General features: G+C 42.6%; 1 protein-coding gene across 2 annotated transcripts; it reads left to right on the top strand.

Annotated features, from left to right (window-relative positions):
* Positions 1–39,295: 39,295 nt before the first annotated feature.
* snx25 (sorting nexin 25) lies at positions 39,296–258,350 on the top strand. 2 transcript variants are annotated; one of them, XM_078215054.1, is made up of 20 exons: positions 39,296–39,758; positions 39,870–40,258; positions 74,976–75,060; positions 136,435–136,651; positions 153,979–154,154; positions 159,285–159,471; positions 178,698–178,768; positions 211,842–212,032; positions 221,547–221,678; positions 227,252–227,527; positions 230,148–230,312; positions 232,995–233,126; positions 237,622–237,759; positions 239,260–239,373; positions 242,033–242,197; positions 243,055–243,172; positions 246,860–246,926; positions 250,444–250,625; positions 253,194–253,294; positions 257,722–258,350. In XM_078215054.1, the coding sequence occupies exons 2-20, from the start codon at positions 39,980–39,982 to the stop codon at positions 257,815–257,817; spliced, it is 2,892 nt and encodes a 963-aa protein (XP_078071180.1). In that variant the 5' UTR covers positions 39,296–39,758; positions 39,870–39,979; the 3' UTR covers positions 257,818–258,350. The 2 variants fall into 2 exon arrangements, with proteins under 2 accessions (XP_078071180.1, XP_078071181.1); XM_078215055.1 differs by having other exon boundaries at positions 39,363–39,638.
* The last annotated feature ends 2,662 nt before the right edge of the window (positions 258,351–261,012 follow it).

Below are 261,012 nucleotides of genomic sequence, written 5' to 3'. Positions count from 1 at the left end.
TTTGAAGATGTGTTTCACGGCCTGATGAAAGTGTGCAAATATCCCTGGTCAATGCCATTGGAGATTATAATTGTGTCTTAATATGGTAGTAATGAAATGGGAATGTCAAGGATGCCCATGTTTATTTTGTTATATTGGTGACCTGAGACTTGGCACAGTGGTCGGCACTGCTGCCTCACAGCGCAAGGGACCTGGGTTCAATTTCCAGCTTGGGTCACTGTCTGTGCGGAGTCTGCATGTTCTCCCTGTGTCTGTGTGGGTTTCCTCCGGGTTCTCCGGTTTTATCCCACAGTCTGAAAGGCATGTTGCTTAGCTGGATTAGCCATGCTAAATTCTCCCTCAGTGTGTCCGAACAGGCGCCGGAGTGTGGCGACTAGTGGATTTTCACAGTAACTTCATTGCAATGTTAATGTAAGTCTACTTGTGACACTAATAATGAAGGAACTTCATCATTGCTGGTCTCATCTTCAGAGCTGACGACCAATTCCTCTGACAAAGAGTCATCTTGACTTGATCTGTTGGCTTGCCACAGATGCTGTCAGACCTGCTGAGTATCTCCAGCATTTTCTGTTTTCATTTCTTCCTCGTCACTTGGCTCTTTGGCCAGGAGGTGGTAGTCACGCACCTCCTAGTTAATGGCAACAGTTAGGGCAAGTTGTTGCATGCACAGAGAGCCTCTTGTGGCTTGCTTCACTGCCAGAACTTCATAGAAAATGTGGCAAAGCCACATTGCAACTTTATGGGTCCTGGGGTGAGCCAACCTGGGGAAAGTCCACTGATGAATCGCGCAGTGTGAGGACAGACGGTGCCTATTTGCAGCTGCAATGAGGCAGATAAAAACATAGTAAAAGCAGGAGAGCCTGCTCCACTATTCAGTACGATCTGCCTCAACTCCATCCTTCCAGCCCACTCCCCGTTTTCCTTGATTGCTTGAGAGATCAAACATCTATTCCTGCCTTGAATATATTCAAAGATGGAGTGTCCACAATCCTCTGGGGTAGAGAATTTCAACAATCCATGAAGAAGACATTTCTCCTCATCTGAATCATATATATTTGACCCCCTTATCCTGAGGCCAAAACATCTAATTTCAAGAAGAAATTAGATATAGCTCTAGGGGCAAAAGGGATCAAGGGCTATGGAAGCAAGGGGTGCCGTGGTTCCCCGTGGACGGCAAGAAGAGTTCGTCAATCAGAATAGAGAGTCTCTGAGTCTTGATCTTCCAGGCAGCAAGGCTTTATTTTCTAATACGAGTCAACAAAGCTGGGATTTCCGGATGAATCCAAAGAACCAGCGCGCTTACAGTCATTTTTATACACATTTTAGCTTCATACCTCATCATTCTTATCTTACAGTCAAGGCTATTTTTGCAGACCCCAAGGCCACTTTTCGTTAGCCACCATGATTTACTAGACCTACGTTATCTGCCTTCTTTCTGATTGGTCACTAATGAATGTGCTATGATATCATTGTGGTTACATCTTGCCTTCTTATCTGAAGTTTATTATCTAATCAGCCAAGGTTGTTGTTTGTTCAACCATTGTGGGGCATCCTGCTATGCCAAGTCTTTTTTAAAGATGTGTGTTTGTCTGACTTTCTTAGGTTTTAGGAAATTACTTTCAGCTGTGTGTTTGCTTGACTTCTTTTAGCCTTCATGTTCATTCATGTGAGTATCCATGTGTACTGGCCTGGTAAGGTATTGTGCACTTAAAAGGATACAAGTGTATGCTTAATAAGATATGTGATGATATATGAGAGCTTCTTGGGTAGTGATTATCTCTTCTATGTTAATTATTATCTCCTACTTGTCCTAATAATTATTCCTTCCAATATATGTTGTCTTAATGATTATTCCTTACAGGGGGCGATCAGGATATTGAATTCGATGATCAGCCATGATTAAAATGAATGGTGGAGCAGGCTCGAAGGGCTGAATGGCCCACTCCTGCTTCTAGTTTCTATGTTTCTATGAAGTTCTACCCCCCCTGCTCTAGATTTCCAGCCATGGAAAACAACCTCTGTGTCCACCCTGTCAAGTCCTTTCAGAATCTTGTATGTTTCCATGCAATTACTTCTCATTTTTCTAAACTCCAGAGAGTATAGGCCAAATTTACTCAGCCTCTCATCATAGGAAAACCCTCTTTCTTATTCCAGGAACCAATTCTAGTGAGACTTTGCTGTACTGCCTCCAAGGCAAATATAGGGATACTACACTTTTCAGTATTGGGGAGATTTTAGTGGTTACATTTAAAATTGATATGAAAGTTAAAGTATGGCACATTATAATTGTTTTATCAATTGATAGAATATTTATGAAAGGTACAATAGAGCTAATATTGCATATACTGAAGCATAGAGTATTAGAGATACACAGCACTGAAAAAGGTCCTCTGGCCTATCGCATCTGAGCCAGTCAAAGACAACACACCTGACTATTCCAATCCCATTTTCCAGCACTTGGCCCATAGTCTTGTATGCCTTGGTATCACAAGTGCATATCTAAATACTTCTTGAATGTTATGAGGTCTCCACCATACTTTCAAGTTGTGAGTTCCAGACTCCCACACCCTTTGGGTGAAAAATATATTCCTCACATCCCCTCTAAACCTCCTGCCTTAAATCTATGCCCCCTCGTCATTGATCCCTCCACCAAGGGGAAAGGTTTCTTCCTATCTATGCCCCTCATAATTTTATACATCTCAATGTATAAAGTGAGACATAGATAGGATGCAAAGCTGGGCTGAAAAATGGCAAATGGAGTTTAACCCTGAGAAATGTGAGGTGATTCATTTTGGTAGGACTAATTTAAATGTGGATTACAGGGTCAAAGGTAGGGTTCTGAAGACTGTGGAGGAACAGAGAGATCTTGGGGTCCATATCCACAGATCTCTAAAGGTTGCCACTCAAGTGGATAGAGCTGTGAAGAAGGCCTATAGTGTGTTAGCTTTTATTAACAGGGGGTTGGAGTTTAAGAGCCGTGGGGTTATGCTGCAACTGTACAGGACCTTGGTGAGACCGCATTTGGAATATTGTGTGCAGTTCTGGTCACCTCACTATAAGAAGGATGTGGAAGCGCTGGAAAGAGTGCAGAGGAGATTTACCAGGATGCTGCCTGGTTTGGAGGGTAGGTCTTACGAGGAAAGGTTGAGGGAGCTAGGGCTGTTCTCTCTGGAGCGGAGGAGGCTGAGGGGAGACTTATTAGAGGTTTATAAAATGATGAAGGGGATAGATAGAGTGAACATTCAGAGACTATTTCCTCGGGTGGATGGAGCTATTACAAGGGGACATAACTATAGGGTTCATGGTGGGAGATATAGGAAGGATATCAGAGGTAGGTTCTTTACGCAGAGAGTGGTTGGGGTGTGGAATGGACTGCCTGCAGTGATAGTGGAGTCAGACACTTTAGGAACATTTAAGCGGTTATTGGATAGGCACATGGAGCACACCAGGATGATAGGGAGTGGGATAGCTTGATCTTGGTTTCAGATAAAGCTCGGCACAACATCGTGGGCCGAAGGGCCTGTTCTGTGCTGTACTGTTCTATGTTCTATGTTCAATCGTGTCTCCCCTCAGTCTCTGTTCCAAGGAAAATAACCCCAGTCTATGTCATCTCTCTTCATAACTAAAACTCTCCAGCCCAGGCAATGTCCTGGTAAATCGTCTCTGCAGCCTTTCCAGTGCTTTAACACCTCCTCTATAATGTGGATTCCAGAACTGTGCACAATGCTCTAGCTGTCGCCTAACCAACGTTTTATATACTTCCAGCTAAACCTCCTTGCTCTTAAACTTTATGCCTCGGCTAATAATGGCAAGTATACCATATGCCTTCTTAACCACTTTATCCACCTGTCCTGCTACCTCAAGAGACCAATGCATACCAAGGTCCCTCTGATTCTTGATGCATCCCAGGGTCCTGGCAGATCCAATGGGATGAAGCAGCAATATAATATGAAGGGTACCATTCTTAGCAGTGTAGAGGATCAGAAGGACCTTGGGGTCCGGGTCCATAGGACTCTTAAATCGGCCTCGCAGGTGGAGGATGCGGTCAAGAAGGCGTACGGCGTACTGGCCTTCATTAATCGAGGGATTGAGTTTAGGAGTCGGGAGATAATGCTGCAGCTTTATAGGACCCTGGTTAGACCCCACTTGGAGTACTGCGCGCAGTTCTGGTCACCTCATTACAGGAAAGATGTTGAAGCCATTGAAAGGGTGCAGAGGAGATTTACAAGGATGTTGCCTGGATTGGGGGGCATGCCTTATGAGGATAGGTTGAGGGAGCTTGGTCTCTTCTCCCTGGAGAGACGAAGGATGAGAGGTGACCTGATAGAGGTTTACAAGATGTTGAGAGGTCTGGATAGGGTAGACTCTCAGAGGCTATTTCCAAGGGCTGAAATGGTTGCTACGAGAGGACACAGGTTTAAGGTGCTGGGGGGTAGGTACAGAGGAGATGTCAGGGGTAAGTTTTTCACTCAGAGGGTGGTGGGTGAGTGGAATCGGCTGACGTCGGTGGTGGTGGAGGCAAACTCGTTGGGGTCTTTTAAGAGACTTCTGGATGAGTACATGGGATTTAATGGGATTGAGGGCTATAGATAGGCCTAGAGGTGGGGATGTGATCGGCGCAACCTGTGGGCCGAAGGGCCTGTTTGTGCTGTGGCTTTCTATGTTCTATGTTCATCCCTTGCCCTGTTTGTTCTGCCCAAGTGCATTACCTCACACTTATCCAGATCAAATTCCATTTGTCACTGATCAGCCCATCTGATCAGGCCATTTATATTCTCTTGTAATCTAATGCTATCCTCCTCATTATTTACCAGCCCACCAATTTTCATATTATCTGCAAACTTACTGATCAACCCTCTACATTCAAATCTAAATAATTTATATAAACTGCAAACAGCAAGGGCCCCAACACTGATACCTGCAGGACCCCATTCTTGCAGTCACAAAAACACCACTCGACCACCACCCGCTGCTTCCTGCCACTCAGCCAATTCAGGATCCAATTTACCAAATGCCTTGGATCCCACAGGTTCTTACCTTCACTATCAGTCTCCAATGTGGGACCTTGTCAAAAACTTCGCTGAAGTCCAAGTAGACTACGTTAAATGCATTACTCTCATTTACACACCTGGTCACCTGTTTGAAAAATTCAATCAAGTTGGTCAGATATCACCCATTCCTTAACATAACCATGCTGACTGACCTTGATTAATCCCTGCCTCTCCAAATGCACATTTAGTTCTGTTTTTCAGAATTGCTTCCAATAGTTTCCTCACCATTGAGGCTAAACTGTAGTTCCCTGGTTTATCCCTTCCTCCCTTCTTGAATAATGGTGCATTTGGCTGTCCTCCAGTCCTCCAGAACCTCTCCTGTGGCCAGAGAGGAAGTTAAAATTATTGTCAGCATGCCTGATGTGTCCTTCCGTGCCTCACTGAACAGCCTGGGATACATTTCACCTGGCCCTGGAGACTTATCTACTTTTAAGTCTGCCAAACCACTCAGAACCTCCTCTCTTTCCTTGTTAATTTCTTCAATTGTATCACAGCTATATTTACTTTGTGATAATTCAATTACACTCTAGTTTCATCAAAGATGGACAGCTATATGTGACATTTAATAATGAACTTTATTGCCATTAAGATATCAGAAGGCAGTTGCAGCAAACAATCTGATAGGATGTGATTAGACTGTAGTCAATAGCTCTGAAAAAAGCTATGTATGCATCACAAAGGGCTGGCAAGATAAAAGATGAGTAAAATCATGGTAGCAGTTCTTGTGGCTGGTGTTATGACCGTTATCAGGCAGCTAGAAATGAAAATGAATTACAGCTGTTCCTATTTATTTCCCTTTTGAAGTAGAGTGTCTGAACATCCTTTTTGTTGGCATTTCTATTCAGATAGTTATAATGTGAATCACAATTAAAATTCAGCTTATTTCATATTCTTTGCATGGTTTAGAACCATAGAACCATAGAAAATGGTGCTGAGAAACAGGCCTTTTGGCCCTTCTTGTCTGTGCCGAACCATTTTATGCCTAGTCCCACTGACCTGCACTTGGACCATATCCCTCCACACCCCTCTCATCCATGAACCCGTCCAAGTTTTTCTTAAATGTTAAAAGTGACCCCGCATTTACCACTTTATCCGGCAGTTCATTCCACACTCCCACCACTCTCTGCGTGAAGAAGCCCCCCCTAATATTCCCTTTAAACTTTTCCCCTTTCACCCTTAACCCATGCCCTCTGTTTTTTTTCTCCCCTAGCCTCAGCGGAAAAAGCCTGCTTGCATTCACTCTATCTATACCCATCAAAATCTTATACACCTCTATCAAATCTCCCCTCAATCTTCTACGCTCCAGGGAATAAAGTCCCAACCGATTCAATCTCTCTCTGTAACTCAGCTTCTCAAGTCCCGGCAACATCCTTGTGAACCTTCTCTGCACTCTTTCAATCTTATTTACATCCTTCCTGTAACTAGGTGACCAAAACTGTACACAATACTCCAAATTCGGCCTCACCAATGCTTTATATAACCTTACCATAACACTCCAACTTTTATACTCGATACTCCGATTTATAAAGGCCAATGTACCAAAGGCACTCTTTACGACCCTATCCACCTGTGACGTTACTTTTAGGGAATTCTGTACCTGTATTCCCAGATCCCTCTGTTCAACTGCATTCTTCAGAGTCCTACCATTTACCCTGTACGTTCTTCTTTGGTTTGTCCCTCCAAAATGCAATATCTCACACTTGTCCGCGTTAAATTCCATTTGCCATTTTTCAGCCCATTTTTCTAGTTGGTCCAAATCCCTCTGCAAGCTTTGAAAACCTTCCTCACTGTCCACTACACCTCCAATCTTTGTTTCTTAAGGTCACAAACATTTCTGTTGCATAATTTAACATTTTCATCGCAAATGTTGTGCTCAATTTAAGGAATAAGTTGTTAAACTGGCCACACGCTGTTTTCTGGGAAAGTTAGCGCATACAGCATATCTACAATAAGGTATGGTGTCCATTATTTTACCCATCATGATGAATGTTACATACCAATCTGCTCTGTGCTTAAATTGTCAAATGATTAGAAAACATAGAAAATAGGAGCAGAAGTGGGCCATTCGGCCCTTTGAGCCAGCTCCGCCATTCATTATGATCATGGCTGATCGTCAAATTTAATACTCTGATTCCCCCCCTCCCCCATATCCCTTGATCTCTTTAGCCCCAAGAGCTATATCTAATTTCTTCTTAAAATCACACATTCTGGCCTCAACTACTTTCTGTAATGGCGAATTCTACAGATTCACCACTCTCTGGGTGAAGAAATGTTTCCTCACCTCAGTTCTAAAAGGTTTACTCCTTATCCTCAAATTATTACCCCTTATCCTCAAACTATGAGTCCTGGACTCCCCCACCATCAGGAATATTCTGAATCTACCCTGCCTAAACCTGTCAGAATTTTATAAGTCTATGAGATCCCCTCTCAATCTTCTGAATTCCAATGAATATAATCCTAACTGACTTAGTCTCTCCTCATATGACAGTCCTGCCATCCCAGGAATCAGCTGGGTAAACCTTTGCTGCACTCTCTATAGCAAGAACATCCTTCCTCAGATATGGACAACAAAACTGCACTTCTGCGACTGGATCCTAGACTTCCTAACCCACAAAATGCAATCAGTAAGGGTAGGCACCTACTTCATGATTATCCTCAACACTGAGATCAAGGGATATGGGGGAGGGGGGGAATCAGAGTATTAAATTTGACGATCAGCCATGATCATAATGAATGGCGGAGCTGGCTCAAAGGGCCGAATGGCCCACAAGGCTGTATCCTCTGCTCCTTACTATATTCGTTTTACACCTTTGACTGTGTGGCCAAATTCCCCTCCAACTCGATTTACAAGTTTGCTGATGACATCACCATAGTGGGTTGGATCTCAACAATGATGAGACAATGTACAGGACTGAGATAGAGAATCTGGTGAATTGGTGTGATGACAATAATCTCTCCCTCAATGTCAATAAAACGAAGTAGATAGTCATCGACTTCAGGAAGCGTAGTGCAGGACATGCCCCTGTCTACACCGTAAGAGTTTTAACAACACCAGGTTAAAGTCCAACAGGTTTATTTGGTATTTGCTACCAAATAAACCTGTTGGACTTTAACCTGGTGTTGTTAAAACTCTTACTGTGTTCACCCCAGTCCAACGCCGGCATCTCCACATCCTGGCTACATCAACAGGGATGAAGTGGAAATGGTCGAGAGCCTCAAGTTTTTAGGTGTCCAGGTCATCAACAATCTGTCCTGGTCCCTCCACGCCATCGCTATAGTTAAGAAAGCACACCAACATCTCATGACAGAAAGAAAAGAGACAGAACACTCAACCTAAGAGCAGCCAGGGCCAGGAAAGCGAAGCATTGTCCTATGGAGATTGAATCAATCATTGTCTCCTTCACTTTGGAAGCAAAAACAAGAAGGCAGATTACTATCTGGATGTAAATTGGGAGAGGGGAGTGTGCAGCGGGACCTGCGTGTCCTTGTGCACCAGTCGCTGAAGGCAAGCATGTTGGTGCAGCAGGCAGTAAAGAAGGCAAATGGTATGTTGGCCTTCATTGCAAGAGGTTTTGAGTACAGGAGCAGGGATGTGTTGTTGCAATTATACAGGGCCTTGGTGAGGCCACACCTATAATATTGTGTGCAGTTTTGATCTCCTTTTCTGAGGAAGGATGTTCTTGCTCTCGAGGGAGTGCAGCGAAGGTTTACCAGGCTGATTCTGGGGATGTCGGGACTGATGTATGAGGAGAAATTGACTAGGTTAGGATTGTTTTCGCTGGAGATCAGATGAATGAGGGGGGGTGCTCATACAGACTTATAAAATTCTAACAGGGTTAGACAGGGTAGATGCAGGAAGGATGTTCCCAATGGTGGGGGTGTCCAGAACCAGGGGTCACAGTCTGGGGATAAAGGGTAGACCATTTAGGACAGAGATGAGGAGACATTTCTTCACTCAAAGAGTGGTGATTCTGTGGAATTCATTACCACAGGAAGTAGTTGGTGCCAAAACATTGAATGTATTCAAGAGGCAGCTGGATATAGCACTTGGGGGCGAATGGGATTAAAGGTTATGGGGAGAAAGCAGGATTAGGCTATTGAGTTGGATGATCAGCCATGATCGTAATGAATGGTGGAGCAAGCCCTCCGAGCCTTCTCCACCATTCATCACGATCATGGCTGATCATCCAACTCAATAGCCTAATCCTGCTTTCTGCCCATAACCTTAGATCCCATTCGCCCCAAGTGCTATATCTTGCTGCCTCTTGAATACATTCAATGTTTTGGCATCAACTACTTCCTGTGGTAATGAATTCCACAGGCTCACCACTCCTTGGGTAAAGAAATGTCTCCTCATCTCCGTCCTAAATGGTCTATCCTTTATCCGCTTCCTGCTCCCATCTTCTATGTTTCTAAGAGAGTGATGTTGCTTCTGCATATCATTTCCTCTGCATCAGAGGAACAAGAGGCATGTACCAACCAGAACTTCACTGGCAGTTGGGAGAAGTCTCTTCAATCTTCACAGTCCGGTGACAGGAATGTGAGGTAGGGACTATCTCAGTAAAGGTACTGCCGTTTTTCCTTCAAAACTTGAATGATAATTTTGATCAAAAAATATTGTTATTTTTGTTACTGTCTTCTGAACAGTGAGCTGACACAAAATAGATTCATTATGATGGATGTCCATATCAAAAAAAGAAATGGAATATACATTTCTTAATTTTCCATGTGAGTTTAAAGTTGGCAAATGTGGACCAAGGTCTGTATCTGAGAGAAATGAAAATAAAAACAAATAAAGATTTTAATTGCAGAGAAAATGATGACTCACACTTCTTTATTTCAGTAAGAATGCGTAATCCTAATTATATTTCATGTTTGTTAACTTTTCATCTCTGCCAACGGAATCTCCAAAACCTACAGATGACTTTATGCAGTTAAACGTGGTATCAGTTGACTACAACCTGACCACACCACTTGAGGTTGATTCCAATCTGTCACCACAGGAACCAGCTGATGAAGACATTGATATCTCGCCTGTGGACAGACTGGCAGATAACAAAGCCAGCATCTCATCTGGAAGTGCTATCCCTGACAGGTTGGCCAGGGTCTCTGTTACTGAAGTTGTAGTCATGATGTGGAGATGCTGGCGTTGGACTGGGGTAAACACAGTAAGAAATTTAACAACACCAGGTTAAAGTCCAACAGGTTTATTTGGTAGCTTGTGGCTTTTGCTACCAAATAAACCTGTTGGACTTTAACGATGTTGTTAAACTTCTTACTGAAGTTGTAACGAGAAGAGTAGCTGCACCATGTATGAGAAGGCCTTGTGTGGTATTTTTCCCTCATAAAGGTCTGAAATATTTCTTTTAAAAATGCAAATAATTAAGTTGCATTAAAGTGGAAAATAACAGAATAAAGTATTATGATTAGCTGCAATTTTAAAACATTATTTGAATGTTTGATAATGGATCGTACATGTTTTTTTTTGTCAACTAATGTTTGCATAGTGAAGTGGAGTAACTGATAATATCTCCTGGTGTGCAGAAATGCTCTGAAGATAATCATTTCCACCAAGCGTGTTTGGGCTTCCTTTTTTGACTTTCAGCACAGGTCATATAGGAAGGAGACTGAAGCTCAAGTGCAAGCAATCGTATAGCATATTCATGGCAAAGTTAAGCAATATTTTTTAGCGGTATAACTGTTAATTCATTTGTAAAGACTGAAGTAAGCTAATGAAGCACTTTTGGCCCAAATACTAAGACTGAAGCAGGCAAGCGTTCTTAGCCTGAACAAAAATGTTAATTGCGACATGTCTTTTGTTCTTTGTGAATTAACTGAATTCATCAAATTATCTGTGCTACTACTGATGTGATGAAGATAAAAGCAACAAAAAGGTCCTGTCAATAATGCTGTTCAATTTTTTTCTTCTCCAATTGCAGATCCTTGAAGTCTTGTGACAGGAAATGCATTTGAAGGACAGGAAAAAGTGTGGTGGTGACTTTCACATCTGACCATCTTTGGAAGATTCGTTCTGGGAAGCCTGAGTAGTATTGTATGCACAGTGAAATACCCAAAACTTCGAAAACATTAGAACAGTTTCACCCCCCTGCAATGAACATGCAAAATGGCAAGTAGTGCCTTCCAGCCTCCAAATCTCTCTAGTTTTTCTAAAGCTGGGAAAGCACTTGAACATATTCATGCCTGAATTTCCTCCCATTTTATCGGCGCTTGGGACCAGCTAGCCTTCATTAATGGAGCAGTCCTGGTACTGTAGTTACTTTGGATTTTTTTCTCTAAATTCATTATACATGACACATGTTACATTTACGCAAAATGTGAATTTTGTGTTTGAGGTATCTTGAAAGGCCTCACAGTGCCAGGGATTTGGGTTCAATTCCGGCCTTGGATGACTGTGTGGAGTTTGCATGTTCTCCCCGTGTCTGTGTGGGTTTCCTCTGTGATGCACCATCAATCGAGCAAAGACTAGTTTGTATGCAAGAACAAATAGGCTTTTATTAGCAAAAGACTTGGAGCACACCCATGCCGATGAACTGGTCCAGACTGAGGCAGGGGGGTGGGGAGCAGTCGCCTTTATACCTGGACCGGGATGGGGGGAGGAGTCTCAGGTAGGGCCGGCAGGGATGTGTCCAGGCATGTCACATATACAGGTAATAAGCTAACAGTGGTTTACATGAACTCTGGGTCCTCCCACAGTCCAAATATGTGCAGGTGAGATGGATTATCCATGGTAAGAGGCGGGGGTGGGGGGGGGGTGGTTAGACCAAGGTAAGATGCTCTTTCAGAGAGTCAGTGCAGACTCAATGTGCTGAAAGGCCTCCTTTTGAGCTGAAGGGATTCTATGATTGTATGAAATCAGAGGCTTTTATTCACATATATGAGTTAACAAATGTTTGCATGTATTGTGCACAAAAAGAATAGCTGTGTACTTTTTCCAAGAATTGCACATATCCAAACGTCCATGTAATGAATGTTACATTTGAATTTGGGGGTATTTTAAAAGATGATGATGTGGATCTTTATAAAATCTTAGACATGGAAAGCTGTTTGAAAAGTGAAGGGTATTGATTCCTAACTACTGACCACAAAATAGGTAGACCCTCAATGGCTCCATCTATGAGAACTGGAATCCATTATTAAAAAGGAGATAGCAGGGCATCTGGATAGAAATGGTTCGATCAATCAGGCGCAGCATGGATTCATGGGGGGAAAGTCGTGCTTGACGAACATGTTGGATTTTTATGAAGATGTGACTAGGGCGGTTGATGGAGGAGAACCGGTGGATGCGGTGTTTTTGGATTTCCAAAAGGCGTTTGATAAGGTGCCCCATAAAAGGCTGCTGAAGAAGATTAGGGCACACGGAGTTGGGGGTAGTGTGTTAAAGTGGATTGGGGACTGGCTATCCGACAGGAAGCAAAGAGTTGGAATAAATGGGTGTTTTTCCGGTTGGAGGAAGGTAACTAGTGGCGTGCCGCAGGGATCGGTACTCGGGCCGCAACTGTTTACCATTTATATAGATGATCTGGAGGAGGGGACGGAGTGTAGGGTAACGAAGTTTGCAGACGACACAAAGATAAGTGGAAAAGTGAATCGTGTGGAGGACGGAGAAGATCTGCAGAGAGATTTGGACAGGCTGAGTGAGTGGGCGAGGATATGGCAAATGGAGTATAACGTTGAGAAATGCGAGGTTATACACTTTGGAGGAAATAATAACAAATGGGATTACTATCTCAATGGAAACAAATTAAAACATGCTACCGTGCAAAGGGACCTGGGGGTCCTTGTGCATGAGACGCAAAAGCCCAGTCTGCAGGTACAACAGGTGATCAAGAAGGCAAATGGGATGTTGGCCTATATTGCGAAGGGGATAGAATATAAAAGCAGGGATGTCTTGATGCACCTGTACAGGGCATTGGTGAGGCCGCAGCTGGAATACTGTGTGCAGTATTGGTCCCCTTATATGAGGAAGGATATATTGGCATTGGAGGGAGTGCAGAGAAGGTTCACCAGGTTGATTCCGGAGATGAGGGGTTTGGATTATGAGGAGAGGCTGAGGAGATTGGGTTTGTACTCGTTGGAGTTTAGAAGGATGAGGGGGGATCTTATGGAGACTTATAAGATAATGCGGGGGCTGGATAGGGTGGAGGCGGAGAGATTCTTTCCACTTAGTAAGGAAGTTAAAACTAGAGGACACAGCCTCAAAATAAAGGGGGGTCGGTTTAAGACAGAGTTGAGGAGGAACTTCTTCTCCCAGAGGGTGGTGAATCTCTGGAATTCTCTGCCCACTGAGGTGGTGGAGGCTACCTCACTGAATATGTTTAAAGCGTGGATGGATGGATTCCTGATCGGTAAGGGAATTAAGGGTTATGGGGATCAGGCGGGTAAGTGGTACTGATCCACGTCAGATCAGCCATGATCTTATTGAATGGCGGGGCAGGCTCAAGGGGCTAGATGGCCTACTCCTGCTCCTATTTCTTATGTTCTTATGTTCTTATGTGTCACAGTAAGCTTTTTTGATGTTCAGTTAACATGACAGGATTATATCAAGGAAAGTTTGATTATACAAACTTTTTCCACGCTTTCTGTTTTTATTCCAGATTTCTAGCATTTGCAGTTTTTGCTTTTTATTAAATAAAGCTCTTGCATGCTTGTATTAATTAATTGGAATTTTGACAGTTTTGTCACATTGCTGTACGCCAGTGTTGTGAAAGTGCTTCTTCCCTAGATATGGAGGACCAAATTCCACACAGTTCTGCAGGTGTGGTCTCAACAAAGAGACCACAATTGGGGTGGCACAGTGGTTAGAACTGCTGCCTCACAGTGCCAGGGACCCAGGTTCGATTCCTGGTTTCGGTCACTGTGCAGAGTCTCCCTGTATCTGCATGGGTTTTCTCCAGTTGCTCCGGTTTCCCCCTACGGCCCTAAAGACATGCTGGTTAGGTGCATTGGCCATGCTAAATTCTCCCTCAGTGTACCCGAACAGGCGCCAGAGTATGGCGACTGGGGAATTTGCACAGTAACTTCATTGCAGTGTTAATGTAAGCCTACTTGTGACACTAATAAATAAACTTTAAACTTATTGTATTGAGATTTTGTTTTTCTTGTATTCCAGTCCCTTTGCGATAAGAACCAACATGCCTTTTGCCTTCTTATTTGTTTGGCCTATGCTTACTTGGTGCACACTTACTTTTTGCATTCTTTGTATATCCAAGTGTCCCTGAACATCAATGTTAAATAGTTTTGGGCCTTTCAAAAATGTTCCGCTTTTCTATTCTTACCACAGATCGAATGACCTCACATGATGTAAGATCTGTTTGCAATGGTTTGTGATGAGAATGGACTGAGTGAGGCAGGGATTGATCGAGCAGGTTGTTGGGGGAAGCTGGAATGAAGTGGAATGCAGAGAGAGGCCATCTAGCCTAGTGGCTGTCTGAGCTACATAGTTTGTCTGCCCGGTTCTAATTTTGTTTTTTCTCTTTCGAATATTTATATTTACCCTACAGCCTGCTTCAAGGTTGAATCTGTGACTTAACAATGAAGGACTATTTTGTGGAATAAGTTCATTAAGAGTCACAAATCAAAGTATTAGCATGAAGAAAGTAGTCTAACAGACTGCCCTAGAAAATAAATCTTTTGTGTCTTCAATATTTTTATTGGCTTGCTAGCTTTGTACTTGTGCCATCTGGTTCCCTAATGTCCTTTAGGGAAGGAAATCTGCTGTCCTTACCTGGTCTAGTCTACATGTGACTCCAGAGTCACAGCAATCTAGTTGACTTTCAACTGTCTTCTGAACAAGGGCAACTAAAAATGGGCAATAAATACTGTGATGTGGAGATGCCAGCGTTGGACTGGGGTGAACACAGTAAGAAGTCTCACAACACCAGGTTAAAGTCCAACAGGTTTATTTGGTAACAAATACCATAAGCTTTTGGAGCGCTGCTCCTTCGTCAGATGGAGTGGAAATGTGCTCTCAAACAGTGCACAGAGACACAGAAATCAAGTTACAGAATACTATTATATATATAAGTATGATAGCATTCTGTAATTTGATTTCTGTGTCTCTGTGCACTGTTTGAGAACACATTTCCACTCCATCTGACGAAGGAGCAGTGCTCCAAAAGCTTATGGTATTTGCTACCAAATAAACCTGTTGGACTTTAACCTGGTGTTGTGAGACTTCTTACAATAAATGCTGGCCAGCCAATGACGCCCATGTCCCATTAATGAATTTTTTTAAAATCCCAATGCGCTGCTTCAATTTTGACTTCCTGTCCATCCTTAATTTCTTTCTTCCCACCATTGGTGTCATGCCCTCAGATGCCTGGGCCCTAAGTATTGGCATTCTCTCCCCATACTTCTCCCTCTCTCTCATTCTCCAAGTAACTCCTTAAAGTCTACTTCTTTGATCAGGTTTTTGGTCACCGAAATGTCTCCTTTTGTAACTCTGTGCCAAATGTTGTTTGATATGTTGTTGTGAAGCATCTTGGGACATTTAATCATGTTCAAGGAGCTATAATACACACAAGATGTTCTTGTATGACCATAAACAATGAACTTTCTGCTCTTTACCTAGTTCTGAGTCAATTTTACAATTCACTTAAAGCAAGATGTTGTCTGGAAATTAGACACTTTGACCAGTTTGCACAAAATCTCATTTACCCAGGTGCTCTTACTCGTGAGCCAAACAAAGGACAAGAGTCGACTCACAATTATACTTAAAATAAACTTTGGTCTTTATTTTAATACTCGGGGTACCAAATTTCTTACGTCACTCTTTTAACTCAAATAAACCAATCTATCTTAATTTATCTGAGATCTAGACACTATTCATGAGATTGAACTGGCCAGGCTCGCTCCACCAGGTACAAATCTTGGTCTTGGGTCTTCACTGAGTTCTAAACTCAGGGTCTTCCATGTGGCTAATGATCTTGAGTCTTTTATGCTTTCTTGCTGGATCCTTGCTGCATCTCTGCTGCTGCATCTTTGCTGGGATGGTCTCCAGGTGTCTTGTCTTATCCTCCTCTTCGCATCCTTCTAGAAGGTTCTCTGGCTTCCAGCCAATAAGGTTGCCAGGCAGTGGTTGCAGCACCCAATGGGATTGCTGATTCCATATATGGAAGACGCCAGGGTCTCCTAGGTGTCCATCCTCAGGTGCCTGGGATGCACATAGTCTTTTTCCATAGAAGGTGACGGCGGGAATTCAAGGTGCCAAAGAGTCTAGCCAAAACTGGGGAATACACCAATACTGTCCTTGGTCAGGGTTGAGCATCTTGGCTTCCAGCCTCCCGGGCAAGTCCAGACTTTCCCTTAGTTGCCTTTGACCTGTGTTTGTATTTTAAATTGGCCAGTCCGAATTCCCATCAGGTCTGACTGCAGTTTAATTTAGATTGTCGAATTCTGTGATCCACGGCCTTGCTGCTCAGGCCGTGGACCACTTGGCTTCAGAGAGGTGAAGTATCCCTTCTCATCACTCATCCAAATGATCTCACTTATGAAAATTCAACGTTCTTTCAGTACTCCACAGAAACACACAAACTACATTGTGAGTTCAACAAAAAGAGAAAATGCTGGAAAATCTCAGCAGGTCTGGCAGCATCTGTAAGGCGAGAAAAGAGCTGATGTTTCGAGTCCAGATGACTCTTTGTCAAAGGTGAGTTCAAACCCTGATGCTGAACTTTAACCTACAGTTGGCTGAGGCAGGAGCAAGATTTCTGTCAATTGAGACAAGCTGCTGCTAGAATTTATTTTTCTAACTTCGTCCCAGGTATTACTGGTCAGGTTGCATATGTTGGCTAACCCCAGTTGCCCTATGAAGTTGATGATGCACAAACTTCTGAACCTCTGCTCCAGTCCAGTCGTCTTTGTAATTGTTTTGATAAAGGCCATAGGCTTGCTTGGCTAGTTCAGAGGGGCAGACAAAAGTCAACTGGAGTCATGAGTAGACCGAACAAAGTAAGGGTGGTGGACCTTCTTCTCGTAAGACTATTAATGAAACAATTGCTTTGCTAAAGAGTTCAACAGCTTCATGGATAAATGCAAATTACTGCAGATGCTGGAATCTGAAACAGAAAATGTTGGAAAAGCTCAGCAGGTCTGACAGCATCTGTGGAGAGAGAATTGAGCCAATGTTTTGAGTCAGGATGACAGCTCTGATGAAGGATCATCCAGACTCGAAACGTTGGCTCTATTCTCTCTCCACAGATGCTGTCAGACTCTCTGAGTTTTTCCAGCATTTTCTGTTTTTGCTGTCAACGTCGCTTTCACCAAAAATAAAGCTTTCATTTTATTTGCAGATCTTATATTAGACTGAATTTGAATTCTCCACCTGTCGTGGTGGATATCTGGACACACCCACACTCTGGATTATCAGTTCAGCGGCATAAGGACTGAATTCCCACAACCGTATTTTTCTCCAACCTTTCTCCAGTTCCCTCATAATCAGAAAATGCTGGAAATACTCAGCAGATAAGCCATAATCTGTGGAGAGAGAAACAAAAAATTAACATTTAAGTTTCTGACCTTTCATGAGAGCTGCAAAATGTGACAGGCCTTAAGTAATTACAGAGGCAGGGATGGAACAAGCGGGAAAGTCTGTGATACGGTGGAAGGCAGGAGTGATTAAATGAGCATAGAATTATTACCGACAGTTACTGTAGATGAAAATGGAGGCAGAAGTTACGCTCTAAAAGCGTTGAACTCAGTGCTTGGTCCAGAAATCTGTAAAATTTCTTAATGAAATATGAGTCGCTGTTCCTTGAGCTCCCATTGGGTTTCACTGCAGTAGGGCAAGGACAGAACGGTCAGAGTGAGAATGGGCTGAAGAATTGAAATGGCAAGTGACTGTCTACCCAGGGTTATGCTTGCAGACTGAATGGAGGTATTAAGCAAAGCAGTCACCCAATCTGTGTGTGGTCTCCTCCGTGTAGCGGAGACTGCTTTGTGAGCTGTTAAAATAGGCGTACAAGCATGGTGCTGAGCTGTAGTGGGGGAGGTGAGAGGAGGTTGCATCTTCTGCACTTATAGGGGAAGGTGCTTTACATTCAAGTTAAGAAGTGAGTGTAAGGGTGGATCAGGGTGTTGCAGTGGGGATGGTCCCTTCGGAATGCTGGAAGGGGAGTTGCAGATGTTTGGTGTTGGAGTTACAGGTGGCAGAGATAGCTGAGGGTGATCCAATGACAGTGCACACTTGCTGGGTAAAAGATGAGGACAAGGGTGATATGGATAGATAACCCTAAAATCGGTTCTGGAGAAGGGTGAGAGTAGAAGTCTCTCTCTTCTTAGGTAGGTTTTCTTGCCCATGTTTGATCTGATGACCTTCACCAAGAGCAGCCTGGGAAAACCACCATTGCCCCTGAGTTGGCTGAGTACTGGAGGAAATATCTGTCAGACTGGCCTCTGACAGGTGGTGGGAGAACCAATAAGAGGGAGAACCTAACTGACTTTGTCCTCACCAATCTATCTGTCACAGCTGCATCTATCCATCACAGTATTGATAGGAGTCCTTGTGAAGATGAAATTCTGTCTTCACACTGAGAATACCCTCCATCTTGTGTGGCACTACCACCATGCCAAATGGGATAGATTCAGAAACAGATCCAGCAACTCAAAACTAGTCATTCATGAAGCACTGTGGGCCATCAAAAGGAGCAGAATTTGTATTCAACCACAGTCTGTAATGTCATGGCCTGTATGCCACGCACTGTACCAATGCCCTCTATGAGGGATCGACTCTGGCTCAATGAAGAGTGCAGGAGATCACGTCAGGAGCAGCATCAGGCATACCTAGAAATGGATAAAAGCAAATTACTGTGGATGCTGGAGTCTGAAACCAAAAGAGAAAATGCTGGAAAATCTCAGCAGGTCTGGCAGCATCTGTAAGGAGAGAAAAGAGCTGACGTTTCGAGTCCAGATGACCCTTTGATGTTACCCTGGTGAAATTACAAAACAGGACTGCTTGCATGCCAAACAGCTGAAGCAGTGTGCAGTAGACAAAGACCCCACAACCAATGAATATGGTCAGAATTCTGCAATTCCACATCCAATTGTGATTTGAGGGGATCATTAAATAATTAACCGGATGAAGAGGCTCAATACATATCCCCATTCTCAATGATGGGGGAGCTCAGCATGTCAGTGAGACGAGCAAGGCTGAAACATTTTCAACTATCTCCAGCCAGAAGTACCAGGTGGATGATTCATCTCAACCTCCTCTGAAGATCCCCAGTGGGGATCCCCAGCATCACAGATGTCAATTTTCAGCCAATTTGATTCACTCCACATGATATCAAGAAATGACTGAAGGCACAGGATTCTTTAAAGGATATGGGCCTGACAACATCCTGGCAGTAGAACTAAAGACTTGTGCTGCAGAACGAGGCAAAACTCCCTAGCCAAGCTGTTCCTGTACAGCTACAACACTGACACCCAGCAACAATGTAGAAATTGCCCAGGTAGTTCCTGTCCACAGATAGCAGGAACTGAACTGGACCAGCACTCTAAATACTGTGGTGACACAGGCAGATCACAGTCTGGGGATTCAGTGGCAGCAACACGTCTCCTGAGTTCCCAAAGCCAGTCTACCATTTACAAGGCAAAAGTCTGGAGTGCGATGGAATAATTTCTGCTTGCCAGGTTGGATGACTGCAGCTTGAACAATACTCAAAAAGCTCAGCACAATCCAGGATAAAGCAACCAGTTGGATTGGCACCTCATCAAAGATTCACTCCCTCCACCACTGATGCACCGTGGCAGCAAGTGTGCAAAATAAAAGATGCATGGCAGCAACATGCCAAGCTTCTTTTGACAGCACCTTCCAAACCCGTGACCTCACCACCTCGAAGGACAAGGGCAGCAGGTGCATGGGGACATCACCACCACCTGAAAGTTCTCCTCCAAGTCTGCACCATCCTGACTTGAAACTATATCGCCGTTCCTTCACTGTCACTCCTGTTTCTGTTCCAGCTGAGTCTGCATTAAAGACTGATATCCGTATTCCGTCAACATTTATATGCACAGCATGAGCTAAACTTTTGTGTGGATGGCTACCTTGTACTTTGCTATTTCTAGAGGGCACCAGGTAGTTGTTTCTGACAGTTCCCACTGGGTCAAAAAAAATCCTAGAACTCTCTCCCTGATATCATTATGGACATACCTGCACCAGATGGACTAGAGGTTCAAGGTCATTCACCAACACCTTCTCAAGGACAAGCAGAGATGGACAATAAATGCTAGTAATGTTCACATCCCAGAAAATAATTTCTAAAAACTAAATTATTACAGTGTTTGAGATATTTTGGGACTGCACGGTGGCACAGTGGTTGGCACTGATGCCTCATAGCGCCAGGGACCCAGGTTCGATTCCCGGCTTGGGTCACCGTCTGTGAGGAGTCTGCACATTCTCTCTGTGTCTGTATGGATTTCCTCCAGGTGCTCCGGTTTCCTCCCACAGTCCGCAAAACGTGCTGGTTAGGTACATCGGCCATGCTAAATTCTCCTTCAGTGTACCTGCACAGGCGCCGGAGTGTGGCGACTAGGGGATTTTCACAGTAACTTCATTGCAGTGTTAATGTAAGCCTACTTGTGACACGAATAAATAAAATATTTTTGAAGACTAAGTTTGATGTATGGGCTACAAAATCGATTCTGCAAATGAGTTGATATTAAATAACGAAAGTTGTATCGATATGCTATACAGCAGGAGTGTAAGTAATGCACACTGTTTAGAGGGGAGATTAGTAAATCTTTCACAGGAGTAGACATGGGTACCCCATTGCTTAATGTTTTATTTGCACTGCAGAATCAATCAAAATGTTTCAGATTTACAATGTGAACTGTGGTTTGGATGTTGCATTTCTTTCGAGATTGTGGTTCAAACTTGACTTCATAAAAATTTTGAACCACCCTGCAATCTGGGCTGGGTCAAATGCACCAAAATATTCCACATAATTCAACACGGCCTAACAAACATCTCTCCCAACCAAGGAATCTATAACCACTTGGGAATGTCACGTTGATATAACAAGGAAGCTTGTTCTGAGAACAATTTTTGGCATGAACTGCGTGAACTTCTTGCGATGGCCCCGAATTCTATCCCTGCTTCTGCTTTAGTCATGTCAGCATCACAGAATAATATCCATTTGGTGGCACAGTGGTTAGCACTGCTGTCTCACTGCGCCAGGGACCCAGGTTCGATTCCCGGCTTTGGCCACTGTCTGTGTGGAGTTTGCATGTTCTCCCTGTGTCTGCGTGAGTTTCCTCCGGGTGCTCCGGTTTCCTCTCACAGTCCAAAGACGTGCTGGTTAGGTGCATTGGCCATGCTAAATTGCCCCTTAGTGTCAGGGGGACTAGCTAGGATAAATGCATGGGGTTATGGGGTGGGATTGTGGTCGGTGCGGACTAGTCAATCAATACCTACCACCTGTTACCCCATTTGAATGAGGTACATGTGGCGATCTGTGGAACAATATTCCACTAAGAAGTCAATGGCCGCCTACTCACCTGAAAGATGTTAATGAGGTCATTTTGGGGAACCCACCAACCAGCCCTGCTGTTTTGAGATTGGGGTGCCCTTTTTAAAACTTAATAAAGCATCTGGAATTAAAAATCTAATGATGACCATGAAACCATTGTCGGTTGTCATAAAAACCCAACTGGTTCACTAATGTCCTTTAGGGAAGGAAATCTGCCACCCTTGCCTGGTCTGGGTTACATGTGACCCACAGCAATGTGGTTGATTCTTAAATGTCCCCTGAAATGGCCTAGCTAGCCACTCTGTTGTATTCAACTGCTATAAAAAAACAAAAAGAAACGAAACTGGATGGACCATCCGGCATTGACCTAGACACTGGCACTGGGAACGAGAACAACCCTTGACACCAGTACTTCCTCGACCGACTATACAGCCAGGGTGACTGTGGCAACTTCTCCCAGAATGCTCCTCAGTGAAGTCTCTCTGCTGGATGTTCTTCTCCTGTTTGTCTCTGGAGGGGTTCTGCCTCTACCTACTATGCAGTCAGGCTGATTTCTCCCAGAATGCTCCTCGGTGAAGTCTCTCTGCTGCCTCTGCCGGTCGACAATTAAGCAACTCACTGGAGGAGGAGGCTCCACAAATATCCTCATTCTCAATGATGGAGGAGCCCAGCACATCAATGCAAAAGAAAGCTGAACAATCTTGAGCCAGAAGTGCTCAGTGGAAGATCCTCTCAGCCTCCTCCAATGGTCCCCAGCATCACAGATGTCAGTTTTCAGCCAATTCAATTAACTCCACGTGACAGCAGCAAACGGCTGGAGGCACTCGATACTGCAAAGGCAATGGGCCCCGACAATATTCCGGCAAATATATTGAAGACTTGTGTTCCAGAACTTGCCAAGCGCCTGAGCCAAGCTGTTCCAGGGGAAAGGCGGCAGGACAAAGGGAAAGTTGATAGGAGAAGGGGAAAGGCAGTGGGAGAAAGGGAAAAGCTGTGGGTGCTGGAAAAAGGTGGCAGGGGAAGGGGAGAGGTGGCTGGAGAAGGGGAGAGGTGGCATGGGAACGGAAAAGGGAGTGAAAACTGGAGTAGGCGGTGGGAACTGGGGGTGGGTAAGCATGGGGAACGGAGGCCCTGCATGGCCTAGTGTCTCTCTCTCTCTCTCTCTCTTTCTCTCTCTCTCCATCTCCACAAACACACAGCTGCCAGTGTTCACTGCTCTTCTATTCACAGCCTGTTTCTCCCCCATGTGAGACTCTCAACAGCAAATGTGTGAGGGGAACAGTTTGTGACTGGAGGAGCAGCCCCTTGCAGAATCCTTTAACCTTCATATGCCGTCTTAATGGCATTTTGAACAATGGCACTGGGGGCCAAATAGAGGGGATTCGCTGGCTACATGCTGCCCATGCTGAGGATTGGACAAGCCTCATCTAAAACCTGCTTTGACTTCTTGTGCAGTTTTAAATGTTAGTTGTATTTTAATTATGTTTAATTGAATTATATTGTTGGCATTTACTTGAACCTCCTATAAATAGGCACACTAAAATTTTAGTTGTTGTGATTAGGAGATAGATGCATGATTATTGCTGAAAAAACATTTTTTTGAAGTCTTCCATCTTGCACTCGTCTGGAGAATTACAAGAATACCAATGTCAGGGGAAACAACAATGTTATGCTGTATGAGAAGAAGATGCTGATTGGTTAGTAAGTGGCCTCTGATTGGTAGAGGTGTTACCATCGAGAATGCACCAGTTGATGGTTACTGATAGTTAACTGCCAAGCAATCACAATCAACTCGTGCATTCTCCATGGCAATGTTTTAGATTGTATAGCCATTAGTTTAACAGAGAACAGGTTCGGTGGGGAATGTGGAGCTCAATGCAAACAGATCAACCATCATATTATTGAATGGCAGAGCAGGCTCAAGGCACCAAATGGCATACCTCTGCTCCTATTTCGTACGTTTGTATGTGCATGTGCTCATATGAAAGACTGTAGTTGTATGATCTGAAATATTTCACTGGGCTTTTTGCAAAAGTATGAACAGTCCAAGTACTAGTGTAACCAAGAAAAATGACAATAATCAGCCAGGTTAGAATAGTAGAGTGTGGAGGATGAATAGGTATTCTAGAACTTTGTTTTTGGGCTCAAGGCAATGGGTTATGTTGAGTGTTTATTTAGATGTCAGTTCTGACTCAGTGGTGGTACTCTCACCTTTGAGTCTGAAGGTTGTCGATTCATGCTTCTCTCCTTGAGTGCAAAATCCAGGTTGACATCCCAATGCAGTACTGAGGGAGTGTGACACTGTTACAGGCTGTCTTTCAGATGAAACCTAAAACTGGGGCCCTGGCTGTCCATTCAGGTAGATTGATAAGAACCATGGCAAAATTTGAACAAATGCATGGGACTTCCCCCTGCTGTCCCGGCCAATATTTTTCAAATGGCCTCCTTCTGCACTGTAACAATTCTATGGTTCTGTGAATCGATGTGACAAAAATAGATTATTACACTGCCGTTTATCAGACCTTGTAGTGTACAAATTGGCTGCTATGTTTCCTACATTACAATCACTACGTTTGAAAAGTACTTCATTAGTTGTTAAGCACTTTGTGATATCCTGAGGCCTTGAAAGATGCTATATAAATACAAGTCTTTCTTTCTGGCATGTTATAGTTCCCATGCTTGTTTTTCACTTTTGTATCACTGTATGTAGTAGTCCTTTTTGCTTTTAATTGAACTTTTGTAAGTTGGCAGTCGGTAAGGGAAGCACTTGGAAAGTAATCTTTTACTGTTTGCAGTATTTCAGCAAGAGAGGCCTTTAACTCCAGAAAAACCCAGACAATTGCTACAGAAACCAGAAGTCCAAAGATATGCGGGTTAGGTTGATTGGCCATGCTAAATTGTCCATTAGTGTCAGGGGGACTAGCAGGGTAAATATGTGGGGTTACGGGAATAGGGCCTGGGTGGGATTGTGGTTGGTACAGACTCGATGGACCGAATGGCCTCCTTCTGCACTGCACGGATTCTATGATTCTAAACATTTCATTTTTGTAAGTAATTAATTGGTTTATAATGACAGTTTAGTATTTTCTTTTTAAGAAAACAACCATACAACATCAGAAAGTGTATGCACTCTTCATCATTTAAAAAGAAAAAGCTTTTCAAACAAAGCCACCAGATGGGGCTCTTTGCAACAAGAATCTCTGTTCAAAAGGGGTTGAAGCTGAGTGATTTTGATTTACTGCAGGTTAATCTCCTCATGGCCAGTCACTACGTTGTATAAACATTGAACAAATAACATTTTAAAAATACCGCACAACTTGAAGATATGCGTATCCTTTAGCACCTCTTAACTGAATGACATTTGTAGTGGCTATCAGCAGATGGTTCGATTTGTAGAATTAAGTTGGATGTCTTCGTTAAAGAATTTTTATGTAGTCATGTCTGCTGTTTCTCACTTTGGTTTTGTTGTTTGCCATGTCGCCAGATTTTAGTTTGTCTGCAAGTGCAGAGGAAATCCCTGCACTCACTTTTTTTTCTTAAACAGGCAATTTTCCTTCTGTTGAATTATGCTTAGTTCCTTTTTGAGGTGATTTTAATGCATTAAAGAACAAACAAAGAACAAAGAATAATACAGCACAGGAACAGGCCCTTCGGCCCTCCAAGCCCGTGCCACTTCCTGGTCCAAACTAGACCATTCTTTTGTATCCCTCCATTCCCACTCCGTTCATATGGCTATCTAGATAAGTCTTAAACATTCCCAGTGTGTCCGCCTCCACCACCTTGCCTGGCAGCGCATTCCAGGCCCCCACCACCCTCTGTGTAAAATATGTCCTTCTGATATCTGTGTTAAACTTCCCCCCCTTCACCTTGAACCTATGACCCCTCGTGAACATCACCACCGACCTGGGGAAAAGCTTCCCACCGTTCACCCTATCTATGCCTTTCATAATTTTATACACCTCTATTAAGTCTCCCCTCATCCTCCGTCTTTCCAGGGAGAACAACCCCAGTTTACCCAATCTCTCCTCATAACTAAGCCCCTCCATACCAGGCAACATCCTGGTAAACCTCCTCTGTACTCTCTCCAAAGCCTCCACGTCCTTCGGGTAGTGTGGCGACCAGAACTGGACGCAGTATTCCAAATGCGGCCGAACCAAAGTTCTATACATCTGCAACATCAGACCCCAACTTTTATATTCTATGCTCCGTCCTATAAAGGCAAGCATGCCATATGCCTTCTTCACCACCTTCTCCACCTGTGACGTCACCTTCAAGGATCTGTGGACTTGCACACCCAGGTCCCTCTGCGTATCTACACCTTTTATGGTTCTGCCATTTATCGTATAGCTCCTCCCTACATTATTTCTACCAAAATGCATCACTTCGCATTTATCAGGATTGAACTCCATCTGCCATTTCTTTGCCCAAATTTCCAGCCTATCTATATCCTTCTGTAGCTTCTGACAATGCTCCTCACTATCTGCAAGTCCTGCCAATTTTGTGTCATCCGCAAACTTACTGATCACTCCAGTTACACCTTCTTCCAGATCGTTTATATAAATCACAAACAGCAGAGGTCCCAATACAGAGCCCTGCGGAACACCACTAGTCACAGGCCTCCAGCCGGAAAAAGACCCTTCCACTACCACCCTCTGTCTTCTGTGACCAAGCCAGTTCTCCACCCATCTAGCCACCTCCCCCTTTATCCCATGAGATCCAACCTTTTTCACCAGCCTACCATGAGGGACTTTGTCAAACGCTTTACTAAAGTCCATATAGACGACATCCACGGCCCTTCCCTCATCAACCATTCTGGTCACTTCTTCAAGAAACTCCACCAGGTTAGTGAGGCATGATCTCCCTCTCACAAAACCATGCTGACTATTGTTAATGAGTTTATTCCTTTCTAAATGCGCATACATCCTATCTCTAAGAATCTTCTCCAACAACTTCCCCACCACGGACGTCAAGCTCACCGGCCTATAATTACCCGGGTTATCCTTCCTACCCTTCTTAAATAACGGGACCACATTAGCTATCCTCCAATCCTCTGGGACCTCACCTGCGTCCAGTGACGAGACAAAGATTTGCGTCAGAGGCCCAGCGATTTCATCTCTCGTCTCCCTGAACAGCCTTGGATAGATTCCATCAGGCCCTGGGGATTTGTCAGTCTTGATATTCTCTAACAAACCTAACACTTCCTCCCTTGTAATGGAGATTTTCTCCAACGGTTCAACACTCCCCTCCGAGACACTCCCAGTCAACACATCCCTCTCCTTTGTGAATACCGACACAAAGTATTCATTTAGGATCTCCCCTACTTCTTTGGGCTCCAAGCATAATTCCCCACTTTTGTCCCTGAGAAGTCCGATTTTTTCCCTGACAACCCTTTTGTTCCTAACGTACGAATAAAATGCGTTGGGATTCTCCTTAATCCTGTCTGCCAAGGACATTTCGTGACCCCTTTTTGCCCTTCTAATTCCCCGTTTGAGTTCTTTCCTACTTTCTTTGTACTCCTCCAGAGCTCCTTCCGTTTTTAGCTGCCTGGGCCTAACATACGCCTCTCTTTTCTTTTTGACCAGTCCCTCAATTTCCCTGGTTATCCACGGTTCTCGAATCCTACCCTTCCTATGCTTCTTTTTCACAGGCACATGCCTGTCCTGTAGCCCTAACAACTGTTCCTTAAAAGACTCCCACATGCCAGATGTGGATTTACCCTCAAACAGCCTCTCCCAATCAAGAGCTGCCACTTTCTGCCTAATCCCACTAAAGTTAGCCTTCCCCCAATCCAACACCTTACCCTTGGGACACCACTCATCCTTTTCCATCACTATCCTAAAGCAACAGAATTGTAGTCACTATTTGCCACATGTTCCCCTGCCGAAACTTTGAAGACCTGACCGGGCTCATTCCCCAGTACTAGGTCCAGTATAGCCCCCTCTCTAGTCGGGCTATCTATATATTGTTCCAAAGAACCCTCCTGTACGCATTTTACAAATTCCTCCCCATTCAGAGTCCCAGCTCTCAGCGATTTCCAGTCTATACCAGGGAAATTGAAGTCTCCCACTGCAACAACCCTATTTTTCCTGCACCTATCCAGTATCTCCTGACATATCCGTTCTTTCACTTCCCTTGGGCTGTTGGGGGGCCTGTAGTACACCCCCAACATAGTGACTGCGCCCTTCCTGTTTCGAAGCTCCACCCAGAGTGACTCGTTACACGACCCCTCTGAATTGTCCTCCCTCTGCACCGCTGTAATATGCTCTCCAACTAATACTGCTACTCCCCCACCTCTTTTGGCCCCTCCTCTGTCTCGCCTAAAACACTTGTACCCCGGAATTTTCAGTTGCCAGTCCTGTCCCTCTTTCAACCAAGTCTCTGTCACTGCAACCACATCCAAATTCCTCGTGAGCATTAAGGCCCTAAGTTCGTCTGTCTAACCTGCTACGCTCCTTGCATTGAAGTATAAGCACTCCAGACCTCCAGGCCCAGTGAGGTCATCCTCCCCCAGAGTGCTCTTCTTCTTTGCCAGCCTTGTCCCAGCCCCAAGCTCGTCCCCAGCCTCTACACTTGTAGACCTAATATTTTGATCCCCACCCCCCTGCCATACTAGTTTAAACCCCCCTGAACTGCACTAGCAAAACTCCCAGTCAGGATATTCGTGCCCTTCCAACTTAGTTGTGACCCGTCCTTCTTGTACAGGTGTCATCCTCTCCTGAAAACTTCCCATTGATCTAGGAAAATGAAGGCCTCCCTCCTGGACCAGTCCTTTAGCCAAGCATTCAATTGTACTAACTTCCCATTCTTAGCCTCACTGGCATCTGTGACATCTGTAAAATCTGTGACATGTGAACGTTTTTGGGATGCCTTGGCCAATCTCAGTGTCACCAGCTGATGTGGTCATATATGTGAGAAACATCCATATGGGCAGACCGGTGGCGCGGTGGTTACTACTGCTGCCTCACAGCGCCCGAGTTCAATTCTGGCCTTGGGTGACTGTCTGTGTGCAGTTTTGCACGTTTTCCCTGTGTCTGCGTGGGTTTCCTCTGGGTATTCCAGCACTCTTTCCGGGAGTTGGTGCAGACTCGATGGCTAAATGGCCTCCTTCTGCACAGTGGGGATTCTATGGTTCTATGGTAACTCTGGCTTCTTCCTCCAGTATCACCCCCCCCCCGCCCCAGAACCCCCACCGTCCCCCTAGCCACCATCACCATGTTGTGGGAGAGTTTGGTGGTGTAGTGGTAATGTCACTGGACTAGTAATCCAGAGGCCCAGGCTAATGCTCTGGGGACACGGGTTCAAATGCAGAATTTAAATTCAATGAATATATCTGGAATGTGAAGCTAATGTCAGTAATGGTGCCCATGAAACCATTATTGATTGTTGTAAAAAGCCATCTGAATCACAAATGTTTTTTTCGGTAAGGGAATCTGCCATCCTTACCACATGGTCAGGCTTACATGTGACTCCAGATCTAAAACAATGCGCTATACATTTAAGATATACAACTAGGTGGGATTGTGAGTTGTGAGGAGGATGCAAAGAGGCTTTGGACAGGCTGAATGAATGGGCAAGAACATGGCAGATGCAATATAATGTGACAAAATGTTAAGTTATCTACTTAAGGAATTCATTTACTCACCAGAAGCTTGTGTGCTTTGTGAATTTAACCCTGTGAGAGTGAACTTAATCGCAACATCTTAATATAATTAATTTGAAATCCCTCTGACAAAATAGTCAAAAAATCTCAACATGACAATCTATGAAACCAAGAAGTAAATTAATTATCAAGTGCTGCTGCTCTAGTTCAAATGTGGAGATGCCGGCGTTGGACTGGGGTGAACACAGTAAGAAGTCTCACAACACCAGGTTAAAGTCCAACAGGTTTATTTGGTAGCAAATACCATAAGCTTTCGGAGCACTGCAACCCCCACAGCTTGCCTCCTGGGCTTGCAGAATCTCACTAGCTGTTCTGACTGGAGACAATACACATCTCTTTAACCTGTGTTTAATGTTCCCTCCACCCACATTGTCTGTACCTTTAAGACCTGGCTGGCTGTAGGATTCGCGTTCTAATCAGTATTCTGCAACTTGATTTTGTGTCTGTTTGCACTGTTTGAGAGCACATTTCCACTCCATCTGACGAAGGATCAGCGCTCCGAAAGCTTATGGTATTTGCTACCAAATAAACCTGTTGGACTTTAACCTGGTGTTGTGAGACTTCTTACTGTGCTCTAGTTCAAGCCAGCATTTTGAACCATTTAATTGATGAAAACATTATTAAAAATCTTACATTGTACTGGTCGAAGGCACCTTTGGAACATCAAAGCAGAAACACTCGATGCTGGTGGAAGACATCCTTTGTCTCCTGGATTAGTACCTCTCCAGAGTGGCAATAGAATGGACACCACCTGGGGGAAGAAGAAGACACAGCTGGCCAAAGAAGGCCTGGTAAAATACATTTAAGAAGGACCTCCAAGAGCACAAATCCACCCAGACAGGAGCAAGATGTGATGGATTGGGACTGGCAGATCTTGCTGCCATTGTCCTGCATGGGACAAGAGGAACCATGGGTGGAATTTTACAGCCCTTCCCGCTGGTGGGATTTTCCGGTCCTGCCAAAGTCAATGGAGTTTTGAATGGCTTGCAGAATTTTGCGGGCCTATCCCTCCGGGATGAGGCCGCAAAATTCCGTCCCATGTCTAACTAAGTAAGTGTTGGTGTAGGAGTAGCAAAAACTTTTAAGTTAACATTCATACTTTAGCTTCATGTATATTGTTCTTGAATATTTTCTCCTAGTGGTGTTCATAGTGAATTGGATGAAATCATTCTATAGAGTGGCACATTAAACATTATGTGGAGATGCCGGCGTTGGACTGGGGTAAACACAGTAAGAAGTTTAACAACACCAGGTTAAAGTCCAACAGGTTTATTTGGTAGCAAAAGCCACACAAGCTTTCGGAGCTCCAAGCCCCTTCTTCAGGTGAGTGGGAATTCTGTTCACAAACAGAGCATATAAAGACACAAACTCAATTTACATGAATAATGGTTGGAATGCGAATACTTATTTGTAAGTATTCGCATTCCAACCATTATTCATGTAAATTGAGTTTGTGTCTTTATATGCTCTGTTTGTGAACAGAATTCCCACTCACCTGAAGAAGGGGCTTGGAGCTCCGAAAGCTTGTGTGGCTTTTGCTACCAAATAAACCTGTTGGACTTTAACCTGGTGTTGTTAAACTTCTTACTACATTAAACATTGACAGGACTCAACCTTGCCACTTCCAGTAGAGCCTTCACCTGCTCCATGTAGTTAGCTCTCCCTTTCTGTCCTCACCTCAATGTTCTTCCCCCACCTCCCAACCATTCCTTCAGCTCAGTGTATTCCATAAACCGGATTTCTCTTCCTGCCTGCCACTTGAGGGTGTCTCTATTCATGTTCCTTTTCCCAAAAAGGTTTATTTCCCTCTCTCTTCCCATCTATTCAAAGAGGATAAGACTATCAGTGCATATTGCTATGTCCTCCAATGCGTTCTAATAAGATTGCTCTGGTGTGTGATTTACAAGGAGAACTTGCATTGGTGGTGCTCCCCAGTTGTGCCTACTGCCTTTGTTTTCCTGGGTGTTAAAGGTTGCTGATTTGTAAGGAGCCTTGATGAATATTGATGCAGCATATTGTGTAGATGGTATACACTGCAGCTTTAAGGATGAGTCCACCTGTGAGAGAACTTTTTTAAAATATACATTCATTTTGGGATGTATGTTTTGCTGGCAAAGGTGATGGTGGACTGGGGGTTGGGGTGAGGTGGGGTGGGGGGGTGGCACTGCTTTGAGCAGCTTGCAGCAATTTGGTGGAAATTTAATGATTTGTTCAGCCATTTTTCAGAGGACAATCAACTGTGACAGTGTGGGATCTGGAAACAAAAACCAGATAAGGACAAAGAGCCATAGAATCCTGGCAGTGCAGAGAAAGCCATCCGGCCCATCGACTCTGCACTGACTCTCTGAAAGAGCATCCCACCTAGGCTCTCACCTCCACCCCATCCCCGCAACACCCCCGTATTTACCATGGCTAATCCACCTAACCTACACAGCTTTGGACTGCGGGAGGAAACCAAAGCACTCAGAAGAAACACATGCAGGGGAGAATGTGCAAACTCCACACAATCAGTCACCCAAGGTCAGAATTGAACCTGGGTCCCTGGCACGGTGAGGCAGCAGTGTTAACCACTCTGCCACCATGCTGCTGCCCCATTTGGATTTTTACAACAAACCTACAGCTTCATGGTCAATTTTATTGAGAACAATTTTGCATTTTAAAGAAAAATCCGAATTCAAGTTCTCAAACAGACACAATGGGATTTGGACTGCCAAATCTAGGACTTTGGTCTAGTCCAGTAACATAAACTGTAAAATGCCATAAGAAATTGTGTCAGCCTGCTTTGCATGTGCATGATGATGTCATTGTACCCAAATATTTAGAAAGAGTGGAAGATCGCGTGATTAGTGCAAAAGTGCACACTTCTAAAACACTCTGATTGGCCAAGAACTGAGTTCAAACATCAGCTGGTGCACACCTACAGTCCAGAAGGTCAATTCCCACTGTGTGCTGATGAGTTACTACAATTAGCATTGGTGCTGTGCAGCAGCTGAAATGCTTAAAATAGTCTTAGTGCCTCAGGCTAGGGAGTGGAAAAATCAGGCAAGGTTCCTGTTCCTGATTGCTATGTGACAGTTCCTGCTGAGAGTCAGCACATATACATACCTGTTAGGTGAGACCAGAAACTTAATTGGACCATCCATACAAATACTGTGGCTACAGCAGCAGTTCAAATGCTGGGAATTCCGCAGTGAATAACTCACCTCGAGACTTGAAAGCCTGAAGTCAGAAATGCGTTGGAATACTCTCCACTTGCCCGGATGAGCGCAGCTCCAACAACAGAATCACAGAACTGTTATGGTACAGAAGGAGGCCATTTGGCCCTTCTTGTCTGCACAGGCTCTCCGATTGAGTAACTCACTGAAGAACAATAACAACACAGAAGCTCAAACCCATTCAGCACAAAGCGACCTGCCTGATTGGCATCCCATCCCACCTTAAACATTCAGTCTCTCCACCACCAGAGCTCACCAGCAGCAGTGTGTCTACAAGATGCATTGCAGCAAACTGCCAAGACTCCTTCAATAATGTCTTCCAAACTCACAGGCCGGAATTGTATTGCCTCACCTGTCCCAGAATCGGGGCAGGCAAGGCTCACAGAATGGCATTCTCCATTGGCCTCGGGCGGGATCTGACGAGCCTTGGGCGGGCGAGGCGGTAAAATTCCGGTTACAACCTCAAATATCTGGAGGGCAGGTTAGAAGTCACATGGAAATAGCACCACTTGCAAGTTATGTTCCAAATTACACAATATACTGACTGGCAGATTGTTTGTTCACTAAAGCTGTCGTGATCACATGATTTCACTCTTTCATGAGATGTGAGCATGGCTGACACGGCCAGCATTTGTGGCCCAACTCTAATTGCCCTTGAGAAGGTTCTGCCTTCTTGAACAGCTGCTTTACATGTTGCGTAGATTAGGGAAGGAATTCCAGGATTTTGACCGAGTGACAGTGAAGGAATAACAATATTGTTTCAAGTCTTGGGTGGTCATGTTTTCAGCTGCCAAGGCCCTAAGCTCAAGAATTTGTTCCCTAAACCTCTCCATCTCTCTTACCTCCATTAAGGAAATCCTTAAAACCTACCTCTTTGACCAGGTTATGAGCCCTTCTATCCTAACATCTCCTGCTTTCTCAGTGTCAATACTTTCTTTATAATGCTCCTGTGAAGTGCCTTAGGACATTTTATTCTGTTAAAAGATCAATATAACTGCAAGTTGTTGTTGAGAATTCTCACACAACAGAAGTGGGCGCTATGGTAACAGAGGGCGGTTGTTGTCTTGGAAACATACCCAGGCAGCATGAATACAGGAAAGGGGGGGGAGCAGGGTGGGTGTTTGGTGGGAGGTGCAATGGTGAAACATTTAATTGAATATTATAAAATTGCATATTTCGTGAACGGAATTGTTTGAGTTACTTGTGCTGCCATGGGTTTTTGTTTTAACAGCCCTAAATTAAACACATTGGCCGGAACTTCCCCATAGACTTATTTTTTCCATACTGTTAATAGCATCTTAAAGACCACTATATGTATTTGTAAATAAAACTTGCATTTTTATAGCATTTTTCATGACTATTGGATGTCTCAGAGCACTTTGGAAACATAGAAAATAGAAGCAGGAGTTGTTATACCAATAAAGTACTTTTGAAGTCAAGTTACCGTTGAAGTATAGGAAACCCAGCAACCAATTTGTGCGCAGCAAGCTCCCACAAACTGCAATATGATAATGACCAGGCAATCTGTTTTTGCAATATCGAATGAGAGAGAAATATTGACCAGGACACTGGGGATAACCCCCCTATTCTTTGAGGCAGTGCCATAGGATAAGACAGAATGGGCGCTGGTTTAATATCTCATCTAAAAGACAGTACCTTCAACAGTGTAGCATTCCTAGTGCATTGGAGTGTCAGATGTGATTCTTGTGCTAAGGCCTTGGAGTGGGACTTTGATTCACAAGGTTCCGAGTTTGAGGCAAGAATGCCTCAAGAATGCTACCAAGTGAGCTACAGCTGACACTCAAACAATGAGTACATTTTTATATATTTCTTCATGTGTTAATATTTTGATCATACAATTTAAAATTCAAAAATATGTACAATATCCATATACATTTGTCCAATGAACCATAATAACTTTAAGAAAGAACTACCCACTTGGTTCAATTTTGCTGCTCTTCCTCCATCCCTATTTACATACCTGTCCACTTGTTAATTGCTTGATTGTTTAGGATTTGCAAGCTGTGATCGACTACTTCAATAAAAGTTTATTTAAAAACAGTCAACAATAATATTTCTGTCACTTAATATTTCTGAGCACTGTAGGCCTTTTGAAAGTGTCCAGAAAAGATGAAATGGCAGCTTAACAGAACCATGCTGTTAAATTCAAATCACAATGTAAATAGGGTGTTGATGCAATATAACATCTTTAACTAAACATTGTTTATAGATATTTCATTTAAGCAGCTTTCCAACTGCTGAGATATTTAATGTTAAAGGAAATGTATTTGTTTTTTCTCTTGGAATTTTCCAGGTTAACCTTCTGTTTAATAATGAAACATAACAAAAGCTGAAATGTTTGAATTTGTTTGACAAATCTTCAAAGAATTAAATAAATTTGTGATTCTGCACATTTTTCTAGCTTGACTTACATAAATATTTTCATTTGAAATTTGGATATTTTGCGATATCATCTATGTTTTCAAAGTTCTCGGGGAATTTCGGACGTCAGAACTCGTCATTAAAAACTTTGAATACAATATTTCCATTCCAGCTTTCAAAATGCATTCTTGCGCTCCCTCTTTCATACATCACTTCTCAATAAAAAGACTCACAATTATCTAGCACCTTCCATGACTTCTGGGTGTCCCAAAGCACTTCACACCTACTGAAGTACTTTTGAAGTGTAGTTAGGGTGGCACGGTGGCACAGTGGTTAGCACTGCTGCCTCACAGCGCCAGGGACCTGGGTTTGATTCCCGGCTTGGGTCACTGTTTGTGTGGAGTTTGCACGTTCTCCCTGTGTTTGCATGGGTTTCCCCTGGGTGCTCTGGTTTCCTCCCACAGTCCGAAAGATGTGCCGGTTAGGTGAATTGGCCATGCTAAATTCTCCCTCAGTGTACCTGAACAGATGCTGGAGTGTAGCGACTAGGGGATTTTCACAGTAACTTCATTGCAGTGTGAATGTAAGCCTACTTGTGATTAATAAATAAACTTTACTTCACTGTTATGTAGCAAATTTAGTAGTGAATTTGTGCACACCCAGCTCTCGCAAAAAGCAATGTAATAATGACAAGTTAGGTTTTTTGTGATATTCATTGACAGATAATTATTGCCCAGAACACAAGTGATAACTCCCCTAAACTTCTTTAAAATAGTTTTTTTTATATTCAATTGTAGGACATGGGTGTCACTGGCTGGCCAGCATTTATTTCCCATTCCTAGTTGCCCTTAAGAAGATGGTGGTGAGCTGCCTTCTGGAAATGCTGCAGTCCATGTGCTGTGGGTTGACCCACAATACCATTAGGCAGGGAATTCCAAGATTTTGACTCAGCGACTGCGAAGGAATGGCGATATATTTCTAAGTCAGGTTAGTGAGTGGCTTGGAGGGGAACTTGCAGGTGGTGGTGTTCCCATAAATCTGTTGCCCTTGTCCTTCTAGATGGAAGTGGTCATAAGTTTGGAAGCTGCTGTCTAAGGATCTTTGGTGAGTTGCTATAGTGCATCTTGTAGATAGTACACACTGCTGCGACTGAGTGTTGGTGGTGGAGGGAATGGATGTTTGTAGATGTGGTGCCCATCAAGCGGGCTGCTTTGCCCTGGATGGTGGCAAGCTTCTTGAGTGTTGTTGGAGCTGCACCCACCCAGGCAAGTGGGGAGTATTCCATCGCACTCCTGACATGTGCCTTGTAGATGGTGGACAGGCTTTGGGGAGTCAGGAGATGGGTTACTCACTGCAGGATTTCTAGCTTCTAATGTGCCCTGTAGCCAGCACAGTGTTTGGACCTGCTGCCTCACAGTGCTGGAAACGCGGGTTCAATTCCCGGCTTGTGTCACCGTCTGTGTGGAGTCTGCACATTCTCCTTGTGCCTGCATGGGTTTCCTCTGGGTGCTCCAGTTTCCTCCCACAGTCCAAAAGACGTGCTGGTTTGGGGCATTGGCCGTGCTAAATTCTCCCTCAGTGTATCTGAACAGGCACTGGAGTGTGGCGACTAGGGGATTTTCACAGTAACTTCATTGCAGTGTTAATGTAAGCCTACTTGTGACACTAAGAAATAAACTTAGCCACTGTGCTTATGTGGTGAGTCCAGTTGGGTGTCAAGGAATCTTTTACATCAACCTTAAGTGAGCAATCGGGAACTCTATTTAACGTTCCATTTGAAAGAGGCCATCTCCAATAACACAGTACACTCTCAGTATTGCACTGGAGTGTCAGCCTATGGTTTTGCATTCAGGCCTCTGGAGTGGGTTCCAAGCCGACAATCTTTAGATTCAGAAGCAAGAGAGTTATCAACCGAGCCATGGCTGACACATGAGGAAAGATGGGGCGCCTAAAGCTAGAGTTCCTGCATAATAAAGGAACCCTTCTTGTGGAGGCAAAGACGTATTGAATGTACGCTTTACATCTGTCTTCACTTCTTGAAAGGATTGGAATCAGATCGAAGAGGAATTTTCGAAGGGAATTGAAAATGTATTTGAAGAGGACTAATTTTCAGGGTTATGTGGGAAAAGCTGATGTGTGGGATTAAACTGGACAGTTGCTTCAAATAGTTAGCACAGACAAGACTGGCTGAATGGTCGCATTCTGTGTTGCAAGATTGGATGACTTCACAGTCATTTGCAAAATAAAATTTTCTGTTGCACAATTTTGTAAATGAACAAAGTTTGGTGAAATTCATTTACGCATTCATGGACTTTCCATAATAAATGAAGGGTGGAATTTTCCAGTCCAGCTTGCTGTGGGACTATAAATTCCCACTGAAGTTAATGGACTTTTGGCCTGTCCGTCAAATTTTCCATCCCACCCGTAATGATTTCCACCATGGGCAGGACTGGAATTTCTGGGCCAAAGTTTCAGCAGCTCAAACCCCAATGAGCTTATTGAGTAAAACTTCCCTCTCACAAGGTTCCTCTCCAAGCCACTCACCATCCTGACTTGGAAATATATTGCTGTTCTTTCACTGTCACTGGGTCAAAATCCTGGAACCCTCCCTACTGACAGCATTGTGGGTGTACCTACATCACATGGACTGCAACAGTTTGTAAAGGCAGCTCACTCATCACCAACTTCTCGAGGGCAATTAGGGATGCCCAGCAAAAAATGGCCTTGCTAGCAACACCCACATCTTGTGAAAGAATAAATCAAAATTCAATTGATCCACTCCGCTCTTAGTAAGCTTTGAACCATCTGAGTTACAATTTGTTCCTAGAAATATATTTTGAATGCTGGACTGAACATTACATTATGCTGAATTAAATTGTTAATGCAACCATGACATTGCTTTAATGCAATATATTTATGGACCTCAGCCAGGGCTTTTAAGTGTGTTCTCAATCTCATAGATCTTGTCAGCATTTAGTTGCATATTCCTGCAGTAAATCCTGAAGTAGCTTTCTGGTACACGAGGAAATTAAAGGGCACACCATTTTTTTAAAAAATCAGCTGGGGAGGGGCCATGAAAATTAATGACACCCTTCCACCCAATACATTTCCACTCACTGTGGGTACCACAAGACATTGCTTGCCTTATCATTCACTATTTAGGCACATATTTCCAGCTTGACTGGACAGCCTATTTTTGTGCTGTAAATTATGCTTCCCTCAGATGGACGGCTTGTAATTGCATTTGTTCTGCTAGTAATTGACTCGCGCGAGCCAAAACAAAATAAAGCCTATGAATTTATAATCTCAGTCCAACATTTGGAAAAAAACCCAGTAAGGCTTGGGAAATGATAGGGACTGGCCCAAGCTGGTCTTGTATACCTTAAATGGAACTCCAGTTTGGACCAAGGTTACTGGGTTTTTTCCAAATGTTTGGTGCAAACTTGTAGTATACAAGACCAGCTTGGACTAGTTCCAATCATTTCCCAAGTCTTACTGAGTTTTTTCCTTCTGGATTATGCTTTGCCCTGACTGCGGCGTACTGCCCCAAATACAGCCTCAACCGTTGCCTGGGAGTTGTGGATTCACCTCAGACTCCTCTTTGATTTGATTTCCAACTTGTGGGACCCACAACCCTCACCCTTTTCTCCACCCCCATACAGAGGGTATATTGGAGAGTATATGTGGGTGTCTGGTTTAGGTCCACAGATGTGCGGGTTAGGTTGAGTGGCCATGCTTAAAATTGCCCCTTAGTGTCCTGAGATGTGTAGGTTAGAGGGATTAGTGGGTAAAATATGTAGGGATATGGGGGTAGGGCCTGGGTGGGATTGTGGTCGGTGCAGACTCGATGGGCTGAATGGCCTCTTTCTGTACTGTAGGGTTTCTTCTAGGTCGCCCCATCATGGTGAATCTAGAACAAACCTACACAGTCATCACTTACAGTAAAATATGTGGGGTTCAATTCAAAGCACAAATATAATCAATTCTCCCCCTCTGTCAGGTTAATTCTGGAGGAAATTTGGTCTTGGTGCATTCTTACATACACCTAATTCAACATTTGAATCCAATTGTTGTTGTTGTAAGACCTTAAGACATAGGAGCAGAATTAGGCCACTCGGCCTTTCGAGTCTGCTTTGCCATTCAATCACAGCTGATATTTTTCTCATCCCCATTCTCCTGCCTTTTCCCCTTATTAATCAAGAACCTATCTATCTCTGTCTTAAAGGCACTCAATGACCTGGCCTCTCCACAGCCTTCTGCGGCAAAGACTTCCACAGATTCACCACTCTCTGGTTGTGGTTTGAACAAATTTATTTCTTGCAAGGCTGCCAGGGGAGGCTGGGATCTGAAAGCTGTGAGGGAGAGGGGTGTGAGGGAGAGGGGTGGGAGGGAGGGCTTGGGTCGAGACTGGTGGGGCCCAGTGAAGTTGTGTGTGTGGGGAGCATGCCCCTTTTAAGAGGTGGCTGCTCTCCTTTCCGGATTGAGCTGGGAGGTTGGGGCAGGAAACAGGCAGGACTGAAAGTGACGGGCACATCATCATCAGCACTGGGGCTGCTGTGAGGGAGACACAGACAGACAGACACTGCCTGCGAGCTGGATGGATGCAGAGAGAGGAGAGGGGAAAGAGAAGAAACAAGATCCTCAGACTTTCTCTCTCTTAGGCTCACAGATATTTTGAAGGAGATTTTTTTTCCATTTACATTAATCAAGGAGCAGCCCTGGAGGTTTTGAAGAGAATAACAAGAAAAATTACAAGAAAAAAAAATCCCCTCAGGATCGATTTGACAAGCTGAGGCGACAGGGGAGGTTTTCGTTGACTGGAGACGTCCACCTAAAAAAAAATGTACTTATAGAGAGAGAAATTATGATAAATCTGTGAATTTAGCCTCAGAACAGTAACCCCCCCTCAATGTGAACAACACTCAAGAAAATGTAGGAGCTGCAACAGCAAATAAGAGAGAGGGTTGGCCCGTCTTTCTGATTTTATCCTCCTGTTTATGTCTGTTTGTTTGTGGGTTGTCAGTTGTGATTTAAATTTTTCTTCTCTCTCCCCCCTTTCCCCTCCCCCACACAGGTGTCGCGGATCCGATTCCCGGGTCTCTCAGAAAGTGCCTTCTACATGTTTGCAAGTGTTATGGACGTGAGTGTGTTTGAAAGGAGGAGAGGGTCGAGCTGGGAGATGCGATGGTCACTATGTGTCCTGATGGCAGCCGCGGTTACTACTTGCTCCTGGCCGGACTCTGCCTCTTCGCCGCCTCCTCCTGCTTCCAGTCCGAGGGCGAGCCCCCCTCCCTCCTGGCCTGGCTCTTCTGCAGGCTCCTCTTCTACTCGGCCCTGTGCCTGAGCAGCCTGCTGCTGGGCAGCCTCCTGGTGCTGGCCAAGCAGAGCCGCCTCAAGCCCCTCCGCTTCCCCAGGGAGAGGGACAGGTCGCCCGGCGCTCCCCAGCTACTCCGCCAGCTCACGGTAAGATGTGCAACTGACCCCCCCCCCCCCTCCCTCCGCGAAGATTACAGCCCCACACGTACAAATACAGTTAGATTTGTTTTGAGGGGGAAAAAATGCACATTTACATTTATATAGCACCTTTTAACACCCTAAGGAGCATTATCAAAACACACTATGACATCCAGCCACTTGAGGAGATATTAAGTCAGATGACTCAAAGGTGAAAAAGTAAGGGTGTAAAGGTATAGAATAGCTAGATAGAATCATAGAATCCCTACGGTGCAGAAGGAGGCCGTTTGCCCCATTGAGCCTGCAGCGACAACAATCCCACCCAGGCCCTAATCCCCCTGACACAAAGAGGCAATTTAGCATGGTCAATCAACCTAACCTGCACATCTATCAGATTGTGGGAGGAAACCGGAGGAAACTCACACAGGCATGGGGCGAACGTGCAAACTTTACACACCCAATGCCAGAATTGAACCTAGATCCCAGGCACTGTGAGGCAGTGCTGTACCATCCAAACCTTAAAGGAGGAAAATGGGATTAGAATATAGTTGTTTGATGGTCGGCACAGACACGATGGGCTGAAAGGTCTCTTTTTGTGCTATAAAACACTCTGACCCTATGAGAGCCAGGCAGAAAAGTGTAGGGAGGGGGAATTCCAGAACTTGGGACTTGGGCAACTGAAGGCATGGCCGCCAGTAGTGGAGTGATTGAAATTGTGGGTACACGAGATGCTTGAATTAGAGGACTTGGATATCTCAGAGGAGTTGGAGAGATTGCAGAGGTGGGACGGGTGAGGTCTTGGAGGGCTTTGTAAACAACGATGAGAATTTTAAAGTCAGGACATTGCTTGACCAGAAGTCAGTGTGGATCAGTCAGCATGAGGTGATGGGGGAGTGGGACTTGCTGCGAGTTAAGACATGTGCAGCGGAGTTTTGGATTAGTTCATGTTTACAGATGGTAGACTATACGAGACCGTCAGGTGTGTGTTGGCACAGATGAGACTCTTGGTAAAAAGGCCTGAATGAAGGTTTCTGCAGGAGATGTGCTGAGACAAGGGTGAAGTCTGGCAGTGTTACAAAGGTAGAAATAGGCAGTTAAATGTGACATCAGCACATACACTTAAGTAGATAGTGATTACTATGGTTGAAACTACGTCCCAACCCCCAACAAAATAATTGGCAAAAAAAAGGGTAAGTTTTTTTTTTCACACGAGTTATAATCTGGAATCCATTCCCTGAAATGTAGCCGATTCAATTGTAATTTTCAAAAGGGAATATTTTTGAAGGGGAAAATCTTTATAGGGCTATGGGGTAAAGGGCACAAGGTCTGGGATTAATTTAGTAACTCTGTCAAGAGTTAGCACAGGATTATGGACAGAATGGGCTCCTTCAGGTTGGAATGTGGAGTTCAAGTTACAATCAGATCAGCCATGATCTTATTGAATGGCAGGACGGGCCTGAGGAGGCCGAGTGGCCTACTCCTCTTAATTTGTATATTTGAATGCTGCAACGCTGCATGATTCTATGAACCTTGCATAATATTTGATAATACAGTTGGAAACCTACTCTAACACCAAAGCAAAATACAGAGAACGCATGAAATCTGAGATGAAACCAAAAAATACTGGAAATACTCGGCAAGCCAAGCAGCATCTGTGGAGAGAAAGAGTTAATGTTTCAGGCTAATAACCTCTTGTGAGAACAAAATCTACTGTGTTGATGATAGTCTCCTTTGGGATTGGTTGTGACTCATTCATTTCTGGTTGACGTTAATATGCTTAGGTACCTGTGGATAGGTTGGATAAGACTGGGTCCATGTACACCTACATCAATGTGGTATGTTATATACTGGCCTGTAAGGATCTCTATTGCTTCTGCTTTGGTATCAGGGTATGTCTTGTTCCAAAACTGATCAGGATATACATCTAGTACAAGTCTTTGTGTGCCTGTGTCTCTCCTCCTCTTCTCTTTCATTTCCCTTTTTTGGGTTCCAATTTGTTGTCTTCAGTGATTGCTCCTGGTCAGTAGTTTCTCAACCACTCTTCCCTGAATCTGTACCATGTTTAAAAACTACGCTTTATTTCTCTTTTGAGTTCTAATAGCTAAGGAACACGACGGTGGTGTTCTTTTATTTTTGTCCTGATTCTTGGAACTACTCTGCAGTGTAAGCAGCATTTCCACAACTGGGTGGCACCTCCTGAGCGGAGATGAAATGGAAAGGCTGGATGTGAGCTGTGTTAAATGGTTGTCCTGTGATAGAGCTAAGTAGTGTATTTGTGTTTTTCTTTGTGGTGTGAAAAGTTGGTAGAAAAATCAGTTCATTTTGGGAAGCAAAGTCATCAAATGGATGATAATGAAGAACATGGAATTTAAATAGGGGTTTTACATGAAGTGACGTGTTATCATTTACAATGCCAGATCGTATGAATACCCATGAGATCTTTGTTGCTATCTTTTTGTTAACAGCCAGCTTCTGAACTAGTGCTCAAAGCTCCCTGTTGGATTTGTTTGAGGCTATTGGTAACAGTCATGACTTTAGTGTTTAAATTGAGCCACAAAATTAACATAAGTAAACATTTTTTGTAAGTGAACAGATATGTGTTGTGCCTTTTAAAACTAATTACAACAGATATGCCAATTACCTCATTAGTTAATAGTTTAATACCAGAGATTTTGGTGTAGGCTGATGGAAAGAGGCATTTATGATTTCTCCTCTGTAGTATTTCAGGCAGGTGATTGTTGGCCTTTAGTTAACAGCTTTTAACTGAGACGTTTAACAAGGTGAAGAGTTATTGAAGGGGAGTTTCAGAGGGTGGGTCCAAGTATGGCTGAAAACTCTGTCACAAGTGAGAAATGGTGGGAAGAGAATGCACAGTGGCCATAAGTGAGGGGACTTTAGGTCATCTGAGGTTGGAGGAGTTGTGGAAGCAAGGTGGGGCGAAGCAGTGGCAGGATTTGTAGGTAAAGACAAAGAAGTTTTAATTTATTTTATTGGGAGATGGGAAATAAGTGAAGAAGCAGTGAGGACAGGGACAATGGTTGGCGGAATTTAGTGCAGGGCGTTATGTGGACAGAAGAGCTTTGGAAAATTTGAGCCCGTATCAGCAAGCACTTGACAGGATGCCAAGCAGGGCATTGGAGAATTCGAAACTGGAGGTGAAAGGATATATAATGCCTTCAGCAGAGGGAATAAGGAGACGGACAATTTTGCAAAGATTGAAGTATGTTGTTTTGGTGCTGGAGTTTCAAGATCAGCTCAGGGTGGGATGTCAATATTGAATATACTGTCTAGTTCAGCTTCACTCGGGGTAGATTAAAACCGAAGTAAGGGTCCGATGTTTCTTGTGGAAGGCAAATAAGATGGCTTTAGTTTTCCAGCTGTTCAGCTGAAGCCAATGTAATCTGAATTTTAATATTGTCAGCAGCCTGTGTAACCTATATCCATGTTTAATTCACTGAATATTGCTATTCTGTCACTCGGGAAGATGCCCTTACCAAGTGGCTGTCTTCAAATTTTACCATTAAGGTTGAAATTGTATGAAAAATGTAGTGAAGGAGTAATGCTTATTATCTAGGCAAAATGTTTACTATAGTGAAGGCTAATGTTTTAAAATTTAGGTATGTAAAGCTCCCTCTCCTCCCCTTTTACTCGCTGCGTATTGTGTTTTCTCTGGCCTTGAGAAAGGCCTTGAGAAAGGGAACAGAAGAATTAATAACTATTTCCCTCTACACATACCATTTGTGTATAAGCTCTTCTTTTTCTCACCAAGCTACTGGTTACTGGTTTTCATGTGCCCAGAACAGGCATCAGGAAGTTTCTGGTGAGGGTTATCATGGCCAGTTGTAGCCAGTTGCACCCAAATCTCTGGTAATAAACTATTAACTAATGAGGTGATTAGCTCTGTGTGGTTGATGTAACTAAAACATCATTTAGTTTTGATGTAAAATGTTCCCATTTCTCAGTGTTCCCCACCGCTGCCTCCCCCCAAATGAAATTTGGGGTGGTGTGTGGGGCGGTGGTGTAGTGGTATTGTCGCTAGACTACTAATCCAGAGATCAGGGTAATGCTCTGGGGACCCAGGTTCGAATCCCACTCTGGTAGATGGTAAAATTTGAATTCAATTTAAAAAAAAATCTGGAATTAAACCATTGTCAATTATTAAAAACCCATTTGGTTCATTAATGTCCTTTCGGAAATCTGTCATCCTTACCTGGTTTGGCCTAGATATGACTCCAGATCTACAGCAATGTCGTTCACTCTTAAATGCCCTCAGGAATTGGCAATAAATGCTGGCTCAGCCAGTGACACCCACATCCTGTGAATGAATTAAAAAAAGGTAAGATTTCTGTCTTTTGGCGAAGATCAAGCCCAAGATGGGGTTGCAATGCCTTATCTTGTCAGCTTGGTCTTGTTTGTCTCTCTTGTGGAGACCATGAATTGTATTTTGCTTTTGGAGCCAGCAAGGAGGTGGATTTGAGTTTGCTTGGTCCACTCTGAGCATTGGCTTAAGAATGGAGTAAAATCTTTTTAAAAAATGTGAGATTTGATCATTTGTGACAAATGGTTGGTGATTTTGTGCAATGAGCTCATGCCCACAAAAGAACAGTGAAAGACCATTTCAGATTTGTTTCCCTATGCTTGACTGTCAGCTGGGAGCAAAGACTTTCATACTATAAGTTTGGCCTAAATTCAAACTCTTAATCCAGGAGTGAAATGATATTGGGCCTTTCCATTCCAATTTATTTTATTTTTAAAAAGGACAGCTATAACCTTCCAAACTTGAGAGAGGATTCTGACTGCCAAACTTTAAGCTCTCTGAACCGGCTGATCCATCTCCGATGTACGGACGGGGAAGAATTTATAAAATGCGTACAGGAAGGTTCTTTGGAACAATATGTTGACAGTCCAACTAGAGAGGGGGCTATACTGGACCTAGTACTGGGGAATGAGCCCGGTCAGGTCATCAAAGTTTCAATAGGGGAACATGTGGCAAATAGTGACCACAATTCTGTAAACTTTAGGATAGTAATGGAAAAAGATGAATGTTGTCCTATGGGTAAGGTGCTGAATTGGGGGAAGGCTAACTACAGCCGGATTAGGCAGGATTTGGTGGCTGTTGATTGGGAGAGGCTGTTCGAGGGTAAATCCACATCTGGCATGTGGGAGTCTTTTAAGGAGCAGTTGATAGGACTGCAGAACAGGCATGTGCCTGTAAAGAGGAAGGATAGGAAAGGTAGGATTCGAGAGCTGTGGATAACCAGTGAAATTGTGGGTTTAATCAAAAAGAAGAAAGAGGCATACATGAGGTCCAGGCAGCTAAAAACAGATGGAGCACTGGAGGAATACAGAGAAAGTAGAAAAGAACTCAAACAGGGAGTTAGAAGGGCAAAAAGGGGTCACGAAATGTCCCTGGCAGGCCGGATTAAGGAGAATTCTAAGGCATTTTACACATACGTTAGGAACAAGAGGGTTGTTAGGGAAAGAATCTGACCTCTCAGCGGCAAAGGAGGCGAATTATGCTTAGAAGCAAAGGAAGTAGGAGAGATCCTAAACCAATACTTTGCATCAATATTCACAAAGGAGAGGGACATATTCACAGGTAGTGTCTCAGAGAGATGTGTTGACCCGTTAGAAAAAATCTCAATTACAAGGGAGGAAGTGTTAGGTTTTTTAGGAAACATTAAGACAGACAAATCCCCAGGGCCAGATGGCATCTATCCTGGACTCCTCAGGGAGGCAAGAGATGAAATTCCTGGGCCTCGAACAGAAATCTTTGTCTCTTCACTGGACGCAGGTGAGGTCCCAGAGGATTGGAGGATCGCAAATGTAGTCCCGTTATTTAAGAAGGGTAGCAAGGGTAACCCGAGTAATTATAGGCCGGTGAGCTTGACGTCCGTGGTAGGGAAATTGTTGGAGAAGATTCTTAGAGATAGGATATATGCACATTTAGAACTGAATAATCTCATTAGCGATAGACAGCATGGGTTTGTACGAGGGAGGTCATGCCTCACAAATTTGGTTGAGTTTTTTGAGGAGGTGACAAAAATGATTGACGAGGGAAGGGCTGTGGATGTCGTCTACGTGGATTTTAGTAAAGCGTTTGACAAGGTCCCTCATGGCAGGCTGGTGCAAAAGGTTAAATCTCACGGGATAAAAGGTGAGCTAGCTAGATGGGTGGAGAACTGGCTTAGCCATAGAAGACAGAGGGTAACAGTGGAGGAGTCGTTTTCCGGTTGGAGGTCTGTGACTAGTGGTGTTCCGCAGGGCTCTGTACTGGGACCTCTGCTGTTTGTGATATATATATACATGATTTGGAGGAAGATGTAGCTGGTGTGATCAGTAAGTTTGCGGATGACACAAAGATTGCTGGAGTTGCGGATAGTGATGAACATTGTCAGAGAATACAACAGGATATAGATAGGCTGGAACATTGGGCGGAGAAATGGCAGATGGAATTTAATTCAGATAAATGCGAAGTGATGCATTTTGGTAGATCTAATGTAAGGGGGAGCTATACAATAAATGGCAGAACCATCAGGAGTATGGACACACACAGGGACCTGGTTGTACAAGTCCACAGATCCTTAAAGGTGGCAGCACAGGTGGAGAGGGTGGTCAAGAAGGCATAAGGCATGCTTGCGCAACTTTATTGGACGGGGCATAGAATATAAAAGTTGGCATATGATGTTGCGGCTGTATAGAACGTTGGTTAGGCCCATTTGGAATACTGCGTCCAGTTCTGGTCTCTACACTACCAGAAGGACGTGGAGGCTTTGGAGAGAGTACAGAAAACGTTTACCAGGATGTTGCCTGGTATGGAGGGTCTTAGCTATGAGGAGAGATTGGGTAAACTGGGGTTGTTCTCCCTGGAAAGACGGAGGATGAGGGGCGACCTAATAGAGGTGTATAAAATTATGAAGGGCATAGATAGGGTGAACAGTGGGAAGCTTTTTCCTAGGTCGGAGGTGACGAACACAAGGAGTCACGGGTTCAAGGTGAGGGGGGCAAGGTTCAACACAGATGTCAGGGGGACGTATTTTACACAGGGTGGTGGGGGCCTGGAATGCACTGCCAAGCAATGTGATTGAGGCGGACACGCTGGGATCGTTTAAGACTTATCTAGATAGCCACATGAACAGACTGGGAATAGAGGGATACAAACGAATGGTCTAGTTGGGCACATGAGTGGCGCAGGCTTGGAGGGCCGAAGGGCCTGTTCCTGTGCTGTATTGTTCTTTGTTCTTTGTACCATAAAGGCTGGAATGAAACCTTGTGGCTGATTGTGGAAAGCTGAAACTTCCCACCTGAACGTCTAGTTTGCCATTCTCTTTGCAGACTTGGTCTGGAAGCCTGAAGGATTTAACAAAAAAAAATCCCAGCCAGTGAAGAGGCTCAGATGAGCCAGTCACAAGCAAGTTCAAAGCCTGATATAGTGGGGGTGTCACAAGGCACAGCTAGTTCCTTCAGGTCGAAAGGTCTGAGTTGAATCGCAACAAAATCAGCCATGATCTTATTGAATGACGGAGTGGGCTCAAAGCACAAAATGGCCTACCCCTGTTTCTAAGTCTGATGTTCCTAGTCTGTCCGGCCATCGGCCACCTATCTATTCTAATTACTTGGTCTGTAGCCTTGCATGCTGTGCTGTTTCACATGCTCATCTAAATGTTGTGAGGGTTCCTGCCTCTACCACCCTTTCAGGCAGTGAGTTCCAGATTCCCACCACACTCTGGGTAAAAAAAGTTTTTTCTCAAATCCCCTCTAAATATTCTGCCCCTTACCTTAAGTTTATGCCTCCTGGTTATCCACCCCTCTACTAAGGGGCAAGGTTTCTTCCATCTACCCTGTTTATGCCCCTCATAATTTTGTACACCTCAGTGAGATTCTCCTCCTCAGCCTTCTCTGCTGTTAAGGAAAACAACCCCAGCCTTGCCAGCCTCTGTTCATAGCGAAAACCCTCCAGCCCAGTCGACATCGTGGTGAATCCCCTCTGCACCTTTCGTAGTGCAATCACACCTTTCCTATAGTGTGATGACCAGAATTGCTCACAGTACTCCAGCTGTGGTCTAATGAGTGTTTTATGCAGCTCCATCCTAACCTACTTGTTCTTGTATTTTATGTCTTGACTAATAAAGGCAAGGATCCCATTTGCCTATTCAGCCACCTTATCTACCTCCTGCTGTCTCCAGGGATTTGTTTGTAAATGCTGTATCAAGAATATAAGTGACTGCCTTAAGTGTGGCAGAAAAGTGATTTTTTTTTTCTTTTGTGGGAGGAAAGTCGCGTTGTTTTTGTATCTTGACTGTTTCCTGTTCTAATTTGAAACTTGTTTATTGTAATGCTTAGCGTCTTGAAATGGCATCCTCTTGGCTTCCTTTGGAAATAACAAAAATTACAAATATCACTCCTATTACCGATTAATCTACTTTCTCCTGTAGAATATGCAGAAAAGACAGCTGAGTAGTTTGTAATCAAAACAGAAAATGCTGGAAATGCTTGGGTCAGACAGCATCTGTGGAGGGAGAAACAGTTGATGTTTCAGGTTGATGACCTTTCATCAGAACTGAGGAAATGGAGAAAGGATTTTGAGCAAGACAAGTTTTATTTCTGATTTATAGCATTTGCAGCATTTTGCTTCTGAGATTACCCTGTAACCTGGATCTTATGTCTGGTACGTTGGACATCCAATGTTGGAATTGCAGAGAGTGTGACTGATATGATGCAAAGCTTTCCATTTCTCTTTGACCTTGCTTTCCTTCCATTCTGACCTTGTGAGATCCTGGATTTTCATCGCTCCATCATTGGTGGCTCTGCCTTCAGCCACCTTGGTCCTAAATTCTGGTATTCCCAATTTAAATCTCTCCACCTTCTTTAAATGTCTTTAAAATCTACCTCTGACTAAAGTTGCTTGGTGTTAAATTTTTTTCGATCACACTCAAGTGTTTTGGGCAATATTACTCTGGTAAAGGTGTCACATAAATGCAATTGCTGTTTGTTGATAGATTGGATGTGGAGCAAGCAACCTGCTTTTCGGATGAGTTTTGGGAGAAAAATAACATGATATATTGAAAATAAGATCAGGGCCTTGAGCATGCTGTTTATAAAACCCCAAGGAGGTGTTTGACGTGTATAGGAGTGTAATCTAACACAGATGGAAATTATATTCTGTTGTGGCTCATGGGGATTTATTGAAGCAATAGCTATTATAAAGGACAGTTGTATGTTCACCCGAGATATCTAATGCTCTTTTTATTCACTGTTTGACTTTTCAATTTCCCTGGGGTTGATTTGATTTCGGCGTTTATAAAAGTAAATATGGAACTTGACATCTTCACGAAAGGTGGCATCTTGAGTGGTATAACTGGACACATTCTCTGCTCAAGGTTAACATGTTTGGGAAGGTAGTGAATATTCGGAAAGGAGGATGTAAGAAGTGCAAATATAATTATTACAACACCATGGTACACCCTTGCCACACATGATTAAGGTGTGGAATGTAATATTAACATAAAGCAGGACAGTAAAACAAGCAGAAAAAACTGGAAATACTCCGATCGTAAGATTTCAAGAAATCGCCAAGCGAGGCGGCGACTTGTGAGCTGTGCCCAGCATACCCTCTAATTCTACCTTTTACTCTCATTCTATGCTTCTAAAACTCTATTCTAACTCTTTTAAACTCTCTAACAATGCACTACACGCTAGTTATGACTGTAAAACTACATTCTGCACCCTCTCCTTTCCTTCTCTGTGTACAGTATGCTTTGTATAGCGTGCAAGAAACAATACTTTTCACTGTACACTAATACATGTGACAAATCAAATTAAGACCTGGCAGCATTTGTGGAGAGAAAAAAACAGTTAATGTTTCAGGTGTAGGGCTTCATCAGAAGTATCAGCAAAGGAAAAATATGAAGTAATTCAGGAGATTGGATTGGAGTGGATAGCTTTAGTTGAAGAGCTAGCAGAGATGTGACAGCAACATGGGTTTCTTCCGTACTGTAGATCCTATAATTCCACAGCATTACAGTGATCACTAAAGCATGCAATGCTGGCACTTCTCGAAGGATTGAAGAGGTGACAGAATTTCTTCTGCATGCCTTTTCACTAGTCAATGGGGGCAAATATCCATTCAAGAATGAAAATCGCATATCTTCTGACATAGTTTTTAAAGTATGGGCGTGTTTGGTCCAAGATGCAATGAGGGAAAAAAAAATCAACAGAATGTAACCCTGGTCCATTTACGCACAGTCCTTTGTTTTAGCAGAATCTACAAAGAGTCATACTGAAAACCAGGTGTGCTGTGGCACTGGAAATTATGAATTTGGAGCTAAATTATAAATACTAAAAGAAAATTGCCACTTGATGTTTGGGTAGTTGAAGAAAATAGGGCTATGCGGTGATCTCTTGCTATATTCCAGAGGGAAGATGGTTTGTCATTATAGATCCATGGAGGTGTTGTGTAGTGAGACATTTTTCAATAAAGAATTAGATCTGCTGTCCATCTGTCTTGCCACATCATCTTTGGTCATTTGTAGGAAAAATCTTTGAGGGTTTGTAAGTTGCAAAGAAATTTAAGACTAAATGATCCTTTTGAACGAAAGTAATTGCCTAATGAGACAAGAAGTCAATTAATATACATATTGGTTACAGTTGATGCTGTACTTGGTCAGAGTTTCCTATTATTTACTGTAGTACTCTTGCCCATGAGATTTGGCCTGATTTTACAATTGAGGATGACATCTATCTTTAGAACTCTGTATCTTGCAGTTTCCCATCCTGAGTTAGAAACTGTATGTAAGAGACTTCTCATGAAAGTATGTTAGTTGAGGGGAGCACATGCTCTCCAAAGAGACCTTAATGCTTTGGTGAGACTACGCCTGGAAGACTGTGCACTTTTAGTCTCCACATTTAAGGAAGGATATACTTACATTGGAGATGGAACAGCCAAAGTGCCCTAGATCTGTCTATGGGATGAGAGGGCTGTGCATTAATGAGAGGCTGAATAAATTGTGTTGTATTCTCAAGTTTAGAAGAATTGAGAAGTGATCTCATTGAAACACAAGATTATGGAAGGAATTGACGGGACACTCGGATGTTTCTGCTGGCAACTGAATTATAGAACAACTGTCAGAATTGGGCTAATCGTGTCGCACTGGCATGAGAAATTACTTCACTCAAAGAGTCGTGGATCTGAAATTCTCTACGCCACCAGAGGATTGTGGACGCTCCATTGTTGAATACATTTACGGCTGGGTAGACAGACTTTTGGTATCTTCGGGAATGGAGGGATATGGGGAGCATTGGGACCATGGTGTTGAAGCTAAGGATCAGCCATGATTAAATGGTGGAACAAGCCACGTGGTCTATTTCTCCTGTTTCTTACGTTCTTCACATTGCATGAATGTGGCGAGCATGACTTTGGGCGGGGACGGTGGGTGGGGCGGGGGGGGGTTAGACTTTACTCTGAGCAACTAATAGACAGAAGGAAACATTGGTTATTTTGCAAGACATTGTAAAACTTGCAGTTGCCCGTGGAATTTCCCTGGGGTCTTACACCGCAGATTGCTGTTGGGGAATCCAAATGACTTTGGGCCCACTCGAGGGTATCTGGGACACTGTGTGTCTCCTTAAGTGATCAGATTGAGGAGTCATTAATAAGTAGCATGTAGTATGAACCAGGAAGTGTAAGTTAGGATGTTTCATTCAATGTCAAATCAGGTACTGAAAAAAAAGTAAGAATTAAAAATTGGATTGCGAGGGATAAGAGGCAAAGTTTTAAAAAAAAAAATCCCCAACAATAATTGAAAGCTGAAGGTATGAGATTCCACAGTTATAATTAGGACTTGGCACGCTGCTAAAAGGATACTTAGCCTGGAATGGACAAGTCGTTACTCACTCTGGCGAGTTTAATCTGTAACTATGTCTGTTCATTAAATTTGAATCGGGAGCTAGATAGTGAGATGTGTTTTTTGTACAGCTTACTGAAGAGGAAATCTGTCTCCAAATCTTTGAGCCAATTGCCCATCTCCATTCACTAGAGGTTGCAGCTGCATTTCTACTTGTATAATAGTGACTGCCCTTAGCCTCTGATTTTTCACAGCAAGATCTGGCCCCATGTTAACTGATTAGGTTATCTGAGAAAAATAAATAACTTGCAAATCGAGGAATAAAATTTACAATTCCCAAATGCTGTCTGCTTTCAATTTTCTGAAATAAGTTTTTTTTGATGCTCCATATTTGCAAACATATTAGTTAAGTCGGTTCGCCGGAGTGAATGTTAATCCTTGCAAATGAACATGCAAACAAAGCGCAGGAGGAGGCCGTTCAGCAGCTCAAACATACTGCACTATTTAATAAGATTGCAGCTGATCTGACTAACCTCAAATGCATCCCGCCTACACCCGGTAACTGATCACCCCACCCTGCTTCCCAAGAATCTATCCATGTCTGCCTTAAAATATTCAAAGACTCTGCTTTCATCACATTTTCAGGAAGAAAGTTCCAAAGATTCTCAACCCTCTGAAAGAAAGAAAATCACCACATCTCTGTTTTAAATGGGTGACTCATTATTTTTTAAACAGTGACGCCTAGTTATAGGTTTACCCACAAGCCAAAACATCCTCTCCACATCCACCCTGTCAAGACCCCTCAGGATCTCATATGTTTTAATCACGTTATCTCTTACTCTTTTGAACTCCAGCTGATACAAGTCTAACCTGTCCAGTCTCTTCTGCACCCTTTCCAATGCATCAACATCCTTCCGGTAGTGTGGCGACCAGAATTGTTCACAATACTTCAAATACAGCCTAACCAAAGTCTTATACAGCTGCAACATGAATTTCCAATTCCTATACTCAACGCCCCGACCGATGAAGGCCAGCATGCCATACGCCTTCTTGACCCCCTGTCCATCTGAGCTGCCGCCTTCAGGGAACTGTGGATCTGCACGCCTAGATCCCTCTGTATGCTAATATTTCTAAGGGCTCTACCATTTACTATATAGGTTCGTTCTGCAGTAGACCTTCCAAATCACATTGCCTCACATTTGTCCAGGCTAAATTCCATCTGCCATCTTTCGGCCCAGATCTCCAGCCGATTTATATCCTGCTGTATCCTCTGACAGTTCTCCTCACTATCTGCTATTCCCCCAATTTTTGTATCATCTGCATATATATATATATATATTACAAACAACGGAGGCCCCAGCACTGATCCTTGTGGAACACTGCTTGTCACAGACCTCCAGTTAGAAAAGTACTCTTCCTCTGCTACTCTCTGCTTTCTGTGCCCAAGTCAGTTTTGTATCCATTTTACCAGCCCACTTTGGATCCCATATGACTTCACCTTCTGTGTCAGCCTGCCATGAGGAATCTTATCGAAGGTTAAAAGTCCATGTATGCAACATCCTCTGCCCTGCCCTGGTCAATTTTTCTTTTCACTTAAAGAATTCAATCAAGTTTGTGAGACATGACCTCCCCTTCACAGAACCATGCTGCCTATTCTCCTCCAGATGTGAGTACATCCTGTCCCTAAGAATCTTCTCCAATAATTTCCCCACCACTGATGTAAGGCTCACAGGTCTGTAATTTCCCGGATTATCTCTTCGAGTCATAGAGGTTTACAGCATGGAAACAGGCCCTTCGGCCCAACTTGTCCATGCTGCCCTTTTTTTAAAAAAAACCCATAGCTAATCCCAATTGCCCGCATTTGGCCCATATCCTTCTATACCCATCTTACCCATGTAACTATCTAAATGCTTTTTAAAAGACAAAATTGTACCCGCCTCTACTACTACCTCTGACAGCTTGTTCCAGATACTCACCACCCTTTGTGTGAAAAAATTGCCCCTCTGGACTCTTTTGTATCTCTCCCCTTTCACCTTAAACCTATGCCCTCGAGTTTTAGACTCCTCTACCTTTGGGAAAAGATATTGACGATCTAGCTGATCTGTGCCCCTCATTAAGGTCACCCCTCAGCCTCCTATGCTCCAGAGAAAAAAGTCCCAGTCTATTCAGCCTCTCCTTATAACTCAATCCGTCAAGTCCCGGTAGCATCCTAGTAAATCTTTTCTGCACTCTTTCTAGTTTAATAATATCCTTTCTATAATAGGGTGACCAGAATTGCACACAGTATTCCAAGTGTGGCCTTACCAATGTCTTGTACAACTTCTTACTGTGTTTACCCCAGTCCAACACCGGCATCTCCACATCTTGTACAACTTGAACAAGACGTCCCAACTCCTGTATTCAATGTTCTGACTGATGAAACCAAGCGTGCCGTATGCCTTCTTCACCACTCTGTCCACCTGTGACTCCACTTTCAAGGAGTTATGAACATGTACCCCTAGACCTCTTTGTTCTGTAACTCTCCCCAATGCCCTACCATTAACTGAGTAAGTCCTGCCCTGGTTCAATTACCAAAATGCATCACCTCGCATTTGTCTAAATTAAACTTCATCTGCCATTCGTCAGCCCACTGGACCAATTGATCAAGATCCTGTTGCAATTGGAGATAACTTTCTTCACTGTCCACTATGCCAGTCTTCTGCCCTTCTTAAGCAGAGGAACAATGTTAGCTATTCTCCAATCCTCTGGTACCTTGCCTGTGACTAAAGAGGATGCAAAGATTTTGGCCAAGGCCTCAGCAATTTTTTCCCTCGCCTCTCTCAGTATTCTGGTATAGACCCTATCTGGTTTTAGGGACTTGTCCACCTTAATGTTTTTCAATATCTCCTCTCTTTTTATGTCAACACCCTCCTTTCTACACTCGCCATCCACCACATCCTTCTCTTTTGTGATGCAAAGCACTCGTTACAGACCTCATCTGGCTCCACACACAAATTCCCTCCACTGTCTGAGTGGACCTACCCTTTCCTTAGCTACCCTCTTCCTCCTTCTATACGCATAAAAAGACTTGGGATTCTCTCTTAACCTGCCTGCCAAAAACATTTCATGGCCCCTTTTTGCCTTCCTAAGTCCCTGTTTAAGCTCTTTCCTGCTATATTTGTATTCCTCGAGTCTTATCCATGTTCAATTGCCTGAAATTTATGTATGCCGCCTCCTTTTTCACTAATTTCTTTTGACATAGAGTTTCTGACTCTTGCCATCTTTATCCTTCATTTTTAGGGGGACATACTTGTCCTGAACTGTTAACAGCTGACTTTTAAAAGACTTCCACATATCAGATGTGGATTTATCCTCAAACAGCTGCCCCCAATCTACATTCCCTAGCTCCTGCCTAATACAGTCATAGTTAGCCTTTCCCCAGCTTAGTACTTTCACTCAGGGACTACTTCTATCTTTTTCTACAAGTATCTTGAAGCTTATAGAATTATGATCACTGTTGCAAAAATGGTCCCCACTGAGATATCAATCACCTGTTCGGGCTCGTTTCCCAGAGCCAGGTCTAAGATAGCCTCTTCCCAATTTGGACTACCTACATATTGCCTCAAGAAGCACTCTTGGACACACTGAACAAATTCTGCCCTGTCCAAACCCCTGGCACTAAAGGAATCCCAGTCTATGTTGGGGAAGTTAAAATCTCCAATCACGACAACCCTATTGTTTTCACATCTTCCCATAATCTGCTGACATATTGGTTCTTTCACTTCATGCTGGCTTTTGGGAGGGCTGTAGTACAACCCCAACAGTGCAGCCTGTTGTACAACCCTTCCACTCTCTGGTTTATAGCTGCTTCTGGAATGTTACTTGTATCCTCCCTTGTGAAGACCGATACCTTTTAGTTCATCTGCCATCACCTTGTTTTCCATTATCAACTCTCCAGACTTACTTTCTGTAGGACCAAAGCTCACTCTTACTGTCTGGTTTTATATTTCTGGCTAGCTTTCTCTTGTACTTTATTTACCCTCTCCTTATTAATCTTTTAGTCATCCTTTGCTGTTTCTTATATTCTGTCCAATCTTCGGTCCTTCCACTCCAAGTTTGATTGATACAATCTTTAAACTTTCTTTTAACCATGGTTGGTGGGTCCATCCTTTGGACTTTTTTTTACTCATTGGAATGAATCTATTCTGTGTATTCAGAAATGTCCCCTTCAGTGACCACCACAGCATCTGTATTGACTTATCCCTGAATCTGATTTGCCAATTCACTTTAGCCAGCTCAGCTTTCATGCGCACATTTTTGATTTGATTTGACTTATCATTGTCACTTGTATTAGCATACAGTGCAAAGTATTGTTTCTTGCGCGCTATATAGACAAAGCATACCGTACATGGAGAAGGAAAGGAGAGAGTGCAGAATGTAGTGTACAATTATAGTTAGGGTGTAGAGAAAGATCAACTTAATGCAAGGTAGGTCCATTCAAAACTCTGATGGCAGCAGGAGGGAAGAAGCTGTTCTTGAGTCGGTTGGTACGTGACCTCAGACTTTCGTATCTTTTTCCTGATGGAAGAAGGTGGAAGTGAGAATGTCGTGGGTGTGTGGGGTCCTCAATTACGCTGGCTGCTTTACCGAGACAGCGGGAAGTGTAGACCGAGTCAATGGATGGGAGGCTGGTTTGCGTGATGGATTGGGCTATATTCACAACGTTTTGTAATTTCTTGTGGTCTTGGGCAGAGCAGGAGCCATACCAAGCTGTGATACAACCAAAAAGATCCAAGTTTAAAAGCCTAGTTTCAGACCCACTCCTCTCTCTCTGAAACTGAATGTAAAATTCAATCATATTATGAGATGAGATTAGAAATTACTCCCCTCTTGCACCGTACCAGGCCTTGTTTAGCTCACTCTCTGGCCAGCTGCAGAACATGCTGTTATAAGAAACAAGAGGTTGCACTGATATGACTTTTTTTGCTGCAGAATTGCAATGTATTTGGATGATATTTTATTACATGCCTATATCCATATATTACCCAATAGTGCCGTAGTTGCACATTATTTTCCTACATGGTATAATACCATCTGTTATTTTGCCCATTACTGATGGTATTTGCTTTGTCTTCACTTTTTCAAATCCATGCTTCATTGATTTCATGATGAAATTGTGAGATGGGTCCATTTAATTCCTGCTGGGTGGAATTGAAATCCTTCCTTATGTGTGGTGAAACCGTTGTTAGACTGAACTGCAAGCTTTTGGTTGTTTTAATGTCCTGTATTTTTGTGTGCAACATGCCAGCAGTGTCACCTATGTTTCTATGTCTCAAATGTGAGCACCTCTACTAAAAAGATAGGGAGGTGTTTGAGAAAAATTCAGTTGCATTGATTTGAGATGTACCTTGTTTGTTTTCTGTACAGACTTTAACAATTACATATCTCCTGAAAGATTTATATTGAAGATCAACCTCTCTTGACCTTGTTGTCTTGTAGATAGAGATTATTGTACAACAAACAGGTTAGGAGAAATGTATATCATCTACAATGAACTGTTCAAGGTAAAGTAGTGGAGCTGTCATTGCACATGAAAGATCTACATTGACCTTCAATCTTTGGAAAGCAAAACCTGCTGCTGTAGCCTTTGGATTTATCCATGAATTGTTGTTTAAGTTGGTACCAAATGCCATCTCATTGCTGCTGATTTGAAATGTTAAAATGTCCCAGAAGTGAAGATTTCTCACCTCTTGGCAAGACCTGGTCAGTTGAATGTGTTGAGTGAATGACAAAGAAAATTAGCTTTTGAAGTTTAAGTTGAAAGAATCACGGCACTCTGTTTTGGATGTAGAAGTAGCAGGCCCTATAAAAGAGATTGGAGTTTAGAACACAATGTCATTTAAATTATCATGTCTGTGTCGACTTTGGTTGCACGATCAAAACCACTCCTACATCACAGGGACTGCAGTGGTTCAAGAAGGCAGTTCGCCACCACCTTCTTGAGGGCTAAGTGCATTGACCTGAACAGGTGCCAGAGTGTGGCGACTAGGGGAATTTCACAGTAACTTAATTGCAGTGTTAATGTAAGCTTTACTTGTGACCCAAAAAATAAACTTGACTTTACTTTTAATTAGGGATTGGCAATAAATGTTGGCTCAGCCAGCGAGTCCACGTCTTGCAGATGAAAAAAAAGCACCTTTGGTTTGCTGCAAACAAATTTCCCTTAAAAGCTGCAGTGTTTCTGCCTCATACACTTTGTGGTCTAGCCGTATGTGTTTTGGAAACTACATAAAAATAGATTTCTCCCCACCCCTCTTCTCCCAACCTTAATGATTTTAAATTGATGTTTCCTTGTCATTTACTCTGCAATGAGAAGAAATATCCTGTTCACATTTACCAAACATTTTAATTACTGTGCAAAATTTTCATCTAAACCTTAAACTAAACTTCTTTGCACCAGTTGCAGTTGCTCATGGCTCTCTGAATGCTATAATTTTCCAACCTTGCCATCACCCTGGTGAATCTTTCAGTTCTGTATGGCTTGCGTCCTTTCTAAAACTGGGTTTCAAAACTGCATATAATAAACGTACTGTGACCCAGCTCTTGACTTATCTAAATTATTATTTTCTCTATTTGTCCTTGCCTATAACGCAAAATATTTTTGGCCTTCCTTCTTTTCTACTTACACTTGTGTGGAATTCTGTTAACCATAGAATTATAGAATCCCGACAGTGCAGAAGGAGGCCATTCGGCCCATCAAGCCTGTACTGATAGCAATCGTGCTTCTATCCCTGTAACCCCACATTATTTGCCCTGCGAATCCCCCTGACACTAAGGATCAATTTAGTATGTCCAATTAAACTAACCTGCGCATCTCTGGAGTGTGGGAGGAAACCCACACAGACACGGGGAGAACATACACACTCCGCACAGACAGGCTGGAATAGAACCCAGGTCCTTGGCGCTGAGAGGCAGCAGTGCTAACCACTGTGCCATCGCTGGTCAGTTCTAGTCAGGTCCCTAGGTTCATTCATTTTCTCATTCATTCCCTACAGTTTGCACCGTGTTCATTTACTACCATCAGTATCTTTTTAAAAATTCAATCATTCACAGGGTGTGGGCGTCGCTAATAATGTCAGCAGTTATTGCCCAGGCCTAATTTCCCTCGAAGGTGGGAATGAACTGCTGCAGTCAGTTGAATCAAAAACTCCCAAAACATATTAAGTTTGTCTTGAAGGCAAAAGCGAACTTAGCGCTGATCCCTGGGGTATAGTGTTTACAAGCCAGTACAGTTGTAAAGAATGTTTTTATTGGTGTTAGTTTGAACTAGTTGAGTTCCTTTTGATGCCAATACCATTGCTGTTGTGTTATATGAATTGGGCTCAAATTAGTGTGAGCGATTTTATAAAATAGATGTTCCTCAAGAATTAAAAAAAAGCTAGCCCTTAAACCAATCGTTCATTTACTTTTTTAGTGTGCTGATATATGACCCCATAAACTAAAAGAAGTGAAGCTTGGGACTATGAAGTATGTACTGTTAGGTCATCGTGACCCCAAGAATTTTATGTTAGTGCACTGGTGACACAGAGGATTAAAATTCTATATTGTAGTTTACAAAAAAACCTTATTAAATAAATGACAGTTGATATACTATTTATAGTTGGGGATTATATGTGGCAAAATAATCAAATATATTGCAAAAGGAGTTGATGACTTTTGACAATTCTGATAGAATCTTCACTTATGTAGGCAAATAACAGACAAATCCCCTATTTTTTAAATTCATTCATGGGATGTGGGCATCGCTGGTTGGGCCAAAATTTATTGCCCATCCCCGAGGGCAGTTAAGACTCAACCACATTGCTGTGGGTCTGGAGTTGAATGTAGGCCAGACCAGGTAAGATTTCCTTCCCTAAAGGACATTAGTGAACCAGATGGATTTTTATGACAATCAACAATGGTTTCGTGGTCATCAGTAGATTCTTAATCCCAGATTTTTTTTATTGAATTCAAATTCCACCATCTGCCATGGTGGGATTCGAACCCAGGACCCCAGAGCATTACTCTGGGTCCCTGGATTACTAGTCCAGCGACAATACCACTGCGCCACTGCCTCCCCTTTAATGTTACAAACATTAAATGTTCTATTGCAGTTAAAAGGGTATATTTTTAGTTGCAGCAAATTGTACGTTGTGTTGACTCTTATTGGACTTTGGGGGGGGGGAGGCGGGGGGGGGGCGGGCGGGCATGGCGTGGCCCACCACAATGCTGGTTCATTTCCTCTTTCTCCATCACATCCTGTCACCCATTCTACTACCTGCTGTGTTTTCATCTTTTGCCACTGCAGGATCTTTCTCCCCTTTTTCTGACAGCCCCATCATGGTCGTTCGCCTCACCACAACTTTCCACAGCAGACCATACCCTCTCGATCTCTCCTCACTATATTCAATGCTTCCACAATCTTCACTAACTGATGTACTGATTCCTGATCTTGTCCTCTCTTGACACTCCACACGTCCATTTCAGCATTCACATCTCATTTTGTGGTCGGAACTATATAAAGTTGTCATCTGAAAAATTCTAATGTAAACAGCAACAACTGGGTCAGGTTTTCTTGTCACTGAGAAAGTAACTGCTTTCACTACCATATAAGGAATTTTTTCAGCGCATTTTGAAATAGCAATTGACAAACGTTTTCTAAAAAAAAAACTTGCTGAGACATTTTCCCACAATTTTCTTTAAGGAATTTTGTTAATGTGACTTTTTTGTGCTGGTTCCAGGAACAAAGTGTGATGAGTCCAAAATGTGCCCTTTTATCCTTTGGCTGTTCCTTCAGTCATCCTAATTCATCTTAAATGATCCGTTCACGACAATTCAAAAGCATGGTGATGCAGTATCACTGTTATTGTTAATCTCTGTTCATTATAGCAAACAAAAGCATAATAATTAAAAAGTAAAGTTTATTTATAAGTCACAAATAAGGCTTACATTAACACTGCAATGAAGTTACTGTGAAGTTGCCCTAGTCACCACAGTCTGGCGTCTGTTTGGGTCAATGCACTTAGCCAGCACGAAAAACTAACTAGTAATATTGCAATTTGTACATACAGAAGGAAGCACTGGAACGCTGGGGAAACATGTAGGAAATGGCTAAAACAGCTGCAGGATGAGCATAGCGATATAGCACTGATTGATCTGAAATCCCATTTTATCGTTGCAACTGATCTGGAGGACTGCATTTGGAAATAATTTCTGCATTACTTTGAAAGAAAAAAATCTGATTATATAAAAGCTTTATTGAAAAACAATGGGGCTTGAAGACTGGAGTTTACTACCATCTTGACATGGTGCAAAAGTACCAGTACGATTTAGCAGTCAGTCGGTCTGGAATTGACTCCTTAACTGCTGAGAAACTTAATCCAAGAGGTTGTCTTGCTCTGCTTGCACTTGGCACTGTGTGGATTATAAAACCATCATACAATATTGTATTACTGCAAATGCTGGGAATACTCGGGTCAGGCAGTATCTGTGGAAGGAGAAGCAGAGTTCATGTCGACATTCTGTAAATATAACATTTCTTTAACCAAAATAACACGAATTGTGGAGCATGATGCCACCTGGAAACGCTTCTTCCCCTCACCAGTCCATCAGCATTCCGCGGGGACCACTCTCTGTGACGCTTTGGTCTGCTCCTCCATTGGTCCCAGCCTTTCATCCCCTTCTTGGCACCTTCCCATGCAATCACAGAAAGTGCAGCACCTGCCTCTTTACCTCCTTCCTTCTCATTGTCCAAGGCACCAGACGCTCCTTTCAGATGAAGCACCTGCTTCAATCACGGTAGCACAGTGGTTAGCACTGCTGCTTCACAGCTCCAGGGACCTGGGTTCGATTCCCGGCTTGGGTCACTGTCTGTGTGGAGTTTGCACATTCTCCTCGTGTCTGCGTGGGTTTCCTCTGGGTGCTCCGGTTTCCTCCCACAGTCCAAAGATGTGTGGGTTAGGTTGATTGGCCATGCTAAAATTTCCCCTTAGTGTCCCGAGATGCGTAGGTTAGAGGGATTAGTGGATAAAATATGTAGGGAAATGGGGGTAGGGCCTGGGTGGGATTGTGGTCGGTGCAGACTCGATGGGCCAAATGGCCTCTTTCTGTACTGTAGGGATTCTATGATTCTATATTGGGGGGATTAAATGCGGACTGGATGACCGTTTTGCGGATCACCTTCGCTCAATCTTCAAGCATGACCCCAACATTCCTGTCGCTTGCCATTTCAACTCTTCATCTTGCTCTCATGGCCACATACCTGTCCTTGACTTGCTGCAGTGCTCCAGTGACATCCAACACATACTGAAGGAACAACACTTCATCTTCCGATTAGGCATGTTAGAGCCTTCTGGACTCAACATTGAATTCAACAACTTTAGACTGTGAATTTTTTCTTCCATCTTGACCCTTTTTTGTCTTTTGTTCTTTGTTTTCTTTGTTTGCCCAAGTGCTGAATGAAGAAGTCATATGGACTTGAAATGTTAACCTTGTTTCTCTTTCTGCTAATGCTGCCAAACCTTCTGAGTTTATCCAACATTTTCTGTTTTTATTGAATTCCAGAATCTGCAGTGTTTTGCTTTAATTGACGTAAATTATACCTATGTTATAACGAAAGCTAGCAACACTAATTTCCACGTCAAATGACTGCCTTGTGTGGTTTATAGCAGAATTAAAATGTGTTGATGAAAGCTTGTTGTTATAAATACAAGGAGTTGACATTGTAAGCAATTCTACAGATTATTATTTGTCTGGAATTCGACCACCTTCAGGAAACGAACTGGGAAATGTGCAGTCCTTCTAAATCTTAAATTGCTTGGAAAGCATCGCTTTTGAGTTTTAACACTAAGATTAAGACTGTCTGAGCTTTCCCCATCTCTCCACTTTCCCATACCCAGAAGGTAAACCCTTCCCAAGGCCCTAGTTATTTTCTGTCGCTCATACATTTCAGACCCACCACCTACACCTGTTGACTCAATATATGCTAAAATGCTGTTCTCCTAACCACCTTTCCTTAGCTTCCATGCCAGCTGATGTGACAGATTTTCTCTGCCCAGATACTTTCCATCATTCCATTCATAACCATCACCATCTCCTTTCTTAGACAAATGATGCCCCCCTCCCCCACAATCCCATGCAAATGATTACACCTTCAAAGCCCTTGATTAGATCACCCAGATCAATGCTGATTTGCTTAAATCTTTCCTGTCAGCTTTCAACCTCAGCCACAGCACTGATGCAGGTTTAATCAGGGAATTTCTGAGCCATTTTCCCTCCTTGACATCTCTACATCCTTTGATATGGCTGACCACACCAGCCTCCAACATAATTTCTTCATTGTCCAGCTCAGTAGTTGCTCTTGTTTATATGATTCTATAATTCTATAGGAGTTTCTGTAATACCATTTTCTCCTCTTCTGTATGTTGCATTGCATCTGGCAGTCTTCTTAAGGGATCTTGCCTTGGCTCCCTTCTCTTCCTCATTTACATGTTGCATACGCAGTTGGCTTTCAAATGTACATTGACAACAACGTGCTGTACCTCTCCATCATGTTTTTATCTGCCCTCTGCTACTGTGTCTGTCCCAACATTCAGACTTGCATGAAGTGCAACTTTCTTCAAAAAATCAGAGAACTTTTACATTGCAGAAGGCAGCCATTCTGTCCATTTGAGTTTGCACTGGCTCTCTGAAAGAGCATTCTACCTTCTCTCACTCCCTGGCCTTATTCCTGTAACCTTGCACGTTCTTTCTTTTCGGAGAGCAATCCAACTCTCTCTTAAATACCTTAATCGAACCTGCTCCACCCTATCTGGGGAAGTTTGTTCTTGACTTCAACCACCCCCGAAGTGAAAATTTGTACATCAGTTCTGTACATCACTCATCGGGATCTCTTTATTTGTTCCTTAGTTAATACTGTAAGTAGTCTCTGAACACCAGGTTAAAGTCCAACAGGTTTATTTGGTAGCACGAGCATTCGGAGCACTGCCCCATCCTCTGGTATTGTGAGACTACTTACTGTGCCGACCCCAGTCCAACATATCTTAGTTAATACTGATAACAGCGAAGTCATTGACTTTAGGCCTGGTGGCAAACTCCACACCTTTGCCTCTGGTTATAATTCAAATATTACATCACTCTCCTGACTAACTTCCCATTCTTGCCTTCTGCTCATGCAAATTCCTACATGTCTCCTCTACTGGATCAAGTCCCACTTGCTCATCTGTCCTTTCTGATCAACTTTGCCTCTGGGCCTCCACTTTAAACAGCAATGCATCCCTTTGTTTAACTCGCTCCGCAGCCTTACTCCTCCCTATCTCTAAAACCAGCACTACAACCCAGTAGTGCCACTGCCCCCTTTCCCCCAGCCTTCCAATTAGACAAAAGGCAGTTGGACTAGATAAGCCAGGAAAGTATCTGGTTCTCCAGATATGGCTGTCCGTCAGCTAAGTGAGATGGGTGTAACACGCAAAGTGAGGGTAAATGTTGAACCACAAATTTATTTTTAATCCAAGTTTTTGTGTTAAAATGATGGCATTTGGCATGAAGTCAGGTTTTAGGCATTTAACAGGAAGATGGTTAAATATTTAATGTCATACAATCGTATAAATCTTAATACTTTCAGTTTAATGTAAGTCATGGAAGATTTAAGTTGCTCAAAAGGACAAAATTAAACACAATCCCTCACCAGCGAAAGCACCATCTAACTTTGGTAAAATTCTGAACATCTGAATTTTAAAAAATGATTTAGGGAGGGGTATAATATCTGAGCAGGCAGATTATACCAGAACTGCTTAGTTAGGCTGCATTTACAATACTGTGTACACTTCTGTCACATTGCAGGAATGAAAGGATTATACTAAAGAAGGAACAAAGGAGATTTGAAGATGTTGCCTGGACAATGAGGAAAAATTGGATAGGAAGGGATTGTGTTCTTTGGAACGGAGGTGGCTCGGGGGATATTTAATTGAGTGGATGGCAAGGACCTGTTCCATTAGCAGAGAGATAAATGACCAGGGGGTGTAGATTTAAAATAACTAGGAGAGGATTCAAGAGAAATAGAGCAACACTTTCACCCAGAGAGTAATGAAGGTCTGGAACTCACTGACTGAAAGAGTGGTGGAGGCCAAAGCCCTCATTAAATACAAAAAACTTGATCTACAGTTGAAGTGCCATAACCTACAAGGCCATGGACAAGAGCTGGAAGTGGGATTAGCTCTTTTTCTGCCAGCATTGACACGAATGGCTGAGTTAGTTCCTTTCAGTACCTTCCAGTCCTTTAATGAAAAAAACATATTAGATCTCTTCAAGGTGGCACTCAGTCTTGGCAGAAGCAGAATTATATGAACGGACAGTGTTGAAATATTTATGTTTTTGGCCCAAAGAATGTTTTACCATTTTGGTTACTGCGGAGAATTTGATCCAGATGTTCCAAATAATTGGGTCATATGGAGGATTTTAGGACCGGTGGCTGGCTCATCGTTGGCCAGCATTGTAGCTTCTTGTATGTACTATAACTGCCAAGTAGCTCATTCTAAATTCTGCTTCTTTGTGCCTATGTGTGGTCAAATCAACCACTATATTCAGCAGATAGTGTTATGATCTCCAAAGAGACTGATAACTTTTAAAGAGATTTGAGTTAAAAGCTGAAAGAATCACCCAACATGTTTTAAAACCTTTACTGTGAACAGTGACTAAAAAAAAATTAGGCAACTTGTATATCAAACTACAAGGAGGAACATTTTCCTTTTATATTTATCACCCAACGCACTCCACAGAATTCCAGTTCTTTTAGCAAACAGCCCATTGTTTCTCCATTGGGTTCCCCCATCTCTGTTTTACTGAGTAGTAATTTTGAGTGACCATCTCCAGGTACTTGCTGAGTTTTTTGAGTGTTTGTTTTAAATCTATCACCAGTGGTAAATCCTATTCTAATGACTCTTTCCTCTGGCTCTGCCAGGATCAATCTCCTGGAGTGCTTAGATGGTAATAGGCTGTGTCTCTTCGACCAGAGCCCATTTCCCTCCCCCATCTGGTTATGATAGCTTGCAAAGCCAAGCAGCCTCTTCTCTCTGACCACACAGAACTCTGCTACCTACCTCTGATATTCATTGATTTATAGGGAACCCTGGAACTTGATCTCAAAAAATGGTTTCCTCACCCATCCTCCCCATGGCAATGTGAAACGCACTAACCTCGTATCCAGGTAGAAATGCTAATTAGGCATTCTTGACCCCCCCCAACTCACTTTCATCTCAACAGTAAGAGGATGGTTTACAGCACAACTGTGGAGCCGGTATCTTCAACACCTTTCTGGGACTTTGGGAGCCCCAAATCTACTCATGATAAACTCTGAGACTGCTACCGTTGCATCCAAATGTAAATACTTCGCAGCAGCTTCTCAGTAAAATGATTTAACCCTTCCTTTGATCTCGAGCAATCAAACCTCCTGGGTTTACTGTTGGAGAGATTTCCCTTAATGGACATGACTCCCTTATTTTGAAGCTACAGCCTCAAAATATACTAATCTTACAAACCTTATAATTTTTACAAAAGACAAATATTTGTCTGTACACAGCATTGACTGCAGATAGTTGAAATGAACAGACTTCCTAATCTACATAAGCATGTGGTGTTATTTAGTTCTGGGCATTTCATCATTGTACAGCAACCATGTTATCCCTCTGCCTATTTTTTTCTGCAAATATTCCAAGTACTGTATGTGTGTGCACAATAGTGACATTTTAATTTCTCCTCGTTTGCTGAAACTGAATCAATACTGATGAACTGGAGACAATTTATTTGAATATTTTTCTTGGCTGGTTGGGAGCAGTGGTTAGGTCGGAAATTCACTGTGTTTTCATTTTCCCCTTGTGGTTGCCGAGGACGCAATTATCAGAAGTCTCTTCCAACATTCAGTGTATTTGATTAGCTGTTTCTTTCAACGCACAGGGCTGCATTCTTTGGATTGGAGATTTAGAATGTCATGATCAAGTTTGGATACTAGAACACCAAATTTCCATAGCTACAGTTTTTGTAAAATATAGGGTTTCATTGCGTTCCTTCTCTGCTGAAATCTTTGTCTTAAACTAAATATGCTTGAATTGATGGGCTGAATTTCTGACTCTGGCTTCTAGACATTTCAACCTACCAGGCCTGATAACAGCTGCCATGATTTGTGCTCTCACTGAGTACTAATTCTTGGCAACAACCCAGTTATTGTGTGTCTCCTGGTCTTTTTTTGGGTAGCCCATTTACAAAATAGTGATGCAGAAGCTTTCATTTGCAGGCACATCCAATCCCGGCAATGTTTATTCAGCAACTATAATCGTTGATAATTTGTGGTGACCCACTGGGTAGTTAGTTGTCACTGTTTAGAAGAATACAAATGAAGGAATTACTCATTGATGGCTGAGAAAAAAAACCTCTTTCAAAGCTGCATGCATATTCATTCTCCTAGGCTTGAGCAGTGTTGGAACACATGTTAACTTCATGTCTTTCAGATCATTTGCTTGCGTGTGAATTTTTAGCCGTGCTAATCAGTCGTCAATGTCCCTGGAGCTGATTTGTAGCACTGTGATGTGAGCAGATGGCAGGGGTGATGCAATCTGTGCTATCCTGAGGGAATGCTACACTGTTGGAGGCACCTGTCTTCCAGCAGTTTGAATGTCGTCTGAAGACACTGCGGCACCTTTAGAAGAAAGACAAATAGTTCTGTTCCTAGGAGGAGCATTCCTCCCCGGAGCAGTACCACCAAAACCAGATGAATTAGTGAATTGTCTCACTGCTGTTTCTGGGAATCTGTTGCTTTTAAAATGGCTGTCACGTTGGCCTACATAATAGAAATCACTTCAAAGTAGCTCATTAAATATAATGTGCTCTGAAACATTAAAGCTGCTATTTAAATCTAGCTCTTCATGGATAGGATCATAATAGGCACACAACTTCTGTGTCATAAATATAGTGCATAGAGGATGTCCAAGTCAGAGGTTACTTTTATAGTTCCTGCTGGAATGTGCCGGGTTCTGTGTGTGTGGTGGCTGCTGTACTGCATCGGCACAGTTACCTTTTTAAGAAACATCTGCAACAATCCAGGTGTGGTGGTGATGGTGATTATCGTTGCTGAGAAGTAGAGGGTGTGTCTGTATGTGAGATATTAGTTTTATACGATACAAAATAAATTGTGTCCATGTAGCTTGCCTTTTACCATTGCATTTAAGAAGACTTGATTTAGTATTATTTTCCCCCTCCCTGTGTCACAAACTGTTACCTGACAAAGTGTGGCGAATCAAGCTGCTTTCAAGCACTTGACTGCTGTGCCATAATTAGCTGGAGAGATGGCCTGAGTCGACTTGCTCAATTTATTTGATTATGTTGCCTTTTTCCCTCTGCTTTCCTTCAGTTGTTGGGCTGACTGAGGCTGAGAGCTCAGCATGAGAATCAAAAAAACACAAAGCTCTGTAATACCACCTACAACTGGGCCACAGTATTCAAAGGGAGAGCTTGTTTTGCAGCAAGTGCTGCCCAGAAGTGCTTTATATTAAGCTTTTGACAAGGTTACTAGTGTGGATGCTGAATATAAAACCATGGTAACAGTAGGGATCTGCAGTTTGAAGTTGGGAATCTTTTCGGCTCCTGTCTTTAACATTTAAATTATAATCGGAGGCATTTATTAAGGAGGCTGGTATATTAATTTGTGCTGAGTCAACCATGAATTTCGCTTGTATTGGTGGTCTTTCCAAACTGCAATTTCTCAGTGGCATGTTGCAGTATTAAAGTGTGGAGATCTATGAACAGTGTGAATCACTGAGTTATGGACTGAGGAACACTCTGCTCCTAGCCTTTTGGGAAACAAGCAGATGCCATTTGTAATGTTTGAGCAATGTTCTGCAGTTTTATTTTCATGATCGTCTCCCTGTGGTCATAAAGAAGCATCGACTTTCTATCAATTTTTATTTCTTAAGTTATCCCATATTGTGAATTGTCCCTATGTGATTCACCTCTTTCAGGTGGCAAAGGTAGTTGGAGCCCAAGCTAGTGCAGTTTTGTTCCATGCTTACACTCTTTATTTGTAGCGATTTGGTTTCAGTGCTATAAGCAAAATTCACTTCAATTTGCACATGCATGTTTCCACCACCCTCCTCCATCATTCTCTCTTCTTTCAATAAATAAGGATGGCTGTAACGGTGGTATTTCTATTTCCTGGTGAGGTTTTGATAATGGAAAAATAAAATATTTTGATTGGTGTTTTATCTTAGTTTTGGCAACCTTGTGACTGTTAGGTGCCTTGCTAGTCTGTCTCGTAAGTCAGAAAGATGCCATTGCAGGGGATTGGGACAAAATCCAGGCTGACAGTCTAGTGTTGTGTTGAGGGAATACTGCATTGTCAAAAGCACTGTCTTTCAGATCTTGAACCAAGGGCTCTGTCCTCACTCAGCTGGACATAAACATTTCCACAGCACTATTTTGAAGGAGAGCAGATGAATTCTCCTGAGGTCCCGGACAATATTTATTCATCAAATAACATCACTTAAAACAAATGATCTGGGGCTTTGGAACATTGAGCTTGTGAAAGATGTTGCACAAATACAAGTGGTTCTTTGTGTCAGTCATTCGTAGAAAAAGAAATCATAGAAACCCTACAGTGCAGAAGGAGGCCATTCGGCCCATCGAGTCTGCACCGACCACAATCCCACCCAGGCCCTACCCCCACATATTTTACCCGCTAATCCCTCTAACCTACGCATCCCAGGACACTAAGGGGCAATTTAACATGGCCAATCAACCTAACCTGCACATCTTTGGACTGTGGGAGGAAACCGGAGCACCCGGAGGAAACCCACGCAGACACGAGGAGAATGTGCAAACTCCACACAGACAGTGACCCGAGCTGGGAATCGAACCCGGGACCCTGGAGCTGTGAAGCAGCAGTGCTAACCACTGTGCTACCATGCCGCCCTTGGATAGTTGGACTAAGTCTAATTTTGTTTGATAGCAACATAAAAAAATTGGGCAGTTTAAATATAATTTAAACCACTATATCAAATTCAGTCCCCCTCATCTTTTGCCACTACTAGGCATGAATTCAGAAACATAAAAACATAGAAAATCGAAGCAGGAGTAGGCCATTTGGCTCTTCGAGCCTCTCCCACCATCCATTTTGATCATGGCTGATAATCAAAATCAATATCCTGATCTTGCCTTCACTCCATATCCCTTGATCCCTTTAGCTCCAAGAGCTATATCTAATTTCTTCCTGAAATCACACAATGTGGTGGAAACCTCTTAATAGAATGAACCTTCTTGCCAGATTGGTGTACTGAACTTGGGAGTTGTGGCCTTAATTTCGCAAATGATCAATCTCGGCTCTGACTGATGTGGAGATTCTACTTATTGTAGGTTAGACAAAGGAACAGAAAACTGGAGAAGAGCCATCCTCATGGATGTTACAATGTAATTGCAGCAAAACAAGGTGCTACTGATAGAACAAAGTCACTGATATCTCTCAATTTTATGAGAAACAATCTGTTCTAACAAAATAAAATCTCTAATTAACGGAAGTTTGGGAAGTGTTCTGGAATATGAGAGGTGATTTCACAAGTGTACACATTGAAGTAATAAGATAAATGAACTGAATGGCCTTGTTTGCTTTTGACTCCCAGGTCTTTTGTTTATTAGTAAAGTAATTTAATCTGTAATAACTTTCTGGTCCATATTAAATATGAAGGTTGGCGTATAATGTGTTGACCTTTTGATTCTACCAATTAGAAATCATAGAAATCATAGAAACCCTACAGTGCAGAAGGAGGCCATTCGGCCCATCGAGTCTGCACCGAATTCTTGAATCATTAAAACTCCAATTCTTGAATCATTAAGGATGGCAATAAATGCTGGCCTAGTCAGTGATGCCCACATTTCCCAAAATAATAAAGAAAATTAACTTTCAAATTTAAGAGGAAAAAGACTGATATTCTATATGTTTGTATAATAAAAAAAATTATTTCAGCAGCACACTGCTGAAACTGAGGATCTTATTTATTTAATAGTCACAAGTAAGGCTTACATTAACACTGCAGTGAAGTTACTGTGAAATTCCCCTATTCGCCACAGTCCGGCGCCTGTTCGTGTCAATGCACTAACCAGCACGTCATTCCGACTGTGGGAGGAAACCAGAGCACCCGGAGGAAACTCACGCAGACACGGGGAGAATGTGCAAACTCCACACAGACAGTGACCCAAGCCAGGAATCGAACCCGGGTCCCTGGCGCTGTGAGGCAGCAGTGCTAACCACTGTGCCACCATGCGTGGTTCTAGGCATGTTTTATAGAGCCCAAATTTACTGGGAAATTTAAAAATTTCAGACGTACCCATCAGCACATATTACAAATACTCTGTATTTCATGGGGTTTTTATTGATAAACACAATAATGGTTTATCTCACCTAATAGAAACGTGAACGTTATGCGAACTGTGAAGAAAAAGAAAGTAAGAAGTCTCAACACCAGGTTAAAGTCCAACAGGTTTATTTGGTAGCAAAAGCCACTAGCTTTCGGAGCGCTGCTCCTTCGTCAGGTGAGTGGGAGTTCTGTTCACAAACAGGGCATATAAAGACACAAACTCAATTTACAAAATAATTTGGTTGGAATGTGAGTTTTTACTAGTAATCAAGTCTCAAAGGTACAGACAATGTGAGTGGAGAGAGAGCGTTAAGCACAGGTTAAAGAGATGTGTATTGTCTCCAGACAGGACAGTTAGTGAGATTTTGCAAGCCCAGGCAAGTCGTGGGGGTTACAGATAGTGTGACATGAACCCAAGATCCTGGTTGAGGCCGTCCTCATGTGCGGAACTTGGCCATCAGTCTCTGCTCAGCGACTCTGCGCTGTCGTGTGTCGTGAAGGCCACCTTGGAGAATGCTTACCTGAAGATGAGAGGCTGAATGCCCGTGATCGCTGAAGTGTTCCCCAACAGGAAGAGAACACTCTTGCCTGGTGATTGTCGAACGGTGTTCATTCATTCTGTCGTAGCGTCTGCATGGTCTCCCCAATGTACCATGCCTTGGGACATCCTTTCCTGCAGCGTATCAGGTAGACAACGTTGGCCGAGTTGCAAGAGTATGTAGCGTGTACCTGGTGGATGGTGTTCCCATGTGAGATGATGGCATCCGTGTCGATGATCCGGCACGACTTGCAGAGGTTGCTGTGGCAGGGTTGTGTGGTGTTGTGGTCACTGTTCTCCTGAAGGCTGGGTTGTTTGCTACGGACAATAGTCTGTTTGAGGTTGTGCGGTTGTTTGAAGGCAAGAAGTGGGGGTGTGGGGATGGCCTTGGCGAGATGTTCGTCTTCATCAATGACATGTTGAAGGCTCCGGAGGAGATGTCGTAGCTTCTCCGCTCCGGGGAAGTACTGGACGACGAAGGGTACTCTGTCCACCGTGTCCCGTGTTTGTCTTCTAAGGAGGTCGGTGCGGTTTTTCACTGTGGCGCGTCGGAACTGTCGATCGATGAGTCGAGCGCCATATCCTGTTCTTAGGAGGGCATCTTTCAGTGTCTGGAGGTGTTTGTTGCGATCCCCCTCATCTGAGCAGATCCTGTGTATTCGGAGGGCTTGTCCATAGGGGATGGTTTCTTTAACGTGTTTAGGGTGGAAGCTGGAGAAGTGGAGCATCGCGAGGTTATCCGTGGGCTTGCGGTACAGTGAAGTACTGAGGTGACCGTCCTTAATGGAGATGCGTGTGTCCAAGAATGCAACCGATTCCGGAGAGTAGTCTATGGTGAGTCTGATGGTGGGATGGAACTTGTTGATGTCATCATATAGTTGTTTCAGTGATTGTTCACCATGAGTCCAAAGGAAGAAAATGTCATCGATGTATCTAGTGTATAGCATCGGTTGAAGGTCCTGTGCGGTGAAGAGGTCTTGTTCGAACCTGTGCATGAAGATGTTGGCATATTGAGGTGCAGATTTGGTCCCCAAATTTGCACTCATGGTGAACAATGATTGAAACAACTACGTGATGACATCAACATGTTCCATCCTACCATCAGACTCACCATGGACTACTCTCCGGAATCGGTTGCATTCTTGGACACGCGCATCTCCATCAAGGACGGTTACCTCAGCACTTCACTGTACCGCAAGCCCACGGATAACCTCAAGACGCTCTACTTTTCCAGCTTCCACCCTAAACACGTTAAAGAAGCCATCCCTTATGGACAAGCCCTCCGTATACACAGGATCTGCTCGGGTGAGGAGGATCGCAACAGACACCTCCAGACGCTGAAAGACGCCCTCATAAGAACAGGATATGGTGCTTGACTCATCGATCGACAGTTCCGACGCGCCACAGCGAAAAACCGCACTGACCACCTCAGAAGACAAACACGGGAGACGGCGGACAGAGTACCCTTCGTCGTCCAGGAGCGGAGAAGCTATGACATCTGCTCCGAAGCCTTCAACATGTCATTAATGAAGACGAACATCTCGCCAAGGCCATCCCCACACCCCCACTTCTTGCCTTCAAACAACCACGCAACCTCAAACAGACTATTGTCCGTAGCAAACTACCCAGCCTTCAGGAGAACAGTGACCACGACACCACACAACCCTGCCACAGCAACCTTTGCAAGACGTGCCGGATCATCGACACGGATGCCACCATCTCACGTGAGAACACCATCCACCAGGTACACGCTACATACTCTTGCAACTCGGCCAACGTTGTCTACCTGATACGCTGCAGGAAAGGATGTCCCAAGGCATGGTACATTGGGGAGACCATGCAGATGCTACGACAGAACGAATGAACACCGCTCAACAATCACCACGCAAGAGTGCTCTCTTCCTGTTGGGGAACGCTTCAGCGGTCACGGGCATTCGGCCTCTGATCTTCGCGTAAGCGTTCTCCAAGGTGGCCTTCACGACACAGGACAGCGCAGAGTCGCTGAGCAGAGACTGACAGCCAAGTTCCGCACGCATGAGGACGGCCTCAACTGGGATCTTGGGTTTATGTCACACTATCTGTAACCCCCACGACTTGCCTGGGCTTGCAAAATCTCACTGACTGTCCTGTCTGGAGACAATTCACATCTCTTTAACCTGTGCTTAACGCTCTCTCCACTCCCGTTGTCGGTACCTTTGAGACTTGATTACCTGTAAAGACTCGCATTCCAACCAAATTATTTTGTAAATTGAGTTTGTGTCTTTATATGCCCTGTTTGTGAACAGAACTCCCACTCACCTGACGAAGGAGCAGCCCTCCGAAAGCGAGTGGCTTTTGCTACCAAATAAACCTGTTGGACTTTAACCTGGTGTTGTGAGACTTCTTACTGTGTTTACCTCAGTCCAACGCCGACATCTCCATATCAAGAAAATGAAATCCAGGAGCCTTTGCCAGCGGATAAGAGTGGTTATAATATTCTTATCTAAGCTGTGTCAAACTGCTTGTTGGATATCATGATCATTGTGCTCGAGCTAGTGTTGCTAATCCTCCAGGACTTGAAGATTCATTTTCAGGAGGCAGCACGGGATAAAAAAAATGTCGGCGCATTAACAAAAAAAAATGTCAACTTGTTAATTAAAACAAAAGGAGATGGCGGTAGAAAGACTGTGTCTTGGATCATCCTATTGAGACTTTTGGTTTCCCAAATGTTGAGATTCGTGTGCCAAGAGGATGGATATGTTGGGAATAATGCTGGGAATGGATCAATAGGAAACAGATGTCAGATAATTAAGATTGCAGGTTTCAGCCAAAGTTGGCAACTCATGGTGAAAAAGTTTGTAGTGTTTTTTTTGTTCTAAAATAAAAACAGCAAAATTGATGGGTATTTATTCTCTGGACAAATATATTCATGACACTTAAATATTTAATTTCAGGGTCGTCTGTCAGGCAATTCGTCTGAATCTGTGCAAACACGAAGAGTGGTCCTTTCACACAACATGGATAAAGCTTTGAAAGAAGGTATGTTTATTTTTGATAGTTCGAGGATGGTTTTTCCAAGGAAAAGTGAACAGTCAATTGAATTGAGGTAACAATTACTTGGATTGGAGAATACTAACGTAAAACATGCACAAGATCTGGGCTTGCATTACCCAAATACTTTGTAAAATAATTGATACAGAAATAAATACCATTTGTGATGGCAAATGATGCAAACGAAATACCATCGTCGTCAATTGTCCCTCGATTCATGGATGATGTCTACTCGGGCGGGGGGTGGGGTTGTGAGTTTCTGCCATGGGGCAATTTAGCATGGCCAATTGACCTAACCTGTACATCTTTGGATTGTGGGAGGAAACCGGAGCACCTGAAGGAAACCCACACAGTCACAGGGAGAATGTGAAAATTCCACACACACACTCATCCAAGGGTTGGAATCGAACCTGTGTCCCTGGCGCTGTGCGACAGCAGTGTTAACCACTGTGCCAGCGTGATGTTGATGAAAATAACCCATTTATTCTTACTCTCTTTTCTGTATGATAATCTCTGGGACTTTATCAGACATCTTTCATAGGGCAATCAACAATGGTTTCATGGTCATCATTAGACTTTTTAATTTTTTCAAATTTCACCATCTGCTGTGATGGGGATTAGAACCTGGGTCCCCAAAGCATTATCTTTGGTCTCTGGATTACTACTCCAGTGAAAGTACCACTATGCCACTGTCTCCCCATAGCTACTACTTACTACTGATGTCAAGCTATTAGGATTATCATTCCCTATTTTCTCTCTCCTCCTTCCTTAAATAATGGGGTAACACTTGTTACCTTCCAATCTGCAGGGACCATTCCAAAATCTATAGAATTTTGGAAGATGATCACTGTCTCTACAACCACACCATTCAACACTTTGGGATGTAGGTCTTCACAGGATTTATCAACATACAGTCTCATTAATTTCTCCAGTACTATATTTTCACCAATACTTATATCTTTCAGTTCCTTGTTCTCTAGTACTAGTCCCTTAGTTCTCTAGCATTTCTAGGAGGTTTTTATGCATCTTCCTATGTAAAGACAGGCACAAAAGTGTTTGTTTAGTTTCTCTGCCATTTAATTATTATCCATTATAAATTTTCTTGACTCTGTCTGCAATGGGCCCACATTTGTCCTTTTTAATATTTCTCTTTTTTTACATACCTCTAGAAGCTTTTACAGTCCATTTCTATGTTTCCTGCTAGTGTAGCCTCCTGCTACTTTTCCCTTTTCAGTTTCTTGCTCCTCCCTTGATCTAATACAATCTTAATCTTCTCTTCTTAGCCACAGTTGGAACACGTTTCCTGTTGGGGTTTGATGTCTCAATGGAATGTATATTTGTTGTAAACCATGTGTTAATTCTTTAAATTCTAGCCATTGTTTGTCGACCAATCCACCACAGCCAACTTGCCCTTCGTATACTTGTCATTTCCTTGTTTAGATTAAATACACCCCTAGTTATGGATTGAACCACATTACTCTCAAATTTCATGAAAAAGTTTTTAATATCATGGTCATTCTTCACTAATGGCTTGCCCTTACACTGGTCGTGTTGTTCATGTATGTTTTGGGTGTAATTACAGTGAAACCCAATCTATTAAATTTCAGAAAACAGTTTAGTCAAGACCGACTCTCCGACAGAGTATCTTAACCAGGCCCACCCCCACCCCATTCCCTTAACTCCACGCATTTACCCCGCTAATTCCCCCTTACACATCTTGGGATATTAATGGGCAATTTAGCATGGCCAATCCACCTAACCTGCATATCTTCAGATTGTGGGAGGAAACCGGAGCACCCATAAGATACCCAAGCAGACACAGAGAACCATATAAACGCCACACAGACAAGGCAATCCAGATCTCTCACTGTGAGGCAGCAGCGCTAACCACTGTGCTGCCCATACAATAATGAAAAATATAAACTATACAGGCTGTGTTTAAATATGGATTGTAGTACTGGGCCATCCAAGCCAGGATGGTCCCACATTTGATACCACTTACATGCTATGAAGTTGGCCTTGGCTTGGGTGAAAGAGGAGCGACATGCACTACAGATTGCTACAACTGGCTAGAAAGATACAAATCCTGCTTGTTGAGTCTTTTAGCACAATATATGTGGACTGCCATTATTGAGCTAGCTTATTAACACTTCCCCAACAGAGAGGGCAGTATAACAAAATGCTCAGCTTTCACAAAATAGTACATTACTTCCCCATTTAAGAAAATCTTGTACATTGACATGTAAAATTGTACATGGACATAATTTCAGAGTACAATGTAACTAAACGGTTTTCTGAAATTTAATAGATTGGGTTGCACGTTTGTTTTCACTGTAATTACATCCAAAACATATAGGAACAACACAACTAGTGTAAGGGCAAATTAATAGTCATATTGTAAACAAGCCATTACTGAAGAATGACCATGATATTAAAACTTTTACCATGAAATTTGAGAGTAATGTAGTTCAATCCATAACTCGGGGTGTATTTAATCTAAACCAGGAAACTGCAAGTGTATGAGGTGCAAGTTGGCTGTGGTGGATTGGAAACAACATTAAAAAGTATGATCGACAAACAATGGCTAGAATTTAAAGAAATAATACATGGTTTACAACAAATACAATGAATGACCTCTTTCTGCACTGTAGGGTTTCTATGATTTGATGTGTAACAGTACAAAGCTGAACCGATCTTCTATCAATTTAGAAACCTCCTCAAAAGAAATCCACAATATACACGGAGCAAACGTTTAAAATCCGTGCTTATTACTGTAAAATCTATTTGCGTTGTTTCCATATATTTTAAATGAACAGAGTGCTTCCTGTAAAATCCCTTGAGGATTTGAACCTTCCTCTGTGATGTGACACTAGCTGATATGCAATTCTCAGAGGCATCCACCAATGCTTGGAAACAGAATTGGTGTCATCTGCTCCGAAAAACTGCAGCCAGGACCTAATTTAACTTGAATTGCAGGGTAAATGGCATCTAGTCAGCAAGCCGTATTTACTACGCATTTATTCCTCGATTTTCTTCTTCATTCCTTGCTTCTGCATTATAAGCAGCAAGAATGAGCAGGAAAGATAAATTATACAGCCTCTGCACCCCCGAGGAATAACAATAGGCTAAGACCCCAACTTCGCTACACCACAAGTTTTATAAAAGGAACAAAAAAGATTGCAATGTTTCTTTGAAAAGAAGTTGAAAATGCTAGTATGGTGACACGAGGACAGAGTTATTATTGGCCGTTATATTTCAGGATACAAATTAAAAATATACGTACACGTTATAGAATAGTCCCTCCACAGATCACCACCTTGATGTGGTGGAAAGGCTTGTGTGCTCGAACAATGCCTTTGGGAGCTCTTTGCTCCTGGTAGGGTCACCCACGGTGACAAAGTTGTAGGGAGGTGCAGACCTGGTACAGTCTAAGAAGTCCTCGACAGCTGCAAAGACAGAAGAAGGTGATGGTGGCAAGCTGGTCCCAGTCTTGATTCTACACGTCACCAATATCATGCCCCTACGTTAAACGACGTCATGCGCTGGCTTCTGTCAGGGTCTAATTGCTATATTCTGTGACAATGGAGTCTTGACAATGGGAGCAGGTCAGTGAACCTCCGAGGCCTTAGTCAAAAATCTGCACACAGGCGACAGATGCATGAAGGTCATTGGACATCTGTGTTGGACAGAGCTGTCCTTGAGTAGCAGCTTCTGTGACCTGAGCAGCCCGCTTAAGATGCTCTGTCCTCAGGACAAGTAGGGAGGGGACTAGAAAAGATGCCCTTAAAATAGGCTGCCCCACTTTTCCTGGTTGGGGGATCATACCCTGCAGGATCATCATCATTGTGGTCAAAGAAAGGAAATTTTAAGTTTTGCAACATGGACAGTTAGAACATACGTGGATAATCTCAAGATTGAAAGCCTGAATTCACTATCACAGAAAGCAGTGGAAGCCTAAACATTGTATGCTTTCAAGAAGGAGTTAGATCTAGCTTTTGGGGTAAAGGGGATCAAAGGATATGGGGGGGAAGAGGTGATCAGGCTATTGAGTTGGATGATTAGCCATGAACATACTGAATGGAGCAGGCTAGAAGGGCTCAATGACCTACGACTCCTATTTTATATGAACTAAAATTGTACCCTGTGAGCTAGAGACTTCAAAATAGCATCACTGCCCCCTCAGTGAGACCCACCTTCATGGGGAGGCTCAGCTGAAAGAACAAGCAGAAGGGCACATTTTTAATGTATTCACTCATAGTATGTGTGTGCCTCTGGCTAGGCCAAAATTTATTACCCTTAACTGCCCTTGAGAAGGGGTGATGAGCCACCTTCTTGAACTGCTGCAGTGCATATGGTGTAGGTGCACCCACAGTGCTGTTGGGCAGGGAGCTCCAGGCTTTTGGAGGGGGTGGAACTTGCGTGGTGTCCTGATGTGTCTGCTGCCCTTTGAAGTGGTAGAGGTCACGGGTTTGGAAGATACTGTTGAAGGAGTCTTGGTGAGTTACTGCATCTTGTAAATGGTACACACTACTGCCATTATGCATTGGTGGTGGAGGGATTATTTGTTTAACGTGGTGGATGGGTTAAATCCTTAACACAACATCCTTAATAAAAAGAGCAGCTTTTTCCTCCTTGTTTCTTGCATGCTTTTAATTAGAACATAGAACATAGAACAGTACAGCACAGAACAGGCCCTTCGGCCCACGATGTTGTGCCGAGCTTTATCTGAAACCAAGATCAAGCTATCCCACTCCCTATCATCCTGGTGTGCTCCATGTGCCTATCCAATAACCGCTTAAATGTTTCTAAAGTGTCTGACTCCACTATCACTGCAGGCAGTCCATTCCACACCCCAACCACTCTCTGCGTAAAGAACCTACCTCTGATATCCGTCCTGTATCTCCCACCACGAACCCTATAGTTATGCCCCCTTGTAATAGCTCCATCCACCCGAGGAAATAGTCTTTGAACGTTCACTCTATCTATCCCCTTCATCATTTTATACACCTCTATTAAGTCTCCCCTCAGCCTCCTCCGCTCCAGAGAGAACAGCCCTAGCTCCCTCAACCTTTCCTCATATGACCTACCCTCCAAACCAGGCAGCATCCTGGTAAATCTCCTCTGCACTCTTTCCAGCGCTTCCACATCCTTCTTATAGTGAGGTGACCAGAACTGCACACAATATTCCAAATGTGGTCTCACCAAGGTCCTGTACAGTTGCAGCATAACCCCACGGCTCTTAAACTCCAACCCCCTGTTAATAAAAGCTAACACACTATAGGCCTTCTTCACAGCTCTATCCACTTGAGTGGCAACCTTTAGAGATCTGTGGATATGGACCCCAAGATCTCTCTGTTCCTCCACAGTCTTCAGAACCCTACCTTTGACCCTGTAATCCACATTTAAATTTGTCCTACCAAAATGAATCACCTCACATTTCTCAGGGTTAAACTCCATTTGCCATTTTTCAGCCCAGCTTTGCATCCTATCTATGTCTCTTTGCAGCCTACAACAGCCCTCCACCTCATCCACTACTCCACCAATCTTGGTGTCATCAGCAAATTTACTGATCCACCCTTCAGCCCCCTCCTCTAAGTCATTAATAAAAATCACAAAGAGCAGAGGACCAAGCACTGATCCCTGCGGCACACCGCTAGCAACCTGCCTCCAATCCGAAAATTTTCCATCGACCACCACCCTCTGTCTTCGGTCAGACAGCCAGTTACCTATCCAATCGGCCAACTTTCCCTCTATCCCACACCTCCTCACTTTCATCTTTAATCTTTTTTTTTCTTGTCCGGTTATCTCCTTCCATTTTCCATTAGCTTAACTCTGCTCCCTCAATATCTCTGATCAACCTGAACTTTAACTTTGACTGCTAACTGCTCCTAAATGGTCAGGACTGTGATGTTGATTGGTCTTAATCAAGGAACCCGCCTCTCTTTGCTCTGTTGGTGGATTCTGTGATACCAGAAAACCTCTGAGAAATCCTGGACGCTACTGCAATCCATGGCAACAGCATTTGTAGTAAGTGTGTGCGGCTTGAGGAGTTTCAGCTTGGGCTTAATGAGTGGAGGCCAAACTGTAGGTATTGCCACACATCGGGGAGGGGGAAAGTCACCTGGACTCCTTGTTCCAGAAGACAGTTAAACTCCTTAAGTTAGTATCGTCTACTTTAATCAGTGGTCAGCAACAGCATGGTGTGACTGCAAGACAGGCAGATAAGGGGATCAAGAAGTTGGGAGAAGAGGAAGTTTGACGTTCTTGCAACTTAATTGGGCAAGAGTGAGGACCACAGTGTTTGTGAGGATACTGACAATGACACCATGGTACAGGAAGTTATTCAAGTGGGGGAGTTAAAAGGAATGTAGGGTAATAGGGTACTGTATAGTCAGGATGATTGACACGATCTCTGCAGCTGAGAGCCAGAATCCAGAAGGCTATGTTACCTGCCCAATGCTAGAGTTCAGGATATATGCTCCGAGCTGGAGAGGAACTTGCAGTGATGGGTACCAAAGATATAGGTAAGACTAGAAAAAAGGTTCTGCATAGGGAGTATGAGAAGGCGGCACTAAATTAGAAAGCAGATCCTCAAATGAATGACCAGTAGAAGGACACACACATTTGTTTTTCCAAGAAGTCTGAAATCATAAACTTGAAGCTAAACTCTGATTCTGATTGCCCAAAAGCTGACAATATGCAGTTTTAACTGTCCCACTCTAGTCTGTTTGCTGGCTGACATTGGGTTTTTGGACATGTTTATTCATTCGTGTCACAAGTAACACTGCAAGAAGTTAGAGATGCGTCTAATAAGTTTACTCCTACCTTACCCTAACTTCAATAGGACATTGAACGCATTAAAGAGAGTTGAGAGAATAATGATACAGGTGGTGCCCCTTTACTTGAGTTCTATTGTGAATATATTTTCACTGTGAACAGAGGTTTGAGAAAGGCTAATTAAAGTCAGGACTGACTGCAAAACTTGCTGGTATAGAACAAAAAGAACAACTCCCAGAGATTAGAAGAACATTTTGTCCTTCCTGCCTTCCACACAAAGTAACAAACGTTTGGAATATGTTCCGAGCAGAACTAATCAGTGCTGTGTTCCAAATGTCAACTTGGGACAATCTTGGGTGATAAATTTCCAAATCCAGATCACCCATTTTTGAGTGAGTAATGATTTTCAAATTGTGGCAGATAGTACTCTGTTGCCCATTAATGTCCAAGGTCCACTTGAGCACAGGTCTAACCCACTGTGGTACATAGTTCGAGATTTCAGTTTTAGGTTTGTTGTTTCAAGTTTTAGCTGTGGCTCAGTTGGTAACACTCTGACCTCTGAGTCACTGTACTCTACTCTAGGACTTTAGCACCAAAATCTAGGCTGACGTTCCTCTGCAGTAATGAGGGCGTGTTCCCCTGTTGGTGGTGTAATCTTTTGGATGAAACATTAATAGTCTGCCCTCTCAGGTTGGTGTAAAAGATCTGATGCACTACTTTGAAGAGGAGGGGAATTTTCCCTCGTTTATCCCTCAATCGTCACACGCAACAGATTATTACATTTCTATTTGAGAGCTTGCTGTTTCTAAATTGGCCGCTGCATTTCTTAGATTTCAACAGTGACTACACTTCAAAAGTACTTAATTGACTGTAAAGTGCTTTGGGATGGTCTGAGGTTGTGAAAAGTGCTATAGTCTTTTTTTTCCTATTTACCAAATTTAATTCTTACCACATAGCCATTTTAGTCAGTAGCAGTCTTCAGTCTGATGAAGTGCATAATAATTTCTGCATAGTGACTTGTCACTGAGATTGATTAGTTTCAGCACCTTATGTAAAAATCAATACCTTTGAACTGGGAGAGTGGAACCAGGCTGAAATAATAAATTATTGATATATCGGCAATTATGGCATTTAATCTCCTCGATGAAGAGGAACAGCAGCAGTAAATTAGATTAGCATAACGGACAGGTTATCACCTGAAATAACTTATCAATTTTCCAACCTTTGACCTGTTCAAATGAATGATCGATAGAAGGACACACACAATTGTTTTTCCAAGAAATCTGAAATCATAAACTTGAAGCTAAACTCTGACTCTGCCCAAAGGCTGACAACATGTCGGGTTAACTGTCCCACTCTAGTCTGTTTGCTGGCCGAAATTGGGTTTTTGGACAAGTTTATTTACTCGTGTCACAAGTAACACTGCAATGAAGTTACTGTGAAAACATTGGGTTCTTTTGGGTGAAAAGCAAATTGGGTATGAAAAAAGACTTGGGGATTATGAACGGGTTCAAGAAGAAGTCATGAGAAATAGAATATGCTCAGTGGTCCTGAGAGAAGTTGTTGGAGCTGTTGCGATCTGCAAAAGTTGGTGAGAGAAGAATGTAGTTGAAGGTAGAAATGGTTTGGGCAACATTCATCTGCACATGCAGATTCTGGGTGGGATTTTGGCTGGCGGTGGCATCTTCTGGTCCTGCCATGTCAGTGGAGTTTCCTGTTGAATGCATCCCCTGCTGCCTGGAAATCATGGTGGGGGTGCACCGTTGGCAGGACCGAAAAATCCCGCCTGCGTGAATGGCTGGAAAATTCAGGACGTTGGAAATTATAGTGAATGAGCGACTCATTTCCACATGAGAAAATAGAGGATGAGAGAGATGTGTATTGTTTTCTTTACTTTTCCATATTGAGCGCGACCCGTGGATGCACGTTCTCTCTTGTATGGGAGATATCCTCACCCCTCTGTCACATTTTGTCTTCAGTGTGAGTTGACTTGTTTGGGTGTTTTGTGCTCCGCTCTAATCTTCAGCATTGTATTGGTGTAATATGTAATATGCCTGAATTTAGTTACTATAATCCCAGTTTCAGTAATGGTAACTATAAAACTACCATTGGTTATCATAAAATCCCTTCTGGTTCACTAATGTCCATTAGGGAAGGAAATCTGCCATCCTTACCTAGTCTGGCCTACGTGTGACTCCAGACCGACAGCAATTTAACTGCCTTCTGAAATGGCTTAGCACTCCACTCTTACAATTAGGGATAAGCAACAAATACTGACCTTGTCAGTACCGCTCCATCCAACGAAAGAATAAAGACAAAATAAGTACATGTTTGGATAAAAACGGAACAAAGCAAATGTAGTCATTGTTGGAGAGAAATCCTAATAGGTTAGAGAAATTTTAAATAATTAAGGATTTAAGGCACTAATCAAACCGCTGACACTCAGTGAAATGGCCTCAGATCAGACTAACAGTTTAACAGAGAAACTGCCTGCATAAAGGCATACAAGAATGAGATTGGAACATAGAAGATAGGAGGAGGCCATTTGGCCCTTCGAGCCTGCTCCGCCATTCATTACGATCGTGGCAGATCATCCAACTCAATCGCCTAATCCTGCTTTCTCCCCATAACCTTTGATCCCATTTGCCATAAGTGCTATATCCAGCCACTTCTTGAATACAAAATTTGAACAAGTATTTTAAATGTATTAACTGTATTTTATAGAAGTAATTGTGCACTTTAGCCAAGAACAGGCTGCTGCGAGGGGTGATGGGATGAAGCCTTAGTAGATAGAACCACATTCTTCGGAAACAATGAAACCTCAGAATGTGCAAGTGCCTATCAGCGAAAGGTTCTCAGGGCTATTTACGAATAGAGTTTTTCACACTATCCAGATAAGATAGATTCCTTCTCAGATGTGAAAACGTACATCTGTTTCGTTTGGCCAGTGATATAGCAGGTATTGGTGGGAACCTTAACTTTGATCTTTGTAGCTAAGTATCAGGGGTTACTAGGCAATAGAAGAAGAAGCACCAGCAATAGGGGGATGATATCAGGGTAGAGTGTAATTGGCTAAAGTATGTGACAAGTATTATTAATTGATTTTTGTAATGAAGATGATTTGATCATAACTAACAGAAGGCAGGAAAATTTGAGATGAAAAATGTATAATTGATCGACCCGTTCATTGCAACCTCAGAGTGGTATTGGAATATTCAAAGCCTTTTCTTGTAGTGAGACATTGGACAAATCCAATGCTCATTCTCCTATCGATCGTTGGTTAATAAAGATATGCCTTTAAACTGGGACACTGGCTTTCATGAGTCTTTTTATTGGCTGAAGGTTTGGTGATACCTAGCCTCCAGAAAACGTGCAACAGTCATGATTTTCTTTTAAAAGAATTAAGGGCATTGTAAGCTAGTTTCTATATGTCAACATTGGGGAAGTAACCAGGAATGATTTGTAAACATTTTTTCAGTATTCAGACTATAAGCAGTGTGAAATGTAGTCAACGTTTAACACTAATGTATCTGCCTCTGAAATCTGTTGGACGTTTTTTGAAGAATCAACTTAGTTAATCGATAAAAGTCTCTTAAGATGATGAATTTTAGATTTCGGAGTGCTTTTGATAATCCACATGTGAGGCTTTGGAAGATAATTTAAGATTGTGAACTTAATGAAATATCTATCTCATTGGAAAATAGTATGCGTTTGATGCCTGTGTCATGATTTCTGCAGGAGCTGTCATTCACACTGCTGATAAATGATGTGGAAGCATTTATTTTTGAAGGTAGCACAAGATTTGTCAATGAGACTCAGCAATGTGCCCATGTAACTAACGTATATTGTCCAAATTTCTCTGCTTGGGAATGGCCGATAGATTTTAATGTAAGTAAATCTAAATGCGCGTCGATGCAATTTGCGCATAGTGAAATTTGGATCTGCTAAGAAGGACAGAAGCTAAGTACTATTTGGCAGTTTTTCACTAATCCATCATGATTCAATTAAACCTTACTTAGTTTGTCTGGTGTTGATTGTATGCAGCTATTTCTTGATTTGTCTTTTGGCCAGCCATTATATGCAATTTAACACTAGTGGAACGTCTCTATCCAATGTACTTTTCCAATTGCGTGCTAATGGCCGCTTGACGTTTTCTTCCCTGATTTTGATCAGAAACTGAAGAATACTTCCTTTCATTGATACAGGAGAAGGTTAAAAATTTCTAATTGCCTCAGAGAATGGAACTTGTTCTGTTTGGAGGCGATAGGATATTATCTAAATCTTATGTGTTGAAGAGCAACGAGAATGCAGCTGCAGGCAACCTCTGCAATTGTTCTAACTGTGGCATTCAAAATTAAGAAACCTTGAGATTAAAGATTAATGTATTTTTCCGGACTATAATATGCATGGAATAAACTCTTGGAGCAAAATCAATTGCTGCTGTGTCAGGTTACTCACTCTTTTAAACCAAGTTAGGCGATTTTTTTTTTTTGACTTGACAAAGGATGCAATGTTGTACAATTAAGTGTAGACTAGGATGATCCAATGCTCTGGGAAGTTAGTACACTGGTTCCAATGCAACTGGGAGTATGAAAATCTTTGCTGTAAATGTGCAACTAGGCTAGATTGAATAGAATAATATAGAATAGTAATAGAATAGAACAGTATAATCAAGGGTGATGTTGGGCTGCTGACTTGGGGAAAGGAAAAGAGGATTCAGGAAAAATTAAATAGGATTAATCTTGAAAATTTTACTTGTAATTATTGAGTTTACAATGTCAGGCTTGGCTCAGTGGAAGCACCCTCAATTCCGACTCCAGTTATGGGTTCAAGCTCCACTCCAGAGATTTGACCACATAATCTAGACAATGTTTTACAATGTCAGGAGCTGTGAAAGGTGACATGTCGTTGCAAGTTCTCTCTGCATTTCGCCTCCTGGTTTGCAGCTATCTTGAACTGCTAGAGTCTGTTTCTTGCAGGAACAACCACAATGCTGTTTGGGAGGGAGTTTCAGGATTTTCACTCAGCGACAGTAAAGGAACAGTGATAGAGTTCCAAGTCAGGCTAGGATGTTGCTTGGAGAGGAACTCCATGATCCCATTCTCTGTTGCCATGTCCTACCAGGTGGTAGAGTTCAGGGTTTGAAAAGTGCTGTTAAAGGAGCCTTGGTGAGTTGCTGTAGTGCATCTTGTAGATGGCTGACAGCTACCATGTGCTTCGCTGGTGGAGGGAGTGAATTTGCAGGTGGTGGATGGGGTGCCAGTCAAGCCATCTGCTTTGTCCTGGAAGATGTCGAGCTTCATGAGCACTGTTGGAGCTGCAAGTGGCGAGTATTCCATCATTTTCCTGACTTGTACCTTGTAGATGGTACACAGGGTTTTGTGGAGTCAGGAGGTGAGTTACCCTATGTGAAATTCCCAGCCTCTGACCTGTTCTTATAGCCACAGTATTTATACTGCTGGTCCAGTTCGGTTTCTTGTCAATGGTAATCCCTAGGATGTCCATAGTGGGAGGTTCAGTGATAGTAATGCCATTGAATGTCAATATCCAGTTGAATTTGCAATATCCAGTGCCTTCGGCCATTTCTTGGTATCACAGAATGAATTAAATTTGCTGAAGACTGGTATCTATGATGCTGGGGACCTCAGCAGCAGGCCAAGATGGATCAACCAATCAACACTCCTGGCTGCAGATGGTTCAAATACTTCAGCCTTATCTTCTGCACAGATGTGCTGGGATCCCTCAACATTGAGCGTGGGGTTATTTATGCTTTCTAGCAGTTCATTGAGTTGCAGAAGCAACTTTGCAATTTGCATTACAAAGGGATGTGATTACACCTTTCAATAAATTTCATTCTGTTCGTAAGGCATTGCTAAATAGCTGTTGAACACAGAATTGAACAATACTTTATGATTATTCTGGATTTTCACAATCATAGTTGGACTTTTTAACTAATTCCTACAGCGGAATTCTTTATTCTGAAATGTTTTCAAAGATGAATGCTATAATCACAACCTAATCTTCCATTACATCATGAAATGCCTTAACTTTCTCAGCAGAAAAAGTGATAGGGGAGGTTTGAAGTTTGTACATGCGCTATAGAATTGAAAGTTCTGAAATAAAAACATTAAATACTGATTAGGGCGACTAGCTGAATCAGCATCGAAATGGAAAGATAAGCTATTGTTTCAAACTGCAACAGAACCAAAAATTTTGGCCGCAGGATGAGTTGTAGTCAGCTGGCTGCAGAACTGAAAAAAACACATTCTGCAAACTAACTGGCTGCAGGACTAGAAATGATTGCAATGTCGATCACTGCTGTATCGATTTTATTTTCCTTTTCAGCTTCAGCTATTACTCTGGTCACTTACCACTCATCCATTACTCAGGCTGAACAGACAAGGCCAAATTCTTCCAGTTTAATTCAGCTGTAAGTGGAGCTTCAAATCACATAATGATGTTGTTACTGGACCAGTGATCCAGAGGCCTAGTCTAATGTTTCATGGGTTCAGATCCCACCATGGCAGCTGGGGGAATTTAAATTCAGTTGATAAATATGGATAAAAAAACTAGTCTCACTAATGTCCATGAAACTACTGTATTGATGTAAAAACCCATCTGGTTCACTTGTGCCGTTCACAGAAGGAAATCTGCTATCCTGACCTGATCTGGCCAACATGTGAACAGAAGGAATAGGAGCGGAGAAGACTCTGCTACACCATTCATTATGATCCTTGCTTATTTGGGGATTTAACTCCACTTTCCTACCTGCTCCTGATATCCCTTGATGTCCTGAGATACCAAATATTTGTCTATCTCAGTCTTAAATATATTTGATGGTGATGCATCCACACCCTTTGGGGCAGAGAATGCCAAAGATTCACAGACCTTGAAATGAAGACATTTCTCCTCATCTCAGTTCTAAGTGATAACCTGGAACTGTGTCCCCTTGTAACAGGTTCCCAAGCCAGAGAAAGCAACGTCTCAACCCTGTCAATCTTCAATGTGGATGAACTGAATTTACCCACAAGTTGGGAATGTCAAACCTGCTCTGTTAGTGGCATCTTTAATTAAATCAGACTTTTGGAAATACTGTTTGAAATATGGTTTTTCGAAAGGAATGTGACTTCCCAGCTGTTCTGTTGCTACAGAGCTTTTTCCTTCACTGGTTGATAAGTCCACTTTGCCCTGCTGTGGGCTCTGAATTCAAGTTTCTCAGAATTATGTAGCTGACTTGCGACATGTTAGTTAAAGTCAGGGTCCAGTGCAAATCGTTCTGAATTTCCCTTGTGATCTGTTTTGATGTAATAGTAAACTTGAAAACACTCACTTTGTGAAGTTTCCACAGATCACTCTTCCTGTGTAGCCCATTGGTGCATTTTGGAGAACCCAGATCACTGACTGGAAATCTAGCTTGGAAACATCAAGTGAGTTGACAAGAAGGTGGCAGATGGATCTAATGTGGGGAAATTGAGGAAGAAAATTTTTGGTTGGAAGAATATGAAAAGAGAATATATTTTAAATGGCAAGAAACAAGAGTTTGTGTGCATAGAGATTTGGCTGTCCTTATACAAGGAACATAAAGTTAACATGCAGATAAGGCAAGTTGTTTGGGAGGTAAATAACGTGCTTACCTTTTGTGAAAGTGCTGGTGTACAAGAATAAGGAAGTCTTTCAGCAGTTATTCAAGATTTTGGTGAGATCATAATGGAAGTGAACAGTTTTGGTCTCCATTCCTAAGTATTAGCAAACTCAGCATATTTCCCTTAATCGGGTGTTCAGAAGCCAGGAACTCCAACTGGGAAGGGTCCGCACATGCGCCATTAGTCTTGGTATGTTCTTTAGGCCAGAAAATAAGTCTGTGCAGAAGAAAAGGAAACAAAGAGGTGGAACGGTGTGAGACTGCAGCTCGGGTGTCCTGGAACTGGAGCACCATCGGAGAGCTGATTGAAACATACAAGGTCCTGAAGGGACTTGACAGGGTGGATGTGGAAAAGATTCCCCTTGTTGGAGAATTAAAACTGGGGCCCACTGTTTGAAAATAAGGGGTCGCCCATTTAAGACAGATGAGGAAGAAAAGTTCCTGAGGCAGAACCTTTGGAACTCTTTAAAGCAGAAGTAGATTCTTGACAAACAAGGGAGTGAAAGGTTACCAGGTGTAGGCAACAATGCAAAGTTGAAGTTAAAATTGGATCAGCCAGGGTCTTATTGCATGCCGGAGTGGGGCCCAAGTGGCCTACTTCTCCTAATTCATATATTTGTATGTAGGATGAGGGAAAGGGAATATGGAGAAGGTCAGAATCCAAGAAGAATGTCCCAAACCAGAGTGGAACAGAAAGAGGTCCTAGAAGAAAGTCCCAGGCAGGGATCCCTGGCAAGGAAGACGGGGATCAGTGATGGATCCCATTGAGTTAAGATAAATGACAGGAGAGAAAGACACGTCTCCAAGTTAAAGAAAGAGCTGCAGGGAGCAAAGTGGGCTCAAGAAAAGCCCAGAAGATATGAGGGCAGCCAGAGGTTTGTGACTCTGTACTGTGGGCTCTAAGGGCAAAGGGAGTTGTGTTGTTCAGCTTGGCATGGTCTGAAGATCTGAAGTGTGCTTGCAAGATGAATTGTGAGTGTACTCGGAGATTCAGGGAAATGAATCTCAAAGCAAGATTGAAACCCTGAAATTTTCAAATAAGAGCCATGTTTGAAGAGAATTCCAATGTGAGGTCTTTAAATGTGGAGACTGGAAGCCCTATTGAGAGAGACAGAATTTCAGTGAGAACCGTTGGTTCATGGTGTGACCGGGTTGTTGAGAAATTCATAGAATGTGGTTTGGTCACATCTGTCATTTACTTTGGAGTGTGGTGTGTCTGATTGCAGTCTGCTTGTTAATTCACATGTACTGCATAGTTGGTCTCATTTTCTGAGGAAGGATATTCTTGCTCTCGTGGGAGTGCAGTGAAGGTTTACCAGGCTGTTTCTGGGGGTGGTGGGACTGATGTGTGAGGAGAGATTGACTAGGTTAGAATTCCTTGCGCTGGAGTTTAGACGAATGAGGGGGGAATCTCATAGAGACTTATAAAATTCTAACAGGACTAGATGCAGGGAGGATGTGGGATGATGGCGGGGGAGTCCAGAACCAGGGGTCACAGTCTGAGGATTCGGGGTAGACTATTTAGGACAGAGATGAGGAGACATTTCTTTACCCAAAGAATGGTGAGCCTGTGGAATTCATTACCACAGGAAGTAGTTGATGCCAAAACATTGAATGTATTCAAGAGGCGGCTGGATATAGCACTTGGGGCGAATGGGATCAAAGGTTATGGGGAGAAAGCAGGATTGGCTATTTGTTAGATGATCAGCCATGATTGTGATGAATGGCAGAGCAGGCTCGAAGGGCCGAATGGCCTCCTCCTGCTCCTACTTTGTTTCTGTGTTTTTAAGGGAGTGATGTTGCTTCTGCATATCATTTCCTCTGCATCAGAGGAACAAGAAGCATGTACCAACCAGAACTTCACTGGCAGCTGGGAGAAGTCTCTTCTATCTTCACAGTCTGGTGATGGAAATGTGATCTCATGTTGTCTCCTCTTTCTATGTTACCCTGAATATTAGAGTATAATATTATAGATATGGTAAATTGTTTTATCTTTATGAATTTGTATGTGCCCTTAAAGTGAATACCAACCTTTTTGTCTGGTATAGTATAGTTCATTTCTCTTGTTTAATAAATGTTCTATTCCTTGTGTTAAACGTTCATCAGACACCTGTGAATTTGTTCAATAACTTACCTTTATGGTTTCTTAAAGATAAAAGTTAGGATACATCAAGCAAATTTTCACTCTGGGACCTGACTTGTCCTGTAGTAACATCAACTGGAATCGTAACACCAAGGATATACTTGCCTTGGAGGGAGCACAGTGAAAGTTGAGCAGATTATTTCCTGGGATGAGAGGATTTTTCTATGAGGAGAGACTGATGCGAAAGGACTTGTCAGCCGTGCTCAACTGGTAGCAAACTTGCCTCCAAATCACAAGGTTTCAGGTTCAAGTCGCACTCCGAAGGCTTGAGCAGAACAATCAAGACTGACACTCTAGGGAAGTATTGAGGGAGCATTACACTGTTAGAGGTGCTGTCTTTCAGAAGTGCCATTTAACCAGGTATCCACCTACCTGCTTGAGTCAATGCAAAAGATCACATGGCAGTATTTTTGAAAATATGGGAGTTGTCCACCATGTCCTGGCCACTATTATCCCTCAGTAAGCATCACAAAGAAAAGGATTATCTCTCATTATTACATTGCTGTTTGTGGGAAATTTGCTGAGCTCTGTTGTACCTGTTAATTCTCAGATACTTTCAACCAGTTTACTTACTCCAAGGTTTTACCCCGGTGCCCTTATTTGCAAGGTGGACAAAGGACAAACACAAGTAAAGATTCAACAAGTTTATTAAATAACACTATTAACCCTTAAATTACCCACATAAAACAAGAGGATACCCCAGCAGATTCAAGTATACTACCCGTAAAGATGGCTTGGTTAAACTGCAGGCCCGATTCTCTGAGTCCCCTCTGGTCTGTCGTCACGAAGGTGAGTCTCGATGGCCGCTTCTTCCTTCCTCCTTCCCTGGTCAGTCTTCGGAATGGACACGGCTGTCTCCCCTGTCGAGTCTTCGCTCCTGTGTGCCTCTGAATGTGTCCCTTTATCCCCAGCCTGCTTGCCTTTCCAGAAACTTCTCTGGCTTCTGGCCAATGAGGTCCCAGGAGGGGGTTCCAATACCCAGTGGGTTCCTTGATGTCTGCCTGACAGGACACCAGGGTCCGCCCCCAGGTGTCCATCTCCATGTTGTTAAACTTGTTATCCGGTAAGGTTTCTACAGGATCTCTTGGTGACAGAAAGTCTGGCCCGATCTGGGCTTCTAACAATAGACCGATGCATTTCAATGAGGTGCCATGATCTCCTGCTAAGTCTCAAGTAGAGTGTAACGACCTTTGATGGGTGGTTGATGGGTCAGGCCCAGACACATTTGTGTATTGTACAATTGGCCTGCCTGCGGTGTGACTGTGTTTGATTTCAAAATGCTCAATTCTTTAATTTAGGATATCCAATTTTATCAGCCTTAAAACTAGGCCCTGTTTATATCACCACATTCCCTCCTCTTGATCCAATGAGCGTCAGCGAACCGGATCACACAATTCTCACCAAACCATCTGAACAAGCAAGTACCCCGAATTTGGAGTTGACAGTATCATCCCTAACCCACAATAGTACTAACAAATTTAAATGAAGTAAAATAATTTAAAAAAACAATAAGCAATCGGGTATATACAAAACAAAGCAATAAACAGTACAAAATGAAGTAAAATAATTTTAAAAAACAACAAGAAACAATACGTCAATTGGGTATATACAAAACAAAGCAATAATAACACTGAGCGTAGTAGGTCAACTGGGCATCAACATAGTCATGCAGGCAACAAAGGTGATGAGCATGTGTACTGCTAATTCTTTCAAACAAAAGTCTTGTGATCTCTGTCTGGGCGATCAAATTCACTTTGTGTAATTCTCATTTCCTGTTCTGCTGCTGAACGGGCCTCTGAGACCTTTGCCTTCTTCAGTCTTGCTTTTGCTGCATCTAAATCAAGTCTTTTATTCTGCAAGAGTTTACGTTCTTTAGATATTGTTCTGTAGTCCCCTTCCAGAAAGTTTCTAAGGGGTGCCAAAAGGTTGACCTCTGACGAGTGTACTTCCATCGGGCGTGGGGTGAACCACATGTATCCGGGGTATCGTAGGCTGATCTTCTGGTCTTTGGTTGGTGTGGTGTCTGTGGTTCGGTCTGCGACAAGGAGTCCCAGATAACAGGGAAGTATGTAGTTCATTCTGGGGAAGATCAAGGTAGCACCTGTTAATTCTTATTAATATCTGATTCTCTTTTCCTTTTCTTTACTAGAATGTCGTATGACTCCTCTTTTTTATAAAATAAAACCAAAGAAATAAGTAAAGGAATAATAAAGGCCCAATCGTGTCATACGAAGGGTAGTGGGGTAAGGAGTTTGCAGAACGTGAAAATAAAATGTTGGGTATATGGCACGTGTCCTTGTTGTTGGAGGACTATGGCACAGAATAACAATAGATTCTTCATCTCACAACCAAACTGTGGTGTGTCGGAAGATTATAACGCAGTATAATGTGGGCAGATAAGAAACCCTTTTCAATTGGGTGATGCGTGGAGTGGACGGATAAAGCTATTTACAATTTGGACTGTGATGTCCTGATTCTTTCTTAGTGGAGGGAACCTATATGGGCAGGCTTTGGCTGCAATTACCCACTGCATTACCACCTCTGGTAGTGAGCGCCGGGTCAAACGGTTCTGGGAGTCCCGGTACCAGGGGCGCCATAGGGGGTAAGGTTTGTGGGTTCCCCATCCTTTTCATCGGGGTCCCCTGGGCCGGGGTTTGGCTGATTCCCCTGGCTCTTCCCCCATTTTGTTTTGGCAAAAATGGCCCCTTGGGGTCTTTTATCGCCGGAACCTGGAATTCATGGGACTCCCTGCCGTAGGTTAGGTTGTCTGCCAGGAATGTGGGGGTTATAGATGCTTGTTGGGCCGGTCCTTCAAATGACATGGGTCGGGGTCCATCATCGGGGAACCGCTGAGATGGCCATGCGGGGTAGTTGGGTGGTGCCCTACAGTTCCGGGCGAAATGGTTGGGTTGCCCGGAGGTATAACACTGTGCTTGTGGGCATGGGCCTCTGGGCTCAGCTCTATATCGTTCTCGGTGTCGGGTGTTGGGCCTATGTCCTGTGCGGCCTTGTGGTTCCCTGTGTCGGCGATCAGCAATAGTGAATGGGTGTGTGGGGTTTGCTGGTCTCCTGAAATTTGGTGGTGCCCTACAGTCCCGGGCAAAATGGTTGGGTTGCCCACAGTTATAACACTGCGCTTGTGGGGGTGCATATCTGGGGTTGGTTTTATCTTGTTCCCTGTACCTGGGGTTGGGAATATATCGGGGTTCTGCGCGGGGTTGCGGTTTTCTGTATCGATGATTGGCAGGGGTATATGGGGGTGAGTTTCCCAGTCCCCTGTTTCCACCTCCCCCTTCGTTACGCCAAACCGGGGCCAGGTCTGTGTGGATCGGGTTCATCTTTCCCTGTTTTGTGGGCTTGGGGGTGTCTGTTTGTCTGACTTCCCGTTCCCCCACACGAGTCATTTTGCGGATGGCCCAGGCTTCTGTGTGTGTGTATTATCATCAGGGTCAAAATTCTCACAAGCTTTCCGACTCCCCTCGGTGGCGTGTGCTATCAGGGTCCGGATCCATGTGGGCCGGTGGTGTGCATTTAATTGGACTCGATTTAATTGGCCAAAAACCGCAACAAATTGGTTCCATAGTCGGCCAGCATAGGCTGTCGGGTGCTCCCCTCTCTTTTGTTGGCAGTTGTTTAAGCCTTGTACCGGGTCATCCCTATTGTAGCCTATGGCGGCCAGAACGGCCGCCTTCATTTCTGGTAGGGTTCCCCCGGCCACGTTCTGGGGTTCGGGTAGGACGGAACGGATGGCAGGACTTAAACATAACAGAATAAGTTTAACCTCTTCTGCCTCATCTAGACCGTTTAAAACACGATATTGGGTAACCTGGTCAAAGAGAGCGTGTGGATCCCCGGAGGGTTCAAATACTCCAATCACTTTAGCTGTCAGTAAGCTGTGTCATGGTGTATGGAGTTACATAAGTCACATTGTGGTTCTGTCCGTCCTGTCGTTGGGTGGTGACCGGATTCATCGGTACAGGCACCGGATTAGTGACTGGGCTTTTTGGGATGGTACAAGGACTAGGATCTGAGACTGAGTTTCCCCAGGTGGGGGCTGGATTAGGTGGTGCCGTTCGTTCCACTACTGGGAAGGGAGGTGGGGATCCCCAGTCGGCAGTGACGCTAGCTGTTGCATAATGGCAGGCATCCTCTTCTAAATCCCCCCACTCTACCCCTGGGTCACTATCCCCTGTTTCAGTCGTGTATGCACACATTACACCCCTTTTTATGGCTAGTTGTGCTTTTAAATCTTCAATCTCGCGCAGGCATTTGGAGTGGTCTGTTGCGCGGGCTGTATTTACTTTTCCTGCTTGGTGCAAAACTTTTACTGCAGCCTGTAGGTCGCTGCATTTACGTTTAACTTCCTCTACCTGTTGCAGCGCAGCCTCTCTCTCACGGACAGCACGCCGTGCCCTTTGGCAGGCTTTATCACATTGAGCCTGGAATTGGCTCATGTGTATCATGTTAATCTGGTTCCTTTCCTCTCGTGTGTTTACCTCCGCTTCCAATTGTTGTATGCGCGCGGTCTTCCACCGGGCGCACTTAAATGTGAGGATGGTTAGGTACACTATCATAAGTAGGATTCCTATTACGGCCAGTTGTGACAGAATGCGGACCCATGGGTGGATTTGGACATTTGAACCCCAATCCCAGAGGTCCTCCCATGCAGCATGACTGGCCATGATTATTTCCTTTTAGGATTCGTCACTTGAGTATAGGTAAGGTACTAAATTCCCTCCCGTAGATTTTACCCAAATTCCCTAGACTGTTCTAGTTCTGACTACACAGTTTGTCCACCTTGTGTTACAGACACCGGGTTTATGGCCCAATTTACTGGTTGAATCTGTATTAGTCCTTCAGTCACTTAAGACTGGCCGTCACGTGGGGCATCTGCCCTCTTAATTCAGGCTCAGACGGAGTGTTGGAGAATACCGGATTGAAGGTTCGACTTCGGAGCAACGTATTACTTCTTATCGAAGTCCCATCTGGGGTGCCACTGTTGTACCTGTTAATTCTCAGATACTTTCAACCAGTTTACTTACTCCAAGGTTTTACCCCGGTGCCCTTATTTGCAAGGTGGACAAAGGACAAACACAAGTAAAGATTCAACAAGTTTATTAAATAACACTATTAACCCTTAAATTACCCACATAAAACAAGAGGATACCCCAGCAGATTCAAGTATACTACCCGTAAAGATGGCTTGGTTAAACTGCAGGCCCGATTCTCTGAGTCCCCTCTGGTCTGTCGTCACGAAGGTGAGTCTCGATGGCCGCTTCTTCCTTCCTCCTTCTCTGGTCAGTCTTCGGAATGGACACGGCTGTCTCCCCTGTCGAGTCTTCGCTCCTGTGTGCCTCTGAATGTGTCCCTTTATCCCCAGCCTGCTTGCCTTTCCAGAAACTTCTCTGGCTTCTGGCCAATGAGGTCCCAGGAGGGGGTTCCAATACCCAGTGGGTTTCTTGATGTCTGCCTGACAGGACACCAGGGTCCGCCCCCAGGTGTCCATCTCCATGTTGTTAAACTTGTTATCCGGTAAGGTTTCTACAGGATCTCTTGGTGACAGAAAGTCTGGCCCGATCTGGGCTTCTAACAATAGACCGATGCATTTCAATGAGGTGCCATGATCTCCTGCTAAGTCTCAAGTAGAGTGTAACGACCTTTGATGGGTGGTTGATGGGTCAGGCCCAGACACATTTGTGTATTGTACAATTGGCCTGCCTGCGGTGTGACTGTGTTTGATTTCAAAATGCTCAATTCTTTAATTTAGGATATCCAATTTTATCAGCCTTAAAACTAGGCCCTGTTTATATCACCACAGCTCTAATTAGCTTTTGTGTTTCTTATACTATAAACTGACTACATTCGAAAAGTACTTTTTCAACGATAAAACGCTTCGAGATATATGGTGCTGGTGAAAAGCACTATACAGATAAATCTATCTTGTCTTTTATTTATACTCTGGAGTTTAGAAAAATGAAAGGTGATCTTATTGCAACACAAGGTTCTGTGAGGGATTGACAGGGTAGATACTTAATTGTTTGGCCTGGCTAGAATATCTAAAATTAAGGGGATAAGGGGTCAGCCATTTGAGATTGAGACGAGGACAAGTTTATTCATGTGGAGGATTGTGAATCTTTGGAAGAATCTGTCCAGAGGTTTGTAAATGTAGTCATTAACGGCACATTAGGAGGCCGTTTAGCCCATCACATCTGCACCGAGCAATCTAATAATAATGCACAGTTCTTGTCTATTTACGCTTTTTTGATTGGTCATTTCAGTGGAACCTGGCAGACATAGAGGTATTTGGGCTATGGAGGACTGAAAGGTCTCCTTTTTAGTATGTCCCTAGCCCTCAAATTCCCGACCAATGGAAATCTGGTAGAAAGAGAGGAACAATCTGTTCCCCTTTAATATCTTGAAAGCTTGGATCAAATCAGCTCTTAACCTTGCAAATTCCAGGAAATACAACCATTGTTTGTGTCATCTCTCAAAGAACAAAGAAAATTACAGCACAAGAACAGGCCCTTCGGCCCTCGAAGCCTGCACCGTCCATGCTGCCCGACTGAACTAAAACCCCCTACCCTTCCGGGGACCATATCCCTCCATTCTCATCCTATTCATGTATTTGTCAAGATGCCCCTTAAAAGTCATTTATCGTATCCGCTTTCACTACCTCCCCCAGCAACGAGTTCCAGGCACCCACTACTCCCTGTGTAAAATATCTGCCTCATACACCTCCTTTAAACCTTGTCCCTTGCACTGTAAACCTGTGCCCCCTAGTAATTGACTCTTCCACCCTGGAAAAAATCTTCTGACTATCCACTCTGTCCATGGCTCTCATAATCTTATAGACTTCTATCAGGTTGCCCTCAACCTCTGTCGTTCCAGTGAGAACAAACCAACTTTTTCCAACCTCTCCTCATAGCTAATGCCCTCCATACCAGGCAACATCCTGGTAAATATTTTTTGTACCCTCTCCAAAGCCTCCACATCCTTCTGGTAGTGTGGCGGACCAGAATTGAACACTATATTCCAAGTGCGGCCTAACTAAGGTTCTATAAAGCTGCAACATGACTTGCCAATTTTTAAACTCAGTGCCCCGGCCGACGAAGGCAAGCATGCCGTATGCTGCCTTGATTACCTTCTCCACCTGCATTGCCACTTTCAGTGACCTGTGTACCTGTACACCCAGATCCCTTTGCCTATCAATACTCTTAAGGGTCCTGCCATTTCCTGTATACTTCCAAAATGCATTACCTCACATTTGTCCGGATTAAACTCCATTTTCCATCTCTCCGCCCAAGTCACCAACTGATCTGTATCCTCTGAGGGTCCTCATCGCTGTCCGCAAATCCACCAACCTTTGTGTTGTCTGCAAACTTCCTAATCAAACCAGTTACATTTTCCTCCCAATCATTTTTATATCTATATATATATATATATATACAGCAAAGGTCCCAGCACTGATCGCTGAGCAACGCCACTTGTCACAGCCTTCCATTCAGAAATGCACCCTTCCACTGCTACCTTCTGCTTTCTTTGACCGAGTAGGAAGTTTAACAACACCCAGGTTAAATTCCAACAGGTTTATTTGGTAGCAAATGCCACTAGCTTTCAGAATAGGCTGTCCCTTCGTCAGGTGGAGTGGAGTGGCATTTCTCCACTCCACCTGACGAAGGGACAGCCTGTTCTGAAAGCTAGTGGCATTTGCTACCAAATAAACCTGTTGGACTTTAACCTGGTGTTGTTAAACTTCTTACTGTGTTTACCCCAGTCCAACGCCGGCATCTCCACATCATGACTTCTTTGACCGAGCCAGTTTTGTATCCACCTTGCCAGCTCACCTCTGATCCCATGCGACTTCACCACCTGCACCAGTCTGCCATGAGGGACCTTGTCAAAGGCCTTAGTGAAGTCCATGTAGACAACATCCACTGCCCTACCCTCATCAATCATCTTCATTACTTCCTCTAAAAACGCGATCAAGTTCGTGAGACATGACCTCCCCTTCACAAAACCATGTTGCCTCTCACTAATACACCCACTTATTTCCAAGTGGGGATAAATCCTGTCTCGAAGAATCCTCTCCAATAATTTCCCTACCACTGATGTAAGGCTCACTGGCCTGTGATTACCTGGATTATTCTTGCTACCCTTCTTAAACAAAGGAACAACATTGGCTATTCTCCAATCCTCTGGGACCTCCCCTGTAGCCAGTGAGGATACAAAGTGCCCTGTTCTTTCCTATTTGGGTTTGCCTACATTTGCCTACAATTAAATATACTTGCCACAGTTTTGCCCATTTATTCCTCTTTGTAATTTTGTGCTTCCATCTGCGCTGTTTAAATGCGGATTATCCCTTTGTGTGTGTCCCCCTCCCATTATTGGGTGATATAGTTCTGTTTTCGCCCCACCCAGGCACCACTAACACCGTGACTCCTCATTGCCAGCTGAGAATGTTACTTGTTTTGTGAAGGCTGATTGCAGTGATGGCCAGATGTGCCACCAGTTGAAATAAGAGGTGCAATGAGTGCCAACAGCAGAAACTTGAAAGACCGGTAATATGTGCAAATGAAATAATGAATAAAGCAGAAGAGACACTCAATGAATCTCCAGCAATTTAGGAACACTAATTGATCTCTATAACCTAACATAACAGGTGGTAGATTGACTAAGATCAAACTGGTGAATCTGATAAATAAGCTGATTTACACCATAGCTCCCAATTTTATGCACAGGCATAAATTCATGAGTCAAGATCCACTTTCTCATTTCCCTGTTCCCTGATGTAGTTGAACTGGCTGCACTGAAATAACTGTTATTTTTTTATTGCTCATTCGATAATATTCTGTATCATAAGGTTGTGGGTCCAAGTTCTACTCCAGGAATGAAGCATAGAATTTAGGATAACAGTGTCATGTGGTACCAAGGCTGTGCATGCATTGTTTGAGATGCTGTCTTTCACATTCGTATTGAAGCTGAGGATATATCTGTCTGTTGGATCAAGCAGCAGTAAAGGATAGGAGTGGGAAGCAAAGCATTGCAAGCGATTCTGTGGCTACAGCTGGATATATAGGAAAGAAACCAGGCGAGAGGGCTCGCACCCAGTTGCACAAGAGAGCATTGAAGTCAGATGGTGTAGTGAATTTTGTTAAAGGCTGCAAACAAATCGAGGTGGAGGTGCTTGTTTACGAGGACAGAAGGGTGCTTTTTCCGGGAGGGGAGGCGATGTTGGCAGGTAACAGTGATTGCAAAATAATATATAAATGTAAGTTTTTCATTTACCTTTCAGCCATTGGGTCTGAGGAATACATTGAGCCTTTGCTCAGCATAGCTTGTGATGGAGCAACTAACACTATAATCTGTTCTGGGAAAGTATGGATAAGAGCCCAGATTTCATTCTGTGGCGCAGTCAGTTGGAAATTCCAGTTGCCCCACTACTGCGTGCACACATTTCTGATTTTGGATTCAGATTGGCTGGTAAAGCTTGGCTAATTCATTTGGCCCATGCTGGATGAAGTCCTGAATTAAGATATTACATTTCCATCTGGCGATTGTCCCAGGTCTAATTCTTTCCAGTCCCCTTAATTCCTCCAGGTGTTCGAACATGGAAACATAGGAAATAGGATCAGAAGTAGGCCATTCTGCCCCTTGAATCTGCTCCGCCTTCTATCTCAACACCATTTTCCCGCACCATGACCATATTCCTGATGTCTTTTGTGTGTAGAAGTCTATTGACCTCTGTCTCAAAGAAATTCTATGACTGAGCCTCCACAGCTCTCTGGGTAGAGAATTCCAAAGATTCATCACCCCCCGAGTGAACAATTTCCTTATCTTGGTCGTAAGTGGTCTACCTCTGCTTCTAGATGCCCCCAGCCTGGGGAAACATCCTTCCTGCATCTAATTCATTGAATCGCCTAATAATTTTGAATACTTTAATGGGATCACCTCTCATTCTTCTGACCTCTAACAAATTTCTCCGCAAAGGAAAACCTCGCCATCCCAGAGATCAATCTGAACCTTTGTTTCACTACCTCTATGGCAATTATATTCTTTCTTGGGTAAGAAGACTAAAACAAGTGGCACAGTGGTTAGCACTGCTGCCTCACAGCGCCTGCGACCTGGATTCGATTCCTGGCTTGGATCTGTGTGGAGTTTACACATTCTCCCCATATCTGTGTGGGCTTCCTCTGGGTGCTCCAGTTTCCTCCCGCAGTCCAAAGATGTGCGGGTTAGGTGCATTGGCCATGCTAAATTGCCCCTTAGTGTCAGGGGGGCTAGCGGGCTAAATGCATGGGGTTGTGGGGATAGGGCCTGGGTGGGATTGTGATTGGTGCAAACTCGATGGGCCAAATGGCCTCCTTCTGCACTGTAGGTTTTGTATGTTTCTAAAACTGTACACACAATACATTTGCAACAAGACATCTTGCAATAATGGACAACACACTATTTGCCTTCCTAATTGCTTGGTGTACCTGCACGTTGGCTTTCAGTGACTTATGAACAAGGTCTTTTGGATATCAACATTTCCCAATCTCTCTCCATTTAAGAAATATTCTGCATTTTTGTTTTTTCTACCAAAGTGAATAACTTCACGTTTTCCCACATTATATGTCAAGCTTTTATCCACTCACTACGTCTATCTAAATCCGCTTGAAGCGTCTTTGCATCCTCCGCACAATTCACATTCCCACCTAGTTTTGTGTCATCAGCAAACTTGGAACTATTATGTTTTGCCCTCACATCCATATCATTGATAAGGATTGTGAATAAGGGGGGGCGCAAACCCTGATTCACACAGTTCACCAGTTGTCACAGCCTGCCAGTCTGAGAATGACGCACTTATTTCTACTCTGTTACCTAATTCCTAATATACCCATGCTAGTATATTGCCCCCAATCCCATGTGCTGTAATTTTGTTTCCTAATCTCTTGTCTAGGACTTTATCAAAAGCCTTCTGAATGTCCAAAAATATCACATCCACTGGTTCCTCTTTTTCAGCTAGGTTATGTTCCCAAAAAAACATTAACCGGTTTGTTAAACATAAACCCACATTTACTCTGTCCAATTTTAACATTGTTTAAGTATCCAGTTATCACATCCAATTTTAGCATTTTCCCTACTACTGATGTCTGGCTAACTTGTTATTTGTTAACAAAACAGAAAGTGCCGGAAAATCTCAGCAACATCTGTGGAGAGAGAATACCTGTCTGGCTAGCTAGTTATCTATAGTTCCTTGTTTTTTCACTCCCTTCAGTAGGGGATTACTTCTGCTACCTTCCAAACTGCAGGAACTGTTTCAGAATCTATAACATTTTGGACGATGATCACCAATGCATACGTTATCTCTACAGCGACCTCTTTCAAATCTCTGGAATGTAAATCCTCAGGTCTAGGGAATTTATTAACTTTCAGTCTCATTAATGTTTCCAGTACTTTCTTTTGCAAATACTAATTTCTTTCAGTACCTCATTCTTGCTAGTCTTTTGGTTCTCTAGTATTTGAGAGTTTTTTTTATAGCTTCCACAAAGACAAAGTATTTGTTTAGCTTTTCTGCTAATTTTCTGCTCATTATAAATCCTCCTGTCTTTGCCTCTAATGGGCACACATTGGTAGGAGGTTCTTGAAAGATGTTCCTCATAAATTTTTAACAGCTAGTAACTATAATCTATGATCTGCTCCCTAACTGGTACTTATACACAGATAATTGATTGCAAACTCACTTTTTTGTCTGTTTCTCTGAACTCTCTGCTTTGTTTGTCATGGCAGATGATTTTAATTATCTACTGATGTTGCATTCAATGCTAATTGCTTTTTGTTTCATTTCATTTCTCCTTTCAGAATAATTTCTAAAACATTACTGTCCTAGTTCCCTTGAAGGCAGTGTTTGCATCAGTGACGTACAATGACATATCTGCCAGCACTGATCAGGGCAGTAGCAGCCTATAACCACATTAACAAAAGTCCTCCGTAATAACAGTCTGAATTGTGCTTTGGCTGAAAGCCTTATAATAGTCACCTGGGAGAGTGTGACGCAAAGAACAAATACTGAGTGGCTCTCAGTGGCATATTACACGGTAGCAATTAAAGTAAGGATTTCAGAGCTTCTTTCAGGGTGGCATGGTGGCACAGTGGTTAGCACTGCTTCCTCACAGTGCCAGGGACCCGGGTTCGATTCTGGCCTTGGTGACTGCCTGTCTGGAGTTTGCACGTTATTCCAGTGCCTGTGTAGGTTTCCTCCCACAGTCCAAAAATATGTAGGCTAGGTGGATTAACCATGGTAAACGCATGGGTTTATGGGATAGGGCAGGGGCTGGTGGGTCTGGGTAGGTTGCTCTTTCGGAGAGTTGGTGCAGTCGGGCTGAATGGCCTTCTTCTGAACTGTAGGGGTTCTATGATTCTAAACTGAGAGTCGTGCTCAAGTAGGTTGAACCCCACGATTAATTTCCTGTTAGTAATCCCCTTTGTGACCACATGGTGTTTAGTTTGTTTACAAATTGTTTTGGTTTTTTTTAGTCTTGTTAGATTGTGACATAGCATTTCCTCAGATATTAGATTATATTTGTTGGAATGAGGAATAGAAGGGAACATTATCTTTATATTTATTATTACATTTACATGGGAAAGAGAAATGAAAAAATAATTTTGTGTGTTGCATTTCAAGGAAACAATAGCAGATTTGAACCCTGTACACTGAGCAAGTCTTTAATTTGTTAAATTAGGTGAGGTGCACATATGAGGCAGATTTAATAAAAGCTCTGCTAATTACCCCTTTTTGAGACTTCTTTCGTGTTTGGTGTTGGTTATGTGAAAGGGTCTTTATGATGTAAACTATTGGGAGAATCTGTTTTGGAAGCTTCAAATTTTCAGGGCTGGATTTTCAATCCAGAATAGGGAACCTGATGTGGCATTATATAAATATGCAAAGTTGTTAATTAGGCCGGAGGGGAGCTCAGCATCCAGTGAGAGATGCTGATTGCTTCCTAGAGTCAGGAACTGGCTTTGGTGTGCAATGTTCAAAGGTTGACAGCAGCCATCTCTAGGCTTGCTGTTGCCTTGCAGACAGGAGAGTGGGTGCCAGCGCGGTGAAGACAAGTGGTCAACAGGTTAATCACAAGGTACCTGACCAGATCTGCTCAATGGATGACAATGTTGTCTGCCGCTTGAGCAGCTCGGCTCCAATAATCCTTTCTTCCCAACATTTTAATTCAGCAGTAACATCACGTGATGGATCTCCGTTTTGCTCCCGAGTTTTGTGCACTAACCCGTTCCTACCATTTGTTCTTCACATGCCGCTTTGAAAATCTCCTCCTGGCTCTTTGCAGCTCATTAACAAGCTCTTCAGTGAGCTTAATCAATTAATTGGAGGCGGGATGTTGCCAACTCCATTGCACCCACCCTAGCTTTGAAAATAGCAGTGTCCCCTCATGGTCTGAAGTATTTTCTCTGACCTTGATATTTAGTTAAGGTTTTGGTAGCAAACGTAGGGTAACGAGTGATAACGGTTTTGTAATTTCTTTGCCTATTGGATCTGTCTTGTGCTTCATGGATGTCCTCCACTTTTTTTTAAGGGAAAATGAAATTTTGGTCTTTAATCTCAAGTTATTCTGCAGTTGTATAGAGCCTTGGTCAGACCCATTCGGAGTACTGCATTCAGTTTTGGACAGCATGCCGCCGCCTCCTAATTGAAAGAGCTTTTTAAGTGTATGAGAAGGAAGTGCATAGCTAAAGTGAACTTTGATCCCTGAGAGCAGAGACAGAAAAACTTATAATGGGAAGTGGTAGAGGCACTAAAGAAATATTTTCTGTCTTCAGTGTAGAAGACACCGTTTTCATACCAGAAATAAACTTAACCTAGTGGCTGAAAAGAGTGAGGCAATTAATAGGAGCAGAGAAAAGGTACTGCGGAAACTGAAGGAACTAAAACCTGATAAATCCCGAGCACTCGGCAACCTATCCCCATGGGTTTTAAAAGAGATAGCTGCAGAGATGTGCTGATTATGATTTCTCAAAAATCATGAGGTTTGTGAAAGGTCCCATTAGATCAGAATTTGGCAAATATTACAACACTTTTTTCAAGAAGGGAGGGAGAGAGAAAATGATGAATTTTACGAGCCAACTTAACATTAGTTGTTGAGAAAATGCTGGAATTTATTATTAAGGAGGTCTTAATGCACTTAGAAACAACAGTATGATTAGAACAAAGTTCAACATGGTTTTCCTAAAGGGAAATCCTGTTCGACAAACTTATTACTTTTTTGAGGATCTAGCTAGTAGGGAAGATAAAGGAGAACCAGTAGATGTAGTATATAGTGTATTTGATAAGGTGCCGCACATAATGCAAGATGAGGTTTCATGGAGTTGGGGTAATATTTTCCCATGGATAGACACTGGTTAACAAATCGAAAGCAGTTGAGTGGGTGTTAGGGGCTGTTACGATGGTTTTCTTGTTGTATTTAAAAACTATCGAATCCCTCAAATAGCCAAACAAAGTAACAGAATGGTTTCAAGATGAACTTTACTATAGTCAGCTTCAGAGTAGGCATTCAGAGTAAAAAATTCAGAAATATTAAGGTAATTAAAGACTCAGCTTTGATTACAAGTAATTAGCATATACCAATAACAGAATAGGAGTTATCTCTATCCAATCATAGTTATGGTTACATCATGCATACATAAGGGTATTACGTCCAATTCAAACTTGTGCATGTTATATTGTCAAGAAATGACAGCTATATCTCTGACCAATGGTATGTCAATCTCCTTTTCCATTGTTCCTTGTTCTAATGGGCAGATATGAAACGCAGCTGCACATCATTCGATTAGATAATCCTTGACCCTTATCTGTGCTTACTTTAATCAAAGCCTGCCATTTGCACATAGCTTTCCCTATGTGACTGAGGTTCAGCTTGCTGCTTATGTGATTTTTAAACTTGTGTGATTTTTAACCCGTTCAGTGGGCATAAACAGGGCTTTTCTAAGTTGGCAGGCAATGAATAGTGGAGTGCTACAAGGATCAATGCTGGGCCTTCGGCTATTTGCAATCCATATTAATGATTTGGATGAAGCGACAGAGGGTAATATATCAAGGATTGCTGATGATATAAGGGCATTGATTGGAACTTTGTACTAATTCCAATGTTTATCCTCAAGTTCTAGCACTGTGACAGAATTTTCATCACCATTACCAGCTCTGCCCTCCTTTTTCCCGTCCCACAAATATAACTGAAACCAAAATATTATAACTGAATGGCAGAGCAGACTTGAGGGGCTGAATTTGAGTATAATGTAGGGAAATATTAAGTTATTCACTTTGGCTGCAAGAATAGAAAAGCAGAATACTTTTTAAAAGTTGTGAAACTTGTAAGTCTTGATGTTCGAAGACACTTGGGTGTGCTGGGGTGAAGAATGCAGAAAGTTAGTATACGAGTGCTGCAAGCAATTAGGAAAGCAAATGACATCTTGACCTTTATTGCAAGGGAATTGGAGTACAAGAATAAAGAAGTCTTGCCACATCTGCACAGGGTTTTGGCAAGACCGCAGCTTGTGGTCTTGTATACTGTGTACAGTTTTGGTCTCCAAATAAAGGATATACTTGCTTTGGAGGTGGTACAATGAAGGTTAACTAATTTGGTCCCGATAATGAGGGGGTTGTCTTATGATGAGAGGCTAAGTAAATTGGGCTTCTATCCTCTGGATTTAGAAGAATGGGAGCGCTCTGATGAAGGATCATCCAGAAATGTTGGCTGTATTCTCTCTCTACAGATGATGTCAGACCTGCTGAGATTTTCCAGCATATTTTGTTTTTGATTTAAATGACAAGTCCATTTAGGTTTTTGGTCATTGGTAGCCCCTTGCTAATAGTGGGGGATTTAGTGGTGGCAGTGCCGTTATATATCAAAAGGAGATTGTTAGATTCTGTCTTGTTGGATATGTTCACTGCCTGGCACCTGTGTGGCACAGATGTTATTTGCCACCATCAATTGGAGCCTGAATTTGTCCAGGTCTCCCAGCATGTGCAGAGGAGGTTTACAGGAATATTGCCAGGGCTAGAAAACTGTACCTATGCGGAGAGATTGGATAGGTTGGAGTTATTTTCCTTGGAACAAAGAAGGCTGAGGGGTGACTTGATATAGGTGTACAAAATTATGAGGGGAAGAGATAGAGTGGGATAGGATAAAATTGTTTCCCTTGGTGGAGAATTCTAGAACCAGGGGGACATAGATTTAAGATAAGTGTCAGTAGGTGTAGAGGGGACAGGAGGAAGAACTTTTTTATGCTGTCTGGAATCCACTGCCCGAGTTGGTGGTGGAGGCAGAGACCCGAAACCCTTATGAAAGCACTTGGATCTGCAACTTAAGTGCTGTAAGCTACAGGACTATAGGCCGAGTGCAGGAAGGTGGGATCAGAAAGGGCATCAGGGTGTCCTTGGGCTGGCATGTATAAGATGGGCCGAATGGCCGCCTCCTTCTGTGCTGTAACTTTTCTGTGGTTCTATGTGGACACAGACTATTTCAGCATCTGTGGTGTGAATAGTACTGAATATTGTGTAGTTATCAGTGAACATCCTCATTTCTGGTCCTTTGTTGAGGGAGGGCCATTTTTGAAACAGCTAAAGTAGGTTGGATCTGGGACGCTACCATGAGAAAGTACTGCAGAGATACCTTGGGACTGAGATGATTGGCCTCCAATGATCATAACCATTTTCTTTTGTGTTTCCTCCTGATTTCCATTGACTTCAATTCTGTTAGGGCTCCTTAGTGCTTGCTACTATTGGTCAAATGCTGTCTTGACATCAAGGACCTTTGGCTCTTTTGTCCATTTTTGAGCTAGTATTGGCACAAGGCCTGAAGTTGAATGGTTCTGGCTGATACCAAACTGAGCTTTGGTGACTAGGTTATTGCTATGTAAGTACTACTTGATTCCACTGTTGATGACTCCTTCCATCACTAGAGTATACTATTGGGGCGGTAGTTGATTGGCTTGGATTTGCTTGCTCTTTGGGCAATTTTCAACACTGTTGGGTAGATGCCATGTTGTAGCTGTACTAGTACAGTTTAGTTAAAGGCGCAGCACAGCTGAGATGTTGTTGGGTCTCGTTACCTTTTCTGTATCTAGTAAGCTCAGCCATTTCTTGATATCAGCTGGAATGAAACAAAATGGCTGATGACAGATGATTTTTTGATGGTGGGGACCTCAGGAGGAGGCCGAGACTAATCGTCCATTTGGTACATCTGGATGAAAATGATTGTAAATGCTCCAGTCTTGTCTTTTGCACTGATGTACTGAGCTTTGTCATTATTGAGGATGGGGATATTTGTGCAGGTTCCATCTCTAGTAGTTGTTTAATTGTCCACTGCCATTCACAACTGGATGTGACAGGACTGCAGAGCTTCAGACCTGATCCATTAGTTGTGGGATTGATTCGTTGTTAATAGCATTCCACTGCTTTTGTTTGCCATGAAAGTTGTTCCGTGTTTGGAGTGTCATCTGGTTGACATCTATTTTTTAGGCCTGTTTGGTGCTCATGGCATATTCTGCACTTCTTATTGAATCAGGATTTATCTCCTGGTCTGATGATAATGGTAGATTGAGGAATATGTTGTGCCTTGAAGTTATAGATGATTGTTGAATAAAATTCTGCGGCTGATGACCCACAGCTTCTCCTGGATGCCCAGTTTTGAGCTGTTCGATATTTTCTGAATGTATCCCATTTAGTACAGTGGTAGTGTCACACAATACAGTGCTTTGGTCTTTATTGCAAGGGGATGTTGTGTAAAAGTAGGGAAGTCTTGCTACATCTGTACAGCTTGTGGATAAGACCACTCCTAGAGTACTCTGTGCAGCTTTGGTCTCTTTACTTAAGGAGGAACATACTTGCATTGGGCGTGGTTCAAATAAACTTCACTAGGCTGATTCCTGGAATGAAAGAGTTGTCTCATGAGCGAAGGTTCAGCAGGTTAGGCCTATACTCATTGAAGTTTGGAAGGTTGAGAGATGATCTTATTGAAACACATAAGATTCTGAGGGGGATTGACAGGGTAGACGTTGAGAGGATGTTTCTTCTTCTAGGGGAATCCAGGACTAGGAAACATGATTGTAAAAAAAAAAATGGTGTGTCCCATTTAAGACAGATGACGAGGAATTTCTTTTTTCAGATGGTTGCGTGTTTAGACTTGGCCGTGGACATTGTCTAATTTTTGCTTAGTAAGACACAGACTCAATTTACATGAATAATGGTTGGAATGCGAATACTTACAACTAATCAAGTCATCTATAACAACACCAGGTTAAAGTCCAACAGGTTTATTTGGTAGCAAAAGCCACACAAGCTTTCGGAGCTCTTAGCCCCTTCTTCAGGTGAGTGGGAATTCTGTTCACAAACAGAGCTTATAAAGACACAGACTCAATTTACATGAATAATGGTTGGAATGCGAATACTTACAACTAATCAAGTCTTTAAGAAACAAAACAATGTGAGTGGAGAGAGCATCAAGACAGGCTAAAAAGATGTGTATTGTCTCCAGACAAGACAGCCAGTGAAACTCTGCAGGTCCACGCACATTGTTTCGTTTCTTAAACTCCACTCACATTGTTTCGTTTCTTAAAGACTTGATTAGTTGTAAGTATTCGCATTCCAACCATTATTCATGTAAATTGAGTCTGTGTCTTTATAAGCTCTGTTTGTGAACAGAATTCCCACTCACCTGAAGAAGGGCCTAAGAGCTCCGAAAGCTTGTGTGGCTTTTGCTACCAAATAAACCTGTTGGACTTTAACCTGGTGTTGTTAAACTTGTTACTGTGTTTACCCCAGTCCAACGCCGGCATCTCCACATCATAATTTTTGCTTAGACATAGAGCCATCTGGACTCGAAATGTCAGCTCTTTTCTCTCCTTACAGATGCTGCCAGATCTGCTGAGATTTTCCCTTTTGGAGTATTTAGACTTCTCGTCCACAGAGAGTCGTGGAGGCAGGGTCATTGTATATATTCAACTCTGATGTAGACAGATTTTTGATCAACAAGGGGCAGGAAAGTAGAGTTAAGGCCACAATCAGATTAGCTTTGATCATCTTGAATGGCAGAGCAGCTCGATGGGCCAAATGGCCTACACCTCCTGCCTGTTTCATATAATTTTATGACCAGTGTAGAGAAGGGGCTTTGTCTCCACAAGTATACACATGGATATCACTGCAATGATCTGTCATGGACAGATGCATCTGTGATGGGTAGTTTGGTGAGGATGAAGTTGTGTAATTTTTTTCCCTGCCTTTTGGTTTTCTCAGCACTACAAAGGCTGTTAGAATTCCTGTCCTGTTTGGAAAGTAGTATGGTATTGTACATCCATTTACTACTGATATCCTAAGTTGAAAAATCACAATAAATAAAAATCGGAGGATGTTGGAAATTCATTACTCAGTTATAGCATCTGAAATGGTTTTGAATTGTCCTTCAACTATTGCTGGAGAGATGTACAGCAAATTAGTGTAGTAAAATTGTATAGAACATGTGATTTCTTGCTGACAAGGCAATGTATTTTCTGCGGCCACTTAAGTACAATAAAGCTTAGCAACTTGAAATCAGAAGTAAACATTGTTCCTGCAGCAGAGTCTGAAGGGCAACATGCGCCAACAGGATATTCAAATTCAATAAGATGGAATTACTCGAACCGACAATCATTAAATTTTCCATGCAAATGAAAGGCACGTAAATAGATTATTTTGATAGCATTTTCCAAACAAGTTGTCCTGAGGTTTGCATTTGTATTACCCCTTTCAGTTAAATTATTGAGAGAAGGAACGTTTTGCCTTTCTGCAAATGTTTATGTTGACGATTTTCCATGTTACCATTGACAGTACACCTAGCAGGTGTTTCTGGGAAGTGCATTCACTCCATGGGGTCTAAATCGCTGGTATTCCTTTCTCGGGCACCTATTTTGGGCATCCTCTTTCTGTCCTTGAAGAATTCTGTCCCTTCAGTCAGGAGTTTCCCCCAGGTAGGTCTCTTCTGAGCAAGGGTCTCCAAGGCATTGATGTCTATGTTACCTGTCTTGAGTAAACCTGCTTCCTTTGTCCTTCTCTTGCTCAGGAGCCTTCCTTGAGCTGGGTGAAGAAGATTTGCTTTGGCAGTGGGGACTCTGACATCCTAAGCACATAACTGGCCCAGCAGAATTGATTTTGGATGATTATGGCCTCAGTGCTGGTGCTCTTGGCTCCTTGAAGGACGCTGATATTAGTTTGCCTGTGTTCCCAGCTGATGCGGAGAATCAGACCGCATTGATGGTACCTCTCCAGGGCTTTGAGATGGCGTCTATACGTGGTCCAAGTTTCTGAACCATTTGGAAAAGTTGGGAGGACCACTGCCTTGTACACAAGGATCTTGGTGTCAGCACAAGTTTTGCGGTCCTTCAGCATTTGAAAGTGGTGTTCGCAGATTCGATACAATATTGGATGTCTGCATCAATGTCAGCTTTAGATAAGAGGTGGTTTCTCAGGTAGTGGAAATGTTCCATGTTTGAGAGGGTTTCTCCATTGAGCTTGATGGAGGGAGAGACTGGATCTTGTCCTGGGGCGGGTTGGTAAAGGACTTGAGTCATTGAGGCTTAGACCGATCTTTGGTATGCTTCCATGAAGGTGTCAAGCATAGCTTGGAGATTGTCTTCTGAGAGGATGGACATGGTGATGTCATCCACATACTGAAGTTCCACGAATGATGTCAGTGTCATTTTCTTCCAGGGTTTCAACCGATTGAGGTTGAAAAGTTTTCCGTCCATCCTGTAGATGAAGTCCACTCCACTGGGAAGCTTGATCTTGATAAGGTGAAGGATGGTGGCGATGACGATGGAGTAAAGGTGGGGGTGATGACACATCCCTGTTTGACTCAGGTCTTGACATCAAAGATTTGTGTCTTATTTCTGTCTGTGAGGGCTGTCATTGACACCTTGTTGTGGAGGAGTCAGAGGATGTTGAAGAGTTTCTCTGGACAGCTGGCCTTTGACAGGACCTTCCATCACACTTCCTGATTGACTGAGACAAAAGCCTTGGCCAGATTGGTAAAGGCCACGTAAAATGTTTGATGTTGCTCCTGGCTTTTCTCTTGAAGTTGTCAAACAGTGAAAATCATGTCTGCTATTCCACGGTTTGGTTAGAAGCCACACTAGCTTTCTTCAGATACCGGGGGAAGGAGGCTGGCGAAAATTCAAATGGTGCGATGGAGAGTAAGGAGATTCCTTGGTAGTTCCTACTCTGTTTTGTCTCCTTTCCTTCAAAATAGTGGCATCTCTGAAGTCGACATTAATTTCTTCTCTATCCCAGATTTTCAGGAACAGCTGATAAAGATAACGGGTGATCTCTTCTCCAATTTTGAAAATCTCCACTGGAATCTCAGCCACTCCTGCGGCTTCTCCATTCTTAACATGTTTAATAGTAGTTTTGACTTTGTCCACGCTTGGTGGGAGTCCACGATCATCATTGATAGCGAGTTGGGGGATTTCCTCAAACAGATCCTCACCTTTGACAAAGGGTCATCTGGACTTGAAACGTCAGCTCTTTTCTCTCCTTACAGATGCTGCCAGACCTGCTGAGATTTTCCAGCATTTTCTCTTTTGGTTTCAGATTCCAGCATCCGCAGTAATTTGCTTTTATTTTTTAGACACACAATAGTGGTGGGCATTGCAAATGATTCACTTTCTGATCTCTTACAAACAAAAGGTGACCTTAATATGGACAAGGCAATCCAAATAGTTAGACTGTTCAAGTTATCTGAGCAACACAGCCTAATCCTAAGGGGAGAGAATGCAACACTGGGCAGAAGCCAACCCTTAGTCCGGCTTGTCAGGTCACAAAGACACAGGGACATTCCAAGTCAGGGAAAACAATCCCTGAATCACACAGCAGAATGCCCATGCCAGCACTTCAGTGTGAAGCACCCTCACACCTGTAAGGACAGCCCAATGCTTCCATTGCAACAGAATGGGTCACTTGGGCAAGTCTAAACTTCAGCACTACCACTGTCATTACCCAGCCAGAACAGCATGCTCCTGAGCATTTCAATTCTGATTTTGCCATCAATCTCTTTTGCGGAACAGGTTTGATCTTTATCATTCCAGGACCTAGAAAGTCCCCAATGGTCAGGCCAACCTAATGGCTATGAGATAACCATGATGCCTCCAGTGGAAGTGGTACCAGAGAATGATCCACTGTCTGAGAAGCCTCTACCTTCAACTGTGATGATGGTACAGCTGATCAACATAGCAACCACCGTACACACACTGCAACTTTCAGCCAATGTGCCACAACCGTAGTGGATGCTGGGATCTGGTACTAATTTCTAACCTTTGACAACAAAATGCAGAGATGAGCATACTACTAAACCTTCTGCTCGACATAGGAATGCTCTTCCTCAGCCTCAGAGCTTTGAGATGGCTCACATGGAGAAAGAAGAATAAAAATTAATATTAAGGAGACAAATACCATGGTTGTCCACTCTGCAAGAAATGATTGAGAGTAACAGCAACTGTGGATCAACTGAAGAACCAAATCAAACAGGCATGGGTCAGCATGAAGCAATGAAAGCATACCCAAATGCCAGTCCAACTTCCAAGTCAACAGCAAGAACCAGAACCAACAGAGCCGATCACTCTTCCAACAGAATGGCAAATGAGAATTGGCAGGTTTGTAAGGCCTCCAGACTGCCTGAACCTCTAACTTCAAGGACTTGACAAGGGAAGGTGGGATTGGGAGAATGTTGTCGATGCTAATTCTGTAACAGTAATGCTGGAATAGTATTAAGGTTGTAGAAGTAAGATAAATGCATTAGACCTGAAATGTAAGACGAAGCAAGTTAATGTAACCATATCCAGGGGATAAAGATTGGGGTGGTGGCGTACTATAATGTTCTGGTATATACTGGGTTAATGTGGAACTGTGTACAGTATTCCCCACACAGTGGTGTAAGAAGGCACATGACCCAGATTTGGGGCCAATGTGGTGTTGAGCAGAGACTGTTAACACCTAGAGATTGAAATAGCTCTATGTCTGTACCCATTATATAGTTATGAGAAGTGAATAAAGATTTGCTGTTAACACACAGACTATGAAGACTTGTTAACAGTCTCGTTCTATAACTAACACCATTCCAACAACAAGGGAGTCAGAAAGGGTACAAGGTAGACAGGAAAGTAGAATTGAGGCCACACTCAGATCAGCCATGGCCTTATCAAATGTCAGAACAGGCTCGAGGGCCTGAATAGTCTCCTCCTCCTAATGTGTATGTATGTTTGTATATGCTTTTATTTCTTTGGTCTGCATCATGGAATGTATTTTGAGTGAAAAAATGCCAATGTCATCTGAGGTGAAGGGGATGGGGTGCAGAATGTTTTTAATCGAACGGTTGATTAGATATTCACAAAATGTGGTAGGACTGTTATCTGGTGGTTCTTTGAAGCTTCAGTAATCTGATTCAATTCTGTATGTTTAGAAATTGAGAAAGAAAAGCATATTGCACAGAGAACTTTTGTGAAATGGACAAGCTTGTTTGGACATGAGCATAAATAAAGAAGGGAAGTAGGCTGGACGTGCAGAAACTTTCAAAGCATATATTCATGGGAAGATATCCATCTTGGTCTGTCACCATCTAAATTGGAATGTTACCTGGAAGACCCTTATCATTTGGCCAACTGTTTTGAGTTGCATTGGGTATTCATGCCTGCAGGTTCAGAAATGTTACTTGCTGAAATGTTATCTATTTTGCGGAGATTGATTAAGATAATACAATGTTAAGATTTAATTTTAGTAATTTCCTCAAGTGAGAGTTGTTTAATTCGATATACCTTGCTTTCAATGCACTGAATCCCCACTTAGCTGTGTTATCTCATTGCCTAGTTTAAATGATTTTGTAATTCTATATTTTTACAGAGCAAACTTCAAATTATTAGCAGACGACTCTTAATTGGTTCAGAGGAACACTGTTTTGTACAACTGTCTCCTATCGCCAAGAGTTGATATAAGCTTCTTTGTGGGGTAGAGTACTGGACTTGGCACTTTGTCTTTTGTATGGATACTATGCAGGCTATAGACTCAGAATGGCCACAGGACAGAAGGAGGCTATTCGGCCCTGCATGTCTGTACTGGCTCTCTAAAGGGACAGTTCACTTTGTGCCACTCCCCTTCTTCCTGCAGCTCTGCACATTCTTCCTTTTTCGATAATCTCTCTTAAATGCCTCACTGAACTTGCCTCCACCGCACACTCAGGCAACACATTCCAGATCCGAGCCACTCAACTGTGTGAAAAAGTTCTCCTCCTGTCTTCGTTGCTTCTATTGTTAATTACCTTAAACCTGTGCTCCCTCATTCTCAATCCTTCCATAAATGGGACCAGTTTTTCCCTATCTACTCTGTCCAGACTCTCGTGATTTTGAATACCTCAGTCAAATCTCCTTCAAATTCTTTTCTCCAAGGAAAGCAGTAGCAACCTGCCCAGTCTACCGACGTAACTGAAATTCCTCATCCCTGGAAACATCTTTGTAAGTTGAGCATAAAATCGAGACCAAGACTCTCAGGACATAACTGAGGGGGACTGTACCACTAGAGGTGCATTCCCAGAGAGAAACTTAAAAGTCCCACCTGCTCTCTCAGGTGGATGTAACCGGTTCCATGCTCTATTTCAAAGCAGAGCATGGTAGCTGTTCTCGGCGTTCCATTCAACACCTATCCCTCAATCAACATTACCAAATTAGACCAGATGGGATCTTGTGGGATTCTGCTGCCCGTGGGATTCTGTTTTTTACAAATTGGCTGCTGAATTTCCTACATTATAGCTTGAAAAGTAAGAACTGACTTATACATTTGAGACTTCCTGGGGTGCTATATAAACACTAAGTATTTAATCTTTCTTGCTACATAAAGACCTCTTTTACAGCTCCACTTATGAACGCAAATAATCTCAGTTATGATCAAGTTTTCTTTCACATCACGATCTACACCAACCCCCACCTCAGAGTTTGTCATCCATCTTTACAAAGTCTTGGGAACAATCAAAGCCCCTTAAGACATGGGTGAGATTTATAGCCATTCAAAAAAGCAACAACATCCTACCAGAGCAACATATTGAAATGCTACCAAGATTAGTTTAATAAGTAGTGGTGCTATTGATGGAAAAGTTGGGACAGTACATTCCAAAAGGTGGTTTCTTCTTTGAGCAGCAAGTGACTGCACTAGAAAATGTGATTTAAAAAAAAAATCTGGACATAAAATCAGGAAAAATGAAGCTGTCAGCTGTTGCTAAACCATTTAAGGAAGGAAACCTGTCATCCTTAGCCTGTCTGACCTTTGTTGCTCCAGTTCCGCACCAGTGTCTGGGTAAACCACTACATTGCATCAAAACTGCTACAAAAAGTGAAATCCCAACCATAGAACCATAGAAACCCGACAGTGCAGAAAGAGGCCATTTGGCCCATCGAGTCTGCACCGACCACAATCCCACCCAGGTCCTACCCCCATATCCCTACATATTTTACCCGCTAATCTTTCTAACCTACGCATCTCAGGACACTAAAGGGCAATTTTAGCATGGCCAATCAACCGAACCTGCACATCTTTGGACCGTGGGAGGAAACCGGAGCACCCGGAGGAAACCCACGCAGACACGAGGAGAATGTGCAAATTCCACACAGACAGTGACCCAAGTCGGGAATTGAACCCAGGTCCCTGGAGCTGTGAAGCAGCAGTGCTAACCACTATGCTACCGTGCCGCCCAACCGGCATATTGGAGTATGTTCATCTCATGGACTGCAATGGTTTAAGAAAACAGTCCCCATTCACCTTAAAGGCAGTAAATGCTGGTCTTGCCTGCAAATTCCACTTGTGTTGGGGTTTAGGTAGCAGGTTTGCATCTGGGAATGCAGTCACTGTAGTCCCTAAGCTGGTTATTGTGGGTACGTATTGTACAATATGTGGCAGCATGGTGGCACAGTGGTTAGTACTGCTGCCTCACAGTGCCAGGGACCTGGGTTCGATTCCCAGCTTGGATCACTGTCTGTGTGAAGTTTGCGCATTCTCCCTGTGTCTGCGTGGGTTTCCTCCGGGTGCTCCGGTTTCCTCCCACAGTCAGAAAGACGTGTTGGTTAGGTGCATTGGCCACGCTACATTCTCCCTCAGTGTACCCGAACAGATGCTGGAGTGTGGCGACTAGGGGATTTGCACGGTAACTTTATTGCAGTGTTAATGTAAGCCTATTTGTGACCAATAAATAAACTTTAAAGCATTTCATTTCACGAATCATTGGGGATTTACGTATATTTAATTTCCAAATGTTAACTACTGGATTCTGATTGAAAAGAAGCTGAAGGAGCTTAATAGCCTGGGCGCTGAGAGCTTGTTGGGGAGTCTGAGGCACAGTCTCAGGGTAAGGGGCTGATGTGAGGATAAATTATTTAACTCACAAGGTTGTGAATCTTTGAATTCTTTACCTCAGAGGGCTATGGATGCTCCAACATTTAAAACTGGGATAGAAGGATTTCTGGTCCAGCAATCGAGGGGTATGAGAAGCAGGCAGGAAGCCCATGCTCAGCCATGGTTGTATTGAATGGCAGAGCAGGTCCGATGGGTCATTTGGTCTACTCCTGATCCTATTCCTTATGTTCTTGTGATGTCTGTACAGCTAATTTATGTTCCCATTTTAAAATTGTACACTTTTCAAGATAAAATATCTTTTGCCCAAAAGGCACAATTACAGTTTTCAAAGTGGCAGCAAATATTTGTTTTCCCTGTCCTGTATTCTCCCACTCTCAATGTCAGAGGCCCAAATTTCCGTTTGAATTGTAAACTGTTGGCTAGGTATAGCTTGCCTGGTTTGCCTGTCAAGGAATGTTGTAAATTAATCATAAGAATATCGGAGAGGAAATCTTTACGTCCATACTGTTAGTGTGAGGTGACCTTCCTGGAATGGACATCACTCATCTCGTACTATCCTTTATAAATTTGGATTTAATACTTTGAGTGAAAATCCTATTAGAATTACTTCAGCAGAAAGAAGAGGTACGTTCCTGTGGCTTACTGAACTGTGTCTGATGGTGGGGTGCAACTGTTTATCTGATGCGTCCAAATGATTGTCACTCACTCTAACTCAAATTACGAGTTGGCAATGTTAACCTCATGACCTTAGAACACCGGCGATGAGCTCTTCTTTTGAAAGGCCAGTAAATAGCTAACTCCCGATGCTGTCAGTGTTAATCAGTGTGATGATGAACAAGTGAACTGATTCTTAGAAGCTTGTTTATCACCGCTGCTCACCACCTTTACAAAAGCATGAATATAAAATGAAAATTGTCCTCAATCATTCCTGACCATAAGTTAACACACAACTAAAATCTGCACCATATATTATTGCCTATTATGGAAGGTCAACATGCATGTAAGACCTCACTGCTTTCCAATCAAAATACCTGATGCGGGGTAACATGAGATCAATTGACGTTCAATAGGACTGAGATTGCTGACTATAAAGAAGGAACTTGTTTATGTAGCGTCTGTCACATAGTCAGGACATTGTGCTTCATGCCCAGTTAATTTTGAAGGCACAGAACAGTGGATGCTGGCGATCTGAAATATAAATAGAAAATGCTGGAAATACTTGGCAGGACAGGCAACATCTGTACAGAAAGAAATAATTAGCTATGAGGAGAGGTTGGATAAAGTCGGTTTGTTCTCACTGCAACAACGGAGGCTGAGAGGTGACCTGATCGAGGTCTATAAAATTGAGTGGCATGGACGGAGTGGACAGTCAGATGCTCTTTCCTAGGGTAGAAAAGTCAAGTACTAGGGGACATCGGTTTAAGGTGTGTGGGGAAAAGTTTAGAGATGTACGAGGCAAGTTTTTTTACACAGAGGGTGGTGAATGTCTAGAAAACACTGCCCGGGGAGGTGGTGGGAGCAGGTACGATAATGTAATTTAAGGGGCAACTAGACGAATACGTGAATAGGATGGGAATGGAAGGATACGGACTCCGTAAGTGCATACGGTTTTAGCTTTGGCAGGCATCATGATCAGTGCAGGCTTGGAGGGCCGAAGGGCCTGCTCCTGTGCTGGACTTTTCTTTGTTCTTTATTAATGTTTCAAGTCTGTGACCTTTCTACAGAAGTGGAAACTATCACAGATGTTAACAGGTTTTAGCAGGTACAGTGGTGGGAAAAGAAAGAGTGGAGGAAAGAACTGGTTATTTTCAATCTTCATACCATGATATCAATTCCTTATGTATCATATTTTTAAAAAATGAAATTTTTTTTCAAGTTCAGAGTCATTGATAGAATGGAATATTATGTTTTTTTTTAAATGCAGCTGATGGGTTCTGACACATGCAAAGCACAGAAGTTTCACCCTTGTGTTTTATCCAGATAAGCGCATCTTTGGCACCTGCTGACAAATGGATGGGCCAGGCAGGTTTCCATCGTAGCTGTCTTGAATGTAAATGAGTTGGGTTGCATTGTTAATTTGTCAGATGTTAATCTCAGCTATGGGCCAACACTCTACTGAAAGGGAGTCTTGTTTTTTGTTTGGCTAGTTCGTTTATGCTCCTTTCAGTCAGAATAAAAATTCAAACATAAAATCTAAATCCTCAGCACTCCAACAGTGTGAAGAGAACAAAACTGCTATGGTTTCTGACTGCATGACCTGCATACAACCATAAAAACCATTTCCTTGAATTCAGCATCATTTGATTTGGGGCTAAGATTCCCCTGGTCAGGAGAAGGCTGTTTGTGAATAGTAATTAAATTGGCACTGTTCAAATGTCTATTTCCGTATCCACTAATCTGGTTGATGTCTGCTATTTTAGTAACTCGTTTTAAGTATTAATGTAAATTTAAATATTTCTCCTCGAGTGCAATCTGCAGTCGGGGCAAGGCCAGTTGTGACAATAGGGCAGGTTTAAAACAGTGTTTTTAAGAACTAATTAGGTTTCTCTTGGCCCACGAGAAGTGTTGGAAAAGGCACACTTCTCTTCCTTCCACTGGCAGATTTCCCAATCCCTTGGAATCCTGGGCTGCAGTAGTAAATTGCACTGTGGAAACCCGAATTCAATATCTTAATAAAGAGTCCCAACTTTCCACAGCAGGACGGACACTGAAGCCCCAATATCCACTCCTGGAAAAAAGATGTGGGTGTACGCACTGTCATGTTGGGCACTTGTTCTCTGTTATATAAGAGTTTGATCATCCCCTGCACTGCCTGGCAAGGGGTGGAGGAAGTGCTGTGGTAGGTTAATATTGAGGTCTCAGTCTTTTGTGTAACGATCAAAAAAGATTAAAGCATCTTTTGAGAAAATGAAATGAAAAGGCAGCATTTTGTTGGCTGAGTTGCGTCATGCCATGCAGCAGACTGAGTAGTGTAGCATAGATTGTGGTGTCAATTGAATTCTTTGTAGTTGCTGGTAGTAAAATTGATTCTAAGAAGCCTGAATGCTGCTGTTGCTGAAGACAAAAATGGGATGGTGTGATTGATTCTCAGTCTCTCATGCTCATGACTTGAATTGGCTTGTGAGCAGCTGATGCCTGAATAATTAGCAACGCCTGTAATGTCGCTGCTGTGTCCTGTGGTCTGTCTTTCTTTGAAATTTGCTATATATAAAATGGGTTTGAGTGGCTTGAGATCTCCCTTGATATTAACGGCACAGTAGAAATTTTAGTTTGGTACAACTGGAATTTTAAAAATGCCATGAACCATCTGTCCCGCTCACTACGCCTCCTATGGCAGGCGGGATGGGAAAACTCTGTTCATTTGTTAGGGTATTATCAAAAGGATAGTTTTGTATATCATAATGTGGAGATGCTGGCATTGGACTGGGGTGGGCACAATGAGAAGTCTCACAACACCAGGTTAAAGTCCAACAGGTTTATTTGGAGTCACGAGCTTTCAGAGCACCGCTGCTTCATCAGGCGAGTGCAGAGGTAGGTTTCACAAATATGCTGTGTTTGTGAAACCTACACCTCCATTCACCTGATGGAGGAGCAGCGCTCCGAAAGCTTGTGATACCAAATAAACCTGTTGGACTTTAACCTGGTGTTGTGAGACTTCTTACTCTGCCCACCCCAGTTCAATGCCAGCATCTCCACGTCATCATCGGCAGGGGTGAGACATAAGAACATAAGAAATAGGAGCTGGAGTAGGCCACCTAGCCCCTTGAGCCTGCCCCGCCATTCAATAAGATCATGTTGGTAGGGTTTTTGAAACTCTGGAGATTCAGCAAGTTAATTCCCCTCTTGAGGAATATGTGCCAACAAGTTAATGGGATGAAGTTTCCCGAGATGGATGAATTCTTAACTTGTGAACTTAGGTTAAAAATCTGATACCTATAACATGGTCCCACATGGGAGACTTGTAAAGAAGGTATCACATGGGATACAGGGTAATTTGATTTGGTGCATTCAAAATTAGCTCAGTTGTAGGAGACAGAGGGTGATGACAGAAGGCTGTTTTAGTGACTGGAAGTCGGTGTCCAGTGGCATACCACAGGGATCTGTGTTGGGCCCCTTATTATTCGTCATTTATATAAATGACATAGATGATTGCGGTGGGGGTAGGATTAGTAAGTTTGCGGATGACACAAAGATTGGCCGGGTGGTTAACAGTGAGGCAGAGTGTCTTGGGCTACAAGAAGATATAAATGGAGTGGGCAGATAAGTGGCGGGTTGAATTTAACCCTGAAAAGCGTGAGGTAATACACTTTTTGGAAGGAGTCATTTGACAAACAAGTACTCAATGAATGGTAGGACACCCCCGGATTTCTGTGGAACAAAGGGACCTTGGCGTGTTTGTCCACAGATATCTGAAGGCGGAAGGGCTTGTTAGTAGGGTGGTGAAAAAGGCATATGGGACACTTGTCTTTATCAATCGAGGCATCGATTACAAAAGCAGGGAAGTCGTGTTGGAATTTTATAGAACTTTAGTGAGGTTACAGCTAGAATACAGTGTGCAGTTCTGGTCGCCACATTATAGGAAGGATGTGGTTGCATTGGAGGGGGTGCAGAGTAGGTTCACCAGGATGCTGCCTGGGATGCAACATTTAAGTTATGAAGAAAGGTTGGGGAGGTTTAGGTTGTTTTTGTTGGAACAGAGAAGACTGAGGGGCGATCTGATTGAGGTGTACAAGATTATGAGAGACATGGAAAGAGTGGATAAGGAGCAGTTGTTCCTCTTAGTTGAAGAGTCAGTCACAACGAGACATAGGTTCAAGATGAGGGGCAGGAGGTTTAGTGGGGAATGTGTGGAAAAACATTTTTACCCAGAGGGTGGTGATGGTCTGGAATGCCTGGGATGGTGGTAGAGGTGGGTTGCCTCATATCCTTTAAAAAGTTTCTGGATGAGCTATTGGCACATCATAACGTTCAGGGCTATGGACCAAGTGCTGGCAGATGGGATTAGATGGGAGTTCAGGTGTTTCTAACGTGTCAGTGCAGACTCGATGGGCCAAAGGGCCCCTCCTGCGCTGTATGATTCTATGACTCTATGATACACTTTTGGGCAAAGAATTAGCCTAGGAGTGGACTAGTTAGCAAATTTAAAATGATTCAGAAATAAAATATGTCCGTTGCAACTTTAAGGAATTCTTGATCCCCAGAGGCTTAAATGTAGGTAATCTTGCCAACTCTGAATGCATTTCCAGGTGCTTGTTTAGGTCATAATGACTCAGAAAGGAGGACATGTCCGCTTACTGTCGAGCAGTCTGGTCAGTCCCATTTCCCCCTCTATCCCAGATGTCCTGCAAGTTTATTTTCCTGCAGTGCACATCCAATTTTCTTTTGAAATCACTGTCTCTACTTCCGCTATGTTTTTAGGCCTCGAGTTCCAGGTCATTGCTACAAGCAGTGTTTTTTTAAAAACAAGGTTCTTCCTTGCTGGGAACTTTGGGAAAATCTTGAGTGCTCGCAACTAAGTTGACAAAGTGGACTCAAATGGGAGGAAAAATTCCAAATTTCCAGGAACCCATAGTGCCAAAATGTTTTGAACTATCGGGTGGGGGGAGAAGTGTAACTAGTGGAGTCTGCCATGAGGTGTCCTGTTCCAGCAAAATCTGGGCCAATAATATAACAGCGATTGTGTACATCCAAAATCACTATCATGGGTACAGGAGGAGGCCATTTAGCCCCTCTAACCTGTTCCACCATTCTGATCTGCGACCCAACTCCATATACCTATCTTTGCCTCGCTGCCTTTAATACAGATTAACCAAATCCAGCAGACTCGGGTTTAAAGTTAACAATTGACCCAGTATTAGTACCTTTCACAGAGGAGTTCCAAACTTCTACCGCTCTTCTGAAAAGGTGGAAAGAGTGTTCGATAGCTGGAGAGGTGGGATGAGGGAATTCAAGAGCATTGGAACTAGAAAGTTGAGGAACGAACACTGATAGTGGGTCAAAGACAGTCGGGAGGAACACCAAGTTCTTGGGCCATGTTTGCGTGAGCTAAAGAAAATTGTGGTTAAATGTTAGTTACTTTTAGTGCAAGTATATGAACCCCATCGTTACTTAATGCTATGAGAGGATGTTAAGGATGAGTAGGTGTGTCTGTCTGTTGTGGAAGGCTGTGATGTCACTGAGCTGCATGTCAATCCTAATGAACAGCAGTTATAGGCTGATAACTGCAGATTGCTGAGAGCTATGACTTAAATTAGTCTGCAGTGTCAGACTACTTACAGCAAATAAGGACACTGGCTTAACAGTCATTACTGGCAGAACAGCCTAGTTATTCCTTGCATGACCTCGAGTTTTCAGTCGCTCTTATTACTCCACTAAGCAGTTGCACAGTTTTTATTCTATCATTATTAAAGTAAAAATGCGTAATGATTAATTTCTCTGAATCAAAACTGAAGCCCTTCTTTGCAATCAATGACAATCTTGGTTGTATTTTTCTTTGTTTAACATGCTGTTGACAGGTAGTGTGTGTGGGGAACTTGTTTTTTATTTTCAGGCCTTTTCCAATTGCCCTCTCTGGTTGGTGGTTAGGGAGTGAATATAAGTCTTCTATGTTCTTGATCCTCTGATAGTTTAAGTCAATACTCTCCCTTTTCAAAGAACAAAGAAAATGACAGCACAGGAACAAGCCTTCCGGCCCTCCAAGCCTGCACCGACCATGCTGCCCTACCCTTCCGGGGACCATATCCCTCCATTCCCATCCTATTCATGTATTTGTCAAGACGCCCCTTAAAAGTCACTATCGTATCCGCTTCCACTACCTCCCCGGCAACGAGTTCCAGGCACCCACTACTGTGTAGAAAATCTGCCTCGTACATCTCCTTTAAACCTTGCCCCTCGCACCTTAAACCTGTGCCCCCTAGTAATTGACTCTTCCACCCTGGGAAAAAGCTTCTGACTATCCACTCTGTCCATGCCTCATAATCTTGTAGACTTCTATCAGGTCGCCCCTCAACCTTCGTCATTCCAATGAGAACAAACCAAATTTCTCCAACTTCTCCTCATAGCTAATGCCCTCCATACCAGGCAACATCCTGATAAATCTTTTCTGTACCCTCTCCAAAGCATCCACATCCTTCTGGTCGTGTGGCGACCAGAATTGAACACTATATTCCAAGTGTGGCCTAACTAAGGTTCTATAAAGCTGCAACATGACTTGCCAATTTTTAAACTCATTGGCCCGGCCGATGATGTCAAGCATGCTGTATGCCTTTTTGACTGCCTCCTCCACCTGCTTTGCCACTTTCAGTGACCTGTGTACCTGTACATCCAGATCCCTTTGCCTATCAATACTCTTAAGGGTCCTGCCATTTCCTGTATATTTCCTATCTGTATTAGACCTTCCAAAATGCATTACCTCACATTTGTCCGGATTAAGCTCCATCTGCCATCTCTCCGCCCAAGTCTCCAACTGATCTATATCCTGCTGTATCCTCTGATGGTCCTCATCGCTATCCGCAAATCCACCAACCTTTGTGTCGTTCGCAACTTACTAATCAAACCAGTTACATTTTCCTCCAAATCATTTATATATCTTACAAACGGCAAAGGTCCCAGCACTGATCCCTGAGGAACACCACTTGTCACAGCCCTCCATTCAGGAAAGCACCCTTCCACTACTACCCTGTCTTCTTTGACCGAGCCAGTTTTGTATCCACCTTGCCAGCTCACCTCTGATCCCATGCGACTTCACCTTCTGCAACAGTCTGCCATGAGGGACCTTGTCAAAGGCCTTATTGAAGTCCATGTAGACAACATCCACTGCTCTACCCTCATCAATCATCTTCGTCGCTTCCTCAAAACTCGATCAAGTTCATGAGACACGATCTCCCCTTCACAAAACCGTGTTGCCTCTCACTAATACACCCACTTATTTCCAAATGGGACTAAATCCTGTCTCGAAGAATCCTCTCCAATAATTTCCCTACCACTGATGTAAGGCTCACTGGCCTGTAATTACCTGGATTATTCTTGCTACCCTTCTTAAACAAAGGAACAACATTGGTTATTCTCCAATCCTCTGGGACCTCCCATCTCCACATCATGACCTCCCCTGTAGCCAGTGAGGATACAAAGATTTCTCTCAAGGCCCCAGCAATTTCCTCCCTTGCCTCTCTCAGTATTCTGGAGTATATCCCATCAGGCCCTGGGAACTTGTCTACCTTAATGTTTCTCAAGAACGCCAATACCCACCTCCTTTTTGATCTCAACGTGACTCAAACTACACATCCTTTCCCAGATTCATCATCCACCAAGTCCTTCTCTTTGGTGAATACTGACGCAAAGTACTCATTTGATACCTCACCCATTTCCTCTGGCTCCACGCATAGATTCCCTCCCTTGTCCTTGAGTGGGCCAACCCTCTCCCTGGCCACCCTCTTGCTCTTTATGTATGTATGTATGTATAAAAAGCCTTGGGATTTTCCTTAATCCTGCTAGCCAATGCTTTTTCATGACCCCTTTTAGCCCTCCTTACTCCTTGCTTAAGTTTCTTTCTACTTTCCTTGTATTCCACACTTGCTTCTTGTGTTGCCAGCCTCCTAGCTTTGACAAATGCTTCCTTTTTCTCTTTGACGAGGCTCACAATATCTTTCGTTATCCAAGGTTCCCAAAACTTGCCATACTTATCCTTTGAATCAATGCAGCTCAACTCCCATTTTAAAACTGCACAGCTGACTCGATCACCGTCCTCTCTCCACCCACAGTCCCACACTTCTCTGGCGAATTCCACACAATAAATATCAGGGACAACATTTCAGCCTGCTGACCTTTCGTCAGAATAAAGTAAATGATGAGGTTGCTCAGGGATTTTAAGGTGCACTTGAACCATCAGAGCAAGTAGACTATTGAATGTCTCACTTGATGTTTGACATCTCATACTTACTGAGTTTGGCCGAGTGCCAGCCTAGATTAGCTACCAACTAAGCCAAATGGAAATTTTTGTGTGGAAGCTCACACACTGACCATTTCAGTTGTACAGCTGATAGAGGATTCCAGCTTCTCCCTTGAGGCTAGATTTAAATCTCTTGGATGAACATAGATCAGTACAGCACAGGAACAGGCTCTTCAGCCCACAATGTTGTGCCAAACATGATGCCAAATTAAACTAATCCCTTCTGCCTGCTTTTGGTCTGATTCCTCTATTCCCTTGCATATTCATGTGCTTATCTAAACGCCCCTATTGCATCTGCCTCCACCACTACCCCGAGCAGCGTGTTCCAGACACCTACACACCCCCCACCCCGCCCCCCTCCGTTTTAGTGCATGCCCCTAGTATTAAACTTTTCAACTCTGGGGAAAAATGATTCTCACTATCAACATTATTTATGCCTCTCAATTTTATAGACTTATACCAGGTCTCCCCTCAGCCTCTGCTGCTCCAGAGAAAACAATCCTAGTTTGTTCAGCCTCTCTTTATAGCTCTTACTTTCCAATCCAAACAGCATACTGGTAAACCTCTTCTGCACTGTCCCTAAAGCCTCCACATCCTTCCTGTAATGTGGCGACCAGAATTTAACGCAACACTCAAGTGTGGCCTAACCAAAGTTTTATAAAGCTGCAACATGACATCCTGACTCTTGCACTCATTTCTCCGACCAATAAAGACAAGCATGTCATACGCCTTCTTTACAACCCTATCGAACTTGTATGGCCACTTTCAGGGAACTGTGGACTTGAACCACAAGATTCCTCTGTTCACCAATGCTGTATACATATCATTTGATCTTCCAAAGTGCAGCACCTCACACTTGCCCGGATTATACTCCACCAGCCATTTCCCTGCAACTGATCTATATCCCGCTGTATCCTTTGACAATATTCTACATCATCCACAACTCCACCTATCTTTGTGTTGTCCGCAAACTTACTAACCCACCTATCTACATTTTCATCCAAGTCATTTATATATATCTCAAACAGCAGAGATCTCAGTACGGATCCCTGTGGAACACTACTAGTCATGGACCTCCAGTCAGAAAAACACCCTTCCATCACTACTCTGACTTCCATAGGCAAGTCAATTCTGAACCCAAGCGGCCAAGTCACCGTGGATCCCATGCTCCTAATCTTCTGGATGAGCCTACCATGAGGAACCTTGTCAAAAGTCTTATTAAAATCGATGTAGACAACATCCACTATTCTATCCTCATCGATCACCACCTTCACCTCCTCGAAAGAATCAATCAAGTTACTAAGACGTGACCTGCTCTGCACAAAGCTATGTTGACTTTCCTTAATTAGGCCATGCTTTTCCAAATGTGAATCTTCTCCAATAAAGATAAAAGCTCCAATAAAGATGAAAGCTCCAATAATCTTCTCCAATAAAGATAAAAGCCGAGATAAAGCTTGGCACAACATCGTGGGCCGAAGGGCCTGTTCTGTGCTGTACTGTTCTATGTTCTATAATAGCTTCCCAATCACCGATGTGAGACTCACCATTCTATAATTTCCTGGATGGTCCCTATTTCCTTTCTTGAACAGAGGAACAACATTAGCCACTCGCTAGTCCTCGGACTTCTGCAGTAACTAGCGAGGATACAAAGATCTTTGTCAGGGCCCCAGCAATCTCCTCTCTTGCCTCTCTCAATAACCTGGAGTAAATCCCATCAGGCCTTGGGGACTTATCCACCTTGATGCTCTTCAAGAGACCCAACGTCACCAAAGTGGGCCAGTGGAATAAATTATTTTGCTGTCTGGTCATACAGAGTGCAGGGCCAGGGAGAGAAATCATGGGCCCTGGTGCTTCTCCTGTTTCTGAGCCCTTTATTGCTTCTCCCCTTCCCCTGACACCCCCATCTCCTTTAACCCTATCCCTCAATTATGGATGACCTTTTTCTCCTTTTAAGATTTACCCATCAATTCACTGAACAATCACAGGCCTGAGTAAAATGATAATGTCCATTGTTGGCATCTGGTAACAAATACAGTGTGGATCATTAATATTATGAGCAGAAGTGATATAATGCAGTGTTAGTTTGTATATACCCGATGGGTGATTGTTAAACAAAACAAATTTTACTTTTAACAGTATCGTGCAATATCGTTAATTGAATGGTAAAATATACCATTTGTTATTTATAACACTGGCAATATAATGACACTGATTTTGGTGACAGTCTCAACCCTCATTAACATGTTGTGCACCTTTCACCAGATCAACATGGTCACAGTAAATGCAAATACTTGGAACCCAGATAAATCGCACAAGATCTTTTCCATTCTGTAGAAGAATTAAAAGACTTTATCTGGCTGAATGATTGTTTCTTACAAGTGGTGTAATTGGATTCTATTTTATCAGTAATCTCACAGCGTAGAAAGATCAAAGTGGATTGATTGAACAATATAGGTCTTCACTGTCATTGAGAAGCATTGGAGCCCTCGAGGGTCTCTGCTGAGGCCAAAGGAAGACAAAGATTGCTTCACGATTATCTGTGTTTTCTTGGTCAGCAGCCCTGAAGATTGCTGTTTCTCACTGCAATATATTTTCAATATTTACTATGCAACACAACTTTATCATGATATTTCATTACTTCAAAAATTCTAGAGTAGGAAAATAGGTAAGTAGACAAAAGGATGAGATTGGAGTCAATGGAAAAGACTCCTGAGAATCATATGAAGTGTAAAATGCATTCCAGATTTACTGTGAGCCCATTACACACTCCTGGGGTGGCACAGTGGTTAGCACTGCTGCCTCACAGTGCCAGGGACCCAGGTTCAATTCCCGGCTTGGGTCACTGTCTGTGTGGAGTTTGCATATTCTGCCCGTGTCGGCGTGGGTTTCCTCCGGGTGCTCCGGTTTCCTCCCACAGTCCCAAAGAGGTGCGGGTTAGGTACATTGACCCAAACAGGCGCTGGCATGTGGCGACTAGGGGAATTTCACAACTTCATTGCAGTGTTAATGTAAACCTACTTGTGACTAATAATAAATAAACTAAATTTTACACCACAAATCCTGCTCACAGTAAACTTGCAACAAAATTAACAGAACTTCAGCTTTGATTCCACCCTCTGTTCACAAGATAATTATGGATGACAAGGCCACCTAGGCCAGATCATCTCATCCATCAGACATATGAATGTGTGTATTAGGAGTAGGAGTAAATCATTTGGTCCTTGAGGCTGTTCTGCCATTTGAAAACATAGCCTACATTGTACCAGCGACTACAACTGAGTATTTAATTAGCTGTAAAGTAATTTGGGACATTGTGGAAGTATAAATGATAATTTTGTCTTTCTTTCATTACACCTGCATGCAATAGGCAGTGTGTCTACAAGAATAGTGAAATTGGAGACCCAATGCTGATTGTTGAAGGAAAATTAATCACACAGCAATCAACTGATTCTAGTAAAGTGGCTGCAAAGAAATCATTACATTTACAAAACAATTCAACTCCGTAGCTAATTTAACTGTACCATTCTGACTTCTCTGGCGCCAACCCATGAAATACCATAAATGGAATCAGTTACTTTTACACTAATGACATTCTCCCCAGGATTTGTCACTCGGATATATTCTAGCAGCTCAGGAATCTTTAGACTGAATCTTTGATCTGATTTTTTTTTTGGAGAAGATTGATGCATGGTATAGAGATTCAGTATGGCCTTGACTCAAGAACTGGATTGTTTCTCCTTTCTCCAGAAGCTGTCATACAAATTTTGTTGTACACTGAACTTACAGCCTACCCATAGGTTACATATGATGTTGCATTACATGGGGATATATTTCCAAGTCAGGATGGTGTGTGGCTTGGAGGAAAACTTCTAGGTGGTGGTGTTCCCATGTATCTACTGTCCTTGCCCTTCTACATGGGAGTGGTCATGGGTTTGGAAGGTGCTATATAAGGTGCCTTGGTGTGTACCTGCAATGCATCTTCTAGATAGTGGCAGCAGTCTGTACTGTGCATTCGTGGTGAAGGGGGTGAATGTTTGTGGATGGGATGTCAATCAAGCAGCCTGCTTTGTCCTGGATGGCGTCAAACTTCCTGAATGTTGGAGCTACACTCATTCAGGCAAGTGGAGCGTATTCCACCACATTTCTGACTTGTGCCCACAGGAGTCAGGAGGTGAATTACCCGCTGCATGATTCCTAACTTCCGACTTGCTCTTGTAGCCACAGTATTGATATTGCTAATCCAATTCAGTTTCTGTCAATGTTGACTCCCAGGATGTTGATAGTAAGGGGTTCAGTGATGGTAATGCTATTGGATGTCAAGGGGCGATGGTTAGATCCTCTCTTTTTTGGTGATGGTCATTGTCTGGCACCCCTGTCACTTGCCACTTGTCAGCCCGAGCCTGGATATTGTCCAGGTCGTGCTGCATTGGACATTGACTGCCTCAGCATCTGCAAAGTCGTGAATTGTGCTGAACATTGTGCAATCATCAACAAACAGCCTCACTCCTGACCTTATGATGAAAGGAAAATCATTGATGAAGCAGCTGAAGATGGTTGGATCTGGGACGCTACCCTGACAAAGTCCTGGAGTGATGTCCTGGGACTGAGATGATTGACCTCCAACAACCATCTTTCTTTGTGCGAGGTATAACTTCAACCAGTGGAGCGTTTTCTCCCCAATTCCCATTGACTCCTGTTTTTCTGAGGCACAGATAGCAGATACATTGGTCTTCCAAAAACTCCTTAACTTCCAGTGGATAGGAAAATTGATGACGTTAATACCTTTATTCAAGGAAGGAGGGAGGCAGAAAGCAGCAAACCATAGGCCAGTTAGCTTAATATGTCATAGGAAAAGTGCTGGAATCCATTACTAAGGAAGTTATAGCAGGATACTTGCATAATCCCAATTTGATCAGGCCGAGCCAATCGGATGCTATGAAAGGGAAGTTGTGTTTAACTAGTCTGGCAGAGTTTTTGACAAAGTAACTTTCATGATGGATAAAGAGAAACAGGTGAGTTTGGTGCACTTTGGTTTCCAAAAGGCATTTGATTAGGTCCCACATCAAAGGTTAGTCCATAAGATAACCCATGGTGTAGGTGTATCATATTAACATGGATAAAGGATTAGTTGGCTAACACTAAACAGAGTACAGATAAATGGGTCTTTTTCTGATTGGCAAGCTGCAACTAGTTGAGTGCTACAGGGATTAGTGCTGGTCCTCAACTGCTTACAATCTCTACCAATGACTTGGATGAAGAGAGTGAATGTATGCTAGTTAAATTTGCTGATGGCACAAAGGTAGGTAGGAAAGTAAATTGTGAAGAGGAGGTAGGGAGTCTACAAAGGGATGTAGGCAGGCTGGTAAAAGTAGGGAAAATCCCAAGATGTTCTGTAAGGCTATCAATGGAAAGAGGATAATCAGGGAAAGAGTGAGGCCTATTGGGGACCAGGGGGGCAATTTGGGTGGAGTGAAAGGACATTAATAATTTTGAATGAATACTTCACATCCATCTTTACCTAAGAGAATGAGGACAGTGGTATGGAATTCAGGGAGGGAGACTGTGAAGTTCTTGAGCAAATTGGCATAGGAAAGGACAAAGCATTGGAGGTGTTGGCAGCCTTAAAAGTGGATAAATCTCCAGGACCAGATGACTTGTGCCCTAGGTTACTGTGGGAAGCAAGGGAAGGGGATTGCAGGGGCTCTGACCCAAATTTTCAATTCCTCTCTGGCCATGGGAGGTGCCAGGCGACTAGAGAACAGCTAATGTGGTTCCATTAATTAAGAAGGGTTGTAGAGATAAACCAGGAAACTGCAGACCAGTGAGCCTCATGTCAGTGGTAGGGAAACTATTAGAGAAACTTCTGAAGGAGCGCATCTATCTCCACTTGGAGAGGCAAAGCTTGATCAGGGATAGTCAGCATGGCTTCATCAGAGGAAGGTCATGCTTAACAAATTTGAATCTTTTGAGGAGGTGACCAGGTGTGTAGAGGAGGGTAGTGCAGTTGATGTGGTTTGTATGGATTTCAGCAAAGCCTTTGACAAGGTCCCACATGGGAGACTTGTAAAGTAGGTAAATTCACATGGGATAAAGGGTAATTTGATAAAGTGGATTCAAAATTGGCTCAGTTGTAGGAGACAGAGGGTGATGACAGAAGGCTGCTTCAGTGATTGGAAGCCACTGTCCAATGGCGTACCACAGGGATCTGTGTTGGACCCCCTATTATTCATCATTTATATAAATGACATTGATGACTATGTCGGGGGTAGGATTAGTAAGTTTGCGAATGACACAAAGATTGGACGGATGGTTAACAGGCGGAGTGTGTTGGGCTACAAGAAGATATAGACAGAATGGGCAGATAAGTGGCAGATGGAATTTAACCCTGTGAGATGATGCACTTTGGAAGGAATAATTTGACAAGAAAGTACTCCATGAATGATAGGACACTATGAAGTTCTGTGGAACGAAGGGACCTTGACGTGTTTACCCACAGATCACTGAAGGTGGAAGGACTTTTGTAATCACCTGATGAAGGAGCAGCACTCCGAAAGCTCGTGATTCCAAATAAATCTGTTGGACTTCAACCTGGTGTTGTGAGATTTCTTACTACGAGGGTGGTAGAGGTGGTTGGCTCACATCCTTTAAAAGTATCTGGTAAACACTTGGCACATCATAATATTCAGGGTTATCGGCCAAATGCTGGCAGATGGAATTAGGTGGGAGTTCAGATGTTTCTAATGTGTCGGTGCAGACTCGATGGGCCAAAGGGCCTCTTCTGCGCTGTATGATTCCAAGTGACTGGCAAAAAATTTGGCAGATGGAGTACAGAGTGGATAAATGTGAACTTATTCACTTTGTCAGGAAGAATAGAAAAGCAATATATTATTTAAAGAGAGAAAGATTGCACAACTCTGATACAGAGGGAGCTAGGTGTCCCAGTGCATGAATCACAAAGTTAGCATGCCGATACAGCAAGCAATTAGGAAAGCAAATAGGATGTTGGCGTTTATTGCAAGAGGAATTGAATGTAAAAGTAGGGAAGTTTTACTACAGCTGTGGACGGTCTTGGTGAGATCACACCTTAAGACATAGGAGCAGAATTAGGCCACTCGGCCCATCGTGTCTGCTTCGCCATTCAATCATGGCTGATATTTTTCTCATCCCCATTCTCCTGCCTTTTCCCCATAACCCCTGATCCCCTTATTAATCAAGAACCTACCCATCTCTGTCTTAAAGACACTCAATGACCTGGCCTCCACAACCTTCTGCGGCAAAGAGTTCCACAGGTTCACCACTCTCTGGCTGAAGAAATTCCTCCTTATCTCTGTTTTACAGGATCGTCCCTTTAGCCTGAGGTTGTGCCCTCTGATTCTAGTTTTTCCTACTAGTGGAAGCACCGTCTCCACGTCCACTCTATCCAGGCCTGCAAGTTTCAATAAGTTCCCCCCTCATCCTTCTAAACACCAGTGAGTACAGACCCAGAGTCCTCAACCGTTCCTCATACGACAAGCTCTTCATTCCAGGGATCAACCTTGTGAACCTCCTCTGGACCCTTTCCAAGGCCAGCATATCCTTCCTTAGGTATGGGGCCCAAAACTGCTCATAATTCTCCAAATGGGGTCTGACCAGAGCCTTATACAGCCTCAGAAGTACATCCCTGCTCTTGTATTCTAGCCCTCTTGACATGAATGCTAACATTGCATTTGCCTTCCTAACTGCTCACTGAACTTGCACGTTAACCTTAAGAGAATCTTGAACAATGACTCCCAAGTCCCTTGGTGTTTCTGATTTCCTAAGCATTTTCCCATATAGAAAACACATCTGGAGTAGTGTGTATGGTTTTGGTTTATTATTAAAATAAAATAGATAATTGCTTTAGAAGCAGTTCAGAGTAGGTTCATTTGACTTGTTTCTGGGATGATGGGCTTGACTCATGAAGATTGAACTTTATCTTTTGGAGTTTAGGAGAATGAAAGATGATCGTATGGAAACATATACGATCCTGAGGGGACTTGATAAGGTGGATACCTGGGGGATGCTTCCTCTGGTGGGGGAGACTAAAACTAGGAGGCGGCATGGTAGCACAGTGGTGAGCACTGCTGCTTCACAGCTCCAGGGACCTGGGTTCGAATCCCGGCTCGTGTCGCTGTCTGTGTGGAGTTTGCACATTCTCTTCGTGTCTGCGTGGGTTTCCTCCGGGTGCTCTGGTTTCCTCCCACAGTCCAAAGATGTGCGGGCTAGGTTGATTGGCCATTCTAAATTGCCCCTTAGTGTCCCGGGATGCATAGGTTAGAGGGGTTACATAGAACATAGAAAAAATACAGCACAAACAGGCCCTTCGGCCCACAAGTTGTGCCGGTCATGTCCCTACCTACCTAGGCTTGTATATAGGCTTACCTATAACCCTCAATCCTATTAAGTCCCATCCAGAAGTCTCTTAAAAGACCCTGTCGAGTTTGCCTCCGCCGCCACTGACGGCAGCCGATTCCACTCACCCTCCACCCTCTGAGTGAAAAACTTAGTGGGTTAGTGGGTGAATATGTAGGGATATGTGGATAGGGCCTGGGTGGGATTGTGGTTGGTGCAGACTCAGTGGGCCGAATGGCCTCTTTCTGCACTGTAGGATTCTATGATTCTATAAGTTTAAAAATAGAAGGTCTCCCTTTTGAAACAGAGGTGAGGCGAATTCTCCAAAATGGGTGTTGGTATGTGGAATTCTTTCCCAGAAAGTCGTGGAGGCTGGGCCTTTAGATTTACTTTAAGGAAGAGTTGGACAAATTTTTGATAAACAATAGTGTCACATGTTATGGGAGTAAACAGGAAAGTGGAATTGAGACCACAACCAGATCAGCCATGATCTTATTGAATGGTGGGATAAAGGGCCAAATAGTCCACTCCTGCTCCGATGTTCCTAATTGATAAATAAGAAACTTCAGCAGCAAAAAAAAAGTTTGACAGCCATATCCATAGATAAATAATTTCAAGAACCCTTAAGTTGAGTTTCTACAAAGGCCCTTTATGGTTAAAAAAACCCCTTTATGTTTCTCTGAGATGGTAATGGATTTCTTTTGCCAAAGATACCATGGCTGATTGTGAATCCTTCCCCAGATAAATTTTAGACCCACAATGTGACCACCACCTGCTAGATTTAAACAGGCTGGTGTGGGTGGGGTGAATGTGAACCTAGAATGGAAGGGGGATTTGAAAATTTTTTCTTTAAGCAACTTCTTAGTGATAAATAGGGATTTTGTTTCCAGACTTTGCAAAGTGATAAAATGGGTGATAGTGAATCAATACCATTTTGCATCAGAGGGGTTTCAGTTGACATTTTGCATCTGTGCGCCCCTCTCCTCCAGTGAAATGGGATTTGGGTGATTTAAAAAAAATTATATCTTTCTTTCTTCATCTCTGTAGCATGTTTGTATCGTTTTGTTTTTCAGTTTTTGACTACAGCTACAGGGACTACATCCTTTCCTGGTATGTGAAGATCAGCAAAGATGAAGGACATCTGTACCACATGCTTTCAGAAGACTTCTGGGAAATGGCAAAGCAGTTGCGTGTTCGACTAAGCAACATTGACATTGTCAAAGTAGTTTGTAATGATGTGGTCCGGACTGTACTTGCTCACTTCTGTGACCTCAAGGCAGCGAATGCAAGGTAAAAGATTGGTTTGAAATGTGCGCTTGGTTATATTGTCAATTTTTGTCCCTCCTCATCTTGTCTGAAGGTCTTTCCTCTTTACTGGAGTCTCCTAAGCCTAAATGACTCCATTGAGCCATGATAATGATTGCTAGTAAGCTGTTTGACCATGGGTGACATTGTAGCTGAATCCCATTATAGTTTCACCTGCCAGAGCAGAATCCTGTTTGATCTCCTCTGGCTTAATTACACTGAGTAATTCTATTGGTCCAATCCTGACTAAAGGCAACCAGCACAGTGAATTGGATGTGGAATTGGGTGTGCAACATTCAATTGTGCATTTTCTATTCACACAAATATAACAAACATGCATTCTTTCAATGTCAGTCAGCACTGGCCCATATTCTGACACAGCTAATTTGTGATACTCTGATGTAAATAATTTTAGTGGTACCCACAAATGGAGAATTAACATTTAGTTCTCAATACAGTGCATGCAACACATTGTACGTTTGTAGATGTGTATGATCGCTTTTTCTCCTTTTACCATTATGATCTTTTTTAAAGTCCTATCTTGGTTTCAGTATAACTAAAAGCTTTCTTCCAGTTTACCAACACTCATTTTTAAAAATTCTCATCCCAGTGTTCAGGATTCTCCATTGCCTTGCCCTCCCTAATTCTACAACCTCCTCCAACTCACTGACCATTCTGCTTTCCTCTAATTCTGGCTTCCTGAGCTGTCTCCCACTTCTTTCACCTGGCAGTGACTGTGCTTTCAGCTACCTAGGCTGTAAGCTCTAGACTTCTCTTTCTAACCTCTGACTCGTCACCTGTCTCCCTTCTTTAAGGCCTCTTTGACTAAGCTTTTAATCACTCCTCTAATATCTACTTCTTTGGTTCAATGTCTTAATTTTTGACCAAGCTTTTAATCACTCCTCTTTGGTTCAATGTCTTAATTTTTTTTGTGATCACATTTGTGTGAAGCACCTTGAAAGATTTCCCAGCATTAAAGGTTCTTTAGTAATGCATGTTGTTGCACATGCAGTAGATGAAGTAAACCCTGCAAGTGAGTGAGAACTGGGCAGCCTCTCTCGGGCTGACACACCAGCTAACAACTGTAGATTTATATTTTTCATTGTTTGTGCTCATCAAGATGAAAGATGGTGACACCAACAGATGGAGCAATTCCCCATAATGTTAGCACCAGTAAATTTTCAGACAGGGGATTTGGCTGAGGCGCCACCTCAAGAATGTGACTTATCCTCAGATAATCACCTGTTACCACTTCAGTGTCACGTCTTCATTTCCAGCACTAGTTCATTCACATCTTCTGCGTGAGGGTGCCAAATATGTAAGTTGCATCCTGTGCACCTGCTTTCAGTAGGGTCGGCTTGCCCCTGTCTGTTAAAAACATGCTTTAGACATTATTTAATCTGATCAACCTAGATTGGGATACAGCTCCGGCGGTAGAAGGATAGCACATCACCTAACCTCTCAATTGTGGCTGTTGATTTCCCTTAGATTGTATGGTTCAGTTACAGCTCCTCATATCACCAGGAGTATGGATGTGAGGACAGCATTTTCCTGATCCATCCCAACTAAATGGGTTAAAATCAATCTAGGAAGAGGTGAGACCCTCCGACTCTCCTCAGGTAAAAAACAGGTTGTCATTTTGATTTCGAGCAGCAGCTATTCTAGAAGCAATCAATGTAAGATCATTAGGATCAACTCAAAGTGAATTCAGAAAACAATTTGTGCTCTTCACTCAGGGTAAATGTGGATTTCACAGGGAGCAGTTGAAGTAGTATAGATGAATTTAAGGGGAGACCAGGTAAATGTATGATGGGGTAGGGAGTTAAGGGTTATACTGAGAGTTAGATGAGGAAACAAATGAGGAGGGTTAAGTGGAACACGAATGCTGGTATGGACTCATTCATTATGTCATATAGCCTGTGATTGTGCTGCATCTTCTGTATGATGTTATAGAGTCAGAGGTTTACAGCATGGAAACAGGCACTTCGGCCCAACTTGTCCATGCCACCCTTTTTTTTAAACCCCTAAGCTAGTCCCAATTATCCGCATTTGGCCCATATCCCTCTATATCCATCTTACCCATGTAACTGTCTAAACGCTTTTTAAAAGACAAAATTGTACCCGCCTCTACTACTACCTCTGGCAGCTTGTTCCAGACACTCACCAACCTCTGTGAAAAAATTGCCTCTCTGGACACTTTTGTATCTTTCCCCTCACCTTAAACCTGTGCCCTCTAGTTTTAGACTCCCCTACCTTTGGGAAAAGATGTTGACCATCTAGCTGATCTATGCCCCTCATTATTTTATAGACTTCTATAAGATCACCCCTCAGCCTCCTATGCTCCAGAGAAAAAAGTCCCAGTCTATCCAGCCTCTCCTTATAACTCAAACCATCATGTCCCCGGTAGCATCCTAGTAAATCTCTTCTGCACTCTTTCTAGTTTAATAATATCCTTCCTATAATAGGGTGACCAGAACTGTACACAGTATTTCAAGCGTGGCCGTACCAATGTCTTGTACAACTTCAACAAGACATCCCAACTCCTGTATTCAATGTTCTGACCAATGAAACCAAGCATGCTGAATGCCACCTTCACCACTCTGTCCACCTGTGACTCTGCTTTCAAGGAGCTATGAACCTGTACCCCTAGATCTGTTTGTTCTGTACCTCTCCCCAACGCCCTACCATTAACTGAGTAAGTCCTGCCCTGGTTCAATCTACCAAAATGCATCACCTCACATTTATCTAAATTAAACTCCATCTGCCATTTGTCAGCCCACTGGCCCAATTGATCAAGATCCCATTGCAATCGGAGGTAACCTCCTTCACTGTCCACTATGCCACCAATCTTGGTGTCATCTGCAAACTTACTAACCATGCCTCCTATATTCTCATCCAAATCACTAATATAAATGACAAATAGCAGTGGACCCAGCACCGATCCCTGAGGCACACCGCTGGTCATAGGCCTCCAGTTTGTTGTCTTACAGCTTGAAGGTGAAATTACCCATTCGTGCTGAATTAAAGGGACAGTGGCATTAAGTCCAAGAGCTGCTGGGTGAAGACTTCAAAAATTCACATGATTGTTACAGCTGACGCAGACAACAAGCATTCATTGGGCAGATTCAGAGCAGGACCCAGAAGTGAAAAGTGTCACTCCTCAAACCCACATACAAAACGTTGAGGATTCGGCAACAGAAAATGGGCTAGAAATACTTGCAATTTAGAAAAAAGATTGATATAATTGGAAGTTGGAAATTTTGCACTTCACATGTTAAATGGCATCAGGTCTGTCTGAAGTAGAATAAAATTCACCGTCACGCATAACTCAACGGCCGAATTAGCAAATTAACAATGTTGATATCTAGATCATGGCTTTGAAAGATTGTTTCAATCAAGCATTTCACTGAATTCCTTGTTCTCAAAGTGATTTACACCATCGTTTTTATTTCTCACTGAAATAAGTATATAACCACATAGCTAATCTAAATAAAATTAAATAATTGCTCTTGAAGTTATGAAACTTAAACCGTGTGATTTCCTCCACTTTATTTCACATCCCTACAATAACATTTCTTTCTAGAGATTGTGCCTTGCAGCAGGGGCCCTGGGATTCATTTGTTATTATTGCCGTCAGTGTCATCTAAAGTTAAAGTTTATTTATTAGTGACACAAATAAGCTTACCAAGTTATTGTGAAAATCCCCTAGTTGCCACACACCAGCGCCTGTTCGGGTACACTGAAGGAGAATTTAGCATGGACAAGCCACCTAACTAGCAAATCTTTGGGCTGTGGGAGGAAACCGGAGCACCCGGAGGAAACCCACACAAACACGGGGAGAATGTGCAGATTCCACACAGACAGTGACTCAAGCCGGGAATCGAACCTGGGTCCCTGGCGCTGTGAGGCAGCATTGCTAACCACTGTGCCACTGTCCCGTCCTAGTCTTTTAGTCTGAACCTTTTTCACCCAAGTATTTATCTTGCAGTGTGGCTCATTCACTACCTGTGGCCTGTTATCCATGTAAATAATATTGTAAATTTGTTTTATTTTTATTCTCCGATTTTCTGCCCTTTCCTACCTATTTACCTTAACTCCCGCACTTGTAATGATCTCCTTATGCTGGCAAAACCCAAACTTTAGACTTGATTCAAAACTTCAGTGAACATTGGAGCAGGGATGGGGGAAATGAACAATGGAGGTAGAACATTCTATGAAATGGAGTTTCAAGGGAGGAAGCTGGGTCCTGCCCTCTTTCCCACCACCTACTCAGTTCCCTGCAACGTTGGTTGGATAATTCATCCTGATACAAAGATTCATTGTCTTACCATTTTAAAACATCCCCTGAATTACCATGAACTTGGTCACAGGAATATAAAATTTTGATTAATTTCCCCCAGATTGCTCTTGCTGTGTATTACATGACATATTTCCTGTGGCATTGCTCAAGATCAGGTGTATCATAGCGTTACACTATGCAATGTGCCATGAAATTTATAAGGAAGTGGTTATACTTTCATCTCTCCCCTAATGGGTGTTGTTTTTTAAGGTGACATGTCCTTTTTAAGGCACACCTTGTTATTAGAGGCTAATTACGGTTGTCGAGGTAAGTTGCCGGGACTTGAGAAGCTGAGTTACAGAGAGAGATTGAATAGGTTGGGACTTTATTCCCTGGAGTGTAGAAGATTGATGGGAGATTTGATAGAGGTGTATAAGATTTTGATGGGTATAGATGGAGTGAATGCAAGCAGGCTTTTTCCGCTGAGGCTAGGGGAGAAAAAAACCAGAGGGCATGGGTTAAGGGTGAAAGGAGAAAAGTTTTTAAAGGGAATATTAGGGGGGGCTTCTTCACGCAGAGAGTGGTGGGAGTGTGGAATGAGCTGCTGGATAAAGTGGTAAATGCGGGGTCACTTTTAACATTTAAGAAAAACTTGGACGGGTTCATGGATGAGAGGGGTGTGGAGGGATATGGTCCAAGTGCAGGTCAGTGGGACTAGGCAAAAAATGGTTCGGCACAGACAAGAAGGGCCAAAAGGCCTGTTTCTGAGCTATAATTTTCTATGGTTCTATGGTTCGAAGTTTGTCTTGTGGTACTTCTAGTTCACTGTACAGATTTCTGACATAATTCTGATTGGATGCTGTTTTCTGAATCACATATTGGATTTATTTCCTGGATATTTCTCAGTACTGTTGTGAAGAAATCCCAAAAACCTCAAACTTTTTAAAAAACTGAGTGAGATGGCAAACATCCTGAGAAAAATGTGCCGGATAAAGCTGCTTTTCCCAATGGGTGGCAGCCAGGACTCAAAATTGCTGAATTTCCTATTATGCCGAGGGCAAGCATTTTCCCTTCCTGTTACAAAGTTCTGTTCTTTGCAATATATTGATCTCTTGTAGTGTCTCTAAAAATTGCTGGAGAGAAAAAGATTACAACCTAGCTACCTCATCTTGGTAGCTGCAGGATACCACAAAAAATTGAATTTTTGACCAATCTTGGCAATCAGTCTATCACTTATTCTTGTATCGTGAGGTGAGATAAACCTCTTGTGATGGAAAACTTTAGGATCATTGGTTTTAAAAACATTAAAAGTGGGAGATTGTTACAGCAGAGGCAAGAAATTTAATTCAATAATGTAGCATGTGTCGGGTTAGTGAAATCCTAACTTTTTCAGCAGGCATAGGATATCAATAGATAGAGACGGGTTGCTATGTGTCCTCTTGTTCTTGATCCTTACACTTGAGCAGAAAAGGCTTAAGGGGGAGGACCTCATTGTGGGGTACAATATTCAGGGATATAGATAGGATAGGTGGAAGAAACATTCCCCCTTCGTAGACGGGGCATAGATTTAAGGTAAGGAGCAGGAGATTTAGAGCGGATTTGAGGAAAAACTTTTTCATCCAGAGGATGGTGGGAATCTGGAACTCTCTGCCTGAAAGGGTGATAGAGGTGGGAACCCACAACGGTGGAGAAGCATTTAGATGAGCACTTGAAACGGTGGAGAAGCATTTAGATGAGCACATAAGACTATAGACCAAGTGCTGGAAAATGGGATTAGAATAGATAGGTCTTTGATGACCAGCAAAGACAATGGGCCGAAGGGCCTCTTTCTGTGCTTTAAATCTATGACTCGAGTGGGAACAGTTTTCCTCTGCCTACTGTGTCTTAGACTCCTCATGATTTTGAATGCCCCTCATCCTTCTCTTTTCCAAGCCCAACAGTCTAAACTTCTCCAGTCTATCTACATAGCTGAAGTTCCTTATCCCTGGAACCGTTCTCCTGAATCTTTCCTGCACTCTCTCTATAAACATCTTTCCTAAAGCACGGTATGCAGAATTAGACCGGTGTTTAACCCAGAAAAAAATACGACAAGAGATGAAGATTTCTTTCGCCACTGAGAGTTGTCAGGATCTGAAGAATGGGTGGAAGCTGGCTCTGAGGGACATGGATGGCTGCTAGAAGATGAGGAACATACCGGGGCTACAAACAATGTGGGACCAAGCACAACTGCTTCTCCCAAGAGCTAGCATGATGGGCTGAATGGCCTCATTCTGTGCTGTCTCTATGGTTATAAGGTAAGGTGAGAGAAAAGTCACGTATAAAATAGCTTATTCAATGGGCCTGGCTGCCATTCAAATAGGCTGATCTCCTACTGGAATGAATCCGTTAGATAAACTTTGAAATTAAGAATTGTATAAAAGGAAAAATCTGGAGGATGCAGGAGTTGGCGTACCTCCAGTCACTTTGTCTCTTATTTTCCTATTGTTCCTACGCATTTGATTTCCTTTCTTTGTCGAATCCAGCTCAGCCTCTTTGCTTGCACTCCATTCTTGCCTCACAAAGTTGATGTTATCAGTTACCAGCTGCAACATTTCGGGCTTCTCTTTTCTCCATACAGCAGCATTGTCAGGAATATCTCTAAGCTCAAGTGAAAGAGCTCCGTTTCAAGAAGACTTTGATGATAGAACGGCTCCATTGTAACGCGGGCTTAGTGCACCTACCAAAAACTATGACCTTCCTTTCTAATCTGTGGACAGAGTTGTGCTGAGTCTTCTCAACCAGCAAGTGATGCTAGTTTACAGCTAACCTGGGTTTGGACTTGGCCGCAGAATAGGAACAATGAGAGACTAGGATTTCTGGAAGTGACGGGAGTGTTGGAACTGATGGAGAAAGGAGCACACTTTTGTAGGTCCTGATTTGTAAATCCAGAAAGAATGGAATTTAATGCCAAACACAGAGCAAAATGACACTAGTCTTTTTCATTTGCTTTGGATGGATTTCTGAAATCCACATATGCTGGAATTGCACCATTGATTTTCACCAGTGAATTTGAGCTCTTAGCTGGTGAGCTGAAAGGATGAGTGTAGATCTGACTGATTTGGTCCTTGTTTTGAGAAGTCCCATCAATTCTTTCAGAAAATTGAAACTATTGAAAATAATGAGAGCACCTTACGAGTGAGCTCGTCATTGTGTTGACTCCCTGCTGTACTGTAGTTAAATGTCTGGTCTCTCTGCAAATCTTTTTATGACATGGCACCTTTCCACAGCGTGACTAAAAACACTCACTGTGGGGAGTGGGGGTGAGTCATTGCCATGCACTCTTCAGTGAAAATTTCTTGGGAAGGCACCTTCTCCAAATGGTACAAAGTAAGGCTTAAATACTGCATTTAAAAAATAAATTGGTAATATACAGGCTATTATATTATCGAATCCCTACAGTGCAGAAGGAGGTCATTCGGTCCATTGAGTCTGCACCGATTCTCCGTCAGAGCATCTTGGGCACTATTCCCCTAACCCCATGGATTTACCCCGCTAACCCCCCTAGCCTACACATTTGGGACACTAAGGGGCAATTTAGCATGGCCAATGCACCTAACCTGCACATCTTTGGACTGTGGGAGGAAACCCACGCAGACACAAGGAGAACGTGCAAATGCCACACACTTGCCCAAGGCTGGAATCGAACCTGGGCCTCTGGTGCTGTGAGGCAGCAGTGCTAACCACTGTCACCCGTACAGAGTAAAAACGATACAAAATTGGAGTAAGATAACTGACTGACAGAAACATATTTCCCAGAGCAGGAGTAGGCCATTCGGCCCTTCGAGCCTGCTCCACCATTCAACATGATCATGGCTGATCCTCGATTTTAAATGCCATATTTCCCTTTCCCCACATATCCCTAAGTGCTATTAAAATCTAAAAAAAATCTGTCTTTCTTGAATGCATTCGGTGACTTGGCCTCCAGAGCTTTGTGTGATAGAGAATTCCACAGGTTCACTACCCTTTGAGTGAAGAAATGTTTCCTCATCTCAGTCCTAAATGATCTACCCCTTATCCTGAGACTCTCCGCTGGTTCTAGTTTCTTCATCCTCCCTGCATCTAGTCTGTCCAGCCTTGTTAGAATTTTATATATTTCAATCACATTACGTCTCATCCTTCTAAATTTAGTGAACATGGGCTCAGTCAAACCAATCGCTCCTCATTAGACCGTCCTGTCAATCACGGTATCAGCCTAATGAATTTCTGCTCCACTCCCTTTACGGCAAGTATATCCTTTTTTTTAGGTAGGGAGACCGAAACTGCATGCAATGCTCCAGGTGTGGTCTCACCAATGCCCTGCATATCTACAGTAAGATATCCCTACTTCTGAACTCAAATCCTCTTGCAATGACGGCCAATATACCATTTATCTTCCTAATTGTTTGCAGCACCTGTCTCTCCACCTCCATTGACTGGTTTAGAAGGATACTCAGATTCCTTTGTACACCCACATTTCCCAATTTATCACAGAGTTGTTATCTCTGGTTTGTTACCCGTGCCACGTTTTAGCGAGGAGAGGAATAGGGAGAGAGAGCAGTTGAACATGTGGCTACAGGGATGGTGCAGGAGGGAGGGATTCAGATACCTTGATAATTGGCGGTCATTCTGGGGTAGGTGGGACCTCTACAAACAGGATGGTCTACACCTGAACCAGAGGGGTACCAATATCCTGGGGGGGAAATTTGCTAATGCTCTTCGGGAGGGTTTAAACTAATTCAGCAGGGCAATGGGAACCTGAATTGTAGCTCCATTGTACAGGAGGTTGAGAGTAGTGAGGTCCTGAATAAGGTTTCAAGGTCGGAGGAGTGTACCGGCAGGCAGGAAGGTGGTTTGAAGTGTGTCTACTTCAATGCCAGGAGCATCCGGAATAAGATGGGTGAACTTGCAGCATGGGTTGGTACCTGGGACTTCGATGTTGTGGCCATTTCGGAGACATGAATAGAGCAGGGACAGGAATGGTTGTTGCAGGTTCCGGGGTTTAGGTGTTTCAGTAAGATCAGGGAAGGTGGTAAAAGAGGGGGAGGTGTGGCATTGTTAGTCAAGGACAGTATTACGGTGGCAGAAAGGACATTTGATGAGGATTCGTCTACTGAGGTTCGAGTACTTTAGAAGGGTCAGTTTTTGTCCAATGTGTGCAGGAGGGTTTCCTGACGTGGTATGTAGATAGGCCAACAAGAGGCGAGGCCACATTGGATTTGGTACTGGGTAATGAACCAGGCCAGGTGTTGGATTTGGAGGTGGGTGAACACTTTGGTGATAGTGACCACAATTCGGTTACGTTTACTTTAGCGATGGAAAGGGATAGGTATATACCGCAGGGCAAGAGTTATAGCTGGGGGAAAGGAAATTATGATGCGATTAGGTGTGATTTAGGATGCATAGGATGTGGAAGGAAACTGCAGGGGATGGGCACAATTGAAATGTGGGGCTTATTCAAGGAACAGCTACTGCGTGTCCTTGATAAGTATGTACCTGTTGGACAGGGAGGAAGTGGTCGAGCGAGGAAACCGCCGTTTACTAAAGAAGTTGAATCCCTTGTGAAGAGGAAGAAGGAGACTTCTGTAAAGATGAGACGTGAAGGCTCAGGGTGCTTGAGAGTTACAAGTTAGCCAGGAAGGACCTAAAGAGAGAGCTAAGAAGAGCCAGGAGGGGACATGAGAAGTCTTTGGCAGGTAGGATCAAGGAAAACCCTAATGCTTTCTATAGATATGTCAGGAATAAAAGAATGACTAGGGTAAGATTAGGGCCAGTCAAGGACAGTAGTGGGAAGTTGTGCGTGGAATCCGAAGAGATAGGAGAGGTGCTAAATGAATATTTTTCGTCAGTATTCACTCAGGAAAAAGACAATGTTGTCGAGGAGAATACTGAGATACAGGCTATTAGATTAGACGGGATTGAGGTTCATAAGGAATTGTGTTAATTGTGTAATTGTGTGAGCAATTCTGGAAAGTGTGAAAATAGATAAGTCCCCTGGGCCGGATGTCCCCTGGGCCGGATGGGATTTATCCTAGGATTCTCTGGGAGGCTAGGGAGGAGATTGCAGAGCCTTTGGCTTTGATCTTTATGTCGTCATTGTCTACAGGAATAGTGCCAGAAGACTGGAGGATAGCAAATGTTGTCCCCTTGTTCAAGAAGGGGAGTAGAGACAACCCTGGTAATTATAGACCAGTGAGCCTTACTTCTGTTGTGGGCAAAGTTTTGGAAAGGATTATAAGAGATAGGATTTATAATCATCTAGAAAGGAATAATTTGATTAGGGATAGTCGACACGGTTTTGTGAAGGGTAGGTCGTGCCTCACAAACCTTATTGAGTTCTTTGAGAAGGTGACCAAAGAGGTGGATAATGGTAAAGCAGTTGATATGGTGTATATGGATTTCAGTAAAGCGTTTGATAAGGTTCCCCACGGTAAGCTTTTGCAGAAGATACGGAGGCACGGGATTGAGGGTGATTTAGTGGTTTGGATCAGGAATTGGCTAGCTGTAAGAAGACAGTGGGTGGTGGTTGATGGGAAATGTTCATCCTGGAGTTCAGTTACTAGTGGTGTACCGCAAGGATCTGTTTTGGGGCCACTGCTGTTTGTCATTTTTATAAATGACCTGGATGAGGGCGTAGAAGGATGGGTTAGTAAATTTGCGGATGACACTAAAGTCGGTGGAGTTGTGGACAGTGTGGAAGATTGTTGCAGGTTACAGAGAGACATAGATAAGCTGCAGAGCTGGGCTGAGAGGTGGCAAATGGAGTTTAATGCGGAAAAGTGTGAGGTGATTCACTTTGGAAGGAGTAACAGGAATACAGAGTACTGGGCTAATGGTAAGATACTTAGTAGTGTGGATGAGCAGAGAGATCTCGGTGTCCATGTGCATAGATCCCTGAAAGTTGGCACCCAGGTTGATAGGGTTGTTAAGAAGGCGTACGGTGTGTTAGCTTTTATTGGTAGAGGGATTGAGTTTCGGAGCCATGAGGTCATGTTGCAGCTGTTCAAAACTCTGGTGCGGCCGCACATGGAGGATTGTGTACAGTTCTGGTCACCGCATTATAGGAAGGATGTGGAAGCATTGGAAAGGGTGCAGAGGAGATTTACCAGGATGTTGCCTGGTATGGTGGGAAGGTCTTATGAGGAAAGGCTGAGTGACTTGAGGCTGTTTTCGTTAGAGAGAAAGTGGTTAAGAGGTGACTTAATAGAGGCATATAAGATGATCAGAGGATTAGATAGCGTGGATAGTGAGAGCCTTTTTCCTCGGATGGTGATGGCTAGCACGAGGAGACATAGCTTTAAATTGAGGGGTAATAGATATAGGACAGATGTCAGAGGTAGGTTCTTTAATCAGAGAGTAGTAAGGACGTGGAATGCCTTGCCTGCAACAGTAGTGGACTCGCCAACATTAAGGGCATTTAAATGGTCATTGGATAAACATGTGGATGATATTGGAATAGTGTAGGTTAGATGGGCTTTAGATTGGTTTCACAGGTCGGCACAACATCGAGGGCCGAAGGGCCTGTACTGCGCTGTTATGTTCTATGTTCTATTTAAATAATTTTTTTTAACACCAAAGTGTATAACTTCACATTTAGCCACGTTGTACAGCATCTGCCATGTGTTTGCCCACACTCCACTTGTGTAAATCACCTTAAAACCTCTCGGCATCTACCTCACGACTTCCAATTCCTCCTAGCTTTGTGTCATCAGCAAACTTGGAAATGTTACATTTGGTTCCCTCATCCCAGGTCATAACGTGAACTGCTGGTGCTCGAGCACTGATCTCTGTGGTATCCTACTCGGCACTATTTGCCATTTGGAAAAAGACCCATTTATTCCCACTCTGTTTCCTGTCTGTCAACCAATTCTTGATTCATGCCAAACATTATCCCCATAACTTTCCAATGCAGTTGCTGACCACCTTCGGTTGTAAGCTTTACAACTGTCGCAGCTGGATAATTTTTGAGTGAGTCTTGTAATTCCTCAGTCAAAGCTGAACCTTGGCCCAAGATGAACCATTTCCAGATCTGGTGAAGGGTTATTGAACAAAAGCATAAATTTTATTTCTCTCTCTACAGATACTGTCAGACCTACTGAGTACTTAATATTCAGCAGATCTCAGCAAACACAAAGACTTGTGAAAGACTGTATGTGATTAAAGACGTTCTTTATTTGACCAATGCGGTAGGAGAGAGATAGTCAGAGGATTCCAACTTCTCTCTGGCCTTCCATCATATGGGTACAACAGATATACATTTCTGAAGATTTGATACTCCCGTCCAACCTGTCATCCAGGCTGGATGGTCCAATTACATTAATGCACCTTATTTGCTTTGGCCAATAGCATTCTACCTTCCAGCAGAATTAGGAATTCATTGGTCAACCAAATCCAGAAATTTATCCCCCCACCCCGTTGCCTGGTAACCTTACCTACGCAAATCCGGTAGGTTCAAGAGTTGTTCCTAACACCTGCAGTCCTGGGAACCAGAAGGGAGTCATCTTCTCTGGTCTGTTTTTTGTCCCTTTATCAGTTGAGGTTGAATAGCAGCTATTTATTACAGCTAGAAGCTGAATCCTTCTACTCTTTTCAATAACCTTGGTTGCCAGTAGCTGCATGGCCTGCCCCTGATAATAGGGTATACACTTTTTATACTTAATTGTTTCAAAAGAATGTGGTCTGTCTAATTAAACTTATTTCCCATTATGCTTGGGGATAAATTGCTTGTTGGCCAAAGCTCACAAGAAAATGCAAAAATACAGTTTGAATCTATAATATGTGTTCAAAAATGATTATATATGCGCTTATACAGACAATATCTTCATATGATATAAAAGTGAGGTACATTGTGATACCCTTGGTATATATAAGGCTGTGGTCCCTATTTTAAATGAATTTACTTGTTTTAATAGTCTCAAAAGCAGAGATTTGTGTATCCCCTGCTACAATGCCCAATCTGTTATTGAAGAAGACTGGCATTTTTTTTGAGGATTCAATTTTGCATTGACTGTCTCTTCATGATGTCTGTCTGTTACTCTGCTTGTGGATACAAACTGTGTATTAAGATGGCTTGTCTTGAGCTGAGGTTCAAATGTTACACCCAGTCCATCATTGCGATTGTCTATTTCTACCTCTCTGCCCCTATTTCATCTGGTAATGACAAATCCCTCATCCCGCCCTGGGTCAACTTTTCCATTGACTTTTCCAATACTTGCTTAATTTCAGTAGTATCAGCTTGTCTTATGCATCTACAGCAATAACTTGCTTTTAATCATTTTTTTTAAAGTCCTAAGGCAGTTCATAACCGGGTGGCACAGTGGTTAGCACTGCTGCCTCACAGTGCCAGGGACCCAGGTTCAATTCCAGCCTCTGGTCACATTCTCCCTGTATCTGCATGGGTTTCTTTCAGGTGCTCTCGTTTTTTCCCACAGTCCAAAGATGTGCAGGTTAGGTTGATTGGCCATGCTAAATTGATCCTAGTTTCTGGGGGATTAGAAGGGTAAATATGTGGGGTTACGGGATGGGTGGGATTGTGGTCAGTGCAGACTTGATGGGCCGAATGGCCACCTCCTGCGCTGTAGGGATTCTATGATAAATAAGAGTAGACAGGGAAGTGGATGTCAAGCCCTGAACAGAGAAATTAGGAGCAATTGCAATAAGCAATAAGCAAAGTGATGAGTTTTGGGATTGTTCGTAAATTAGGTGAGAGAAATGTAGTGGTGGAGGGAGGGAGTGATTTGGTACTCCTAAAACAATCTTCCATACTCGCCTTCCTTTGAGTGTGAAGTGCCTAAGGATGGTTGGCATCTTTTAGAGTCAGCCATGGCTCAGCTTACTGTCTGTGTTGGTTCTGTTTCAGCACCCTCACTTCTGAGCAAGCACAAGATCTACAGACTAAGAAGTGTAAAGTGGGATTAAACAAAGTAGTTCTTTTTCGGTTAGTACAGACAAGATGGGCCAAATGTCTCCTTCTGTGCCATAGATTTTCTGTTTCTATGTCAGAAACTTGAGCTCACGGTCTCCGCTGGCACTTGTGTGGTGCACTATCAGTGGTGCCTTCTTTTGGGTACGGTGTTACTGCAGCCCTGCCTGCCCTCTTGATGGATGTAAAAGATCCCATAGCGCTGTTGAAGAAGAGCAGGGGAGTTCACTTGGTGTTCTGGTGAGTATTTATCCCTCAATCAACATCGCTAAAAGAAATTGCTTGGCCACCGTTTCATTGATGCTTGTGGGACCTTTGCTGCAAATTAACTGGAATATGTATTACAACTCTTAATTTGCTGAAAAGCATTTTGGATGTCTGAGATGCTTTATGAATGCAAATTTGTTCGTTCTTAGATATGTTATGTATGTGCAGCTTGAAGGTACACTGATCCAAAGAATCTGTATTAGATGTATCATTTGCTTTGTACACTCATGCCATTATTATATTTAACGTTGATGAGATTTGTTGAAAATGTTCAAGGATAGTATCATGGACTTCAGTAACATTTTGTGAAGATGATTTAAAAAAACCTTCAAATAAGTATTTTTTAAAAACGTTTTGAAAGCAAGATCTTAAATAGTGTTGCACAACGAACTCTGAGCTTGAGAACAAGCAATGCAAAATTGTAGAACTTGCTTTTACAGATACCATATACATGTATTTTTATCCACATCCCTTAGCCACTCCGTATTTATACATAGATTATATATAGCATCAAACAGGCCATGTTCTTATTTATGCTGCACTTCTCACATCTTTAGAAGCTGTTTGAAGCTATTATTAAGTACATTAAAACAGGGCAATAGTGAATGTGACTTCTTTATTCAAAAGAGGAGGGAGACAGAAACCAGGAAACTTAGCATCTGTCAGAGGAAATATATTGGAAGCTATTATTAAAGACATTATAAAAGGGTGCTTTGAAAAATTCAATGTCATCAGTCAGAGCCAACATGGCTCTGTGAAAGGGAAATTATGTTTAGCCAATTTATTGAAGTTCTTTGAAATAGGAACATACACTGTGGATAAAGGGGAACTGGTGTTTGTACTGTACTTAGATCTCCACAAGGCATTTGATAAGGTGCCACATCAAAGGTTATTGTGGAAAGTAAAAGCTCATTGTGTAGGGGGTAATATATTGGCATGGATAGAAGATTGGCTAGCTAACAGAAAACAGAGGGTAGGCATAAATGGGTAATTTTCTGGTTGGCAAGATGCAACAAGTGGTGTGTCACAGGGATCACTGCTGTGGCCTCAACATTTCACAATTTATATAAATAACTTTGAAGGGACTGAAGGCATGGTTGCCAAGTTGCTGCTGATGCAAAGTTGCAAAGGGATATAGATAGATTAGGTGAGAGGGCAAAGATCTGGCAAATGGAGTATAATCAGAAAAATGTGAAATCCATTTGGTAGGAAAAAAGCAGCATATTATCTAAATGGTGAAAGATTGCAGAGCTCTAAGATGCAGAGGGATTTAGGAGTCCTTGTGCATGAATCATACAAGGTTAGTACGCAGGTTCATACAATGTTAGTATGCAGGTACAGCAGATAATTTGGAAAGCCAATTGAATGTCATTGTTCATCTTGAGGGAAATTGATTACAAAAGTTAGGGAGGTTAGGCTTCAGTTATCCAAGTACTGTGTGTTTTTTTTATTTAAAGAAGGATGTAAATGTGTTGGAACAAGTTCAGAGAAGATTTGACAGACTAATACCTGGAATGGACGGGTTTTCTTCTGAGGAAATGTTGGACAGGCTCGGCTTGTATCTGCTGGTGTTTAGGAAAGTAAGGGGCGACTTGATTGAAACCTTTGAGATCCTGAGGGGTCTTGACAGGGTGGATGTGGAAAGGATGTTTCCTCTTGTGCAAGAATCTAGAACTAGAGGGGGGTCACAGTTTAAAATTAAGGGGCCGCTCACTTAAGACAGAGATGAGGAGAAATGTTTTTCCTGCGGACTGAGAGACTTTGGAATTCTCTTCTTCAAAAGGCAGTAGAAATAGGGTCTTTGAATATTTTTAAGGAAAAAATGGATAGATTCTGGATGACAGGGCCTGGGGGTTAGGCAGAATCGTGAATGTTGATGTTATAATCAGATCAGCCATGATCTTATTGAATGGTGGAGCAGGCTTGAGGGGCCGAGTGGCCTACTTCTCCTTATTTGTCTGTTCCTATGTTCTGTAACTCTATCAGCATAAGCGTCTATGCTTTTTCCCTCGAATGCCAATCTACCTTCCCCTTAAATGCATCTGTACTATTTGCCTCAACCATTATCTGGCTGAAGAAGTTCCTTTTGAATTCCTTATGTTTTGGTGATAATCCTACTGATGATCCTTAGAATGGCAAGAATCAAAATCTGGGGCTGGGATGATAAGGTGAGCAGGGCAGTCACTTCTCTGGTTGATTTCAATTTTTTAGTTGGCATAGACCAGGCGAATATTGTCCTGGCACTCAGTTTAATAAAAAATCCGAGTGACATTTGTTTTAAAATTCAATCACTAAATTTCTCTCTCATCCTGGTATTGTTCATTATCACTTTAAGCCAAATGCTCCTGAGGGCTAGCTCTGAATGTGTGGGATAGCTGATGACCCCTATATATTGCTTCATATTCATTCAATGACAGGAGAAATATTCTAAGTTTAATACTTGTATTACAAGGTCTGTACTATTCATCAAAATGTCATGATGTGGAGTTGCCGGCCTTGGACTGGGGTAGGCACAGGGCCTGGGGGTTAGTCTCACAGCACCAGAATAAAGTCCAATAGGTTTATTTGGTAGCACGAGCTTTCAGAGCGCTGCTCCTTGATGAAGGAGCTGTGCTCCGAAAGCTCGTGCTACCAAATAAACCTGTTGGACTTTAACCTGGTGTTAACTACTTACTGTGCCTCAAAATGTCACATACTTAAGGTTGTCCATTGCATTAAAATTTCAACTTTGGACACATTTATAGTACAAAACTGAGCAGAATATTGAGCATTGTTCGATTGTTGTGAAACTTTGTTGGTTTAATACTGCCTGGTTATTATTCCTTTTAGGCAAGAGGAGCAGCAGCCGAAACCCTTCCCTCTACATCCATGCTTGAAGAGCGTTGAGGATGAGGACCAATTCCTGCGCACATGCTCACGCGTGCTGGTTCTTTGTCTCTTAAACACAAAAGATGTCGCTTCTCATAGCCTAAAGATTGTTCTTGCAGAAATATTAGCCATGAAAGGTATGTGCAAGTCCCTGGGGAATTTAGGTTGCTTAAACAAGCTGTAACTGAGTTGTGCCTCAATCTGTCATGAACCATTTTACTATCCCCACTAGAAACTTAAAGCCTGAACAGAAAATCCACCAGTCATGGCGATTAATTTGCCCAGATTAAAGGAGTGCCCTTCATTTGCAATAAATGGGAAAGCTAGCAAAAAAAGAAATCCTCTTATGTTTGGGTATTTAATCTGCGGTGAAATCTTACTGAAATTTTGAAGGAGCTCTTACCTCTTTAAATTCAACTGAATCATCTTGCTGGTAATTATTTCATTTGGATTGCTTATGGTGTGTTACTGCAATTCAGTGGGATAGGAAAGGTAATTATTTTGAGAAGGTGATTCAGGCTAAATGGATGGTGCTTGCATCATTAGTTTGGTTAGCTTTATAATGCACCCTGTTATGTCATGGAAAATGGGAGGTTGGGGGGCCTAACTGGCGAAGACTACTATGTTTTTTTTTGGTTCTGGCAATGCCTATCCTAAGTTATACTTGAGATACAATTGAATGGCTTACTTGGCCATTTCAGAGGGCAACCAAAAGTGTCATATTGGATTTAATTCCCCAAAGAATAATAGTGACAACCAAGTAAGTTTTTACAAAAGTTCAGGAGCTTCATGTTTATTATTTCTGATGCTAGCCTTTTCTTATTTCAGTCCTATTTATCTGTTTGAATTTGTGCTGTGGTGGGTTTTGAACTCGTGCCTCTAGATCATTAATCCAGGCCTCTGCATTACTAATCCAGAACATATCCACTATAGAATCATAGAAACCCTACAGTGCAGAAGGAGGCCATTTGGCCCATCGAGTCTGCACCGACCACAATCCCACCCAGGCCCTACCCCCACATATTTACCCGCTAATCCCTCTAACCTGCGCATCTCAGGACTCTAAGGGGCAATTTTTAACCTGGCCAATCAACCTAACCCGCACATCTTTGGACTGTGGGAGGAAACTGGAGCACCCGGAGGAAACCCACGCAGACACGAGGAGAATGTGCAAACTCCACACAGACAGTGACCCAAGCCGGGAATCGAACCCAGGTCCCTGGAGCTGTGAAGCAACAGTGCTAACCACTGTGCTACCATGCCGCTCATCTCCGGAATCAAGCTGGTGAACCTTCTCTGTACCCCCTCCAAAGCTAATATATCCTTTCTTAAATAAGGGGACCAAAACTGTACACAGTACTCTAGGTGCGGCCTCGCCAGTACCCTGTACAGTTGCAGCATGACCTCCCTGCTCCATCCCTCTCACGATAAAGGCCAAATATGTTAACGTCTCCCTAATGTTTTGCTTTGGTTGAGGCCTGGGTGCCAATCCCATGATATATTTGGGAGAAAACGCTGTTATCTTCTCTCCATAACTAGTTCAGTTGACTGACGATAGTTCCCGTTATGTTATTACCAGCAAGACAGGCGGCACGGTAGCACAGTGGTTAGCACTGCTGCTTCACAGCTCCAGGGACCTGGGTTCGATTCTCGGCTTGGGGCACTGTCTGTGTGGAGTTTGCACATTCTCCTCGTGTCTGCGTGGGTTTCCTCCGGGTGCTCCGGCTTCCTCCCACAGTCCAAAGATGTGCGGGTTAGGTTGATTGGCCATGCTAAAAATTGCCCCTTAGTGTCCTGAGATGCGTAGGTTAGAGGGATTAGTGGGTAAATCTGTAGGGATATGGGGGTAGGGCCTGGGTGGGATTGTGGTCGGTGCGGACTCGATGGGCCGAATGGCCTCTTTCTGTACAGTAGGGTTTCTATGATTTCTATGATGTTCCTCTCTTAATTTTCTGTAGTTTGTTCGAAGTGCGCTATACTGCATGTTGCTGTGGCCTCTTGCTTCTTTAGCCCAACTCGGCTAGTTTTCTGACGCATTTACTTTGTGGGTGTTCACTGCTCAATCCTAAATCAGCTCCTTGCTTCACTCCTGTGAAGGTAACAATCATCTTGACCGTGCCTGTTTGTGGATCTCAAATTCTACACTGCAAAACGTCATTCCATACGGTATTTTCATTCTTTCCACTTGCAAATTGAGGTGAACTAAAAACAGTGACAGTTCAACTGACTCAAATGCAGCTGCACAAACCCACAGGCTAATTGTTGTTTAAATTGTTCAAACAGAGAGTGCCATTTTATAATTAGGCATTTTTTTTCCTCTGTTTCGTTTGGGAGTTTGGTATGAATTTGCCTTTCAGGTTTGGAACAGACTGAATCGTGGGCAGTATACTTAAATATAGTTTGTGACCACTTTCAGAAGTAGCAAACAGACCCCAGACTGCTCATAAGCGAAAGGGCAGGAGATTGGCTAATGTTGCTTAATTTTAAATTGAGTGGAATAAATCAACTTTTATCATCCCAGCATCCTTGCTTTTTAACTCCGATCCTTTAATGTGGATTCTGGCTACTGATTACCTCTGATTCCTGCTCTGCTCATTTAGAAATATTCTGGAGCTGTGAACTTAGTCTGGAGAAACTTGAGTCAGTGGCATGTGTAAATCCAGTGTTCAAATGAAGGTCATGGCCTCTGAAACATAGGGTAAGAAAAGAAAAATGAGTGAAGCTGCCTATCCAGCTGAAGAGGGTAGATAGGTATCCTATGGTTTTTTTTCTCTCCCAGCCATGATTTAAGTACTCATTTTCCACAGAAAACATTTTGACATCTGTGGTCTTGGGCTGTGGGCGTAATATAAACCTGTTGTAATGCACTCTGCTTCAATGGATTTGCACCTTTTCTAGGTTGGAGCATGGAAACACTAAGATGTCAGAAGAGATGGAACCACGCACCTGTTAGTTATGACAACGTTTGAACAAATAGACAATTGTTTGGCTAGTGCAGCAGGACCAGGATCACAATCCGGTTAAGTTGCTGCAAACACTGATGTTCTGTGCCAGCTTGACCCAATACAGGCGACGTCACTCACGTTTCTCCTGTACCTCCAGTTTCCACAAAATTTGTCAGACCTGTGCCAGCTCGGCCTTTTCCATCTTCAGTGTCAGCTGTGGCTCAGTTGGTAGCATCCTTGTCTCTGATTCAGAAATTCAAGTCCCACTACAGAGACTTGAGCACAAAAGTCATGGATGACACTCCAGTGCAGTACTGAAGGAATCCTGCACTGTTGGAGGTGCTGTCTTTCAGGTCCGGTAATATACTGAGATCCCTGTCTATCCTAACAATCCCATGGCACTGTTTTGAGGCATCATCCCCTGTCTCCTGGTCAATATTTATAGGAACATATGAACTAGGAGCAGAAATAGGCAATTTAGCCCCTTGAGCCTATTCTGCTATTTAATACAATCATGGCTGATCTCGGCCTCAACTCTACTTCCCTGCCCATTCACCATAGCCCTTCAAACCCATACTAATTAAAAATCTGTCCACCTCTTTCTTAAATTTACTCACTATCCCGCCATCCCCACGCTCTGGGGTAGTGACTTGCACAGACTCTTAACTCTTTGAGAGAAGTAATTTCTCCTCATTTGTTTTAAATCTGCCATCCCTTATCCTATAACTAGGGCATCTTGTTCTAAATTGCTATACAAGAGGAAACCTCCTTTCCAAGTCTACTTTGTCAATACTCCTTATCATTCTGTACACCTCAGTTAGATATCCTCTCATTTTTCTAAACTCCAGGGAGTATAAGGCTAATCCCATGTTTTCTAACTTTGTGTATTAACCTTTTGTGTGGCATCTGGAAGTCCAGAAACGCTACATTTACAGGATTCCCACTATGCACCTTGCTTGTTACCCTCAATAGCATTGCAGAATCAGATAATCTTCTTATTGCACTGCTGTTTGTAGGAGCTTGTGGACACAGTTGCAGCAATGTGTACCATCTCCAAGATACACTGCAGGAAATCATCAACACTCCTTCCTAATCCGCAACCTCTATCACCTAGCAGGACAAGGGCAGCAGTTGCATGGGAATATCACTACCTGCAAGTTCGCCTCCAGATAGTCACCATTCTGTCTTGGAAATATATCACTGTTCCTTCACTGTCAGCGGCTCAAAACCCTGGAGCTCCCTTCCTGACAGCACTATAGTGTGCCTTCACCACATGAACAGCAGTGGTTCAAGAAGGCGGCTCACCACCATTTTCTCAAGGGCAGTTAGGAATGGGCAACAAACACTGGCCTTGCCAGTGATTCCCACAAACCATGAAAGAATTGAAAAAGTGAGAGTAATGGGTGAGGTTCAGGATGTGTTTTTTTTCCCTCTCCACCCACCACGCCCCCAAAATTTCTACATCGGGTTGAATTTTCCCAACTTTGAAAATATTTGGGAGGCAGGACCATCCATTTCCTGAATCCAGTCACTGTCATAGTGTACCCGTTGGCTTAACTTTTACAGGAGGCTATAATTAGAAGCTGCTTCCCTATTCTAGTTAGGGAGGGTGGGTAGGTTCCAGAGGCTAAAATTGAATGTAGCATGGCCCACTGCAAAGGAGGCCAACAGGCCTGACTGAGTGACCAGTGAGACTGCCACTGATGGCCAAGCACCAGGAAAGTAATGGAGGCTCCATCAATATCAGGGGAGAGTCTGCCATTAAAACCGGAGACACCCGTTTTCAGGAAATCTTCACTCAATGGCGAGTCTGTGACCTGGGAATGTCGCAACATTTCCATTTTCTGCTGGTAATCAATAAAGCCCCTCACTGTGAAACTGTCTCCTCTTAGTTGCCGGAGTGAAGTGTATAACTTGCCGATAACTAGTTAACTCAGCAATCTTAATTGGCATCGAGTCGCAGATGCTTGGGGTGCTGACACCTCATCCAATCCGCCCAGGGAAAAGCAGCCAGAGGTGGGACCTCATCAACAAAACGGCCCGGCACCTATTTTCTGGAAAATGTTGCTCCGCCTGTATGGGCCCGGAAAATCCAGCCCCTAGCCTACAACCACTACCTGCTGATTACAGAAGAAATACTACTTTCTGGTACTGGAAGGTTGCCTGTACTTGTGGAATTCGTGCCTTTCTAAGAGAAAACATTTTTTCTAGTGATCTTTAGTATTTGTTCATAATGACAAGTGTTTCTGACGATTGTCAAACTTGGGTCTGTGTTCTGAATTTTGTCCATTCTAAACTCCTACCTGAATCTATTTTTGACAGTACTAAAACCAATGGTGGAACTGCTGAGTGATCCAGACTACATTAATCGAATGCTGCTAACACAGATGGAACACAGGGAGCAAGTGAATGAGCATCACAAGAAAGCCTATACTTATGCTCCTTCCTATGAGGAGTTCATCAAACTTATCAACAGCAGCTGTGATGTGGAGTTCTTAAAGCAGCTGAGGTAAAACAACCTATTCCTATGTGCAGTAGCCTTGATTTCGCAGGTAGTTCTTTTGGTGATGTTGTGATTATATACCTTCTCCCTTCTTTTAAAAATCTGTTTACAATCCACCACTTTGATCAAGTTTTAATCTCGTCCTTTGACTCAGCATAGATTTTTCTTGATTATATTTCTGTGAAACATTTTAAAGATGCAGTATCCTAGCAAAATGTTGTTCCTGTTAAAACTGGAGCTGGAGATTATGAAGTAAAAATTTGCACTTGTTTCCGGCAAGAATATCAGTTCAAGCTGGGTGGAATCGGCCAAACCAATGCAAAAGTTTGAATTGGGCCTACCCACAAAACTGACCATACTACGGGGGAGATGGTGGCACGGTGGTATTGTCACTAGATTTGTAATCCAAAGGCCCAGGCAAATATCCTGGGGACGTGGGTTCAATTCCCAACATGCTGGTAGAATTTAGCTCAGTTAATAAATCTGGAATATAAAGCTGGGCTCGGTAACGGTGATGATGCCACTGCATTATTTGTCGTGAAAACCCCTCTGGTTCATTAATGTCCTTTAGGGAGGGAAATTTGCCATTCTTACCTGTGACTCCAGACTCTCAGTAATGTGGCTAACTCTTAACTACCCTTTGAAATGACCAAGCAAACCACTCACTGCAAAGCCGGGCAACGTGCACATCCCATGAAAGAATACATGGCCTTTTGGCTAAGATCAAGCGTCAGATCAAGCATAAGATGGGATGCACTGGGTCCACTCTGAGCACTGGCTTTGTAACTTTAAGAATGGAGTAAAACAAAAATAAAATCCCATAAAAGAATACAAATAACCCCATCCCAAGTTGACATTGCGAGATTCTGCTGTATGTGCTGGTCCCAAAGGCTCTTCACATTGTGCTGCTTTTTCTTAAGTACACAGGCACTGATAGACATGTGCTCTTTCACATCAAAATATTTAATTTACGAATTAGCTGACTAGCGTACGTCAATGAAACAATCGAATGATTCCACACTTGCAAATGGAGAATTGGATACCCTTATTAAAATGCTGACTTTTGGAGTTGTACGCATTTTCAGTTAATAAAACTGCACTAGACTACCACTCTTCAACAAGGAATCGGTTTAATGAAATGAAAAGCAATTGTCTGATCGTGCTGTTTCATGGCAGATCTTATGTTTGTGATTATGTAATTGAATTTTCGTGATAATTGCAACCTAACTAGCAGAATTTTGGGCACAAGTTTCTGATTGTACCCAAAGCGGAAAGTTTCTGCTGTGCTATTGGAAATTGCAAGTTATATGTTTCCCGGAAGGGAAGAGTCAAAATCGATACATGATTCATTTAAGTTGACAGGGCCCACCATCTAGAAAGGGCAGGTGAGGGATTATTCCTGACTATGGGTGAAGTGGGGAGAATCATAGAATCGTAGAAGCCCTGCAGTGCAGATGGAGTCCATTTGGCCTATTGACCCTGCACTGATTCTCCGAGTGAACATCTCACCCAGGGCCATCCCCCCCCCCCTCCCCACCATCCTATCCCCGTAATACCACGCATTTACCATAGTCAATGCAGCAAACTGGCTCAAGTTTGGACTGTGGGAGGGAACCAGAGCACCCGCAGGAAACCCACACAGTCACCCAAGGTCAGAATTGGACCTGGGTCCCTGGTGCTGTGAGGCAGCAGTGCCAGCTACTGTGCCACCATGCCGCCCAAGGTTATCTGTCTGTGAGCAATGTGTCTAACTTGCACTTAGACGCTACATATTTCTATCTGAAGCAAAAGGAATGTTTCCAGGCATTGCACCTTTCTTGAATAACTATGGGGGACAATAGATCCCTGCCGTATTGCAGAGAAGAGAAATTAATTGCAAAAAAAGTCACAGAAATGGGAAGCATGCTGCAATCTAATTTTCAACATACTGAGGGATTTATGGTGCCTTTCAAAGAAAGTGTAACGGGATATGAAACTGGTCTAACTTCCTCGGCTGTTGAAGTACACATGGCCCGTGGTTGGAGTGCAATTTTCCGATGTGGTTGCTGAAACCTATAGATTAATTGAGGGAACAATGTGTGGTGTGAGAACTCCAACTGAAACCAATTCAGTGATGACATTCAGCTGGGGTTTTCTTGACCTATAAGAATAGCTCCTTTGGCCCTATTTTTGAAAAGAAAAGAGGCGAAAAAGGAACTGGAAAATGAATGTAAAGCTTGTGACAGATTGTCAAAATTGATTGCTAATTCGGCTCTTGTTGCTGCCCAGATAAATTGACATCAATGTATTTAGTCACCTGTATAACAATATTACTGTAACTCTACAGCCAGATAACAACCCCATGCTGTCTGACTTTCCTCAAGGTAAAAGCAGTAAAATATGGCAATGATGGGTGTTGGTAAAACTTGTCCAAACTGGTCTTGTATACCTGAAAATGGGACTTCCAATTCATTATTGCAGTATTTTGATTTTTATTGGGATTGAAACATTTTGAACTGGTTTTTCCTTCTGGTTTTCCATCCATATTCTCCTACCAAGTGAAAGGTTTTATTCTACACAAAGCACTGGCTTTCGTGGTGGTGGGGTTTGTAACTGTTTACAGTGGAACTGGTTTAAACGAGAAAGGTTTAATAATTGTAGTTCTCAAACACGAGGAAGAACTTGGTGAAGATGTAAATTTTAAAAATCTGTTTTCAATCCTTGCTTTATTTAGTGCGGAGTATAGGCGGCTCATTGGTGTGTATTGACCTGTGAAAAACCTGTGATAACTTTGATGTCACTGAGGGATTTGTGGATTAGCTGAGGCAGTATCTCGAATGTGAGTGTAATCTGCTGCTTGCTGACTCGTGGTTTTAATAAGAACCTTGGGTGATGTATGATGACAAAGAGAAAGCACCATTGAAATTTATTGTAAAATTCACAATACATAGAACAAAGAACAGTACAGCACAGGAAACAGGCCCTCCGGCCCTCCAAGCCTGTGACGCTCATTGGTCCAACTAGACCATTTGTTTGTATCCCTCCATTCCCAGACTGCTCATGTGACTATCCAGGTAAGTCTTAAACAATGCCAGCGTGTCTGCCTCCACCACCCTCTGTGTAAAAAAACGTCCCTCTGGTATCTGAGTTATACCTCGCCCCTCTCACCTTGAATGAATATTTAAGTTTTCACATTACTGGGAACTTATCAATGTGTATCATATTTGATTGATTCCAAATATTAAAAAAAAATCTCATATCTAAACTTGCCACCCCTGCCTGGTCGGCCCTAAAAGTGATTCTAGTCCCAAACTTTAATGTGGTTGACTATTTGCGGCCTTCTGAGGTAGCCTAAGAGTCTGTCAGATGCACCAAATTGCAAGGACACCAATAAAAGCTGACCTCACTGGAAATCTCCACAACATAAGATTCAGTTTCTTTTCGATAAGGAAAATTTGTCGTCCCAGCAAAAGAACTGGGTCGACAACAGATTCTAGGTTCAGAAAGCTGTGTTTAGCTGTGTAAGCACAGGCCTTATCTCACAGACCGGCAGTCTCCAAAAATCTAAATTAAAACAAAGCTGATATGAAAGGAGTTTGTTGCAGGGTGGTGCTTTTTTCCCTGCATAGTTAGATCAATGGGTTTTACTTGTTTGTGATTTTAATGCGTCATCAGTTCATTATAAACACGGTAAGATGGAACATTGTGTTGTCCCTACCGAAGTTTGGTGAAATGCTTGGATTGAAGATGTGATGTTTTGAGACCGATCCTCTCTTTGAATGTAAAGGGACGTTCTTGCACTGTTTAGATGTGTTCCAAATAATGCAGAGTTGAGAGCTTCTGACACATTGCTGTCACAAGCAATTTCTTTTCAGGGTAGTTGTGGGGATTAGTCAATCAATTGCATTTCACCTAAATTTTAACTACAGAAAATCATTGAGGATTTGTTATTCGAATACATCTGTGATTATCCAGCTGACCTAGCATGACCAAGATTTAACAAGTCTAAACATTTCAAGGCATACAGATTTCTCTGAACACTGATAAGTATGTGATTGTAATCTTAAATCCTGCTTTACCATGGGAGTCCTTAACAACAAAATCAAAATACTGCATGTTATAAGTTTGAAGGAAGATGTAATTATTAAGTAAAATAATTAATTATAAAAACACATTTAGTTAGAACATGGAGTTAATTGGTGCTTAAGTAATGCTAGAAAACAAAGGAACATGCTGTCGAAGCTTTTCCTGGACTCACCAGAACACAACAATATCAGATTTCATACTGCATGAGAACAGGTTGCTGCTGATTGGTTGACACATTGATGCTGATTGGTTAAAGCATTGCCATGGAGAATACAGCAGGGATCTATTGTCCCCACACTTGTGTTTAATTCAAGAAAAGTTCAATACCTAGAAACATTCCTTTTACTTCATATGAAGATATGTAGCGTCTAGCAAATGTAAGTAGGCCACGTTGCTCACAGATAATCTTAAATTGGTTGTTCGTGTAATCCTTAGCACACTCTGCATTTGATAAACACTTGCTCTCCATTCACGGAATCACATCTAACATTGGACATCATGTTCTGTAAGCAGGGCATTTTGCAAGCATGGGTGGTTAGGAAGAAATCATCATAGAATCATAGAAACCCTACAGTACAGAAAGAGGCCATTCGGCCCATCGAGTCTGCACCGACCACAATCCCACTCAGGCCCTACCCCCATATCCCTACATATTTTACCCACTAATCCCTCTAATCTACGCATCCCAGGACACTAAGGGGCAATTTTAGCATGGCCAATCAACCTAACTCGCACACCTTTGGACTGTGGGAGGAAACCGGAGCACCCGGAGGAAACCCACGCAAACACGAGGAGAATGTGCAAACTCCACACAGACAGTGACCCAAGCCGGGAATCGAACCCAGGTCCCTGGAGCTGTGAAGCAGCAGTGCTAACCACTGTGCTACCGTGCCGCCCGAAAGGTTCTTTTGGTTTCATTTATCTGTGTGCGTGTTTGTTCACAGAAGCAAGCAATTAACAGTTCAATTTAGGAACAGAGGCAGTTGTAGTTCGCTGAGTCAAGAAGCAAAAGAGATAAATGTTAGCAAGGCCTGTATCTTAAGCAGGAAAAATACTATATCATTCATTGCATGGAATGTGGGAGGGAGCTCAAGTTCAGTTTGGAGACAGAATTTGTAAGGGAAAAGCGGCTGGAAGATTTGTCTAGCTTGGAGCTAGTGGAAGAAATTGCAGTAACCTTCGCAGGAAAAACCAGCAGTTATCTTGGAGAAGGCAGAAAGAGAGTCTACGCAGAGTGGTGTCCACCCAAGTCAGGAGAAGGGGCTAAAAAATCCACAGTCATGAAATTTTGAAAAAAGGTTAGAGGATTGTTTAGCTAAAAACTAATGGAAGAGATCTCCATGAAGATTCATACCTTGGAGGTTAGCTGGAACACTTAAGAAATTATGCCGTGCTTGGTTTGAATTCTTTAAGCCTAATTAAAAATACTTATCTGCCTTAAAAATATTCAAAGGCTTCACCTGTTCCCCTTTATCCACAACCTATGTTGCATGTTCAAAGAACTCCAATGAATTGGTTAAACATGATTTCCCTTTCCAAAACCATGTTGGCTCTGCCTGATTACCTTGAATTTTTTCAAGTGCCCTTTTATAATGTCTTTAATAATAGCTTCCAACATTTTCCTCTGACAGATGTTAAGCTAACTGGCCTGTAGTTTCCTGGTTTCTATCTCCCTTCCTTTTTGAATAAAGGAGTTACATTCACAATTTTCCAATTTAGAACCACAGTCATCTTGCTATAGAAGGTGGTTATTCAAGTATTGTAAAGTAAGTGGGCAAGGAACCCTGATTAAAATTAGGACAAAATCTACAAACATGATGAAGCAATAGAATCCCGGCAGTGTACGCTCCTGCTGTCAGTATTCACAATTGTTCATGAGCTGAATCTGTGGGATGTGAGCTATTCCATAGTTGGAATTGCTTCCTTGGAACTTCATTTGACGATTCCGACCATGTGAGGTCAGTTGAGAGAATCGTTCAGGTGGAAACCATTTGGCCAGCTGTGGCCAGTTCCTTGACAGTGCAATCCAGTTTTTCTTTACTCGTAGCTCTACAATTTTATTCCCTTAAACTATATTTCTAATTCTTTTTTGCAATTTATTGTTGAATTTACTTCCTCCAACCTTTCAGGTAGTCCATGAAAGAATGCACTAAAAGATTTCCTCTTTTTAAGGCAAGTTGTTGGGGCAGAGTTCACGAATCTTTCTCTGGCATCGTACACCTGACTTGTGTTAAATGCTGACCCTGAATGTTGAGGTTTAAATAAGTTTCATTTTCTCATTTTTTTCAGTTTAAGGAACAAACAATTAGTCCACAATAGTAATTAAATGAAAATAAATAAAAATGACTACTGTATGAAAGTGACAGTGAACGTATTCCAGTGTATATTGCATGCCTTCAGATACATGTTTAGCGATATCAGAATGACCAATTTGTATTCTAGCCACGTTTATTTGTTTGTTGCCGACAAAGACAAACTGAATTGCTGATCTGAAAAGTGGACCTTTTTTGTTTTAATCAACAATAGAATCTTGAGATGAAATTTACAATTTGCATTTTAATCATGGAGCTGGGGGATTGAGCTATTGCAGTCCCTAGTGCAAGCATGGGAACCATTAACCATTTGTTAAAAATTTTTTACTTCAGACCCATGAATTCACATTTCCCTTCTAACAGATCCGTCTATCTGTCTAACTCCATATTGTATATGTTTGAGTGCAATAGGAAATATATTTGCCTACAGAACAGTCACACCATTCAACTTGTGCATGAGGCATATTGGGAAGATTCAGACAGTGCATTAAGCTCCAGTGTAAATGACAAGTCTGTCTTTTCTATGTAATCAAAGCTTCCAGCAGTGAGAATGAATTTATGATCAGAAACAGTGAGACAAGCCACGCATTTGACGGGTTTAATTAAAGTGGGCAAATTATATCTCGGTGCTCTGTTATTTGCGAGGACAGTGTTGAGCAACCATGTAACACTACCATATGTTCACCACTGTTCCATCCCTGGATTGGCAGCTGCCAGCAAGCAGTTTTACAGAAGAATTATCTTTGTAGGAAAGTGTTCAGGGAACATGTTTGCATTTGTTACAAGCTAACATGCTGGTGAAGCAAGAAAATGGTGCCATCAAGCCATGATATTACTCACTAAGGATATCACGGAGATGTACAGTTTATTTTTGGATCTTGCCCTCTAATGGAAAATTTGATTTTCTTTCACCCTGAAAGCAGTTTCCCTTTTAAAAAATGTTTTATCGAGCTAGATAAAAGAGCAGATAATGGCTAGCAATGAATTAAAAACAATCATTTAATCATGCTGCCTTGACATTTATAAAGTCTTCTCGAGCTCAGTTTGATGTCAAAATTCCTTGATTAAATTAATGCATTGAACTCACCTCAGTCACTATTACAGCATTTGCTATTCTTTGCCAATCATTAGCATTATTAGAATTTTCATTCAATTTTCATGTTGATTGTGTCCTTCCTGTGTTGCGTGTGCGCACCATTTCAAAGGTTGAAGTACTGTGTGGCTTATTATAAATTATCCGATTACACTCCATCTGACTGAGAATCAAACACTGACAATCATGTGCAGCTCGAATCACCTAATGTAGCTTAATTAGCTTTAGCACAAAATCATGGAGAAGTGATGAGGTCTAATTTAGATGTACTTTAAATGTAACATAAATAGACATTATTGTTCATTTCAAGATGGTCCTTCAATCCAAATCACTTCCTGTCAACTGCTCTAGGAGAGTGTTGTCCAGTAGAAGTCCCTAACGAGCTACAGGTGCTGCTGTGCCAGCACATTTTAGTAACTGTGGGGTATAAGTTGACCTTTTGAAGCCTCCAAAAGTTCATCCAAAAATGATAGTTGACTTGTATGTCAAAAATGAAATGTGAACTGCTGGTGTGGGTGGACACCATTTTGAAATGTAAAAAGGAACACCAATAATTCACATTAAATCACGTGGTTTATTGAATGAATTAATTGAAACATTTTAAAACGGTCAAATTCATTGCCTTTGGCATCTGGCGCAGGGCTCAGTGAATTTATTCGGAGTCACTTTGGCTACAAAACATAAAACAAAACACCTATTTCCCCTCTTTCTCCATCAACAATCCACCTATTCTATTTGATGCAAACAAGAAACTTGAATGGCTTGCTGAAGCACACATGTGAAGGTTGAACTATGGATGTTAGACACCCTGGTACAACCGCAATATGGATGTTATTTCTTTGTTGGCAACTTTTGATCTGATTTGCCATATGGGAAATTATCATGCAACACATTCATAAGCTGACTTGTTTAGTAGGCCACTGGGGACTCCTATTCTACTCATTATCAATGCATAACTTCACTCCATCTTTTCCATTTAGCTGTCATCACGGAAACTCCTGCAGGGAATTTTTTCGCACGGTTCTGTGTTTGAACATTATCATCGGCTTTAATTTTGTTCCGTTGGTCAGGCAGGCTAGAAGTACCTTGAATCTTGTCTTCTCATGCCCTGTCGTTTTCACTGCCTGGGACTTTCCAGCACTGACACCGGTGGGCAACATCATGGGCAGGGCAGGAAAATTTGGACAGCCACTAAAACGACACCTGCTGGTGTTGGGGCTGGAAAATACCACACACAGGAATTACTATCAAACCTTTCCACTCCACAGTTTGGCTGCTGGGCATATTGAAATGCGTGGGTGTTTCATTTAGGTTTTGATGTTTCATCATGGGTTTTTGTGGTTTTTGACGCTGCCTGATGATGAACCATTTGAAACTAGTAATTTTGGCATCATGGACTTTTGGGAGTCTCTGAATGATCTTGATGTTCTGCAAAACTAGACTGCTTGATTCCATAAAATGGCTACACTATCTAGATATTAGTTGCAATTTGGAACTAATTTATTGCTTCTAAATTTGAATGGCTATAAAGTCAGAAGTATAAGTTACCATGTGTACTATACCTGACCCAGTAGCACTGAAAGTCACACTGGAAATATCACTTTGGCAATAATTTCTCTTCCAATGACTTGAGAGGGATAATATTCATGGCAAGGTGAGAGAAAAATAAAAATGTTTTTAAAGTGGAGCTCAATGTCCTGAGTTTATGGTGGGTGGATTGAAAGACCATTTGCCAACCTATCATTTTGTGCTACTGTGGAAGAGATTATCTGGAATAGAACATAGAACAGTACAGCACAGAACAGGCCCTTCGGCCCACGATGTTGTGCCGAGCTTTATCTGAACCCAAGATCAAGCTATCCCACTCCCTATCATCCTGGTGTGCTCCATGTGCCTATCCAATAACTGCTTAAATGTTCCTAAAGTGTCTGACTCCACTATCACTGCAGGCAGTCCATTCCACACCCCAACCACTCTCTGCGTAAAGAATCTACCTCTGATATCCTTCCTATATCTCCCACCATGAACTCTACAGTTATGCCCCCTTGTAATAGCTCCATCCACCCGAGGAAATAGTCTTTGAACGTTCACTCTATCTATCCCCTTCATCATTTTATAAACCTCTATTAAGTCTCCCCTCAGCCTCCTCCGCTCCAGAGAGAACAGCCCTAGCTCCCTCAACCTTTCCTCAGAAGACCTACCCTCCAAACCAGGCAGCATCCTGGTAAATCTCCTCTGCACTCTTTCCAGCGCTTCCACATCCTTCTTATAGTGAGGTGACCAGAACTGCACACAATATTCCAAATGTGGTCTCACCAAGGTCCTGTACAGTTGCAGCACAACCCCACGGCTCTTAAACTCCAACCCCCTGTTAATAAAAGCTAATGATGTGGAGATGCCGGCGTTGGACTGGGGTAAACACAGTAAGAAGTTTAACAACACCAGGTTAAAGTCCAACAGGTTTATTTGGTAGCAAAAGCCACACAAGCTTTCGGAGCTGCAAGCCCCTTCTTCAGGTGAGTGGGAATTCTGTTCACAAACAGAGCATATAAAGACACAGACTCAATTTACATGAATAATGGTTGGAATGCGAATACTTACAACTAATCAAGTCTTTAAGAAACAAAACAATGCGAGTGGAGAGAGCATCAAGACAGGCTAAAAAGATGCGTATTGTCTCCAGACAAGACAGCCAGTGAAACTCTATGGGGGTTACAGATAGTGTGACATGAACCCAATATCCCGGTTGAGGCCGTCCTCGTGTGTGCGGAACTTGGCTATCAGTTTCTGTTCAGCGACTCTGCGCCTTCGTGTGTCGCGAAGGCCGCCTTGGAGAACGCTTACCCGAATATCAGAGGCCGAATGCCCGTGACCACTGAAGTGCTCCCCAACAGGAAGAGAACAGTCTTGCCTGGTGATTGTCGAGCGGTGTTCATTCATCCGTTGTCGCAGGGTCTGCATAGTTTCCCCAATGTACCATGCCTCGGGACATCCTTTCTTGCAGCGTATCAGGTAGACAACGTTGGCCGAGTTGCAAGAGTATGTACCGTGTACCTGGTGGATGGTGTTCTCACGTGAGATGATGGCATCTGTGTCGATGATCCGGCACGTCTTGCAGAGGTTGCTGTGGCAGGGTTGTGTGGTGTCATGGTCACTGTTCTCCTGAAGGCTGGGTAGTTTGCTGCGGACAATGGTCTGTTTGAGGTTGTGCGGTTGTTTGAAGGCAAGAAGTGGGGGTGTGGGGATGGCCTTGGCGAGATGTTCGTCTTCATCCATGACATGTTGAAGGCTCCGGAGGAGATGCCGTAGCTTCTCCGCTCCGGGGAAGTACTGGACAACGAAGGGTACTCTGTCCACTGTGTCCCGTGTTTGTCTTCTGAGGAGGTCGGTGCGGTTCTTCGCTGTGGCGCGTTGGAACTGTTGATCAATGAGTCGAGCGCCATATCCTGTTCTTATGAGGGCATCTTTCAGCGTCTGGAGGTGTCTGTTGCGATCCTCCTCATCCGAGCAGATCCTGTGTATACGGAGGGCTTGTCCGTAGGGGATGGCTTCTTTAACGTGTTTAGGGTGGAAGCTGGAGAAGTGGAGCATCGTGAGGTTATCCGTGGGCTTGCGGTACAGTGAGGTGCTGAGGTGACCGTCCTTAATGGAGATGCGTGTGTCCAAGAATGCAACCGATTCCGGAGAGTAGTCTATGGTGAGTCTGATGGTGGGATGGAACTTGTTGATGTCATCATAGAGTTGTTTCAGTGATTGTTCACCATGAGTCCAAAGGATAAAGCTAAAGCTAAAGAATAAAAGCTAACACACTATAGGCCTTCTTCACAGCTCTATCCACTTGAGTGGCAACCTTTAGAGATCTGTGGATATGGACCCCAAGATCTCTCTGTTCCTCCACAGTCTTCAGAACCCTACCTTTGACCCTGTAATCCACATTTAAATTAGTCCTACCAAAATGAATCACCTCATATTTATCAGGGTTAAACTCCATTTGCCATTTTTCAGCCCAGCTTTGCATCCTATCTATGTCTCTTTGCAGCCTACAACAGCCCTCCACCTCATCCACTACTCCACCAATCTTGGTGTCATCAGCAAATTTACTGATCCACCCTTCAGCCCCCTCCTCTAAGTCATTAATAAAAATCACAAAGAGCAGAGGACCAAGCACTGATCCCTGTGGCACTCCGCTAGCAACCTGCCTCCAGTCTGAAAATTTTCCATCCACCACCACCCTCTGTCTTCGATCAGATAGCCAGTTACCTATCCAATCGGCCAACTTTCCCTCTATCCCACACCTCCTTACTTTCATCATAACCCGACCATGGGGAACCTTATCAAACGCCTTACTAAAATCCATGTATATGACATCAACTGCCCTACCTTCATCAACACACTTAGTTAAATGAAAGCTGTTAATGTCTCCCTGACTGAGTTAGGTCCTTCATCATAAATCCGATATGTCAGCATTTCTGTTTTTTTGAGAATAAGTGAATTTAGGAATCAAATGCACACACTGTGCATTTAACTTTCATATCGGAATAAGTGCAAACTGCTCCATTGCTAACATCCCATCCTTTTCTATTGTTGCTGTATTGTTTCTGCAGATTGTGGTTGATGATAAAAACCATCTTTCATTGTTTTGTGTTTCTTTACAACAGGAATAGATTATTAAGTAACACGTGAATTTAATTTTCTGCCAATCTGTGACAGAGCAAGTGCCTGTCAAGGTCAGCACAACAAAATTGTCAAAATGGTACAGCAAGGCTGCTGCAGATCATAAGGCGGTAATGGTAACCAATGTTTAAAAATAAATCACTTTGAACTTTGTATTATTAGTGAATATCAAACTGCAAGGCTAATTTCCTGACCTAATTGATGAATTTGATATGGTAATTTTGCCTTTGGTATTGCTGTAATCTCCCGGTTTGTTTAGCTGTGTTTTGAATGGTGTTATCTCACAAGGTGCCTCACACTGCAAAGCCATTGGGAGATTTTATTTTTGAGCCTTCCTGTTTTCAGTGGTGGAGAATAGATAGTTGGAGAGTAGGAAGGGCAGATGCTTTTTTTCCCCCTAAATAAACTCAATAGTGATCACATCACTAATCCTGTCTGTGCCAAAAATTGAAAGAAACCAAAAAAACCCCTCAGGTTTTGAACGCCAGAAGATGCATGCATTTTTAGCAGACAGCAAGTTTACTTCTTGGATGTATTGTCTGTAGACAATATTGTTACCGTTAGAAATTTCTTCAAATTTAATTTTAAAGTCACTTAGAGGCTTCAGGAACTCTAAATTAGTCCCATGACAAATAGAAAATACCCAACTGTTAGAAAAATAATGGCTATATTGCGTGTTTTTGACAAAAAGCTGTATTAGTCTATATCTTATTTAGTCAAATCAATCTCATCGTGACACACGTTATGAATGGACTTTGAGGAGTTATATAAAAATATCAAAAAGGTTCAGAAGTGGGAACCACTGTTTAACAAACCATCTTGATTCATTTTTCTTTAGGGTCGGGGTGTTGCAGTTGGATGTTGGAGAGCAGTAAGATGTAGTGTTGTAGTGTTTGGCTACCAAAAACCTTCAGTAAAATTAAACATGAAATGTTGTTACAGATGATGGAGTAGCCTTAGGATCGTTGTTGGGTGCCAGCTTTTTCTAATGTGTACAAGTGACCTGGATTCAAAGGACCAATGCAATTTGGTCAGATTTGTAATACTTTCTGAAACTTATAGGGGGCAATCTTACTGGCTGGTCATACCGGTTGATCGGGCGGGGGGGTGGGGTGGGGTGGGGTGAGGGAGGAATGGGTGGTTGGGGGGGGGGGATGTCAGGTTCCCAGCACACTGATTGTGTATACTTTACACAATGCACTGGGAATATGTTTGATAAGATCACCCCCATAGTGTGTTGAATTAAGTAAGTGAGAGGCTGAAGGAGATATGGGTGTGATGGTTAACAATTCTAGTCCACTCATTGCAACAATTATAAAAGAAAATGGCAGAATACTGTACTATTTTGCCAAATTATCAGAGTGGTAGTCTGAGGTCATCACACTCTGGCAGTTTCATGCTCTGGCTCGCCTACGGTTTGAGTTTAGTTCTGGCTTCCTAGGGTAATACAAAAAGAGGCCAGGAGGCTGACCCCAGTGTCAAAGGATTGAACTTTGTGCACAAGTTAGGAAAACCCTGGATCATCTGTCACTTCAAACACAACTGAAGGACATGTACACATGGACATAAACCGACAAACACAGAATTCAGTGCTAATGTCTGGAACCTGCTTTTCACAAGAGTGCTTAATATCGAGAATGGCTGTCTGAAAAGGTTCAGTGAAAGCAAAAATTCTCAGATATTGGTGGGGTGATTCACATTGCCAAATCTCTGACCTGGTCTTGTAACCAAAGTGTTTGTGACTGATGCAGTTCAGTTTCTGGCCAGTGGTGATCCCAGGATATTGATGGTGGGGCATTCAGCAAGGAAGACTCAATGTATGGAGGAGATGGTTAGACCCTCTTTTGTTGAAGATGGCACTTGCCTGGTACGAATGTTACTTTTCACTTATCAGCCCAAATTTGAATGTTGTCCAGGTCTTATTACATGGAGGAACACTTATTTATCTGAACACTTCCTAGAGATCAGTAAACACCAAATAGCTGGCGAAGTATTTTCCTTCTGGATCTGTGTACTAAACTGCCAGGGGAACATTGGAAAATCAGGTGCAATCCTTAAGCCTGGATGATCCAATGTATGATATGTACTGAACCCAGGTGACCCAATGTGCCTAGTAATCAAGGAAAATTTCCCTTCAGACAATTATTTATAAAATGGACATGGCACTTCTTTGATGTTTGATGAAATAAATTGAGTCTTTCTCAATGTCGGCAAATGAGAGATTCCACTCTTGTAGTATGGGTGAAATATCGTGCTGACATTTCTACTCCAGGAGATATAGAATCCTACTGTAAGAAAATAGAATACACTTACGGTCATTTATACATCCAGAAATGAGAAAACAGACATATTCTAAATTGCATTAAGGCAAACAAGTCCCCGGGGCCGGATGGTATCTATCCCAGGTTACTGCAGGAGGCAAGGGAAGAAATAGCTGCGGCCTTAACAGATATCTTCACATCCTCTTTGGAGTGCACGGTGGCACAGTGGTTAGCACTGCTGTCTCACAGCGCCAGGGGCCCGGGTTCGATTCACGGCTTGGGTCACTGTCTGTGTGGAGTTTGCAAGTTCTCCCAGTGTCTGCGTGAGTTTCCTCCGGGTGCTCCGGTTTCCTCCCACAGTCCGAAGATGTGTGGGTTAGGTGGATTTGCCATTCTAAATTGCCCCTTAGTGATAGGGGGACTAGCTAGGTTAAATGCATGGTGTTATGGGGATAGGGCCTGGGTGGTTTTGTGGTCGGTGCAGATCCGATGGGCCGAATGGCCTCCTCCCGCACTGTAGAATTCTATGATTCTTTGACCACAGGCGAGATTCCAGACGATGGAAGAATAGCCAATGTTGTTCCCTTGTTTAAGAAAGAAAGCAGGGATAATCCAGGAAATTATAGGCCCGTGAGCCTGACGTCAGTGGTGGGGAAGCTTTTGGAGAAGATAGTGAGGAACAGGATACATGCACATTTGGGAGAAAATGGACCAGTTAGGGACAGGCAGCATGGTTTTTAACGGGGAAGGTCATGACTCACCAATTTGATTGAGTTTTTTGAAGAGGTGACAAAGATAATTGATGAGGGAAAGGCTGTGGATGTAGTTTATATGAACTTTGTGAGGCATTTGACAAGGTCCCACATGGCAGACTGGCACAAAAAACAAATCACATGGGATTTGGGGTGGGCTGGCGAGATGGATACAGAACTGGCTTGGTCATAGAATCGTGGTGCGAGGGTGTTTTTCAGAATGGAGATCAGTAGCAAGTGATGTTCCTCAGGGATCAGTGTTGGGACCTCTGTTGTTTGTACTACATATAAACGATCTGGAGGAAAATGTGGGTGGTCTGATTAGTAAGTTTGTGGATAACAAGAAGATTGGTGGTGTTGCTGGGGATTCAGAGGATGCAACAGGATATGGATAGATTGGAGACTTGGGCATAGAAATGGCAGATGGAATTTAGTCTGGACAAATGTGAGGTGATGCATTTTGGAGGATCAAATTTAGGTATGAATTATACTGTAAATGGCAGGAACATTAACATACACAGGGATCTGGGCATGCAGGTTCATAGTGGCAACACAGGTGGCCAAGGTGATTAAGAAGGCATATGGCGTGCTTGTCTTCATTGGCCAGGACATTGAGTACAACAGTTGGGAAATCATGTTGCAGCTTTATAAAACCTTGGTTAGGCTGCATTTGGAGCATTGCGTGCAGTTCTGGTTGCCACACTTCCAGAAGGATGTGGAAGCTTTGGAGAGAGTGCAAAGAAAGTTCACCAGGATGTTGCCTGGTCTCAAGGACATTGACTATGAGGAGAGGTTGAATAAACTAGGATTGTTTTCACTGGAAAGGTGGAGGCTGAGAGGAGACCTGATAGAAGTCTACAAAATTATGAGAAGCATAGGCAGGGTGGATAGTCAGAGGCTTTTTCCTCGGGTGAAAGTGTCAATTACAAGGGGGCACAGGTTCAAGGTGAGAGGGGGAAAGTTTAAGGGAGATTTGCGAGGGAAGTTTTTCATGCAGAGAGTGGTGGGCACCTGGAATGTGCTGCCAGAGGAGGTGGTGGAAGCAGGCACATTAGCAACATTTAAGAGGCATCTGAATGGGTACATGAATAGGGAGGGAAGAGAGGGACACAGACCGAGTCAGGGCAGAATTTTTTTTTAGTTTAGTTAGGGCATCACGATCAGCACAGGCTTAGAGGGCCGAAGGGCCTGTTCCTGTGCTGTACTTCTTTGTTCTTTGTTGTTGCTCTTTGACAGTTAGGAGCAGGCCACTCAGCCCTTTGAGGCTGCTCTGCCATTTATTAAGATCATGGCTGATGAGACTGTAAGCTCCTGTCTATCCCTGATAACCTTTCACTCCCTTGTTTATTAAGAATATATCTAATTCTGTCTTGAAAACATTCAAAGATTCTGCTTCTTGAGGAAGGAATCCCAAAGACTTATTACCTGCTGAGAGAAAAAAAATCTCCTCATCTCTGTTTTAAATGGGCAGCCCCTTATTTTGAAACAGTGATCCCTAATTCTAGATTTTCCCACAAGAGGAAACATCCTCTCCACATTGACACTGTCAAGACCCCTTAGGATCTTGTATGTTTCAATCAAGTCGCCTATCACACCTCTGAACTCCAGCCGACATAAGCCTGGCCTGTCCAGTCTTTCTTCGTTTCTTAACCCACCCATTCTTGGTATTAGTTTAGTAAACCTTCTCTGAACTGCTTACAATGCATTTACATCCTTCCTTATATAGGGAGATCATTACTCTAGGCAATACTCCAGATGTTTACAACTGAAGCATAACCTCTGTCCTTTTATGTTCAATTTCCCTTATAAACAATAATATTCTATTAGCTTTCCTAATTACCTGCTGTATCTACATATTAATCTTCAGTGATTCATGCACTAGGGTACTGAGGTTTCTGTGATTCAGCTCTGCAATCTTCCACCATGTAGATGTGCTTTTTTATTCTTCCCACCAAAATGGACAATTTCATATTTTCCCTCATTATCCTCTATTTGCCAGATCTTTTGCTCACTTGCTTAATCTATCTATGTCCCTTTATAGTCTCCAATTGTTCTTTTCACATTTTACTTTCCTATCTATCTTTGCATCATCAGCAAACTTAGCAACCTTCCCTTTGGTCCAGGAAAAATGAGCACCAGGACTTTAATTTCAAAGCATTGAGGGATAGTGAATGAGTCTAAATGATTTCCTGAAACTTACTATTTGTTATTTTATCAAAGATGTGAAGAATGGACGATTGGAAGTTAGTGCAGGATAGGATAAGGATGGTTGAGTTTTGAATATGTTGCAATTTTTTTGAGGGAAGAGGATAGGAGGTTGGCAGGAAGACATGGAATAATGAGGCTTCCAGGCCACACAATCCTGGATCAAAGTTTTTTGCTGTGGTGTGGGCAAAGGAGTGAAAATAACTCCCCTTGGTAATGGATAGAATATGCTGTTTGAAACTCAACTCTGACTTGAACTGGACCCCAAGGTTTCATTCAACCCGGGTTAGTGATTGAGAGAGAAAGACTTGACTTTACATAGCACCGTACAATACCTATGAAAATGCCAAAGAGCTTTGCAACCAATTAAACTTTTGAAGTATGGTCACCATGATAAGGCAGGAATGACACAAACACCCATAAACAGCAATATGATAAGATGGTCTGTTTTAGTGATGTTTATTGATGGACAAATATTGGCCATGATACCAGGAATAACTCTCCTGCTCCTCTTTGAAATAATGTTGTGTGACCTTTCACATTCACCCGAGAGAACAGACAGGGCGTCGCTTTAACATTTTCGCCAAATGGTGACATTTGTAACATTGCAGCACTCCGTCAGTACTGCACTGGAATATCAACCTAGATTTTTGAACTCGAGTCTTGGAGTGGGACTTGAACCTGCAACCTTCTGACTTGGAGGCCAAGAGCATCAGATCACAGCTGATACTTATGCTCATGGTCATGAGCTAGTGGTTGAGGAGTGGCATGGAATTGGTAACAAGGAAGTAACGTTTATCATCGGCTGAAATCATGATTTCTGATTTCCTAATGTTAAGCTGGAGGAGATTTTGACTCCCACGTGCCAGGTAATCATAGAATCCCTACAGTGCAGAAGGAGGCCATTTGGCCCATCGAGTCTGCACCGACCACAATCCTATCCTGGCCCTATCCCCGTAACCCCATGTATTCACTCTGCTAATCCCCCTGACACTAAGGGGCAATTTAGCATGGCCAATTCACCTAGCCAGCACATCTTTGGGGCACATTGACAATCTGACAGCACATTGTGATAATGATGAACATAATGGATAGCTGGAATTAACTATAGACAAGCTGAAACCATGTTTCCATGAGGGCCATTGTGAGATGAGGAACTGGTGGGGAAATCGTATAGATAGATTTTGGGGACACTGGAGGAGTCTATATGGATGTGATGAGAATAGCTATTTATGCAGGTATATTAGCAATGTTTGGAAGGTAGGGTCGATGCTCCATGTGAAGCTAGTCCTATGGAGACAAATATCAGGTGTTGGAAGAAGGAAGGCATGGTTGAACATTCTGAGAATGTGAGAAGTTAAATCAGCCATTAAAAAATTTCATTGTGACATTTGTCCACAAGGCCAGAATCCTCAAATTTTACAACATGGGAGGCCTATTCGTTCATAATGTTAAAATAACTAACTCCTGCCCTTTCTTGACATCCTTTTAAATTTTTATTTATGAAATATTGATCTCCTTCCCATTTTAAAAGCAGTATGGATTCTGCTACAGCCATCATTTCATACAGGCATTCTGTGTCCTAAAGAAAATTGAACGAACTTCTTTGTTCTTTTGCTGGTTAATTTATGAATTCCAATTACTGACTCTTTGAACAGTGGACTGATAAAACCCCCTCAGCATTTTCAAAAGACTTGAACAAGTCGTTTAAAATCCATTGAGGAATTGAAACGTGAGTGTTGCAGTCAGGAGCCAGAACTCCAGCACTGTAGTTGTTGGTTTTTTTGTGTGTTTTTATGGAATTGTCAGGAAGTTGTGAATGCAAATAATTCTTAAGCCTAAAGAATTCAAAATTTTGTCTCTCAAACAGGTATCAAATTGTGGTTGAAATTATTCAGGCGACTACAATCAGTAGCTTACCTCAGATGAAGAAACCAAAAGGTAAGCATTCTACTGTATTCCTTTTTAGTACTCCCCCATGACTCTGCTCCTTTCACCACCTGCACAACCTCCGCATCCTTTGCAACAATAGAAGCTAGAAGCATGAGTAGGCCATTTGGCCCTTCGAGCCTGCTCCGCCATTCACTTTGATCATGGCTGATCATATTCAATATCCTGATTCCCCCCTTCTCTCCCATATCCCTTGATCCCTTAAGTCCCAAGGGCTATATCTAATTTCTTCTTGAAATCAGACAATCTTTTGACCTCAACTTTCTGTGGTAGTGAATTCCACACATTCACCCCTCTGGGTGAAGAAATTTCTCCTTACTTGAGTTCTAAAAGATTTACCCCTTATCCTCAAATTATGACCCCTAGTTCTGGACTCCCCCACCATTGGGAACATTCTTTCTGAATCTACCCTGTCTAACCCTGTTAGAATTTTACAAGTTTCAATGAGATCCCCTCTCTCTCTTCTAAACTCCAGTGAATGTAATCCTAACCGTCTCTCCTCATATGACAGACCTGTCATCCCAGGAATCAGCCTGTTAAACCTTTGCTGTACTCCCTCTATAGCAAGGACATCCTTCCTCAGATAAGGATACCAAAACTGCATACAATACTCCAGGTGTGGCCTCACCAACACCCTTTACAATTGCAGCAAAACATCTCTATCCCTATACTCATTCCTCTTGCTATGAAGGCCAACATACCATTTGCCGCCTTTACTGCCTGCTGTACCTGCGCGCTTACTTTCAGTGACTGATGCACTAAGACACCAAGGTCTCGCTGAGTATCCACCTCTCTCAATTTACACCTATTCAAGTAATAATCTGTCTTATTATTATTGCTACGATGTGGAGATGCCGGCGTTGGACTAGGGTGGGCACAGTAAGAAGTCTCACAACACTAGGTTAAAATCCAACAGCTTTTGGAGTGCTGTTCCTTCATCAGGTGAGTCGGATACTCACCTGATGAAGGAGCAGTGCTCTGAAAGCTCGTGCTTCCAAATAAACCTGTTGGACTTGAACCTGGTGTTGTGAGACTTTTTACTGTGTTATTGATACCAAAGTGGATAACCTCACATTTATCCACATTATACTGCATCTGCGATGCAAATGCCCGCACACTCAGCCTGTCCCCAAATCATGCTGAACCATCTCTGCGTCCTCCTTGCAGCTCACCCTGCCCACCTAACTTTGTATCATCTGCAAATTTGGAGATAATACATTCAGTTCCCTCTTCCAAATCATTCCCCCAGCACATAAGTCCCGGACATGCCCAGTTATGCCGTATTCATTATTTCTTGTGCAGTAACTGGGTTTGGCCCACTTATTTTTGTGCAGTGCAAATGAAGATAATATCATTGTGGTTACCTCTCATTCTCCTCCCGTACCTACTCCAAGTTTATTCCCCCCACCCTCTAACTTTTAAGATGGTGGCTATTACTTGATTTCCACAGACAATGGTGGCACTCGGTTGTTGTTCGTGTGCTTGTAGCCTGTTCTATTGTGAGACACCATCACTAGTGAGACAAACTGTGCCTTTAGCCATGAATAGTCCCACAGGAGTGACCACTTATCACCAGAACTGGGATGGCTGGCCAGTTGCTTCTCCTTTTTTGGCTACTTGTTTTCAAATTGTTAATTGTGCTGATCCATTGTCATCCTGGCTTATGTTCAGTGGAGCAGTGCAGAACAGACAGCAGGAGAATTGATGCGCCCCATATTTTCACTCCTGCATTCCACATAGACTGTGGCTAAAATGAGTTTTTTTTCACATTACTTACTGAATTGTAGATCTTGCCAAAGACTGCCAGAAGGGAATTACAATTGATTTCATTCACTGTTGTTCATAAGTGAATGTCAGTGCAGGAATTGATAACCGGGTCAACACAGTCTCTGTTGTCAAACTTAGCCGGAAGCATTGATGTTCATAGTTCTCTTTGTTGCTGTTTAAAGCTTAGATTAGAGCATATGAATCTTTTGGTAACAGTTGTTAGTGCAAGGAGGTGGTAAAATATCTGTGGCATGAAGTTGCTTCCTTTGCTTGAAATTAGACTCTCTGAAGAGTATTAATAATTAATATTATTAGAACAGACCATCCACTGGAATGATTTTGAAGTACATCAGTGCCTAATAAGCTAAGTGTTCATATCCATTAGTCATTGCATGGGAGAGAGCACTGGAAGTATGTTCCGGTTTTTTGAGATGTGACTTGAGGGTTGAATGATAAAGATCTGTGGGAACTGAAGGGAAATGTTAAATGTATTTCCTAGGTCTCTCCGTCGCATGTAGTCCTGCCCTAAAAATATATTTCTCGCCTCTCCATGTGGCTCTCTTACTGGAAATGTTATCCTACCGACCCACCACTTGTGGGTTATTGGATAAAAGCAAATTACTGCGGAAGCTGGAATCTGAAACCAAAAGAGAAAATGCCGGAAAATCTCAGCAGGTCTGGCAGCATCTGTAGGGGGAGAAAAGAGCTGACGTTTCGAGTCCAGATGACCCTTTAGTGGGAGATTTTTATACTTCAAGGTAAGGGAATGAAAGATGCATCATAGCCACAAAAACAAGGGGAAAGGCTGCTAATGGCAGCCCATAGAGAGAATAAAAGGTGTAAATGGCGAATAGGCAGAGAAGCTGAAATCAGAGGGTAAACTGACAGATGAAGGTGCATGCGCGCGTGTGTGATGAGATGCTGTTCCTCCAGTTTGCATTGTGCTTCACTGGAACATTGCAGCAGGCCAAGGACGGGCATGGGAGCAGGATCGTGTGTTAAAATCATTGTGTCATCTGCCACTGAAAACTGCTTTCCATTCGCAAAGAGGCCCAACAGCCATTGCCCTTTGTTTCCTGTTGCTAAACTAATCTGGATCCAACTTGCCACATTCTCCTGTATCCCATGGCATTTCACTTTTCTGACCAGTCTGTCTTGTTACATACGTTACGAAGATCCATGTAGACAGCATCCGCTGCACTATTCTCATCAATCCTTCTTGTTACTTTGTCAAAAAATTCAACTAAATTAGTAAGACACTATCTTCCCATAACAAAATCCTGCTGACTGTCCCTGATCAAAGTGACAGTCCCTGATTCGAAGTGACAGTTTATCCTGTGTCTCAGAATTGATTCAAATAATTTGCTCACCACCAAAGTCAGACTGACCAAGCTATAATTTTCTGGCCTATCCCTTGCATCCTTTTAAAATAATGGTACAACATTCACAGACCTTCATTCCTCTCGTGCCTCGCCTGTGTCTCATAAGGATTGGAAAACGATCATCAGGGCAAATGCTATTTCCTCCCTGGCTTCCTTTAATATTCTGCGATACAGTCCATCCCGTCCTAGTGATTTATCTGCCTTCAAGAATGTCAGTCCCTCCAGTACTTCCTTACTCATAATGATTATTGTGTAAAATGTTTCACATTCCCCCTCTTTAACTAAAATGCTTGCATGATTCCTTTCTTTGGTGAAGACAGACTCATTGAAAACCTTGCCCACATCTTCTGCATCAACGCATAAGTTACCATGCACATCTCTGATATGCCCTGCCCTTTCCTTAGTTATTCTGTTGCTCTTCATGTTCTGGTAAAGCATCTTTAGGTTTACTTTGATTTTATCTGCCAATTTTTAAATGTTTCCTCTTGTTGCTTTCCTAATTTCCTTTTTTAAACTTGTTTTTTTTTTCTGCTTTATCTTGCCCTATTTACTTCTGGATAACCAAGACTCTAGATTTGGCAGCAGTCCCCTTTTTCTTTGTGGGACAAACAAAGAACAATACAGCACAGGAACAGGCCCTTCGGCCCTCCAAGCCCGCGCCGCTCCCCGGTCCAGGATTGAATCCTGAATCCAGGATCCCCGCCCAATTTTCCAGCCTATCTACATACCAATATCCTATCCACCGAGCTGTCCCTCACAGCTACGATGCTTTGTTCATCACAACCTATTAACTCACCCCCACCCCCCCATTCCAGACCATGTGATCTCCAGGGAGAGACATGTCTACACTGCCCGCAGTGTCTCATTTTTGAATGTCTCCGACTTGTCTGTCGCTGATTCCTCTTCAAGTAGATGGATCCAGTCAACTCCCATCAACTCATCTTGCATTTTTGTAAAATTTGTCTTCCCCAATTTAGAACTTTTGCTCCTGTTCTATCTTTGTCCTTTTTCCATAATGATGCTAAATCTTAACTGTACTATAGTCACTATCTCCAGAATGTTCCCCCACTTGCCCAGCTTCATTTTCTAAGACTAAATCTGGAATTGCATCCCCGCTCATTGGGCTTGTAATGTGTTGGCTAAAAAAGTCCTCTTGAATGCAATTCAGGAATTTTAGTTCCTCTGTGCACTTCACACAGGTGATATCCAAGTTGGTATTAGGGTAGTTGAAGTGTCCAACTATTATTACCCTATTGTTTTGTACTGAGAAATTTGCCTACATACTTGCTCTTCTAACTCCCTTCCAATTTTTAGGGATCCGAAGTATGATGATACTGTACCTTGAAGAAATATATGCATATCATGTTTCTTGGAAGGGGTATGTTTAAAATTCAGATCTGTTTTGCAGGATGCCGATTTGTCTGGCAAAACCTTTAAATTGGTAGCTGGGAGCACAGGCTAAGTACTCATTTTAGACCTGGAATGTTTGCTTTTAGCAGAGCTAATGAATTTGTGTTTACTTGGGTCTCCGCTGGGGGTTTCAGCATAGAGTTTTGATTAGGTTGATTGACAGGGACAGTGTCATGTACTTAAAGGGAGGAGTTAAACTTGCAGGGAAGAAATACAATTTCAGTTACATTTTTAAAGACAAGCAGTTGCTGTTTGGACTCCAAGGAGAGACAGGTGTCTCTCTGTCCATCTCTCTCTCTCTCTCTGTGCGTATGCCTGTGTTTTGTGAACTACATTTAAAGAGAGGCTTAAGTCTAGAAGAAGAATATTTCTTGAATTGGAACTCATAGTGATATGGTAGCAGTTAAGAATTGCATCTGGTCATGTTTAAGTATTGTTCAATTGTTAAATGGTAAGTCATTTGTTATATTTAAACGATGTTGTTAAATAAAATTTGTTTTGATTAAAAACTCCCGTGTGTGTCAGTAAAATCGCACCTGGAGTGAAATATCATATCCCCATATTAATTCCAAGATAGTAAATTGTTGGGGTCTAGTCTAAATTAGTGGTTTCACTTGGGGTTTCTGATCTGGTATCTTAACAGTAGTACACTTTTAGTAATATGGCTGCTCCTTTTCTATTTCTGAGCTCCAAATTCTTCTCTTTTTTTTTGTCTTTCTCAAGAAATTGCATGACTTGGATAATGGTTCAGTGGTGATGAATGGCTGCCTTGTAGCTGGGCAGGCAGTTTAGAACATAGAACATAGAAAGCCACAGCACAAACAGGCCCTTCGGCCCACAAGTTGCGCCGATCACATCCCCACCTCTAGGCCTATCTATAGCCCTCAATCCCATTAAATCCCATGTACTCATCCAGAAGTCTCTTAAAAGACCCCAACGTGTTTGCCTCCACCACCACCGACGTCAGCCGATTCCACTCACCCACCACCCTCTGAGTGAAAAACTTACCCCTGACATCTCCTCTGTACCTACCCCCCAGCACCTTAAACCTGTGTCCTCTCGTAGCAACCATTTCAGCCCTTGGAAATAGCCTCTGAGAGTCTACCCTATCCAGACCTCTCAACATCTTGTAAACCTCTATCAGGTCACCTCTCATCCTTCGTCTCTCCAGGGAGAAGAGACCAAGCTCCCTCAACCTATCCTCATAAGGCATGCCCCCCAATCCAGGCAACATCCTTGTAAATCTCCTCTGCACCCTTTCAATGGCTTCAACATCTTTCCTGTAATGAGGTGACCAGAACTGCGCGCAGTACTCCAAGTGGGGTCTAACCAGGGTCCTATAAAGCTGCAGCATTATCTCCCGACTCCTAAACTCAATCCCTCGATTAATGAAGGCCAGTACGCCGTACGCCTTCTTGACCGCATCCTCCACCTGCGAGGCCGATTTAAGAGTCCTATGGACCCGGACCCCAAGGTCCTTCTGATCCTCTACACTGCTAAGAATGGTACCCTTCATATTATACTGCTGCTTCATCCCATTGGATCTGCCAAAATGGATCACCACACACTTATCCGGGTTGAAGTCCATCTGCCACTTCTCCGCCCAGTCTTGCATTCTATCTATGTCTCGCTGCAACTTCTGACATCCCTCCAAACTATCCACAACACCACCTACCTTGGTGTCGTCAGCAAACTTACCAACCCATCCCTCCACTTCCTCATCCAGGTCATTTATGAAAATGACAAACAGCAAGGGTCCCAGAACAGATCCCTGGGGCACTCCACTGGTCACTGACCTCCATGCAGAGAAAGACCCCTCCACAGCCACTCTCTGCCTTCTGCAGGCAAGCCAGTTCTGGATCCACAAGGCAACAGCCCCTTGGATCCCATGCCCTCTCACTTTCTCAAGAAGTCTTGCATGGGGGACCTTATCGAACGCCTTGCTGAAGTCCATATAGACCACATCCACCGCTCTTCCTTCGTCAATGTGTTTGGTCACATTTTCAAAGAACTCAACCAGGCTCGTAAGGCACGACCTGCCCTTGACAAAGCCGTGCTGACTACTTTTGATCATACTAAACTTCTCTAGATGATCATAAATCCTGTCTCTCAGGATCCTCTCCATCAACTTACCAACCACTGAGGTTAGACTCACCGGTCGGTAATTTCCCGGGCTGTCCCTGTTCCCTTTCTTGAATATAGGGACCACATCTGCAATCCTCCAATCCTCCGGAACCTCTCCCGAGAGTCTCCATCGACGATGCAAAGATCATCGCCAAAGGCTCCGCAATCTCCTCCCTCGCCTCCCACAGTAACCTGGGGTACATCCCATCCGGTCCCGGCGACTGACCAACCTTGATGCCATTCAATAGTTCCAACACATCCTCTTTCTTTATGTCCACATGCTCGATCCTTTCTGTCCACCGCAAACCAGCAGTACAACCACCTAGATCCCTTTCCACCGTGAATACCGAGGTAAAGTATTCATTAAGCAGCTCCGCCATTTCTAACGGTTCCGCACAAACTTTTCCCCCTTCACCTTTTAAGGGTCCTATGCCTTCACATCTCATCCTTTTACTCTTGACATATTTGTAGAAAGCCTTGGGATTCTCCTTAATCTTACCCGCCAAGGCCTTCTCATGACCCCTTCTCGCTCTCCTAATTTCCTTCTTAAGCTCCTTCCTACATCCCGTATACTCCTCTAAATCCTTAACACCTCCTAGCTCTCTGAACCTTCTGTACGCCTCTCTTTTCTTATTCACCAGGTTCATCACAACCTTCGTGCACCACGGTTCCCGTACCCTACCAACACCCCCCTGTCTCATCGGAACGTTGTCATGCAGAGCTCCAGACAAACATTCCTTGAAAATCCTCCACTTTCCTTCGGTACTTTTCCCCAAGAATGCCTCCTTCCAATTTACCCGTCTAATTTCCTCCCTGATGACACTGTATTTCCCTTTACTCCAGAGAAACACTTTCCTAGCCTGCCTGATCCTATCTCTTTCCAATGCTATCGTGAAGGAGATAGAATTATGATCGCTATCCCCAAGATGCTCACCCACCGAGAGATCCTCCACCTGTCCAGGTTCATTAGCCAGCACATTGTTTGTTGAACAATCTGGTATTTCCCTATCCTTTTCCTATGTTAGTATATGGGGAGATGATAGTGGGACTAAACTCACATTTAGTCTCCAAGAAAGAATGGACAGGGGAGCAATTGATGAGAAAAGAATAAAATTGATCCATTTTTAAATATTGGCTTCTTTCAATTGCACTTGTTGCAATAGTGAAGTAGACATTTGGCACTATCACAGGGAGAATCATTGTACTTGCGCCTGTTAATTCGCCTGGCCTGTGTATTTGCAGCTTAATGCTCACAAGCATGACATGATCCATGACAAGCATAAACTATTAGACTTGAGTGTGGTGGAAGGATACTCAAAATATTGACTATTGTGTTTAAGGTATAGGATTTTAGAATGGAGGTCAGGAAAACTTTTGAATTCCTGATGGAGGCCAAATGGATTGGATTCATAATAGATGTGTGACATAGGGAGGGTTTTTTTTTTTCTATTTTGTTTACCTCAAGGGAAAGGTATCTTTGTTTTAAGGTTATGGTGTGCTGTTCTTCAAAAACTGCTTCAAAGGGTTGGGGATTTTTTTGGCACTCCAGTGTTTAGCAAGGAAGATTTGCATCCTGCCTGAAGCCATGCCATAATTAACGCAGACTGACAGACTCAGAAGCCAGCTAAAGTAGAAGTGCAGATGATGAAAGGTACTGTTTACACTCGGTGACAAATGAGTTGCTCACATCAACAAATGACTCGAGCTACATCTGAGTTTACAGCATGTTTCCTATATAGCTTATTTTTACACTAAAATTATGTACTTTGATCCCCAATAATAGCTTGCTATAATCAAGCTCAAATATTGCTGGTAGAGGATTGTTAGGAGCACTCATGGGTTTTCAATAGATTGCATCATCCTGATGTACTAAGTCCATCTCACAAGATTTTCGTTGAAGCAGCAAATGTTGATAACACAATGCTTGAAAGAGTCATAATTTAATGGACCTATAATAATATGCTGACATATGGACTTGTAAATTAAGAGTAGGTCGCTTGGCCCTTCGAGCCTCTTCTGCCATTCAATAAAATCGTGGCTGATCTGATTGTAACCCACATTCCTATCCACCCTTGATGACTTTTCACCCACTTCTTAATGAAGAATTGATCCAGCTCTGCCTTTAAAAATATTCAAAAACTTTGCTTCCACTGCCTTTTGAGGAAGAGTTCCGAAGACTCACGACCCTCTGAGAGAAAACATTTCTCCTCATCCCCGTCTTAAATTAGCGACTCCTTATTTTTAAACAGTGATCCCTAGTTCAAGATTCTCCCACAAGAGGAAACATCCTCTGCACACCCACCCTGTCAAGACCTCTCAGGATCTTGCATGTTTCAATCAAGCCACCTCTTACTTTTCTAAACTCCAGCAGATACAAGCCTATCCTCATCAGACAACCTGCCTGTTCTTGGCATGAATCTGGTAAACCCTCTCTGAACTGCTCCTAATGCATTTATACCTTTCCTTAAATAAGGAGACCAATACCGTACACAATATTCCAGATGTGGTCTCACTCATGCCCTGGACAACAGAAACATTATCTCCCTACCTTTGTAAGCAATTACCGCTGCAATAATGATAGCACTCTATCAGCTTTCCTAATACTTGTTGTACTTGCATACTCGTCTGTTGTGATTCATGCACTCAGGCACCTGTGTCCCTCTGCATCTTGGAGCTCAGCAATCTCTCCCATTTAGACAATATGCTACTTCTTTATTCTTCCTGCCAAAATGGACAATTTCACATTTTCCCTCATTATACTCCATTTTCTCCATCTTTGCTTACTTACCTAACCTATCTATATCCTCATGTAGCCTCCTTGTGTCCTCCTCACATCTTACTTTCCTACCTATCTTTGTGTCATCACCAAATTTAGCAGCCATACCTTCATAAGTCCCTTTGTCTAAGTCATTGACATGAATGTAAATAAGTAAGTAAAAGTTGAGGCCTCAACGTTGATCCCTGTGGCACACCACTTGTTACATCCTGCCAACCAGAAAATAACCCCTTTTCTGCCTACCCTCTGTTCGCTAGCCAATCTTCTATCCATGCTGATATGTTAACCCCCTCCCCTATAACATAAACTACTTATTTTCTGCAATAACCTGTGATGTGGCACCTTATCAAATGCCTTTTGGAAATCTAAGTACATCCACTAGTTCCACTTTATCCACAGTCTGTTACTTGTTCAAAAAAACTTCAGTGAATTGGTTAAACATGATTTCCCTTTCACAAAACCATGTTGGCTCTGCCTGATTACCTTGAATTTTTCCAAGTGCCCTCTCATGTCTTTAATAATAGCTTCCAACATTTTCCTCTGACAGATGTTATGCTAACTGGCCTGGAGTTTCCTGGTTTCTGTCTTCCTCCCTTTCTGTATAAAGGAGTTACATTCACTACTTTCCAATCGAGTAGAACCTTTCTGAATCTAGAGGAAATGAAATTAAAACCAGTGCTACAATTATCTCACTAGCCACTTTAAGACCCTAAGATAAAGTCCATCAGGTCCTGAGGACTCATCAGCCCCCTGCTCCAACATCTGTTTATTATGACTTTAACCTGGTGTTGTTAAACTTCTTACTGTATTATCACTTCCCCAGTGATTATAATTTTCTTGGTGCTCCCCCACCCTTTCTGTTTGCATTTTTACAGCTATTTCTGAGACGATACTGATGTCCTCTATAGTGAAGACTGATGCAAAATACCTGTTCAATTCATCTGCTATCTCCTTATTTTCCATTTATTCCTTGACGACCAACGCTCACCTTTTAACTTTAAAAAAAAATCTATTGAAACCCTTACCAGCTGTCTTTGTTTCCAGGTAGCTTTCTCTTGTACCCTAATTTTTCCAAAGCCTAACACTGCTCCTTGTGGTACACCACTCGTTACATCCTGCAACCAGAAAAAGACCTATTCATGTCAACTTTCTGTTTCCTGTTATATATTTGAATTTACAATTGCGACATTGCTGACAATCGTTCAGTTCTCAAATTCTCCTTAAAGCTAATAACTCTGAGATTATTGCCACTTATTTAAATAAATAAAATCTTTAAAGTTAAAATTCTTGTCTATTACAACTGCTAACATTGGTCAGGTTTATTTCTCATTAGTTTAGATTTTAGGTTTCTGATTTTAAAAAAATTTCTGAGTGATGAATAACAAAAATGTTACCATGCAAATCTGTTCTCAATTTAAATATTCTTTTGGGGCAATGTGATTATGAAGTCACCATGATCATTTTAGCCCATCTACCTCATGATGTCTCTAAATGAGCTTGTTTGAATGAAATAATCATCTATTTGGTGTAGGGTGGAAGGGAAATTCTAAATATGCCATTGAATATTTCAGTCATCCCAGCTGGTGTCCTTTTACCCTGCCTCACTCCAATGCATGGGCTATTATACTTCAGCTGGTATCATAAACGTCTCTGACCACTGGTATAGAATACCTCAATGTTCACAGCGTAGTTGACGTCTGTTGTTCAAAGCCAAATAATTTGCTGCGACGCCTGTAAGCCATTGCATGGCTGACAAAGGCTGCATCACAGAATGTGCAAAGATTACAGTTATACTACGCGACTATTGCAATATAAGCAGTAAGTAAAATTACACTTCCCAAAAGTTATTATGCAATTCAAGGCCTTGTGTCTAGGCTGTCCTGTCCTGTCTCTTCTATTATACAGCACGGTGGCAGTCGTTAGCACTGCTGCTTCACAACGCCAGGGACCCGGGTTCAATTCCAACCTCAGGTGACTGTCTGTGCGGAGTTTGCATATTCCGCTCGTGTCCATATGGGTTTCCTCCAGGTGCTCTGGTTTCCTCCCACACTCCAAAGATGTGCAGGTTAGGTAGATTGGCTATGTTAAATTGCCCTGTAGTGTCAGGGGTATTAGCAGGGTAAATACATGGGTTTACAGGGATAGGGCCTGCGTGGGATTATTGTTGGTGCATACTCAATGGGCCGAATGGCCTCCTGCACTGTAGGGATTCTATGAGAGGCCGTAAGATTTCTTCATGGCTTCAACCTTGACCTAGCGTGCTCCCATACCCATTCTTCTGATGTTACAGCTCCAGTTCCCTGATTTCCTCCTGGTATAAGTTATGAGAACTCCCTCACTGTGAGTCTTCCATTTCTTTCTGCTTTCTAATTCAGCTTCGAGACCGGCCCACTCCCAAACTAACTAAACTCCCTCCTAGCCAATGCATTCCCTGAACTTCTTTGTCAACTCCTTTACCCTTTCAAAAAGATTCTAAACATCCAGTGAGTATATTTTCTAAATTAAAGGAATTGCTACTGGGCATGTTCAATTGAGTATAGCATATAATATTGTATAAATAAAAATATTTTGAAGGAATAAAAGTAATCCTTCAAGAAGGATACCCATATAAAGTACAAAAAAACTCAGGATTGTACACCGAATATTGAAAAAAAAACAAAGTTGATGGGAGCAAATACAAATCACTAGTAGATGTGTAATAACTCAGATTTAATGTTCTCTTTAATATTTAGAAACATAAAAGATAGGAGTAGGAGGAGGCCATTTGGCCCTTCGAGTCTGCTCTGCCATTCATTACGATCATCCTTCTCAATAGCCTAATCCTGCTTTATCCCCATAACCTTTGATCCCAATCGCTCCAAGTGCTATATCCAGCCGCCTCTTGAATAAATTCAGTGTTTTGGCATCAACTACTTCCTGTGGTAACGAATTCCACAGGCTCACCACTCTTTGGGTGAAGAAATGTCTTCTCACCTCCATCCTAAGTGGTCTACCTTGAATTTTAGTTATGAGCAATTCCATGGGAACAATTAGTTTTTTTTTTAAAAGCACTGGACTGAATAAAACAAAATTTTTTAGTCATACTTTTCATTGTAACAAAGTGCCTGAATTTACAAAGATGAAAAGCAAATCTGCGCAACTGAAAAACACCCAACTATTAGACAAGGAAGCCCTTCAGCTCCTTGTCACTGATGGGACCTCATGATTTTTCATTATCCATCATTATGACTTCTGTACAGTATTTATTTAGCTGAATAATTTATGCTGTGATTACAGTCATTAAAATGTCTGGCAATCTTATTTCTGTTTCAATGAGAAATTCAGGAAGATAAATTGAAGCAGGTACAAACAGCTTGTGCAGTGTTATTGAACATTAGAGTTGTAAACAGCTGCAAATGACATTAAACCTGTTGTCATAACATTATTCTGTAATAAAGAGATAACTCTGGATTATTACACAATTGGCTATTTTGGGCAAGAAAGACTGGTCTTTTTATTTCATTGATTGATTTACCAAGTGCTTCACTAAAATGGATGTGGTGATTTGATTTAATAATTCAGAGCAAGCCAAGTTCTGAACCATTGCTTGTAATAGCGATTTTTTTTGTGCAATGCATGCAGCGGCTGTGCTTATTCCATTATGTAAATGGGTTTCCATTTCATTTACTTATTGATTTATTAAGAATTTTGAACAGAAAGAAGATGCAGTACTGGCATTTGCTACCATGTAGAAGTCATCTAAAAAATTCTCCTGGGTTTCAACTCTAAACAATTTTGTTAGGAAAGATTTTGCTCCTCTTCTGTAAGGTGCAACTTTTGTCCCAACACACTGTTGCAATTCTGGCTAAAGGGGATACTTTGAAGAATGGGGTGGGGATCTCTTCAACCCTGCCCATCCAGCCAAAATTGGAGGAAATTGAAATCATCTGTGGGACTTAGTTGAGGTTTTGCCCCCTGGCTGCAGGTGTTGACTTTAACCTGTGCATTTGCTGCATTGGACACTCACCTCTGAACCCAAAGGTTATAGGTTCAATTTTCAGTTCAGAAAGTTGAACATAATCTCGACTGATAAATGCCTCATGCACAGCTGAGTAAGTGCTATACTGTTAGCGGTGCCATCATTCAGATTCTGCTCTCTTGATTTAATGTCAATGCTCCATGGTCTATTTTGTAGAAGAGCAGAATGTTGTGTTATGGCTGATATTTATCCCTTAATCAGCATCTACAAAGCAGGTGGGTTTATCTCACTTCTGTTCTTGGGACCTTGCTGTGCACAAATCGAACACCCTGTTTCCTACATTACAGCAGCGACTGCAATTCAGTCATTGGCTGGAAGATGCTTTGGGATGCCTTGTGTTCTGAAGAGCAACAGTTAGATTTTCTCTTGTTAGAAATGGTCATTGCCTGGCACTTGTGTGGCACAAATGTTACTTGCCACTTGTCAGCCAAAGCCTGGATATTGTCCAGGTCTTGAAGCATTTGAATATGGCTTCAGGAATGTGATGGTATACTTTCCACTGGCCTGGATGAATGTAGCTTCAACAATACACGAAATGTTTGACACCATCCAGGACAAAGCAGCCCACTTGATCAGCAACTGATCCATCACCTTAAACATTCTCTCACTCCACCATTGGTGCAACCTGCCAAGGCTCTTTAGACAGCACCATCCAAACGCACCACCTCAACCACCTGGATGGACAAAGGCAGAAGCTACATGGGAATGCCCACCACCAGCAAGATTCCCTTCAATTCACACACCAACCTGATTATTGTTGCATATTCTCTGGCGCTGAATAGAACCCTGGAACACTCGGTGGGTGTGCCTCCATCACATGGACTGCAGCAGTTGATGAAGCAGTCCACCACAACCACCACCTCAAGGGCAATTCGGGATGGGTAATAAATGTTGGCCTTGCCAGAGATGCCCACATCCCAAGAACAAATTTTTAAAAAATGGTGCAAATGCCTCGAGGGACAAAATGGCCCACATCTACTCCTAAATTTTTATGTTCTTTAAAGTTGGGATCTGCGACCCAAAGAATATTTTTACACTTTTTCTTTTCCTATTTTTCCTATGCGACACCTGCTCCACTGAACCTCATAAGGAATGTCTCTCCTCCCCAGGTTTACCTCCAACTGCAAAGCCATTTCGGATCCCTGCCTTGCCTCTTATCTGAGTGCCAGGGACCGTTTCATTGGCCCTTAACAACAGTCTTCTGCCAACCAGCATTTCTGTGCCCACCACTGGTGTTTCCGTGAATGATTCTCATGGGGCCTATACAGATGAATCCTGGGAGTTTAAAGCAAAATTCCAACCCATTTACAATGTAGTTTTGGGGGTGGGTAGGCTCACAGAATGGCTGCAGTTTCTCGAGTTCTGGTGCTACTCATATTTAATAATTTTATTTATCCTGATACACAACCTATCTAATCCTGGAGTGTACATTCCATGCTATATTCCTGGAAGATCCTGGTTAAGGTTGGGTGATGGGAAGCCGAGCAAAGTAAAGAAAATCCTGGTTTGATCAAGGCAGTTGGAAGCAGCGGAGTGATGGTTTAGCTGGTGAATGAGCTCATGCTCTGGCAATGTTATAGACACCGAGATGCTGGCTAACATTGTGAGTGAAGTTGTGGATGACCGTCTCGGCTCCCTAGCACAAATCATTGATGCTCACATTGATAAACTGCAAGATATCTGAAGGAAAATGAATGAAGCGGCGGAAAGAATCCTGTCAGTCAAGAGGCTAGTTTCCTCGGTGGGGGCTCACCTGCAGTCCTTGGAAATCCTGTTACATGGTATGCAGGATATCCTGGTTAATTCTGGGAGATAAGGCCAAAGAAGGAGTACCCGATCTCTCGAGGGGAGCTGAAGATAAATTCCTGGCTGAATTTCAGAATTGGCTGCCATGCTTTTGTAATCTCAATTTGAGGGTTGGGTGTTATAAGTTTGAAGAGGCATGCTGCATCTAGTCTTCGAGATCTGGGATTGTTTATATACCCTGGTTGCTGGTCTTGTGTTGTCTTGACCTCCATGTCCGTCGAGAAGTGCTGGAGGTGGCTAGACGCAATGGGACCTTGCTAACTATCAGGGCCTAGATCTCTCTCTACCGGGGCTTCTGAGTGACGACATAACAGAGGTATTCGATTTATTATTGTCACATGTATTAGTATACAGTGAAAAGTTTTGTTTCCTTCACACTGTACAGACAAAGCATACTGTACATAGAGAAGGAAAGGAGAGGATGCAGAATATAGTTATCCCCCTTGGTGAAACTATGAATGGATCCTTGATGTTGCTCGACACTCCTGTCAAGGCTTTGATCCTTTCAAGCACCATGGATGGCGATGTTATCCTGCAGTTCATCATTGATCCTGAACTACTCCTGATTTTTGTGACGTCGTCTTGTATCCTGTGTAACGTCCTAACTATTTTAGAGGTTGTGGGTTTTACACAAAAAGAAAAATATGTGGTTTCCTTGGATGCATGGGTTGTGACAGTGGATAATTGGTTAGTTTGGCTCCAGGAATGTACAGTAAGCACATCACCCTGTTGGGAAGAGGTGGTTCTTGATTTGTCCTGAAATATCCTGACTCTGGATATCTGGACAACTCCTCCTGTTGCTAGGATTTCCTTCATTGGGGGGGGAGAATGGGTGGAATCTTGGTGATGGCAGGGCCTGAGTGGTCACTGGAGATGGGGGAAGTTTGCTTTGTTTGAAGCCAAAGGGTGGCATGAATAATCCTAGCCTGTCAACCCTTTTAATTGTTTCATTGCCCTCAGCTTATCTTGGCTGGGTAGGTGAGGAGAGAAGGGGGAGGGTGTATTCTGTTCCTGTTGTCTGCGGGGCCTGAGTGTGAGCCCAGAAACTTGGGCTCCGTGTTATCTGGGTTTCTCCTATGAGGTTATGTAGCCCTGTTCCTGATATCCTGCATGCGAGAGTATACACTATCAAACCATGTCTTGTGTCTATGGTCTTATCCTGATGTTCCTCCTCCTCCATGGTTTCCTTTCATCATTTGGGTAAGTGGGGTGCTGACTGTAGTGTTTGTGGGGTCTGTCTCTTTAAGAGGATCATCTGGCTTGAGGGACCAATGGGAACTCAAAGTGAGTGACCACCCCAGAGGGTGAAGTCCTCTCATGCACAGAATACATCTGGAAGTCATGTGGTAAACATGTAAGGATTGGAGCAGCTGAGTGGGCTGCAAACCCTTGTACATAGTTTCTCTTTATCAAAAAAATACCTTTTGTTCCTAACAAAGTCTGAAGTTTTTTGGCGACGCCCGAAGTGGCACTACATAACGCTGATATAGGCTCTGACTTGTTATATTTAGACCTACATGGTTTCCATTTGGGATATCCCCAGATATCCCATTTGTTGGTGTCTTGACGATTCTCCTTCTTCCAGTTTGAGTCTCCTTGGTGGAAGGTGGGTTAAATTTTCCAGCTGATATTGGGGCTTGCGCAGCACCTCTGGTGATGCAGATGAGCGAGGTTTGTTTTGTTGTGAGCCCAGGTGTGGTGTGAGAATCCTTGCTTCTTCTTTCATCTGTCTCAGCATCCCTTACTTTCTTAGGTTGTGTAAGCAAGGATGGCAGCTATTTTGAAAAATTGTATTTGGAAGGTTTGGACATTATACTCCTAGTGGGAGGTAACCTGTATGTGAGAGCATACATTTAATGCCACGGTGGCACAGTGGTTAGCACTTCTGTCTCACAGCGCCAGGGACCTGGGTTGGGTATCTGTCTGTGTGGAGTTCTTTCCCCATGCCTGTGGAAGGTACTCTGAGAGTCGGCACAGTCTCAATGGGTCAAATGGTCTCCTTCTGCACTGTAGGAACTTTATGATTCTAATCAGGTGCATGTGGAGAGGGTGTTTCCAGTTGGGGTGTCTAAATCTAGAGGGTTTAAACATAAGAGCCACTACTAAATACAATAAGGAATTCAGGAGGAACCTTTTGACTGAGTGGAGAGGATGTGAAATTTGCTACCACATGGAATGTTTGAGGTGAAGCTTAGTAAGTACATGAGGGAGAAAGGAATTGAAGGATTTGTTGCTGGGGCGAGATAAACTAAAATGGGGAAGAGACGTGTATATGCAGCTTCCATACAAGCATAGCCCAGTTGAGCTGAATGATTTGTTTCTGTGATGTATCTATTGGATATCTAACATGGTTTTGGAGTGTATTTATGTACAGTGCTATTCTTTCTGGTGCAATGTGTTTAGTTTTAATTTTGATTAAAACTGATGGGACAGTTTTCTTTCCACTGATACACCATCTACTGCACCCTGGTGGTAATGGAATAGAAACACTAAAATCTTGGAACAAAATATTTCACAGTTGATCTGTCAAGTTGCAACTGAATAAAATATGATTTTTAAAAAATACTGCACAACCATTCCCATGTACTCTTCAGTCTTTAAAGAATTTCTGAGAGACCAGAACTGAGAAGCAAGTGAAAGTGTAAGGCTTGGTTTTTCAGAGTTGTGTTTTTTTTATTTGCATGTGCGTTTGAGTTGAAGTTGCACCTTAATTACACATCTGTGATCAATCACTGCACATCTCTCCAAGTTGCCTGAAAGTCCTAGCTTTTCTCCTTTCCCCTATTCAGTGACTTATGATGTACTTCCTTTATAGTAACAGATCATTTACTGTTTTTTAAATTCTACTCCACAATAACAACTTGAATTTATATAAGAACATAAGAAATAGGAGCAGGAGTAGGCCATCTGGCCCTTCGCGCCTGCCCCGCCATTCAATAAGATCATGGCTGATCTGAAGCGAATCAGTTCCACTTACCCGCCTGCTCCCCATATCCCCTAATTCCCTTATCGATCAGAAAACTATCTACCCTTGATTTAAACATATTCAACGAGGAAGCCTCCACCACTTCAATGGGCAGAGAATTCCAGAGATTCACTACCCTCTGAGAGAAGAAGTTCCCCCTCAACTCTGTTCTGAACCGGCCCCCCCTTATTTTGAGGCTGTGCCCTCTAGTTCTGGTTTCCCTTCTAAGTGGAAAGAATCTCTCCACCTCTACCCTATCCAGCCCCTCCATTATCTTATATGTCTCTATAAGATCACCCCTCATCCTTCTAAACTCCAACGAGTACAGACCCAATCTGTTTAATCTCTCCTCATAAGCTACACCCCTCATCTCCGGTATCAGCCTGGTGAACCTTCTCTGCACTCCCTCCAAGGCCAATATATCCTTTCGCAAATAAGGGGACCAAAACTGCACACAGTACTCCAGTTGCGGCCTCACCAGTGCCTTGTACAGTTGCAGCAAGACCTCCCTGCTTTTATATTCTATCCCCCTCGCGATAAAGGCCAACATTCCATTCGCCTTCTTGATCACCTGCTGCACCTGCAGACTGAGTTTTTGCGATTCGTGCACAAGGACCCCCAGGTCCCTCTGCACAGTCGCACGATGTAATTTTTCTCCATTTAAATAATATTCCAATTTACTATTATTTCTTCCAAAGTGGATAACCTCACATTTGCTAACGTTATATTCCATCTGCCAGATCCTCGCCCACTCGCTCAGCCTATCCAAATCTCTCTGCAGACTTTCCGCGTCCTCCACGCAATTCGCTTTCCCACTCCCCTTCGTGCCATCAGCAAACTTGAATACCCTAGATTCAGTCCCCTCCTCCAGATCATCTATGTAAATGGTAAACAATTGAGGCCCCAGCACCGATCCCTGCGGCACGCCACTGGTCACCAACTGCCAACCAGAAAAGCACCCATTTATCCCAACTCTCTGCTTCCTGTTAGATAGCCAATCCCCAATCCACGCCAACACCTTACCCCTAACTCCGTGTACCCCAATCTTCTGCAGATATAGCACCTTTAACATAATTAAATGTCCTGGGTCACCTCACAGAGGCCTCTTAAATCAAGAAAATGATGTTAAACTGCATAAGAAGACTTTAGGTCAGATGATCAAAAGCTTGGTCAAAGAGATTAAAAGCAAATTACTGCGGATGCTGGAATCTGAAACCAAAAGAGAAAATGCTGGAAAATCTCAGCGGGTCTGGCAGCATCTGTAAGGAGAGAAAAGAACTGATGTTTCAAATCCAGATGACCCTTTGTCAAAGCTGACAAAGCTTTGACAAAGGGTCACCTGGACTCAATGTCAGCTCTTTTCTCTCCTTGAAGATGCTGCCAGACTTGCTGAGATTTTCCAGCATTTTCTCTTTTGGTTTGGTCAAAGAGGTCGGTTTTAAGTGTCTTGGAGTGAAAGTGAGATGGACTGATGCACAGACAATATTCCTGTGTTTAGGGTCTAGGCAACTGAATCAATGATGAATCAGTTAAAATCGGGAATACTCAAGACCAGAATTAGAGAAGCACTGATACCTTGGAATGTTGTGGACATGGTACAGCTGTAAGGCAATGGAGGGATTTGAGAACAAAGATAAGAATTTGAAAATCAAGACATTGCTTGACTGGATGCCATTGTAGGTCACAAGTGCTGAGGTGATTGGTGAATGGGATTTGGTGTAAGCAATGAGATGGGCATCAGAGATTTTGATGACCTCAGGTTTACAGGGGTAGAGTTTACGTAAGGTCAGCCAGGAGTTCATTGAAATAGTCAAGTTCAGAGGTAACAAAGACCTGAGTAACGCTCCAGATGAGCTGAGATAGTGGCAAAGTCAGGCAATGTTATGGAGGGGAAATAGTTGGTCTTGGAGATGGTGCGAATATGAGTTTGGAAGCTCAACCTGGGTCAAGTATGATACATGAGATTGCAAACAGACATTTAATCTGACTGTTGCCAGGAAGAATGATGAAATCGGTAGCCAGGGAACAGTGTAGTGAAGAACTTCAGTTTTTCCAATAAATCAATAAAAACATTGCTAGAAACCCAGTAAAAAACCAGTGCAGCTTTAATACATAAGGTTATTTCTTCCAGCTTTGACAAAGGGTCGTCTGGACTCAAAGTCAGCTCTTTTCTCTCCTTCCAGATGCTGCCAGACCTGCTAAGATTTTCCAGCATTTTCTCTTTTGGTTTCAAATTCCAGCATCCGCAGTAATTTGCTTTTATCCAGTTACTTCTTCCTTTTTGTCTTTCTCTAACTCCTGCAAATTTTATAGTCAGAGATATTTAATTCCCAGTCTTGAAAGGCAAGTTTCTGTCAAGTTTGAAATGTTTATGTTCCACAATTCTAGTTACTGTATCTATCTTGACATTATTTCTGATGCTTTGCATATTTACATAAGCAACACAGTGAAACGGTGACATTTCATACTCGTTAGTACATTCTCCACTTCGTGTGTCTCATTCTCTTTCATTATATTTCTCCTGAGTCACACTGTTTCGAGCAGTGTCTTTCCATCAGCCCCTCTTTACTTCTTTGTTCTTGACTGCTCTATTATCTCTCAATCTTTACGTTTTGCATTTCTCCTTACAGTCTATCGTCTGTCGTCCAACTTCAGGAGGTCGAATCCTTCCTCATTGTGTTTTGTTTACTTCCTCTGAGTAGATATTTGTACCTGTTTGTTGGGTTTGGTGAAACCTTTGGATCATATTGCCAGGCAATGACCATCTCCAACAAGATAATCCAACCATCTCCCCTTGACATTGAAAGGCATTATCATCACTAAATACTCCATAATCAATATCCAGAGGGTTACCATTGACCAGAAACTGAACTGGTCCAGCCATATAAATACTGTGGCTACAATAAAAGGTCAGAGGCTGTAAATTTTTTGGCGAGTTATTCGCCTCCTGGCACCCAAAAGCTTATCCACTATTTAAAATGCACAAGTCAGGAGACTGATGGAATACTCTTCAGTTGCCTTAAAAGAGTCCAGGTCCAAGAACAATCAAGAAGCTTGACACCTTCCAGGACAAAGCAGCTTGCTTGCTTAGCAACCCATCCACCACCTTCAACATTATCTCCCTCCACCCTGGATGTACAATGGCAGCAGTGGGTACCATTTACAGACTATGCTGCAGCAACTCACCAAGGCTTCTTCCTAACAGACCATAATCAGTAACGATGACATCTCCACGATTATCCTCAACACCGGTGCCCTACAAAGCAGTGTCCTCAGCCCCTTACTATACTCCTTATACACCTATGACTGTGGCGCCAAATTCCACTGCAATTTGATTTTCAAATTTGCTGATGACACCACCATTGTGGGTCTGATCTCAAATAATGATGAGACGGAGTACAGAAGAGATCGAGAATCTGGTGAATTTTGTGCAATGACGTTAATCTCTCCATCAATGTCAGTAAAACGAAGGAGATAGTCATTGATTTTAGAAAGCGTAGTGGAGGACATGCCCAGGTCTACATCAGTAGGGATGAAGTGGAAATGGTCAAGAGCTTCAAGCTTCTAGGTGTTCAGATCACAACAGCTTGTCCTGGTCCTTCCACGATGACGCTGTAGTTACGAAAGACCACTAACACCTTTACTTTCTCAGGAGGCTAAAGAAATTTGGCATGTTCACCACAACTGTCACCAATTTTTACAGATACACCATAGAAAACATCCATTCTGGATCTGTCACAGCTTGGTATGGCTCCTGCTCTGACAAAGGCCGCAAGAAACTACAAAGAGTTGTGAATGTAGCCCAGTCCATCACGCAAACCAGCCTCCCATCCATTGACTCCGTCTACACTTCCCGCTGCCTCAGAAAAGCCACCAGCATAATCAAGGACCCCACACATCCCGGACCATCTTCCGTCGGGAAAAAGATACAGAAGTTTAAGATCACATACCAACCAACTCAAGAACAGCTTCTTCCCTGCTGCCATCAGACTTTTGAGGCCTACCATATATTAAGCTAATCTTTCTCTACACCATATCTATGACTGTAACACTACATTCTGCACCCTCTCCTTTTCTTCTTCCGTAACTACTCAATGAACGGTATGTTTTCTCTGTACAGTGCTCAAGAAAAAATACTTTTCGCTGTATCCCAATACATGTGACAAATCAAATCAAAACCAGCAACCTCTGCCACTTGAAGGACGAGGGCAGCCGATGGGATCACCACCACCTGGATGTTACTCACTAAACTGACTTGGAACTATATCGCTGTTCCTTCACTGTCGCTTCGTCAAAATCCGTACTGTTGGACTTGTACCACATATGTTACAGCCGTTCATCACCACCTCGAGGGCAACTAAGGATGGATAATAAATGCTGGCCGAACCAGTGATGCCCAGATCCCATGAAAGAATGAATAAAAGCCTTGCGAAGGTGGAGTCCTGTTCTGTTGGATATGCTAGATAACCAATAGCAAGAGTCTGGGGGAGGGGCAGTTGAAGGTTGGAGGTGATGTATTGATAACTTAATTGGCTTGTGACCAAATTGGTATAGTTGTCTTTGCTTGCATTGCTTTTGCTGATTATAGGTACTATGGGCTGCAGTTATGTCATGAGATTGGCTGTTAATGTAATTACATTTGAAGTGAAGAGGGTAGGGGATTTGCAAAGTGATTGAAGGGGAATCAGTGAAGGGTGCTTCAGCCTCTTTACCTCGAACTGGCTACCGCTCCCCACCTTGGCTGTCACTCACTGACCAGCTACTGCTGCTTCTGCCGGCTCTGACATGCTGCTGGAAGACACTAAGGATTTCCTCTGCAGTGGTTGGCCTTGCCTCATTGTGCTGGTGTGTGTGGGAGTGTTGTGTGTGTTTGAAACAGTTCTGTCGATCTGTCTGAAGCTGGCAGCAGCTCCCCGTTCACTAACCGCCCACTAAATTTGAAATTGCTGAGGCGTGAATGAATCAACCAGCGCTCGTGCCTCCCTCATATGACCCGAAGACTTTTGTTATAGGCCCACTAGTTGATTTTAGAATGGTTGGACTGGCCCTTTTAGCAATTCAAAAGGAATTTACTCTCGAAAGCAAAGTTATGTTTAACTCTGCCGGGTATGCTGCCGTTGGATATGACATGGGAAGGGAGGGGTGGGTTAAAGCGGAGGCGACTTGGCCGCTGAAAGCACTGGCATTTGAGCAATCCGGAGAAAACTGTTGGGCCACCAGGGCTCTTGGTGGAAAACCTGCACCGTCCCATCAAAACCAGGACATTGGATCACCCTACAGGGCTATGCATGCTCCTATTCCAGAATGTTCACTTCTGCTCAGTTATCTCCTTGAATTCAGCAGCTGGATAGCAACTAACCTGTTGCTGCCAATGCTTTTTGTCATGTTAATGAATAGAATCCCTGAAAGCTCCTTTCTTTCCTCCCCAGTAAATCACATGATTCACCGTACCATAGCATCATAGTGACTTCCTTCCTGTGACACTATGGGTGCAATTCCCCCAAGCCCCAGCTGGCAGGTTCAATAACGGGTAGTGGCGAGAATTCAGTGGGAGGCCCAAAAATCCATTTTACACCAGCATTAATTTACAGTGGGATTTTCCACTGGTGCCTGCCATGGCGGATTGGGGAACCTGAGTGAGGCGGATGTGAAACTCACTAATAGGATGCTGCTGAAGGCCCGATTACCCACGCCCTCTAATTGTCAGTGGCACCAGCAGGAGAAAATGCTGGTAGGATAAAGGTCTGGAACAATGTGGCATGTGGATGTTGGGACTCACCTCAACAATGCCAGGGGCTGCCACCAGAGGTCAGAATGGAAGCTGCCAGCAACCCGGGACCTTGGAACACCATAGATTGGGTGGGGGAGCACCTACAGGTGGACCTTCCAGATTCGGTGTCAGTGAGGAGATCCTTCTTCCAGCCTCAATGTTCCTGAAGTTCCATCTTCATCTGGGGAGGTCCATCTTCTTTCTTCAACAGTGGGTCAATGATGTTGGATACCTTTTCCATATGGTGACTGGACAGGACTGCTACGTGCCATCAGGCTTGCCTAGTCACACAAATGGTACAAAACACCTGATTGCACAATTAATAAGGTCCGTGCTAGAAGACTTGTTTTCCTGTCTGCCTCCGCAGCGGGAACCACTGTTGTAATGTACGAAACATGGCAGCCAATTTACAGCAAACTAACTCAAAGCAATGTGATAATGATCAGATAATCCATTTTTTGGTGTGTTGATTGAGGGATAACTCCTCTTCAATAGTCCTCCATCCACCCGAACAGGCAGATAGCCTGCACTGGGATGTCGGCCTTGATTGCTGAAGCCGTCGAGTGGGACTTGAACCTGGAACCTTGTGACTCCGAGGCAAGAGAGAGCTACACTTGATCCACAGCTGACACTTAGGACATCATCCTCATCAGCTCGAGTGCAAAATGTTTCCAACTGTTTAGGTTTAATCATTTGGAACTTGAACGAGTTCACCTGGAGATAATTCACAGGTTTGGTTTCGAGAAACTTGTACATGTTCTACGCAACATTTTTTTTACTGGTTGTCCATAACAAACTCGAAAGGATTCAAAAAAATTGAAAATGCTTCCAGCCAAATGTGTTTCAGAGCCAAACTCAGTCAGTTACTTTCCCTGGCCCATCTGTGGGCGGCACGGTAGCACAGTGGTTAGCACTGCTGCTTCACAGCTCCAGGGTCCTGGGTTCGATTCCCAGCTCGGGTCACTGTTTGTGTGGAGTTTGCACATTCTCCTCATGTCTGCGTGGGTTTTCTCCGGGAGATCCAGTTTCCTCCCACAGTCCAAAGATGTGCGGGTTAGGTTGATTGGCCAGGTTAAAAATTGCCTCTTAGAGTCCTGAGATGCGTAGGTGAGAAGGATTAGCAGGTAAATATGTGGGGGTAGGGCCTAGGTGGGATTGTGGTCGGTGCAGACTCGATGGGCCGAATGGCCTCCTTCTGCACTGTAGGGTTTCTATGATTTCTATGATTTCTAATCTGCACAAATAAATAATCAAACAGTAATACATTGAACCTCACTACAGATAAACTCGAACCTAATTAATTGTTAGCTTGTCAATCAAACCAACCCAGTCAGTACTTGCATAGATCAATCAGTCAAATTATAAAATAAATTTACGACTTAGTATTACTTACTTATTCCAGTTCAAGCCAAATTTTACTCCCTCTGTAGCAGTCTCATATTGCTGATCTCATGGAATCTTAACTGCCCAATGTTTACCCCTGCCCTTGCAAAACTGTTTTTGCACAATGCACTGCATATAGATAGTCATTAAGAATCATTTTGCAGATATTGTCATGAAATGTTCTTGTGATTGTGTTATTGCTTTAAGCTTTTAAACACGTTGTGGCTACGTATGTGTACTTGTGGCTGCTTCAGATTTAATTGCCTCCACCTCCGTACCTTGTAGTGACTCTGCCCCTAACCTTTCCAGTCCCAGTCTTTCACTCTTTTCTCCGTATTTACTTCTCTATCTTTCTTTTCAACCTTTCTCCCTGTCTTCTATTTAACCTTCCCATATCCAATCTGCTGTTATATTGATTGACCGGATGGACCCACATCTTTCCTCTCTAACCTAAATATCCTTCACTTTAACCATGTTGCTAGTTGTTAATCTTATTTGCATTTACCCCATTTCAGCGGGTAAATAACTTTAATTCTGTCTGCCTGATTCTTACCCTCCTCAAACCAATTAGTGTTCTTTCCACCATTGTTACACTGAAGATTACCCTCCTAAAGGACTGCTCCTCTGCATTTAAAGCCTTTTCTATTTATTATTTCCTTCTGGACAAAATGCTTGACATCCTGAGCATGGCGGAAACATGACTCTTGAATTATAATGCCTTTCCTGTCATTGAGACCTCACTGCTACACATTCTGTCCTCCGTTTCCACCTAATTGCCAGCAAACTGTAGTAGTAGTTGTGTATCTTTCATTTCCAGGTCCCAATTTGACATCTCTTTATACTTGCAGGTTCTTTTGAGTTGGAATACCTCAACAATTGCTATCACTAATCTTGCTGCCTATTCATCATCTGAATCCTTTAGTGCCTTGTTCACCAACTTGCCTGATATTTCTTTACTCAGTCTGCACCAAATGATGACTGGCCCTCACTTAGTTAAATCCAAACCTAGATTTCCCCACTCCCTCTTTAACTGTTCCACTTTCCTCATTCATCATCACCCTGTGTATCAGTTTTTCTATACATACTTATAGCCATCACTCAAGCTCCTCATTGTATAGGATGTCAGCTATTTTCATTGTTTCCAATCCATCATTGTTCTTAATATCCACCATGGTAAACCCACTTACAATACTTCAACAATCACTCCTCACCTAATGGGGAGAAGCTATATCTTAATTATTCGATTGAGCATAGCGTTGTTAGTCACCCTTGAAAGAAACCTTACCATTTTGCTTAAAGTGATGATCATGCAGTTGCCAGCGTATTTTTATATGATGCTGCATTTCAGAAGTATAGGGAAAGTATGAACTTATGAACTGAATATTTAGGTCTTTCACATAAATCCAGTCAGTATGTCTTGGCTTCATTCAACAATACAAAATTATGAACGTGACACAGATTCCCACATCAGTGACTTATCTTAACTAAAACAACCTCCAAACTCTTATTAATAGCCAAATAAATCCTTAAATACAACAGAGGACCTTCAAGAAGACAAAAAGGGCAAGTGAATTCCAGAGAGTGGAACACGGTTGAAATCACATTCAATACTTGTTAGGTGAAGGAAAGTGGGGGTGCCAATGGCTTTGGTCTTTTTGACCCAGTGCTTTCCAACATTGTTCATTGGCTTTGAGGATTGTCTTTCTTTCCCTCACCTAACTTTCTAACCCATGTCATCATGTATTTCTTAAAAAGCCTGCCCTTAATCCTGTTTAATTTCTAAAACTCTGCATTTTACACCCCATCTTCTTCTCCCTAAGGTTCTAGGATAGACCTGGCTCTTCACGATCTGGCTATTCCACTACACTCTCATCAAATTCCTAAGATAACCAACTTTATCTCTCGATGTCACAACTGTTGCTGTGCTCTCTTACTGCCTGTTCACCAGCAGAAAGATGAGTGAGAACTTTTAGTATCTCAACATTGACGTGACATCCTGTTTTGCTCCTGCCGGAATGATTGTTCCTTTATTCGATCCACTTTTTGATTTCCTACTCGAGCTCGACATTCTGCTTGATCTGCCTCCTCTTCAAACTCTGTTGGTCATGAAAACCACTTCCTTATAACTCTGAAATATTATCCGTCTTTGTCCTGACCTCGTTCATACCTTTGTAATCTACATACCTGATTCCTCCGACATCCTTCATGGTAGCCTCACAAGCTCTGTCCTGTACTGATGCTTACCTACAGAACTCAGTTACCTGCACCTTATCCTGCATAAACCTCTGTTCACTTGCGGCACTTAGCCTTGTCAGCATTGCTTAGCTCCCTTTCCTTTAGCACATTCAAATTCTTTCTTACCAGCTTAACTGTCTTTGCAATTTCCTCCAGACCCAAGGCCAACTTGCAACCTCTGCTCAACAGTGTACCTCACTCAGCTTCGAGATCCCGCCCTGCCCCGCACTTTGTTGTTCCAAATCTGGCAGAGCCTTAATTCATTAAACAGCTTGTGTCCAAACCCTTCCACTTTGCATAAATCCTTAAAAATCTAATTTTTTGACCCTACATCACCCATTCTCATCTACTATTGCATAGGTCCAAACCTAAAGATTAAGTAATTTATGGGATGTTGCTGTGCCTTGTTTCTGCTGCAGTCTTAAATCCTCCGGATGACTATTACTGTCGTCAGCTGCTGCTTGCTGATGTCATCCATGATTACAGCAATGAGTCATTATATATCAAATTGTCCCCTTGCTTTCAAGCTGGCATATTTTTCTCTCTCACTTTGAATAGCTCAAAGGTTAGCTCACAATTCACCCACTGATGCAAACACTTTGCATCTTATATTCTGGGATTCCAAATGTGATGATTTGATTGGAAATCAACCATTTAACTCTGTTCACCTACTAAGCTGTCAGACTGCGATGATTGGTTTTTTTTAAAATGCCGTCTGGCTGCTGATCTAAGTAGACACTTTAAAATTAATGGTATTTAACAAGTAAGTTGTGTCATTCTATAAAATCAATATAATGTTGCAAATGTATTCTGAAAGCAAAATAATCTTCTGCATTTTGCACAGGAATAGAATCTTTAACCTTTCTATTAAAGCATTGTGTAATTATGTAGAATTTTTCAGCACAGAAACAGGTCATTCATATGATAATGTGGTACATAAAACTGCTTCCACCTTACTTCATCTGACCCTGTCAACATTTGCTTTCATTCCTTTCTCCCCTCATACTTCTCCAGCTTTCCCTTAAGCGTATCGACGCTATTTGCCTCAATAGTGATAGTAAGCTCTACATTCATATTACTCTTTGAGTGAAGAGATTTCTCCCAAATTCCTTAATACATTCTTGTATTTATCTTGTATTTATGTCCCCCTAGTTTTGGACTCCCTGACAAATGAAAATATGCTCTTAGGGCAACCGTAACGAGCCTCTTCATAATTTTGATAGTTTGTCAGGTAATCTCTGTCTCTTTTTTTTAAAGAGAGCCCTAGTCTTTCCTGACAGCAGTTCCAGTATCATCCTTGTCAGTCTTTTATGCATTTCCTCCAGTGCTTCGATGTTCTTTCTGTAATGTGCCAATCGGAATGATGTACAGTGTGGTCCGACAAAGCGTCTATTTAATTTTAACATATTATTCATGTCTATTAGATTGTTGAAGAGTGTTTTAATTTTCTGGTGCTGACTCATTATCAATTCAGGGAAGTTTGTTAAGGGACCCTGCTCCTGGAGTAATTGAGCAGTTGTGCACTCAGCATGACCTGTTATTCAAGCAATTACTGTTGAAAGGACAGGGTTTTTCAGAATGTTTGTAGTGTGTTCAACGATGGAAGTAACTTGCTGTGAAAAGAAAGTTTCATTATAGGTTTCCTTGAAAAATCCCAAAATTCTGGTAATTATGGCCATAATGATAATACTCGTAATGATCATTAGATCTGTTAATTGCTCTGATTTACTACATTTGCATCTTGCCTATTTAAAGTGCAGTTCTTTTGCGATGGTGTTCAGTGTTCTGAATCTGCAATATTGTGCACGCAGCTTGAGGTATAATCTTCTTGCAAACATCCCTTAATCCAAATGTAGATATTCAATTTGCCGTGCTTCCTTCAACTGAAAGGACAGAACGTGTGGGCTGATGGATTTCATGAAGTTTGTTATCGACATGAGTGTAACAGGAGGTGAAGTAAGTGTTGTGTACCTGCCACCTGCTTCTCCCTCGCATGGTGTTCCTCTAGGAGTTTGGTCAGAACTATGGAAGCTATATAGAGAGAAATTATTTGCTCAGAAGGTCATTGACCTAGGCTCTAGAGATCATCCACTCAAGCTATTGTCCTGTTGTTTTGAACATGTGTTTTATGAAGGATGATATGTGCAGGTTTGAATTTGTCCACTAGAGTTGGGAAGTGAAATCAGCTACATGAGTATTTACCATTGCACTATGTCTGTTCTTTCCAGTGGTTGGTCGTAGAGTATCATTTGGTTTCTCGGTAGCTTACCAAATGGTCAAAAAGACATTTAAATATTTAGATAGGGCACATAGATGATGGCAAATTGTTAGTTCATGATACTAGTCATACAGATGAAGAAATAAGTTGTGGACTCTTGGTCCCATAGAAACATAGAATCCTTATAGCGCAGAAAGAGGCCATTCAGCCCATCACATCTATACTGACTCTCCAAAAGAGCATCCCACCCTGCCCCCCACCCCCGCCCTATCCCTGTAACCCTGTGCATTTACCATGGCTAATCCACGTAACCTGCACATCTTTGGACTGTGGAAGGAAACCGGAGCACCCAAAACAAACCCATGCAGACACGGAGTGTGCAAACTCCACACAGTCACCTAAGGCCCGAATCAAACCTGGGTCCCTAGCATTATGAGGCAGCAGTGCTAGCCACCGAGGTGCCCCACATATTTCCTCCTATCATTGTCTTTCTTATGACAGCATTAACTTGCCCAGCAGGCATGCTGTATTGCTCAGGTTAAAAACCACACCATTGGATCAGAGTTTTTATGTGGTTTTAGAATTTGTTTCTGTAATAAAACTGCAAATAATCCATAACTTGGGTCAGTGTGTAAGTTACTCTCCTGTAACATCTATAAAAATCGATAGCGTGGTGTGACTGCATTACCACTGTGATAACATGCAGACTTAAGATTAAATTCTCTTTCTGGAAAGCAAAATACTGCAGATGCTGTAAAACAAATAAAATAGTGAATTCTGGAAATACTCTGCTCCAACTGATGAATGAAATGGCTTCTGCTCTAAAACCTGTACAGACCAAGGATGAATCATAATTCACATGACTGTGGCAGGTCTATAACCGCATCGCACAAAACAATCTCTCTCTACGTATGTTGTCTGACATGAGCATTTCTAATATTTACCATCCTCTTACATTTTTTGCTGGAGATGTATGTGGTGAAGTGTTTAAGGTGGGTAGTGTTCATTCTTTACTGGTAACATTCTAAGACTCAAGAATTTCTTACAGATTTTACAAAGACAAGGTGGATCTTGAAGGGGGAAAAATGAGAGTTTTATATGTTATGAACATATGAATTAAATGCAGGATTCTAATTTTTTTTGACTCCTTGAGCCTGCTCCACCATTCAATAAGGTAACGGCTGATCTGACTGTGGCCTCAACCCCACTTTCCCACCTACTTGCAATAAGCTTTGACTCCCTAGTCAAGAATCTATATACCTCTGCCTTAAAAATATTCCATGAGCCAACCTCTATCAATCTCTGCAGAAGAGAATTCCAAAGACCCCCTGAGAGAAAAAGATTCTCCTCATCTCCATCTTAAATGAGAGACTTTTGGACTGTGTCCAATAGTTCTAGTCTCTCCCACAAAAGGAAATATCTTTTCAGCATCCACTCTTGTCAAGTCCACTCAGAATCTTCTATGTTTCAGCAAGAACGCCTCTCATTCTTCTAAATTCCAATGGATGCAGGCCCAGCCTTTCCAACTTTTCCTCATAAGATAAACCACATATTAGGTATCAGCTGAGTGAGCTTTCTCTGAACTACTTCTAATGTATTTATATCCTTTCTTAAATAAGGAGTCCAAAACTGTACACAGTACTTCAGATATGGTCTCACCAATGCAATGTACAACTGTAGCAAAACTTTGTTATTTTTATATTCCATTCCCTTTGCAATAAATTACAACATTCCATTTGCCTTCCTAACCGTTGGTGTACTTGCATATTAACTTTTGTGATTCATTTACCAGGATTCCCAGATCCTTCTGTACCACAGAGTTATCAATCTCTCTCTCCATTTAATATGCTCCTTTTCTATTCTTACAGCCAAAGTGGACACATTTTCTAACATTATAGTCCATCTGCCAATGTCGTGCCCACTCACTTAACCCATCGATATCCCTTTGAAGACTCTTATGTCCTCTTCACACCTTACTCTCCTACCTATCATTGTGTCATCAGTAAATTTAACAAGAAACATTTGGTCCCTTCACCATATCATTGATATAACTTGTTAGTAGTTGAAGCCCCAGCACTAATCCATTCGTTCCACCTTGTTAACCCTAAAATGAAGCCTTTATCACAGCTCTTTGTTACCTGTTAGTTAACCAATCCTCTGCCCATGCTAAGTTACTCCCACAAGCACTTATTTTGCATAGTAATCTTTGATGTGGCACCTTATCAAATGCCTCCTGGAAATCCAAGCACAGCATATCCACAGGTTCCCCATACCATGTTGCAGTTTACTTCATCAAAGGACTCCAATAAATTAGTAAAACATGATTTCTTTTTCATAAAACCATGTCGACTCTGCCTGATTGCATTGAGATTTTCTAAGTGCCTCTCTATAACCTCAGTAATAGATTCCAGGACTTTCCCATTGAGAGATGTTAAGCTAACTGACTTGTAATCTCCTGCTTTCTTGGATAGAGGAGTCACATTCACTATTTTCCAATCTGATGGGACCCTTGCAGAATCTAGGGAATTTTGGAAAATTAAAACCAACGCATCTACCATCTAAGATTGTAGGATGAAGTCCACTACCACCTGGGTACTTAACAGTTTTTAGTTCTAATAATTTTCTCAGTAATTGTTTTAAGTTCCTCCCGCCCTTTCATCTCCTAGTGCGCTCTTAGCTTTGTACATACTGTCTTTTCCTGCCACACTCTGATCATCCTTTCCCCTATTGCTACCGTGTTCTCCTACCCTGTCATCTCTATTTAATTTACACTGTGTCTCCTGCCAGCACAGTACGTCAGCGCAAGACAGCCACTGATACCCATCTGTGCATGCGCATTAGTCCGCATTAGAAGTCAAATCACGTCCTTTCTGGAGCCTGCAACCTGGAACTCCAGAGTAACAGAATTAAGGGGAGGGAAGGATTTGCCAATTGGAAGCTCAAATATTTTACTTGTAGGATATTTTACTGCCGTCATGTTGACGAGTGTTTCTAAATTCTATTTCAATATCCTAGTAGTGTAAATTGGGTTAGGTTGCTGAGAGTGCTGGACAAGGCATTACGGATGAGTCAACTGATGGGCTTCTGAGGCAGGCAATGGATTTGGAATATTTTGAGGGAGTTGTTTCATCTTGATGGTAAGGATTTTGTGATCAACTTTTTTGTGAAGAACTGTCACAACCACCAACTTTCTCCACTTATTTAATGCAGATAGCAAAGGGAAAGAATCAGCTGCCATGAAAGCGGATCTCCTCAGAGCACGCAATATGAAGAGGTACATCAACCAGCTCACAGTTGCCAAGAAACAGTGTGAGAAACGAATAAAACTACTTGGGGGTCCATTGTATGGTCAACAGGAAGATGGCGTCTGTGATGAGACTGATGGGCCTCCAAATCAAAAGGTAAAAATAAGTCAAAAACTTCAGATACGATGCCACACTAAGGCAAGCAAGCGCATCTGTAGAGACTTCAGCACAGTGAATATGAGTTCCAACTTCTATATAAAAATTGTCACATTTTAATTATGTTTCAGAGGCATTAACACATTTTTCTTTAATCTGTAAAAGAAAATGATGGAGTGCAGTCCACACTGTCAATTAAAGCCGTAAGATGTAGGAGCAGAATTAGGCCAATAGGCCCATCGAGTCTGCTCCGCCATTCAATGAAATCCTGACTGATCTGATATGATAATCCTCGTCTTCACTTTTCTGCCCATCCCATGTTTTCTTATTTCAGAAATTGATATAATTACTATTCATTTGTTTCCCTCAGACTAAATCATAACTCAACTTGTTATTTCTAGCTTTTGGCTATTTCTTCAGTTTCCTTCCTTCATGATAGGTTCCTTGGTGTATATGTGCATAAGTCATTGAAGATGGCAGGACAGGCTAAGAGGAGGTTGATAATGCATTCAGTAGTCTAGGCTTTATTAATAGGGGCATAGAGTACAAGAGTCAAGGAGGACATGTTAAACTTGTATATGACCAGGCTTCAGCTGGGATATTGTCTAGCTCTTGGTGTTGCACTCTGGAAAGATAGGAAGGTATTGCAGAGAGTGCAGGAAAGATTGAAGAGAATGGTCCAAAGCTTTTCCGCTTGTGCTTATCAGGGCATTCGCAAGAATATAACGCAAGGGAAATTGTTGATTTCCCAAAGGTATTGAAGTCATGTTGACCTGGGGTCCACTGATGACTTTTCCTTCTGCCAAGTGCTCTTTTTGCCATCTGTTTTTTTGTCCTTCCAGTTCTGAAGATAGATTAGAGAAATTGGGACTGATTTCTTTGAACAGAGCTATTCATAATCATGAGGGGTCTGGACAGAGTGGATGGGGAGAAACTTTTCTACTTATGAAAGGATGGAGAATGAGGGGGCACAAATTTAAGGTAATTTGCAAAAATGAAATATCTTTTTCATGCAGTGATTGGTTAATATCAGAAATGCACTGCCTAAAAGGAAATGAGCTGTTGTTTGATGAGGAACAATGTGGAAGGTAATAGGGAGAATCCATAGAATCCCTACAGCAGAAGGAGACCATTCGGCCCATTGAGCCTGCAGCAACAACAATCCCACCCAGGGCCCAACCCCACGTATTTGCCCTGTTAATCCCCTGACACTAAGGGGCAATTTTAGCATGGCCAATCAACCTAACCCACACATTTTGGACTGTGGGAGGAAACCGGAGCACCTGGAGGAAACCCATGCAGACACAGGGAGGATGTGCAAACTCCACACACACGGTCACCCAAGGCTGGAATTGAACCCGGGTTCCTGGAACTGTGAGGCAGCAGTGCTAACCACTGTGTCACCGTGCCGCCCTTGAAGGGGATAGAATTTGAACTAAGTAAATTGCTCATTTGGAGAGCCAGTGCAGACATGATGTGTTGAAGACCTCCTTTTGCAGTGTAACAGTTCGGTGAAAATTCTGTGATTCATAGCTTGGAAGCAGTTTAGTGCTTTGATCAGACTGTACCATAAGTGCTGTGTCCAGTTCAGTGCTGGGCACAAAGAAGGCATTAACATCTGGAGGCAGTGTTGATCAACGGATCAGGAGTCTGAGTTTTGAAGAAAAACTAGAGAGATGAAGGCTTTTCAACTCAGAAGTGACGTTATAGAGGTATCTAAGATAGTTAAGGGAATGGAAAAAACGAAAACTGAGATTCTAGTTTTGGGATTTAATTTAGTGGAGAACAAGGGGGTCACATGTTCAAATTATAAAAGATAAATTTAGGACCAATAGCAAAAATTATTACCCAGATATGAATCATCTGGGTAATGATTCATATGTGGAATAGATTACCACTTGGAGACCTGAAAACAGCAGAACCATTTAAGAAATAAGTAAATGCTGCAATTGGGGAACTCTAGAATTTTTCTTGTTGGATGAATTACAATGCCTTTCGCATCCATAGTTGTGTCATCAGGCAGACAATAATCTGGACAAAGTTAATTGGCATTTGGAAAGGTACATGCTGAGTAATAGTCAATGTGGATTTATTAGAGGCAAATTGCATTTGGCTAACTTGACTGAACTCTTTGAAGTAACATAAAGGTCGATGGCATTAATGTAGTTAATTTTGTGTATGGACTTTCAAAAGCTTTTGGCAAAGTATTCCATGTAAGAAGTTTAACAACACCAGGTTAAAGTCCAACAGGTTTATTTGGTAGCAAAAGCCACACAAGCTTTCGAGGCTCTGAGCCCCTTCTTCAGGTGAGTGGGAATTCTGTTCACAAACAGAACTTATAAGACACAGACTCAATTTACATGAATAATGGTTGGAATGCGAATACTTACAACTAATCCAGTCTTTAAGAAACAAAACAATGGGAGTGGAGAGAGCATCAAGACAGGCTAAAAAGATGTGTATTGTCTCCAGACAAGACAGCCAGTGAAACTCTGCAGGTCCACGCAACTGTGGGAGTTACAAATAGTGTGACATAAATTCTGATTCTAGGATCGCATGATAAAGACTCAGGAGGAAAAAAGCAGAAATATTTATGTGAAATAGTGTGACATAAACCCAATATCCCGGTTGAGGCCGTCCTTGTGTGTGCGGAACCTGGCTATCAGTTTCTGCTCCGCGACTCTGCGCTGTCGTGTGTCGCGAAGGCCGCCTTGGAGAACGCTTACCCGAATATCAGAGGCCGAATGCCCGTGACCGCTGAAGTGCTCCCCAACAGGAAGAGAACAGTCTTGCCTGGTGATTGTCGAGCGGTGTTCATTCATCCGTTGTCGCAGCGTCTGCATGGTCTCCCCAATGTACCATGCCTCGGGACATCCTTTCTTGCAGCGTATCAGGTAGACAACGTTGGCCGAGTTGCAAGAGTATGTACCGTGTACCTGGTGGATGGTGTTCTCACGTGAGATGATGGCATCTGTGTCGATGATCCGGCACGTCTTGCAGAGGTTGCTGTGGCAGGGTTGTGTGGTGTCTTGGTCACTGTTCTCCTGAAGGCTGGGTAGTTTGCTGCGGACAATGGTCTGTTTGAGGTTGTGCGGTTGTTTGAAGGCAAGAAGTGGGGGTGTGGGGATGGCCTTGGCGAGATGTTCGTCTTCATCAATGACATGTTGAAGGCTCCGGAGGAGATGCCGTAGCTTCTCCGCTCCGGGGAAGTACTGGACAACGAAGGGTACTCTGTCCACTGTGTCCCGTGTTTGTCTTCTGAGGAGGTCGGTGCGGTTTTTCGCTGTGGCGCGTTGGAACTGTTGATCAATGAGTCTAGCGCCATATCCTGTTCTTATGAGGGCATCTTTCAGCGTCTGGAGGTGTCTGTTGCGATCCTCCTCATCCGAGCAGATCCTGTGTATACGGAGGGCTTGTCCGTAGGGGATGGCTTCTTTAACGTGTTTAGGGTGGAAGCTGGAGAAGTGGAGCATCGTGAGGTTATCCGTGGGCTTGCGGTACAGTGAGGTGCTGAGGTGACCGTCCTTAATGGAGATGCGCGTGTCCAAGAATGCAACCGATTCCGGAGAGTAGTCTATGGTGAGCCTGATGGTGGGATGGAACTTGTTGATGTCATCATAGAGTTGTTTCAGTGATTGTTCACCATGAGTCCAAAGGAAGAAAATGTCATCGATGTATCTAGTGTATAGCACCGGTTGAAGGTCTCGTGTATTCATGTAAATTGAGTCTGTGTCTTATAAGTTCTGTTTGTGAACAGAATTCCCACTCACCTGAAGAAGGGGCTCAGAGCCTCGAAAGCTTGTGTGGCTTTTGCTACCAAATAAACCTGTTGGACTTTAACCTGGTGTTGTTAAACTTCTTACTGTGTTTACCCCAGTCCAACGCCGGCATCTCCACATCAAAAGTATTCCATAACAGACTTATAAACAAAATTAAAGTCTGTGGGATTGCAAAATTGGCTAAGGAACAAAATGTAGAGAGTAGAAGTGAATGGATGTTTTTCAGACTAGAAGGGAGTGTGCAATGCTACTCGCCAAGGTTGATATTAAGATCACTGCTGATTTTCATGTACATTAGTGAATGGAACAGGGGTATGCAGGTGTAATAATTTTAAAAGTTGCAGGTGACACAGAACTTGGCAATGGAGTAAACAATAGGGAGGATTATAACAGGGGAGCATTGGCTGGGAAAATGGCAGATTAAATTTAATGCAAAGAAACATATAGTGATACCCTGAGGAGGCAAAATAAATGAAATTCAGTAATATTAAAGGGAATGCAGAGCGTCCGAAGGGTCTACGTATATCTACAAGTCTTTGAACGTGTCAGGATAAGTTGATAAGGCTCTTGAAAAGGCTACGGAGCCCTTAGCTTTATTAATAGAGAAGTGCAGGAAGTTATGATAATAGCAGGCATCTGTCTTGGGAGACGATGGATTGTGTTTGGGGTGAGCTGTAGAGACCAACAGTTCAGCCATATCTGCAATACACAGAGATCTTAAATTGACGAGGATTGGAGTCAATACATGGGAAGTGACTGGAATGCCTGGAGACAAACAATCAAGAGGGTGTGGAAAAAGTAGAGAACAAAAGAAACAATCATATTAGATAAAGGCAAATGCTGCAGATACAGGAGTCTGAAATAAAACAGAAAATACTGGAAAATCTCAGCAAGTCTGAAAGCATCTGTGGAGAGTGCTCTGACGAAGGGTCATCCGGACTCAAAACTTTGGCTCTATTCTCTCTCCACAGACTCCCTTCCACCGCTGGCACAGATGTATAGCATTGACCTGAGGTCGATAGATTTTTTTTTCCTTTTGGTGGGCTCCCTTTTCTGCTGTCTGATTGTTTCTTTTCAGCAGGTCTGACAGCATCTGTGGAGAGAGAATAGAGCCAAAGTTTTGAGTCCGGATGACCCTTCGTCAGAGCACTCTCCACAGATGCTTTCAGACTTGCTGAGATTTTCCAGTATTTTCTGTTTTATTTCAGACTCCTGTATCTGCAGCATTTGCCTTTATCTAATATGATTGTTTCTTTTGTTCTCTACTTTTTCCACACCCTCTTGATTGTTTGTCTCCAGGCATTCCAGTCACTTCCCATTTATTGACTCCAATCCTCGTCAATTTAAGATCTCTGTGTATTGCAGATATGGCTGAACTGTTTGTCTCCTGCCGATAGCAAGCTCGCCTTTAGAACATGTCTTTGGGAATGTGGCTGTCATCTATTCAGTGCAAGTGGCTCAGCCAATGGAGTCACCATTGACTTGAAATCGAGTATCAAAGCAAGGAAGTTATGCTGATCCTTTATAGAACACTAATGTGTTCAGTTCTGGGCACCACAGTTTAGGAAAACCTCAGAGTTTGAAGAAAGATTTACCAGAAATATATCTGGGCTGAGGCACTTCAGTTATGTGGCGAACTGGAGAAGCTAATGGTGTTCTCCTTTTGAGGAAACCGTGTTGAGAGGATATTTCATAAGAAATGTGGGCTTCGGTTCAGTAAATAAGTAGAAATTGCTTCCTGGAGTTGAAGGGTGATTAACTACAGGGTACAGATTCAAGGTGATCAACAAAAGAATTGGAGATGATGTGAGCTGCTTTTTGCTTTGCACACCAAGTTGTTACGACCTGGAATGACTACCGGATAGTGGTGGTAATCAATTTGATAGTAAATTTCAGAAGAGAATTCCATAAATTTGTAAGTGGAAAAACAATGCAAGACTGTGGAGAATGAGCCGTGGGGTGGGATGAATCGGATAGCTCAGCCAGCATAGCATAGGTATGATGGATTGAAAGGCCTCTTTTTGTGCTGCGTCATTGTTTGATACGGTCAGTTGCCAACAAAGTGAGGACCAGGCTTGACAACTCTTGTTTCGCAAGTTCCTGAATGTTTCAACAGCTGACCTCCACCTCCTACCCTTGCAGCCACACTCCTATGCCAACTGGAAAGCAAACACACTCTGTTACATATTTGGCTGATTCTCTGCAGCCAACCAATTAGTGTTTTTTCCTCCCTCTTAATATGTTTTATCATTAACAAAGAAGAGTGTTCAAGAACATTTTTCAAAACACTATTTTTAATGCCCCCATGATTATTATTCCCTGTTTACTGCAGTGCCCGTAAGATTAATTTTTAAATACTGAATAATCCTGAAGCGTTGGCAACCTTAATACAGACTGATAGCCACCTGAAAATTATCTGCAAATACTAATCCTGCTGTGATCAGGGGATCTTGCTACTGTCCACTGTGCCTTAGTGACATGAAAATTTAAGCATTACTATAAACCAGCAAGTAGAGCCTGTGCAGGTCTCTATAACATTGTGAAAGATTATACAGAGTTGTACTTGGATTTGCCATCTCTGCATCATTTTTAGCATATATTGGTCTCAGACTGGCATCCAAAATTTAGTAAGAAGTTTAACAACACCAGGTTAAAGTCCAACAGGTTTATTTGGTAGCAAAAACCACAAGCTTTTAACGTGTGTTAACCGGGAGTGTCTCGGAGGGAGGTGTTGACCCGTTAGAGAAAATCTCCATTACAAGAGAGGAAGTGTTAGGTTTTTTAGGGAACATTAAAACTGACAAAGCCCCAGGGCCTGATGCCATCTATCCTCGACTGCTCAGGGAGACGAGAGATGAAATTGCTGGGCCTCTGACGGAAATCTTTGTCGCTTCTTTGGACACGGGTGAGGTCCCTGAGGATTGGAGGATAGCAAATGTGGTCCCGTTGTTTAAGAAGGGTAGCAGGGATAACCCAGGAAATTATAGGCCGGTGAGCTTGACGTCTGTGGTAGGGAAGTTGTTGGAGAGGATTCTTAGAGACAGGATGTATGTGCATTTAGAACAGAACAATCTCATTAGTGACAGACAGCATGGTTTTGTAAGAGGGAAGTCGTGCCTTACAAATTTGGTGGAGTTTTTTGAGGAAGTGACAAAAACGGTTGATGAAGGAAGGGCCGTGGATGTCGTCTATATGGATTTCAGTAAGGCATTTGACAAAGTCCCACATGGCAGGTTGGTTAAGAAGGTTAAGGCTCATGGGATACAAGGAGAAGTGGCTAGATGGGTGGAGAACTGGCTTGGCCATAGGAGACAGAGGGTAGTGGTCGAAGGGTCTTTTTCCGGTTGGAGGTCTGTGACCAGTGGTGTTCCGCAGGGCTCTGTACTGGGACCTCTGCTATTTGTGATATATATAAATGATTTGGAAGAAGGTGTAACGGGTGTAATCAGCAAGTTTGCGGATGACACGAAGATGGCTGGACTTGCGGATAGCGAAGAGCATTGTCGGGCAATACAGCAGGATATAGATAGGCTGGAAAATTGGGCGGAGAGGTGGCAGATGGAATTTAATCCGGATAAATGCGAAGTGATGCATTTTGGAAGAAATAATGTAGGGAGGAGTTATACAATAAATGGCAGAGTCATCAGGAGTATAGAAACACAGAGGGACCTAGGTATGCAAGTCCACAAATCCTTGAAGGTGGCAACACAGGTGGAGAAGGTGGTGAAGAAGGCATATGGTATGCTTGCCTTTATAGGACGGGGTATAGAGTATAAAAGCTGGAGCCTGATGATGATGCAGCTGTATAGAACGCTGGTTAGGCCACATTTGGAGTACTGCATCCAGTTCTGGTCGCCGCACTACCAGAAGGACGTGGAGGCGTAAGAGAGAGTGCAGAGAAGGTTTACCAGGATTTTGCCTGGTATGGAGGGTCTTAGCTATGAGGAGAGATTGGGTAAACTGGGGTTGTTCTCCCTGGAAAGACGGAGAATGAGGGGAGATCTAATAGAGGTGTACAAGATTCTGAAGGGGATAGATAGGTTGAACGGTGGGAAGCTTTTTCCCAGATCAGAAGTGACGATCACGAGGGGTCACGGGCTCAAGGTGAGAGGGGCGAAGTATAACTCAGATATTAGAGGAATGTTTTTTACACAGAGGGTGGTGGGGGCCTGGAATGCGCTGCCAAGTAGGGTGGTGGAGGCAGGCACGCTGACATCGTTTAAGACTTACCTGGATAGTCACATGAGCAGCCTGGGAATGGAGGGATACAAACGATTGGTCTAGTTGGACCAAGGAGCGGCACAGGCTTGGAGGGCCGAAGGGCCTGTTTCCTGTGCTGTACTGTTCTTTGTTCTTTGTTGTTCTAAGCTTTCGGATCCTTAAGCTCCATCTTCAGGTGAGTGGGAATTCTGTTCACAAACAGGGCATATAAAGACACAAACTCAATTTCCAGAATAATGGTTGGAATGCGAATACTTACAGCTAAGTAAGTATTCGCATTCCAACCATTATTCTGTAAATTGAGTTTGTGTCTTTATATGCCCTGTTTGTGAACAGAATTCCCACTCACCTGAAGAAGGAGCTTAAGGCTCCGAAGGCTTGTGGCTTTTGCTACCAAATAAACCTGTTGGACTTTAACCTGGTGTTGTTAAACTTCTTACTGTGTTTACCCCAGTCCAACGCCGGCATCTCCACATCCAACCTTTAACCATACCCTCAAAAGTGTGGCAATTTAAGTAAAAGGTGGAAATATTCAGCAGGACAGGCAACATCTGTGAAACAAGAAGTAGGGCTAATGTTTCATATTGATGACCGTTTGTCATCAGAACCTGGTTCTGTTGCACTTGGCTGAATAATGTGCATTCTCAATACTCTACAAATGGTACTGTCTCAAAACTGATGGCCTTTTCACATCACGTTTTTCTTGCTGTACCTGGCTAATTCAGCTCCTCATGCGGCTTTCACATAATTTCCTCTTTGCTACTTTACATGATGAATACAAGCAATTTCATGTTCTACATGCCCGTGGCATTCTTTTTTCAGCTTAGTCGTAAGATTTCCAATCCCTTTTGATGCGCTAAGTAGTTCATTGAGGCAGTGTGGTCTCAAACTGCTCTTAACAGATTCAAGTTGTGTATATAATTAGGAAATGCTTAACTAATTATCACACTGTTTATACCATTGTGTTTGAAAATAATTGACTGTTCATGACATGCGAGGGAGTTTTACAGCATTTAAAACAGCTGTAGTCTAAAGGGAGAAGCATAAACACCTAATTTTCAATGTTCGACTTCAAAGCTTCACATTAAACATGCAGTTTTGTTCTAAAATGGAAAACTCTAGATTTCAATTTGTATGTAAATTAGGAAAGAACTACCCATACTGCAGTGCTTGTTTAAGACCGGTTAAATAAATATGGCATCCTTCATCCATCTGATGAAAGTGTTAAGTTTATTTATCAGTGTCACAAGTAAGCTTGCAATGAAGTTACTGTGAAAATCCCCCAGTCGCCATACTCCGGCACCTGCTCGGTTACACTGAGGGAGAATTTAGCATGGTCGATGCACCTAACCAGCATGTCTTTCGGGCTGTGGGGGGAAACCAGAGCACACGGAGGAAACCCAAGCAGACACCAGGAGAACATGCAGACTCCGAACAGACAGTGACCCAAGCCAAAGTGGAAGGGCTATAATGAAGTTCTGGTTACTGCAACATATTACATTCTTGTTTTTCAGATCCTTCAGTTTGACGAAATCTTGTCAAATCCGTCCTACAGGGAACATTTCCGTGTGTACATGGAAAGAATGGATAAGAGGGCTCTCATCAGCTTCTGGGAGTCTGTTGAATACTTGAAAAATGCAAACAAGGTAACAAGATTTTTAATGTTTTACAATGTGCTTAATTTGCACTCCAAAGAAATGCAAAATCATATTTGCAAAACTGATCCTCTGCACACTTGTTGATGTGATGGACAACCAACCTGTCACAGGCATCTTGGCCAATAATGTGCAAATTTTAAATAACATTTTATAGCAAAATTCATACAACCAAAAACATCCTTCGAGTGATCAAAAAGCAGAACAAAGCACATGCTGGAAATCTGAAATAAAAATGGAAAATGCTGAAATATTCAGGAGGTCAGGCAGCATCTGTGGAGAGAGAAACAGAGTTAACATTTCAGGTCAATAACCTTTTATCAGAACTGGGAAAAGTTAAAGATTTAATAAGTTGTGAGCAAGGTCTGTAGTAGTGCGGAAGACAGGAGAGATTGTTTTCCACCCTGTCACAGACCTTCCTTTTATCTTTGTCTCACCCACCCTTTGTTCAAAACCTATTAAATCTCTAATCCTTCCCAGTTCTGATAAAAAGCCATCAATCTGAAGCATTAACTCTATTTCCGTCTCCACAGCTGCTGCCTAGCCTGCTGAATATTTCCAGCATTTTTGTGTATTTATCATTGTTGTGGTCTCTGATATCATTTAACTCTGTTGATTATATATTATTCAACAGCTCGCTCTTGAGAGCCATTCAGTTTTCCGATGCACTTCGCTCCAAAATCGCACTCTGCCCAATAATTGTGAACATTTCATAAGCCACTAATGACTGCTAGGACTGGTTGGCGACTGTTCGCATAAACGTATCCCCATTTCATTCTTGCAGGTCTCCCAGCAATTTATATAACTTCTTATAACACTTTTCAGAATGACATAGAACATAGAACAGTACAGCACAGAACAGGCCCTTCGGCCCACGATGTTGTGCCGAGCTTTATCTGAAACCAAGATCAAGCTATCCCTTAATTATATAATAATGCTGCAGAGTGGTCTCACTTTGAATGGTGTTAGTTATTAAGCTAACAACTGACAGGTAGAGGGACACCGCCTTTTTGCCTCTGGAACATGGGTTTAATTTTAATCCTTTACAATAGGAGATATATAATTGTTCAATCATCCATCTTGTTCTTCAAAGTTAGTTTGAGAACTGGACCATAGTTGTGATATCTAACATGGTTTGAATCTGAGCCAAGGGACCATACATCATGTGAGAGGGGGCTAGAAATGAGGATGAGGCATGATTTGATTTATTATTATCATGTGTATTGGTATAGAGTGAAAAGTATTGTTTCTTGCATGCTATACAGACAAAGCATATTGTACATAGAGAAGGAAAGGAGAGGGTGCAGAATGTAGTGTCACAAGGATGCAGAATGTAGTGTTAGGATAATAGGAACTAGGGGAAAACATGATAAGCTGGAAAACAGCACATTCTGGGGATTGGAGTATAGTGAGAAGAGGTGCGAGGGAATGCATATGGAAAATGAATTAGCAGGAAAGTCAGCATAATGGGAAAAATGGCTAGGAAGAAGCAGAACGTACATAACTTGACAATGAAACCCTTGAAAGGAGCAGGGAGATTAAATGTTTTTAAAGCATTAATTCTGCTGAATGATAATAGGTATTCTGAGAAATTGAGGTTCATAGATCTGACTTCTAGTTAGAAAACTGGGATCTACCTTTTAAAGGTCTAGAATTAGTATTTAACTTGGTGGATTCAAATCCCACCATGGCGGATTGTGAAAATTAATTGAGAAAATCTGACAGTATGTTGGCTAGCACCAGAAAATACCATGAAGGGAGCTGAATTGTTGGAAGAATCCAACTGGTTCACGAATGCTTTTTGGGGAAAGGAACCTGCATAATCTAGCTTTGTCTTTGCCACCTTAATCCCATATTATGTGGATGATTCTAATGCCTTTAAAACAACTTGGGGTGGGCGACAAATATTGGCTTATCAGTCTTATCTGTATCCCAAGAACAAATGGGGGAAAAATGTCAGATTTAATAGGTTTAATAGTGTTCTTATGAATGAAAAACTGACCAGTCCTGGCGACCATCAGTAGTTGATAGCAGTTACAGGGCTAGTGAGATGATTATAGTTATTACTGTGCAAAATACTAATTTTTGAAACTCGTGGCTTGTGAGGAGCAATTTGAGTTTTAAATTCTCAACAAGCAAAACTTTTTGTTTTGAAGTAGAAAAACAGCAAATACTGAAAATACACAGGTCTTTGGTGAGAGAAAGGGTTAATGTTTTAGGTTTCTGACCTTTCATCAGGACAGTTCTGATAGGTCTTCAGCCTGAAACTTTGATGCTGTTTCTCTCTCCACAAATTCTGCCTGACCTGCTGAGCATTCTCAGTATTTTTTTGTTTTGATTTCAGATTTCCAGTATCCACAGTATTTTGGTTGTGTAATTTTTTAAATTGCCAACTCAAAATTGATGCAATTCTTCATTTCAGCTGCGAGTGTCAGCCAAGGTGCAAGAGAAATTAAATTTTTCTACTGTCCACATAAAAAATCCTGTATCTAAATTGATTTCTGTTTTTTATTATTCTGTAACATGCTAGCAGATTTCCTCTGGCACTGCTAATAGGTAGTTTATGATTAGAAAGCTTAACTGGTTATCTGACACGTTCCTATTTAAGGATGATTGTCAAAGGACTCCTGTTGGGAATCCAGAGCTTCCTAAATTATTAGCAATTCCTGTGGTGATTAGAGGCCAGTATCTGGTTCATAAATTTCAGATTAAAGCGCAGTGACATGATTTTTTTTTTAAAGTATGCATCTGTAACAAAGTGTGATGTCTATTATATGACTGTTGCAAGCTAGACTTGAAGCACTTTCAGTAGATTTGTCTTGGTATTGCAATTGGCAATTGTGCTTTTAGCTAGTTCAGTCATAAGCTCAGGAATTCCCTTCCTAAACCCTTACATAGAAAACTACAGCACAAAACAGGCCCTTCGGCCCCACAAGTTGTGCCGAACATATCCCTATCTTCTAGGCCTACCTACAACCCTCCATCCTATTAAGTCCCATGTACTCATCCAGGAGTCTCTTAAAAGACCCTATTGAGTTTGCCTCCACCACCACTGACGGCAGCCGATTCCACTCGCCCACCACCCTCTGTGTGGAAAACTTACCCCTAACATTTCCCCTGTATCTACCCCCCAGCACCTTAAACCTGTGTCCTCTCATAGCAGCCATTTCCACCCTGGGAAAAAGCCTCTGAGAGTCCACCCGATCTATGCCCCTCAACATCTTATATACCTCTATTAGGTCTCCTCTCATCCTACGAATCTCCAAGGAGAAAAGACCGAGCTCCCTCAGCCTATCCTCATAAGGCATGCCACTCAAACCAGGCAACATCCTTGTAAATCTCCTCTGCACCCTTTCAATCTTTTCCACATCCTTCCTGTAATGAGGCGACCAGAACGGAGCACAGTACTCCAAGTGGGGTCTGACGAGGGTCTTATGTAGCTGCATCATTATCCCCGGACTCCTAAACTCAATCCCTCGATTGATAAAGGCCAGCACACCATACGCCTTCTTAACCACCTCCTCCACCTGCGGGGCCGATTTTAGAGTCCTATGGACCCAGACCCCAAGGTCCTTCTGATCCTCCGCAGTACTAAGAGTCTTTCCCTTTATATTCTACTCCTTCATCCCATTTGACCTGCCAAAAAGGACCACTACGCATTTATCTGGGTCTTGCCTGTCTCTCCTCCCTTACAATGCTCCTTAAAACCTAACATTAGTAACTTGTTCTAATAGCTCCCCTTTTGATTCTGCATCTGTCTTTGCCTGATTTGCTCTGTTATTTCCATGGGGCATTTTTTTCTACTTTAAAGACACTATATAAATGGAGGTTGTTGTTATTGTTGACTTTAGTTTCCTGGGCCAAGGAGAACAAAAATTAGTCTGATTTCATGATCACTAATAAATGTATATGTATATGTGTGCTTGAGAAATCTCCTTCACAATTGAATATCAAATGTAGAATTTATGATCACAGATGGAGGCTATTTGCGCTGTCATATCCATGCCGTCTTTCTGATACTCAGCTAGTCCTATTCCCCTACTTTATCCCAACGGTCCTGCAACACTTCATTCTTCAGATAATTATCCAATTCCCTTTTAAAGCCCATGATTGAATCCACCCCCACCACATCTTCAGGCTCTTAAAATCTTACATCAGCGTCCACTGCTTCATGACCCTCCTGCCAATGAGAACAGTTTCTCCCTGTATACTCTGTCCAGACCTCTCAAGATTTTGAACATCTCTATCAAATCGCCTCTCAAGCTGCTCTTCTGTAAAGAGAACAGATCCAGCTATGCCAATCTGACCATGTAACTGAAGTCTTCCATTTCAGGAATCTGCTGGAACGGTTTGCCCACATTGTTAAGATCACAGTAGGGACTGAGTAACTTTTAACAAGAAATTCAAACTCCCAGTTATTATCTGAAAGAATTATACCACAATAGTTCACATTTTAAGCAAAAACTTCTACTATACAAGAGAGTTATACAAAGCAAATACTACACACTACTTAGATTCTCTCCTGGATATCTCCCTGCGACGACTCCGCTTCAGGGAGCTAACTTTGTTCTATTTAAAACCCTTGCTCAGTTCCCAACAAGCTCCTGTCGGAAGTGCTGAGCCTATGTCTGGCTGCATTTCATGCTGGCCTGCCCTTAATTCATGACTGCCCTTAATTGGCCAGCGAGCGTGAAATTGTGTCAGTTGCAATTGCGACCACTTGCAGGCCAGCTGATTGTATGGATACAACATGTTCAAAATTCAGGCCATTGAGACAGCTGTAGACTCTCTGGGGGGTGAACTTACCGTTGTGCCCTGGGCGGGGTGAGCCAGTAAGATACTGCGAGAGCCAGGAAATCAGATTCGTACCCGATTTCTCGCCCCTCAATTTTACTGGCACCGGATACATGGTGAGGTCAGCCTCGCGTCCATTTCAGGTGCAAGGTTGAATAAATTATTTAAATTAAATTTAAATTTATTTTAATTGAATTAACGAGCCCGGGACGTTATTGTCTGGGCTCACTTGCCTCTGTGGCCTTGCCGGGAAAGGTTCTCTCCGGCGAGAATCACAGCTGGTGCCCAACAATTGGGACCAGATGTGATGGCTTTGCTGGTAGAACCAGAGGCCATTGACCACCAGGGAGGTCATGGGCAAGGGGAGGTGCCCTTGGTCACTGCCAGCATGGCACTGTCACCCTGGCACTGCACACTTGACAGTGCCAAGTGGGTGGAGCCTGAGGGGGCAGGGTCTAAGGAGAGTGGGGCCACACCATTGGGATAAGATCGCAGATTTGGACTTGCCCAAAAAATTTATCAGAAACTCTCCAGTTTTCAAGCTCGTCCTGGACTTAGAATTTTTTTCGTAAGATTGCCCCCTCTGTCTCCATCACAAAGCCCAGAGTGTGATCACCCATTGTCTAAGACGTTTCTACTTCCAACTCTGACCTTATTAAATAAACATTGGCCACCCTGTGAGTTGCAATTACTTTAGGTTTGTTTAGATAATAAGCAACACATAGTTTCAATACATTTTATAACCATAATTTCTGTTTTTGTCCATTCAGACTGAAATACCTCAACTCGTCGGTGAAATCTACCAGAATTATTTTGTGGAAAGCCGGGAAATTCCAGTGGAGAAGGCACTTTATAAAGAAATCCAACAAAGCCTTGTGGGTAATAAAGGAACTGACGTCTTCAACAAAATACAGAGCGATGTTTATGAGACTCTTAAAGAGCGCTTTTACCCATCATTCCTTGTAAGTGACTTGTATGAAAGACTTGTTAGGAGGGAAGAAGAAAAGAGCACTTTACAATCTAGCCCTGACAACCGTGATGATGTGGTAAGATATACTTTCATAAAACTCTCTAATGTGAATCACCTGCCCACGCTTTTACTTTTTGCACGTACAGTGAATGGAAGAATATGTTTGTAAGCTTCAGATTGGGTGTGGGACAAAACTAGAGCTTCTGAAGCAGATGTATTGCTACCTTCAGTAAAGCAATATTGTTGAACGTGGTCTTTGGGGAAGTGGTCACCATGATAATTGGGATAGATTCAGTACAGGTTCAAACTGGGCATCCACAAAGCACTGTGGGCCATCAACAGCATTGTATTCCAAAGCAACCTATAACCTCATGGCTCGGAATGTGTCTCACTCTAAGATTACCATTACTCTACGTAACGCAGGCCGAGTTTCCTTTATCCAAAACTCTCAGGACCAATTGGATTTTGGATACTGCATATAAACTTAGGATGCAATAGCCTTAACCTGGGTTAGCTACAGTCTAAAGTAATAAATTGGCTAGAAAGGCAAGATGTTTCACTGAATAATAAATACAGGGTACATGTAATTTTCTTTTTGACACATTTACCACAAAAATCACAAGGATTCAGTTCAGACAAACAACTATGTTTCACACTCTAAAGGTTGCTGAGGTTCAAAAGAAGTCTGGTTTGGATGTGTTTGTTTTTCGGATTTACAAGTAAAGTATACTCGACCTGTATCACTGTGGGCCCAACAACATGCTGACTGCAGCAAAGTAATAGACAATGTTATTAACAATTCTATCAAGCAGCATGTATTCACCACTAACTTGCTCACTGATTGATTGGGTTCCACCAGCACTACTTGGCTCCAGCCCTCGTTACAGCCTTGGTCCAAAGATGGACAAAAAAGCTGAATTCTAACAGTGAGGAGAGTTTTCCCAAATTTCTCTTCACTGTGTGGCACTGATTGTTGCACTGCCATTCATGGTCCTTTTAAGAGTGCTGCACATATGTGCATCTTAAAGGGAATGTTGGTTGCTTGTAGTGGTTTGTTCTCTACATGGTACATTCTGGATTGTTCAGATAGGGCATTGGGTGAGAATGGGGCCTGATCTTAATCAAGTGTAGCATCAAGGAGTTCTCATAAAATTGAAGTCAATGGGAATCAGGGGTGAGGGGTAGGGGAGGCGAGGCTCTCTACGATGTATAGTACCACTTGTAATTCCTTAGATAATTAAGCAGTTTGTGCCCACGTGCAGCAAGACCTGGACAACGTTCGGGGTTGGGTTGATAATTGGCAAATAAGACTTGTGTCATTCAAGGGTCAGGAAAGGAATATTTCCAACAAGAGTGAATCTAACCATCTCCCATTGATATTCAACGTGATTATCATCACTGAATCCCCGCTTTCAACATCCTAGGGCTTACCATTGGCCAGAAACTTAACTGGGCCAGCCACATGAATACTTTGACTACAAGAGCAGGCGAGAGGCATGGAATTCAGCAGTGAATAACTTAACCTCTTGTGTAATATTATTAGCTTTCTGGACACTTTCTCTTGAGCTGGTTGGACACCTATTTAAAAAGTCAGTTGAGGGGAACTTTCAGACAGCTAAGTAGAAGGTGGAGCTTAATGAGTTTGGGAGACTGTGAGCTTGCATACTAGGACAGGAAGAAAGAGGGAAGAGACTTGAGGTGGACCATTTCTAGGGTTCATCCCTACTTTCCATTAATAATTGAACCAAATAGAGCAAAAACTATCTTGGTTACATCCCTTATCGGTAGCTGATCTCCATCTCAAAGTAGGCTTTGGAAGTTCTGATGGATTTTGTTCATTGAACTGCACTGGCGCTATGCTTATGTACGGACTTCAATTCAGGACATAATCAAAATTGGCTGCATTGCCCTTTATGACCTGCGTCGTTCAGAAGGCAACCAGTGAATAATGGATTCTGAGATAAGTTACTGAGGTACTGAAGGCAAGGGAAAGAAGGTATATAGAAACCGGGTGGTTAAATGTCATGAGTTTATTTGCTGAATGAGGCGTGACCTGGTTGGATCAAGAGATCTTCTTTTCAAGTGATTGCTGGGGAGGGTAACAATGGCGGCTATAACTTTGGAAGATAATAGTTGGGGGGGAAAAAAAACAAAGAAGAAAAAATGACTCCAGTTTTCCATTTTTAGAAGTGAGCTAATGTGTTCCCACTGTCCTCAGTCAAGGAGGCAGATGAATAATTTGTTCCCAGGCTACCAACTGAAACAGGTGTTTAGTCAGGAGCTGCTTCCTTCTCTTTGGGAATCTGTCCTTCTCTTTGAGAGCCTGTCTAGTCTCTGTTCAATACAAATCAACGCAGCCGCATTCTCAGTGAGTTACCAAGTGGATAATGTAGCATTGCATACAGAGGTGTCTGTAAGTGTAGTGCCACAAAGCAGAGACTCCACTACCAGACAGCTCCACTTGTTTTAGCTGTGCCTTCAGTCATCTGATCATGGCGTCCAGATGTGATGCAAAACACCCAGCTGCAGGCTGATATTTGGTGGCAAAAATCATCAGACTGAGTCAAAAGCTGATTTTTTAATTCAGCATCCTGATGACATTAGTTAATTTTGATTCCACAAATCGACCATGAATAATGGCTTGCTGTGTATATGGTATTTAACTTCCACTTAACCCACATCTCCCTTTCTTCCAGAACCAGGTTTGTGAGAGTGGTGAGGAAGTCTTGGATGAAGGGAGCAATGGCATTAATGAGCAGGCCAGCTACGCTGTGAACAAACTACGACAGTTAAATGAGAAACTAGAATACAAGAGACAAGCGCTGGGCTCCATCCAGAATTCACCAAAACCTGACAGAAAGGTATGATCCAGAGTCCAGGCGCTCAGCCGGGTTTGTGACATTCCTGGGTGGTTTCAGCCCTGCTAGGAAGTTTATTCTTGTGAATCTTTCAGTTGATTTGTAGAAGTGTTTTAGGATGCATATCTTTTTGTGTGATCTTTGGGTTAATATGTAACGACCATACCAACTGTCACCACAATTCCTAGGCAACTGTGTCCTTGGTTGCTTACATGCACATGGAGCATAAAAGCAAAATGATTCAGAATGGGCTTCATGTGAATATAAGAAAGAGAGTAGCCATTCAGTTCCTCAAACCTTTCCAGCCATTCAATTAAATTATGGCTGAACTGTACCTCAACTCCATTTAACCACTGTAGAGCTGCCCTCTGTGATATTCTTCTCTGATAAGAAAAAAATCCATCAATCTTTGGTATAAATGAACTTCCAAAAGCTGTTTTGATTGAGTACCACATAATAGACTTGACAGCAAAGTTGAAGCCCCTGGAATACAAGGGACAGTGGCAACATGAATAAGAAATTTACTGAGTGCAGAAAAAGAGTAATAGTAAAATAGGAATCGCTGAAAGAACTCAGCAGATCTGCCAGCATCAGTGGAGTGAGAAGCAGAGTTAATGTTTTGAGGCCCGTATAACTTCAGAGCAGTGACGAAAGGTTGTTTTTTTTTTGGACTGGAGAAAGGTATACAGGTGAGGTTATCCTGGAGTCAGTACAGGGACCACTGCTTTTCTTCCTCTGTATTAATGACATAAATTGGAGAAGCTGGGGCCGTTCTTCCTGGAGAAAAGAAGGTTTAAGGGAGATTGGAAAGAAGGGTTCAAAATCATGAACAGAGTACATGGAGAGGAAGTGTTGATATACAATTGAAGTGCTATACCCTACAGGACCAGGAGCTGGAAAATAGGATTATGCTGGATAGCTCTTTTTCAGGTGGCAGAGGCCTAATGGGCCAAATGATCTCCTTGAGTGTCATAGATGTTATGTTTCTATAAGATGTTGTAAATCACCTTCCTCGGGAGATGACTGAGCTGGAGCAGAAGCAATCTTACTGACTTTTTCTACCATATTTTAAATCGAGAAAACTCCATTGAAAATGTTGTAAATTGGATATTTGAAGTTGATATGAAATGATCTCTCGCAGGAAACCATAGACCAGTGAGCCTAACGTCGGTACTGGAGAAGTTGCTGGAGTATATTATCAAGGACTTCATAACTCGGTATTTGGAAGGCAGTGGTATAATCAGACAGTCAGCATCGATTTACAAAAGGGAAATCATGCTTGACAAACCTATTGGAATTCTTTGAGGATGTAACTAGTAGCGTTGACCGAGGAAAACCAGTGGATGTGGTTTATTTAGACTTTCAGAAGGCTTTCAACAAGGTCTCACATAACAAACTATGTAAAGTTAAAGCACATGGGATTGCAGGTAATGTCTTGAGATGGATGGAAAGTTGGTTAGCAGATAGGAAGCAAAGAGTCGGCTTAAATGGTTTTTTTTCTGATTGGCAGTCAGTGACTAGTGGGGTTCCGCAGGAATCTGTGCTAGGACCCCAACTGTTCACATTATATATTAATTCATTCAGTTCTCTCTTCCAAATGATTATCTCCAAATTTGCAGATGATACAAAGTTGGGTGGGAGGGTGAGCTGTGAGGAGGATGCAGAGATGTTTCAGTGTGATTTGGACAGGCTGAGTATGTGGGCATCTGCATGGCAGATGCAGTATAATGTGGTTGAATGTGAGGTTATCCACTTTGATAGCAATAATAGGAAGACAGATTATTACTTGAATGAGTGTAAATTGAGAGAGGTGGATACTCAACGAAACCTTGGAGTCCTTGTGCATCAGTCGCTGAAAGTAAGCGCGCAGGTACAGCAGGCAGTAAAGAAGCAAATGGTATGTTGGCCTTCATAGCGAGACGATTTGAGTATAGGGATAGGGATGTTTTGCTGCAATTGTATAGGAGTTGGTGAGGCCACACTTGGAGTATTGTGTGCAGTTTTGGTGTCCTTGTCTGAGGAAGGATGTCCTTGCTATAGAGGGAGTACAGCGAAGGTTTACCAGGCTGATTCCTGGGATGGCAGGTCTGTCATATGAGGAGAGACTAAGTTGGTTAGGATGATATTCACTGGAGTTCAGAAGAGTGAGTGGAGATCTCATAGAAATTGATATAATTCTAACAGTGTTAGACAGAAAGAATGTTCCCAATGGTGGGGGTGTCCAGAACTAGGGGTCATAGTTTGAGGATAAGGGGTAAACCTTTTAGAACTGAGGTGAGGAGAAATTTCTTCACCAGAGGGTGGCGAATGTGTGAAATTGACTACCACACAATGTAGTTGAGGCCAAAACATTGCCTGATTTCAAGAAGAATTAGATATAGCTCTTGGGCTAAAGGGATCAAGGGAGGAATGGGGGATCAGGATATTGAATTCGATGATCAGCCATGATCAAAATGAATGGCGAAGTATGTTAGAAGGGCTGAATGGCCTACTCCTCCTTCTGATTTCTATGTTTCTATGCTTGAAGACTGGTAGCTTCACCTTTCATTGCCATCCAAACAGATATTGAAGAACAGTCGGAATCAGAATTTTTTCATTGCAAAACAATCTAGCTTTTGCATCCTATCTCGTCAAGTATTGTAACGCTGCAAATTAATGCTGCCAGTATTTATTTATCTCTCTCAGATTGCTACAAAGCTGAAGGATGAGATCTCCACAATGGAGAAAGAACATGACGACCTCCAGCAGCACATTGTTCGGACTGACTGGTGGTGTGAGAACCTTGGGCAATGGAAAGCCACCATCAGCAGCAGTGAGGTGGGTTTGTTCAGACTATCGACCACAGAGCAGATCCATATCACTATTTCTATCTTATTTCTCATCGATTGACCTCCAGTTTGTAGAAGTGGGCCCTTGGATTATATTTGACTGCTGTATCCACGACATTCATGCAATCCTTTCTGTGTCAGTGGTAATTGTTGCCAGTTGTTGATGGCAGGATGGATGAAGCTGGTGGCTCCCTATGCTAAGTGACATTAAGATGGTGTGTGATTAATGGAGGAACTTTGCTTTTCCACTCTCTTGGACAAGCTGTTTCAATTGAGCTTGTTTAAAGCCTGTGAGTAAATGCTAATGACATATGGAACTTGACCTCTGACTTACTTAATGGTGCTTTGTTTTCTCATTACTGGAGCACTGATTCGTGTAATGTTTGGGTTGTAGTTTTGAAGTTGAATTTACTGAGACTGAAAGTCACATTTATTAAGTACATCAGTTCTGCGATTCATAATGAAAGACATGCAAATGTTAATTTTAGTGACCTTGTGTTACAATTTTTACTAGAAATGGATTGTTCATTTGCAGCTATGATGGGAGCTATACTGTGTGTGCTATTTAAGAGGGGGATGTCTAAGCTGCTTTTTGTGGGCGGTACAGATGTACAGTGGAGTCTTGAACCTAACTGTAGTGGTCAAGTTAGTGATCCTATTATTTCATATGTGCCCAGTTGCTGATTTTTGGGTGGTTTTGCAGGTCCTGCAGAAAGTTTTTCGATGGTAATTTGGGTATAAACGTGTAGTGCTAACTAACTAGAATATGGCAACTTATATAATGAAGACCTTCCAATTTAGAAAAGTAGGTGTCAGAATCAGTCAAGTGTAATTACTTTATGCAAAAAGAGTGAATGGCATGGTGGCACAGTGGTTAGCACTGCTGCCTCACAACACTAGGGACCCGGGTTCGATTCTCGGCCTTGGTCACTCTGTGTGGCGTTTGCACGTTCTCTCCAGTGTCTGCTTCCTTCGGATGCTCAAATTTCCTCCCACACTCCTAAAAATGTGCTGGTTAGGTGCATTGGCCATGCTAAATTCTCCCTCAGTGTACCTGAACAGATGCGATTTTGTGTGGCGACTAGGGGATTTTCACAGTAACTTCATTGCAGTGTTAATGTAATTCTACTTGTGACTAATAAATAAACTTTTAACAAATTGTCAAGGAAGGCAGTTGGGGCTGGTTTCATCACCAAATTCAAGCCAGAGTTGGATACGTACCTGGAAGAAAAGTGAGCTGGGACATATTGTAGGATATGTTATTCCCTCGACAATGAGGTTGGCAGAATGGAAATGGTCTTCACCAGTCAGGCTAACAAGTACTAAAGTTACTTTAAATTTGTATCAATGCAGTCCAGTATTGTTCCAATTGCAATATTGCTATTATAACACTCAATAAGTGAACTAATTTCTTGGAGAAGTCCTAATGAATTACAAGACTCCCTGTGAAATATCGGATTCCAAGTAAGTTCCTGAGAGTGTCCCAGCAGTACTCGAGTATTAGACTCTACAGAATTTGTCAGAGGTCATTTTAGGTGTTTAATTACCAGATTTTTCCCATTATACAGTTGAGAAGGGGTTTGCCATTAACTAGGTAATTTTGCGATCTTAACCTACTGGTGTACAGAGCTCAACAGCAATCCAAAGATAATGGGTAGCAGAAACACTGCATATACACCAGCTGCATGTTTAGTTGTAACTGGTACACTTTTGTTGGTGACTGTTGAAGAGTGACCTTGGCTTCCTTTGGAGAGGAATATTCTTTATCCGATCCATCTTATTGAGAGAATTAATTCTAAAAATTGAACCATTCTACTTGAGTCACAACAAACAAGAGAGTAGCACCAAAAATAACCCTTGGAAGAAAATTGTATGAGTTTTTATGATTAAAATTATAAGTTCTAAATATTGAAACATCGCCATAGGTTATCAACACAAAGGAAAGAACAATGAAACTAAGTGCAAAGTTCCAACCTAGATGGTGCTAAATTATCATCAAAGAATATTTTAAATTGAGGGAATAATGTTTTTTTCCTTTTGCTGAGAAATGTAAGAGGTTTTGTGTTATAATTAAAATCGTGATCTCTGGGTAATTGATGTCCTGACCCTGTTGAAGGATCTGTTTACAAAGCCAACTGTAATTTTAATTATTTAACAAGAGTTCCTTACTGCTGTGAACTCTTCCAATTATTGTTGGGACCACTTCTCCACACTTTTCCATCATTAATAAACTAGCACCAGATATTTTTCTATGAAGTGGAGGGAGATATTTACAGCTCAAAAAGGCACCCAGAAAGAGTTGAATTCTGAGCACCAGAATTTTCCATCTGTTAAGTTTCAGGTTGCTGTAGATGCTAATCTTTTTGTTGTATCCTGGTCAGCATTTATCCATCAAATGACATTGCTAAAATGGATTAGTTGCTTTTTGCTGTAAGTGTGACCTTGCTGTACATCAATTAATCACTGCAATTCCATTAATTACTTCAGATGCTTTAGAACGTCCGGAGGTGCTGAAAAGTGTGGTTAGAAATAAAGATTTGTTCTTTCGAGTGTGACTACGTGGAACAGTGATGTTGGCTGACGTCTGATACCAGATTGAAAATATGGAGCCCTATATCAATTTAGCAATTTTTACAACCCATGTAAAATTTCAGGAGTTCTCTGCTACAATGATTGAAAATATTATAACTTTTTTGCTGCTTTTTTGCAAACGTATGATTTATACTGTAACCTCTCCAATTCGGAATGCTTGATACCAGGTCATTTCTGGATTTTTGGAATTTTCAGAATCCAGAACCCAAATGTGTGAAATTGTCAGCAGCATTGTAAATATAAATATTGACCTGACGCACACAACTTTATAAAGCAGCAATAAAACTGTCTTACTGAAATACTGTACTTCCCATGTTTCTGCTACCAAAGTGCTGTACTGAAATGTTGCCAATAATGTGGAGGAAATGCTTGGGTCTGATTTGAAAAATTTCTGGGTAGCTGAAGCTTCTGAACATTAAGTTTTGGGACTGTAGGGATGGCACTGTCTTGTCAGCTATGGTGCTGTAACTGAGCTCCAAGTCATTGTCATCGACTTCTCCAAAACATACAAGAAAACGGGTCATTCACTGAACATCTGGTAAACTAAAGTCCTCTTCCAACCAGCACTACGCATTCCCCACATCGATTAAGATCAGTGACAAGATCCTGGAAAATATGGACTAATTTCCATGCCTAGGAAGCCTCCTCTTGATGAAGGCAGACGTAGACAACAAAATTCATCATTGCTTCAAATCTACCAGCTCAGCTTTCAGCCATTTGAGGAAGAGTATTTGAGGACCAGGATCTCAAACGTGAGACTAAGGTCATGGTTTACGGGTAGTGGTGATTCTCTCAATCCTATATGCTTCAGAGACTTGGACAAGCTACAGCACAGGCGACGTATCACCAGCGATGCCTTTGCAGAATCCCCCAAACCCAGTGGCAAGCAAGGCAGTCCAACAGTGGCATCCTCCCCCAAGTCATCAAGGTGTTAATCACTCAAATTTAGCTCCACTGGGCAGGACATGTTTGTGTGCCTAACACAAGCTAACAACTATATTGAGAACTCAGTCACAACAGGAGACTCCCAGAGGACAATGGAGATGGTTTAGTGATGTCCTCAAAGCACTTTTGAAGAGGTCAAACATACTAATGAGTCCCTGGCTTGTGACTGACCATTCAGTAGGGGAAGCAACAAACACATCGAGACACAACACCAGGAGCAGCAGAGGCGATGGTAAGGCATCAGAGCGAGTGTAAAAACCTTCAAACCACCCATCACCTGAACCTTCAAACACCACCTCCCTTGCATGTGACAGTCTACAGATCATGCATTTGTGTTATCAGCCATTGAACCAGAGTCGGAGGAAGTCATCCTCAATCCTGAGAGACTGTTGAAGAAGAAGAGTAAGCTGTAACAAAAGCAAACCATTCAGATGAAATATTAAACCATTGGATTTATTAAAGGTCGCTTGTTATGAGAATGGGTTGGTAACTTTAGATTTTATAGTCAATTCTTCGCAAGGCTGCTGAAGATGACTTGTTGGGCTGCTGACTATTTACACTTTTTTAACTGCTTGGAGAATCTGCCCTTGTCGTGTTTGAAAGTATTCAGCTGATCAGTTGCACTATTACAAATGAAATTGCTCAATTCCACAGTAAATAATTTCTCATTCAGTTCTGGTGCTTCAGAACCTGACATTTTCATTGTCTATGGAACTATATTTAAAAAAATTGTTGCTGAAAAATGAGCAACAAAACAGACTGTGTGTCTGGTGATCTGTGAGAGAATGGACTGCACTATATCACTTGTAACCATCCTAAAATTGTGCTGAGTTCCCCACAAGAGTAATTTTGCTCTCATGTAAGTGCACAAACTAATGCTGACTCTCTGGATTTTTGCTGAATTATATTTGCATATTGTCAACCTGTTCATTCCTTTTCTTGGGCAGGTTGTGGAAGAGAATGGGGAGCAAATGCCCTGCTACTCAGTCACAGTGCAACTGAGTCCGTCTGATCCTGAACATAATGGCTGGGCAGTTACCAGGAAGCTAAGCGAGTTCCAGACGCTACATAGGAAACTCTGTGAGGTACCTGCCACAAATGTCATCCTATGTGACAGTGACAAAGACCAGCTATCCTTCTCGGACCCCCCCCTCTCCCCTCCCCCCCCAACCCACCCACCATCATCCAGCTGAAGGGAACTGCACTTGTCTGGCTCCATTTTTATCTATCTCCATCAAGAACAATCAATTGCAGCACAGGAACAGGCCCTTTGGCCCTCCAAGCCTGCACTGACCATGCTGCCCGACTGAACTAAAACCCCCTACCCCTCCAGGGACCATATCTCTCTATTCCCATCCTATTCATGTATTTGTCCAGATGCCCCTTAAATCATGGTAAGAAGTCTCACAACACCAGGTTAAAGTCCAACAAGGCCTGGTGTTGTGAGACTTCTTACTGTGCTTACCCCAGTCCAACGCCGGCATCTCCACACCTTAAATCATGGCCAGAGAACTGCCATTTATGGGCTCCTCTTCCCATATTCCCATACACTTGCATACACTCAGTATGTTGTCCTCCAAGGGTTGACCCCTGTCCTCCCCCCTCTTATTTTTCATCCATGTGCTGCCCCTGGATGATATCGACTGATAACCTGTGTGTTGACGGCATTATTACATTGGGACATTCCTGATCCCCTTTCATTCTCACTCACTCGGAGATGGTCAAATCTCTTGCTTGGGGATCCTGAACAAGAGAGAGAATGAGTGACGTTGGAGGATGAGTCAGGAAGGCAGTTCTGAGTGGATGCTTCTAAATTCATGTTGTCCCCATGTTTTTTATATTGTATTGTTAGGGCTGTTGTCAGAGTCATGTCCATAAGTGTCCAAGTTTGGAGGAAATGATAGTATCCTTATGTTGCTATCCTTTATCAACCAGTTCTGCTTATTAAATGAGTACTGTCTGTATTTCAGCTCTATTATTTTCCTGTAGTGTGGTAGAACAAAAATGATCACCCCCTTCAATCAATCTGTATACAACAAATGTTTAATTGTAGTCACTCTGTCAGCTTCATTAGACAGCCCAGTTACAAATGCAGCTACATTTTACATCCATTATTAGCTGAAAGTAGTGCGTGGATTTACCGTTTGTATTTCTTCTTCTTGTATTTTATATCCTTCGGGGTCACCTCTTGGTTGTCTCCTATCAGGAATTAATTTCACTGGGATTTTTGCATAACTTGGGCCCCTGACGTTAGGCATAGGCCTTCTCTGAACTGTGTCTATGACCAAACAAAAGCAGTACTTGAGATGGGAATTAGAAAGAAGGACAGCAGTAAAATGCCCATTGCTTCCTCTGCATTTTGTAGTCATTACTTTCATGAGATTGTACAGTTGAAACAATTAGCTTTATTTATTGCTTTGAGGACTTCGTTTCTGTGCAAACACTGAGATACCCACTGTAAACATCAGCAGGAGAAGCAGAGCCCTGTAATGTGATCTGAAGAGTGAATTAAGTTTGTGCAGCTCTTAAATGTAGCCCTGTGCAGCATTGTTAAAGCAGCAACTATCGTATTTTGTGTTTTGCAGTGTTTCCCAACATTAAAGAAAGTGCAGCTACCGTCAATGAGTAAGCTGCCCTTTAAATCAATTGACCAGAAGTTCCTGGACAAGTCAAAAAATCAGCTGAATAATTTTTTACAGGTAAGAGAAAACGGGATGGAATGTTCTCTATTTTTCTGCACAGAGTGCTGGCTGAGGTGAGAAAACCAGTGTGTAGCTCGCCGGCTGCATAGCTGCGTTCGCACCAGAAAATGCAGCACCTCTACGCAAAAAATATCTGCAGACATGGCCCACCGCATCATGCTGGCGGGGCAGGGCTGGGAAAACTGGCAATGCTGGGAATCCCGAGATTGGGATTTTAAAGGACACCCTGATCTCTGTAAGAACAGGGAGCTCCTCACAACAAGCCCCCCCACCCCCACATACACAGAAAACCTAACCCCATCCCATGCACGAAGGGGACTCCCCTGTCCCTGCCAGCGCTGGCCAAACATATCCCTCTTCATCCCAGGGGCGATATTTTTCCCTGAGTGCCCCCAGCAGGTTCCCTTCTCCTGGCTCATGTTTTGCAAAACTTGATATAAACTTCACCAGCGTGACATAATGTTGGCAAGGGGGTGGAATAATGGCGCAAAAGCGCTTTAATGAGATGTTAATTTATTGAAATGAGATTCCTGACCTTTCTGGGTGGGAACCTCGTTACATCAGCAGCGAGGGGTGGTGAAAATGAGATCTCACTGACGAGGTTCTCATTTTCTGATTCTCTATTTTGTGCAAACACGGGCGCAAAATCGCAGCCAGCGAGTGTAACTCCATTAGCATCATTGAAACAATTGTCAGTGGTGAATTGGAATTGGACACATCCAAGTTTCAGAATATGAGCAATTTCTATATCTGATTAATAATCATTAATTCTGCAGGTATTTTGGGCTTATTGCAGACTTTCTCACTCTGCTTCCATTCCCAGCTGTACCGCTCCCAAGTGGGTAAAATGCAGACTCTGTTTGCTGGAAAGATTGATTGAATACAGCCATATCTTAACATAAGAAATATAAGCAGGAGGAGGCCGTTTGGCCCATCGAGCCTCCTCTATCATCAACATCATGTGATCTGATTGTGACTTTAAAGCCACTTTCCTGCCACCCCCCCACCCCCCCCCCCCCCCCCCAATAATCCTTGACATCCTTGTAGATCAAAATTCTATCTGACTCGGCCTCAAACATATGCAATTACCCAGCCTCCATCTATCTCTGGGGAGGAGAATTTCAAACACTGACAACTCTCTGAGAGAATTGCAATTGGGATTAGTTTAGGGGTTTTAAAAAAAAAAGGGCGGCATGGACAAGTTGGGCCGAAGGGCCCGTTTCCATGCTGTAAACCTCTATGAGAAGAAATTCCTCCTCATCTCCATATTAAAAGGGAGACCCCTTATCTTGAAGTTGTACCTCCTAGTTCTAGATTCTCTCGAGGGAAAATATCCTCTTATTATCTATCTTGTCAAGGCCAGCCACCTCCACCACATTCCCTCCAAGAATCAGAATTCACTCTCTGGTCAGTGGCCATTTGCTCATTCTTCCGGCAGGGGACTAAATCAAGGATAAATAGGCTTTCAAAGTATGATTAGTGCAATGATCTGACTAATACCATTTGAGTTAAAATTAAAAACAGACCATACATTCAGGTTAAAAAAAAAATTTCTGTCCCTGTGCACAACATTTTCCAGAATATCTTAATGCTAGGGTAAAACTAGTTTTTAATGTGTCTCTATTGGAAAGGATTATTGTTTGAGTAGCGAGACAGCATTTAAAATAATGACTTAAAGTACTGACTGCTTGGCATTAAGATCCACAGTTAGGGGCTTTTAAAAGACACAGACTAAAACCACAGCCACAAAGATTTTTGATTGTGGAAGTGCTTGCTCATCTATGTAAATGGCTCTCTGAGGTTTACTTTAGAAGATTAATGTTGATGATGATTTTGGGGCTATAACAGAGAGCTGGCTGGCTTAAAGAGCAGGACTGGCTATTAAATGTTCCTGAATACAAGATTCTCAGAAAAGATAGGAAAGGTGAAAAGGGGGAAGAGATGACAGGAAAACATTACAGTGCTGGATAAAGGAGTCAAGGACAGAATCTGGCTAGAGCTAAGGAACAAAAAGATGCAGTTACATTGTTCATTGGGTAACCAACTAGTAGGAAAGATATAAAGAAACAGATTTGCAAGAAAATTGCAGAGAGATGCAAGAATTATGGAGTAGTTATAATGGGGGATTTTATCTGAATGTAGATTGGGATAGTAGTGGTATAAAGGGCAGAAAGAGTTTCAAATGCGTTCGGGAGAATTTTGTACTGTCTGTTTCCAGTCCAATGAGAACGTTTGTTGGACCTGGTTTTTGGGAATGAGGTGAGCCAAGTGGATCGAGTGTCAATAGGGAAACATTTAGGGACCAGTGATCGTTGTATCATGAGGTTTAGGATGACTATGGAAAAGGACAAGGAGCAATCCAGAGTAAGAATGATTAACAGAGGTTGGGGGAGGGGGAGTCAACTTCACTGGGAAAATTGCTTCTATGGAGAGCCTACACTAATAGGATGGGATAAATGGTCTCCTGTGTCGTAACGATTCTGTGAACTCCATAACTGGAGAAGAGTTTGCTCTCTGGATTCATGCCTTCTTTAAAAGTCATCCGTTTCTAGAAGTACAGTTGATCAGTTATCTGGTTCCAGTCTGTAACTAAGACATTTGCTGTGCTCCTAACCTTGTTAAATACTGCTTTCTCACATGAACTTTCTTCCTACAGAAACTCCTTATGGATGAGAGACTGTGCCACAGTGAGGCACTTTATGGTTTTCTAAGCCCCTCTCCAGAATACCTGAAAGTTGTTGATGTACAAGGGAAGAAATCAACTTTTTCACTGTCCTCCTTTCTGGAGAGGCTACCTGGAGATTTCTTCTCCCATCAAGAGGTGTGGATCAATAAATCTCTGCAATGAGATTAAATTATGCAAAATTGCTCACATAATTATTACGCTCTGCTGTATTAAAAATAGTCTTGCAAATCACGACATCTGCATTTTCTGACTTGTGTATTAGAATAGGGGAGGCGATGGCCTAGTGGCATTATCGCTAAAAGTTAAAGTCTATTTATTAGTCACAAGTAAGGCTTACATTAACATGGCAATGAAATTACTGTGAAATTTCCCTAGTCACCACACTTCAGCGTCTGTTTGGGTCAATGCATCTAACCAGCACGTCTTTCAGACTGTGGGAGGGAACTGGAGCACCCAGAGGAAACCCACGCAGACATGAGGAGAACATGCAAACTCCACACAGACAGTGTGGACTATTAATAGACTCTTAATCCAGAAATTCAGCTAATGTTCTGGGGATCTGGGTTCGAATCCCACCACTGCAGATGGTGGAATTTAAATTCAATAAAAATATCTGGAACTAAGAAACTGCTGATGACGGTAAAACCATTATCGATTGTTGGAAAAACCCATCTGGTTCACTAATGTCCTTTAGGGAAGGAAATCTGCCGTTCTTATCTGGTCTGGCCTACATGTGACTCCAGCAATGTGGTTAACTCTCAACTGTCCTTCTAGGGCAAATAGGGATGGGCAATACATGTTGGTCAGCCAGCAACGCCCATGTTCCATGAATGAATAAAAAAAGAGCTGACAATGATATCCCTGTAGAAATGAAGAACAAACTGCAGATAATCTTTAATTTTAAAGTCCTTCAATGATGATTGACGCTGTGTACAATATGAGTTGAACAAAACATGTTTTTTTGACTATTATTTTTCCATGGCTGTCCTCAGGAGGAGACTGAGGAGGACAGCGATCTCTCTGACTATGGGGATGAGACTGACTGCAAAAGAGACTCTCTCGCTGAACCTTGCTTCATGCTCATTGGAGAAATCTTTGAGCTCAGGGGAAGTAAGTGAACCTAATACGTTTCTTTCTTTCTGCCATTATTTGAGAAGTGCTTCATTCCAACTTGCAGTCAGAAAGGACTAAAAGGATTTGCCAAGAGTGGCTGGAGTGCAAATTCTAGTGTCACCCTTGGCATGGTGGTCGCATTCTCGCCCGAGTCAAAAGGCTGTGGGTTCAAACTTCACTGCAGTGGGTTGACTGTAATTTAAGCTGATATTTCCAGAACCATATCCAAGAAGAAGGAAGGGTTTTGCAGAGATGGGAGGAGATAGGAAGGGGCCATCTTGGCTAGGCAAATGGCAACATTAAAATGGTGGAATTAAAACCTAGTCAGCAAACATGACACATCTTTTCCCAATTGCTTATTTAACATTTGACAACCACAATAGTACTTACAATTACCAATCTCATGAACAGCTTGTCTAGAATTGGCAACATTCAGAAATTTTGCCACAAACCTTTTAACAGTGTCCGAATTCCATGATTTATTGGCATTTTAAATACAGCAGCTACTTTCTGCGAACAAATCTTAACAATCAATTTATTTTTAGACCTTCTGACAATTTGCATATTCCTGGCAACAAAACGGTAAATAAATAATCCATAATAACCCTGCATTATCTATTGTATTTATTTTTTTAAAAGCAAGGCCTACAGCGGTGCTGCTGTTTAATGATTTAAGGTAATTGGGTTAATAGAAGCATAATAGAGTTCCTTAACAGGCAAGCCAATGACCGTGTCTTCCGAGAAGCTGACAATGTTTCAGCGGCAGGTCAATCTTGAACTTCTTATAGCACATCAAACTGAATATTTAGCAAAAATCTAAGCCTCTCAGGAATGTTGACAGTCCTATGTTGTGGTCTGTTTTTGAACTATGAAATGTAATTATGCTAGAAGTGCAAGTTAACTACAACTCTCAGATTTCCACGCAATGTATAGAGCAGAAGATTGTGGTGAAAATTATAGAAAGTTTCCCTCCTTCCTTTCTTGAAGGAATTGTTTGCTATTGTAGCTAAGTCCTGGTGCTATCTATTGCTAAACCGGATAAGTTATTTGAACTTACAAGATGGTCGCAATCACATTGTTTTTCCTCCCTGCTATTGCTGACGATCTTCCCCTCAAGTTCACCTTCCTTTCCCCACTCCTGGTTACTCCTTGCTGCCACTGCAGATGATTGATAATCGCCGCCCATAGAGTGCAGCAATGTTCAATCAACAGCTCCCCAGTGACGTTTAGTGACTAACTCTTTAATTTTGGCTGCCTTTTAAAAAATCGACCCTCTATTCTCATGCAGTATAAATTGTCATTCCCTTTGAAATTTGGCATTCTTGCTTCTGTTCTGATGAGTGCAAGACGAAAAGCTTCGACAGCATGTCTTTTTTTTTCAACAATATTCAAACTCTACTACCCAAACGACTATTATTTTTTAAATTGTTCATGAACTAGGTGGGTTGTCATTTAAAACTGAACAGATTCACTGATGTCCTTAAGGGAAGGGTATCTGCTACCCTTATCCAATCTGGCCTGTATGTGATGTAAGGTTCACACCAATGTGTTTTCTGAAATGACCTAGCAAGCCAACTAGTTGCATTAAACCACCACCTTCAATGGGCAACTAGGGATAAACAATAAATGCTGGTCTTTTTAAAGCTGAATTCAAATGTTCTGCCATGGTGAGATTTGAACCTACCTTCTCTGAATTATTGGTCCAGTAACGTAATCATTACACCACTATTTTCCATTGTTTATAGATCTCATTCATGCATAGACTGGTCCCAATCTTTCACGTGCCACAGGGGTGAGGTAGCAAACAGATAATGTTGCCACTGTATTATCGTACCCAATAGCCCAGCCTAGTGTAGCCACTGAAGTCCACAGAATGAGTTTTGAACCTACAACCAGCAGTGAGAAGCCACCATTGATTCCTTAAATGTAAGCATATTCCAATTGTTTTCTCTTTACTGAGAGTGATTATTGTGCTCCAAAAATAAAGTACCCATGACCTCTGATGAACAATATCACTTTTCTAGTAATTTTTGTAAAAGAGTCTGTTCAAATGTCCAGTTAATTAGGTAATATATCACTGTTATCTAGCAATATAAAGTTAATGATGATTACATTAAACTACGTCAGGTGCACTTCATAAATCAGCTGAAAAATAACTGAGAAGAATATAAAATGCCCTTCGCGCTCCACAGCACTCCTGCAGCCAGCTACCTTTTTAATAATCCTCTCCCTTTGTATTCTTTACCCCAGCAAACCTTTACTGTGCCCCATCCCAATCTATGCTCCTATACTTGTTCCTTCGTGTCTAAGGGCTGCAGATTTGCATGCACTTGGCACAGAAAGCGATCGGGCTGGATCACATTCAGCTTAATCATTCCTCTCCCAAAACCAACATTACTTTATGATCATCCAGCAAAGATTACCTCTGATAAAAGCAAAATACTGCAGATGCTGGAATCTCAAACAAAAACAGAAAATGCTGGAAAATCTCAGCAGGTCTGACAGCATCTGTGGGGAGAGAATAGAGCCGACATTGAGTCTGGATGACCCTTCGTCCTGCCGCGGGAGTTGGGACTGCGGGGTGGGGGGGGTGGGGAAACTGCTGGAGGCATTGAGGCTGGCCTGGACATGTCTGGGGGGGGAAACCAGCGATTGGGTGTTGGGGGTTCGCACAGCCAGCGATGCTGGGTCGTGGGGCTGCCCTCGATTGGGAGGCCAGCAGTGCCAGGCTACTACACATGCGCCGATTTCCGCTCTTGACAGATCGGCGCGTGCGCAGTTGCTCGCTCAGCTCTGTGCTGCCGGCCCTTCCAGCAGTAACAGGCCCCGCCCAGTGATTTTTAATGATATTCACGCTAGTGCAGTGCAGAGCGGGAGATTCATTTTGAAAATTCACTGGTTTTTTTTCAGTGAGATTTACAACAGTTTTTACGCGATTTCGTAAATCTGTGGGAGAATCCCATGCATACTGGTTTGGCCTCAACTGTTTTTGACCATTGGTTTGCCTTTTCTACTTTCTCGACTGATATGTATGAGGCAATTAATTAAAAAAAAGGATGTTTCTTTATCCTGAAAGACCAAACTTTCTCACTACTTCTACACATATTAAATCCCACTTAAGAAGCCTCATTGTTCATCGTTTATTACATTATTCTAATCTTCAGACAGTGGATTGCTGGCAACAGACCTGGGGAAATCCCCAACGTCGCACAAAGACCTGTGTGTCTTTGAAAATGTCTAAGTAATTTTTTGTGCTTCATGACTCTCCTGTTGTTGGCATGGGTTTATTCCTGTTTGTAATAATTAATTAGATTTCCTAATGAAGAGGGTGGTGGGTGAGTGGAATCAGCTGCCGTCAGTGGTGGTGGAGGCAAACTCGATAGGGTCTTTTAAGAGACTTCTGGATAGGTACATGGGACTTAATAGATTGAGGGTTATAGCTAAGCCTATATATAAGCCTAGGTAGGTAGGGACATGACCGGCTAACTTGTGGGCCGAAGGGCCTGTTTGTGCTGTATTTTTTTCTATGTTCTAAGAGTATTGCAGAAAATAAGGTAACTGTTCCAAGTGTTACCTTGAAGAGCACGCAAACCAGTTCCAATTGTTTTGGGGGAGATAAATGGCAGCGATCTGTAATCTAGTATTTTTTACTTTGTTTTCATCTTGTTAATCTCTGCTTTACAGTGTTCAAGTGGGTCAGGAAGACACTTATTGCTCTAGTACAAGTTACATTTGGAAGGACAATCAACAAGTAAGTCATTTTATTTCCATCTTTCTTCAAGATGTGGCAAGCCTGTCCTGTATTCTAACACATCTCCACTATGGCTTGGAGCCTCGAAGAATTTAAGTGGAAGGATTTCTTTTGACTATATGCAAGATTCAGAACCATAGAATACAAATATGATAGATTGCTGGAAAAATGGGAAATAGGGATGGGGGGCTATGAGGACCAAATGGTTGTTCAGGACCTTTAAGGAAAAGCCAATCTTATGACTGCTTTACCAAAACCATTCGCAGGAGAGTTGGGATTAAGCAGATTTTAGATTTAGACTTGGTGAGGGTGGTGTCTAGAATATTTCAGGTGCTTGGCATGCTGTTGGTGTCATCCATCCACCTTACTGAAGGCAGATATCCATCCTATAACTGAGATAATACAGGAGTTTGGGATTGCAGCAGCTGAGATACCTGGATTCGGGGTATAATTATCCACACTTGTATATTCAGAGAATGATTGAGAATTGAAATGTTGTTGCTAAACCTCTGGACCTCTAACTGGTTATACCAACATTTTACTGGGATCTGCTTTACATCGATGCTGTGGTCAATGGGACTTGACAGTATATAAGGATACTGTTGCATTCTATGGTGGGTTGTGCTGGTCAGCTAGCTTGCCGCTTGCTAGAAGTTCTTTGTATCAAATCTTAATAGACTGACGTTAGACACAATGAGGAAAGCAAACTAGTTTGTTCCAAGGCTTGAGTAGATTCCAGTATGATGTACCTGGCAGTAGAAGGTTAGAATGGAGGCAAATGCAGTTCAGCAAAAATACATAATCAGGTGACAATTTGCAACTGAAAATCATGCCACGAAAGCCATTTGTTTTAAATGCCCTTTCCCACAGGTAGGTTATTTTTAATCCTATCTTTCTCCGCCAGCTTTCCGGCTCGAGCTGCCCGGTGCTAATTCTCTGTGCTCCTTAGTTGGTCAGTCCAGCACTGCGCAAAATAATGCAGCACTTCCCTTAGAAATACTGATCACTGCCAGTCATCCCCTTGACTGTCCAAACCAAATCAGATTAGGACTCTCAGTGGCTGAATGAAGAGTCAGGAAAGGGGACCTGGGGAAAACCTACAGAAGGCAAACAGGTAGAACTAGGTGCCACAGGGTGAGCCCCCCAGGAAATATGTTGGCCAGCGAGGTTTGCGTTTGATCATACCCTCCATAAGTAGACCAACAATGAAAATGAAGAGCCAGTCACAGCATTTTTATGGCTTCTTCCTCTGCTCTAATTAGTGTCCAGTTATATCAGAGTGAGCTTCTTCCCTGGAAGTTGAAGCAAGGGAATTTTATAATTAACTTGTGACCATTATCTCCTTGCGAGGGTAGCATAGTTTTAGATTTCTGGACTGATGATCCAGAGGCCTGGACTAATATAAAAAGGAAAGACATGCAATTATGTCACGTTTTTATGACCACGAGACATCTCGAAGCGTTTTACAGCTGGTGAAATTATTTTGAAATGTAGTTACTGGTGTAATCTAAGAAAGACAACATCCAATTTACACGCAGCCAACTCCCAGAAACAGCAATGTGATCATGGGCAGATTTTTATTTGAGATATGTTGATTGGGGAATAAATGTTGACCATAACACTGGGCATACCTCCCCTGATCACCTTGGAAACAGAGCCATGGCATTCTTTTCTACATGCATGCAGGCAGGCAAAAGGGGCCTCAGTTTAATGCCTCATCCAAAAGACAGTGCCTCTGAAAGTGCAGCACTCCTTCAGTACTGCACAGGAATGTCAACCTTTGATTTTTGTGCTCAAGCCCTGGAGTGGGACTTGAACCCAGAACCTTGTGACTCAGAGGTGAGTGTGCTACCAACTGAGTAGCGGCTGACAAAAGAACGTGGAGAGATTGGTGATATGAGTTCAAATTCCACCATGTCAGCTGGGGAACTTAACTTCGGCTAATAAATCTGGAATTTAAAAAAAAAAGCTAATCTCAATAATGGTGACCATGAAACAACTGGGTCATCCTTAAAAACCCATCTGGTTTCGCTATATTTTGGGGTAGGAAATCTGTCCTTACCCAATCTGTGCTACATGTGATTCACACCCAGGGCAATGTGGTTGGCTTTTAACTGCCCCCTTGAAATAGTCTAACAAGTCACTTAGTCGTATGGGGATGGGCCATACGGTATTGAATAAATGAAAACATTTCACCCGCGGTATTTCAGATGCTGTACAATATTATTTCAATATGCAGCAAATGATGCAGAATAAAATAAAGCATGCAAAAGTAAACAGACTGCATAAAAGTAATCACTTGCCAGTGTTCCTCATTACAATTGACATCAGAAGTATTCATATGGCAATGACACATGACATCACTCATGGAAATAGATTAAATTCTTAAAATAAATCTAGCCGCTTCACAAATCTAGCTTTAGAGCACATTTGCACTGCAGCAACTTATCAAGGCTCCTTTGACAGCATCTTGTGATCCCTACCACCTAGAAGGACAAGGGCAGAAGATGCATGGAAAACACCACCTGTAGTTCCCTCCAAGCCTCACACTATCCTGACATGGAACTATATTGCCGTTTCTTCTCTATTGCTAGGTCAGAACCCTGGAACTCCCTTTCTAACAGCAGTGTTTTGATTTGATTTATTATTGTCACATGTATTAGTATACAGTGAAACGTATTGTTTCTTGCACGCTATACAGATAAAGCATACCGTTCATAGAGAATTTGGGGCGGCACGGTAGCACAGTGGTTCGCACTGCTGCTTCACAGCTCCAGGGACCTGGGTTCGATTCTCGGCTTGGGTCACTGTCTGTGTGGAGCTTGCACATTCTCCTCATGTCTGCGTGGGTTTCCTCTGGGTGCTCCGGTTTCCTCCCACAGTCCAAAGATGTGCGGGTTAGGTTGATTGGCCATGCTAAAATTGCCCCTTAGTGTCCTGAGATGCGTAGGTTAGAGGGATTAGCGGGTAAATATGTAGGGATATGGGGGAAGGGCCTGGGGGAGATTGTGGTCGGTGCAGACTCGATGGGCCAAGTGGCCTCTTTCTGCACTGTAGGATTTTTATGATTCTATGATTCTAAGGAAAGGAGAGGTTACAAAATGTAGTGTTACAGTCATAGCTAGGGTGTAGAGAAAGATCAACTTAATATTCATTCAAAAGTCTGATGGCAGCAGGGAAGAAACTGTTTTTGAGTCGGTTGGTATGTGATCTCAGACTTTTGTATCTTTTTCCCGACAGAAGAAGATGGAAGAGAGAATGTCTAGGGTGCGTGGGGTCCTTAATTATGCTGGCTGCTTTTCCAAGGCAGCGGGATGGGAGGCTGCTTTGCGTGTATGTGTGCCTACACCAGTTAATGGTTCACAACCATCTTTTTGATGACAAATAAGGATGAGCAACAGACGTTGGCCTTGCTTGCAGTGCTGACATCCCATGAAAGAATAAAATATTAAGTTTGAATTGGCGGGCTGTGGGAAACATTGGACCCTGACCAGTAAATGTGCATCATTCATTTCAGGCAAATCCGTGACACAATCAACTGGATAGTCAGTGAACAGATGCTGGTGTGTTACATCAATGTCTTTCTAGATGCATTCTGGCCAAATGGTAAATTGGCGCCCCCTACACTTGCCAGAACAGAGCAGCAGCGGTTGGAGACAAAGCACAAAGCTCAGCAGAAACTACTCGATAACATTCCAGGTAAGGCTGCAATGCATTAACTTGCGCACATAAATCATTTAGAATTTCTGCGCCTAATTAATTTTGAATTTCTCACTAAAATCAAATTATTTCTGTTGGCTGACCCGGTTTGTCATCCAGGGTGTAGTGCAGTATTTGTCTTGACAACCGTGGAAAATAAATGAGATTGTAACCAGATACTCAGATTGATTCTGCCATCCGTTACCACTCATTGAAATGGAAAATCGTTGCAAAGTCATTTAATACAAAAAGAGATTTTTTTTCCTTCTCAATAAGAAGCCTTTCTTTTACACCTGCTGACCTTTGCCAGATTTTTGAACTATTAGGGCACTATCTATACCCTAGATGTTAGCGATATTTAGTCTGCTTTGTAAATGTAACCATCATTTGGTGTCATACTCATTTGGTAATCTGTGCACAAAACAGTGACAGTTTTAACACACTGCTACATATGTTCTGACAGTTTCAGCGTGGTGTTTTTCTGGATGTCAGGTTACTGTTGATTAAAATATTAGACTGTGGTTTTCAGACTTTAAAGATTTTGTTTCTTAAAGAGGAAGTGTGCTGCAGGTGTTCTGCCTTTTTATGAACTGTTTTCTAATTTAATCTACTGGTGAAATGAATATGGTGATATCGTGTCCATCCTGTCACCCGTTTCCTCCCGCTGCCTGCCCACCCACACCGCACTTCCTTTGGGAATACACCTGGAACTTCCTGACATCTCCCAGAAATGTGTCACATTGGAAATCTGAGTCCTGGTTTCTGCTCTGACTCCTCTCACCATTGCAGGGATGCAGCTGGCACTGTTAGTATTTACGCTAGCTCCACATGGCTAAGGCATGAATGGCTCTCTGTCTTGCTGTTTTCACTGACTGACTCCCACCAGATGGGGAAGTGAACATTATGGTCTCAGCATCAGTGGTGAGATCTGTGTGGGTGAGATACCGACAGCTGGATCAGTGTCTGCAGTGATGTATTGTTTGTCAATTGGGAACATTGTCATACATGGTTGAGCAGGGATTTGGCAGACAAAGCACATCTATTATTCCTCACACAGGAGAGTTGAAACGTGGCTCTTTCTATTGGGTAGAAACCATATTAAAGTAGAAGGATAAACTAATCCTATTGTCATACTTATTGAACCATGGGATCCGCTCCACCCAATGCAGCATGTGGGACATTGACATGGTATTTAGGGAAGGTCTGCTTTGGGAAGACATTATTTTGTGTTTTATTTTTGTTAATGATTGTCTATAACTATTATGAATTATGATTATTTGTTTTGTTGGGGCAGCACAATGGTTAGCACTGCTGCCTCACAGCAAGAAGTCTCACAACACCAGGTTAAAGTCCAAACCTGTTGGACTTTAACCTGGTGTTGTGAGACTTCTTACTGTGCTTACCCCAGTCCAATGCCGGCATCTCCACATCATGACTACCATCGGCCACACAGCACCAGGGACCTAGGTTCAATTTCAGCCTTGAGTGACTGTGTGGAGTCTGCACATTCTCCCCGTGTCTGCGTGGATTTACTCCGGATGCTCCAGTTTCCTTCCACAGTTCAAATATGTGCAGGTTAGGTGGATTGGCCATGCTAAATTGTCTCTTGGTGTCCAAAGATGTGTAGGTTAGATGGGATTAGCCATGGTAAATGTGTGCAATTACAGGGATAGGGCAGGCGAGAGAGCCTGGGTAAGATACTCTGTAAGAAGTCTCACAACACCAGGTTAAAGTCCAACAGGTTTATTTGGTAGCAAATACCATAAGCTTTCAGAGCGCTGCTCCTTCGTCAGATGGAATGGAATGTGCTCTCAAACAGTGGACAGAGACACAACATCAAGTTATAGAATACTGATTAGAATGCGAATCCCTAAAGCCAGCCAGGTCTTAAAGGTACAGACAATGTGGGTGGAGGAAGCATTAAACACAGGTTAAAGAGATGTGTATTGTCTCCAAACAGAACAGCTAGTGAGATTCTGCAAGCCCAGGAGGCAAGCTGTGGGGGTTACTGATAATGTGACATAAATCCAACATCCCGGTTTAGGCCGTCCTCATGTGTGTGGAACTTGGCTATCAGTGTCTGCTCAGCGACTCTGCGCTGTCGTGTGTCGTGAAGGCCACCTTGGAGATTCGCATTCTAATCAGTATTCTGTAACTTGATGTTGTGTCTCTGTATGCCCTGTTTGAGAGCACATTTCCACTCCATCTGACGAAGGAGCAGCGCTCCGAAAGCTTATGGTATTTGCGACCAAATAAACCTGTTGGACTTTAACCTGGTGTTGTGAGACTTCTTACTGTGTTCACCCCAGTCCAACGCCGGCATCTCCACATCAAGATACACTGTCACAGAGTTGGTGCAGACTTGATGGGCCGAATGGCCTCTATTGTACCACTTGAGTTTCTATGCTCACAATTTGGCACCTTCTGCCATGCTGATTTTTCAATAAACCAATTATCTATCTGCAAAATTTTTATTTTCTTAAGGCATTCTTCCTTGCGAGTGGATCAACCATAAACCCCGTGCCATGAATAAAGTGATGTTTGTTAATCTCTGCTGTTCTTTTCCAGATGCACTGCAGAATCTCGTTGGACAGCAAAATGCGCGACATGGGATCATTAAAGTTTTCAACGCACTACAGGAATCCAGTGCCAATAAGCATCTCCTCTATGTGAGTACAGTAGGAATTACATTTCCCAGTGGGAGCTCTGCCAATGAGACCTCGTAAATGAGACCAGTAGCTCCTTGGAGAAAAGTGTGAATGAATGTCAGCTTCGGGTCTATCCCTATGCCTCCTTTATGTGCTCTACTCGCCCACCATCCCCCCCGCCTCATATTAGGCAACAGTGAGGTATCTGGATTATATCAGCTGCTCTTTATTTGAGTGCTGCTGAGACTGAGTTTTGAACTCCAATCTGACCGTTACATTTTTCTCATCATCATCATCCTCAAATTCTCTCACACCCCAGCTTTCAAAAGTAACTTAAACAACAAGTCATCATGAGAAAAAGATGACAGGCTCCAGTGTGAACCATGGATGGGTTGGGAGCAATATTTTGTAAGTGGGTTTGCAATACTTCATACAGTAGAGATACTGAATCTGATTAGTTATCATGTGGTGCATGGAATGGAGAGGAGGTGAAATGTTGTGTCCTGAGAGATAGTTATCACTCCTTGGATGTGTACTACCTTTGTAGATAAACCTTACAAGCTCTTCAAAAACAACAATCATAATATTTTACCCCCAAAAACTCTGATTTCACATGTCAGACTTTTCAGCAACTGCATAAATCTGTTGACGGCTGTTGTGAAGTCTAACATGATGTCCCATCCTCCTGACTGGGAGTAAAATATATCATTATACAAGACATTGGTTGAACCTCTGTTGGAATATTGTGTGCACTTCTGGACACCACACTATAGGAAGAATGTGAATGCATTGGAGAGAGTGCAGAAGCAGTTTACAGGAATGGTTCCAGGAGTGAGAAACTTCAGTTATGACAATAGATTGGGGAGGTTGGGACTGTTCTCCTTGGAGAGAAGAGGCTAAGAGGAGATTTGATAGAGATGTTCAAAATCATGATGGGGGTTGGACAGTAGATAGGGAGAAACTGTTTCCGCTCGTAAAAGGATCGAGAGGGCTCAGATTTAATGTGATTGCAAAAGAAGCAAAAGTGATATGAGAAAAAAACTTATTCACACAGCGAGTGGTTGGGGTCTGGAATGCACTGCCTGCAAGTGTGGTGGAGGCAGGTTCCATCAAGGCATTCAAGAGAGCATTAGATTATTTCAATAAAATAATATGCAGGGGTATGGGGAAAAGGCAGGAGAATGGCACCAAGTCATAATGCTCATTTGGAGAGCCAGTACAGACACCATGGACCGTATAGCCTCCTTCCGCGCCATAATAACTCTGTGATCAGTTACAGTAAGGGTGCAATTAGTAGAGGCCAGGATTTAAAGGATAACTGATCAGAAGTGACGGGGCAAGGAGCAACTTGTTACTGGTTTTGAAAGTCCGGTTAAAGCATGCAGTTTCTTTTCCACCTGCTGTATCATTGAGCTTCCAGTTAAACTCTTCTGCATCGATTCCTTCATGCTAAATTGTACCTTCCGTGACTTGTGCCAACCTTACAGAAATTGTTGGGGGGGGGTTAGTGGTGGGAATAAAAATTGTTAGTCTTAGATGGATTGAGGCAGCTGAATGTTTACCAGGAGGATATAGACAGAACATAGTTATTAAGTGCCTGGGGAATACTATAGAAACTGGAGATGCATTTTTACCACTTAAAACCAACTCTCTTTTCCACTGACAATTTGCCAAGATTCCAGTTCTTTCCAATTGAGTCTGTTAACCTGGCAATCTATTTAATTTGACTTTCCATAATTGTGTATAATGGAAACATCAACCACTCCATCGTTACGAAATGACATTCTGTCACTTTCTGCTGTTTAAACTGCAGTCAAGTTGAAAAGAAGCACGCTGATTCAGATCACGATTAGAGGGATATTTGTGCTAATTGCTGGAGCGCTGAGGCTTGAGGCTTTTTTTAATATAAGAGACACAAATTTGAGTGACTAATAATACACCATGAGTCATTGGTTTAATTAAGGAATAAAATCTTCCTATTCTGACTTGGGTATTGCTCAATATTTAAATATAAAATGCGTTCTGGAAGCTGTAAAGATATGAAAATCTGTGACTGTCAATTAAAAGGAAAAGTAGTTTTGAATGATATTTTAAACGGGATAAAGATGAAATGTCATTTGTAGCAGAGAGATGTGATGAGCAAGATCACTCGTGGCTCTGTCATTTGTGGATGGTCTGAACAACTTCTCACTGTTCTCAGTTGACCACGTTAGGTCCTCTGTATGCTTAGTTCCTTTGTTCATCAGTGTATGCAGGGAAACGTGAAAAATCTTGAAAGTGGCAACACGTCGGTATACTGCTGGTTAATGATTACCATAAAATCTCATCTCAGATGGTATTGGGAAACTTTCAGCAGCTATAACAACGACTTGGATTTTATGTAGCATCTTGAAGGGTTGATTTACAGGGTAGTTACAAATGTGGAAAACCTTTCGGCCTGTCTTGTTTCAATCACCCAGGACAATACTGGCATTGTTTCTCTCCTCAATTTCAGCATTCACTTGTTTCTGAACAGGATCACAAAATGGTCACAGTGCACGAGAAGGCCATTCAGCCCATCACGTCCATGGTGATTTCCTGCGATAGCAACTCTGCTAGTATCGAACATAGGAATTAGGAGCAGGAGTAGGCCACTTGGTCCTTTGAGCCATTGAATAAGATTATGGCAGATCTGATTGTACTGCCCTGTTGCTGTTTCCCCAGCATCTTCTTGTAAAGATTCCATTAGTGATCAACCTCTGCTCCCCCACGCTCCCTACCCATCCCAGCTGCAAGACTTTGGGAATAACCTCAAGCTTATGTTCTTATTTTGCTGCCAATAAACTTGATGCTTGGTGGGTAGACTCTGAGCTGCCCGATCTGTAGGTTTGGTGGATTAGCCATAGTAAATCCATGGGGCTAGGGGGAATAGGGTAAGGTGGATGCTTAAGATGCTCTTTCGGAGAGTTGGTGCAGACTCAATGGGCTGAATGGTCTCCTTCTGCTGTTAGGTGCATTGGCTGTGCTAAAATTCTCCCTCAGTGTACCTGAACAGGCGCTGGAGTGTGGTGACTAGGGGATTTTCACAGTAACTACATTGCAGTGTTAATATAAGCCTACTTGTGACACTAATAAATAAACTTTATAAAATTCTTCAGTTGTTACTTTAGCCAAATGCTAAGATTGTATTTTTAGACTCCATGATCATTATATTGTGGTGAATCTTTTGGATGTGGGCATTGCAAGACCATCTCATTGTCCTTGCCAAGGTAGGAAGCTATTGCCTTGAACACAACTGACCATTTAGGCCATTTCAGCGGGCAGTTAAAAATCAATGCAAGTAGCATTAAGAATCCAAACAAGCAGTAATCCTGAATTTGAGTTCTAACTGGCTGTGTGTGTTGGTGGAGAGAGGTGTGATCAGACTATTTGTATGTCATATAATCACTGTCCAATAAAGTCCTGAATCCAAATGCAACAGCCTGAATTATGCGGGTAATTGGCTTTGGGTATTTGGAAACCTTGATGCTTGACACATTCCATTAGTTACTGTTGGATGATCTGTGGGGAATGGAAATTGTGTTCATAACATAGTTATGTCCAGAAGAAATCATAGAAGAAATCATAGAAACCCTACAGTACAGAAAGAGGCCATTTGGCCCATCGAGTCTGCACCGACCACAATCCCACCCAGGCCCTACCCCTATATCCCTACATATTTTACCCGCTAATCCCTCTAATCTACGCATCCCAGGACACTAAGGGGCAATTTCAGCATGGCCAATCAACCTAACCTGCACATCTTTGGACTGTGGGAGGAAACCGGAGCACCCGGAGGAAACCCACGCAGACACGAGGAGAATGTGCAAACTCCACACAGACAGTGACCCGAGCCGGGAATCGAACCCGGGACCCTGGAGCTGTGAAGCAGCAGTGCTAACCACTGTGCTACCGTGCCGCCTGCACTGCAGAACTGCAAATTAATTTGGATAAGCATGCCTGAGCATATCCAGTGCCTCATGAATCTATGTGAAATATACAAGTTGTTTTGGGAACACTGACCTTCGATAGCTTGCAGTGAACGGCTGGCTGACACTGTGACTTTATCTGCTGACTGACAGCGCTGGTCCAAAACTGTTTGAGTTCCATATGGAGATAAAGTACCCTCTCGGGGTGCTTTATAAAACATTAATGTCTGCGCCATACTGGCAAATTGGGCAAAGCTTTCCAAACAAGAAATGCAGAAAAACTCAGCAGATCTGTCAGCATCTATGGAGAGAGAAACAGAGTTAACGTTTCGAGTCCAATATGAGATGAGATTTCCAGCATCTGCAGTATTTTGCTTTTATTTCTGTACAGAATGTGTTGGGTTCAGATTTTCCAACTGGACTTTGGTAGATGGGGTGATAGATGTGTGTTATAACTTATTTTTTTTGTTCCTTTTTCTTCCCATCCCTCTCTTCTTTCAGATGCTGCTGGAGTTGCTGCTGATTGAACTGTGTCCAGAACTGCGAATTCATTTGGATGAGCTTAAAGTCTGCCCGAGCCCATCCAGCACCTCGTGAATATACATGAAGTAAAAGTCACAATGGACCTAAAGTAGTTTTTTTAAAAAAAAACACGAGCTACAAACTTTTTTTCCAGAAGGACAAGTAAGCCGGGATATATTGATGTTTGTTGTTTCGCCTCACACGTGACAGATGTAGCACCAAGTGAAACGACTTTATGCTTCAGCATTGCTGAATCAAAGCATAAAGCTACTTACTTTTTCCTTTCATGCTGATATCCGGTAGTTTGTTTCTTTAAGAAGTTCAGATGCCAGTAATTAATGTTGTGAGAAACGGAATAAATATTTTTTAAGACAACTTGAGAATTGTATTATTTTTGTTGGTGGTGCATGTGTCGTATCTAAGTTGCAAAGCTCCTCACAGAGGAATTTAACATTCCTTTCTTATCAGTGATCATTGAGTAGCCTCTGTGTGCAATATGTATGTAGATCATTGTGAATATTTTATTGTTAAATAGACCTAGATTTTATTTTTACCAAAGATTTCAATGGTGTAGATGATTTATAAGCAATAAATTATGACAAAAATGTAAACTCCTCAGTGCAAACTTTTTTTCTGTTGCTCAGTGTTGTACAGAATGGGATTTATAGTATGGATTGTTGATTTCCATCAGATCTCCTCTTGCATCTCATCTGTTAAAATATAGGATATTCCACATTACCTGCTGCCGTGTTGAAAAGAAAGGAGTACAGGATGTGTGTGAGGAGGACTCTCAAATCACTTCCTGACTTTTTGTCTCCTGTGTAGGGGAAAAATTCTCGATTTCTCTGCAGCAGCATGGCTGAAAATTAGAACCAGCCATATGAAGATTAATGAGCACTTAGCCATGTTCGACATTAGTTGAAAATCCACCACCACATCACCCTTTTTCATTGTAATGTCACTAATGTAAGTGTTGGCATTTGCAAGAATGATGTGGCACAATAAGCATGATAGTGCCAAGTACACTTTACCTTTTGTAATAATGTGCTCCCAAGAACTCTGTTCTGGTTCTGAGGAATCCAAATTGGTTTGTGTTCATCTGATCCAATTGATTGTGGTGCATAATGTAAACAGCTGTTTTATTGATGCAAAATCATGGACAGACTGTGGCAACAAACTCTCAAACCACCATTAATCAGTTCGACTGATGGATGTAGATTTGAACCTTTACTGGGAGAATACCAATGACCTGTGAACAAACATTACAATCTTGTTCAACATTCTCAATTCTTTCTCTACACCACAGCTGGTCCTTTATAAAAGCAGAAAGTACTGGAGAAACTCAACAGGTCCTGTTGCATCTGTCAAGGGAGAAAGAGCAAGTATTTTGTGTCTAATATGACTCTTTGGAATTGGAGAGAGTAGAAATGTGATCAGTTTTATGCTATTGAAAATGGGAACAGGTGCAGGTGAAGCTAAATAGAAGGTTAGAGATAAGTTGAAGGTCAGGAGAGATTAAGTGACCAAGATGGAACACAATACAATGGGAGTGTCACTGCTAATATTAAAGATTAAAGCAGGTATACAAATAGTCGTTTGGTAGTTCAGGATTCGAGTATTGCTGAAAAAAGACATTTTGTCAAAGCTTTTTGGATTGCACACATCAGAACAAATGCAAGAATACCAATGATAGAGGAAATAATAACTGAAGAGCGTGCTGATTGGTTGACAAGTGGACTCTGGGTGAGACATTACCATGGAGAATTCAGCAGTTAATCGTGACTGACAATTAACTGCCAAGCATTGTTTGAAATTTTAAACTAGGCAATTTGACCTTGGTCAAGGCATTGCCCTGAGAATGAATCAGTGAGTGGTTATCATTTACTTTATTCAAATGAAATTGGTGCAATGTGTTTGCAAAGAACAGGGCCTTGTGTAGATGTAACTTCCAGTACACACAAATGTACCACACTGCGAGCCTGACTGACAATCTTAATTTGGTTGTCAGTGTTAATTTTAGCATTTGAGAATTATTTAGCAAATGTTGTCAAATTGCGGGATAATATCTAATATCAAACCAAAAAGATGTTCTGCCTATCACACAAATGAGTAATCTGGAATATGAATTTCAGTGCCGGTGTGATACTAGGTATGTAGGCCGCATGTCCCAAAGACGGGTAGATCGTATTAACAGCATAATTGTTTTTTCAAATAATGCTTGGCAGTTAATTGTCCATCACTATTAACTGGTGCATTCCCTGTGGTAATGTCTCAACCAATCAGAGTCCACTTGCCAACCAACTCTTGTCTCATACAATACCAGCTTGTTGTTTCCCCTGACATTGGTATTTTTGTGATTGTCCTGATGAGTGCAAAATGAGAAACTTCAACAAAATATCTTTTAGCAATACCAAAGCAGGTGTTAATAGCAGAAAAAGGGTCAACATTGCCTGTATGCAAAACATGAGAACAAGATCCAGACTGGCATTGGGTGGGAGGGGAAATCAAAATTGAGGACAGAGTTCATGGTCTGAAATTCTTGAACACAACATTGAGTCCAGATGGTTGTAAAGTGCCTAATTGGAAGATGAGGTGGTGTTTTCTGTAGCTTACGTAGGGCATCACTGGAACATTGCAGCAGGATGAGGACAGAAATGTGAGCATGAGAGCAAGATAGTGAATTGAAATGGCACATGACAGGAAGATCAGGGTCATGCTGTGAATTGAGCAAAAGTGTTCCCCAGAGTCTGCATTTTGTCTCCCCAGTATAGAGGAAAATGGCATTCTGAGCAATGAATACAATAGACTAAATTGGAAGAAGTATAAGTAAATTGCTGCTTCATCTGAAAGAGTTGATAGACCTGAGCCTAGTAAAATTGTACAAGTTAAATATTATGGGGAAAGCTCTCCAATCAGTATTTGGCACTTGGGATGGCAAGGAGGGAAGAGATAAAGGGTCAGGTATTACACCACCTGCAATTACATGAGAAGGGGATGAGGTGTTTGAGTTGAGGTGTGGTGTTTCAAGAGTTTAAAAAAAATATTCATTAGTGTGATCATTAGTGAGGTCATTTGCCCATTCCAAATTGCCCTCAAAGTTAGTGTTGAGTTAAAATAGGAGATTACACTGGAAAATAGTTTGCAATGCAATGTCATAGTCCTTTGCTTCCCTCTACATGTATAATCCAGCAAGATTGTGTTTCTGTTGTCAGTGCCAACTTCATCCTGTATTACATCCATTGGATGTTGAAATGCTGAAGTGACTGGTGA

Source organism: Mustelus asterias, chromosome 6 (genome assembly GCF_964213995.1).
Source record: "Mustelus asterias chromosome 6, sMusAst1.hap1.1, whole genome shotgun sequence".
Lineage (NCBI taxonomy): Eukaryota > Metazoa > Chordata > Chondrichthyes > Carcharhiniformes > Triakidae > Mustelus > Mustelus asterias.
This window is presented reverse-complemented; position numbering and strand designations above follow the sequence as displayed.

Coding starts and splice junctions, on each gene's coding strand:
- snx25 (XM_078215054.1), top strand. CDS start 39,980: ATGGTCACTATGTGTCCTGATGGCAGCCGCGGTTACTACTTGCTCCTG. Junction 212,033..221,546: donor ATGGGCCTCCAAATCAAAAG/GTAAAAATAAGT, acceptor CTTGTTTTTCAG/ATCCTTCAGTTTGACGAAAT. Junction 230,313..232,994: donor CACCAAAACCTGACAGAAAG/GTATGATCCAGA, acceptor TATCTCTCTCAG/ATTGCTACAAAGCTGAAGGA.